The sequence below is a fragment of the Thermobia domestica genome, chromosome 8 (genome assembly GCF_964235325.1).
Source record: "Thermobia domestica chromosome 8, izTheDome1.hap1.1, whole genome shotgun sequence".
In the NCBI taxonomy this organism is placed as follows: Eukaryota; Metazoa; Arthropoda; class Insecta; order Zygentoma; family Lepismatidae; genus Thermobia; species Thermobia domestica.
In genome coordinates, this window is record NC_137461.1 from 143,399,147 (window position 1) to 143,652,394 (window position 253,248).

The 253,248-nt window shown below is 35.1% G+C and overlaps 2 protein-coding genes and 1 non-coding gene across 3 annotated transcripts; 2 read left to right on the plus strand and 1 right to left on the minus strand.

The window, feature by feature from the left end:
* Positions 1 to 126,507: 126,507 nt before the first annotated feature.
* LOC145693260 (endoplasmic reticulum-Golgi intermediate compartment protein 3) lies at positions 126,508 to 238,919 on the plus strand. The gene is made up of 11 exons (XM_081769098.1): positions 126,508 to 126,818; positions 135,895 to 136,053; positions 142,000 to 142,119; positions 157,801 to 157,841; positions 159,797 to 159,864; positions 165,675 to 165,840; positions 177,127 to 177,184; positions 177,772 to 177,900; positions 228,913 to 229,019; positions 234,228 to 234,322; positions 236,633 to 238,919. Exons 1-11 carry the CDS (start codon positions 126,722 to 126,724, stop codon positions 236,763 to 236,765), a joined length of 1,173 nt encoding a protein of 390 aa, XP_081625224.1. The 5' UTR covers positions 126,508 to 126,721; the 3' UTR covers positions 236,766 to 238,919.
* Positions 156,880 to 156,953, plus strand: TRNAR-UCG (transfer RNA arginine (anticodon UCG)). Its single transcript has one exon. It is a non-coding gene; the product is annotated as a tRNA-Arg (tRNA).
* On the minus strand, positions 189,584 to 197,602 carry LOC145693261 (reactive oxygen species modulator 1). Its single transcript, XM_081769099.1, is given in 3 exon segments — positions 189,584 to 190,113; positions 197,456 to 197,552; positions 197,555 to 197,602. Coding segments are annotated over 3 exon segments (237 nt in total). The 5' UTR covers positions 197,586 to 197,602; the 3' UTR covers positions 189,584 to 190,004.
* Positions 238,920 to 253,248: the final 14,329 nt, after the last annotated feature.

Below are 253,248 nucleotides of genomic sequence, written 5' to 3' on the forward strand. Positions count from 1 at the left end.
GTATACAGATTGGTGCAACATCCTTAAAATTACAAGCATTTATAGACGATATACATTGTTTCATTACCAGTCCACAGGAACTGTCACGTGTTGAACTTCTCATATCGAACTATGAGTGCGTTTCAGGTGCTATTCTCAATAAACAAAAGTCACGCCTGATGTGTATAAATCCGGCTGACCAACACGTGTATTTGTCTATGTTCCCCTTTACTGATCGCATCAAAATCTTAGGCGTAACTTGGCAACGTCGCATAGCAGATACTATAGACTACAATTTTCATACCACAACCTGTACTTTGGTTGCACTCATACACCAAAGTAAAGTCCGGCAGGTCAGTCTTGCAGGCAGAGTATACCTTTTAAATGTTTTTATTTTTAGTCGTCTTTGGTTTCTGACTCAATTTTTTTCCTTGCCGAAGAAATACCTAAGTATCATACGAAAACACACAGGGCAACTGTTGTGGCATAATCACTGCCTAAGGGTAAGTCACGAGACTGCGTGTTTATCAAAACGTGATGGTGGCCTTGGCCTTAAAGACATTAAATTTCAGAGCTACTCGCTGCTGATTCATCGCGTCTGCCAAACATTATGCTCCTACTCCGAATCCTTTTCCAGCAAGGCGTTATGTGTACCACTACGTCATATTGAGTTACAAGCTCCCCTGCATATACAACCTTGGATTTCCCTTGTGCCATACCTCAAGGACGTATTTCTTGATATTAGTTACTCGCTTATCGCACGGAGTCACCTTGAAGATCTTTCTGTTAGACAATTATATAATCATTATCATGGCACCACAACTTCGGTTCCCCGTATTGTAGAACATTACCCAATGACACACTGGAAGAAAATCTGGGAAAACATTCATACTCCGGTATTGTCTCCTGCCATGCAATCTCTTTGGTACAGTGTTGTTCACAATATATATCCTACTAACGGGAGACTTTATGAATTGGGTATCTGTAATATTTCTTTCTGCGGCACTTGTTATGTTCTCGATACTCTCCAACACCGGCTCGAAAGTTGCCCACGAAACAGAGCTATATGGTTTCATTATCAAAAAATCATTGCCCGTATCTGCAGAACAACTCCTTCTAATATTCACTGTACGTCATTCATGCTGCTTCCGGATTATCAATTTTATCCCAGCACTAAACATAACGCAATTTTATGGATCACGTCCCAAACTATCGATATTCTTTTATGTAATGATTTTAATAATAATGTGACTTTGTATGTCAATCAATTATTGTTCCGTATGCAAACTCTAGCACTTTCAATTCGTAAACAAAAGTTTGCTAATTTTCTAGCAGCAATTTATTGATGTGTCTATTGTACTTTTTTTTTGTTGTTGGTATAATTGGATGCTCACAGTACAATTTTCCTTGTTAATCCTTTCTGATGTAATTGGCTAAATAAGAGTACAATAAAGTATTTAAAAAAAAAAAAAGTGGGCTAGCGCTAGTAACAAAAATCTCTTTTGGCGTGAGTTCAAACCCGGCCCGAGGAAAGTTTTTTTTTTACATTTTTATAACACTCTTTAAATTAAAATAATATGAAAATAATACTCAAAAAAGTGATTTACTTACTTTTGTGCAGATAAGTAGTAGTAGTAGTAGGAACGGGTTAGAAGCCCTGCAGGGCTCGTTTTGTTCCCCTTGTACTCCATGATATAGGGCTCGTTTTGTTCCCTTTGTACTCCATGATATAAATTTTATGACCAACTTAAAACAACTGGCTAGGATAGCGCGTAAAACAGCTGGCTAGAGTAGCGCGCGAAAAAACGTGCTTCTGGGAGCATTACTCTCCCGAGCGGGTCGTGTCCATTTTCTTCTTTAATCTATGTGACACAATCTTGTAATAGTTTGCGTTCCTCACTAGGGAGCGAAATCGTCATAGTCGAATTGGGAAAGACATGACCGTAAAAAACAAATAATAAACAAAGCCTCTCTATATTAGAATGTTTCGATATAGAGAGTTTACATATTTGAATATCCATAATCATTCAACTATGTGGAATTAAGGTTACTGCCAAATTACTAGTTCATCTATTAATTACATATGAAATTACTGTAATTAATTTGTAAACTTCTGACAACATTATGGCTTTATCTACAAGTAAATTAACAGTGTGGAGAATTTATTGATGAAAAAAAATATTAATGGGAAAAAATATGAATGGGACGGGGAAATTACTCCATCACCTAGGATTTCGTACCTTCTCGTTCGCTTTCGCTGGACTCTTACGTGTCTTCAACGGAGCGCCTTTCTCATGTTGGGAAACAGTGCCGTAATCAGTAAGGTACAATGAAATGCAATTTTATCTCTGTCTTTACTCAAGAAAATATCAAAATGTTGTTTATTAGAGGTTTATTCACCTTTTATAGAAAAAACAATAAAATTATTTTTAAAAGACAAGTGAAAAAAGATGGTGAGAAACTAGGTTAAAAAAAGACTGAATAAGTAGGAAAATAGAATTATATGTGTGTTTAAAATTATAGATTGATCACATGATACGCTACTTTATATTCAAGGATATATATGTATATTTATATAACATATAAGTGAAAGTAATTAAAGTTATCACCAACTTACATATAAAGCTTTAATAAAACAAGCTCTGAGCGAGAACCAGTCAAATTTATTTTGTTCTTTTACTTAGGTCTCTTATCTAGAATTAGTTTCATTTAAATAAATGAAGCACCAAAAAAGTGCACCTTTGCTATACGGTAAAATATGTCATCCATTAATGTAGTTCCAAGGCCACATTCACTCATATACTTATATATATATATAGGAAAAAGTTTGAGTCATTTTTCATTAAGCTCCTGAACTAGTTCGTGTCCTGTAGAGGAGTCCCGGAGGATCCCCCTGTGTGTGACCTGGTGCTCCAGTTTCTGAGGCCTCGATCAATGCTCAACAACCACTAACGCTCCTGTCTTCCACATTTCCGGACCAAAAAGTTTCTGACGCAGTCTAGACGATGGATCTCTCTCTCTCTCTTTCTTTCTTTCTTCATACTTTTGTGACCCTTTCTGTTCCTTCATTTCTTTCTTTGTTCTTTTTGCACACCTTGCAGAAGACAAGGAATAAACGTCATGGCCAGATGCGATTTCTCTCATCCTATTTTCAGAGGAACATGTCCATTTGATTCGATTTCCTGTGTTATTTCCTGCCCTTGCTTCAATTCATCTTTTTTTCTCCTCGCGAACTCGTTCAGACAACGGAGAAAAGAAGAACGCATTGTAATCTATACTTAACCAGCAGTTCTATTGTGACATCTATCGTAGTTCTGTATAGATTCTTTGATTATTTAAGAGCAATTGTGACTGAAAGGAACACTTGAAATAGGAGCAAGCAGGGTAAAAGCTAAGAAAGTGATTGGGTTAGGGTCATCATTTGTGGGAGGACATGGGGCAATTGCCCCCTCCAAATTTGAGATATATTTCTTTAATCAGTAGTATATCAATATACTAAAGATCGGGGGGAATCTTAACCCCTTCTCTCTCTGCCTTGAAGAATCTATAAAACACTGCTGATCAAGATAAAAATCTAACCGTCAGAACAAAGTGTTCTCCTCTAGAGCGAAGGGTTTCTACTTCGTTCCTACCGTCCTGTTGTGTTATGATGAATATTCTGTCCAATGGTGTACGCAGAATTTCATCAAGAAGGCTCTGTTCAGGTATTGAATTTCGTATCCTTTCAGAACATATATCCTTATCCTTTCGTATCCTTATTCTTTATTAAGTCTTCTATCCTTTCTGGCATGCTATGTTTAGCACATTTTGACTTCAATTCAGCATCGTGATACCACAAATTGTTGGTCTCCTCGATCAATTGATGTTTGGTTGTAATATGCTCCTTCTTTAGCTCTTTCCTTTTCTGAAACTCCAAGGGTTTTCAATCGGGTTCATATCAGGATTGTTGCCCGGCCACGGAAGGACACTAATTTCGTTGTTCTCGAAGAATTTCGTTACAGTTTTGCCCCGGTGGCATGGTACTCAATCATGCATAAAGATGAAGTGTGCGTCATCAAACCAGACTGCAGTCTGGGGAAGTAGTTCTTCTTGAACTTGTAGGTATTGGTCGTGCTTCATTGCTCCCTCTTTTATATACAGTTTCCCAGGCCCAAAGACAGGCATCACACCCCAGACCGACTGAAGTAGGATGCTTCACCGTTTGTTCGAGGCATTCCAACTTGAATTCCTCTCCAGATCGACGTCGCACCTATGTTGAACATTCATCAGACACGAAGACACATGGCTCATCACTGAAACACACTATTCTCCAATCATCAGCAGTCCAATGTTCTAGGCCTCGTGCTCATTCGAGGCGCTTCTTTGCCATAATTGGAGTAATTTTTGCTTTCTTTCTTGGCCTGAGTGCTTTTATTCCCTCAGCACAAAGAATCCTTCGAACATTTTCGGGCGAAATGTCTACACCATACTCAGCCATTTTTATGCTTAAGTCTCTACAAGTTGCGTTTCAGTTTCCCAGAGCCAATCTTTTTAGTTTTCTGATGCTTCTTAGCGATATCTTTGGTCTTCGTCCACACTTTCCAACCCTATTTTGCTTATACATTTACTTCTAGCTCATTGCAACGGAGATTTTACTCATATATTTTTGCCCTACCCCAAATCTACCAGCAATTTGTCGTTGTGTATATCTTCCTTCCGCCAGAAGTGTGTTGACAATTTCCACTTTACGCAGAGAAAGGTCTCTGGTTTTTTCTATTATGCCGCGATTACAGGACTTTACACAATGGAAGATTAATACACAAAACACGTCAAGATTATATTAAACTGGCCCATTAGAACTGCTGAACGTTTTGAATGTCGTAACTGCTTAGGACTGCAACCACAATACTTCAGATTGTAACTTGTTGATAGAAAAAACAATAGCTGTTTACAACTGAAATACCACTTTCAGAAGTTCCTCCCTTCCACTAATGCAATCTGCTGCTCAACGGTGATATCACCACTTCAACTGTACAGTAAACAAATGAAGGAGCCTATATTGGTGGTTTAACCATTAAATTACGTATTCTAGAACTCCGAAATTAGGACTGCAATTCAACTTTGAATTTTTCGAGCGTGAGTTTAATAATTTGAACACGTCTGTAAATCTAGCCGCAAACGATTGTATATTATTTGATATTTTTATTATAAACAATAATAACAATAATAATAATGTTTATCATAATAGTGAAACGTATTAGTTTTTATAATGACTCTATATAGCAATGAGAATTATTGCTACCGCTGGAGGTATTGACTGGTACAGCCTGTCTCGATTTTAACTAATCATTATTAAATTCGTCATGATCTTTAAATTCAAAAATTTCGCGACACACCTTAGGGGACTGCGTGACACACCAGTGTATCGCGACATATCGGTTGAGAACCACTGATCAAAGCCCTACACGGGCCGCGAGCGTTCGGTTCAGCCCGGAATGTGCCCGGCCCGGCCCGGCCCTGCCCGTTTCAAACTGGACCGGGCCCTAACCGGACCGGGCCCTAACCGGGCCGGCCCGGCTCGGCCCGGACACTCTGAAAGACGGATCGGAAACTAATGTTAGCCTATGCTAATCGTAATGTGTTTGAGAAACTGACTCTTTATTCAAGACTGCAAAGTACTGTAGTACTACTACTATTACTACTTCTACTACTAATACTACTACTTCTACTATTACTACTACGACCACTGCTAATACTACTACAACTGCTACGACTTCCCGTCAGAGTTGACATGTCTGGTAGTGCCGGATTTACCTTCTAAATACAGAAAAAAAGGAGAAATACTAGTTACTATGCCCGGTCTGCGTAGAATGTGAGCCGATGCTTGATCTACGAGGGACAACGGTGACTCATTAGGAAAAGCACTCACATCTGGTGCTAGAGGTCGTCGGATCAATCCCTGTTCGTGCTATGTGAACTTTGTGGTGGACAAACACCGTGTGCGTGAGATTTTCCGGGGTGGTCCCGCTTCCTCCCACTGTTTTCATTACACCAATTCATCCCGTCATCATCCCTGAGCCGTAGTTGCCTAAAGAACGTATGATAAAGTCAAGTACTTCACCTACTAAGTAGAATTTGGTACGCTACCATTAGACCACGGAGGCCAAAACCGTGAACTGGCGTGCTCATAAGATGAGCGCAATTTGTATAATGTTCAATTAACAAGGGAAATACCAAATGGTGTTACATGTTCCTGTATTGTTTATAGTATGATACTACAAATATAACAAAATATAATGATCAAATAAATCACCAAGACGCCAGGGTCGATTAGGTGTTCCTGGAACGGTGGCTCAGTGGTTGAGCGTTCACGTCTAGTGCATGGGGTCTCTGGTTCGATCCCAGCTCTCGCCAAGTGAACTTTGTGGTGGACAAACACCGTGTGGGAGGGGGGTTCTCGGCGTTCTCCCGTTTCCTTCCACTTTATTCATTCACCATTTCTCCTTTAGCCTAGCCGGCATAACTGTCAGACGTAAAACTCAAAGATTTCATTTTCATTGCTTTGTTTTCGTATTACTAGTAATAGCAGTAGTGGCATTCGCTGTCGTATTAGTATAGTAATGAGTAATAGCAGTAGTGGTAGTAGTAATAGTAGTAGCAATGGCAGCAATAGTGGAATTAGCACTAGCATTCGTAATCGTAATAGTAATAGTAGTATTAACAGTAGTAGTTGTAGTATTAGTATCACATATGGTATAGCAGTTTTACATATCTTCTCTGTTACTCGTAATGCACTAATGAGTGTAGTATAAGACTTCTACATCCATGAGCTGTATTATTGTATAATAAACATGGCTGGAAAGAGCAAGCACAAATAACAAATAGACAGACAGTATAGGGATATACAAAACAAACCTTGGGTAACTTTTCACACGATTTTCCCATTCCAAAAGGACAAATACACATTGCAATATTATGACGACACATTTCTCATTTTCCATTGCATATTAAAGGATTGACTTGATTTATCAGACTTGGTTGTTCTCAGGCAGCTACGCCCGGCTCGTTTGTGGCCGGCCCATTTAGAGCCCGGCTCGTTTGTGTCCGGCCAGTTTAGGGTCCTGCCTGTTTGTGCCCGGCCCGGTTACAGCCCGACCCATTCTCCGCCCGGTTACAGCCCGACCCATTCCCCGCCCGGCTTGAGCCGGGCACAGCATACAGATCCATCCGGGCTGGGCCGGGCCGTCTTCGGGCCTGGGTTTGCAGGGCTCTGCCACTGATACAGAAGACTATGCTTTCCTGTGTTTTTTAGTTGCCGCGACGGGACACCTACCAGTGATTTCAATTAGAAACGTTATAAAATCCCATATCTAGAGGCAGAAATTCTCATTTTCCTCTTGAATTTCCCACGTTCCACTACTTACAAAATAAAAAAAGGAACATATATAATTTTGATCTTCCACGTTTATCAAATAGTTCATGAATAGTCCTTAAGTATTTTCCTTAATTGAAAAAGGCTATTGAAAATGATGAGCAAAACAAGTACAGTTTGTCGTCAGGGTTTCGTATTTACATCATGCCTTTATACTATCGTCTAATGAATGTCACAATATTAGAGGAACTTTAATCTCCAGTAATTTTGTGTGTAACGTTTTCCAAATTGGTTGTTTGTGATTTCGCATTTTACTTTTTTCCGTGAATTATTTTGTTTCAAAAAATATCAGCGCAATATTTAAGTTTCTTGGATCCTGTGTTAAGGTGTTTCTACATTAGTATTTATTTTCCGGTAACAAAACTTGACAACACTGATTTGAAGCTTGTTGAAGACTCATTAGTCTAATTCACGGCGAAAAAGAATGTTATTGCTCGATCAAGTATATATATGAAAAATCCCATATTTGCTGCCAAATGCGACGAAAATTCCCTTTATCTCCTTTCGAGAAATTAATGTAAATAATTTCTACATATATAAAAAATGGTATTTTCCCATGGATTGGCATCACTAACACCTACTACAATTTGTAACGACCTAACTGAGATCTAACCTAAATAACTGAGATCGTCGGGTGATATGGACACACACACGCCAGCTAGCTCCAGAAGCCTCAATTAATACCATTCCGTATACTTTTCTGTCAGTTTACCGCAGATAGTATGCTTTCTCTTCAGGAGTGATTTTTTTTTTTAAATTCAGTACTTTATTGAATTTTATTTAATAAAGGAATTTTTGTAATATATAATCACATCTAATATAAAGGGAGTCTATATATTAAGGAGATTGATTTACCACAATTTCTTCATACACGAGGAGTGATCAGAAAATAAGGTTACAAAGCCTGCAGTGAAACATGTAAATATTTTATACAACCAATACAGCCAACATTAGGTTATTTTTCGACATAGTTTCCATATCGGTTGAGGCACTTGCCGCATCGTGAAATGAGTTTTAAGATTTCATCCTAGTTAAATTCCTGTCCTTGCGTATTCAGCCACATTGTCACGAAGTGTTTCACCTCCTCGTCTGAAGCGAAGCGACGTCCTCCTACATTCTCCTTCAAGTGTGGGAACAGGTGAAAGTGATCTTTCTGTTATCCTGAATCAGCTCCTCCACGCAAACTGTGTTTACATCTGTTGATGCCGTGCTGGGTTGGCCACTGCACGCTTCGTCAGTATCGTTCTCCCTACCAACTGCAAACTTTCCACACATTCTGCGGCATTACAGCGTCTCTGTAAACCTCTACCAGATCCCGATGAACTTCGGCCGCGGTTGCATGTTTAGCGCACAGAAATCGAATAACCGAGCGAATTTCTTCGCGATACCAGTTTTTCGAAACGAGTCGCCATTTGTATTAACTAGGTCGTAGGTGGCGGGTGGCCAAAACTGTGCATAATTACCAAACCCATGTATTAAAATTATCACTCACTTATCATTCCTCTCTAACAGAAGGAACTTCAGGAATATCGACCTTGTAACTTTAGCTTCTGACTCTCCTTCGTATTTATTCTGTCTGTCTGTGTGTCCGTCAGGGATGAAAATGTTCAAGAACTACTGATGGAACATCATCAATTTTGGCCAGGATATCGAAAGTCAAACGTTAGAAATCAATTGCGTTGATGGAGGAAATCTATCTAATTTGATCTCAAGATATCGATAATTAAAAAACAGTTTCCCTTGTATTCATATGGGAGTCATTGTGGATGTTATCCTTGATTGATCGGGTATCCACAGTGCTGTTGAGATTAGCGCGTTAGAGGTCCAAGGTTTTTGGGGGGAGAGGCGGTGCTCCAATACTATAAGGCACTACTTCTATGTAATATTGAATCGAGAAGACTATAAGTTATTTCTAAGTACTGCCACCTTATACGTATTCAGAAAAAAATGAAAGTACTGGATTGATTTAAAAGACAAGGAGCAGTACGAATGAAGTATAATATCAAATCTTTATGCTATTTCGATTATTTCTCTGCTCAAAGAAGTACAGTTTTAATAAGAAAATGAACGAATATATGCCAAACAAATGAAATAAGTTTTGGGAGGATATTCTGGACATATAGGATTTTTTTGTTTGTTTTACACAGAGGACTACGCGACATCTTTGGTAGTGGCTTGTTTGTATTTTGTATTTTATTTGGTCTCTACGATTTGATAGGAAGATTTTAAGGACGGGCACGAGCGAGTTTGAGCGAGTTTTCTTTAAAACTCAACTCGGCTCGACATCTTTGAGCTTGACTTGAGAACTCGACACGAAAACTTTTCTCCAACTCGACTCGAATTCGGGTGGAGGTTCGAGACGAGTCAAGCCAAATCTTGTATGTAGTTTTCAGTACTCTCTTAAAGTAACCTGTATCAAGTATAGACAATATAATTGATATCAATGATACTCCTACTACTACTACTCCTATTATTATTATTATTATTATTATTATTATTATTATTATTATTATTATTATTATTATTATTATTATTATTATTATTATTACAACACCGTGTATAAATATGAAAGATATGCAATTTGTATCTGAGTATTAAAAACTAGTTAACTGTCGAGCTCGGTAGTCGTGAAGTCTAGGAGGCAAGGACATCGTTCACGAGGTTCTGGGTTTGAGTTCTGGAGAAGGAAGTATTCGAGCTAGAGTCAAAAATTGTTAAAAGTTTTAGAGTGCCAGCCAAACATGTTCAAAATTGCTCGGCCAGGGTTTAGGGTTGTCAATAACTCGAGTACCTCGGCTCAGCACATTCACTACCGAGCCGAACCGAGAAGTGAGTCAGCCAATAGCTCACCTAATCGAGCCGGCTCGAGCCATCGGATCAGTTGAACCGAGTCGAACTAAAGTCGTTATAAAAATATCTTCCCGTCTCGTTATCGGAAACAAATGGTCTCGTTATGACCAGAAACAAATAATGAAGAAACTTCATAGTATGTAACAAAATAATTACAAACAAATGAATTTGGTTTGCAGTGTGAAACAACAGTAGATTTCCAAACTATGGGAATTCAGTACCTAAACTTGAAGTAGTATATCTATAACTACTGGTTGCAATAGATTAATAAGATCAAAGATTGAATCTTTCTTTAGACTGAATCCATATCAAAAAGCCATTACTCGCTACGCGTTACTGTTTTTGTTATATGACGGTAAATGTTGAAACCGGAAATGGTTAATTTTAACCACTTTTGGTTTGAATAGAGGGTTAGTGGAGAAGATAACACTTATTTTTGGGACCCTGAATCAACTACAAAAAACGCATCTCAATATCTCTTACCGTTTTTGCTCTATGAAAATAAGTATTGAAGCCGGAAGTGATAGTAAATTCTCACCTTTTTCCGGTTCCGGTAGAGTGTTCGGAGTTATGGTATTATGCCTTGACGCTGAATCGTTTGCGCAAAAAAAAAAAAAAAAAAAAAAAAATCTCGATATTTCTTGCCGCTTTTGCTCTGTGAAAGTCAGTATTGAAACAGGAAGTAATATTACATTTGAACCACTTCCGGTTTTGGTAGAATGTTCGGGATAGTAATGGTAAGTTGTCCTGAGACGCTGAGTTCATTGCAAAAGACCGCATCTCGATATCTCTTACATCTTTTGCTGTGACACCTATTGATAGATAGATGGACGGACAAAGCTATTCTATAAGATTTGCATTGCATAGTTTGGAAGTCTAAAAATATTGAAAATTTTACAAAATAAGAACGACAGAAAACAAAATATATTTAAAAAAAATGAATTAAAATGTTGAGCACGGGTTTGTAAGAATTAGTATGATGAAAGGTAATTTATGAATGTGTTAAGTATTGTAACAGTGACTTCTTTTAAATCCTACCCATTTTTTAGAAAAAAATTACACTTTTGTGTCTCTTACTATATAGTGGTAAGAAACGGAAGTTGGTAACTTCTCATATATGACGTACTAATAAAGATACTTATATGAGATACTTTCTGTCGGACCAAAAAAAAAAAAAAAATGAAAAATGAAAAATCGAATAAACCAACACACGGTTCAAACGTACTCTCTCTCTCTCTCTCTCTCTCATTAATATAACAATATAAACATAGGGTTTTGACCTACTTTGCAGCATGACCTAAAGCCGCATACGTACGTATACTCCCACTTCAATCGATAGCTCGTAACTGCAAGCGCGCCATCTTTATTCAAAATGGAAAACACACCCATTAGGAAGCGCGCACACAGATGACGTTCCAAAAGCGAGTCACTCTTCAGGAATGTCACATGTTTTTTGTTTGTTTAAGATGTCTAGGTTTCTAGTAGGAAAAAAAGTACATTAATATTTTTGTTTCTTTTTTTTAGTCCATTAGGACTCCACCCTGCTATCTTTTTGTTTTTCTGTTTGTTGTTGCACATTTAAAATTAATTCTACAACAAGAGAAGCTGCTCTGAACTCATTATGCTAACCCAAGCTCACTTTCCTATGGTTACAGCTTAGAAAAGGCTCTATAATAGATGGCCAACCAGGGGCCACTTTTTTCAACTTGACAATGAGTGGTGGGCACAACAGTTCTCATTAGATTGTATTTGTAGCATTTGTGATCATGGTTCGATACCTTTAGTTAAACCTTTCCAACTCTTTTGGATTGATGGGTCAGGATCGAAAATTACATACTGCCATTGCCATCTAGAATCAAACCCAGGACAATGAGCGTCAAAGACACGTTTGTCAGTGATGATTTCAGAAGTTTTATACCAGGGAGGAATTTCAAACAACAGGTGGTTAAAATAATACTGCAAAAATTCTGATAACACACGTTCAGCAAGATCGAAGATTTGTAGCTGGGGAAATTTCGTGGTTTCCGGGAGGAGAAACTCCAATAAAACTATAATATAGGTTGAAAACATGTATAGGAATATTAAATAACAACAATTTATAATTTTCTAGTAACAACTTTTCATAATTCCAAATTTGAAAATATAATTTCACATTTGGTAATCACATGGCGCTTCTGTATAAGTGTAAAGTACAGAGAAAATAAAAATAGATTTTTTTTAAATTAAAGATAACTCCATAAAAGTTCCTTATAAAGAAAATTATGTAATCTGTGGCTAAACAAACAGGATCATACCGAGGGGGTCCGATCCCAAAAATTTCTGGTTTGGAAGCAAATTTCATATATAATTCTCTTCCTTGCTATAAGTATGTATATTGTACTATTAACAATCTTTATCATTACTATAAATTCTAGTTCTAAAAATGTAGTCAGAAAGAACATATTTTGAAACTACATAATTATTATTTATAAAAAATGTATGAAAGAATGAAAGAAAACATGTTAATTATATGATAGAAAAATACGTACCGTACATAACCAAAAAGCAAGCAGTATTATTTTATGATATAAATTAAAAAATAAAGTTATTTATTGCGGCTTGCAGCTTTGTACTTTTCTCTTGAACTTTTTTGTAAATGGAAGAACACCTTCAAAAGTCAACCTGTCTATTAGTTACAATTTGCTTTCTTTTCTGAATGAATACATGAATAAAGTTTTAATTTCTGAAAAACTTTTAGTATTTGTTTTAATAATTTATTTGTTAAACTTTGAAATTTTGGGTAATGAAAAGCTTACATTAAATACTTCATATTAGTCCTACTTATTTACATGAGGTGGAATTACATAAATATAGAAAAGCAGTAAAGTTATAGAATACATTGTAGAAAACATATGAAATTGATAAAATGTCAATATTGAGATTTTCTCTGGCCAAGAATGAATTCTATAGTAAAATACATTAAATTATTCTAAAATATCTTTCAAGAATCAAAAAATTGTCAATTTTTTAAGGTTATGTATCTATTTTTTATGGGACTTCTATTACAAATAAAGATTACGGTACAACAGAGTACGATTCACTGGTAATATGATGCTAGATATCAGAAATGAAGTCAAATCTCTGCCCCTCCAGTTTGGATTTAACTTTGGGGAACAGAAATACATTTGCTGAGGCTAGGGTAAAAAGGGGAATGGTTGATACAGGCAACTTGTTTTTTGGCCAAAAAATGTTCAACAAGAACTATCATGTAGCAAGGCACGTTGTCATAGGAGAGGAGCCACTCGTGAAAATCAAGAACTTCCGGTCTCACACTTCGAAGTTTCTTCAACATCTGATCCACAATATCTTGGATCAATATGTAAATTGCTATGACAGTGTGACTCTTGAGTATGTATTCTTTGTAACCACACCTCTCCAGTCGAAGAACACCAAAATCGTCTTCACGTGTGACTTCCGAAGATGCATTTTCTTCGGATGCAAAGGACGTTTACCAACCCAATCTAATTGTGCTTCCTTATTATTCTCACGACCTACCCCAGCAGACTTCTTTCTGCTCCCCAAGGTAAAATCCAAACTGAAGGGACAGAGCTTTAACTCCAATTCTGATATCGGACAAGCCGTTACCAGTGAACTGAAAATGAGCACACAATGATATTTCCTCACGCAAATCTTACAGCTCTACACCTATGCTATTATTTGTAGTTATTCTGTTTTTTTAATTTCTTTTTATGCCACCTGCCTCGAAACTTAGTAAAAGAGCTGTGTATTTTCCTGGTATGATTAAAACAATTTAATAGCAGCATACCACACTAATTCATACCGGGACAATTCATCTGCTAGGTTTATTTAAAATCTAGGTGCGCAAAATACGTTGTGGAGTAAATTACGAGTAATTCAATTGAAATTTCCCATGTACGATTTTAATATTGTCTTTGAAAAAGAGGCCGAGTTGTTTTAGAGAACCTTAGTACTTTGTTTTAGAGTCGTACTTTATATTTTTGTACGACTTGTACTAAACGCATTAAACAAAATAAAATTTAACATGTCAATGTAGTGAAGTGTTAAAACACATGTAAAATGCTGTTAAAATTAAAGATATTTGCTTTCTAAAATGTTAAACATCTAAGAGATCAAAATAAAAAAATAATAATAATAAAGTGAAATATGAAGATCATAATTTTCGGATGATCAAACCGTGAAATTGTCTAGAAAGGGTTCATAGATCCATCTAGGGAGTGTCATTAACTTATTCTTCGGGTCCCGGGTTCGATTCCAGCCCCCGGCAAGTGAAATTTGTGGTGGTCAAACACCGGGTGCGTGGGTTTCCTCGGGGTTCTCCCGTTTCCTCCCACTTTCTTCATTCCACCATTTCATTCATTACTCATCATCACCGTCTCCTTTAGCCTAACCAGCATAACCGTGGGACGTAAAACTCAAAGATTTCATTTCATTTTTTCATTAAGTTATTGTAGTAATCGTATTTGAAAGTTCATTTATATATTAAGTCAGTCTATTTTCAACATTTGTAAGTATGGTGAGATTTCATGTTAGTGCCTTATGTCATTATCTGTAAAGTCAAACTAATACAATGAAGGTAAACCAAATGTAACCTAGAAAAAGTGGAAAGTCAGAGCAAACTAACATGCTATTTGTAATATTCAATAATATTCATATTTACAAGTTTGTTAATTAATTCATCGAAATTTACACCATTTATTTGTTTATTTACTGATTCAAAAATGCTCTAAAATTCACAACGAAAAAAGGTTCAATGATGATAGTTTTTTTTATCAAAACAAAGAAACAGGTTGAGTTAGTATAGTAGTGTTATTTCAGATTCTGCTTAGGGGGAAAATTCTCCACCAACATGATTTTCTCGTTTTTATTAAGTAGTATATTAGTATAGAATTGATTAAAAAAGTATGTATTTCTAAATTACGGGGAAGAGGGCAATTGCCCCCTCCTCTCACCAATTGACGCTCGTGCTCTTAAGAAAATACATTAATACCGAATATTATATTATTTCTTACTGATAATTAAGTTCCTATAATTTGTGTTTTATAGTTACAGAAAGAGGACACCCTGAGCTCATGATTTAATGCCTAATAAAATTTTTATTATTGGAACTATAATTTTATGTTCGGCACTAACTTGTTTAGCTTGGCACATTGATAATAGTAACGTCTTACAAGGGAGGATAACGAAGTAGCTCCGCTGAGATCCGAACGAGACAATTGTGTTTGCATTTGATATGTTATAACCAGTGGTCGAAGAGAGACGGTATGCAGTGGCATGCAATACCGTCTCTGGTTTTTCAGTGATGAAGACATACCGCCTCTGGCTTTTCGCTCATCAAGATATGTCACTGGAAAATGCATGCTAATATACCTTTTTAAATCCATTTTTATACACAGTAATTGACGAATAGATTTGCGCTTAAAATTTTTTTATTTCTTATACAGGAATCATTTCTACGTTGACACACCGACATTTTTATCTTTCTCCTACTGTTTGTTTTTAAAATACGATGTCTACAAAGAAGTTCACGTAGTTTATATTTTGTTGTGTAATATTCAATTGTTTCTTTCTTATGTATGTGTGTATTTTCTTGCCTTAATGGATATAGATGTCCGTTTTGAGTATATGCGGATTTAGGGATTATTTGCTGTTGTGAGCGGACCTTCCAGGGGTCTGGAGTACCCATCAGTTGAGTCCGGGGTTCCGGAGTCGTGCCACAGGAAATTGTTTAAAAACTGTTAACATAAAAATCGTTTTTTGAGTGTTTCGTGTATAAATCTCTATAATACAATATAAGGGATTTTTTCTTTGAAAGTTAAAGGTGGCAAAGCCTCCTTACGAGTAAAAAAAAAAAAAAAAAAAAAAAAACGATATGCACTTCTTGACTTCTTGTCAGATGCTCTTTAGGTTAGTAAGGGAGTCCTATAAAAGATTTCTTTTAAAAATAATAATTTGGAGCCTGTTATGAAAGTGAATACCAACATTATTAACTGTATGGCTCATGTATAAGACACGGGCGTAGGAAGGCTGTGAAAGTTTTTATTTCTTGTTTCAATCATGAACTGGGGTTAAAAGGGAGTTACCGTGGCCCCATATTTTTCAACTTTTTGGGGTTTAAAATGTAGGTTTCGGTTAGCTGTGTTTAATGACATCATTTATGATTTCTAAGACCGACCGGTTCAAGGTCAAATTAGGAGTCAAAAATAAAAAGTGAGATCGTTTCGACAATGCAGATCAGTGACCTAGTGGGACGAAATGGATGTCATTCAATTCGTATTCACACGTACATGAATACCTGATATTCCATTTTCCCGAAAATTCAATTTTGACTCTGAAAAGTAACGAAAATCTGGAATTTTGGATCTTGGATTTTCGTTACTTTTCAGGGTCAAAAATGAATTTCCGGGAAAATGGAATATAAATTATTCATGTACGTGTGAATAAGAAACGAATGACATTGATTTCGTCCCAGTCGGTCACTAGTCCACATTGCTCAAAATCCCGCATTTTCGTTAATTTTCGGGGTCAAAATAGAATTTCCGGGAAACTAGCATAAAATTATTCATGTATAGTACATGTGGAAACGAATCGAAAGACACCCATTTCGTCCCAGTCGATCACTGATCCGCATTGCTCAAATGGTCCCACTTTTTATTTTTGCCCCCTAATTTGACCTTGAAGCAGTCGGTTCCAGAAATCGAAAGTGGTGCCATTGGACATAGCTAATCGAAATCTACATTTTAAACCCAAAAAAAGTTGAAAAATACGGGGCTACGGTAACTTCCTTTTAACCATGAAGTGGTTCTAGATTAATTCAGTCTGTTGGTTATTTTGTCTTTAATATTGCTGAGGAGAGGTATCCAGTTAAATCTCTAGTCAAAGATAACTCCTAAATATTTTACATTACAGTTAGTGGTTATCTTAACTCTTTGGACATTAATATTGATTAATAAATACACTCATCCCTCGGTTTTACGGACCTCCATATAGCAGATATCGACAGTAATAGACTGGAACAGCCTATTCCACTTGAAAGTCCTGATTTTTAAACTACAAACGTTGCACTCACTATATTACAGTGTGTATTCACATTGTACAAATATTTTATGTTGTCAAATTGGACAATGGACTTAAATGAAACACAACAAATATAAGTACATTTTCTGCCGGCTATCAAATGCTAGCTACCACTCAAAGAGTGTTACGCACTGTGAAAGGAAGGAATGCAAAAATAATATTATATGCAAAAGCAGACAATACACGACATATGAATAGTCAAGGACATGTTTATTCACAATCAACGTAGAGGTGTATGGGTATTATTTCTTCTTCTGTACTTGTGGTTATTAGCCACTACAGCCCTAATATTGGAGCTTACAGATAATCAGCAAAAGTAAACCATTATTAGGCTTTTTCTTTTGTTAAAACAAAAGACGAGACAACTTACTAATTCATTAATCTTTAAAATGTTTTTTTAATCTTAACTTTATGGAGTGCAAAACGTTTACTACACCTAGTGAGTGAATGATAAAGGAGTCTTTTAACTCATTAAAAGGAATCTTGCAGGCCGTAATTAGAAGCGAGCACTAGCGAAAAATCCCTGGGGTGGAGGGGGACATGTCCCCCAATCGTGGAACTGGGGGACTGTCTCTCCAATAATCCGATTTGAAATGTGTTTTTTGCCTAAGTAGAAGCATACAGTTATAAATGTGCATGTATTCAAATTTCAGAATGTGTTCACGGCAGTGAAATGTACTACCAGTACTTCACCTACATCACCTGATATATAATATACAACAGGTTCACCTAAGAAATCAAACCACAATATGAGTCTCATCTCCCCCTCCCCAGAATAAGGCTAAAATCTTCCCGCCTCTCAATGTTGAAGACAACTCTGCTTCGCTGATCCTTCACAGCATTGTTTTTCAACTTCATAAATATTTTGAACATCGCTTAAAAAAAATATTACGGGAATGGTCTTACCTGCCCCCCCCCCCCAAGGTTGAAAACACATTTGCGACAAAGGAAGTGGATACATGATCCAAATTTCATATATGCAATAAAACACTTGAAATCTTCTAATATTGTAACATTTCACCTTCATCCATAGGTTTTCATTTCTTTTACGCATTTACAATTAGCAAATCGATATCCTTTAGTTTACCGGGAATAAATAATAATTTTAATAATAATAATAATAATAATAATAATAATAATAATAATAATAATAATAATAATAATAATAATAATAATACATTACAATTGGTCCAGCGTTATTCCTGAAACTTTATGTGCTTTCCGTGTCAATGTGACAATTGCGTTATCATTACAAGTAGGATGTGCATCAGTTAGGATAAATCGGACAACAATATCGCTACATGGAATCTGCTACTAGCCGGTTCGTTTCCTTGAGGGGCATTCCCCGTCCCCCTATGTGTGTGTAAATAGAAAATGTTATTTCCTTCGCGTTTTAATCGTAGATCAAAGAGCTAAGAAAACTGCAAGTTTCGTTCCAATCGTCTGACTCCTTCTAGGCTAAACCCAAACCATAGGATTTTATGTATTTTATGGGGGAATATGCCCTCTCTACTCCCGCTAAAGAAAGAAATTTAAAATATTATTTCTGTTCCCAAGGCGTTAGAGAGATTAAATTTTGTAAGTTTTATCCCATTTTGACAATTTTTCAGGGGTGTGTTCCCCGTCTACCCTTGTGTGTGTAAATAGAAAAAGTTACTTTTTTTCGCATTTCCATCTTAGGCCGAAGAGCTACGACTCCTGCATGTCTTGTTCCAATCGCCCAACTCCTACTGGACTAGACCGAATCCTTACCAATACCGTACTTTTTTTATTTTACAGAACGAAAAAAATGAATGAAAAATCTACTAAAGCAGAATAAAAGCTATCAACTACACGGGGTTGGCAACGAACGACATTTCTCTCTCTCTCTCCCTTTGTGGATTTTTCGAAAACTACGCATGACAATTCATCTTCAAGCATATTGTTATCTCGATGTAATCCATCGATTGATATATGTCTTATCCTTGGACATCATAATACTTAAACAAGCATTGAAGTTTAAGAGTTGATCATAAGTTTAGACTATATGGGCCTTATGCAGAGTCGTTTTGAAGTGCGATTAGTGCCATACTAAAGAGTTCGACTAACATAAGTCTCCTGCAGTAGTCAGTGTTTTAGTATGATGCTAATCATACGTCGAAACGATTCTGCATAATTCACTATCCCTTTAACTAAACTGTGTATTGTCAACTTACTAGTGTTATAATGAAATACTTGATTACCGTATACTTGAGGATCAATTTCATTTTAATTGGTGGCGTGATTACCGTACAGCATACATACATTTTTAGATTAAGGGTCTCGCGCTCTATTTTGTGATTATCCAAAAAATACACTTGCTTCTTAGAAGCCCATTTCATCATTAACATGTCCCGAGAATCAGAATGAAAAATAAAACCAGTTGACAATGCTCCAAGAGCATTGCCAGAACTAACTTAAAAAGATTTTTTTTCGAAATTTATGTAAAACTGTATATTATATTTATTTGATTAACTAATGATGTAATAATTATTGAACCAATAACTGGAATTGGTATGGAATCAATATTGGAATTGATCAACATCAGTATCACCTCTCTATGACTTACGATTCCCGAGATATGGCTCCTTAAATCTCTCGAAATCGGAACTTTTTTTGGCCAATATCTCGGGAACGGTAAGAATGACGCGAAAAATTCCATCACTTCTTTCAGATAGTTTTTGATGCTCAATCGAATGCAGGGCTCAAAATATAAAAAGTCGCAAATAACAGTAAGACACATACACACACAGACACAGACATAGAGAATTCATTGACGAACTTTTTAAGTTGGTTGAAAATACAACTTAGTTGTTTTATAGTTCTACAATACAACTTAGAATCAATCAATTCAGCAATTCTGGAAGAATATTTTCTTTTGCGCTGTAACTTCTTAAATTCCATAATTTATAAGTAAAGAGAATTAAGATGAGACGGACTGCTATCTTTTTCTATTAGGTGGAATTTGATCAAATTATTGAGTCATGTTTTATTGTTTAGTACTTAACAAAGTCATGTATAAATTCAAAACAGTAGCGTTATTTCAGGTTTCTCCAGAAGGGGGTGGGGGAGAAGAATTTCACTGACACAAGACTTTCACGTTTTATTAGTACATTAGTACATAATTTATTAAAAAACATATGTTTCTCAAATTAAGGGAGTAGCAATTGCCCCTTGCCTTCCCCAAATGACGCCCCTAATTGAAAACTTTATTTATTTTAATTTTAAACTTGAATTCGCAGTGACATATCTGCTAATATAACATAAAAATTTATTTGTGGAGACTTAGTTTCATCATGATCAGAAGAAACCCGATAATCCGTTTTCCAAAACAAAAATTGTGCATTTCAAACAAATAGAAAATATTTTATCTAATCAAAAGACTTCAATAGCCTACTATTTAAAAATTCAAATCATCTGAACGCCGAAGAATACGAAGTTGTGAAAATAAAAATTTCTTTTTTTCATTTTACCAAAAATAGAGTTTTATGGACTTTCCGGCTTTCTCAAATGATTCAATTGGCGAAAAACATACTGTAAAGGCTCTAATTACTCTTACATAAAAGTTAGTACTTTTTGTGTTTGGTTATCAGAAGAAAGAAAATCTGAAATATGCGATGTGTAACAGTCGGTTCCGTTACAGAAGTCTCTTCCTGAGATGTTACCTCCTAGATGATACGTTATACTTTCTTAATGTCATTTAAAGTTTATATATATTCAGTTTTATATATTTAATTGTTCCGAACTGTGTTGTTATGCAAATGATTCTAATAATTAATTGCTTTGTGTACGTTGTTATATTTTTGGCCTATGTTTATTGAATTTTAAACCATGTATACTTTTTAATTGATCAAAATGGTGGACACTATGGAATTCTAACTATCTACATTATGAAATTTTGATTATTCTATAAATTTTTATCGATGGTTTGTAGTGTTGGAAGAGATATATGAACATTGATGAAAATCGAAGTAATATAACTAAATATATAAATGAGCGGCTCAGGCAAACGTAATGGTAGCGCCTCTTCCGGTGAAATTAAGTTATTAGATCGAATCGGCTAGAATTGAATCATTCAAGAACGTATAGTTACTTAAATTTCGAAAATGTACCTGCATATGGCAGGTGAAGTTTGTTTAGTATGTGTAATTGCATTGAATTGCATGGAAATGTTGAACTTGTTTTCCCAGTTTACTGAAAAGTTAGAAAATATGACATATCATTTTGTTTCCCCGAGCCACTCAAATATAGTGATAAGTAATCTGTTGCAGCAAAACCATCAATCTTATTGAGCATGAAATGAAATGACATCATTCAGTTTAACGATTATGCCCTTGAGGCTAAGAGAGACGATGATTAAGGCAAATAAATGAATGATGATGCAAGAATTGGTGGAATAAGAATATGGGAGTACCCTTAGAAAATCCTCAGACACGATGTTGTTCACCACAAACTTACTTGGGGTTCACTCTAGTATACAGTTCTACCAAATAGAAAATTTATAGGTAAGATGCGATGTGAAATATTTTTCGTGAAGGAATGAGGGTGTGAAAATAAGTAATTACTGTCAGTGCACAGCATATTGAAATGAATTTTGAGTGATAGTGAAAACATTGTATGTGTGTGTGGTTTCCACTATCCTCTTTTATGCGTATACCCTCGTCGCTGACGCACCTGCTCTCTACGGACGCTCCCCCTCGCTACCGTTCGTCTCCCCTGCTGCGCTCCTGCCCTGACTCGGTTAGATAGCATTTGTGCTTTCTAGTGGCCACCTAGCACAAGTTGGTTCGGGTATTACGCACTATAGTTTTATGCCATACTTCCACACCGCATTTATACTGAGCCTTCCTGAAGTCAATCTGCAAGTAGTAATGAAGCTCCTCATTTAGTGCATGCTCTGCTAAAAGAAATACAAAGCTCTAACCTGACTTGAAAATGTAAGAAATGTGTCAAAATTTGGTAGAACCTTTACTTGGCCTTGGATTCGAACCAGGGACAATCTTTTTTGGACATAAACGACATTCTTTTTAGTGTCAAGTTGGTTTTTTGTTGATTTTCTCGGAAACTACACATTAGAATTTATCCTTAAGTATGTCATTTTGTTAAGCTCTATGCGATCTATCAACTAATTTGTCTTATTTTTGGACAATATTTTAATTAATTAAAAATTAATGTTCAAGAGTTAATCATGATTGTCGGCTACATCTCATTAATTATACCAGAAATTGTCGTCATCATAAAGAGTTTCATAAGAGTACCGGTATACTTCAATATGAGTTTTATATTGATAGATGGCAATAATCTCAGTTAGCGCCAATTTTTAGTAATAGTGATTTTTCTCAGTTTTCTCAAAGAAATATATGAGAAGTTTTACATTGATGCATATCATTTTGTTCTCCTCAGTGAAATCTATTGAATTTTATATGTCTGATCATTTTCCTACAATTCTTTTCCCATTAAACGCTAATAAAATTGTAGATTTATCTGTACATACGCTGTGTATACGAAGGGTTTGATCCATGCAGATATGTTGTAACCGGAAACCAGCTTGGTTGGGTGTGATTTGTTTAGTTTCTTGAAACTAGTTATGTAGTCGGTTTACTAAAACTTTCTCCAGTAATTTGGACATAGCTGAAGTGAGGGTGATAGGACGGTAATTGGTAGACTTGGAGTGATCTTTACCTTATTTGGGAATTAGGATTGTTTCCAGGAGTTCGGCATAAAATCCGTGCAAAGGCTATAGGTAAATATTTGTGAGAGGACTTGTAGAAGAGAATCAGGTGCGTGCTTGATGCTTATATTGGGTAGGACATCTGGACCAGCCGTATTCTTGTTTTTGGCCGCTTCTTGAAATTCAGTAGGTTGAATATCTGCCAGGAGAATTTGAACATTACCAAGGTGTTCATCAGCAATGTCTTGAAGTTGAATATCTTGATTATGTTGTAGAAATGTTTTAATTTTGTTTGCTAAATTTAGTATGGCTTCCTGTTTCCTATTTGTTGGAATAGGTTGGTCAAAGTTTTGTTGCATATTCTTGTGGAAGAATATTAGTTTTTGTTCTGTTGTAAGCAGTATTTGTCCATCAATATTGGTTGGAATATTGAAGCTATTAGATTTCTTGTATTTTGGTCGTAGTTCCTTCCAAAACTTTGGGGGTTTTGCTGATAAAGAGTTTGTAAGTATTCAAATTTCTTAATTAATTTTTGTTTTCGGAATGAATTGATGTCTTGTCGTATATCTTCGGTTAATCTATTGATTTCTTGTTTGGTACCTTGGTTTGGAGTTTTCCTGTAGAGCTTGTAGAGGAATCTTTTACGATTTATTTTGTCGACTAAAACTTCAAGGTATTTGTTCTTCAAGGACATTTATGGTTCGAGTGTGTACATGTTTGTCAAGAACAGTTTTTATTGTAGAGGTAATGTGATCATATGCTTGTGAGATAGAAGTCTCGTTGTTGTTAATTTCAATCATTGCTAGTAAGTGGTTCATTTCTTACTTGTATCTTTCCCAATTGGTATTCTGATAGTCCGCTGATGACACTGCCTATTGGACTTTCACAAACAACACTCAATTCATACTACGTAGATTGCAACGACAGGTCACTCAGTCTAAAAGATGGTGCAGTCGATGGTGTCTTCAACTCAATCCGTTGAAAACTGAAATTCTGCTCTCTTATCCTAATGGCAAAGGCACTAGGAGAGAGTTCTCAAAAAATGAATTATAATTTATAATACACATATGTTTCCAAGTAGGACGGCGAAATACTTGGGTGTCAACCTAGATAATAGATTGAATCTCAAAGCCCACACGGCTTCTGCCAAGAAGAGAGCAATTTTTACTATGTTTAAATTAAAACAACTCGCAAACAGGTAACACCGATTCTGTCTAAGAACAAGCTGAACTTTTATCAATAGATCAAACCATCAATAACCTAAATTTCAAATATTTCCACAAACCTAAATTAAAAGAATTTTATCAAACGCAATTCACAGAAGATGACAAGAAATACAACAATCCGACGACGATCCTTCAAGCTTCAACAAACTACTATTATGACCGCCTCAAGAAATAAATGCACATCTATTACATCTTCACAACTCTGTTTTTGAGTTAAGTGGCAGACCATGGACTGATGCGGACTCCTGAGGATGCGGTGTGACATCATCGACACCATCCTTGTAGAATAATACGAAGAATATCACCATTAAAGAACTTTCACCTTCACCTCTACCTTTTAACCTACATCCCTACACAAGCACGCACGCACACACACACACACAAACACACACTCACTCACACACAAAAATAAACTTCTTCACACTTTTACACACAAAACATAGCTATACACAGAATTTCTCAATAGAACATAGTACCAAGTCATATTTTGTTGCCTACACACACACACACACATCTCAAAATAGCATTTGCTAGATATTCCTCCTTGTCTTATATAGAGTGGGAAAACGACTTGACTTGACTTGTCTTTATTAAGTACATATAAAATACATTATTAAATTTATACGTATAAAATGAGCAGTGGTTCAGATCCTCCTTTAAGGAACATGTGTTGGCTCATACTCTTGATACGAAAAGTCAAACTTAAATCAATCAATCGATAGAAATTTTTATACACTATTTTCCCATACATTAACTGTATTTGAGTACTTTCTAAATTTCGATTATTAGGTAACTTTTGTACTTTCTCTGGTCTAAGCACATTTTAATGACATCATCATCATCAAAGGTATTCTGCCATTATTGGCAGGTCACTTGCCGCAACTGAGAAGCTTCCATCCTTCATGGTCTTCAGCTAACCTCTTCGTCTTCACGTACGATTTTTCTACGTTAATAGTGTCCACCAACTATAGCTTCCTTCGTCCCTCTCCCTTTCTTTCCTGCCACCATACTTTCTAGCACGTCCCTCATGACACAATTCCTACTTAGTCAATGTCCCAACCAATTTCTCTTCATCTTCTCAATAATATCTAAAATCGTTTTTTCTCCTCCACCATTTCTAACACTCTCTCCTTCGTTTTCCGTATGACGCAGCTAATTCTCTCCATTCTTCTCCACGTCCACATTTCGAAAGCTTTCAGTCATTTTTAATCACTTGAGCGTAGGAAACCGTAAGATTAGTTTTCGAGAAACTAACCATGTCTTGTCTTCATTTATCATTAAATGACCTTGTTTAGTTTGACCAAGGATAATTTGACATATTGCTACGTGCTACTAAAGTGTCGTTATGTTATGAAAAGTATTGTCATAGACTCTTGACATACTACTCATTTAGATTAATGACTGTTTAAAACATTATAGTGAAATTAGGTAACCAGGCGTTAAGAACATCTCAAAGAATGCTGACAAAGCCAGACATACGTTTTAAATTTGGTCCTGTTCTCTTTGAGTTTTATTTAAGACAGGCTTCTTCACATCATGATAACCATTCAAAGTTCCCCTTCTTCTTTTTCTTTTTTTTAAAAAAATATTTCGAAGGACAATTGGAGTGGAGAGAGAGTTTTGTAATCGAATTTGGATTTCCACGAATTTATACATCTCATGTTTTTTACTTGTTGGAAAAGTATGCTTTCTTTAAAATGTTAGTCATTATTTTATGAAGAAACAAGAAGGTTAATATTTGTGGAATTCCCTTAGATAATTTCCGTCAAGAACTTTCTATATTTCAAGTAAGATACTTTGTTCAAAGATGAGATACAAGATGATTTTATTATAATTCATCTCTAACATTTTCATTCCACTTAATACGTTTAAATAAACACTTAATACGTTTAAATAAACCTATAATATACTACTCTCGGAAATTTAATTAGTTTAGTGCTGAAAATATCTTACTTCCAAACATAGCCTATCAATTTCGGTCACCTGGCATACATAAAGATTTCATCAGTAGTCCAATCATAAAGCACTATTAATTTCTCGCAAAAAAATCCAGAAGGATATAAGTTGCATTCGGACTCTTTTGTCGAAAACAGTTATAAGTATCTTCTTCTTAGTTTAAAGTCCTATGTATACGTACCGAGGCTAAGGTAGACGGTAGTGATGAGATAATGGTGGAATGACAAAAGTGCGAGGAAATGCGTAAACCCACGCACACTGTGTTTGTCTACCACAAAGCCCACTTGGCGAATATAATGATCTTAATGTTTCTTCTGTATTCTGCTAACTCATGTACAATATTGCGTAGTTCATTCTTGGGGAAAAATCTTGAAAAGAAAATTTACTGCACAGATTGTTCAAGTTGTTCTTATAACTTCTGCAGACTCTTGTAACTAGTTCCAGTTGAGTGAGAAAATTAGAATGGAAGATCGGTACCTTTTATTCTGTACTCAAAGATATAGAATCTAGGAAGTCTTGAAGTTCCTTTTTTACTTTTATTATTACAAGACTTTCTTAGATCCAAGGGACGTTCGAAAGTTTTAAAAAAATAAACTTTTTGAAACAGCTAAAAGAGTCACGTTGACCCATTTAACTATGATAAGAATAATAGGCATAATAACAGTCATTTCTGAAATTAGAATACATGTATGAATTCAAATTTAATACACCATAAAAGAACTTGAATATAAGTTCCCTCAATCTACATCACTGGGATGCTAGTAACGTAAGACGTAAACTGACGCATCACATCACACCAACAGAGTTTCGCATGCCTGTTTACATCCTGACATGAAACTTCGCTCAAAGTAATGGACGCGCATTCGTTATACTGAGGAGGAAAATGAGTTGGGTAGAAATTAATGTGGAGAGACGCCAGAATTAGCTATTAATAATAGAGCAATGAACCTACTTTCCCAACGTTAGTACATACAAGCAGTATCTGTAAACTCGCCATTGCATTTCTCACAGAAACGCTTTTGTCTTATCGAGACAGTATATGATATTCAGCGTACTACCACGTTCGTTTATATTTAACCTTAAAGAGGCACTGACGACATTCACATTGAGAAATGAAGTTAGTTACAAAGATGAGAAAATACCACTGTTAAAAGAAATATTTATAGATAAATAAATTTATAGATCTACTATATCTTGAAAACGTGACTTCATAAAACCCACGGATCTTAGTATGTTTTAACAAAGAAAGTTCATGCGATTATCACCCCTAAATATGTATCAGTTGGAAGGGAAATGTAAAAAAAAGTTCAGTTAGCTACCTATTTATTCCTATATTAAGTAATATTTTGTGCGTATTTTCATGCATTATTAATGTTTTATGTATAATACTTGTAAAAAAAAGTTAAATAATGAATGATAAGAGATAAGAAAGCAATGCTACATAAAAACCTAGTCTGATTTAATTCACATTGTTTGAATCTTAACTGAGCAGTAAATAGTATTTAATAATTATTTCAACTGTTCTTCGTTATTTGAACATTATTCGAACCAGCAGCATACCTAGAATTTAATCAAACATTCAAACTCATATTGCTTCAGGACAAGCGGGGTTTTTGTAAACATATCTTAGTATGGTAAATGCTTATTCTTCTATAATATATTGTTGAAGAGGGGTAAGATCTGGAAATTACTCTCCTTCGTACGCCATTGATTCAAATTACTCTTTATTTTGGAATAATCATTCGTTGGAACAAATTTCAATACTTTAACAATTATTCGTCACCTGAAAAATGTATTAATTCAAACCATTATTTGATATATAATAATTCATCTAACGATTGTGCGGGACTGAACAATTATTCAATATTTAAGTAATTATTCAGTCCTTGACAGTTTACCACCTGGGGAATTTGATGGAGTGCTTCTTCTCTAATAAGAATATAAATCTAATTTTTAAAAGTTTGCTAATTATCTAATTGCTGTAAGAGAGTAGCTTATTGATTTCAATGCTTAAAAAAGAATAATACAACTATACAAAGTGTGATCAAAATGTACAGTGAATGTAGTTGTACAGTACCACCTATCGATGTTTTATCCTTTTCAACAAGTAAGCCCGATAGCCTGAATCTTTGGGACAGTCAGTTTCGAGTTTGAACGAATTGTAACGTGTCAGTTGCTTTTAGAGGCAGAACAATGAGGACGGCGTTAAGAGTGTTTGTCGCGTAACAACATTAAGTTTTCTTTTAAACTGCAAAAAAAGTGCCAAAGAAGTTTCCACAATGTATGGCTCTGAAGCGATGGCATTGAAGATTGTTTACAAGTGGTATGAGCGATTCAAAAAAGCGGCAAAGAGTCAGTTGAAAACGAGCAAGGATCGAGGCTTCCTTCGATGTCAAAAACAGATGGAAACGTGCAAAAAGTGGCACAAATGATTCGTTCAAACACGCGAATGACTATTCGAGAGCTTTCTGAAGAACTAAACATCTCGTACAAGTTCGTGAAAATATATTAACCGCCCGACTAAATGGGCAAATGACTTGCTCCTTCATCATGAAAACGCACAGTGACACACCTTGCTTTTGATCTGCGAGGTTTTGACCCAAAAAAATATTCTTGTGTGAACAGGCACACCAGACTTAGCACCATGCGACTTCTGGATCTTCCCAAAAATTAAAACTGTGCTTGAAGGAAAACGTTTTGACACCATTCCTGACATTTAGAGGCCCATAACAGAGTAACTGAACGCCCTTCCAAAAGAAGCCTTCCAGAAATGCTTCCAGTTATGTATTCAACGTTAGGATAAGTGCATTGCTAGCCAAGGACAATGCTTTAAAAGAGATTAAATGAAATTCCATGTAAACTTATTACTTTGCTTCTAATAAAATTATTCGTCGTATTTTTTCCATCACATCTCCAGTGCAGAAACTATGGAATTTGTAATCGTATCATTGTAAACATGTAATTGGAAAAATCATTATAATTGATATAATATAAATTCAATGTATCCCTGTGAAAGAAAAAGAAAATTAAAATATTATTCAAAGAATTTTTCATTTAAATTAAAAACTTACATAATTTCTCAAACAATTGCTTGCCATCTGAATAATAATTGGAAAAATGATTTGATATTGAAATAATTTCTACTCAAATTGTTCGTCAGCTGAATAATTTTTCTAACAATTATTGATTTGTAAGTAACTAGTCGAAGAATTATTCAACTGTTCAATTTTTATTTGAATTTTCAATTCGAAGAAAATACTGTTCAAATATTCGAACATTTAATTAAAAGCACTAAAATCGATTATTTTCTTTCCAAATATTCTATTTATCAAGTTTTCACCAACTCTTGACACAGGTCTGTCATCGTGTCTGTTGCCCTAGAGAATTTACAACGTAGTTTTCTTTATCAGCGTCGTCTACAAAATAAAGAATGGCCATGAAAAGTAGACGAAGTACGAGATAAATAAAATAGAAAAGAAACTACGGTCCAAAAAAGCAACAAAAAGAAGAAAAAAAACTTCTGTTAACTAAATTGAAAATGTGGTGCGGTGTATTGTGAGTACCACAAAGTGACTGCCGGATACTTGCTATGAATACAAAGTCTTTTTCTTTCAGAATCAGTTCTTTAGAGGTACGTGGGCTGGACGACAAGAAGGAATGAGACGACCGTAGAAGATGGTTTTTCCAAGGAGAGAACGAGGAAAAGAAGAATATGTGGAGCAAGAAATGTTGTTGATAAAACCTCTTTCAGAGGTATGGAGTGTTTGTAAATGTATGACGTACTCACTTACTTATTTAGTTCCTTATGATTTTTTCCTAAACATTTTCACAAAATACATTACCAGATGCATTGTAAATCCGAAAGGAAAGAATTTATGTGTTTTAAAATTAACTTAAATTTATGACAAGAATAAAAGGAACAAAGGAGATACATAAAAATATTTCTAAAGAATGTTATAATTAACTGATATTAAACAAATAAACAGGAAAACTTATTCAACGTGTAACATGATGATTTCAATGCAATAATTTTTAAATATTCAACTGGGCTAACAAGGAGACTTCCAGAAGTGTAACTCACCGATTTGAATGAAACTTTACATACTTGTAGAACAGCGAAAAATAATCGACACATTTTTATTTTTTATTTCAGCAATGGTGCGGGTTTAAGGTAGAAACCATCTTTTGAACGTTAGGGGTGATCTCCAAGCATAAGTAGAAAACAATCATTTATATTTAAGTAGAAGAAAACATACTGCCGGATGACATCAAAATTACAAAATTCAAAATAGCGGATCCAATATGGTGATTACAGTTACAAAAAGTCTTCTAGTTTGAAATGCTCTGCAGTTAACCAACAACAATCATAGTTGGCAGGGGTTATTGCAAGAAACTTGCAAACCGATTTGAAACCCCATTCTGTACTTATTTTAACGAGATGGCTGATTAAAGTGCCTCTCTGCACCTCTCACTATTCGGAGTGCTTATTTAAAGTAAGTTCCTTTGCCTCTCACTAGTCGGGTGCTTATTTAAAGTGAGTCCCCACGCCTCTTACTATGACAGAACTCCATATTTATCTTCAATTGTTATAATTATGAACTTATTGAGAAAACGTTTTACAGTAATGATATTCCTTTAAAAAAATGTGCGATACATAAACATTGTTTACACCACGCACATCTTATTACGAAAATAACTGTGTACAAATTGCAAAATACTGTACAATCTTTGAAACAAAATGTTACTTGATTTTCAAAAGCAGGTGGTTTTTCTTCCAAATAATTCCTTTTGTACCACGTATACCTAACAAAATTTGTAAATCTGGGAGAAGACAACTGATTATGAAACAGTGATTCGATCTTAATTATATTATTACGGAAATGTAAATTTATGTTATAGTTGTAGAGAAGGACAATGTCAGAAAAATGTCTCAAGACATTTTTTCATGGCCTAAAGAAGAAACATCAAGATGTTGAATACTACAAGTTGTTTCTGCAGAAATGGTTTCTATTTTAAGATACTCTTTTGTTCTTAAAATAAGTTCAAAAGTTGATAAATTGAGACCACTCCACGAATCTAATAACAAAATAGAGTTTGCATTAGACGCTGGGATAAAAGCCTCTAGAAACCATGATCTCACAAGATTTGATGTTAATTGTCCTGAATTTGATGCTTTCATAAGGACATTTTCAGATTTAAAGAGGTTGTTTTGGATTATAGTGATAGGTGAGGGAACTCACTTCAAATAAGCACCCCGAAAGTGAGAGGCGAAGGGACTCACTTTAAATAAACACTTCGAATAGTGAGTTACTCACTTTAATCAAGCATCCTGTTAAAATACGCACAGAAAGGGGTTTCAAATTGGTCTGCAACCTTCTCGTAGTGACCCTTGCCAACTATGATTGTTCTTAGCTAACTGCAGAGCATTTCAAACCAGAAGATGTTTTTTGTAAATGTAATCACCATATTGAATCTGCTATTTTGAATTTTGTGATTTTGACGTCAGATTTTGCATGAACTGTCCTACAGCCCTCTGGCAGTATGTTTTCTTCTACATTAAATGATTGTTTTATGTCTATGCTTGGAGACCACCCCTAACGTTCCAAGGGTGGTGTCTACCCTTAAACCGGCACCATTACCGAAACAAAAAAATACTTGTCAATTATTTTTAGATGTTCTACAAGTATGCAAAGTTTCATTCAAATCAGCAAGTTATACTTCCGCAAGTCTCCTTGTTAGAAGTTAATTGACTTTGAAGACGTTTTTATCTCGTGTAAGTTTCTTACTGGGAAAGTTTCTATGATATAAAAGACTGTCAGGCATTCCTAACATAACTTGGGGACAATTTAATCACTACTTGGTGGAAACAAATTTCCTCATGGATATCAATAAGATAATCTGATAACCTAGAGTAAGAAATGCCTCTTCTGACAACCGGACAATTTATGTTACCGCCAGGAGAAAATAACCGAACTTACTATTGTACAAAAACACGATTTTACTGCGGTGTTGTGTTTATTCAAACGTTGACCGCTTAAGCAAAGATACACCGAAATGATTAAAGATGTATTACAGCATTAAGAACATCAAGTTGAAAGAGATGATAGTTGTTATTTTGAATTTATCGTCCTTTTCAGCAACAAGGCTATATGAAATGTTGATCTACAGCTTCACGTGGCAACTGTTGTTTGGTTTTCCGCTCGATACAAAAACCGATTTTGGTTATAAAACCGGTTTTCAATTCAATCAAAAACAGGTTTTTATAAAACCTGTTTCGTTTTTAAAACTGATTCGGCTTTCTATAAAACATTTTTGATTTTCTATCAAACCTGTTTCGATTTTAAAATTGATTTGGTTTTCTATCAAAAACATTTTTCTTTGCTAATTTGTTTGGAAATGACTACTATAAGAACAAGAACAAATATCGGCTTCTGCGAAAATCACATTTGTTTCAGTAAAAATCCAAAACTTGGATTTGGAAAAAACGAAACGGTTTCGTGAAAACGCAATATTTTTAGAGGAAATTGAAAAGTTTTTCGTTTCTTCTACAAACAGGTTTCTTTTTAAATTAAAAATCAGACCTATACATGAAGAAAGTTAGTGCAGAACCTAAGTATTACATATGTAATGGACCCGTTTGTCTCCATTACAGTTTCTTTTAATGTTATCTTTTGTGAGTCCTTATTTTGTGTGTTTACAGGTAATAATTCTCTTATTATATGTTGCTGTTATTTAACTCGTTCATCCGCTAGCAGTAGTTTACTGTTTAATTAGAATCGGGATATTCTGAATCTGCACCCTACAATGTACTGGCGCTAACGGCTCGGAATTTACAGCCGGTTTTCTTCGTTTTCTTTGACATGATACATATAACTATTTTAGATTAAGATAAAAAAAAATCAATATGTAACATCTACAAATATATTCGATGTGAATTAAGTAGTCAACATGTGACTTTAATATTACAATTTGGTGAAATATTAGAAGTATAAATATTGGTTTTCTGTGCGTGAAATGTATTTGTAGACATGATGTACTAATCATTATAATCCAAAATCCATGATAATTCTGCTACTGGATCTATATTCTTTCTTCCACTAGATCTATAATAAACATGTCAGGATACGATGGCTTAATATCTTAAAAAAACAATATTCGTTATAACTATTCTGCATTTATATGTCCAGACAAATGGTGCGTACTTTAATAGGCTTTTCACCATATTTGTAATATGATTCTGTACTGCTGACTAATGATATCCCAGCGAAATAGTGTGCGACGAAACAGAGAATATATGAAATACTGTTATATAAAATAATTAATTGAGTTATGAAATTCTAATATTTATTTTGTATTAATTATGATGAGTAATATTATATGCTTGGGAATCGGTTTCTTGTGGAAGCAGAGCTCTAGATGATGAATTGGCCTCAGAATGTACATCATGATAATATGTATGTTAATATATGAAGTACGTTACCTAATTGTTTGTGCAGTTACAGATGTGAACTGACCAATGTCAACATTTGGAATAAATATCTAAAATAGCAACGAATAATAAAGGAAAGTGTGAATTAAATTGTTATATTTAATTGTGTTTATAACGCATTGTGCTCCATCATTCCTGATGTCATATGGATATCTTCACTTTTCTTTCCTTCGATGGCTTTCCTACGTCATGCACCTTACCAGCAATCTGTAGTCCGATGATGATCCCTCTCTGTAGCGTCACGTGTTTGTGTAACACGAGAATGGCAACACGTGATTGAGCGTATGCAAAAGAGGAGCAATACACATATACTGAGTATTACATGAGGAGTTGTATATCAAAGATGGGAAGAACATGTAACTTGTGTGCGAAACACACGACATAAACGATTTCAGACAAAAAGCCTTTGCCTAGGTCACCAAGATATGGAGAATGTAAATATATACAATTACATTGGCATCTCACAGAATATGTAAGATTTACTAACTTCTTTTATTCATTTATGCAGCGTTAACTATTGAGTTTCTTAGATCCATACATCATGAGATAGAAAAGTAAGTGAATAAATGTAAAAAGTATGGGCCACCTACTTAAACTTCTCGATTTCATTTCATAAATTAAGTAGAGTAATGTTCCAGTTATCGTTTATTCTTAAAAATTAACATTATAATATGCGTTTTCGGAACACTTCACTCAAAGGAAATTTAAGAGTAAACTACCCCCTTTTTTCGCACACAATGACACAGCTATTGTAGGAATGACTAAAATTTCCTGAATCATTTTCAAGGAAATCTTTCTCTGGAAAGATTCCAACCTCTCAACAGAAAACTATCTTTTGGAGCTTTTTAATGCGAAATTATTTACACTACATTGTATTATTGATGAAATATGTATTTATAAAATATGAACAAAATCGTCTGAGTTATTTTTAAGAAAATTATACAGAAAGTACTTATCCCAAGAGTAGCTATCTGTTCTAGATTTTTAAATTACAAACATGACTTGTAACACATTATAGAATGGAATATTGATTTCGGATAAATAACCAAAACTATTAGAGGTATTTGGGAGAAAAATAGCAAATTTCGATTTTCATACGTCAGTAAACTACCTTTATAATTTATTCGGGAGTAGAAAGAGAAGTTGAAACGAAAAAAGAAAAAAAACTCATTTTAAACAAGTAGTTTAACATTTGACAGCGATATGTTGAACAACATGGCTCCTAGATGAGTGTATGTGCATCGAGACACGAACAGAAAAATAGAAAGACAGACGGCCAAAACTCCTTTCTTTTCTCCAGCATGTACGGTCCATGAAACGAGCAAATCTATTGAAATCTCGATTCGATGATTTTACTATCTTTCTATCTCTTCTATCACCATTTGAGAGTAAAAATGGATGAATAAACATCAAAGTTTTAACAAACATTGCACACATAAAATAGTTTTTATTTCTTATTTTTAATAACAGACGAAGTTTGAATGAATTGCATATATATATATATATATATATATATATATATATATATATATATATATATATATATATACACGGCAGGTTATTAAATTTGTATAAATGTATACTAAAGTTGAAACACTAAAATAGTTCTTTATGTTCTTGTTTATTTTGTGGAACGTCTGCAGGTATATTTTATTATAAATAAATTAATATATTATCTTCATGTAATATCTTTGTGCCTATACCTACGTGAACAGAATGAACTATTATATTATTTTATTTCAATATTTTTGTTATAATATAAAGATAAAATTAAAATACTACCATTTATCGTTATGTTCGAGAGACTAAATACGATTTTATTGCAGATCGATACAATGTCATACAATTACCTTCCCAGGGTTTTCAGGGTCTACTTTACGTCATGGAGTTCTGTTAATCAGGGTTAATCATTCAAATGTACATGTAATATCTAAAAGTGTTGCTATAATATTCAAACACTATTTATTGTCTGTTGAAATTTTGTGGCGTGTTTTGCGTAGTGGAATTAGAAGTCACTACTAGGAACCTCCATTTACAACATTTACTTCCTTTTCTCTTTCGTTTCACCGTGGGACGTAAAACTCAAAGATTTCATTTCATTTTTTTCTCTTTCGTTTCAGCTGTTCTTTAACCACAGTCACGAAAATTCAGCAAACACACAACCAACCTCGCAGATTCATACAACTTTATTTTTGGAAGTTTGTGGTTTTTGTCTCTCACTGGAAGAACTAAGCACATTCACAGACGCCATTCGCAGAAGATTACATCTCTCTGATATACCATAATGCCTTCGTAGTGCAGGACATGAAATGCCTAGTCTTTTAGTTTGCATGTTGCTTATACAAAACCGCTTCATTATTCTGAATATAATGTGAACGAATAAACTGAAATTTCTTCGTTACAGTTAGTCAATTTTGGAGGAAATATACTTTACATTTGATTTCAACGTTTACATCATGATACACTTTTAATATTTTTAAAGAAATATATTCATCTTTAACTGAAATTCGTACCCGGTTTTGTTATGGAGAGAAATCATCTTTTCGTTACGGCAGAGAGATGTAATTTTTTAAATTAAATTTGTGTACTCAACTCAAAATGTATAAAAGAACTGGTTGAACGCCCGTTGTTCTCATGATGAAATGAGTTGGGAAATAGTTGAAAGATGTATATGAATTCCCTTCCCCCCCCCCTTAGTATGCGTATTTCAATCGAAATGGAATGGTCAGAACCCAACCTGACCGAAGTGCTAAATATGTTCACTAATTTATCTCATTGTATAACCGATTCCTTTCCTCTAACGGTTTCCTCTAATGGAACATAGAAATCACAATTTCACATTATACATGCTATTAGAACTTCAAGAACCTGGCTTGATTCCCGGAAGCTGAAGGTTCACGTCTGTTTTTGTTCGGTATTGTAAAACGGTTAAATTCCAACAAAACTATGCAGCTTAATAATTTTGAATTAACTGAAATTGAGAAATGCAGAATATGAAAGAATAATAAAAGTAAAGCATAATTCAAAAAATTAAGAAAAAAGTTTGAACAAATGCGTTTCGTTCCACAGTGTGAAACTACGGTAGACTCAAACCATGCAAATTCAATATTCCAAGTTGATGTGCGATGTTTGTAACTTTTGGTTGCAATAAAGGCATAAAATCAAAGAAATAACCTGTTCTTCGAACTCTGAATCCACATTAAAAAGCCATTACTCGCTAACTCTTACTGTGGTTGCTCTATGGAGATTAATATTGAAATCAGAAGTGCTAATCGAAGCCTATCACTTCCGGTTGCAAGAGAGGAACATAATCCGAGGTGAAACATATTCTTGCGCTACTGAATCCTTATCAAAGAACTTTTCGTCGCTACCTATTTCCATTTTATCAATTATGCGATCAGTGTTCAGATTGGGAATCATAGATTGTCACTGTTTTCGGTTTGAACGAACAGATAAAAATCAACGTTGAAACCGGAAACGGTTGATTTCTACCAATTCCGATTTTAATAGAGGGTGAACGGGAAAAAATGAAATGAAAGTTTGAGTTTTACGTCCCACGGTTATGCCGGTTAGGCTAAAGGAGACGGTGATGATGAGTAATGAATGAAATGGTGGAATGAAGAAAGTGGAGGAAACGGGAGAACCCCGAGGAAACCCACGCACACGGTGTTTGTCCACCACAAAGTTCACTTGGCGGGAGCAGGGTTTGAACCCGAGACTCCTAGCACCAGAGGTGAACGCTCTACCACTGAGCCACCGCGGCCCCCAAGGGTGAACGGAAATGATAGAACTTATTCTTGGGACACTAAATCGATTGAAAAAAAAACTTTTCGATATCTATCAAAATGTTTGCCCTATGGAAATAAGTATTGAAACCGGAAGTTCTAGTAAATTTCATTCCCTTCTAGTTTCGGTAAAGTGTTCCAGGTAGTGAGACACTTAATTGAATGCAAAATCAGCTTGTCCCTATTTCTTACCGTCTTTGTTTGATGGCGATAAACTTTGAAATGGTTGTTTTTATACCCCTTCTGGTTGAAATAAAGGATTAACGAGAGATAAGCAATCTATTCGGGACTCTGAATTGATTGCATAAGACTGCTTTTCAATATCTCTTACCGTTTTCGCTCTGATACCTGTCAACGAACGGACGGCCGTAGCTGGTTTTAAAAGACTTCCAACACCTATGGATAGCATAGTTTGCAAGTCTAAAAGTATATCATTGTTACATCGATTCAGGATTTAAATTAATTAAGCAACTTTAATTTCTTCTTTTCTTATTTACTAATACAATTTCAGCTCTCAATTCTAGCTGGCTCTAATGGATAATGCTTTTGACTTTAGAGCACGTAATCCCGGGCTTAATTTCAGATGAAAGAGATCCAACGCACTGCAGTGGTTTAGATCCACTTTAAACTACCTAGGTACATATCTCGTCCAGCAGCCTTATAAAAAGGTATCTATCAATGAATAAAACAAGCAATCCCAGCTAAAATAGTGAAACCTTTTTACATTACGAGTTGAAAAATATTAACAATGAAATTTAGAGAAATATTTCGAAGATGGACACTAACGAAGTCTAAGTTGAACATGTTGAACATCCGCCTAGTAGGACTGCGGCACCTCTAAGAAAAATCCGTCAGTATCGGCAAACATGGAATACTAATCCAGGACCCCTACCTAGGAAAACAAAAACACTAATAACACTAATTACTAACCTTCGTTCGTTCGTATCGAGAAATCGCTACGATAAGAAAATGAAAAGCACTTTTTTGGTAAATTTCAACAGTGTACCATAATCTGAACTTCTATAAAAAATATTTGCCGATAATCTGAAGTTATACGTATTGACAAGTAATCATTATTATTGATGCAGATTTTTTGTCCATTAGATATCACTTGAAACCCACACACTCTCGAGCACGAAAACGGAAAAGCACATTACCAAGATAAACGTAATAATATTTTTTTAAAATAAAATGTAATAAAAGGGAGCTATCCCATACAACTACTGTATTTGTTTGATACAGTTTTCGGTCAATGTATGCTTCAATGTTAGATGATCAACATTTACATTATAGTTTATACGGTTTACCCAACATTGTTAGGGTCGTCAAGTCTAGGAGGCTTAGGTGGGCAGGTCATGTAGCTAGAATGGAAGAAAGTAGAAATGCTTTCAAAGCCTTGACTGGAAGACCCATAGGAAAACGACCATTAGGAAGACCTAGGCGCAGATGGGAGGATAATATTAAGATGGATCTCGCAGAGATAGGAATACAAAGTAGAAACTGGATGCAATTAGCTAAGGATAGAAGTCAGTGGAGAGCTTTTGTGAACGCGGCACTGAACCTGCGGGTTCCATAGGCCATAGAGTTAGTTAGTTAGTTAGTTAGTTGAGTTTCTAATCAATCAAGGGATAAGTCAATGTTGGGCAAAGTACAGGCTGCGGGCAAGGCTCTATCCGCCCCTCGCAATGATTCTAAATCTGACGAATTTAACTTCGCTTCTGAGAATCAGTTCATAACAGTGAGAACCAGATTATGGAACACGTTTTAGAAATGTGTTTATAATTTCATTCAATACATTCTCCTTCATAATATTTCAAACACTAATACGGCTTAGTATTACAATAATCTTGTTAAATGAACCAGTGTTCTTTTCAATAAATTATATTGGGTCGCCTAAAGCTTTTTATCCTTTTATCTTCCTCCCTCCCTCTTCTAAAAAAATTTGCTCATTGCTATTTTGTATCTGATAATTTTTAACATGATAAAGTACGCTGCTCATTATGAAAGAAGGAACTTAAAAAAGTAAGAAGAAGCTGAAACCATTTAAAAGAACTTTACTTTAACATATATGATGTACTTTCTTTGTAATCCCTTTGTTGTCATTGGATCATTTTCAAAATTAATGAACAAAGTGGGAGATATTCAGCAAATAACTATTGCTTATAAGTTCTTTTTTTTTAAATGCATATCGAAAAACTATTATACACAAACTTTAATTCACTTTATATAGTCTTCCATCTATAGATATGGGTGAAAGCCAATCTTGAGTTTCATCCAGTACATACAGTGTCTTATGCTTTTCAGATATTTATGATCATTATGTAATGCTAGATGGCAATCACTAAAATATACGAGATGTAGGCAAAATAATCTAAACAATCTCAAACGAAAAGTTACATGTTCAAGAGGATAAAATGATTCCTTAACCTTGAATGAAGACAACCTATTATATAGTTAATACGGATGCATAAAATTCAATGGTGTCACATTACATTTATGTCAGACTCTTCACCGACATAAGCAGTTTCACATTTTTCATTAGTATATCAGTGTGTATATATAACTCAGGAGGAGTTTATTGCACCACCTAAATGATGCTCTGATGAAGGTAGTGGAACGCTTTATCAAGCTTAATGTCTAAACTACTGAAGTTCTCAGTAAGCAGGATGGTGAAATGGGACAACGCTTCCAATGCGAAGGGTTCTGAGTCTGATCCGATAAACATTATTCAGGAAAAACATGAAAGCAAAATATAAAGAAATTTTCTAATATTTTACTTTTTATATAAATTCATTAAAATATAAAGAAGAAAGAAACAGTTATTAAAAATAAAAAATTAACGAATTGAATGTGACTCGAGCAAATTAGACCCAGACATAACCGAATGTTATTTCCAATTTAACAAATATTGACTTCAAATTTGCAAACTCATATTCACATTTAAAGTAATTTTTCATTTTTAAAAGACAAATACCGAAAAGTACAGAATTCGGTATGTATAGAATTCTTACTTCGCAATTGGAAGATTTTGGGTTCGAATCCAATGAAAAGCATTCTAATACATGCTCCTAGAGGTTTATTTTAATCTAATTAAGCGAATACTATATTGGTATTTTTAAAATGTGGGGCCTGGCTCAACTTCATTTTGAAATTTCCTTCCCACTTTGTGCTATTAATTTTTCCTAAGTAAAGTACATTGAAGATTGAACTTGAAAATGTTTTGAACATACAAATATTTCCAGGTGCTCATGTCTGAGTAAAATTTAATTTGAGATAGATTTTGAAGAACCGTGTAAAGTGCATTTTTACATTGAAAAGAATCATTATAGTACTTACCATTGTTAAGCCGTCCGCTGTCATTTGCTATACATATAAAACACACCTCCAGTGAATTCGAATGAATGTTTATTAAATGTTATTCGCAATATTATAAATCACAACAAACATTTGGGTTATAAATACACAATATAAAAAAATAATAATTGAATAATAAACATGGGACTCGAATGTCCTCATGTGTTGGTTTTCATAACACAATTAAACTAATACCCTCGCAGTTACAAGTGGCGTTTTCTTTTGTATTTACTCACGTAAATTATACATATTAAACCAGATTTAGTACGAACAAAACACAAACGTTTTCCGCCATATTGTAAAAAAAATAGTCTAAATTCGTATACAGTTCTTGGCACGACTGTGCCGGTGCGCGGCCGTTCTTCGACACGCGAAAAGGTCGTGTGGTCGCGTGCAAGGCTGCATACGATTTATCAAGCCTTAAGAAATAAGTAGAGGGGAGAAGGGAAGAGAATGAAGGTAAGGAGAAGTGAAATGACCACGAGGAAACCGATTTTCTCGCGCAACTTCTTCCTCTTTATTCAAATAGGGGAGATAGAAGGCAGTGCGTGGAAGCAGTCAGGCATTCTGTTAAGTTTTTTCAACTCCTTTTCATTCAAAATATACACTGACACTGGCCTTGAGATTAACCTTTTATGCAATAATGTCTTTCTCTCTCTCGATTTTAAATGATTAGTTTCTTTTACAATATAACCTTTCATTTACACACGCCCATATGCTGTATACACCCTTCATGTATGTATGACTGATTAGAAAAAAGAATTTTATTAAATTCTCATAGACCAGTAACTTTTCGGTACTGAAGCTATTCGAGATGGTATCTACTGCTTAAACTGAAATCCAAAACATAACCTGCATTCATTTTTCTTTCTAAATCCAAGTCTTAGATTCAATGAGTTTGAATCCGGTGGATAATAAAATTTATATGTGAAGATAACCTATTATGTCCACATATAAATCTTATGATGATTTAAGCGTGAAACAGGAATGAATGTTGGTTATGTTCTTTTAAATACAAGCTTCATTTCATTTCTTGTCGTTTCTTTTTTTTTTTTATTACATAAGGAACTGATTCATTCATGATTTTATTTTTAGTAACCAGGAATCTCTTTTCTTTATTTTTTAAATAAACAAAACAAAAATAACTCGATATTACCCAAATGAAATTGGTAATTGAAATTTAATACATTTTATAATTGAAAGTTATTTATAGTGAAATTGGTAGTAATCCAGATTTCTCATAATTTATATTTGTTAATATTTATTAAAGAGAGGTAGTATTTTAACAAAAGAGACACTGACCTTTTATTATTATAATTTAAAATAAAGTGGGTTTTAAGCTTTGGTCAGTGTCTCTTTTGTTAAAACAATCAATCCAAAGCCATGAATAGTCTTACTGAAGAGGTAGTATGTGTAAAATTCCCATAAATCATATTGACAGAGAATAAAGATTAAAAGAAAATAGACTCATTAAACTCTGTGTCTGGAGTATTGTTGTGTATGGTGCAGAATCACGGACATTAGGCAAAAGTGACGAAAAACGACTGGAAAGTTTCGAAATGTGGGTGTGGAGAAGAATGAAGAGAATTAGCTGAGTCGAGCGGAAAACGAATGAGAGGGTGTTAGAAATTGTGGAAGAAAAAAGAACAGTTTTAGATATTATTGAAAACAGGAAAAGAAATTGGTTGGAACATCGAGTTGAATTGATTTTAGTTTAGCGTCCCTTTCAGCAGCGAGGCTATATGAAACGTGGACCTACTGATTAACGTGGAATCCGAACCACATGAGCTCCCGCCGGGAATCGAACCCGGGTCTCCCACGCCAAAGGCGCGTACGCTAACCGCTTAGCCACGAAGGAGCTCTGGTTGGAACATCGAGTAAGAAGAAACTCTATTATGAGGGACTAAAGGGTATGGTGGCAGGAAAGAGAGGAAGGGGGCGAAGAAGGTTACCAAAACAGAAAAATCGAATGTGAAAACGAAGAAATTAGTTGAAGACCGTGGAGCATGGAAGTTTCTCAGTTGTGGCAATCGTCCTGCCAATAATGGCAGAATACTATGATGATAATGATGATGTTATTTATATTGTATAATTTTTGAGCTAAAACTATTGTCTTATTTTAGACAACTTTAATGCAAAACTGTAAATTTTAAACGTTGCGTAAGTTATTAATCTCAACTTTTTGAGTAAAGTCTTATGGGAATTTAATAATTTTTCTTCCAAGATTTCCAAGATAATAATGATCTTCCATCGTTTGGTTATGTAAATAATATGCCTGACATATCAATAATGTGCCAATAATATAGTATTTTGTAGTACGTGTTATTGGTTATATTTGCTTGTAATGCAAAGTTTTTGAACACTATGTTAAAAATTATCATGTTTTAGTGTAAATGCTGCCAATGCCCTTAGTAAAATACGTTGTTTGGTACGGTGGCTTAGTAGTAAGGAAATTGTCTCAGATACGAAGGGCCTTATGCAGAGTAGTTCTGATGCGTATTAGTGCCATACAAAAGAGTTCAACTAACATATGTTTCCTGCAGTAGTCAGGCCTTTAGTATAGCGCTAATCATACTTCAAAACGACTCTGCATAAGCCGGGAAAAGTCTTACTTCGATTCCAGTACATGGTAGGACAACACACAACAATCTATAGCTTCCCTGAGTCTTCTCGTTTGTTCTACTAAGGACTTCCTCACCTTTTCTTCAATATAACTCCATTGTAATCGTCTTGCATTTCCTTTCATCTAAATGGCACTAATATAGCACGTTAATCTATGGTTTTATTTTTAAAATATGTATGCTCCTTTCCGTTTAATTAAAATTCTTTGTAATAATATTAGATATTTCATCCCCGCGTTGAACAAAACCTAGAATTAAAAAATAACTTAACGATGTTGAATACCAGATCCATCTTTACTTTTTATCCCAATACTTTATACGAGAAACATTTTTTCTGTTTTAAATGAACTGGAATTTTTACTAAGTTTCATTTCAAATTTATTTAAATGTTCCTTACTTTGTGCAAATCAAGGTTTATTCTTACATAATTTTAATATTAATACATTGAATTTAACGTAAGTAATATGAAATTTATATATAATACAAATGTGTTTAATCAAGAAAGTCAAATTTAAATAAATTTGAAGAATAAATCATGAAGATCTAGGAATTTTTAAAAAATCCAGTTCATTTCAAAGAAAATACAAAAATAATTCTGTGTATAAACCAATGGAATAATCAACTAGAGATGGCGTTACCGTTAATAAGGAAAAAACACAAAAAATATTTTCAGTATAAACCAGTGGAATAATAAAATAAAAAGGCGTAGATATTCAACAACGTCAATAAGGAAAACTGGGGCCGCGGTGGCTCAGTGGTAGAGCGTTCACCTCTGGATCTTGGGGTCCCGGGTTCGATCCCAGCCCCTGCCAAGTGAACTTTGTGGTGGACAAACCCCGTGTGCGTGGGTTTTCTCGGGGTTCTCCCGTTTCCTCCCACTTTCTTCATTCCACCATTTCATTCATTACTTATCATCACTGTCTCCTAACCGGCATAACCGTGGGACGTAAAACTCAAAGATTTCATTTCATTTCAATAAGATTTCATTTCATTTCAAAAATAATACTCCCTGAAACCAATGTAATTAAGTATTCAACACCGTTAATAAGTAAAAAACAATAATAATTTTCCTTAAAACCAATGAAATAATAAAATAAATATGGTGTAGGTACTCAACACCGTTGATAAGGAAATCATAAAAATGATTCTCCTTATAAACCTATGAAATCATAAAACAATGATGGCGTGAGTACTCAATACAATTAATAAGGAAAACACAAAAATTATTTTCCTTAGAAACCAATGAAATAATAGAATAAATATGGCGTAGTTACTCAACACCGTTAATAAGAAAAACACAAAAAAGATATTCTTCTTTACACCATGTAATAATGAAATAAATGTGGCGTGGGTACTCAACACAGTTAGTAAGGAAAACAAGAATTATTCTCCTTCTAAGCCAATGAAATAATAAAATAAATATGGCGTAGGTACTCAACACCTACAAGGAAACACAAAAATAATTCTCCGTATAAACCAAAGGAATAATAAAACAAACATCGCATAGATAGTCAGCACCGTTAATAAAGAAAGCACAAAAATAATACTCCTTTAAACCAATGAAATAATAACATAAACATGGTGTAGGTAGTCAACACCCTTAATATGATAAAAGATCTAAAAGTAAGTCGGATATAAATTAAGCAAAACTTAAGGATTAAAAACTAAAGAAAGAGAAAACACAAAAATTAAAAGATAAAAAAAATTAAAATGCATTTAGAGAAAGACACGGAAGGAAAAATAAAAGAAGCAAAGAAATTGCACAACATTCTTAGCGTCTAACGATAATAATGTCAAAGGATCAAATATCTATATCTATATCTATATCTATATCTATCTATCTATCTATCTATATATATCTATCTATCTATCTATATATATATATATATATATATATATATATATATATATATATATATATATATATATACCAATCGATCGATCTTGTTGGGTAGAACAAAATGATGTTTATTAGTGTTAAACCTCATGCGTAGTATTTGAGAAAATTGAGAAAAGTAAATTATTTTATAAATTTAAAAATTTGTTGCTCAACAAAATTTATCATCTAGTTATTAAGATAATATTGATGCTAAAGTATACCCTCACGAAGCTCTTCATTATTCCACTAGCAAGATGACATTACATAATATAGTTAATAAAATTTAGACAAGAGTTATGATTAACTTTTAAACTTTAATTTCTACTTAACTAAAATAATGTCCAAAGATAAGTCATATATCACTTGATAGATCATAAGAGTAAATTTTGATGCGCTATTTTCGAGAAAATTGACAAAAAAAAACTTTTATATTGCTAAAGACTATGTTATTTGTTGCCAATAATACTTCATATTTATGAAGGAACAGATTGTTTATACCTATATTTGAGTACGGTATGAAACAAACATAATTTGTTAAACATCAGATACTGTCTTCTTCTAACAGTGGTATAGGCACTTCTAGCACTGATATACATATAATTCTAACAGTTTCAAACATACTACTTTAGTAACTTGCAACTTTTATGTTGGGAGCTTATTGCGTTAGTAAGTATCGGATTATAGCAATGTAGTTTGATGACTTATGAATATTTTGAATTTTGCAATATCCCCTCATATTGGTAATAATCCACCACGTGTCTCATATTGACAACCAGTCACATGCTTCAACACTATTGCTAGCAACATCAATAATTATGCCACTTATTAAGATAGTGAAATTTACACTACGCTAGTGGCAAGAAAGCTTTCGGCTATTTGACGCGTGCTTGACTTGGCTTTCTACGGTTGCACTTGAAACTCATGATTTCATACAATCTGCCTTTTGTTGCACTTGCAAGCGATGCTTAATATGATATGCTGCACTTGCAAGCGCAGAGGATCATAGTATCACTGGGCGTTCATTGTCTATTGACTTGACTTGACTTGAAAAACATTTGAGTCAAGCTTTGAATGAAACACTGAGTGCAAGGTTTCCCCCCTGTAACTTCGTTACTGGAATCCAGGTTGCGGCATGCTTCAACGTTTTCCAATCAAGCTGCATGCAAGCTTGGCCGACTTGCAATTCAAGGGTACAGCAAGTATTCTAGTCATCTCTGTTACTAGTATAATTAAGCATTTCATTATTTCACTAGCAAGATGACACTATACAGTATGATTAATGACATACAACCCAACATTATGATCAAGTCTTAAATTTCTATTTCTGTTTAACCTTGATATTGTCCAAGAACAAGACGATCTCAAATAGATAGATCATATAATGATGAACAAAAAGCGTGTTTGAATGTGAATTCTCATGCGTAGTTTTTGAGAAAACTGAAAGGAACAAGTTTTTTCGGCGCTGAAAGGTATGTCGTTCGTTACTAATATGTAGTTGATAGCTTTTATTCTTCTTAAATAGTTTTTATTATTAATTTATATCTTGTATGAGAAAAATATGAACCGCTTATTAGGTGATAATATCTATTGTTGTTTGATTTTGCCTAACAATTACGAACATACTACTTGTAAGTTTAAAAGAATATAGACTAATAAGGATTTAGGATTTAGATTTCTGAGCTTTCAGCATCTTATGGCCATTTAGTCCGTCACGTATGAGAGATGACGTCCCTCGGCGAGCACACTATCCGGGAAAAGGGAAGGAGGGAACCGGCCTGGAACTTATAAACTAGGTACCACACCGGCATTTGGCTGATGTGAATGACGAAAACCCAGGAAAACTTCATTCAGAATGACTGGCCTGAGAAAGCTTTGTACATGTTTTCTATCGAGTGCCTCCACCGGGAATCGAACCCGGGACCGCTCGCAACGAAGGCGAGAGCGTTAGTGAAAGCATATAATAAATTAAAATAAACCACAATGTCTTTAATATCCATATTTACAAACTAAAATGCTCAAAATCAACAATGATGGTCGCAACAATGAGATTTTAAAAAATCGGGCAGACTATCTAGTCTAATACTTGTGCTCAGCTTTATGGTGCATGGGTTTACTAGTTTCCTCCCACTTTTTTCATTTTACCATTTCATTCATTCTCATTATCACCATCTATTTTAGTCTACGTCACATAATTCATAAAATGAAAGATTTCTTTTTCTCTTGTACTTGCCGTAAAATTCCATGGTACCGGTACTCTGGTGAAATTATGACTGTACTAAGAATGTCATGCAACCAACAGTTCATTATTGTGCTGAGGGTTGCCTGTAGTTCAGGCGCTGAACGCTTAAATTTTGCTTGTGAAATAGAAGCAAGCAAAATACTTCCTTATTCGTAAATAGAGTGTTTTCATTGTCTTACCCCTTACACTTTCAATCCCAACTAACACTAGTAATTCTTAATCTATTTTTTTTAATGTAGCTATCCTGGAACGTATTTTTTAATCAGGGAGAGCAAGGGTTAAATTCGTTCCCACACAACTGTTTTCCTCAGCCTAGATTTCGGGAAAGCCTTAAATAGTAAAGGCAGTCAGTATATTGCATCCAAAGGGAATGATTTCTAGGAGTTATTGCGGACTTTTAAAAATCTGGATATGTAGAGAAGAAGGTGGAGTTAAAGTCATTCTCTCATTATCGGCCGATTTTAAACACGACCAGTGGGAACGACTGGAATCCTAAAACGTCATGCATCAATATCAAACGTATTTTTATGATGCTCGTCGTAGAACATCTTTTTCAAATCAGGCAGGGTAACTGACTCCTCATTGCGGAGAATTCACCCTTCGTTTTCACTAATTTCTCCTCCAACTAGAAGAGTTATGACAAAACCTGAATTACTTTCAGCAGACTTGATATTTCGATTTTTCTCGATTAGGCAATGCACAGTACATTGATATACAAATAATACTATTGTGCTTTACATGCATAGGACATTTTCCATAGTGAGATCGAGGCAAGTGTAAACATGTAGATTGAAGGTTCTATCATATGTTCATGCCTCAACACTGGAAAAGACATTAAGCTACAAATAACTCAAAAAAGACATGCCAATCAGAAACCTATAAACTATATTACTATTAGTAGTAGTAGCATTGGAAACTGTAAATGGGCAATTTTGCGATATTTTTAAATAATTGTGAAGCACTGAAGCAAATTTTTCCGGCTAAATTGGATTTTAACCCTAATACTTGAGGTTTACTGAGGATGAAGAAGTAGTATATGTTTTCCCTTTACTTAATGCTAAGACGCTGCTGCTCGCAAATAAAAAGAAACTGAAAATCTAACAAATGTATATAATTAATATTAATGGTGTTTCAGTAATATCCAGTTTTTTAGATGAAACTTTCAATGGCATTCCCAAAGAGTACGGCCTTCAAAATTTTCCGCGTAATTATACATCACACTTTGCTCTTTATTCGTTAAATTAAACTGCAACACAGAACGATGTTTACTAATTAATTGCATATATTGTTTTGTGTGGCTTCCTGCGGGATTTCAAACTCCTGTCGCAGTTAATTTTCATTAGAAACAGCGCAACTAAATAAAGTTAAAACAGCATACATATACGAATTCTTCCTCTAATAAGAGTTAATATTCAGTATATTTATTTGGGTAAAATTCGACCTAAGCTTTTGTATTCCTATTTTTACAAATTTTGAAAAAAAAAATTTCTTCGCAATGCTTATATTTTTTTTAAAGAAGTTTTCACATTAGAGTCATTAATGTTACGAAGTGAAAAGGAAATAGATCAGAATTTATATTTAAAAAGTACCATTTGTCTGAAAGAACTGACTGTCCATGAAAGATGAAACCTTAAAAGAAAGGGATGTCCTGTCGGCATAAGCGCTGAATTTTAATATATTCAATTGGTGCTCACACCCCTGTACTAGTAAGATAGAAGTCTTATATTCTAATATTTTAATAGACTAGCGGTTCCCAAACTGTAAGGTTCCAAGTGGCGCTGATTTCTGTCTGACGTTAAAGGGCCCATATAGGCGTATGTGTTTCTTTTTCAAATATCCAAGCAATGATTTTAGTAGCCAAAGAAAATTATGGGGGCCCGGATCCATTAGCCTTCCAGATCCCCCGAGAGAGATGAAGGACCATCAATGAAGTACAAGCAGCTGAAATAAAATGTACATCGAAATTATTTTAATACTGAAAATGGATCAGTTTTCTTTTTAAAATTACGACTCCCTAAACGTTATATTGAGCAAAACTCAAACTAATCATTATTTAAGAAAAAATTAAATGTAAGATTTGAAGCTTTCCTGGCGGCGTATATTATAAAGTTCTTCTCGGGCAATCAGCCAGGTGAAAACTGGTGGATAGGCCAACGTTTCGAGAGCTGTCATCGTTCTCGTCATCAGGGCAATTATGTAGAGATCAGCGGATATAAGTAATATATACTCTGGGCTGGAAAAAATGCTGGTTCCTGATTGGCTGAAAATGCTGGTTCCTGATTGGCTGGTTCAATCTGAAAAACTGGAGCTGTGATTGGCTGGCTAAGTTCCGTAGTCCGTGCTATTGATTGGCTGAGGGTTATCTGAATGTTTGTGTGTCGTTTTCTTTGCTGTGGTACTGATGACCGGGTTCCACAGGGGGCTGAGTTGAAATCCAGTGTCTCTATTAACGTTGTTCGGTTTATGAACTATGGCGAGAGATTCGGCTACTATCCTGGTCCAGTAACTGGTGCTCTTGGTAATGATGGATGTATCCTTAAATAAAACTTTATGGCCTTCTGATAAACTGTGTTCAGCTAAACCTGATTTTTCTGGATGGAATAATCTAATGTAATTTTCATGTTCTCTGCAACGTTGTTCAATGGTGCGTCCTGTTTGTCCTATATAAGCCTTTCCGCATTCACAGGGTATACGATACACGCCTGGTGTCTTTAAGCCCAAGTCATCTTTGATCGGGCGAAGTAAGTTCCTGATTTTTGGTGGCGGCTTGTGTATGGTCTTAATGTTGTGTTTTTTCAGAATCCGGGAGATCTTTCCAGAAAAGCAAAGAAAACGACACACAAACATTCAGATAACCCTCAGCCAATCAATAGCACGGACTACGGAACTTAGCCAGCCAATCACAGCTCCAGTTTTTCAGATTGAACCAGCCAATCAGGAACCAGCATTTTCAGCCAATCAGGAACCAGCATTTTTTCCAGCCCAGAGTATATATATTACTTATATCCGCTGATCTCTACATAATTGCCCTGATGACGAGAACGATGACAGCTCTCGAAACGTTGGCCTATCCACCAGTTTTCACCTGGCTGATTGCCCGAGAAGAACTTTATAAAATTAAATGTGTTTAGCAATACTGGTCAAATAATGAGACTAAAAAACCCACTGAGTGCGAGCACCCTTTAAAAAATTCAAATGGTGCTTGAGACCCAAATCACACCTGTCACCTTGCTTGTGTTTGATATCAACAACACCCTGGGCATACTGTGACAAAATATATTCAATCACACTCAGCTTTCAACCCTCAAAGTGTGTCCCAGAAAAAATGTAATAACTTCGGAAACTAATGGCGCGGAAAGAAACAGTGAAACTAGATTAATTTCATATCACATTTGAAGTATGCAGTTCTGAGTAGTGTTGGAGTGTAACAAATACGTGCTGCTGGCGAAGCAGTCGTATAAGATGGCATCAAAATAACTGCGACACATAAACAAATGAAACATACGGGAGCTTACACTTTCACTCCAAGCGTATTTGTGTATGTGTTTGAGGTATTGGTCTATTTACAAATTTGAAGTGTAAATAGACCAGTGTGGGTAGACAATAAAAAATGCTATATTTGTGGTCCGGGCTCGGCTTACTTGTATGTGATACTTTATTTCTTGGTAACTACTTGCCGGATCTGAACGAAATTCGATGAGGAAGTAGACTATTGAAAAAGGAATAAAGATCGTTTATTTGGTGCCACAACTCGGCCAGGTACATGATCGGCTTGGCTGAATTCGGCTCGATTTGCCTTGTATGTGGTACTTCATTTCTAGGTAACTACTGCCCGGATGACAAAAGAAGTGTTTAAGAGGAAAAAGTACAATTTGAATAAAAAAAAAATAGAAGAAAGTTTAATCAAATGTTTCGTCTGGAGTGTTAAATTTCATGAACGGAAACATGGACGTTACGCAAAAACAATGATAAAATAAAAATAAAAAAGAGGCTTTAGAAACTGTCTTAGATAACAATCTAGGAAATTAACTGTGCTGAAAGAACATTAATGAAACAGCGCTATAAATAGTTTAGTAACGTTGGAAATAACAATATTGGAGTTGGTTAGAAAGAGATTAGAAAAGCAGTTAAGGGAATTATTCAGGGTGAAATTGTATTCCGAGGGGTGCAGAAGTAAACATGGTAAGAGATACAGAAAGAAAAAGGAAGTACTATAATTTGAGGATAGTATAAAAAATGGATAAATATTACGTAAAGAGGAGGAAGTTTATTGAGAAAAGTAATGCAAGGGAGCTTGTTAATTTGCACCAAGCAACCTGTCAATAATAGCAAAATGCTACTGATGAAGATGATGAGGAACAGGAGAAGGAGAAGGAAGAGCAGGGATTCTTTCCTGTTTTGAATAAGGACCCCCTCCAGCTCTTCGTGGCACAGTTTTTTATTTAATCCTTGTCATTAAGCAGAAAGGAAACTCCCGTTCAGCCAAATCTTCTAAAAAAGGAATATCTGGATTCAGGGAATTTTATTAATAATTGAGGGCTTTTTTTTTTTCAAAACTCGATAGAGCAAATTTTGAGAAACGGATGTATGTTTTTTTCTGGTATGCTTTTTATACTACCAATCGAGCTGTGAAATCAGAATTGAACAATCTCGAAATTTGCAATGTGTATAGAATACTAAATCACGAACATTTTGTCAGAACTCGAAAGAGGTTATGTACAATAAGAACAAAAATGCAATTCTTGTAAAAAAAAAAAAAATGTTTTGTGCTCTATCGAGTTTTGGGAAAACGCTCCTCAATTGTTTTTCCTACACTTGCAGTTGCTTTCAGACCCCTTAATTTTCATATATCATTTCAGCGCTCCTGTGATTAAATAAACAATCATGGGTCATCATTGGCCAATGTCTGTTAGCCATCTACAACAGATCACTGATTTACGCTACTAGTTGTATACGAAGTTTCAATGGTTTAGCTTAGTTTCTTGTATAAAATATGAATAAATATAATAGATTTGTGGAAAGAGATCATCAAAGACGAAAAGCTAAAGATATACGAAAAAATGAAATACACAAGATCGAGACGTAAGTATGTCATTTATGTGGTGCTTAAGTATAATATGCAAAAAGCCTACTGGAAAGAAAAACTTGTTTAGAGTAGATAGGTTCGAAGATAAAATGACGACGTATTTTGAGGGTCAGGTAACAAAACACCTGAATGGATTCGCTTGACACATGATAGGGGTACCCAATTGCGAGGTTTTGTATTGGTGACAATGAACGTTTGAAATTAGTACAGCAAAGAGTTGATTCATTAGGTATCAGTTTTCATCATTTTTCTAAAATTCCACAATAGTAAAGTATATTATATTGAAAGTGAAGGAAAAATATAATCTAGAATGTACACAAGGAATTCAATATTGAATGGATATCAGTATGTGCAATTCCATTAGATATTTTATGCTACATGTCATTGTAAATTACTAATGCACAAACACTTCAAAAGAAACTAAATACCATACATAGCTACAACTTGAATCCTTTTAATTCGAATACAAAGTACAATACAGAAGCCATTAGTATCTAGCTTTATACATATTTTTGGAAGAAAGCTTAATGTTAGATGATAAACTAAGATATGTGTTGTACTAAGAGAATGCAGCAAAGTCTTAAAGAAATGGTGGTTAACTGAAGGAAAAATGCGGGGATTTATCGTTGGAAACAGGTGTTGCAACTGAAGTATTGCTCCTTGTAATGGCTCCCCGCTCTAACGGGAAATTTCGGGCTCGTATTTCCTTAGCTAAATGTTTCCTCGCTTACTTCATAGAATTTATTTGACGTATAACATCTCGTAGATGGAAGAAGTACAATATTGACACTGTAACATGAATTAGTATAGTACACATACATTTTTTGTTGTTTTAAGAGTTTTCTTCCACACAAAAAGTTATTTTAAAATATAAGATTATTTTATCGTGACAAGCAAGTTTTATAAATTAATATATTTACGAATGATAAAATAGATAGTTTGATGGATAGATGTAGGAAGTGTAGAGATAAATGTCAAAATAATGGAAACATCTACATTCTTCAACATGTGATCTTTGTGAGCGAGTAACAGTGTTGCCCGAGAGGGTAGATCTTGTCTCGAAAAGTATATCTGTTTCTGAGTTCTGTGTTGTATATCATCACGAACATTCTGTCTCGTCTCATAGGCAACACTAGTAACACTAAACATTCATTCATGAGACTGTCTTGAGTGATAATGAATACTACGCAGGCTAATACAGTACGGATTCATGTATATAATAGGTCAGGCGTGGATCTTTGCATAAATATGGGAGATTTCTCAGGTTATGGGTAAATGGTAAATTGCAGCAAATGTATTAAGACTATTAGTTTATCAGCTGTTTGAAGAGCGACAATCTCCATGGTGATGACTGCAAACAGAGAAAGAACATAGGAAAGAGAATCCTAGGTGAAAGGAATGCTGAAGATGATTGTCACAATGAACCATCGAGCTAAAACACTACAATTGGTTGCAGTACCCAATTTTAATCAGGAATGTGGCTTCAGTACTCAATTTTAAACAGAAACGTGGTTGCAGTACCCAATTTTCATCGGGTACGTTGCTGCAGTACCCAATTTTAATCTGAAACGTTCTGTTTCTATAATTATAGTCCAACGAGAGCAGCATAATATGAATATCTGCTGTTTGGAGCACGGTGGCTCAGTGGTAAAGCATTCGCCTTTGGTGCGTGAAATCACTGGTTTGATCCCAGCTCGCGCCAATTGGGACTTGTGGTGGATAAATACCATGTTCTTGGATTTTCTCGGAGTCCTCTCGTTTCCTTTCACTTTATTCATTCCACTACTTCATTCATTTCTCATCATCACCATCTCCTTTAGCCTAGCCAGCATAATCGTGGGACATAAAACTAAAAAATTTCATTTCATTTTTCAATATCTGCTGTCAAGTTTCGATTTCGAAACCTGTGATAACTGTTGACATCACGGTAGTGCTGAGAACATAAAACCGCCGATGATTGAGAGAGAGAGAGTAATATAGTCTGATGAGCACGTATGGCGGACGCCCAAAGAGGCGAATGCCCCTAACTGCTTGCTTCCTAGCGTTAAACCTGGTATCAGTTCTGTGCAGATGTCCACGAGTACATGTTATTATGTTGGTCTTGTTATAAGTGTATCTGCATATTGATCATAGGAGGGGCCAGCTAAGGCGAAGCAAAGTACTGGCAGGAAATTGTGAACAATGGAACAAAGCATTGTACCGCATACATCGGAGCACGTGCTAGAAAAAGACATCTTCAACGTTATGGTTGATCCAGAGTCAACGCATTCAAGCCTCTCTCTCTCCGCATCCTCTCCTGCTTTTCTCTGCTTCAGTTTGGCTGGCCTGCCCTCTGGTCAATATGCGGCTATCCATTCTCTCAAAGGGCAAATCTCTGTCAGTAATTATGATAACTTTTTAGATAATCTGCTGTACCTCAAGATACAACTACAGACATTGTTCCCTAAAAATAACGCAGTCTTCCAAGACGAAAATGAGCCAATACACATAATCGTAGTAGAGAAATTTCAACACTTTTCCTGGTCCATTTAATTCCTGGCCTTAAAACAATATAATGGCAAACTTAAGCGTAGTGAATTTCATCAGACTTCCTTTGTCATCATCGCTAATGACACTGAATACTATACTACATCAAAAATTATCCACTATTCCATTGAAAACGACTCATGAACTACTCTGTTCTTCAATCTCATGACAAACACAAGGTGTAATGGGGGCAAGATATTCCAAAACCATATTAAAACGTAATTTACTCTTAAGATGTTTCCATTATTTTGATAAACTATTTATACATCAAATGTACCTTGTTTCCTTAAATGTGGTCACAGTTGCATAGTGATAGAGCGCTTACTTCAGCTGTGTGAGCTTCCTGGTTCGATCACACCTCGTGCCAAGTTGTTTTTGTGGTAGACAAACACAGTGTGCGTGGACTTCTCAGGATTCTGTAGTGTTTTAATTTCATTCTTTACCATCATCAGTCATCACCGTCTTCCTTACCCTCAGAGCATAAACGTTAGACGTTAAGCTAGAAATATAGTTGTGTGTTGTTTATCCTGTATTGTTGTGAACAGTGTTTCTTCCAGACATGTTTTTGGAGTGGCACTGCCCCCCTCTGGAGCTCTGAGGGTGCCCCCTCGGAGGAGACCAAAATAATACGTCTATAATACAGTAGAGCGTCGATTATCCGAAGTAATTGGGGGACATGGGTATTCGGAAAACTGGTTTGTTCGGATAATCGAACTGTACTGTACTGTACTGTACTTCTACAGCCAGTGCCAAACCGACAGAAGTGTGCTGATTGTTGAAACACAGCGACTGGCGGCTTGGCCGGTCAGCAGCGCCTTATGAAGGCCCCATTAGAAGCAATGTTTCGCCAGCGGTGGCTCAGTGCGGCGACTACTGTGGGAAACTTGGTTTGGGAGTGAGGGGGATGATGGACGGTAGGGTGGGAGAGTAACAGGTGCGAGCGAGTACACAGTTCGGTTAAACGGTCGTTCGGTTGACCGACGTTCGGATAATCGACGCTCTACTGTATAATAATAAATAGAATAGTACCAGCAGAGCCCCCCCCTCGGAATACTAAGTGTGCCTCCCGGGACATTTTTTTCTGAAAGAACGACTGGTCGTGAAATGAATTAAATAGTGAATTTTAAAATATTTCACCCTCCATTTATATTTTATTTGAATTTTCTATCTCACGCTACAATAATTTAGGCTAAAGAAGATATTAATAAAAATCTCTACTACTTCTATGAGTGTAGAATTATACACCTTTGTTTCAATAGTAAAACTTGATAATGGTTAACCACAATTAAAATCAGAAGGTTAAATTGATAAAAAATGGAACAGGAGTCAGCCTTGAACCAAAGTTAGAACGTTTTCAACAGACTTTCGTTGAAGAGACTTTTGTTCGCCATATCGAAGAGCTTGACAATCGTTTGATGTCTCCTCACAGGTAAAGAATTTCTTAGCTTGCATATGACATAGCTGAAGAACTCAAACTCGAGCACAGATTTAATAAAGAGCAGAAGACCTCAGGAAAACATTTCTACAGCAACCTCATGAAAGATTGGATTCAGTGTTCAATCTGAAGGACTGGGCTCATAAGGCATGTGCGGAGATTGATCCAAGCAACCCCTACTACAGTTGTGATGTATGTATTCAGACATGTGGATAGAAACGAACAATCAAGTAAACTGTCCGGGGCTACCTCCCCAGTTTCGATTTCGGGACATTATCTCAAGTGTTTTGCACCTCTTTGTTCATAGTTTCTGGCTACACAAAGCAGTAAAACAGTGTGGTATACTATTGTGGTTCACTATGTTTATTATCATATATTAAGATTAAAATTTTTCCAAAAGAAACTTTCTTTTCCATTGGTGTCCTGGGCTGGGTACCCTTCCCCTATTAGCTGTGAATATATTTATGGACTAACTCCATTAACGAACCTGACCAGAACAATCGCTTAAGCTATTTATTGCAAAAAACAGAATACAAAACTTCGCTTTCAATTAAAAGTTATCGTGTGAAGTAACGGACGGACAGAAGTCACTATTAAGCGTGAAGATTTTAATGGATTGATTCCATTAAAGAACTCGGCCGAGAAAATCACTCTAGCTATGAATTGCAAAAAAAGAGAAAGATTTAAAAAGAATACTTTCGTTTAGAAACTATCCTGTGGAGTAACGGACGGATATAAGCGCAGTTAGCTGTAAAGATGTTAACGGATTAATTTCATTACCGAACGCGGCAGAAATTATCGCTCTGGCTATCTAAGAAAAAAAAAAACAGAATTCAAAAATTTGCTTCCGTTCAACAGTTATCGTTCATAGTAACAGGCATACGCCCGTGTACGTATTAACAATACAATCTTATAAGTCTCACTTTTGTAATCCTAAAAACCATCAATGATTTTAACGTAAAAAGAGTTTTCTACCTTGGGTAATAGTTTGCTATACTTACAGTCAAATTTATTTTCATTTATTTTACTACTGGACATTGATTAAGAATATGATATACAAAGAAGGTATTTTTTAATGTTTATCAGATTCTATAGTTCCTAACATTCTTGGCGAGGAAATTTCACGCTATACACGGCAACAAACTCATCGTAGTAACAATACAAAGTATGCCGTGCACTCTTAAATCGAGAGAGACTTTTGCATGCGTAAAAAGTAAATATCCTACACATTCCTTACGCCAGTGAGACATTTCGAAGCATAACAAGTAGCAGTCATCTGTACATTAATAAAGAAGTTTAGTTTTTATGGAGTTGTATTTTATCAACAAACATTGAAACCGGAAGTAGTAGTAAATTTCTACCACTTTCGATGTACTCTTAAGACCCTTAATTGATTTAAAAAGAAAAACCGCTTCTCATTATCTATTACCGATTTTACTTTACAACGATAAACGGTAAAACCTGAAGTTGTTGATTTCTACTACATTCGGTTGAATAGATAGTTAATAGAGAAGGTGATACCTACTCCTAGAACGGTAAATCGATACCAAGAAAAAAAACGTCCTTACTTTCTTGATTGATTCAGAGCAATTGAAATCGGAAGTTGTAATAGATTCATATCGTTTTCGGTTTATTCGGCATCAATTTAAACGACAATACTCTAGGCATTATACACCCTGTAATAGTTGAGGTTTTAACTTCATCAGCATTTTTTAAAGGTTTTATCAGGAAATCTGTTAACGTCAGAAACGCTTTAACCTAAAAAAAAGTAACTTTTAACGTAAAAATTCTAATCTCAGCACATCTTTTCCCTAATAGAATATGGATAGCCATCGTTAAAGCCACTGTTACCAGTGGAGAGATGTTAACAAATTGACTCCATTTGGGAACCCTGCTAAGATAATCTCTCGCTCTCTCTAGTTTTCTATTAGAAAAAAAATCAAAAATTCGTTTTCGTTTAAGAGTAGCGTATAAAGTAACGGACGGACGCATGAACTAACATTACAATTTTATGAGGCTCACTTGTGTGATCCTAATGAATAAATGGAAGTGATCGAAGCAGTATCATAGCAGGAAAATTTCTGGAGAAAATACCTCTGAGTAGGCCTAGAAAGGAGCAGGAGAATAAGTTGAATCATGGTAAGGCAGGTAGTAACACTCTCGAGTGAATTTGTTTTCAACGCGGTTCACCGGTGACTTTCTGTTTGATTGGCAATCATATTTTGGATTTATTAAACGTCTGAGTTAATTTCATTATATATTTGCTAATATGATGTACTTACGTACACTGAGAAAAAAATTGTAGGTGGCGTACTTAAAAAAATAGGTTACATGCGTAATTCCTGTAGTTTTTGGACTTAACGTACAGCAGACGTATAACTGAAAACACATGTTTTATAATACTTTCTGCAGGCACGTAGCCAGGATTTCGAAATAGGGGGGGGTCCGTGACGAAATACTGTGGTTATCACACCAGGGGCTCGATCATTCTAAATTATTTTAGTGGCAACATATATTCGTTCGTTTAGCCAGGATTTCGTAATCGGAGGGGGGAGGTGAAGTGAAATACTATGGTTACACACCAGGGGATCGAGCAATCTAAACTATTTTACTGACAACATACCCATATTGTTCTTTTAGGACAATAAAATGAGGACATGTTAGTAAGTATTTTAAGAAGAAAAACTATGAAGAAATCTTGAGTAAAAGAAAATAAAAAAGTATTAAAAAAGATATAGACTTCCGAGGTCATTCGAACTCGGTTCTACTTGTCTTCTTTCTTCTTCTTTTTCTTATCTTCGTTTAATGCCATCAAGGATAGCAACGAGATACTCTTTCGGGAGTAAAGACATCCTATAAAATGTATTAGAGGTGCCGCGAAATTCAAATGGCTCATATTATTGGTGATTCTGGGCACATTTCTTAAGTTCTACCTGAGAGTCTATGTTATCTATGCAGATAGATGGTATTCGGAATGCTTCGTTACAATACCAATTTTCAACTTCCCCTTTAGTTTCCTCCACACAAAGCTCCTCATAAGAAAGAGTAACCAAACACTTGCTCTAGTTTTATATTTTTGACGCTGATTCATATTTTTCTCCATTCTTTTTGCTTAATCCTTCTTTAATATTTTTCATTTCTGGATCCGAAGGGGGGGGGGGGTCCGGACCCCCCGGACCCACCCCTTGGCTACGTGCCTGCTTTCTGTATAAGTGTTCCATCTATACGTACTTCCCGTATGAAACAATGTAGGCGGCTAGCATCTCTCATACAAATGGACGTATATAACATATACTGTAGCTGACGAAGGTAACATAAGTATATGCATGTGATATACGGAAAACTGTTAGACATCAGACATCCTGCAACGGCATGATGTAACATCTAAGGACAGTGCCTATGTAGCATACGGATAACGTATGCTCTGTACTGATTTCTATAGTAAGCAAGAGGATACCGTATATTTGTACAATATACTGCTGTCCGGAGAACGGATTTTTCTCTGTGCATGTAAAAGGTGGCAATTTTTGTTGGATGGATGGAAGATTAGATTTTAACATTCCTTTTAGCAGTGAGACTATATTAGACGTGGTCCTAAAGCTTAACATGGGATTTAAACCCCATTAGCTCCAGCCGGGAATCGGCCCCGAAGCAGTTTTTTGTTGTTTTAACGCCAGTTTATTTCTATAAACCCAAGAGACAATAAGCCTTCAAACAAAGGCCTACACAAAACATCTTTACTATACAAAACAGAATGCTTTAAGAAAAAATGAAATGAAATATTTTAGTTTTACTTCCTACGGTTAAAGGAGAATGGCATGATGAGAAATGAATAAAGTGGTGAAATGAAGAAAGTGGAAGGAAACGGTAGAATCCCGAGAAAACCCACGCACACGTGTTTGTCCACCACAAAGTCCACTTGACGCGAACTGGGATCGAACCTTGGACCCATTTACCAGAAATGCACGCTTGACCACAAAGCCACCGCTGCCTCCCTAGAATAATCTAAGAAATTAACCAAAAAAAGAAGAAGCACAGCAGTAAATGAGAATGTTATGTGTGTGCTAAATCGGTATTGACACTGTACATATTTCATTGACTTTGCGCAGATTAAAATAGAATTTAACGTAGACTTCGCGTCAGAAAATGTGTTGCTGGAGGACTAAATATGAGGTTAAAAGAAGTTCAGACGCTCATCGTATCTTTTGGAGCATAATTTAAAGAGGACAGCAAAATTTAGGTAGGTGCTGCATCCTAGCTCTCTCCTTCATGCTGTCCGCTACGAGTAAATCATTAATGTCACTGGATGCTGCTCTGCCATCCTTACAATATAATAGTTCCATACAATTTGTAAATTTACTGTTCGAAACCTTTAGCATACAAATAATTATCACACTATTGTTGGTACTTGTGCTTATAAAGTGTTGAAAAAATCGATGAAAATAAAAATATTCTTGAAAAAATTCTATTGTTTACTATGTATTTGAGCTAACAAGAAGTGAACAGTGGCGGATCTTGCGGGAAGTCACGTCAGTCAAATTTTAGTTTCTTGCTGCCTTTTAAGGAAAGAAAGCTTCATACGGCTTTAGAAAGCTGTTTATAAACATTAGTTCGTTAGGTGAACTTGTTTCCCTTCTAACGATTTTTTCTTACCAAAAAGTATTAAAGTGAACAGCAATGTAATGGATTCAAGTTTTATTTTAAAAAAAGCCCAATAATATTGGTACGTTAATTAACATTTCTGTGGTGAAACCATGTCTGTTGACACTCCTTTTTTAGAAGCTACTAATTACTTTAAAAAATCTATACAGTATTCACTCAAAATAAATATAAAATCAAGAAATATATCTGATCTTTTACTGCAGCGATTCTCAACCTATGGGTCGCAACCTACTGACGGATTCCGAGGAAATGTTTAGGGGTTACGAAATTCTTGGATCTCGCTGAAGTGTTACATACAGCTTGATTTTGGGAGTGTAATTAAGACATTATATTCTAGATATTTTGGATGAAGTATTAAGTAATTCACAAAACTCTTCACCATTTGGTTGAATGAAAATATATGATGTTTTTGTTATTAAATGAAACAAAACTGCAGAAATAAGATTGCTGTATTTTCAGAATTACGATTTAGTCGCCATTTAACTTACCTTCTCTAACTTTTGAGAAAAAAGGGGCAAGGGAAGAAGCTTATCATGTCATATCATTCATTAAGCATAAAAATGTTTGATTTTCTAGTTTTCTTCAGTAACATTATATTTCTGGTACCCAGCAACTAAATTCTTCCTGAATGTGGGTCTCAGGTCGGAAAAAGGTTGGGAACAACTATTTACAGCATAGTGACTAATACAGTACAAAGAAGTATTAGGAGTTAATTAACACATAGCAGGTATAAAAGTTTAAAAATGTCGTACTCACCTCAGCTCCAATTTTCCTGAGAGCTTCTCGTCTTCTCATTTCCCGCGCAATTTGCGGTAACGTGACCTCAACCGAGCACAATGACACAACATCATCCCCAACAATAGGAGTAGTGACGTCATGCCTATGATCACACAACCCAGAATGGGGACCTAACCGCCTATGGAACAACAAAGGAGTGTAGCTCGCCATTCGATAAGGTGATGTTTTGCTTCTGATCTCTTTGCCTTGTAACAACAATTTGTTTTGGGAGTTGTTACATAAAGAAAGACACGTGCAGAGCTTAACTTGTTTATGGTATGTCACTATGGCAACTGAGTTATTTTTCCCACTCGTTAGTTATTTAACTCTGCAGAGACACGAGAAGAGACTATCAATGGAGAATAAGCACTACATGTTTATTTGTGTTGCATCTAGTACACAATTTTGTGTTGAGTAAAGTAGATGATTTTTTTTAAAAAATAGCTTTTTCAATCAACAGTAATGACAAATAGCTTTAAAGAGTGAATCCAAATTAGCATGCGTTATGAACAACTTACTCCTTAGATGCTAATGTGTGCACTGATTACTAAAAATAATTATTAGTTGCATGCAAATGATCTTTCAGTTTCACTTAATAGTTTGATTATCCTTGAAACTATGATGAACTGTCACTTTTCATTAAACAAGAAACACAGAGAACGAGAAAGCTACAATTACAGCAATTTTTTTTTTTTTTTTGAGAATCTTTGTTCAGTTTCTCTGAACGAAATAACCTACAACTTGCTAACACACAACAGGTCTAAATTCACTAAGTTCGTTGAGTTCTGTTCACAACGTTTTTGATTCACAGCAACGTCTATCCTTGAAGTTAGGCCAGAGTGCACACATGTGTGTATGTTGGAAAGGTCGGAACCGTTGTGACACGGTTTTCCGCGCTTCTCTCTTCTCAACGCGATGCTGCAGCTTCCGAAACAGCGAGTGCGAGAGAGAGAGATTCTGTATGAGTTCGACCGGCCGACCGACCCAGTGTCACAGTTTCCAGAATCAGGCCCCGCCCCCCTCCCAAACCATCAGACGCTCCTTCCTGAAAAAAAGAGAGAAAAAGAGAAAACGCATGAATCTCAGACGAAAAATAGAGATAAAGAAAAATAGAGATATTGTTGCTATGACAACCATTACAGTATTATTGCTATTATTATTATTATTATTTTTCTTATATCTAACTTCGTTTTTTCATTCATTTATCATCTATATATATAAAAGAGAACGCACAAAATCCTTTGTCCGCTCATCACGCTAATACGGCTGAACCGATTTCTTTCATTTTTGGGGGGTTGTTAGGATTTGGACCCTAGATGGTTTTTATCATATCACTTTAATTTTCAATTACCAGTGTCTTGAGATAATTGACCAATCAGGTGTAAATACGTACAAAAAATCCTTTGTCCGCTCATCACGCTAATACGGCTGAACCGATTTCTTTCATTTTTGGGGGGTTGTTAGGATGTGGACCCTAGATGGTTTTTATCATATCACTTTAATTTTCAATTACCAGTGTCTTGAGATAATTGACCATTCAGGTGTCCATACGTACAAATCCTTTGTTATTAGTTCATCATAGGTATAAAAATAAACGTATTTATATGCAACCCGCATGACCCTGTGACTCGGCGGGTTAACATAACTAACAGGCGCTATAAATCACTTGAAAGCGAAAAAGTAAAAATTATCTAAGTAACAAAGTTTATTGCGTTCCGGGGTGACCGCAGCGAAGCGGGGTGAACGCTGCTAGTCTACAATATAGCTACTACAGTGGAATGTGATTGTTACTCTTGACTTGTTTCGTGAAACGATTTCTCTGTTTTTGTATATTAAAGATGATGAATGTAAACACAGTGAGTTGTTTGTTTGGGTAAACCTTATATATATATATATATATATATATATATATATATATATATATATATATATATATATATATTGGTATAGAAGATATGACTATATGTACTGCAACCATGATTTCCATGTTGAGTTAAAGAAGAAAAACAAATCATAGTAAAAAATAAAAGAAATTATTATGTTTCCAAGAAAATTATTTTTTTTTTTCAAAAAATTCAATTTTATGGATGACTAGAAAGGAAAGCATGGGGAGCTTTCTCATATACCATCACTTGATAAATACTTCAAATCTGACGTAATACTATAATATAATGTTGCTATTATAATATACGGTAGTATTCTTTTTATTATTGATATAAATTAAGTATTCTTACCTATAATATTACATAAGAATTGAAGAATACATATAAATTGACTGAATATGAAAGCACACCCCATATTTTTCTTTTGTCATGCATAAATAATAATTTTTTTTCTTAAAAAGAGAAATATGTTTTTAACTTTTTTGTACGATGTATTTTATGTTCGTTAAATTTAAAAAGATTTCCAAGAAATTTATTTTATTTTCCAGTTTTTAATCATAATTAAATACATTTTCTATCGTTTGAGAATTTTTGTTTGTTTTCTTTCCGAAATACTTGTCAGGGCTTGGTGTTTTTCGAAGTTATAGCCTACCTGAGGGAGAGATTTAAAAATTAGTCATAGTTTTTTTTCTATATTTCCACTTAATACACTTTAATTAACAACCACGTCAACCTTTTGTCTGTAAGCTGGGACTTTAGATATAAAATATTTAACAGAAGTTGATGTTGCATAATATAATTTTATCAATAAGTTTTGAATCTTTAAGATACAATGCATATATTAATACGAAAGTAGGATTTTGGACTGTGACTTGCCCTTCCTTATTTGTCTACCAAGGTAATTAATTTCTTTACTTTCAAAGAAGCAATGTCAAAGATATTGCTCTTCATTGTTCATTTCATTTGGTGTTGCCCAGGAATTGACAGGGGACAATTCCAAAGACGATGCCATATATTAATAATCAGGCAATCACTGCGCAGCAGGCAATTTGAAGATAAAACTACTATGACGTTGGAACTTAAACACTGTATGGTTTCGAACTAATTATTTGAAAAGGGATACTAATGATCCTAAGAATGAATCGTGCTTTACTGTTTATTATTAAGACAAGTAAATAATTACAGAAGTATAACTCTTAATTAAGCACGATTTTAACATATAGTGTACAGAGGAGCGAAGGTTTGGACGCAATAACGGTATTGTAGATTTAACACTTCATTGAAAGCTAGGAATAATACGTACGTAGGTGATCACGTATCCAAGTGTTTGTAAGTCTTCAGAAACAAATTTCCCACCAAATGACACAAATTTCCCATTTTCTCTTAAATTTTCGTCTAATTGTAACTGGTGGTCACTTTTTTGCACTTGTGACAATAATTTACTTGAAAGTTTATTGATTTGAAGAGAGTATTGAATTTTGAGTATAATAGTGACAAAACATCTGCCATCTTCCACAATAGTGTCATTTTTGTCCAAAATAATGACATAAGAACGGAGGAACTGAACTGGGTCACTCGCCAGAACCTCAAAAAGAGGAAAACTGAAGGAAACGGAGAATTTTCGTTTATCGATTGTTCTCATGAGAAGGTAGAATAAAAATCATAAAATTCGATGTGCTACTCAACCCGATTATTTCCCTATTTTTTTTTTTTTTTTTTAGCATTTTGTCCTAAAAATGTTTCTTTTTCTCTATTTGCTAAATTTTAGCAAATTTCCTTGGCAAGGGAAATTCCCCCTCAATCTACAAACACTGCATGCTATAGTTTTTCCTGAGATACAGGGCATGGACGTTTCAGTCTTTAATATTGGAAGAGTAATTCTAGACATCAAAACTCATTTGAGAAACTAACAGGTGATCAATTCGGGTTTTATAACTTCAGCAACTCATTAATTGAAACATAAAGTTAGATAGCCCTCTACGGTACATTTTGCAATGCGTACGAAAACCAAATAAATAGCTATCATCCCATCGAATCAATAAACAAAGTTATGTTTATTAGCATATTTCTATTTGTTTTACTCCAAGTGCTCACAGATGAAAAACATTTCAAATACTGTAATAACAGCTGATGTTACGGAATGTTATTTACCTATTAATTACAGCAGGTTTTAGATTGTAATAAAATGTACATATCTTTCTTCAACAGCATGGTTCCATCAATATCGTTGATTTAGGTCTATACACTGGGACAACTTTAAAACATCTTCATTTATGTATGCTTTTGAAACATCTACATTGTCAATGACACTTTGTATTTAAACAAGATGCATAACAAATCTACAATTCAATTTACCGATTAAATGTTTTCAATTACAAAAATAAGAGGATAACTTTTTTCTACTATCGTATTCATGAAACGTTATTAAATGCAGTATTTTAAGGTTGACCTAGTCCAACAATTTATAGGTAGTGACCTGAAGTTTGTATTATCTATCACGACATAAATACCGAATAAATTGAAATGATACTTGGCTATGATTACCAATTTCAGGTCTCTCGAGGATCTTATGATATTACATTGAAAATTTTCAATATAGCGGAAGGAAGAGTTATAACACGTAAAAATAATCAAAAACAACCAATGTTACTGTCCAACCTGCAATTTTCGGGGTCGGTGAAGTGAATAGTGACACTGCCGATGATGTTAAGTCCAAATTCATCTTCCATCGGCATGGAGGATAAGAGATGGTAGTGAGAAGGTGTGATATTACGAATTTTTATCATTACACATTCATTGAAATATGTATGCTAAGAGTGCAGGGTTTCAAATATTTTTATAGACCTGTTCTTCCGGTGCAAATACATGGCTAACATATAATATAAACACTTAGACATAATTTTATAGCTGATGTCCAGCGTTTAAAAATATAATAATAATGAAAAACTTCTAACCACTATGCCCACTCTTCAGAGTGGAATTTCTCAAAACATAGTCTTACCCACTGCATAGAGTCTAAGTAAAAACAATAATGAAAAAATCAGCTTTCTATGCTAAACCGTTTCGAGATCCGATGATAAGCGAAAACATAACCACTACCGAATCCATAAGTGTCGTTCAGAAGGAGCAGATCGCCTCTTGAACAATGAATGTTTGATATACGAAATACAAGCTTTACTTCAAAAGATTACAAAATGATAGAAAATATTATCAACAAAAATGTAACGTGTAAATAACAATATAATTTTCAACAAATAATGTAACAAATGATGTGTATGAATTTGTTGTATTTTCGTTGGTAGTATTTTGTATTAAACTGTGGGCCACGTCTTGTATAACATCGTTATTAGCAAATACAAATTGGTCAATCAATAAATTTAAAAGTCCCAGATCACGGTAAGTAGCGAGAAGAGGATACTGCCTTTTTCCTTTCTTTTTAATCAAGGAGAAACAAAATTACACATCTTATGTGTCGGATCCCGCATCCCTCTCTATCCATTTTCTGTCAAACAGGAATAAAATATAAATTTTTAGTTCAATGTTTTATTAATCTGGTCCTTCTTACAGCTGTTAATGCAATGGTTGAATCATACGCTCGCTCCTTATTGCCACTGGCTCAAGGAAATAGAATGAAAAATGTCTACAGTTTAAATTATATGTTTGCTTAAGTACAGCAGATTTTCTAAGGCTCTTCCAGGCTACAAACTGGATAGACCAAAAAAAGTGTTCTTTAACGAATTAATGTTGATAGTAAAGAATGAACTTATGGGGGGCCTCTATCCTCCCCATGAATCCTCCACATTACTTCACCATTTCTCCTTCCCTTGTAAGTTGAATTATAAGGCATGTTCAATTCCACAAAAATGACCTAAATCTGGTCGTATCTGGATTTAAATTAGGCATTTTGAACCTGATACAATACTTCCTTGTTATAGTATAACATGGAAGTAATAACAATCACTCAAAGAAATGTAATAAGATTATGACAAGAATGTTGTAAAGAGTTTGTTTATGTTTACATTATTTTTTCAGTTACAAATTGTTTTGATTTGTCAACATCAAAAACGTGAGCGTAACTGATATTATTCTGCAATGTCTATTCGCAAAGTGCCTGGAGGGATTTAACATGAAATACCTTCCCAACAGTACAAGCTACGGTAAAACTGACTATACTAATGAATTTCCGAGAAAATTGTGCATAAATTTGATGTATCACATGCACCTATTCCAATTTGAAAAAACGAAAGTGGAGTCCAATATGGCTGATCCAAGATGGCGACCGAGGTGAGTAACATATGTCAGAGATGCAGTACCTGATCTAATTTGTTTTGCATATTCGCACATTCATGTCCAGTTAGGTCTAAAGAAACTAAAAGCAATTTTGTCAGAGCGTTATAGTAGTGTATGATTGAATTCCAGATATATATATATGAAGGCCCACAAATATGCATATTACCCGCATGGGCCGCTAAAATTAGTACAATACACATTGGGGTGCGGAGAACTTTGCATTTGAATCAATTTTCCTCGAATCCCGAGGGGACACTTCGCGAATGTACCTTATAAGAGATATCACTTTAAATATGATATAACTGTTTCTGCGCTACGACATGTAATAGTCAACTCTTTAGTTTCTGTGAAAAGTAGAGGGATCATTGATGAACGTGTTACTGTTAATCATTCTTTCCTAATATGATATACGAGTAATATAAAACATCTTCATTTGATTTCTCCATGAAAAAAAAAATAAGGCCACTATATACATACATATCCTACGAATTCAACCGAATCCATCTGATCGGGATTAAGCTTGGCATGGTGATAGGATTTAATCTTCTATATAAGCGTGCATAGTATTATGTTGTGCAAGTTTTCGGTTCTTAAGTTATGAGTGGTAACATTTTGAGTCATATTTTTGAAACTATACAGTCATACAACGAATGCATTTGATCGGGCTCAAATTTGTCATGGTAAAGTTCTTTACTTTGTATGTGAGTGTATTGAAATGTTGCATTGCATTTCCATGTTATGGGTAGTGAAGTTTTGAGTTAAATTTTTGAAAAAAAAAAAAAAAAAACTTCTTAACAATTTCATCCGAGTTTGATCAAATTTAGCATACTGAATTGCTATAGAAGCGTGTAAAATATTTTGTTATTCAGACTTTCAGTTCTCAAGTTATAAGTGGTCAAATTTTGAATTATATTTTTGGAAATATAATGTCATATACCGAACTTATCTGATCGGAATCAAACTTGACATGGTTTTAGACGTTTACGTGCTATATGAGTGTATGAAATATTATGCCGTATAGGGTTTTGGTTCCCAAGTTATCGGTGGTCAAAGTTTAAGTTACATTTTCGAAAATATAAAATCACACACCAAATTCAATCAAGCGGGATCAAACTTGGCACGATACTAGACCTTGACCTTCTATACAAGAATGTTATATATTGTGCTGGGTAGGTTTTCGGATCCTAAGTTATGCATGAAGTTATAAATCAATACTCTGTGCGCAATAAAGAATGTAATAATTAATATTTAATTGTCGATTAAAGATAATTTTTGAACAGAAAAATAACACTAAATACTGTTTAGTATTGAGAGATCAGTCTTGAATAGAAAATAACTAAAATCAAATGGCAGACAATATTTACGGCTATGTGAACGTCATACAACGACATTTCACTTGCTAAAACAAATAATAACTGTGAATAAAAAAAAATATTAATCATACAGTTGTCTTTAAAAGAAAGTAGGGATGAACAATTCAAGCTACGCGTGTACGCAAATTTGGAAGAGTGGAGCAGAATTGTTAAGTTGTTTAGTGACATATTCAAGACTTAACATTGGGTACGTATTGCTTACGGTTGGCACGTAATACTATCTACCCCTGCCTTAAAACTAGAATCGAGGACACGGTGACTCAGTAGTAGAGAGCATACTTCTGGAGCGATCCCTGGTTCGAGCCCCGGCCATGTAAGTTTGTGGTGGACAACATCGTGTCCCTGGGTTTTCTCGAGGTGCTCCCGTTTCTTCCCACATTACAATTTCACCAATTCTTCACTTAGATTCACTTGAATAAATCATCGTCTCCTTTAGCCTAATGGACATAATCTTGGGAGGTTAAACTGAAAGAAAGATTTCATCTTTTAGAATCGAGGAACACGTGACTGGGACGTATTCCGTCGGCTAAGATTTGACTTTATTTTCATGACGCAGGTCCTTGCCAGTACGCTCATAAAGCTCTTATTTAATTACACAGTTTATGAACATAATGATAGGGAAGTAGGACATAACTTGAAAGAACTAGAAAAAAGTAAATAATTAGGCAAATGGAAAGTTATTTTTCATTGAAGAGCATATGCATGATAAAAATTACGGATATTATTTCGTAAGCTAACAAAGCAAGAAGTTCAACTATACCTTCAATCATGACCACATTTTTCTAAATAGGCAGGTTTTGAAATATTTTACAAACTGACAAAATAAAAACACTACAGTTAGGATTACAATTTTAAGAAGATTTGTTACGATTATAAAAAAAAAATATCTTAAACACAGGCATCTGTCGCCCTATTCTCTTGCGATAACAATTCATTAAGAAACCATGGAAATCATACACAATCTTTTTACTGAATAATGATTTTGACTTTGTCCTGAAGTAATGTAGCATATTGTGTTCGCTATTTTGTCACAGATGACTAAGTACTAATGACCTTACATCTCCTTTGCAATATGGATAAAGTATGATATTATGGTGAAGTTCCATCAAGGTTTTGATATTCCCAACCATTTTTAGTCAAGTAACGATGCACAAGAATGCACACGAAAGTAAATCAGTTCCCAGGAGGAATTTCGAATTGAATATACTGTTGTTGTGGAATCCACTAGCGCAACACTGTCTTAATTTCTTCATCCATGAACTTGAACTCACGATCAAGTTAATACACTGATTATAATATTAATTAGGCGTTTCTCGTGGTGGAGATTTGACTGGAGAGTCTAAAAAGAATTACAAGTACTCTCTTCTCATTCAGTTTATCATGAAACTGATGTGCATGCCGATATTATCCTCAGGATCTAAAGATTCACTTTCTGGAGACGGAACTGCTCAAGTCGCCAACAGTATTTGTGAATGTGTCGTAGAACATCTCCCGACATTTGGACATTATGGAGTGCCTGAATAAGATCCTTTCGTAAACGAGCATTGGTTTGGATAAGAAGCCTTCGGACTTCAGACACATAATGTTATTCCGAGACACATTTCTTCGCAACCAAGCCAATGAGAACTTTCGATAACGTCTTGTCTTGGAATGAGTGAATAACCATACCGTAACAAACAATGATCGATATCTGTCATCGAGAGAAAGTTTTATTATCTTTGCTCCAGGTTCTAGTTATTGGAGGGAGAGCAATGATGTTATAGAGAGTCAAGGGCCAATGTAGTTCGGGAAGTCAACGAGAGATTGTTAGTTAGATAGTTCATGTTATCATTAATCCGATCATTTCTACTCATCTTAATTAACTATATATTGTCAAATTTGGTAAAAAAAAAAAAAAAACTAGAGCATTTTGCTATATTACACATATTAGTGGCGCCACCTATATATGTTTTTTTTATGATTTATTAACCACCCCTTTACCTATATTGAGTTGCGTCCTTCTAGACCTGGCATTTCTTATTTTCCACCTGTGTACTAAATTTCAGCTCAGTCTGTTGAGTACTTTTTCTGCTGCGAAGTGCAATTGGAACATTCGTAATTCCCTGGAAAGATTCTCTCTGCAGTCGTATTAAAACATTAAGCATGAATAAAATAGATCTAAGAAATTTTCAGTCAATAATGACATGAACACCCTTTAAATAAAACGAAAACTTATATTTTAATGCACGAACAACTTAAAATCATAGTCTGGATTAAAACAGAGAGAACCTCGGTTTTACTGTGTAATTCTGAACTCTGTTTTTATTTATTTATTTTTTACTGCAGGTTAAAACTTGTTTTACAGTACAAACAGACCTTGAAGTAGAACAAACATATAAGACATTATTATGGACCATAAATATAACTTAGAACCATAGCTATGAGTTACAATATTTTCATATCTAAGGATTATCCTCTCACCCCCGAACCAAGGCCCAGGAAGCACTCACAGTAAATGATTCTGTTTTTCAGGAAAGTACTAATTATTTTTAATTTGTCTCAGTGGTTCTGATTGATAATAGCTCCACACTGTCTCACGGTGCGGTATTAAGTAAAAATTCGCATGAAAAAAATTATAACTTTCATAATATTTATTGTTGTAATTGATTTACATGTCTTGTTTTTATTTCTTCTTCTCCTTCTCCTCCTCCTCCTCCTCTTCCTTCTTCTTCTTCTTCTTAATAATAATAATAATAATAATAATAATAATAATAATAATAATAATAATAATAATAATAATAATAGTAGTAGTAGTAGTAGTAGTAGTAATAGTATTTGCCTAATTCCCAAAATTTGAATTACGCATTTTCCTTCATGAGATCGCTTATGAGTATCCCTGCGATAAGATTCAACTGTATATTGTCTTTTAAAAACTATATAATCAGTATACCATTAGTTAGATAAAACCACAAAGGCATTCAGAGGAAATATCTGTCATCAGTACATTTAACTTAATCAACCCAATTTCATAACACTTAATCTAACCCTTTGTGCAGCCAGCAAAGAAAAATTACACTTCACCAATCACAATATAAATAATATTAATATCATGATATGTGTATATTAATTTCAAACGTACATTGAAAAAAATCAATTGCTTGTCCACTCCACAACATATTAATCACATCCGATACAATGTTTTTATAATTAACTATGCACCATATGTTTGGAAGTATTTAGGTCAGCCATAAATAACAAATACATTTGATGTGACCCAGTTCCAGCAATCAGCAGCGACCATATCAGCCTATTTTGAAAAGTGACAACGACTCTCATGACAGATGAATTAGGTCGCTATGGTTGATTTCTCCATACACGTCTCAATTTTAAGGCTTCATTAGCATTCATGCAATTCCATTTGATGGCAAGTTCAGTAGCTACTGTAGATAGATTCATTTAAAGAAGTGATTACTCTGAACCCTAATATAACGTTTTAGTTAATCAATACATGGAAGACCCCTGAATAGTAGCAAATTATTGTATTAGTTGATTCATAAGTTACATTCGTCATTGGTTTTCTTTAGTCTGCCTTGAGTAGTTGCTATTGTTTTACAGATACATATGACACACATATTGTACTTTAAGCAGGTCAAACGCAAACTATTGGATTGGAGACGTTACAAATAAATAACTGAAATGGGCCAATAATGATAGGGTACATATGAAATTATATAACATACTTTCAGTGAATATTTAAATCACTCCAATTTTTATACAATATAACGTGTTTTTGGTTGGACGTTAGAGCGTACTTCTACAGTTTGGGACTGAAACTAGTGAAAGGGAAAAGAGAAGTGAAATTGAAATCTTTGAGTTTAACGTCCTACGATTATGCCCGTTAGGCTAATGGAGACGATGACTAAAGTAAGTGAATGATGACGGAAGAATCGGTGGAATGAAAAAGTAGGAGGAAACGGGAATACCCCGGGAAAACCCACGAGCATGATGTTGCCTACTACAAACTTAGAATTTTAGATTTCTGGGTTTTCGCCATCTGTGGCCATGTTAGCCCGTCACGTTTGAGAGATGACGTCCTTCGGTGAGTACACTATACGGGAAAAGGGAAGGAAGGAAGCGGCCTGGGACCTATATATTAAGTACCACCCCGACATTTACCTGGTGTGAATAAGGAAAACCCATGAAAACCTCATTCAGGATTGCTGGCCTGAAAAAGATTTTTACGCTTTTTCGCCCGAGTTCCCCACCGGGACCGCTCGCACCGAAGGCGAAAGCGTTAGCGACCACCACAGACTTACTTGGCCAGAGATCGAACCAGGGACCTCACGTACCAGAGGTAAAGGCTCTACCACTGAGCCACCGTGCCCCCCAAGAGAGGGAAAAGCGAGGATCACACACTTCAATAATATACAGCATTACTAGTGAAATACTCGTATTTATTGAAGAAATATAAACAAAATCGCCTAAACCGTTCCTGAGAAATTTGTCTGAAAAAAACACTTTTCTGATTTTTTCTAAAAGAAATTTCTTATGCCAATAGGATATAAGTGAAATGTTCATTTATGAAATATGGATAAATCATTTGAGCTGTTATAGGAAAATTGTAGAAAGAAACCTACACTTGTAGCAAAACCACCTGTTCCGAACTTTTCGAAGAGTAATTACATATGTCATATTGTAAGTTTCTTAAGGAAATAATGATTTGTGAAATACAAACGAAACTGTTAGAGTTATTTTCGAAGATTTCGTATTTTTTAAATTTTTTCTTCAGTAAATTGGTCTTATATTTGAAGGAAGAAGAAAATATGGATCCCTACTATGGAAAATCTCAAAAAAAAAAAACTTAAGTTTAAAGTTTGATCTTCATACATTAAGGAATGTGAGCTCTAGCTCTGCGTGCATACATTGGGACGAACAGATGAACGAATTCCAACACACGGACATACAAAAGTAACTGTTTTTCGTAAGGTTATTAATTGTAATGGAACCTAAATGTTTCAGGTTCTGATCCCGGAACATAAACAAACATTCTCAATTCGGTGTGCTTCGTTCAGAGAATACATTTCGAATATTGCTTCTGTTCACTAAAGCAGAAACTATAATTTTGTATGTTTTGAGGATAGAACCCAAATAGATATTGTCATCGTAATTTGAAAACATCATAAGTTCAAGATCGCCATAAGCTACAAACTATATTGAACAAACTGTTAAATGACAACTTCAGGGAACCACCCGTCGCGATTTTGTTATAAATCCTATTTCTCTTTTCTCTGTAATTTCCCTTCCACTTCAACAACTGTTTCTGTTCCTGAACCAGAGCAGATTTTGAGAAACCATTTATATCATCAAATCTCTTTCGGTTGCGCGCCAGAAATTTTTTCGGGAATTCCAAACTCATTTATGTCTATCGGTTCTGTTGGCATTAATAACTTTACGTAGTGCCCATGAAAGGTGTAAATCCATTAGTCTCGAATTATTATTCTTTTTTTTTCAAGACCACTAGAAGTTATTCCTTTGTTTGATCTAAATACATATACATATGCCATGAAAACCATGTAAAGAGCGGAGTGAATATAGGATTAGTTGGAAAGTGTGGGGAAATGACTGCGTAAGGTAGGAAACAACATGGTAAAATAACATAAAGCAGGATTAGAAGGAGGTAAGAAATATCAATCCTGAGCATCAGAGATGGCCAATGACACTAATTTCGAACTTTGAATTTACCTTGAACGGATGTCAACATCAATAATTCGGAACAATTGCAAGTTACATTGAGATTAACAAGAACGAGTTCCGCTGAAGTAATGAAGTTGAATTCGAGCAAGCGCAAGTTCCACAGAGGTTAGTGAAGTCTAGTTGGTACGAACTCGAGATCTATTGAGGTTAGGCATCAAGTTTCATTGAGATTGGTAAGGTCGACTTCGACCGAGCGCAAATTTCATTGAGGTTGGCAATGTCATGACGTTCATGTGAAATGGACATCTTCCCACAGATTGGATACAATTGAATCTAGTTGAAAGCTTTTGGATCTGTACTTTGAAACTTCCTCTTCCTTAAAGTATTGGATTACTTAATATAATTTTTAACTTTGTCGATATTTTTAATGTAAAGAAAATGGGAATTCTACAGTATTTTTGCCCCTTCTTAAATTACATTCTTTTCATATTACATAGAGCGACACACGTAGTTAAAAAAATAAAATTACTAAGACTGTATCAGGAATATTTGGTAATTCAAACGAATTCACTTTCTAACAGTGATTGTAATTTGTATGCTACTTAGTTACAAAAGTGTGAAAAGCTTCTTTCAAACAAACTTCTTTATCAATGCTTCTATTCCATTTGGTTCATAATCTGATTAATGGCAGGTACGGAGAAGAACAGGACGAAAGAGCGAGGAGAAGGAACCAAATGGAGAAATACTTGGAAACGAAATAAAGCGAAATGAAAAAAAAAGTTAATAACCCTCAGAAAGGGAAGGTAGGTAAAAATTGTTGAAGTGCGCATGCGTAGTATAACTTCATTTCGTTCTTTTGTGATGTGTACTTGATGATTCCGATCGAACGTTGCTTTTATGGAAGGTCTATGAATGCATGTGTTATTCTCGGAATACATCGATCGAATTGACTGTGTGTCTGGCGAAGGAGGAAGTAAAACTCTTTAATAGCTTAACAGCAGTACGAGTAGCCAATTAGTCATATTAACATATCATAGCTCCTCACTCACTTTGCTTTCCTGTGCTTTCTTTCCTAATTCATTTTCTTAAACCTGAAATTAGTCATTATTGCAAACTAGATTATTTTCTGTTTCTTATTATTTCAAAGAATGCATTAACAGGACCTCAGCCGCCACCCATAAATACACAGGCACAAGTTGTTAAAAGTGTCAAGTCGCTCTGCGTCAATAATTATGCAATTTTATGTGTAGTAAACATACCATGAGTAACCATAATCTCATTATATCACTTTACTCCAACTCTATTATTATTATTATTATTATTATTATTATTATTATTATTATTATTATTATTAAATTAAAACTTTTTTTTAGCGCATTACACATATAAAGTATACAAAGATGAACTCTCCTATTGGTTGCTTAAAAGGCATCCTATAATGACATTGTATTTACTGAAGTTTGTTATAATTTGTTATAATGGTTAGAACGTTGGATTCATATTCGCGTGGTCCCGGGGTCAATTCCCAGCTGGTGCTTCTCAATTTTCGTCGCCTACACAGCAGACGCCGAAACCAGTGCTTAAAGTGAGACGGTAGGAGCCGGTTATGTATCCGAAAGTTAGAAAATCAGCCGGTATGGCATACCGGTAAAGTAACTATTTAAATTGTAATTTGAGTGTAGAAAAAAAATAAGATTTTACACATTTAAATAAGTACGGCGTTAGCATTGAGTCAAGAAATATGTTTGTACTATCAAAGATTTCATTCCTGCTGCTTCGAAAGCAAATAACATTGTATTCAATGACAGATTTTGTGCTTTTGATTTTTTATTCAACATTTGTGCGAGCAATTCCACTTTAAAAAAAAATCTGACTACCGTACCTCCCGTCTAAAATGTTTAACCTGGATCCGCCCCTGACATTGAAAGGACTATTTTTTAAATTCAAAATTATTCTTTTCACACTGTCTGGACTTATGTATTTATAATTATGAGAAAATTAGTGTTGAGGAGACGAGACCAGAAGAAGCTTTTGAAAATGGAAATGAGATTGGAAAGAATCATTAAATACTATATACTAGAGACGAGACAAGAGTGCCTATAGAGCCTTGAAAACGAGACGAAAAAGCATATGGACATATATGTGTTTTTTTGTTTTAATCAACTTAAAGGCCGCGTTGGATCACTGTGTTAATAGTGATGTTTAAGTAAGCGTATCAGCCGTGTTCTTCCACACTTAGATCTCCAATATGCTCAAGCAAAATCTTAGGAAAGCATATCGCCTTTGCTTTTTTTTACCCACTTCATAATCATTATTGCTCAACAGTCAATTTGGCGACAGAAGTCTAAAGACTGGTTCAACAATAATAAGCCTAAGCCTTGCAAGCCACTTACCTTTTATAGTTTTATATTTGGATATTAAAAGAAAAAATCCTTCTAAGTTCATTCAGTATAGAGGACAACTCAGTTTGTTGCCGAGACTAGTTCCCAAGGAACTACTTCGGAATAAAGACGAATTCAAAAGAACAGTTCGTTTAGTCCGTTTGTGGCGGATACTGTGATTTAAGGTTCTGGATACCAGATATTGTATGTAATATACGAGACATATGTAATAAACAAGACATTGTGTAAGCCAGGTAGGTAAATATAGTTTAATATTCTAATGTATTTTGGGTATTTTAGGGGCCCACACTTATGTAGAAAGTATAAGAATTTCACAGTTTGAGCAGATAGAAAATTCGTTTTTCTTTTTAAATCGTAACCCGCATGCACAAAATCTTTTTCTGTTTACTGGATTTGTATTTTGTGCTGGTAATTATTTTCCGAATATTGTGATGATTAGCAATATTTAAAGTTTCCAATGCAATGGAATTACAACGGAAAACATTACATGAAAACAAGACGTGACGGTCACTAACCCGGGAAGTACTTGAACCTGAACCCACAAAGTGGGGGTGATGTATACATTTCCTGAAAGCTTGGGTCAAGGTAACATCAAAACCAGTTACCATAATTGGGGAGGTCTCATGCATTCCGCTTGGGGCAGCACTTTACTAATGTTTATTAAAATATTTCAGCGTGTCTATAAAGTCCGATGCAACCCCGAAAAACCTGAAACGGTGAGACAGATATGAAAACAGAAAAAGATGTCTTTCATCATTTCAAAAGTACAACGTATCAAAGTAAAATAAATATCCCCATGGTCCCTCGCAGGGTCCCAGACGGGGTCCAACTCAAAATTTTTAAATGGAAAGGGGGGTCAACTTGCATATCGTATGAAAGTTGGTGTTAAGTGAAAGAAGATAAATTAAGTCTCGACTCTCTACGATAAGCCTGTGCAAAATAGCGTTGGGTCAAAATATGAACACAATTTTCATTGAAAAGTCTATGCCCACAGGTATGAATGTGAAACAGTGGGATGGGTGTAAAAACAAAAGCATGTGTGTGTTGTTATTTCAAAAGTATAATGATTCAAAGTAAAAAAAAAATGTTCCAGGCTCCCTTGCAGGGTCCCAGACGGGGTCCAACTCAAAATATTGAAATGGAAAAGGGGTTCAAGTTGAGTATCGTATGAAAGCTGATGTTAAGTGAAAGATAAAACAAGTCTCGACTCGATGATAAGCCTGTGCAAAATGGCGGTGGATCAAAATTCAGCACGAGCGTGTTGAAATATTCTAGTTCTTTTTCTTTCTTTTTACACCTGTCTCACCGTTTCAGATTAATAGAAGTGGGCATAGATTTTTGAATGAAGATTGTGTTGATATTTTGACCCACCGCCATTTTGCATAGGCTTATCGTAGAAAGTCGAGACTTGATTTATCTTCTTCCATTTAACAAAAACTTTCATACGATATGCAAGTTGATCTCCCTTTCCATTAAAAAAAAATGAGTTGGTCCCGTCTGGGGTCCTGCGGGGGATCCTGGAAAAATTTGTTTTACTTTGATACGTTGTACTTTTGAAATGATGAAAGACGTGTTTTTCTGTTTTCATATCTGTCTCACAGTTTCAGATTTTTCGGGGTTGCAACGGACTTTATAGACACGCTTAAAGATCTTAATAAAAATGAGTAAGTGCTGAAATCCTTGAGTTTTATGTCCCACGGTTATGCCGGTTAAGCTAAAGGAGACGGTGATTATGAGAAATGAATGAAATGGTGGAATGAAGAAAGTGGAATGAAACGGGAGAACCCCGAGAAAACCCACGAGCACGGTGTTTGTCCACCACAAAGTCCACACGGCGCGAGCTGGGATCGAACCAGGGACCCCAAGCACCGGAGGAGAGTAAGTGCTGCCCCCAAACAGAATGCATAGGGCCTCCCCAATTTTGGTATCCGGTTTTGATCTTACCTTGACCCAAGCTTTCAGAAAATATATAAATCACCCCCACTTTGTGGGTTCAGGTTCAAGTACATTCCTAAGTCTAGAAAGCTCCTGTTAGGGACAGGGCGTCACAGGCGCTGACCACGTGCTCACCGCCAGGCTTGACGTAGTTCAGCCGGTTGCTAGCAGATGGCGCTGGAGCAGGCTTAGGCTCACAAAATGGACTGTTACGCCAAGTGGTTTGTTTTCAGCGCTTTGGTAGCATGATGCAAGTATTAATTTTCTTTTATGAACTTTTTAAGTTTTCCTTTTGCCACAATTCCATTCTCACAAAATATCATACAACGGGTTTCTCCTTAACTTGGGCAAGGTAAGTGTGAGGCTTTCAAGTATGACTCTTATAAAATTGATAATTATGAAATGGAGACACATTAGGTTAGATTAAGAAAACAGAACACTTTCTACTATAAAAAAACAATTATTATTATCAGAAAATCTATTAAAATGCATATTTAAAAAAGGAACAAAATAGAAAAGTACTTATTAGCACACTAAAATTTCTCGCTCCCATTTTTTAGCCTAAATTAAATCAAATCATGCTGTAGTTATTACTAAAACTATAGATATGTATACAATTTAAACAAAATTATAACTAGGTAGGCTATGCATTAATTGCAAATTTCGAGTGAAGTAATCGACCTTTATTGATTATCTATAGAATTTTTACTGCATCACTTGTTATCGTGAACGAACATCACATGCAAATAGCTGAATTTAGCATATCAGCAAAAAGAATAATGGCTGTGAAAAATTGTGTTCGCAGAACGAAACGAACCCATTTCTACTGTTGAAAATTCTATTTTTCTATTGTTTACAATGAGAATTCGCGCTCCAAATGCTTTTCCAATGTTAAGTCTCCAGGTGTAAGGGGTCTGTCCTGGTTCGTATATTAGTAATCTTCAAAATAATTCGAAACGTTCTAACTCTTTCTTAGCTGGTTTTTAATAATTGACCATGAGAAGTATACATAAACAACTTTTCTGCATAGTCAACAAGATGTCTACACCTTTTATACAGACACTTATTTACTCGACAAGATGTCTACGTACAAGTTCATTTACTTACGACATTGCTATAGTAACAACAACTCTCTTATTTTAGTTACCGATTACAATAATAATATCTCGAAATCTCTATATATATATCTTTTTTTTTCTTTATACATAGTATTGCTCAACTAATTCGCCTCTGATCCATTTCTGTAAATTGGCACAGATTGTTAATAATACATACAACGTTATCGTTGTACAGGCATCCCGTTTTTCGGCGGTTATTCCTCAATGGTATGTCCAATCGGAACATGCGACCCGTTACGACACACAGTGCGCGCTCTTGAATTTACCACGTCAAATTTTGTTCAGAACGGTTCAGGCATCTCGGAAGAGTATCCGGATAAACGAACGCCTAAGTCGAGTAAAGAGGAGCTTCGTTCCAATAAATATTTTTCGGAAAATTTTGAAGAAAACTTACCTCAAAAACTAAACTACTATTTGTTGATTTTTCACTTGAACTAGCATGTGCTATATTGTAGTATTGTTATTGTATTTATTTACAAAATAGGTACAAAGTCGTCAGACAAGTTTTTGAGATGATTGTCCGAAAAATGTTCATCCCCCAAGAATGAACTATTTTTTTAAATTCTTTTTGGGAGAAGTGACTTATGTCATATTATAGAGTAATTAATAAAATATGATCAAAATCGCCTGTAATATATTCGAATAATCTTCAGGGAAAACTTATGTACAAATGTAAACTACCTCTTATGTGACTCTGAATGAGAAACCAGTTACGACACATTGTAGTTTTATTGATTATATATATATATATATATATATATATATATATATATATATATATATATATATATATATATATATATATATATATATATATATATATATATATATTATAAGTTTCCTTATACATTTCTGAAAAAAAGAAAAACTTGTCTGAAACGAAGTCATCCTTAAGTGAAAACTACCGTTTATGGTTTTTTTCAGGAGGATTTACTTCGTGTTGTAGGGCTGTTAATGAAATATAAACAAGATCACCAGTGTCGCTTTTGAGAAAATCATCTAAAAATAACTTTCCTTCAAGAGTAAACTACCTATTTCGGGTTTCTAGAAATACGACTTACACCATATTATAGGGTTGTGAATGGTACATTGGCTTGTGAAAAAAAAAAAGTAAAACTGTTAAAGCAATTTTTGAGAAAATCGGAATTTTTGATTTTCAATCTCCAGTAAACTACCCTTATTTAGGGAGCTAGGAAGAAAATTCGAAAACACGTCCAAAGGACCTTACAAAAATCTTTAATTTTGACCTGGATATGTTGAATAGCATGGCCTCTAGATGAGTGCATATACACTGGCACGAACAAACGATTGTGAGAATGATACGGACTATGTTGCTCCTGAAATATCAGATTTGTCAGGTAAGTAACCTTGAGATAATAATTATCATATTCGTATTTATTTTCCTTGCACTACGTGTAAATGTTATTTGTGATTTGTAGTGGTTTTGTGGTTGGAATACAGAATATCATATATAATAAAGAACATGCTCCAAACTTTCAAACGGTGCATGTTGTATTATTTTAGCTTTTCTAGATTATGAAATATAATTTTTTTAAAAGGTTGCAAAAACCCCAGTATTCTTGGGAAAGCCTGCACTTCAGAGCCCAGCACTCAAAGTGTTAAAACAAGCAGTGTTTTGTTGTTATAAATGTTATTTTTAAAATGAACCTAATTATTTAAGTGAAATGAAACGAATGTAGTTCTACTCTTTTTCGGTGTAAGAAAGTGACTTATGATAGCTAGATTTTGGGAAAACTCAGGGTCAAAATTGTGCGCAATCGTTTTGATAGAAGGGATATCACGATTCTTGTATAATGGGACATAAGAATGTACCCGAGACGAGACAGGATTTTTCCAATACAAACATATACTTTCCAAGATGAGACGACACCATTCGATCATTTTCATGATTTTTTAGTGACTAGACAGCCTCAAATGTTGTTTCGTAGGTGACTATAATGGAGCGAACCTGCCGTTTTTGGAGCAGCAAAAGAATAAACTACGTAACAAACATCTATTCACAATCGCTTAGCCGCCTCATATGGAGTAAAAGCTTGATAGTCCATATGTTGTTCTGTTTCAAAAACTTTACATTTTTTGGACAATCTAATTTCTTCATCGTTTCACATAAATAGATTTATGATTTTTTAAATATAGCATGACCCGCAACCTTTTCTCCAGGAGGGTGGCAATAGAACGACACACAAGTGCAGTTGTAAGTATATATGCACACACACACACACACACACTCGAATGCACGCCTACACATAATGCATATATAAAACAAGCTATTTACGCACATATCCCTATTAACTACAACAAATAAACTATAGTACTATAGTATTTATAGTATAAATTCAATAAGTGTTATAGTATTATGTAAGCAAATTCGTATGTCTTGACATGAACTACCGATAGCTGAACAATCTTGGAAAAATCCAGGGGGGCAGCTGCCACCTTGCTAATTGCTGTAGACAGTCATGTCTTGATTGCTTTCAAAATTTCTTATTTTCATCTGAAATTAAGCTTCAGAGTAACCGAGTAGCAAACACTCTTAATTACTTTAAGTTTAACAACATAAACGTGGAGTGTTAAACTAGAAATTTAATTTCTTACAGTTCTAGTTGATAAAAAAAACTCCAAAAAAAAAACCGAAATAAAATAATCGGTACTAGATGCAATGTAAGACTATGCCAACACGTACTTGATGTATTAGTGCATTAAAAAGGAATACCACAGACAATACTACACAGACAGAGGAAGACCACAGAATTTTATCAACACATGCATAGCAGATTAGTAGATACACTTCCATTTATTTTTTTTACAAGCATTTATACACTTTCTTTTTGGACTACTGTTACCTTAGGTTGTACAGTTAATGTAGTCGCCTATATTTTAACATTAAGAATGATTTTGAGTCAAAAATGATTTCCTCTTATCGGTTCGTTGAAACTAAAAGGGGCATATCTATCACTCAGATTTCGTTGTTGCCTCACAGTTATGCAAATTTAAATCTAATATGAACAATGTTAAAGGAAAGGTTATCGAATTAGTTCATTTCTTTGAAATGACAATTACACCAAACATTTCAACTTACGAAAAAAGATTACATTTTAAGCTCAATATGAAACATGTAAAGAACTATTTATAATAGTATTAAAACTACTATTTATAAGTATGTTAAAACATAGTCCATTATATAAAATGAGTACAAAAGAAATTCTAGAATAGGAAGCAAATAATCTACTTTGATCTTTAAATTAATCATCTAAAAACACAAGACATTTATAAACAAGTCATGATCTATTAATCAGTATGCTTTCTAAGTGAAAGAGAAATCATAAATGTCTTAACCAACACGAACTTCGTGGACCCATTTCTGACATGTGTCACATCGAATCTAACCCTCCTCAGTTAAAAGGATATAAGTCTTGAGACACACACATACAAAAAAGTAAACTCATATTATCTCATTTCGTCAACAAGATTTCACTCATTTGACTCATGTACTTTGTGTTTCTTCTCGATCTTTCTTATTTACTGCTTCCTCACTACTTACACTTAAAAAAAAAAAAGATTTAGGCGTCCTTCAAAGTTTTCCTTCAATCTATAACTTCACCATTATATGATGTACATGTCAAGCAGGTCATTGTAATTCATTGTTTATTTTATGCTTGTTGTCTGGTAACTTCAGTGGATAAATACAAATAAATACACTTTCACACAAATACAAACGAGGATCATAAGAAGACTGTATTATAAGATTAGCGTAGAATACATATAATAGTCAATTAGTGTAAAAAGACAACATGGGAAACCACCTCACATTAAGCTAGTGCATATGTGAGTCCTTCTTATCTTTTATCAAATTATTATTATTTTCTGTTATATTCATAGCGTTCTGAACCACTAGAGCAACGTATCTTCTGGAGTTCCGAAGAAAATCGTCTTTGGAATGAAAGAAACCTTACAGGTATCTTATTATCCTATTATACGTATTTTTCTTATTTTCTTTCTCTCAAGATAGTTTTGTATCTTTTCTTTTTAACATTTCCTACATATTTTATACATCTTATTGACATAGTACATGTGAGATATGAGGTAAGTATTTTAAATTTATTTCTCTTATATTTTTAAATTTTATTTATTTATCTACTTTAAATAATAATAATATAAGCCTGATATAGTTATTCTCGACCACAAACATTGTGCCAACTACTCTCAATCAAATAAAGTTTTGTGTACTACCAAACACACACAAACTCACACCAACACATACGAAAAGAACATTTCTTTCCCCAAACCAGAAAAAGTATAAGTTTAAAAATAAATCAGAAAAGCACCTGATTTTAGAAATGTACAACATAGATGCATTTTTCACAGAACTGGTTGACCGCCAACAAAAATGACTACCAAATATAATATTTTTAGCATTTAAATTAAACTGAATGATCCCTCGCCGCTGGTCAAGTTGCTAGCGTGAGTAGCCTCGATGCTTAAAACGGGTGCTAAACTCCAACCAACCAATTAAACGAAATGGTAATACAGTGAAACCTCTACTAACGGACACCTCTATAAAGCGGACACCTCCCTTAACGGACATATTTTGTATTCCCCAAACACTGGAATAGGAAAAGCATATTGACAAACCTCTCTAAAGCGGACACTCTCTAGTACGGACACGGACAGTCTTTTCAGTCTTTTATAGGTATTATTTACCTCCGTATTACGGACACTTTCTCTAGAAATAAGTTGAAAAGTGTAGTAAAAATACATTTTTAGTAATTCATACATGTATCACCAAGGAAGCATTGTGACGACATTTTGCCCCCTCAACTGTCTGCTCAGCAACCCAGACGAAGCGTCTCTGTTTAACAACACTCTTATGTCCTTTGCTTGCATCCCACTCCCACCCAAGCTGTTTTAGACACAAAAGTGATTGACAGTTGCCCGCCGTTAGGGATGACACATTATGCTACTGTCCCGTTAGAGTCTCTAACCAACCAGAAGACAAGTTTAGTACTTTTTGCCCTCAGGTATGTATATTGTCTCAAAAAGAACACTTCAGGACTCCAATTACCCCACAAATTAAAGCGCCATACTGAAAACGAAGGAAGTACTGATAAGTGTAAAGTGCAGAGAACTATAATATGTTATTTCCATGTTGTGCCTCGAACATAGAGTATTGGATGACAGAGGATAATGCATGCAATATTCGTAAATACGTGATTCAAGCAAAAATATTTTTTCTAATTATATATATTGTTGCTCACTAATTTACATAAAAATACTGAAACCTCTTGAAGGCGGACACCTCTCTATAGCGGACAATTTTTGATTCCCCGCGGCTGTCCGCTTTAGAGAGGTTTCACTGTACTATTACTTAAAAGTTGATTGTGGCATATCTTTTAAAAATCAAAAATGGTGATTAATACAACTTAATTTTAACACCGCCCAGTGATCTCAGTATATGACTACCTCTTTAGCGTGATATTTATCACTAAGGAGCTGGTGTATCAGTTAATACTAGCCCAGTGTGTCGGTTCACACCAGCCCGGCGCCACCGCCTTGACAGAGAACCTAAGTTGAGAGGTGTAAAAAAAAACTGCACAGATGTTAAAAAAACTACGTGAATGAACGAAGGGACGCGGAAATAGGAACAATGCCACTGTTCTTTCAATATACAATATACCCTGTGTTGTTAGTAACATCCCATCTACCATGGTGAACGCAAGCTATCTAAGTACTAACATTGATGATTACATTATTCATCACTTTTCAGCCAAACCTTTCATTTGCTGGGGAGATAACTTAGCCAATGTATCACATCTGCCGCAAAATCCTGGGTATCACAAGAATATAACTATACTGTAATCGACAAAATGACATTGCCTTAGAAGGGTATCGTAAATATTTAAGTAACTGACACTGAGAATTTGTATTAGTTTTTATATATTTTACTATAAACAAATTTTTACGATTTATATACTGTACTTTGACTCTAGCACTGCCCGGTTTCGCACTGAAGAATAATGTTTATGGATAGTATTTGAAAATAAAAAACTGAGTAGAATAAACGACGAACAACGACGAACGCCTTCGGCGTTGCTCCTGTGTATTCTTAATTAATCTCACCCTTAAATATCATTGAGACTATCATCAATCAGCTTAGTGACCCCGAAAACTATAGGCTCGATACTAATATCAGTCGTTATCGATTATTTTTACATATAATTTCTTCTAAACCTACGGTATTTTTTTAGAGATTGTAAGTAATGTGTGTATGTCCACTTATTTTTAAGTGTGAGTTTACGTACTTACCGAGTGTCATCTTTCTAACATGAAAAGCTCGTAAGATACTTAATTTTCGGAATAAATTAAAAAAAAAACTCCTTCCCTTTGAAGCCTCTTCTACCCTTTAGGTATGCATGATGAAATTCTAAATACGCTATGATCTGTTCCAGACTTTGGTCTCTTCGATAAAATTACTTCGAAGTATGCCTGTCCAACGGTGTGGATTTATATACCTAACAAACAAACATGCATAGTAACATTGATTTTTATATATAAGATTTATTGATTTGATTGATTGATTGGGGTTTAATGGGGACATCAACAACGAGGCTATTTGACCCCGTCACTGTAAGATTTATACCAAGTTACAAGCAACGTATTATATTTTCAGTAAAATAGTTTCGTGAGCTTACGCATTTTCTGATAAATTTTTCATTGACAAAAGTGTTGTCATCTGTTTTCGATGTTCTTAGATTTGTTATTGATGTATTTCAATCTAAGAACATTCGACACCGTGTTTGATTAGTTTGTTGGTCATTTACTAATGCTCTTCTTTCGTTCAAGAAACGCGGTTACCAAATCGAAACATTAAAGTCCACTATGTTCCTCTTTCTTGCCGACAACGTGTATATTTCGGTCTGGTAACCACTCGTAAATATTTATATCACATACTTTATTATTCCCCAGAATAGTAATTTTCGTTTAATTAAAAGCAAAATGTTTTGTAAACGTAGTTGTTTGGCAATTACACACACACACAAACAAACAGTGGTTTGCTACCAAAATCACTCTATACTATAAGTTAACATATCAGATAGTTGATGTAACCACTGCTATTTTAACAATAAAACTCCAAAATCTAATGGCGTTAAAGTAGTACCAGGGATATTTAATACAGCTTGGATAATAAGAAACATTATGTTAAATTGATTCAGCCATTTTTACTATATATATATATATATATATATATATATATATATATATATATATATATATATATATATATATATATATATATATAAAGTATTCTATAATATTAAAGAATGTAATTTACATTATAAGGCAAGTTTTGCTTACCCTAACATTACTGCTGTATATGACTTCGTGAGCGTAAGTAATTTACAAGAAAATTGGTAAGCGGTGCCATGTACAACTTCTACTTCCAAATCGGAAAATTTCCGACATCGTATGCAATACCAATGTCAGTAATCGATGTCAAGTTATTACGAAATAAAATCATTCACCGCTGATGCCCTTGATAGATAAAGCTATGATCAATATTTTCTCAGTGTTATCCTTGTGTAGGGTTGTTTTCCTTCTATTAATATTTATTATTATTATTATTATTATTATTATTATTATTATTATTATTATTATTATTATTATTATTATTATTATTATTATTATTATTATTATTATTATTATTATTTACTACTACCTAACAGAAAATTAAAATAATTTGGCTTCTATCAAACACAAGTGTTATCATCACAAAATGTTAGTATTCACTGACAAAGGCGATATATAAATGTGAAAATCGTTTCACAAGGTATCTTGACACTACTTTAGCCTGTGTCGCTTTTGTGATCCGCAGGAATTCCTAGATCATACTGAATTTCAGACTAGGTACAATCTTGTTAGAAAAAATGCCCACCTATCTACTCTAAACTGTAATATAAGAAAATTTAGTACTTTGGCCTGAAGTATCTTAAAAACAGCGGAATAAAATTCAATTTTATTTGATCATGAATTGAAAGCTTTTTAGAGATAGGTGGATAGTAATGATTTTTTGAGTAAGACTACCTTTATGCCATAAATAAATTAATATCTTTTCGTGTCTATATCTGTGGAACAAATTAATGAAATATAGCACACTTTTATATAATGCGAAACGAACCTTACTTTGAGTATTTTACTGAACTCAGCATCCAAATCACTTAATTTGTTACCAAGCTTATGCAAAATAAAAAAAAATTAAAAAAAAGAATATTAATGTACTTTTGAGTGTGACTATACAAACGAAATACCAGGGCTGGATTAACCCATCTGGAGGCCTGAAGCTAGAAATATATGTGGCCCGTGCTGACTTCACCTAATACATTTCTGTGAAAGTACAGTAGGAACATTAAGGGAATATGTCTCATATTTTTGATCTCATTTTATTTTATGATGATGATTGTATCTTCATGATTCTTTTTAGATAGCCAGTTGAGATTTTGATCAGTGTGGAGGCTCCTGTACACCTGAAGGCTCGGGGTTATAGCCTCCTAAGTAGAGATGCAAAAAAGCCGGCTTTTTTGAATCGATGGTTTTTTTCACATAAAAATCCGGCTTTTTTTGGAAAAAAAACGAGAATTTTGGAAATTTTGGCTTTTTTCATTTTCATGATTTTTCTATCTAAATAGCTTTCTTATAGTATATTCTATACTTAGATAAGAATTCCATGACCTAAATGCCATATTTCGCTCTAAAATTCACCATCAAGATGGATGGAACACATGTTTTACGGAGTTATCGATATTTTTTCTTCTCGATATCATTTCAGTTTGTCGTCTGTTTCATTTCTAAGAGCTTAGTACTCTAGCTTCTAACGCAGAAGTTAAACTTACGTTTTTCTATATATCCGTCAAAGCGTACGTTTTTCAATATATCCGTCTAACCGTACTTCCACATTTCTGTTATACTGTAGCTGTGCAACGATTTAGCAATAATTTTCCGGATACAACCTTGAATACTAATTTATACAAATAATCAGTAGCGGATTTTGAAACGTACTTTGGGACAGGTTTCTCTGATTGTTTCATTTTCTAAAATCTCCTAATTTTATTTGGGAGGAGCTTGAAGTTTATGAGTACAGGCATAACTAATACTGTATTTCGTTTCGTTTATATATTTAGCGATAATCTTCCGGATACAACCTTGAAGATCATTTTATACTGAGAATCAGTGGCGGATTTAGAAAAGTATTTTGGGAGGGTTTTTTTCTTACTAATGTTTAGTTTTTCTAAACATACGTAATTTTTATTTGACGGCAGCTTAAAGTTTATGAGTAAAGGCATAACTAATAGATATTTCGTTTGTTTTAGACATTCCGTAATTTTGGGGAACAGGCTTCAGTCCGAAAGACCCCCCCCCCTAACCCTCGCAAAACCGTCACTGCTGGTAATTAGTAATAATAACGATTTAAAAACAATAAGAAATGAAGTCAGCCAACTCACAGTACACGCACTATTTCTACTTCATAGATGGAATGAAGAAAAGTTTTGTCAGAATGGTCGAATGCTGAGTTGAATTCCGGACTTCTCGATAGAAGCGCAAAAGCTCCAGTCAATCATGTTTGTTGTGCAGTTGTATTTATCTTAACTTAAATATATTCCGTAGTCCTTTTTTTGTGTGTGTTGGTGGGGTGGGGAGAGTTCCATAATGATATGAAGGGTGTGAGCCAAGAACATGGTAACTAACAAATTTTCAATTGCTGAGTTACGCAGCATCAGATAGGCAGCAACGCATACCGCTTCGTTTAATCCCTCATGTATAGACTTATGTGAAAAATCAGCTTTCCGACTTTCAAAATGGATTGTGCAGCAGAAAATTTCTAATTTCTTAAAATAGTAAAATTATGGGTTACCATGTTCTTATCTCACACCCTTCATGTTCAATCCCTCTTGTTAAAAATACAGAAAACTTGAGGACTGAATAAACCGTGATGGTGCTTATATAAAACTGTAGAATTTCAAGAATATACAAAACCAAAAGCTCTAGGTGTGCAGCCTTCAAGTGTATCATATAAATCTAAGTATTTTTCTTATGTTTTATTTTAATTTTATTTTGTTCCAAAAAGAGGGTATGGAATATTTTGAAGTAAAAATACTACATAGAATTTTGCTACTTATTTGAGTATTTTTTTAAAAAGAAGTATTTACTTTTAGGGTTGGCTGGTTTACACCAGCTGTTTTTCTTCTTTTTTAAAATAAAGAACTGGTTTAAACCGAAAAAAAATAAAAGATACGAAAAATGCGAATCGTGTGAACTTCATGGTGACGTTTCCATACATCAAACCATCTGCATTAGTTTTATTTCCTTTTCACCTTTTAATCAAGGTGTCCCATGTTCAATTCTCGGTCGAGCCACAACCCTTCTTTCATACGTAAACAAAGTAGCGGTTCGGATGTCACTTTAAGCGAAAGTCTTCTCCTTGATAACCTCGGTATTACGTAAGGATGTTAAGCCTGAACATACGAAACGAAACTAAATTGTATATTTCTGCATGCCTGAATGCCTGTTGTTTTATAAAGAAGCCAAGGTTGCTTAAATATACTGATATAAATTGACAAAATTTATCGATTGCCTACGTAGCTTCCAACATTAGCTTGGATTGTACTTTCAATGATATGTACGCACTAAATTGGTAATTTAATACCTCAGTTTTAGCGTACTGATTATGATACGTTGACCTTTAAATTTTACATGGAAAGCAATAACAGGATTTTTTCCGTTATTGTTTTACATTTAGAGTAATGACGGGATTTTCCCGATGGCTAGGGCGGGAGTTTCTCAATTTAAGAAATTTACTGACCGGACTTCTTTAAGCTTATGTGACCTCTTCCAGCATAACCCCGTTGTTGCATAATAACACCAAGGCGAAACAAACTTATTTCTGTCAATATGTAATATAAATACATAAAGCAAAATATCTAAACCCAAAAAAACCTGGTTTAACCAAAAAAGCCTAGTTTAAACTCCCCCCCAAAAAACGGGTTTTTGGCATTTTCAAAAACAACCATGGCTCTTGCCAACCCTGCTTACTTTTGTATGTAGGAGGTTAAAAAAAATCTTATTAATACATTGGTTAATCCTTTGGAATTCATAATGTAAATATGTTGAGAAGTAAAACTGTTTGAAATATCTTTTCGAAATTCATGGTTTATTTTCGAGGTTTTATATTATTATCGGCATCAACCACTAATTAAATGACTTTTTGTGTTGTAGAGAAGCGAAACAAAATCTGGTTTATCAATTTAAAGCAGAATTTTCAAAAAAGCCCAAAATTTCCGAAGCAAAAAAGCGAAGCAGAAATAACCGAGTTTTTTTTCAAAAAAGCCGGTTTTTTCCGAGCCCTTGCATCTCTACTCCTAAGCCCCGCTTAATCCGGCCCTGCTAAATACATAGAAATTAACAGTTTTAATAGCTTCGGCAATCTTAATTTAAATGTCTTTGTTCGAGAATTGGAATTCTGTACAGGTTATTCTTGACGTAACTTTACAGGCAAAGTAACATGTAAGAAAGTTGGTCAACGTCAGCGCCACAATTTAGGAATATTATCTTAGATTTCACCTGGAAGAACTGAAGAAAACCTTGGTAAAACCTTAGTCACAATGTCAGCCAGTGCATTCGAACATGGAACTTCCGATTGCAAAGCAGAAAGGCTAACCTGTAAATTTATCTTGATTTCAGAAACTCTAATTTCCAGATCAGCATTTATTTCATATATTGAAAAATTAGGAAAGAGGAATTCGTTAATAAAATATCAGGTACTGTATATCTAAACATTATTCACTCGAGATTCAAGCATTGATAGATTTAAGTGCAAACATGCGGAAAGCATAAAAATATATATTTTAATGTGCTGGTATATCTAACTTTAGTTTCACAGGGGATACGTGAGTAGCATTTGTACCCCACGGAGGACCGCTTATGAAAGAAATATATGTGACTAAGGTTTCCAGATTTTTCAGAGGAGGGAAGGAAGGGAAAAAGAGGAAGATTTTTGGTATTCAGAATTTATATATTAAACAAACATTGTTTCACATAGTTTATGCAATAATTTTAAGAAGTAGAGCACATAGTATACAAAAGGTACAGGGCTATATTACAATTACCGGTAAAAACTCATGTGGTTTGGATCTCGCATTAATCTCTAAGTTCTCGTCTCATATAGCCTCGGTACAAATCCATACAACCAAATATATCACACAAATCTTTGTTGTTATTGATTTATACACAGTATTTTAGTGAAGATTTTTCTTTTCTAAATGGTACCACGTTCTTTTTTCATGCGATCAAAAATCCTTTAAGGGTCATATAGAAATTCACAATCATTCGAAGTTTTGCTTTTATTAGTTCAAAATGGTTTCTGTTCCTGACTTCGGTATATCACGATCTATCGAACCTACAATATGATCGAGACGGTATTGACAGACGAAGGGTAAGATGCTAAATTCCAATTATTCTTTATCATAAGATTGGGTAGCCGGTTAGATAAGAGATAAAAACGCACCCTGTTGTATTTTTTCTCTACACAAGAAGTTACGTTGTTAACAGTGTGTGAGAAATAAGTTCTTCTAGTTTTTTAAAAATGTTTCCTTTCGCACTACTTACAAAAAGATTTTTAAAATGTATAGGACTATCATTTAATTTTATTAATAAAAACGGAACGAATAGTTTTACTGAAAAATTAAAAGGTGCAACGTAAAACGCGCCAGAAAAACATAAAACTTACAGAAAAATGTAAGATCTTACAACCCCATTTGTAACTCAGATTAAACATTAAATCATAGGCTTATACAATGAATACCCTCTGATGAACGAAGTTAAACTCTAATTGATTAATACATAACTTCTATTCTCCAACTTCAAATTATCTTCCCACACAGCATAAATACATATCAGTCATGTACCAAGAATGCTCCATAGGCAAGGTGTCTGATAGTACATGAATATACATAACACATCGATCAAGGGCACATGATATGAACTTGCTATGTAGCCCTAATGTACTTTTTAGGTCCATTCCTAGGAATATGGTTAACATATACTCTGTATATACTTAGAAATGTATAAAAAGAAATGTGTTGATATTCTTCTTTCGAAATCTTGAAACAGAAGCTCTTGAGAGCCCAAATGGAAGAACCATTATACACTTATCAAATGATAGCTTCGCAGTTTTCAGTTTGCAATTCTTGTTCAATTTTACGTCACTGAAGGAGAATTAGAGTAAGAGTTAGGATAAGGAAGACAAAAGCTCTAGAAAACAATGATCTAAGCACATTAATGGATATGTGGTTATTCAGCAGGGTCTACATTTATAAGTGTCTGCAACCCACTTTTCGTGTCCTAGCTTAAAATTACATAGATTGTGTTTCAAGTATGACTAACGTTCTGTACAATTTCTTACCTTAGAGTGTTGGCCATTTTGACTGTGTAGTTATATCGAAAAAGAACATCATTTTGGAATAATCACCACATTATTAGCAAACACGCAATTAAACTATTATGTATCATAAGCAAAACCAACCAATAACACAATAAAAACTTTAAATTACACTAAGAAAGCTATATGAACGCACATACAACACACTTGGAAAACATACAATCAACTATAGTTATCCACGTAACAACTATTTTAGTGTCGTGAGAGAAAAAAAAACACTTCATAAACATAAGTTCTAGAGTCTCATTGGTAAAAATGTTTCCTGTATACACCAATAACACAACGTCTTACTTGCACGTATATATCAGCAGCTTTGCATGTGAGTTATTGTATTTGTACATAAATCGATGGTTGTCAACAAAATAAGGTAGGAAGTGCAGAGGGAGGGGAAGAGAGACAGGTGGAAATTGACTAATCCATACCGACTAAGGACATGAAATACCTTTTGGTCAATACATTACTATCCAAATGAACATCGACGTAGCAACCAATATTGCTTTAACAACTGTCAACTGGGAAGACTAGACTAATTTGTTTCATCACGATATAATGGCAAATTCCAAAGCTCATACTATACTTTGAAGTTACTGGTAGTTTATTTACCCAGTAAATTGGAAAGTTTCATCCTTTCTAATGTTTTATCTTGACGTAATGTTCATTCCCTCAGTTTATACATAGAATTGCCAGCTTTCCAAAGCAAAATGTAGGGACATTTCTTGCAGCTAATGGGAGGGAGAAGGGGAAGGGGAAGAAATGATAATTTTCCCGGGATAATGCAACATAAATCTTTCTGTGAAAAGAGGCTCATATTTACCTACTTGAAACGAAAGTGAGACTACTTCAATCATATATAGGCCCTATACAATCTAATAATAATAATGGCTATGGCCAATTTAATAATATGTAACCTATGTGTAGATCTGTGTATTATATACCTGCAGTTTGCCGCTGTTGTGAGGTTTCCCCTTATTTTCAACACTGTATAATAATCTGGAAATTAATTCCAATAATAATAATAATAATAATAATAATAATAATAATAATAATAATAATAATAATAATAATAATAATAATAAACGAAAATGTGTATGCATTTATGCTCTGAAAATGGGAAAATATGGTCATCTAAAATACAGTATAACCTAAAAACAAAGGGGTCTTTGGGGCTGCAAGAGTGGAGCAAATTCCCCTCATGAGTTATATATACGTATAAATCATTATTAGTAGCTTTTAATAGTCCCCATCTCACCTAATGGCTTATCAGCCGCTGATTTCTTCAAGAAAAAAGTTCTCACCATTTTTTTAATATTCGTAAATAAAATATTCTATTTTTTAAAAAAAATATGTATATATTTTTCTACGACCTTCCAATCATGTTCAGTTTGGGTTTAAAATCAACCGAGAGTGAGAGAGTAAATGCATTTTCTCGCAAAGTAGGAAATACTTGTTCCTCGATAGCTGTCGTAAAAAACAATTCCTACTGTTTGGAGCTAAAATCAATTAATAATTAGGGAGTAAATTTACCCCTTCTCATTAAAAAGATACGTTCCGCGAGATCTTGGTAAAATTCTCCGATTTTGATAGTGAAATTGGTAAAATGAAAATCTCCAATATAGCTTGCTTCTACAATGAACCGCAACACTAGTGGTAAAACCAACATAAGAATTTAAAGAAGTACCGAAAAATGGCTACAGAGTTGGTCAGTCTTGCTGTCCACTGTCTTGAAGGGTTTGTTATTGCCTCCATTATTACTTACAAGATTTGTTAGATCTCATTGTGCATATTACAACTCATCTCACTTCTGAAGGAGAATAGGAGAGATGATAGTGAACAAAACCGAAATTGATATTTCAGCTGATTACACTTTTATGGCACTTTTATGTAGGGCGGTATTAAATATTTTTACGCCTAGTGCCATTAAAAATTCTGGCACCTCAATATCAATAAATATCAGTGTTGGAACTTTGAGACATTGAACTGAATAATCATCCACGCAATAAATAAAATAAAGTATAACTTTCAGTTTGAGTTCATAAAAATTATGGGTGATTTCAGTATAGGAGAGTTGATTTACTGTTAAAAACTGTAGGTAATTCCGGAAATGAATGTAATGACAATGTTTTGAAATTACGACAGAATCATCATTTAGGGAGGGAAGAGGGGGAAATTGTCTCCCTGAGTTTGAGAAACACATACCTTTAAACGTATTAAGTGTAGCTTTAAACCATTATTTCAATAATAAAAGCTTAAGATAATATTGTTAATATATACTATACATTAAAGGAAAAGTAACATACAAGAGGGGATGGTCTTAGTGGTTGTGCGCTCACCTCTGGTGTGATAAGTACAATACCTGATTATATCCTAGGCCATGGTGAGTTTGTGGTAAACAACTTCGTGTCCGTGAGTTTTCTACTTTCCATTCTCATTCACTTCATTAATAATTCGTCTCTTTTACCTTACAAGGCAAATGTGTGGGATATAAAAGTAGAAATTTCATTTTATTTCAGTAACATACAATGCAAATGAAATACATGGATACAATAAAGGGAAAAGGGGAATATTCAACTATTACCATCTTAGTTCTTTCAATTTTGCGTTAGCGCACATACCTCCGTTTCTTGTGGGATATCGTGAAGTGAAAACTTTTAAGTTAAATATATTGCGAGTTCGTTGTCATTGTCTTTCTTTCTTATTAAGTAAAGAGAACCGAATGTGAAGAAATATCCTACCACAGGAAGAGAGATGGGCCCCTCTCCCAAATGGGCAGATTGCATAAGTCATTGACTCAAAAAAGTGCAGGTACTTTAGCCTTGATCTGAGGTATACAGGACTGGAATTGTATTAAAGATCCTTATTCCTATCGCCCTACTAGGTATGGTTTAAAATATGAGAGTAGTAGTGGTCGACGTATATCTCGCCGAGTCAGCAAAAATTTCTCGATTCTGATTGGCTGAGAGAGGTCACGTGACGTTAGGCCCCGCCCACGCGGGAAATTCAAATTTTTTAGGTCACGTGGTATGACGTCATGAGTCACCCTGTGGGGAAATCCCTCATTCTCTTTTATGACCGGGATTTTTGAACTCCGTTCCCTTTTACGGCTAAGATGAATGCTTTGGTACCTCGATTCTGATTGGGTGAGAGAGGTCACGTGACGTTAGGCCCCGCCCACGCGGGAAATTCAAATTTTCAGGTCACGTGGTATGACGTCATGAGTCACCCTGCGGGGAAATCCCTCACTAATTTGTTCCCTTTTACGGGTAAGATGAGTGTTTATGATTGGTTGACAGAGGTCACGTGATCTTATACCCTGGGATATTTGAAATTCGTTCCCTTTTATGGGTAACATGAATGCTTTGGTACCACGCTGATGATTGGCTGACAGAGGTCACGTGATCTTAGGCTCTGGGATTTAAAAAAAAATTCGTTCCCTTTTACGGGTAAGATAAGTGCTTTGGTACCTTGATTCTGATTGGATGATAGAGATCACGTGATTTTAGGTCCTAGGATTTTTGAAATTAGGGTGTCCTTTCTGATGTATACTTTGGTATCTCGATTCTGATTGGTTGATAGAGGTCACATGATTTTAGACCCGCCACACAGTGAACAGATTACATGGGAAAACCCCTCACTTATTTGTTTTATTTTATGTGTAAGATGCGTGTTTTGGTACCTCAATTTTGATTGGTGGATAGAAGTCACATGATCTTACCCCCCCCCAGTCCATGAGGGAAATACAGAGCGATATGACGGCGATCCATCCTAGACCGGGATCTTAGAATTTAGTTCCCTTTTTATGGTTATGCGTAAAGTTCCCATGAAGGGTTCAACCTCCTCCTTAAATAACCTTTTTTTGGTATCATGATATTGTACTGAAGTTTACATTAAATATTATCGTTCTCTTTGGCAGATAAGATGATTACCAGCTTTCTTACCTTGATGGAGATCCTGTCCTTGAATTAGTAGCCTATGTCTCTGGAAGTAACAATGGTGAAAGAGGGGTGTCGCTTGTAGATTTCTTATAACACATTGTTGTGAGTTTAAGCGATTTTTTAAACGCTCAGTAAGCGCTTCAATTATGGAAACAGTGTTGCCAGATTTTTCTTACCTAAACTGCTCCGATTCTTTTCGAAACGGTTCCGCAGAGTACAAGAAATTTTAAACTAAAAAATTTTTCGAACTAAAAAATTTCAAAACTAAAAAAATTTTAAACAAAAATTTTCAAACAAAAAATTTTGAAACAAAAAAGTTTCAAACAAAAAATTTTCGAACCCAAAAAAAAATTTCGAACTAAAAAATTTTGAAACAAAAAAAGTTTCAAACAAAAAAATTTTCGAACCCAAAAAAAATTTCGAACTAAAAAAAAATTGAAACAAAATTTTGTCGAACTAAAACATTTTTTAAAAACAAAAGTTTCGAACTAAAGATGTAAACCACATCTAAAAATTTTCAAATCAAACTTTTTATCGAACTAAACTTTTAAAATTTTCGAACTAGAAATTTAAACCAGGTTTAAGAAAAAATCCTAAGAAATGTTTTTCCAGGAATCGAACTCAGGTCTTTCAAACCAAAGATGTGTATGCTAACCGCTTAGCTATGAATGAATTCGGTTTTAATCGATCTTGGTGGGTTTCGAACCATGGTCCTTGAAAAGGATATACATATACTTTAAGAAAATAAATCTGACAGTGTAACACTTCTCAAATCAAACTTTTTATCGAACTAAACTTTTAAAATTTTCGAACTAGAAATTGAAACCAAGTTTTAGAAAAATCCTAAGAAATGTTTCTCCAGGAATCGAACTCAGGTCTTTCAAACCAAAGATGTGTATCCTAACCGCTTAGCTATGAATGAATTCGGTTTTAATAGTGCTTAGTGGGTTTCGAACCATGGTCCTTGAAAAGGATACACATATACTTTAAGAAAATAAATCTGACAGTGTAACGTTGATTAAAATAAAATGCTGATAGACTTCTTTGTGTGACGACATAGAAGCACATATGATTGAAAATGCAAACGTCAGCGGATCGCATTACTTTAGTTTTACTACGAACGTGTCAGCATGATTCATGAAAAAAGCAAACATTGACATTCTCGTATGGAATATGAGGAAAATGAAATGTCGTCACAGTTACGACAAGTAGTGACATGATCCTGACAGAAAGCATTTGGGATCAGAACTGTGATACTAGATGTTGTAACTATTGAGAAACTTGAATGACGTCACGATCGATTGTTACACATCGTTTTCGTTCGTGATTCATGACGAAAAGCAGCGAGCGTTTTGATTGGTTCGTTGTGATGTCATTTTATAAATTTCCTCGTTTCTGATTGGCTGACGGTGACATCGTTTTCACAACGACCTAAATAAAAATCTAAATTTCATTTTTCAAATCCTACATCGCTCTCAACTGTGAAGTGAAGAAGATCTGCTTTTTTAGAAGTGTCTTCATTTAAGCTTTACTGCACCGACTTTTTGTTCATTGAATTTGAGGTAAGTTCAGTGAGATTTTATTTTTCACACAAGATTCGAAAATCATTTTTATTTTATATTTGTGGGGGTGGATCACTCATACACTGTTTTACTTTTAGTACGAAATATTTAGACTATGAAGGAATTAGTGGAATGGGAAAGTGGGAGTACGAATCAGGAACCCCCACACATTAGAAGTAAGCACGATAAATGATATGGTTTAGCGTCCCTTCAGCGAGCACCCATCGGGAATTGAGCCATGGCCAGAAAAATGTGTATGCTTAGTTTTGAAAAGAATGCATTACAGAATTTCAGAAACTATGCCTGAGAATAATATGGTTCGATACCCTTTGAAAGCATTAGTGTCCCCTTCAGTTTAACGTGATATTCGAGCAACCATCCGGGATTGAACCTGGGCCAGAGGCGTGTACGTCAACCATTTAGCTTAGTTTTGAAAAGAATGTATGATAATGCGTGAGAATATTAAATTTCAGAAAAGGCTTGACAGCGATCCGATGTGGGAAAGCAAACCCCACCGAGGATTGAACCAGGGCCTTCCACGTTAAAAGCATGTACGCTAACCGCTTAGTCACAATAATAAAAAAATACGCTATACAGATTTTGTTTCGACAATTACGTATGTGTTACGTTAATGCTTGATGAATCTCTTCAACTTGCAAACGCATCATTTAAAGGTCGTTGTGAGTGGGGAAAAAAAATGCTTACGCGTGCTTTATCACATCTCAGTACTGTTGAAACATTCATTCATTCATGCATTCTTTTTATCACTATAGAATGGTAGGTCAGTTACATGCTGATGTAGTGCTCTCGAGTTTGACAGCAATAAAACACTCATTTCAGTAACATAATTATTTTTTTAAAAAACTTTGATTTTTAGTACGCGTGCTTTCATAATGAGATTCTGAACGTCACCGCCAGGGAATCAAACTCAGGACCTTTACATGAATTACTTAGTTAAGAATTTATCATGAATGTTATGATTTCCTGGGCTAAGCGGTTAGCATACGCGCCTTTGGCGTGGGAGACCCGGGTTTGATTCCCGGCGGGAGCTCATGTGGTTCGGATTCCACGTTAATCAGTAGGTCCACGTCTCATATAGCCTCGCTGCTGAAAGGGACGCTAAACTAAAAATCAAAAAATCAACTCAAATTCACGCTGCTCAATTCCTTTTTTTCCCATTACATATTTGTTTTACCGTACCTGTTTGTTGTTTTCATTTTTTAATCATGGCCCAATCGGGTTTTACTGTTCGCAATGAAATCACTCGTCATTATAGACGATTTATGTACGTTTATGTATTATGAGGTGTGTACGTCAGCCATTTAGCTTAGTTTTGAAAAGAATGTATGATAACGCGTGAGAATATTAAATTACAGAAAAGGCTTGACATGCCCCGACGTGGAAAAGCAAACCCACCGAGGCTTGAACCAGGGCCTTCCACGTCCGAAGCATGTACGCTAACCGCTTAGTCACAATAATAAAAAAAAAAATACGCTATACAGATTTTGTTTTGACAATTACGTATGTGTATCGTTAATGTTCGATGAATCTCTTCAACTTGCAAACGCATCATTTAAAGGTCGTTGTGAGTGGGGAAAAAAATGCTGACGCGTACTTTGTCACATCTCAGTACTGATGAAACATTCATTTCATGCATTCTTTTTATCACTATAGAATGGTAGGTCAGTTACATGCTGATGTAGTGCTCTCGAGTTTGACAGCAATAAAACACTCATTTCAGTAACATAATTATTTTTTAAAAAAAACTTTGATTTCTAGTACATATGCTTTCATAATGAGATTCTGAACGCCATCGCTAGGGAATCAAACTCAGGACCTTTACATGAATTGTTTAGTTAAGAATTTATCATAAACGTTATGATTTCCTGTTTATCAGGTGATTAAGATTTTTCTTTCTTCTTTTCTTTTGTAGTAAATTCACGCTGCATAATTCCTTTTTTCCCCACATTACATATTTGTTTTACCGTACCTGTTTGTTTGTTATCTCCTTTTATTAACCATGGCCGAATCGGGTTTTACTGTTCGCAATGAAATCACTCGTCATTATAGACGATTTAACATTGAGGGCAGAATGCTCGAAATTCAATTCAACGCACCACCCGTAGGAACCGATATCATACAGTATGTACATAACAGTTTCCAATCAATGCTGGACCATTTGTTAGCCAATGTCGACGATGAGGCGATGGTTGGTTTATCGGTAATATCACCACGCAACACGAATAAACCGTTTTGGGTGAGTTTTCGCCAAGCACGAAACTTGACACTGGAAACGATGTGGGCCTCATTCGAAAGAGTGTTACAAAGTAACAATGCATTTCTCCTGCACGAACCATTCACCGTGCATTTTCATCGTGTGGATATTCCACGTGGCTATGGCGGTTTGCGGCAAGGAGTACTTCAAAACGAAGAATTGTTACGAATCAAGCGAGGGATTGTACGAGTAAAAAATCAAGATTCAAGGTGCTTGGCGTACGCCCTTGTTATTGCTATTGGCCTGAAAAAATACAAGAATGTAGATGTGAAACGACATAAGCAGTATCAAAATCAGAGAAAATGTATTGTGGACGATGAAGTGAATGCATTATGTGCAAATGCAGGAGTGAATTTGGATCATGGTGCCAGTGTAAATGAAATTCGACAATTCCAGTCATACCTCAAAGAATATAAAATTACAGTGTATACTAGTTTCACAGGCCATGACATCATGTACGAGGGGCCCAATGATGAAAATCGCACTCCCATAAATTTGATTTGTTTGGCTGGCCATTTTGACATCATCCAATCTTTAACTGCTTGTTTTGCAACCAATTTCTACTGTGAAGCGTGCCATAAAAAATACAGTGAACGTAACAGACATGTGAAAAATTGTCCTGTAACATGCTCCAAATGTCTACAGAGACCACTATGCGACAAGAACCAAACGCTAGTGCTGTGTAACGACTGCAATCGTCAATTTTACGGCGAAGAATGTTTTAACAATCATCGTAATATTGTATATCATCAAGGGGAACCTGTATGCAAAATGGTGAAGCAATGTACTAGATGTTACAGAGTATATTCTTTTGTGCATACAGGACAACGACTTCATGATTGTAATGAGATCTTTTGCAATGTTTGTAAGAAGATTGTTCCGGGATCACATCAATGTTTTATGCTTCCCGATCGACAATGCTTGAAACCTGGTGTTCCTTCACTCATGCACGCAAAGAAAGCCTTATTGATATTCTATGATATAGAATCTATGCAGGACACGAATATTGGCGATAATACGTATGTACATATTCCAAATTTATTGGTTGCACAACAAGTATGTTACGCATGTGTTGAAAACAATAATATCCAGCAGTCTTGCAGTACGTGTGGTCAGCGCCAGCATATTTTCCAAGGAGAGGATCCAGTTTATAATTTTCTCCAGTACTTGCGGGAACGTCGTCCCAATATAAATAGGATTTTCTGTGTCGCGCACAACGCTAAGGGATACGATGGACATTTCATCCTAAAGACCATGGTAGAACAATGTCAATGGAGACCTGACGTCATATTAAATGGAACCAAGATACTGAGTTTAACGTTGAATAATCTGACGTTCATTGACTCTTTGAACTTCCTACCTATGGCATTAAGTAAATTGTCAAAAGCGTTCAATTTACCCGCAACCAAAGGCTACTTCCCGCATTTCTTCAACACCAAGGAGAATCAATCGTATATTGGGCCACTTCCAGAAACGAAGTATTATGGTGCAGATGAAATGACCGTCGAAGACAGAAACAAGTTCATGCAGTGGTACAACGATCATCGTAATGACACGTTTGATTTCCAAAAAGAAATTCTCAAGTATTGTATTCAAGATGTCAATGTACTGCGACAAGCATGCGTTTCGTTTATGACGTCATTTGAAACAGAAACCAAAGTGAATCCCTTCTTGGAGACGATCACGATTGCCAGTGCTTCCAATTTAGTATTCCGCCGGAATTTCCTTAAACCCAACACCATAGGAATTCTACCGGCACATGGATATCGATGGAGAAGTACCCAATCGATCGCTGCAATGCAATGGCTGGCCTACATTGAAAAAACCGAAGAAAAACAAATCTTACATGCGGCCCGACAAAAAGAAGTGTTTATTGCGGGATTCCATGTTGATGGCTACTACCAAGATCCTGAGACGTTAGAGGAGCACGTCTACGAGCATGCCGGCTGCTTTTATCACGGGTGTAAAGTATGTTTTACTACAGGCCGTAATCAGCCCATCTACAGCAATCCAGAAGACACCATGGAATTCCGTTATGAACGAACGCAACGAAAAAATGCAAGACTGCGTGAATTGGGGTACATTGTACATGAAATGTGGGAGTGCGAATTTAATCAGTTCTTAAAACAAAATCCTGCAATGGCGACGTATCTGAAGAATCACCCGTACATGAACCGCAGACCATTAAATCCAAGAGATTGTTTTTTTGGAGGAAGGACCAATTGCGTGAAATTGTACCACCAAGTCGACGAAAAAGCGGGGGAAGTAATAAAATATTTCGATATTGTCTCGCTTTATCCTTACATCAATAAGTGTGCTAAATACCCTGTAGGCCATCCACGAATTTATCTACAGGGTGATGAAAATATACCACCAATAAATAAAGTCAATGGTCTGATCAAAATGACGATATTACCAAGTCAACATCTTTATCATGGTCTCCTGCCTTACCGATGTAACAAGAAACTACTCTTTCCACTGTGTGCTGCGTGTGCCGAAGAAATGAACCCAGACCCTACAGCAACGTGTACACACAACGATCAGGAGCGATGCCTCACTGGAACATGGGTATCATATGAAATCCAGAAAGCAGTAGAATTAGGATATCAACCAGTGGAAATTTTTGAAATTTGGGATTATGACATTGAACAATATGATCCCATCACGAAAACAGGTGGCTTGTTCACGGAATATATCAATACGTTTTTGAAATCAAAAATGGAAGCGTCTGGCTGGCCTAGTTCCTGTGTGACCGAAGAAGACAAATCAAAATTCATACAAACCGTCCTGGAGCGTGAAGGTATTGCATTGGATCCGTCCAAAATTGAAAATAATCCTGCACGAAGAAGTTTATCTAAGCTTTGTGGGAACTCTCTATGGGGAAAGCTTTGCCAAAGATCAAACTTTAGCCAGACCACAATTATTGATCGGCCGGAAGAATTTTATGAAAAACTCACTTCCCCCGACATTAAACTCCATCAAATTGTACCCATCAATGATACGATGTTGTATGCGTTCTGGGAGTACAATGAACATGTGCCTGTTCAAAACCGAAACACCAATGTCGTGTTAGGTGCATTTACAACATGTCAGGCACGTCTGGAACTGTACAAGTACCTGGAAATGTTGCAGGAACGTGTTTTATATTTCGACACGGATTCTGTAATATTTACGGAGAAGCCCGGGGAGCCAACCATTGAACCTTCAACGTACTTGGGATGCTTATCGAATGAGATGGAATCTTACGGACCACGAGCATACATCAAGACATTTGTCAGTGGAGGACCAAAAAATTACAGCCTAGAAATATACAATCCGGATACCAACGTCACCAGTTACATATGCAAAATTAGAGGATTTACATTAAATTACAATGCAGGACAACAATTAAATTTCAACACGCTAAAAGAAATGATTACAAATCAATGCCGTGGACAAGTCACCATCACTATCCCCCATAAGATATGCAGGACCAAAGACCATACCATCGTCACACGCAAAGAAGAAAAAATGTACAGTATCCAGTACACAAAACGTCGATTTAAAGAATTCAATTCCTATGATACGGTTCCGTACGGGTACGTTAAAAAACAGAAGATGGAACTGGAAAAAGAAGATGAAGAAGAAAAAACTGTAAATACCCAATAAGACCGCCATTTCTTTTTTCCTTTTCCTTTTCTTCTTTCCCTTCCTTAACCACAAAGCAGCAACACCAAGAAGAAAATGAAGTACCCACAAGAGTTCATAAACCACCACCAACACCATCAGTGGAAGAAATGTAGTCATCTCGTACCGAAGGAGGAACCTTGACCATAAAGCAGCAACACCGAGAAAAAATGCAGTACCCAGAAGAGTTCATAAACATCCATCAGTGGATGAAATGTACCCGAGGAGGAAGATGAACCTAAACAGATCCATCATTTACGAGTAAGTTTTATTTCTCTCTTATCAATATTGACTCATTTTTATTGTTTCAGAAAAAAAAAGAAATTCATAAAGTAATCCGTCGTTTCTTCTTTTTCTTTACAGGATACGTCTACAACATTCGAAGATGATGATACGTCCAACATATTCATTAAACTAGATCCTGTATTTATTATGTTAATAAACATGTATAGGAAGACCACATACTTTTCGTTAAAATACAACAAGTTGAAAAAAAAATATGTTTTATTATTTCTTGAAACCCTGAACACTTGTTTTCAAATCATGGTAATCTTGAAAATTTAAGGTGGAAAATATATTCAAGATTTGGTTTACATGATTTAGTTCGAAAAAATAATTAAAGAATTTTTTTAGTGTCCAAAATTTGGTTTTTAATTTAGTTCGAAAAAAATTGGATTTGAAAATTTTTAGATGTGGTTTACATCTTTAGTACGAAACTTGTTTTTAAAAATTGGTTCGAAATTTTTTTAAAATTTTTAGTTCGAAAAATTTTGATTTGAAAATTTAGTTCGAAAGTTTTTAGTTTAAAATATTTTTCGAAAAATTTTTAATTTTTTTTAGTTCGAATTTTTTTTGGGTTCGAAAATTTTTTAAATTCCTTTTACTTCGAAAATTTTTTGATTTGAAAATTTAGTTCGAAAGTTTTTAGTTTAAAATTTTTAGTTCGAATTTTTTTTCAAATTTTTGTTTCAAAATTTTTTAGTTCGAAAATTTTTTGTTTGAAAATTTTTGTTTAAAATTTTTTAGTTACAAATTTTTTTTTTAGTTCGAAAAATTTTTTAGTTTAAAATTTCTTGTACTCTGCGGAACCGTTTCGAAAAGAATCGGAGCAGTTTAGGTAAGAAAAATCTGGCAACACTGTTTCCATTAATGAAGCGCTTACTGAGCAATAAATCGTTTAAACTCACAACAATGTGTTATAAGAAATCTACAAGCGACACCCCTCTTTCACCATTGTTACTTCCAGAGACATAGGCTACTAATTCAAGGACAAGATCTCCATCAAGGTAAGAATCATCTTATCTGTCAAAGAGAACGATAATATTTAATGTAAACTTCAGTACAATATCATGATACCAAAAAAGGGTTATTTAAGGAGGAGGTTGAATCCTCCATGGGAACTTTAAGGATAACCATAAAAGGGAACAAAATTCTAAAATACAGGTCTAGGGTGATCACCGACATATCGCTCTATATTTCACTCATGGGGTGTGTGGCGGGTCTAAGATCATGTGACCTCTGTCGGCCAATCAGAATCGAGGTACCAAAACACTCATCTTACTCGTAAAAAGGGAACGAATTTCAAAAGTCACAGGGCTTAAGATCACGTGACCTCTATCAACCAATCAGCATTGGGGTACCAAAAGGATTCATCTTACCCGTAAAAGGGAACGAATTTCAAATATCGTAGGGTCTAAAATCACGTGACAGCTATCAACCAATCAAAACACACATCTTACCCGTAAAAGGGAACAAATTTCAAAAATCCAGGGTGAGGTCGGGGTGACTCATGACGTCATACCACGTGACCTGTTCACCGTGTGGCGGGTCTAAGATCATGTAACCTCTGTCGGCCAATCAGAATCGAGGTACCAAAGCACTCATCAAAGAGGATACCCAAATTTCAAAACCCAGGGTCTAAGATCATGTGACCGCTATCAACCAATCAAATTCAAGGTACCAAACCACTCATCTTACCCATAAAAGGGAACGAATTTTAAAAATCCCAGGGCCTAAGATCACGTGACCTCTATCAGCCAATCATAAACACTCATCTTACCCGTAAAAGGGAACGAATTTCAAATATCGCAGGGTCTAAAATCACGTGACAGCTATCAACCAATCAGAATCACACATCTTACCCGTAAAAGGGAACAATTTTCAAAAATCCCGGTCATAAAAGAGAATGAGGGATTTCCCCACAGGGTGACTCATGACGTCATACCACGTGACCTAAAAAATTTGAATTTCCCGCGTGGGCGGGGCCTAACGTCACGTGACCTCTCTCAGCCAATCAGAATCGAGGTACCAAAGCATTCATCTTAGCCGTAAAAGGGAACGGAGTTCAAAAATCCCGGTCATAAAAGAGAATGAGGGATTTCCCCACAGGGTGACTCATGACGTCATACCACGTGACCTAAAAAATTTGAATTTCCCGCGTGGGCGGGGCCTAACGTCACGTGACCTCTCTCAGCCAATCAGAATCGAGAAATTTTTGCTGACTCGGCGAGATATACGTCGACCACTACTACTATGAGTATCATATTTTACCTCCTTGCATTTATCACAAAAATGTTTCTTTCTACCAACTATGTGTGCTCATGCGATCACTGTATGTACAAACTAGTATTAAATAAACAAACACGACAGTATAGTTGTACATGCTATCGGGTTAAGTTCTATAGGTAGCTCCCAAAAATATCAATATTTACGGGAAAATTGGTAGAATTATACGAAATTTAAGCATCAGACAGACGAAAAAGATAGTAAAGGTCATCACTGAACGATGACTAATTATGGAGAAAAGTGAAGTTTAATGTTGGACTATATGAAGGCGTGTAGTGAGACCATATTAGATAAACTGATTATACAGCATAATATGCCATGTTTCAAACCCACTGTCTTAGTAACTAACCTAGGTAGTGTGTGTGTGATCATAGGAGTATAGCAAAGGTGTACCATGCGCATGTGTAAGGCATGTATTTTGGTGCTATATGAAGTGTTTTTCCACTATCGTATTTTATGAGTATACCACCATTGCTGACCTGTCTGTTCCCTGCGGACGCGCCGCCGCGCGGAACGTCCTGCCATGGTCCTGCTCTGACTCAGTTAGATAGCATCCGTGTTTTTAGTGCACTTAGCACAAGTTGGTTTGTGTTTTTAAGTTCATATTTTATGCACTGTTTTTTTTTTTTTTTTTTTTTTTTTTGTAATGCCATATGACCACTGTTTTCGATATTTCCGAATGTGACAGGATTTACAACATTGAACATTTGAAAGGTACTACTCTCGTTCAATAATACAGCACGTATTTAGTTAGTGAAGAATAAAGATGGCAGAAAATTATATATATTTGTGAAATAAATTACAACTGAAATAGGAAAATGAAACAGAAGTAATTATGAGTAAGATAGTAAGATATATTAACTATTAGTATCAATTACCCGCTTCGCTGGATTAAATTAAGAAAAAATAGTAATATGTTTCGTTAGTCAGTCACTTTTTACTATTACTAAAGCGCTCCTTGATATATCCCTCCCCTCCCACAGTTTTTGCGGGGCTGAATTTGGATTTAAATGGCATCAGAAGAGTCACTATTCATTTCAGCGACCTCAAAAATTATAGATTCGACACTAATATCGGTCATTTTCGATCATTTGTAAATGTCTTTCCCCTCCTTTAAGTAACATCGTCAAAGTGATATAACAAAAATCATATCATGTTCGAACTTCATCTAGGTTGAAAATTTGATCAAGATCAGCCCGGTGGTTCAAGAGTTATTAAGTTTTATTTATTTTTATATATATATATCCCCCTCCTACCTTCTCCCCTAAGTTATATAGTCAAAGTGAATAGATAAATATCATCCCAGGCCCGAACCTCATCTATGTTGAAAATTTGATCGAGATCGGTTGGGTGGTTCAAGAGTTGTTAAGTTTTATTTATTTTTATATATATATATCTCCCCTCCCCCTCCCCTAAGGTCTACCGTCAAATTGATACCATGAAATCCACTCCAGGTCCGAATCCATATTGAAAATTTAATTAAGATCGGTCCTGTGGTTAAAACCTGATGAAGTCACAAAGACAGTCACTTTTATGTTTATGCTTTTTACGTATATCTCCCCCTACTCTTCGTTGCACTGTAAAAATGAAATGATGAAAACATCCCAGGCCCGAATCTTATCTATGTTGAAAGTTTGATCGAGATCGGTCCGGTAGGGCCATTCGGTCGAAAAAGTGTACAACGGTTTTTCAGTCCAGCCACCCTGAATGAGGTTTTCTTGGGTTTTTCTCATTCACACCAGGCAAATGCCGGGGTGGTACCTAACTTATAGGTCCCAGGCCGCTTCCTCCTTTCCCCAATCCTTTCTTCCTTCCCTTTTCCCGGATTGTGTGCTCGCCGAGGGACGTCATCCCTCAAAAATGTGAAAAGCTAAATGGCCTTAGATGCCGAAAGCCCAGAAATCTAAATCCTAAATCGTAAATCCTAAATCCGAGGTCGGTCGGATGGTTCAAGAGTTATTAAGTTTTATTCATTTTCATATATTTCTCCTTCTCCCCTCCCCATCCCCTAAGTTTTACAGTTAAAGTAATATGATAAAAACCACCTCAGATCCGAACCTCATCTGTTGAAAATTTGGTTAAAATCGGTCGGGTGGTTTAAGCGTGATGAAGTCACAAATACAGCACTTTTATTTTTACTTTTTTTCCACATATATCTTCCTCCTCCTCCTCCCCTTAGTTGCACTGTAAAAGTGAAATGAACAAAACATTCCAGGCCCAAACCTTATCTATGTTGAAAGTTTAATCCAGATCGGTTCGGTGGTTCAATAGTTATTAAGTTTTATTTATTTTCATATATTTCCCCTCCTCACTATCCCCTAATATCTACTGTCAAAATAAAATGATTAAAAAAAGTTCCCAGGTTTGTACTTCATATATGTTGAAAATTTGATTCAGGACGATCGGGTGGTTCAAAAGTAATTCACTCACGAACATAGTCACTTTTATTTTTATACTTATTGATTTGTGTATATCTCCCCCTCCCCTATGTTGCTCCGTCAAAGTGAAATGATAAAAATCATCCCAGTTCCGAACCTCATCTACATTGAAAATGTGATCAAGTTCGGTCGAATGGTTCAAGAGTTATTAAGTTTTATTTATTTTTTTCTATGTCCCCTTCCTCCCCCTTCCCTAAGTTGTACCGTCAAAGTAAATAGCTAAAAACACTCCCAGGCCAGAACCGCATCTACGTTGAAAATTTGATCGAGGTCGGTCGGGCGGTTCAAGAGATTAAGAGTCACAAATATAGTCACTTTCAATTTTATAGGCTAATATAGATTAAGTAAATAGTGAAATAACGTTTAAGACAGCTTTACGTTGCCCCGATCTCGGGGGCCATAAGCGGAAGCTTAGTCCAACTATCTTTTAAAAATAATTGATAAATAGAAAATGTTTTCAATAATTCATGAGAATTACAATTTATAAGGACAATATATTAAAATCAAAACTTATTAACAAAAATTTATTATTGCCGATTTCCATACCTGAATGTTTTCAAATATATAAATACATGATGCAACTCGTTTGGTAGATCTATTCTACATAAGTGATGGGAAACGTTCAGTGCTGACTTTTGGCCTCGACATCACTAGGTATCTCTTGGGTTTACTTTTTGGGCAGATTGCTGGGGGGTTAGCCACTCTTTTCAGCACCGAACCTATAAGAGATTAAGCCTGCTTTTAAAGTGGGGTCTAAACCAACACTCATGTTTTTATCCGTGGCAAAAGCTTATACTGGGAATTGAACACTGAACTACACGTCAGAAAGCACGCAAGGTAGGCATGAATTGTGTTTCTTTCAAAAAAAAAAAAAAAAATGTTCCGGGGAGGTACACTTAGTACTAAGAAGGGCACTGCTGATATTATTTTACTTATTATATTATAGACGTATTATTTTGGTCTCCTCTGGGGGCGCTCTCAGAGCTCCAGGGGGCAGTGTCCCCCCAAAAAATCATATCTCAAAGAAACATTGGCCATGAATGGGCATAATTAGTGAAGAAAAAGCGTTTTTCAACAATGATTTCTGATGAGAATTAGTATTGAGTGCAGGTGGGTCTCAGCAATGAAACACAATGTCAATTTAATATTAATCTTATAATACGATGTATCGTTTTTATTCCCTATTTAGAACAATAGGATCGTAGTCATAATAAATGATGGCAGTTTTCTACTTTCATTACAAGTGGTATGTGTTTCACTGTTAGGAAAAAATCAGACAATTATAGGTACAAAATGAAATGTAATAATTCAGTTTTAAGTTCCATACTTATGCCGGCTAGACTAAAGAAGACGGTGGTGATGAGAAATGAATGCAATAGTGGAATGAATAAAGGGAGAAGAAACGGGAGAACCCGGAGAAAACCCACACACATTGTGTTTGTCCACCACAAAGTCCACTTGGCTCGAGCTGGGATCGAACAAAGGATGAAGGCTCTACCACTGAGCCACCGCGGACCCCATTAAAAGACCAACTTCTAAACGATTCATATTTTTCTTATACAATACGTAAATTAGTTATAATAATAATAATAATAATAATAATAATAATAATAATAATAATAATAATAATAATAATAATAATAATAATAATAATAATAATAATAATAATGAACTATTCCACCAGAATATAATAAAAACTATCAACTGCGTCAGATTGGTAACAAACGAGACATACTTTTTAACAAATAAAATCGTTTCTCACATTTTTTTTAAAGCAAATTACTCATAAGAGTTCGCCTTCAAGCATATTATCTTTTCTCATCGCGTATAGTGGTGTAAGTTGGGTAAATACTCAGTGGGTAAATAAACTGAAAATGGGTATTTACCCCCTTTCTCCATTTACTCACTCAAAAAACCGGTCATTTTGCAAAAATGTAATGTTTATGAAGTTGTTTGCGTTGTTAGTCAAATCGGTGGTCTCTTCTTTATTTCATTTATTTTCGAATTATGACACGAAAGATATTTTACACTAAAAGCATAACAAACATTAGTTTCGTTGTAACTTATGTGAAACGTTTTAGTGCTACATTCTCCCAAATTGTGGTTTTATTATACAAAGAAGTAACAGAAAGTGTGATTATTTTATTTCTACAAGATTATCTACTAGATATATCTACTCTTGATGCTAAATTAAATAACAAAAACACCTTGGAAAAACTGCAAATGTACAATTAAGCATTAGAAATTAGATTTCTACCTACCGTGTAGTCTAACAGGTGTAACACAGAAGCTTATTATGTAATCTTATATTTTGTTCGTTTTGTTCTGTTTCTATTTGTGAGATAAAAGAATTAGTTGCTTCTTCGAAGTGATTCTTTGATTTACCAAAATTGTCAAATATGTTTCTGTTCAAACAAGTATACCTACCTTGATGAAAAGATTTTTAAAATGGTTTTGTATATGAGAAGAAAAATACAGTAGTTCACTGTCACTCAAGTCAAACTTATAAAATTTGGAAATATTGTTTCTCTTGTTATGAAACTAAAGGATAAGAAAAGATTTTTTTTAAAAATATGTATCCTAAGAGATGTTAAAATTTTCTTGGAAGAATTGAGTATCTCAAGAATCCCTAAAAAGTTAGATAGATGAAACTCGACTTATAAATTCTTCTTTAAAAATAAGGCATTCTATATTTCAGCGTTTCCGAAAATTCTGTTCGGAAGGAGAAAAGAATAATACTCAAACACTCACAGTTTCCTTTATGTATTTAGCAAGTACCAAAAATGAGGATTTGGTTACGTTGGAGATCTAAAATTCGGTACAGTCAGCGACAAAAGTCCCTTCGGTTTGATGAAATTAGCTTCGTAACTTCAGAATGGAAGGACAATTTGAATACAGTTTTTAGTTAGTTGAGAAGAATGTAATTTTCTATACATTTCAGTCATATCACCGTTATTCCCAAAATAAATTTTAGCAAACGAAAAGAACTTTTGTCCCTGACTGTACATAGACTTTTAATTAAAGATAAGAAAATACTTTTTTCAGCCTTTCTCAAAATTTCCCTAGTAAGTGGAAAAATTATATCGTTTTTATATTGTTCAAATTTACCTTTCTTTAATTACAAGTAACAAATGTGGGAATTTGCTTAACTTCGAAATGCGAAATTCAATATATAGGCTTAATTAAAAATTATAAAATACATGTTCCAGTGTTGAAAATCCTGTTTCGAAATTCGAGAAAAGAATCATTTCATTAATATTCTAATCTCTCTTTTTATATTCATGAAGTGCCGAATGCGATTATTCATTTAGATTGAAGATATGAATATCGATACATAAACTCATCAATATACATAAGATAAAATGTGTTTCACCGTTTGCAAAAATTCCACTCCTGAGGCAGAAAAGGAGAAATTCTATAATATCAAAACTTCAGTTTATTTATTGAGGAAATTCCGAATGTGAATATTCGCTTGAGTTGGTGATGTCAAATTCCATGCATAAACTCCTAATTAAAAATAAAAGAATAGTTTTTGAAAGTTCCGCTCCTAAGGAAAAAAAAGAGGATAATATTAAAATTTCCACCCAATGGAAGGATCTGCTAAGTTGGATATGTAATATTCAGCATTTAAAATCTGAACTAAAAATAAAGGAATATATATGTTTCAGCATTTTGTGAAAATCCCACTACTATAATATTAATATTAAATCTATAATATTAAAATTTTCGATTTTCCACTTACAAAACTCCTAATGTAAGGATTCGCTTAAGATGGAGATATGAAATTTGATGTTTAAACTCGTAACTAAAAATAAGAAAATACGTTTTTCAGTGTTTGCTTGAAAATTTCGCCTCTAAAGGAAAAAAAAAAAAAAAAAAACAGGACATTTCCATAATATTGAAATTTATCATTATTTATTCAGAAAATTCCCAATATAAAAATTCTCTCAAGTTGATTGTGTGAAATTCGTTAGGAACACATATTTCAACATTTTGGAAAATTTCGCTCCTGAAAAGGGGAAGAGGACAGTCTATACTATTATAAGAATAAGTGAAAGCGACTCCTCACGGGCGATCAGCTTATACTAATCTATCTACAAACATGAGATTTGGGCAGACAGCGCTTTTTGTTACCAAAGCAATGAACAAGAAAGGATTTTAAAAGATATACAGCAATGAACAAGAAAGGATTTTAAAAGATCCCGTATATGATGAGGGAGATAAAAGTTTTTTTTTTCCCGAAGTATAGTATCATGTGAATACCTTAAGTTAAACATAATCGCAATACGCATACTCATTTTTAAAATTTTTTTTCAATAAATTAATGTCAATAAAGAATATCAAAAATCTAGAAAATAAGCCAAGTAATATCTATAAAACGCTACTAAATAAAATTTATTTCCAATTGTTTCCTTATAGACAAAAATTTTGAGTGCCCAGCTTATGACGTCAAAATTATTGGGTACCCAAATTTATACATAATATGGAAGGCTTTAGAAGATTATATCTCTGGTCTTTCGGCATCTATGGCTATTTAGCCCGTCTCGTATGAGGGATGACGCTCCCCGGCGAGCACGCTATCCGGAGGAAGGAAAGGTAAGGAGGCCACCTGAGACCTATAACTTAGGTACCACTCCGGCATTTGCCTGGTGTGAATGAGGAAAACCAGCATTCAGGATGGTTGGCCATAAACAGTTTTCTACACTTTTTCGACCGAGTGCCCCCACAGAGAACCGAACCTGGGACCGCTCGCACCAAAGGCGAGAGCGTTAGCGATTACGCTACGCGGGGTTACATCATGTGAAAGGTCTTGAAAACAATGGTTAGTTCACATAACAGAGTTTTTTAAAGATACTATCTGGCTTACTTTCTACATTTTTTAAAAAATAATCTACGTTTTCTACGTATACCTATCCTAATGCTTTTGAAGATTTCCGTTTTAAATGGGAAAGGTGGCATTTCCTACATATTTTTTTCCCTGATAATGAAATTGACTTTGTTGTTTGTGATGCCATCACGGAAGACGGCTTTACCCGTTTAAAATGAATATTGGAACGTAGTAAGTACCTACCTCAGGTTGGGTTTATATCATGTGTCTTTGATTAAAAGATATATCCTAAGGGGAATAACAGAGTGCAAGTTTTATGAGGTTTTACAATTACATGTTCAGTGAAATACATATCCTAGGGGAAGCCTAGAGGATTCAAATATATAAACTTATGTCTCTATGAGAAGGTTGAGTTGATTTTTGTTTAGCGTCCCGTTCAGCAGCGAGGCTATATGAGACGTGGACCTACTGATTAACGTGGAATCCGAACCACATGATCTATGAGAAGGACAAGCATTTCAGCTAGTGTATTAATAAATATGTTAGTAGATGAACGTAATAAGAAATTACATTTTTTCACCGCCAAAACAAAGTGTATTACTTAAAAATTATTCATTTAAAAATCTACCGTATTTTACGGACTATAAGACGAACCTTAATTTTAAAGCATTTAAAAAAAACGTTAATATTTTTACCATTTCCATTATTAGATTACAAAGCCGGTCTAAAAAGGTCTTAGTTTATAAAGAAAAAATTCTTACACGTGTTAGTCTTGTCGACTAACAGATCAACTGGTTAGTTCCGTCGTCACATATTAGAGGCACTACGGTTCACCTTGTTTCCAGTTTTTCGCAGTTTACGGTATGTATATTCTAATCCCGTATATTCTAAAAATAATTGATGTTATAATTGATCCTTTGGTTTACTTATTCAATTGGATACTTTTAGATGGAATCTTTCCTGACTGCCTTAAAATGACAGTTACAGTACCTATACACAAGAAAAATGATAAAAGTGATCCTAATAACTACCGTCCTATATCATTAGTCCCAATTATTTCAAAAGTTTTTGAACAATGCATCAAAAGTCAATTATCAATGTACTTTGAACAAAATAAAATATTCCACAGTTCGCAATTTGGATTCAGATCTGGCCTTTCCACGATTAAGGCAGTAGAAAACGTAGTATCACACATGTTAGATAGCTTCGAAAATAATTTAAATACGTGTGCAACATTGATAGATCTAAGTAAAGCATTCGATACGGTGTCACATCATATATTGGTTGAAAAATTATATTATTATGGTATTCGGGGAACTGAGTTGTCATTGATTAAGTCCTATCTTAGTAATAGACGTCAATCTGTCCGTATTATTAACGAAAGATCAACATTTTTGGATGTAACAGCAGGGGTACCTCAGAGTAGTGTGTTAGGACCTTTACTTTTTCTTATCTATATAAATGATTTCCCAAGTTTTCTACCTTGTAAATCTGTATTATATGCTGACGACACAACTCTTCTAAATACGGGTAAGAATTCAGTAAGTGTTAAAACTAAAAGCAATGAAATGCTTGAAATATCATCTATATCGTTAAAGCATAATAAACTTTATATAAATGAATCTAAAACAGAGACTATATATTTTTCTCTTAGTAATCATATGACTGAGGTAGATATGCACCATTCTGTAAAACTGCTGGGAATCCATCTAGATCCGAAATTAAACTGGAGTGAACATACTGAAAATTTATGCAGGAAATTATCTAGAGTGCTATTTTTATTACGTAAACTGAAAACAACAGTTACAGAAACAATGCTTCTTGCAGCATACTATGCCTTTTTTCATTCTCATCTACAGTATGGCATAATATTGTGGGGAAATTCACCAGGTGCCCAAACTGTCTTTAAATGGCAGAAAAAAGCCATAAGAGCAATAAAAGGTTTAACTGATAGTGTATCGCGTAGACAATATTTTACGGATTTACAAATTATGACAGTTCCCTCTTTATATATTTACAGTTGTCTTATGTATGTTAAAGAAAATGAGGGCAGTTTAGGTTATCGTAACAATATCCATTCATATAATACTAGACATAAAGATGACTTAAATACGCCTTATATTAGGCTAAGTATAACACAAAGAAGTTATAAATATACAGGAATGAAACTATATAATACATTGCCAGTGCATATACGAATGATGTGTGATAATGATTTCAAAAAGCATTGTAAATCTTTTCTTGTAAGTAATTCTATTTATAGTATCAACGAATTTGAAGACAAGTGTAAATTGTAACTTTTTTTAATTTCTTTCTTTGTATATATATTTATTTATATGCTGACAATGTCTATTGCAACAAATGTTGTTTAATGACAATAAATATTCTATTCTAAATATTTTATTCTATTCTATTCTAATCTGTGGTTCTGGGTTTGTGATGGCGGGGCGGGAAGGAGACAATGTTAGCAAGCTTCTGAATCCCCGCAGCTCATGTTCGTCAGATAGGTGCACTGCTGCTGCCACTTGACCAATGTTGCCAGATAGAGATAGGTTTCCCGAGGCATCTAATATATTGTTATTTTTAAGAGTGGCGGGAATTTGAAATCAAACTCTGGACATTTTAATATTCCTTCGAGTATAATATGCACCTGAATTTTGGAGGCAATTTTTCGAAGAAAAAAGGCGTCTTATAGTCCGTAAAATACGGTACATCAGCATGTATATCAAACATCAACATCATTCCAATTTTGCTTTTGCTTGAGGGAAGAGAGTCCACTCCATACAAGAGTATCACATTTTTATTAGTACATCACCATACATTTGATTAAAATATAGGCTCTGTGTATTTCAAAAACTCTTGATATCGATTCTTGATATGTATATGTTTGGAAACAACCCGAATGTTGGTTTGGATCCCTATTGGATATATATCAAATTCAATCCTAAATTATCAGAGAAAAAATGCCTGAACGTTGTAATTAGTGCTCCTGTTAGAAAGTTATATGAATAAGAAATAAGGAAATGCAAATTTTCATAACTGAAACCAAATTACCCATTTTGGATAAACAACAAGGTATTTATGCAGGATATTTACATATTGAAATAAATGTCCAGGTATTTTACCTCATTAATCACGATGTGACCTATCGATTGATATATACCTATCATAGTGGAACAAAAATTAAAGTTGAAGAGTTTGTAATAACTTTGGGCTATATCCTATTAACCACACTGTACTGTTCACTTACTAGGGCCATAATGAAGAGTTTTGTTAAAGTATATTTCAGGTTCAGTTTCATCGTAATAGGTTGCTTGGTTGCCGCACAGCATAGATTTTAGATTTACTCTTTTTTTTATCGAAAGCTATGCATATGGGTTTACACTCATCATATCATTTTTTTCACCTCAAAAAAATCTATCGATTGTTATATATTTCATATTTGACCTTTAGGTGTTTCGTTAAGTGCTTAGAATATTGTTGATATACGGTACTTACTATGCGATGGTTTTATGAATACGGAATTTTCCTTCGTTTTTAAACGTTCCAAATAGTTAGCAATCTTAAGTTTCATTTTTCATTTTCCAGAAAATACATTTAGAATCTCAAAATAAAATCATATTTCTATAGTAGAGTAGATTTCAATATCAGTCTCGCTTTAATAGGTAGTGTGGTTTTCGTTGACTATCAATTTTTAAGTCTACAAAATAATTTGTTTTTCTCAGCTTTCTCGAAAACTATGCGTGCGTGAGATTTTACACTGATGTAGCCTATGTCATTTTGCTCTATCAGAGAGATCTCTCGATGGTATGTCTAATCTTTGGACATTTTCCTGTTAAACTCCTATAATATTGTAGACTTTTGTGAGATACTTTCAACTCGTCTTACTAAGAAATGAAAAATCAAATATATATAAATATCTGTAAATGTGGAGAATGACATTTAATTCATACTAGTCGACTTGTATTGAAAATAGAGCTTTGAAACAAAAGCATATCAAATTGCATCTTTGGACTTCGATGACGATATTATCCAAAGTAAGGACATAAGGAATATATTACTAAAAGATTTGAACTTTTTTTCCATTAAAAGTTTCGGAGAAAGTGATGATTTATATAACCTTGAAGATGATAAGTTAATTTTGCGGTAAAATTTTCTCATTAGATGCTAGACTACGTTGCTTGATTGATTTTGAATTTAGCGTCACTTTCAGCAGTGAGGCTATATGAGACGTAGACCTATAGCTTAACGTGGGGTCCGAACCACATGAGCTCCCCCCAGGAATCTAACACGGGTCTCTCAAGCCAAAGGCATATACTAATCGCTTAACCATGAGGGAGCTCCAGACTACGTTGTGTTGGTATTGCAGCACTAATAGTTGTTTTGATGTCTGGCACATCAAAGAGTTTGGAGTTAAACGTCTCTTTCAGCATCGACGCTACATGAAAAGAAGATGATAAATTGTTAAATTAAAGGGATGGGCGAAAGTTAACACACAAACGTCTCATCGCTGTGCCAAGGTCGCATTGAACAGTCACTCTTGAGTATCAAACTTTCGTAGATACTGTGCTTGGTATTGTAATGAGCAAGCAGATGTGAGCAATATGCGACAGAGAAAAGAAGAGAGAGGCGATGACGTGTATTGATATGACCTTATTGGACAACTGCCTGGAAGTGGTGGAAGTGGTCAAGCATTTTCAGAAAAAGAATTTTTTGGTTACATGACATATATCATCATAAAGCGCTATCAAAATGGTCTCCCAGTCGAAGATTCACCAAAGTATGATCGTCCTGGCAAAATGATCCACAGTGACAAGAGAAAACTTAAAAAAAGTTGCAAAGTGAGTAAGCTAAATAATAATAATAACCTAACAGAAATATATAATTTAAATTAATATATGATGTTCTGAAAAAAAAAAAATACTACTTACCTAGTATGTTTCAACATCTACGAGAACTTTCTTAAGGGGGCAGACTAATAAATATTTTTGAAAGACTAATAATTTTTCTTTTGCCCGTTTTTCGTAAGTGGAAAGTGATAATAAAATGTAACTTTCCACAAAAATAGATAATGCTATTCTACACCCGAAAATACGGACCGAAAGAATTTTCAGTGTTTCCATCCATAGAAATAACAGTGTGACCAGAATTTGAATTACTCAAAAATCTAGGTAAAGGCAGCGACTAGAAAAACAAACTCAACGGTAATTGATGACTTATCATGCTGTCTATCCTTCTTGTTTACTATTTTTTAAATAATATTTCTATTTATTTTATAAACCTTACATAAATTCTTACAAAATAAATAAGTCATTACAAAATAAATAGAAACATTATTTAAAAAGTAGTAAACTAGAAGGATAGACAGCATGATAAGTCATCAATTACCGTTGAATTCATTTTTCTAATCGCTGCCTTTACCTAGATTTTTGAGTAATTCAAATTCTGGTCACACTGTAATTTCTATGGATGGTAACACTGAAAATTCTTCCGATTTGTATTTTCAGGTGTAGAATAACATTATCTATTATTGTGGTAAGTTAAATTTTATTACATCTTTCCACTTACGAGAAACGGGCAAAAGAAAAATTATTAGGTTTTCAAAAATATTTAGTAGTCTGCAGCCTTAAACCGTCGTGGATACCTTGAAATATAGCTCAACTTATTCAAGAATAAGAGAGTCGGTTGATGTAAACCATTAATATTTAAATGTCGGTAAGCTCATTTCAATTTTATATAGAATTATTTAATATATTTGGGGAATTCTTGTTCATACATGTAAACTAAAAGGTCAAACTATGTCGTTGATTCGAGGGCGAGGACGTGCTCTTCTCTTCACTGTACTCTGGAAACGATATTGTCAGATGTGAATTGTTTACTGCGGCCTTAGATAAGAGTCACCTCGCAAGTTATGCTGTCCAGTGTGGCCATATGCACGGTGATTTCAGAAAATTTAATTGTACAAAACCTCGCAGCAACTCATATGGTTTATCCGAATGGGTTTGAGCAATGGGCGGCCAACTTCCTTGTTTACTTAGACCGCGCCATACAAGGGGTGTGAAAAGGGCTGGTCAAATTCTTACGGAATCCGGATATATCCAGCCAATGCTACTTTTTCGCGGCGTTATGTTTTTAAAAAATCTGTGTAAAGGCTCCCATCTTATTTATTGAAAAGCTTTGTAGTTGATAGTAAAATTACATCAAAAGTCTCCAATGTGAGCGAAACGTTTAGTTAATGAACAATCAGAGATTTGGATATAAAACATAATGCAACAACAGCTCTTTTAATTAATTCCTTACCCAGATGAGGAGGTATTAAAGATCAGAGGTATTAAGCAAGGTTTTGAAAATAACTACTGGAGTTTGAGGACAATGCAAATAAAATAATATACAGGGTGCGGAAAAAGTCCCGGAACGGTCCAGTATCTCGCGAAGTATAAAGATAGGCAAAACAAAAATAACACATGTTAAATAGTTTTGAAAAAGCTATCCAATGATATCAAACACGACCCCCTATTTCTTATTGCACATTTGGATTCTCCAGAAGAAGTAACAGTAATTTGACACAAAATTGAAAACAGTGTCTTTGCAGATGGGCCTTGAATCGACACACAAGAAAAGGCGGTGCAGCAAAACGTTACGAAAATGCGAATTGTCAGTCTCGTGCTCTGTGTCCGTACGGTTAACATATTGAATGGCGGAGTCAGAGGTATTGAGTTCGATCCTTGTTCAAGGCAATCTTTTTTCTTTTATTTCCCCTAATAAATTCCATACATTTTAACCTCATTTAGTATTTTTTGAAGTTACAAAGAAGGCAAATTTTAATAATTGTTTTGCAAACTAGTTTTATGAAGTAGTTCTTAGTAATAGGGTTATTAGGGTTTGAGTTCATAGAGTTATTTACAACAAAATAAACCATTTTTATCGCTATTTGTATTTCCATGCAAATTAATAAATATGGACAAATACATTATTTTTTTCGATTTAAAAGGAATGACTTCATTATTTGGGTATAAAAAATTGACAAAAAATGTTACTCTGCGCGGGAATCGAACTCACGACCTTTGATTTCACAGTCCAGTATGCTGTGAGGCCACAGAGCACGATACTGAAAGGCAACATCTTTATAAGGTTTCACCGCCTCTTTTTGTGTGTCGATTCAAATGCCATCCGTGAAGGCACTTTTTTCATTTTTGGGTCAAATCACTGTGACTTTTTCTGAAGAATCCAAATCTGCAATAAGAAGTGGGGGTTCTCATTAATAATTTTAAAGTTACCCCTTGTACCCCCGAAGGGGATGAGGATAGGGGGTTGCGTTTGGTATCATTGGATAGCTTTATGAAAACTATTTAACACGTGTTAGTTTTGTTTTGCTGTTCTGTATATTACACGAGATATTGGACCGTTCCGCGACTTTTTCCGTACCCTGTGTACTTTAGATGTATGAACCGTTTACTAGAAGCCTAAGAATTTAAATAACAAACTCACTGTTATGAGTAGGAAATCTTTTAAAGAAGATATGCAGCCAGTTTCCTGAATACTTTATCCTTTATTACTTTTCTTTTTCAACAAAATAGACATGTTTAACTATGAGTCAGTTCATGACTGAGTAGTACTAGCATACCGACACTTTTAAATGTAAAAAATATAAGATTTTCACTTTAAAAATTTAATTTTAATTTAAGCTCACAGTTAGGCCTATATATCCTTATCACATAGCATACTCCTCTGAAAAAAGAAGAAAAGAAGTATGGACATTGAAAGGATGGTGAATGATGAATTTATTGTCCCTTTAATTATTTGTTCCTTTATTTGGTCTAGGAATTAATTCGTGCGGGTGGACAAGAGATGGCGCAACGAACGGAGCGTCCCACAGTTCCGTGTATCCACACATGTGTTGCAAACCCCTGTCATCGCGTATCGTTCGTAGTATAGGGCAGTGGATTAAAGCGTCAACAACACCAGTTTGTAGTTAAGTGAACATGGCGCAATTTGTGCCTGATAAAGTGTTTTTGCGGGGTGTCCTGCTGCATTACTTTAACATGCAGAAAAGTGCGACTGAAAGTCATCGTATTTTGGTGGAAGTGTATGGTGACCATGCTCTAGCTGAGCGAACGTGTCAGAAGTGGTTTGCACGGTTTAGAAGTGGTGATTTCGGCTTGGCAGACCAAGAGCGAGCTGGACAGCCAAAAAAATTTCAAGACGAAGAATTGACAGCATTGCTCGAGCAGGATTCGTGTCAAACGCAGGAACAACTTGCAGCAGCATTAGGCGTTGATCAAACAACAGTCTCCAAACGCTTGAAAGCCATGGGAATGATTCAAAAGATGTCACATTGGGTTCCACATGAATTGAAAGACAGAGACGTTGAAAGACGAAAAACCATTTGCGAATTGCTGCTTCAACGACAGAGCAGAAAGGGGTTTCTGCATCGAATTATTACGGGTGATGAGAAGTGGATCCATTACGAGAACCCTAAACGAAAAAAGGCCTGGGTGAAACCAGGTGAACCAGGTCCATCACAACCAAAACGAGATATTCACTGTACAAAGGTTATGCTGTGCATATGGTGGGATATGAAAGGTGTGGTGTACTATGAGCTGCTGCAACCGGGTGAAACTATGAATGGAGAACGTTATCGACGACAATTAATGCGTTTGAAGCAAGCTCTGGCCAGAACACGACCAGAATGGGAGAACAGACATGATAAACTTATTGTTCAACATGATAACGCTCGCCCACATGTCGCAAAACCGGTCAAAACCTATTTAGAAAATGTCGGATGGGAAGTTTTACCCCACCCGCCGTATTCACCAGACGTTGCTCCTTCGGACTACTACTTGTTCGATTGCATGAACAACGATTTGATTGGACAGCGGTTTACTTCTTCAGAAGATATCGAAAGATGGGTCTCTGACTGGATCGCTTCCAAGGATGAGGACTTCTTTCGCCACGGAATCCGTACATTGCCTGACAGATGGGCGAAAGTGGTGGCTAGCGATGGACAATATTTTTCTTAAGGTATTTATGTATTTTGTGTTTGTACTACAGCTTCAATGTGTGCGTACCAACCGCACGAATTAATTCCTAGACCAAATATTATAATTTAATATTTGTAGGACAAATGGGTTGGATGTTCATTGAAGTTAAATGTCCCTTTCAGCACCAAGACTCGCAGCTAAACGTGGGATCGGAACCACGTAAACTTCCATTGAAGATCGGAACCTCCATCGCCAAACAAGTCTATTAGACATACAGTCATGAAGAAACTCTATCCAGTATATGGGGAAAAAGTTATAATCACAAGAATAATAGTCAACATATCATAATTTTATATAGATACTCCTTCCCTAACAAACGGAACTCGAACTCGCGACTTTGTACTCGCCATCAGCGTCTCGGACCACTCGACTAGACGCGTTGCAGTTTTTAAGAATTGAAGAAATGGTGCACACTGCCTTTGCGCATAAAATTATCTTCAAATACATGAAGACGTACATATACTTGTTGCGATCTTTTTGATATTACACCTCTAATTAGCTGGTAACACTTCCTCTTTAACTTTGAGGCTGTATGTCCTGCTCGATTCACTCATCTTGGGAGCTGTGACATTTGTCTACACACAAGAAACAATAAACAAGATACGTAGAATAGAACAAAAGTTCAGAAAATGTAGAGAATTAAGCAAATTAAGCTTACTGCTGTCTCTGGGGATGGGGGACAAGAATGATAAAAATATATTCCAGTTAAGTTGTTTTCTCTTGGCCCACAGTGCATTATGAATTGGCCATCTCTAGTCAGGGATGAATCAAGGACGGACTTCTGGCGGGAAGCGGTGGATTTTAATACTGCTACTGAGAACTACTTTTAAGAGCTCCAACTCTGGGATGGGTTTTATTTATATATAAAATAAGAAAGTTTCCTCTTCTGTGGGGACGGGGCGAAAGTTTCCTCTTCACCCCGATCGCCCCCACTGGATCCGCCCCTACCACTAGTTTAGAATATCAGTACCATCGTTTGATGAATCGTTGTACTGCAATTGCAACGAAGAATTCAAATTAGACCCCCAACAAGAAGTGCTGCTAATATCTCTAACGTAAGGTAATTACACTAGGAAACAAAGCTACGGAAGTCGTTTTAAATTATTCTTTTCAGGCTAGAGAATTAACTATTTGAATTCTCTATTGTGACAAATGTAACATATTACCGACTGCGCTACTGCGGCTCGCGTATGTATAGATAATAAACTAATAATAATAATATGTTGGACAGTATGACCGACATCGTAAATTAAATTGTAACATTTTTTCTTTCATTGAATATAATTTACTTTGAGTTCTCTCTGCTAGTTTACCGCTAGCGCGTGTGCCTTTGGCGTATTTAGATCCATGTTCGATTCCCGGCGGAAGCACAAAAAATGAATTTCTAAATCATTCCCTTTCATTAATCATCCATCTCCTTTACTCAAAAGGACATAATCCTAGGATGATAAACAAATAATAATAATAATAATAATAATAATAATAATAATAATAATAATAATAATAATAATAATAATAATAATAATAATAATAATAATAATAATACTTTGCTTGTTCTAAGAAGCGACAGAGTAAATGAAAATTGTACGATTAAAGCCAACCCACTCTCTAATCAAGAATAGAATGCAGGGGTGTCATTTGGGGTTAGAAGGGGATAATTTTCCCCAGGAATTTGAGGAATACATATACTTTAATCGGTTGTCTGCTAATATACTAGTACAAAACGTGAAAGTCATGTCGGTGGTGCTTTTGCCCCACTGAAGCGAGGTCTGAAATGACGCCCCTGATAGAATGGCCTATGAACAACGCTGAAAGAAACGATTAACAATGTCCGAAACTAATTCCAAGAATCCAGATACCATCTAAATGGCTATTACACAATTACTCGTAAAATTTCCATTTATTCTAGGATGCGTTAGAGGGATGCCCTGTAGTGACATCTATGTGATTAAGGAAGAAAAATTAAAATTCGAACAACGAAAAGCGTTCAGAAAAGTAACATTTAAAAACGACAGCAAAACTAGTAACAATTGAAAAGCATAATGCGACAATCGGCAAAATTGCAATGTTCAGGAAAGTAAAAGCGAAAGTGTGGTGGTTGTGTTTAATCCGCTAGTAGTGTTCAGAAAAGGCAACATAAAGCCTAATATTGATTTTTTCACAGTTGAAGAACAATGGCCTCCAAAGTAATATTAGAGCAGTTACGTCGACTGGATGCATATCCAAAAACATTAGAAGATTTCAAAATTAAAACATACGGTGGAGCCGCAGGTAAAATATATTGATAACTGGTTTAGGTGCCATTCTATTTTATGGGCGCATAAATTTGTACAATGTATAGAGGAAAAAGATTACCTAATTTCATAATAGGATTATAAAATTATCAAAATATATCTGCATCTTACCTTGTACATGTGTAATAAGTTAGAAATATGAAATGGAAAGTGTGGTCTTACCAAGTAATACTCTACAAGAAAGATAATGAAGCGCAGTGCTATGTCAAAACAATGTGCAAAATGTTCATAAAAGTGTCGCCAAGTTGTGCCACACGCAAGGCGTCTGTTTCTCCTTGTTTGTGCTTATACCCACCATCGCAGATCCGCCTGCTCCGTACGGACTCACCCTTCGCTGCCACTCCTGCACGGACTCGTTTAGAAGCAAAAGTTGCCTTGAGCAGAACATTCATAGAAGCCGATACCTAATCTAACCTATTACGTACAAATAACAGTGATTCTATTCCTCCAATGCCACGTCCTGTGACAAAATCACTGGTTCTGCTCAAAGTGCACTCTTACCTGTTTAGATAGCATTCATACCTTTTGTGGTCGCCTAGCATGGTTTGTGTTTTGTGCACTGCAGTTTGTCATATGTGTACCAGCTGAATTTATTCTCAACCCGGTAAGAGTACACTTTAAGCAGAAGTGATTTTTTTTTTTTTTTTAACAGGATGTAGCATTGGAAAAGGAATAAAATCAATGTTATCTGTTTCTGTACGTAATAGGTACGGTTTGGTTAGATTAGATTAGATAAGGTTAGGTTTAGTTTGGTTCGTAATATGTTTCTATGAAAATTCTGTTCAAAGTACACTTCTTTCCTCAAACCTTCTAAAGTGATCTGCACCCATTAATGCAACTCCGCCCTTAAGAAACACTTCCTAAGGCAAGAGTGCGTTTCCTGCTAAGAGAAGTTCATATTTCATGAATGTAAGAATACATTGATAAAATGACACTGCAGGCTAATTTATTATAGTAAGTCATTGCTTTATAACAGAGAGGAGAAAGATTCTTACTCTGTAAACATAACTACAAAATATTCAGTAATTTGACTTCAAAGATAAAACGAAAAGAAATAGACTCCTAAACTAGCCGTGAAATACCTTTTGCTCCAGTTCAACAGGAATTTCGGGGGCATTGATCCCTAATATCCATCTTCATACGACCTGGTAATTCATTAATTGCATCCTTGATTATGCATTAATTGTTTGGATGGCATTTAGTGTCCCCTTAAAATCCATCGATGGTTCCGCAGCCGATACTGTGACTTACAGTAAGCCATCGTAAATTACCTCGTTTATGCCTATACCCGCCATCGCTGGCGCGCCTGTTACCTACGGACGCACCCCCCTCGATACCGCTCGGGCCCCAAGCTGCGCTCCTGGCTTGATTCGATTAGAAAGTATTCGTGGATTTTAGTGGCCAACTAGCACAAATTGGTTCATGTCTTATGCACTGTAATTATGCCATAAGTCCACATTGTCTTACTACTCATGACTACATCACACGTACGTATAAGATAACGAACCATAATCTCTACCAAATGATTTGGGGGAGAAACTAAATAATACCGAATTGTTTAATATTCAAAGTTAATTTTTCACCTTGTTTGCTATTTCTCTCAGCTAAGGTTCCGTTGGTGGCTTCTTGTGATTGGTGGAACATACAGCTGTTTTAAACTTTATTTTCCTAACTACTTGTACTTATGGCTGTGTTAATATATCTTACTAATAATTACTCCTACTTCATTTCCTTCTTTACTTCTAACTATATTTTGCAAATATTCGTTAATTTCCTGCTGTCTTCATTAACTACATATACATCCATATTGTATTGCTGCACAAAGGTATCTATGTGAGAAAGGATATAGCTTAGCATAAAAACTACGGTGCAGTAAACACAGTAACCAACTTGTGCTAACTGATCACTAGAAGACATGAATGCTTCTAACCGAGGCAAGGCAGGACCACAGCAGGAGGGCCCTCGCGAGGTTGCGTCCGTAGAGACTAGTGACGTCAGAAATGGTGGGTATTCGCATAGTAGAGAGTAGTGAAGATAACCTGCCTTACGTGTGTCAAAAACCACATGCCTTGCGTGTAGCATAACTTTGCGGCACTTCCATGATCACTTAATGTACACTGCTTTCACATAGCACTTCACGTCATCATGTCTTCCTTATGGAATACCATGTAGTATGGAGAACACTTTGCATTTCATATTTCTACCTTATTATACATGTGAGATCCCGATTTATTTTGGTTACTATTGTGAAGTTCATTCCCATATTTCTTTCGTAGATTTCATAAATGTATATCCCTCTAGAGAGAGAGAATAAGATACCGATATACATAGTTTCATGTTTTTAACATATATACATCTCAAAGTCAGGGGAAGAACAAGTGCCCACACCTGCCCTTCAGACATGATGCCCCTGGTTCCGCGAATTACTAAAGAATTAGTTTCTAGGATAAGCATCTTCCATACTGCTTTCTGTTCAAGGGTAAATATTAAAACTGTGCTGTATTGAGTTTAGCTTGTTTCAACGCCGCAAGTAACATCTGGACATATTGTTTAACGTGGAGTTCGAATCAAGTGAGCACCCACCGGGAATCAAATATGGATCTCCCACGCTGGACTAAACATTAGAAACAAGAGAAGGAATTGTAATTTTTTTTTTTTTCAAATACATGTTCTAATGTACTATAATGTGTATATATGTAAACACCTATAATATGTATTTATAAATTTCTTGCATTCAATCATGAACACTCTTTGTCAGTAAAATGCATATTCTTTATTTACACACACAGACGAAAAGAAAAAGAAAAGCTTGCTTAGCAGGGTTGGCAAAAACCATGGTTTTTATTAAAAAAACCAAAAAAACCGTTTTTTTTTTTTTTTGGTTTAAACCAGGTTTTTATGGTTTAAATGATTTGCTCTATATATTCATATCATATATGGATAGAAATAAGTTTGTTTCGCCTTGATGTTATTATGCAACAACCGGGTTATGCTGGAAGGGGTCACATAAGCTTAAAGCGGAATAAAAACCGCTTCTCGAGTTACATCCGAGAGAAATTGTCCTCCATTTGAACTCGGAACCAGGACTAATTGGCCACAAATGCGATACGTCTGCCGATTCACACTCACTCACGAAGGAATCCTGATAAAAAAAAAAAAAATACGTTGTACTGATCTTTACATGCTTCTTAATGTGACTGTCAAGAGTCATTTCAGAAGGACAAAAAGATAAACAGTTGCACAAGTGAAACCATTACACAGAATTACATATGAACAATTTCAAAGTACGACAGAGTACAGAAGAACTAATTTAGTTCAAGTTAGTTAACAACGACTTTTATTGGTCCAAATTAAAGAAATACACCGACTTAATCTGCATATCAATAAGAAAAGTGAATAAAGATACGAATTATTTGAGTCCACTTTGGCTCAGACTCATTTTACCAAAGATACTATTTCACTAAATGCCTCTCGTGGGGTCTGTATGACCCCCCCCCCCCCACACACACACACACAAAAAAAAAGTGCGGCATTTTCGATGTATTTTATCAATAGTAAACATTGAAACGAAACAATATTTAGAATTTTTCTTCGATTGCAATTACATAACAATAATAACAACTACAAAAAAATCACAAAATAAACATTTATAAACTTGTAAAAAAAAGTTGCTTTTGTAGTATAATCTTTTTGAGTAATGAATGGGGAATTTAGGTCTGAATATAATACGAATAATATACGGGAGTGAAACGTGATAACCCACAAATGTGTGTTGATCAAGATTTTACAAACACTTACACTTTTACGAACATTTTTTTTTTTTTTTTTGTTTTTTGGTTTAAACCAGTTGGTTTTTTTTTGAAAAAAACCAGCTGGTTTAAACCTTGGTTTAAACCAGCCAACCCTGTTGCTTAGCCAGGATTCGGATCTATGTTAAAAATAAACATTAGCTCGCAATCGATTATGTTATCCACTAGATCAAGGGCACATGACATTAGCTTTTTCCGTTTGTTTCTGTTACTGTTCTGTTCACGGTGTAATTCCCACAGGCTTTAATCTCTTATTATGTAGTATGCCAGCTTTTACTTTTATTATTATTTTTATTTTTTTGGTCATATTTTATGATTGTTTTCCACATGCTATTTGAACATTTACTTGGAAGTAATGGCTGGATGGTGGACCCGCGTAGCGTAGTCGCTAACCTATTCCCGGTGGAGGCACTCGGTCGAAAAAGTATAAAACGTTTTTTCAGGCCAGCCACCCTGAATGAGGTTTTCCTGGGTTTTCCTCATTCACACCAGGCAAATGCCGAGGTGGTACCTAACTTATAGGTCTCAGGACGCTTCCTTCCTTCCCCAATGCTTTCTTTCTTCCCTTTCCCCGGATAGTATGCTCGCCAAAGGACGTCACCCTCAAAACGTGAGGAGCTAAATGACCTTAGATGCCAAAAGCCCAGAAATCTAAATCCTCCTAATGGCCAGATGATTTGTAGTGGAGAACACTGAGGCAAAATGGATTTCCCTTGTAAGGAGATCCGAGGGATGTAAAGATCTAAGATCAACTTTTTGGAATTAGTCTCTGGAAGGCAGTCCCACGTTTTGTGACCAGAAGTGTAGAATATTTGTAGTAAAGAAAATGCCTCACATATTTTGTTACCATAACATAATTATTAACCTGTACGATATCTAACGTAAATTTTACATAGATTTCACTTAAAATGATTTATTTATTTTATTTTTATTTATTTAAATCCGCTGACTCCAACAGGAGAATCCCAGTTACAGGAGTCTTACATTACATCTATGTTATCAATTTAAAACAAACACTAGAATCAGAAAAAATACAAAAATATAGAAAGAAACACAAAAATAAAAAATACAAACACATAAGTATTCATGTTTCGCGACCTATTACCCTTACCTCCTACTATTATGTGCTGCAATTTACAGACACGGGTTTACATATACTCCAAATTTACATAAGTTTCCACCAAGTTAAAATAATTTTTCGCTTTACAACTAAAAGCCAAATCACATATTTTTACTAATTTGTTGTATGATTCACACATTGCAAATAATAGTGAATTTTTATATCCCACGGTTTTGGGTATTTTATTTACTAAAAGATTCCTATTTCTTAATTTACATGGGGTATAAAAATTAAGAAATAGCGTTAAAGCATATTCTTTCCAAAAACGTACTATCATCAATTAATCCATTGATAATTTTATATAGGAACATTTGCTGGGCTACAATTCTTCTGTTTGTTAATTTGACATAGTGAAATTCCTTTAATAACCACATACACAATTTTTTTTTTCTGATATGATGAAACAGAAAATTTTTTGAAATATAAGTATCTTAAAAATTTCTTTTGTATTGCTTCAATTTCATTTTTTTGTGACTTACAACTTGGTGACCATACTATTGACGCATACTCTAATTTGCTTCGAACTATTGAATTATATAATATTTCAATAACTGATAAATCATGGATATTTTTTGTACTTCTTATGATAAAACCTAACATTCGATAAGCATCATTCGTTATATTATCAATATGAGTTTTAAAGGACAACCTATTATTAAAATATACACCTAAGTCTTTAACCTCATATTTCCTTTCCAATTCAACACCATTTAAGTAATATTTACAATCAATATAGCTCCGCTTTTTAGTTATTATCATAAATTGACATTTTTGTAAATTTAGATACAACATATTTTCAGCACTCCAATTGTAGACTTCAGCAATATCGGATTGTAACATATATTCATCATTCTTATTTTTTATTTCTTTATACAATTTTAAATCATCCGCGTACATTATACAGTTCGAATGTTTAATTTTAGACGGTAAATCATTTACATATATTAGAAAAAATAACGGTCCTAAGTTAGAGCCTTGCGGTATGCCAGAACTCATTCGATAGAAAGAAGACTGATGACCGTTGTATGAAACATGTTGTTTTCTATATTTAAGATACGATGCCACTAATTTTAAAAACAGCAAACTCAAACCAAAATTTAGCAATTTATTCAATAAAATATCATGATTAAATTTGTCAAATGCCTTTGAGAAGTCAAAGTATATAGTATCCTCTCTTATTTTGTTTATGCAATGTATCCTGTACATCTTCAACAAAATTAATCACATTTGCAACAGTTGATCTACCTGTAAAAAATCCATGTTGGTTCTGATAAATAAAAGACTTAACGTGATTAAAACTACGTATATAGAGTATATATTCTCATACCTTGGCTGGAGCACAAATTATTGATATCGGTCGGTAATTTTCAATTTTATTTTTTTTTTCTCCACTCTTAAAAATTGGACTAATACGAGATACCTTCCAGGTATTTGGAAATATTTGTTTTTTAATCACCAGGGTGCATTAAAACCTCCGAGCAACCCTTAATAATATAAGATGGTATTCCATCTATTCCACATGTTCTCTTAGGTTTTAAATTACGGATAGCGTTTTGATATTCTGTCACATTTACAGGATCTAATTTCAGTGTACTATATAATTGAGAATAATTGTTTCTGTCATTCACTCTATTTCTGTATTTTGTTAGAGTTCCAAACTATGCTATGCATAAGTGTCAAAAGACTTACAGAACGTCTATGTCCGTCTGTCTATGGACAGATATCAGAGCAAAAACGATAAGAGATGTCAAGATTTTTTTTTTTTTTCAATTGATTCAGCGTTCCAAGAATGGGTTCTGTCTCCTCCCATAACCCTTTATTCAAACTAGAAGTGATTCAAATAATGATTGCAATTTCAATCTATATCACTATAGAACAGAAACAATAAAGGACATCGAGTACTGAATAGCTTTTCGATATGGATTTAGCATCTGAGGAACAGGTTCTATCTTATTAATCTATTGCAGGGCTCATAGCGAGTCACTTTTTAAACTAAAAGTTACTCTTTTTTTTTCAAGTTGGTCACTTTACTTTTTTTTTCTTCAAATTTGTCACTAAAGATTACTTTTATGGGAGGTAAAGTGACTTTTTCGTGTGATTTATGTTTTGCATTGGCAGTTTTCTAAGAAAGATATTACAAAAAATAAGTGAAAAAAGGCAGAAACTTGTAATTCATTACTCTTCTGAAAGCTTCAGTACTTGCTGCCACATGTAAAACAATCAGCTTTATTTTCACTGCAGCTTTTATTCTTTCTAAAGCACAGTGGATGGTTAATGGATGCTTAAGCTCTCAAGGTGGGGTTGAGAACCCTTCTGTGTCTATTCTTTCTTCTATCTTAATAGTCTTTTAGTTTTCTCTCGTAATAGTTAACGCTCCGCTCAACGTTGTGTGTGTATGTGTGTGTGTGTGGTTCATCATGTTCGTCTTGTGTTACGCTTCTTGCATGTTCTTCTTAAGAGTAGGTGATGAATTTGAATATTTCATGGCTTTGAGAACTCTCAATGCTAAGTTAAATATAATGTTTGGGATGAAGAAATTCGGAAATAGGCCAGAACTGGTTCCACTTACTCAGAAGCTTCTTACATCTGCTAAGTCTGCTTACCGTAACTACAAAGCATACTTAGAAAACGTAAGAAAGGAGGAAGCTCAAAAAGAAGAAGTACAGAAGAAAAGGTTAAAACAACAAAGAGAGAGGTGATGGAGAAGTTGACAAAGAAAAAAAGGGTCATGATGAGAATTTGGTCACTTTTTCGTGTGCTTTTGGTCACTTTTCAATTATTTACAAGAGACCAGACCACTATCAGCCCTGCGATTGGGATCAGTAGTTAGATTACTATTTCAAGTTTGAGTATTGAATTCCTACAGTTTGGTAGTCTACCGCAGTTTTACACTGTAAAACAAAATTCACATTTTTAACGTATTGTTTTCGTCTACAGTAATGTTTGCTCCTTTATCTTTAAAGTTGCAGGGAAGATGCAAGTCCCGAAAGAAAGAGAAGGGAGTTTGTAAGGAAAGGGAAGTAGTTCAGCGTAGAATTCTTTGACCATACGACTAGCTTTCAATGATTGATTTTATTCATTGAAGGTTTCTTAGGATTTAAAAAAATAATAAAATAAAAAAATGTGTAGAGAAAAGATAAATTCATGTTCTGATTACAACTGTTTTGCTCTCGGATAAAGACATTTTGTGGAGGAGGGATTTTCTAACTACTGTGCTGTACCGCAATTTATTTTCATATTACAGAAAGTATTTTCTGTGTTAAATATATATGCGCTAAGAATAATTTCTGATCGTTATGAGGAGGTTACAAACCGTTGGGAGGAAAAGATTGTCCATGTCCGTAAAAGGAAGGGTTCTGTCGACAGTAATATATTGCCGAGACAGAAAAATCTGTCTGTATCATAGAAGTGTTCGATAAGGAAGATTTCACTCTATTTCCTTGCTCATACAAAACCGCTATTTTCAAGAATTGAACATACTAAATTAGATCAACTTTATTTTTATAAGGTAAATCGCCTGATGTACAAGATGCTCAGGTAACATCCTAGTATTTTCATTACAATTTGTTCAAATAAAACACTTAGTAAGTACATGTAGAAACACAAATAAAGAACTTAAACCGAAGTCCTAAATCTCAAGCGTGCCAATATATTAAAGCTTGGTATGCTTTACTAGTACCACTAAGTGTTAGTGAACTATATATTTTCAGAAAAAAAAAAAAAAAAAAAAAAAAAGTTGAAAGAATATTTGAAAATTGAGACACTACCATGTTAGTACATCATTATTATTGTCATTAAGGAATTCTTATTAAGTATTTTGAGTTAACTATAGGGATATATATATTTAACCGCCATCTTATAAAATGTTAAAAAAAATATCTGAAAAGGAAAGCCATAAACAGTAGAAGCTCGGCTTCTTCATGAATCATTTCTTAAATCATTGACAAAGATTGTTCAGTAATTATCGTGTAATCCTATACCGGTTAATACGTTCTTATTCTATGTATAATGGCTGTCATTATTATTATTATTATTATTATTATTATTATTATTATTATTATTATTATTATTATTATTATTATTATTATTATTATTATTATTATCAATGCCTCTTTTCATTGCAGTGACAATAGTTAGTGGGATTATTATGGCTCTTCTATTTCTTTCTGAACTCAATGATTATATAACTCCTGAATTAACAGAGGAGCTGCTCGTTGACACATCAAGAGGACCAAAACTAAGAATAAATCTAGATATTGTATTTCCTCATATATCATGCACCTGTAAGTATTTGTTTTATTTTATTTATTTTTTATTTTAAGAGAATTTTTCAAAGGCAACCGAGAGACCATTTCACATTGTAACATTAACAAAAACTTAGAAGAAAGCAGATAATCTATATGTTAAGTTACCATCCTAGCATTCGCTTGATGGATTAACAGGGTTCACTTTGGATCTTAAAGGTCAGGGAAAGTCAAAACAACTAAAATGAGTCAGAAAAATACTTCAAAATGCCGAAAGTCAGGGAACTGTGCCATATTTCACAGAAGAGTCAGAGAATGATTTTTAACTGCTCACAGAAGATATGAAGAACGAACGGATCAAACAATTATGGCAGATCTCAAAAGAAGAAGAAGGTTCAAAACGGCCAAAAAAGAAAATTATATTTTAGAAATATAGAAGCTTGAAAGAACCACCCGAAAGATGTTAAAATTTCAAGTTTAGAAAGAAACAGAGTAAATTAAGAAAACAAAAAATAAATAAAATCAAACAGAAAAAAAAAACATAAAATAGGTTTGTTGAGTGTAAATAATTAGGGAGAGTTGTCAAATTATGATACATGTTTAGTTATTTATGTTTTTTAGTTATTCAGAATTCCTTTTGTTTTATTTATTTATTTATTTAAAGAAGAAATTTAATATATTGGATGTATCCAATATATTAAAGAATATACATAAAAAATACATAAACATTAAATTATAAAATAACAATATACAAAATATTAATGAAAAATAAAATAAAAGAATAAGAAAAATAACTGCTACAGAAATTAACAAGTAAATTTTCTACTTATAAGTGCTATTACTTCTTTAAAGGAAATCGGACTTCCTAGATTCCCTTTATTAGTAGAGTTTAACGTACCCGGTATTCAGAGATGACAGGACTTCGGACTTCCAGAAGTCATGTCTATCTCCCAGTGTCGGGTAACTTAATTCAATGCACTTATTTCTATATTGCGATTTTTTTTTTTTTTTTTTGTATTTTTTATGCAAAGAATAAAAAAGAAAGAAAATGGCTCACATAAGCAAATGCTTGTGTGTGAGCCTGATTCTCGTGTTTTATTTTTAATCGTAACATATGAGGTTTATTCTTACTTTTAGTTAACAATAGTTTTATAAACACTTTTTAATTCTTTTAACCACTGTAAAATTAACCTTTATATGTTTTGAAATTACTTTCATCTTTGATTCGGAGTGGGAGTTCATTATAGATCTTCAGAGCTCTGTAATATGTTTGGTATTGAGTTATAGATTTACTCGTTGCTCTAATTTCTAAATTTTTATTTGTCACATTTCTAAATCGTTTATATACGTATGTTTTAGTACTTCCAATTTGTTTCTGTTCTTTTTAACATATATTAATACCTTCTGCAAATATAATTTTGAAAGTGGTAGTACTGAGAATTTGTCATAGAGTCTATCTAGTCTACTTTCAAGTCCCTTTTTTAAACATATTCTTACGATATTATTTTGCTGAACAATCAGAGGTTTTAAATGAGTAGGGTAAGCAGCACCCCAAATTAATATACCATATGTAAGTATACTATTTACCAGAGCATAATATACAGTTCGTAATATTTTTATGCTTACAATGTTTCGTAATTGAACACATTTATATAATAATTTTCTTAGTATTGTGGCGATATGTGTAATGTGAGAAGACCATTTTAGATGCTTATCAATAAATATACCTAAGTATTTTACTTTATTTTCACTAATAAGAGGACTACAGTTACATTTTTCAGTATTTTGACAATAATGCAATTTTAGTGACATGTGACATGTTCTCTGGCTGTCCTGTTATAGTTGGTGAAAACGTTATATACCTGGTTTTTTCAGCATTTAATACTAACTGATGATTATCAAGCCATTGTTTTACTTTCTTCATTTCTGCTTCAGTTTTTTTAAATACGTCTGTCCATGTTTTACCAGTAAATATAAGTGAGGTGTCATCAGCAAATGATTGTATATGCCCGTCCATTTTTAAATTACACAAATCATTTATATAAATTAAAAGTAATATTGGGCCTAATACAGTTCCTTGAGGGACTCCTTGTTTTACGTATAAATAATTGCTTTGAAAATTACCTATTTGGACGGCCTGTTTTCTGTCTTTCAAGTAACTGTTAAACCAAGATAGCGATAAACCTCTTATTCCACATCTTTCTAGTTTATTTAAGAGAATTTTGTGTGATATTGTGTCGAATGCTTTAGCTAGGTCTAGGAAAACTGCAATTACTTTTTCAGCTTTATCAACATTTTTACAAACAATCTCTGTTAAATTGTATACCGCATCTGATGTACTTTTACCTTTTTGAAATCCATATTGATTTGAAGAAAAGAATTTATTTTGTTCAAGAAAATTAACTAATCTTCTCTTCATACATTTTTCTAACAGTTTAGCACAGTTACTGAGGATTGATATAGGTCTATAGTTAATAGGGTCAGCCTTTGAGCCTTTTTTATATATAGGTTTTATTACAGCAGTCTTAAAATCATCGGGAAATACACCTGTTTCTAAGCTTAGGTTAAAGATATACTGCAAAGGTTTTAATATATTTGATTTCGTATGTTTCAATACACTTGCTGATAATCCGTCTATACCAGATGTTGTTTTTGGTGATAATTCATTTATGAAGCGTTCAATTTCCTGTTCAGTGATTGGAGTGAAGAATATAGAGTTTACTACTTTAGTTTGAGAATTCAAATTTAAATTTATTTTATCATCAATCTCTTTGTTAACTTTTTTTTTTTTTTTTTTTTTTTTGCCAACACTGGAAAAATGCTCATTAAAACTTTCAACTATTAACATTGGATCACGTTCAAACTTTACTAGACCATTTTTAGTGTTTAGTTCATTTATTTCTACATATTTTTTGTCATTTTTATCTATGATATCTGTTATTATCTTCCATAATTTACTAACATTGTTATTACATAATGTAATTTGTTTTTTATAGTAGTCATTTTTAACTTCTTTTATTAATTGCGTAAGTTTATTTCTATATCTTCTGTAATATTCCTTAAATTCTAAATCGTTTTTGTTTTTTATTACTAAACGACTTAATCTATCTCTTTCTCTTACAGAGTTGACTAATCCTTTTGTTATCCATGGTTTTATTTTGCGATATTTACTACTTACTTTGTTATTTTTATTGTTAATACGTGAATTACTTATACAATTTTTCATTATTTGAATGAAATTCGAAGTTGCAGTATTAACACAATTACTGTGTATTACCAGATTCCAGTTACATTTTTTCAATTCTTCATTTAATAAAGTATAATCTATAATTGTTGTTTCATATGATATTTTTTCCCTCTTTTGCATTGTAATGGGAACATTTATACTAGTGAGAAAGTGGTCAGTTATACTTGTTTGCAACACAGCTAATGTAACATTCAGTGGACTTTAGTACTTTAAAAATATATGATCTGTACAAGTCTTACTATATTCTGTAACTCTAGTGTGTTTATTTATGCATGAAACATAACCATGACTATATAGTAAGTTTAAATACATGTCTATATTTTCACAGTATTTGTCACTTAATATATCTAGATTAACATCACCTAAAAGCAATGAGCAATTTGATGAATTTTTAAGCTAATCATTTAGTGATTGTAGAAATGCTTTCTCATCACCACTTGGAGTGCGATGTATAGCTATTATGTTACAACCTTCTGCATTATTTAAATGTAAACGCATTCCAGTGGCGTCAGCAAGATTCAGTTCTGTTACCTTGTCAATGTCAACTTGCTCGTTTACAAATATCATGACTCCATCTGCACGTGTTAAAGACCTATTTGTATAATAACAGCGATATCCGTTTATGTTAATATTACAAGTTGCTTCATTTTTCCATATTTCTGTTAAGACAATTATATCTACATTTATAGCAATATTTTGCAACAATACTAAAAATTCATCTAATTTTTTTCTAACACTTCTAATATTCAATTGAATAATCGTGATTCCTGTTTTATCACTAAATAATTCATTAAAAGAGTCTATATTATTACAGATGTTAGTGTCTATATTTTGGTATAAGAAAATTTCATTAATTACCTGTTCCATCTTGAGTGAAGTTGACAGTCCTGTTGAGCCACTTAGTTTTGCATGTTTTGTAGATCTTCTAGCTTTTTGATATGTTTCACTCGGGATGTTTCGTCTTTCCTTAGAAGCACTTTTTCATCACGCACCCAAACAAATCGGAAACCATTGTTCCTGGCGAATTGTTTTGTTTCGTATAGCACTTTTCGATTGCTTGGTGTTAATTGTTCATTAACAAAAACTCGATTGTTCGGGAACTCAGGTTTGACTTCTGATGCTAATAAACTCTTCTGTTCTCGAAACTTCTGAATCCAGTTGTCCCTAATTACTGTTGAAGAAAGTTTAGCTATAATTATTTTGGGCTTGTCTCTTCATGATGTGGGCAGTCTATAGAATTTTTGTATATCTTCATTTTTTGTTATTATTCCAGCTGCCTTCGCTACCTTCATTACCATTTCATTGGTTTGTTCTCTTGTCTCGGGAATTCCAACTATTTCAATAGTTTCATCTAACTGTTTTTGTTCTAGTTCACTTACTTTGTCCTCTAGTGTTCCAATTGCTTCTTTCAATTTTTTGTTTTCTGTTTCCAAAGTTTCCGACTTTTTCGTTAGATCACTAACTGATTTCTTTAAATCACAAATTTCCTTAGTAAAGTCATCAAATTTGTCCGATAGAAAGTTTATGGTTTTCTCTAGATCACGAATATTATCTTTCATTTGCATAATTTCTGGCATATTTGCATGAATTTCACTCACTTGCTGCACTAGCGTTTTCAAATCAGTATCTTAGTTTAGCGTACACTCCGCACTATTGCCTGATTTGCACACATCGCACTTCCACTATTCTTTTCTTGCTTCTAGTTTTCGAATAGTTTCAGCATTTTTCAAGGATGTACATTTGGCGTGAAAATAATTATCACAACCACCGGTACACGAAATAATTTCTTTCAGATTGACGGCTGAAATTTCTTTCTTGCAACTACCACACAAGTCAGACATATTTGCAATGAAAGCAAATCTGTAGGAACGGTTGTATTACACGTTTTGCTTGCACGAGCGCTGACACGAGAATCTGCCATATAGCTTTAAAATCATAATTTATAAATTTCTCAGTTTTCCAAAAACAAGAAAAAAAGCACGTCTGCTTTTTCGTATTCGTCTTCCTTGTTTTGCTCATTGTTATTATTGTATTCTATTGATCACTGACATTCATTACATTTAGCCTTAATGGTACGATAATTATCTAAATATAACCAAAATATATGGTAGTTAATGCAGAAATAATAGCATAAGGAGAGATGCTTACAAGTGAAAGACTTGCTAGAGAAAATGGACCCCCCTCCCAAATAAAAGTCATACTTTATTAAGATCCAAAATAATTTCAGTGAGTCTTTTCGTTTCTTCAGTTGGCAAAAACTTCTTGGCTAAATGCTTCGCACATCCCAAATTTTTGGAATCGGCATTATTGTTTCAGTTACACATTGACTTCTGTTATAATATATATATATACACCCAATAATTTGCTCTTTTAATTTCAAGTTAAGTGTACTGCTTTCTTGCTTCAAATAAACTGTCGACAATATAATTAAATGGTGGATCTCCAACTATATATAATATACTTCGAACCTATATCAGTTAAAGATTTTGCTATTCATGTTTCTTAATTAAGCAATCTGCGTCAGTCCTCGAACATAAAAGACTTAGTATTATAAGGCAGTCTGACAGTAGAACTGTTGGATCTTGTCCCTTAGGAATATGGGTGTAAGCATTTTATTTCGAAAAAAAGTCATGATATGTTTAAGCATGGATAATATAGATAAATATTCATTGAACTGCAGTACTAAATTGTTTCGTATAATTATTTCACAGTATAATTATTTTGTTTTATTCTTTCAGTCTTAGCGCTGGATGCAATGGACACTTCGGGTGAGCAGCATCTTCATATAGAACATAATGTATATAAACGGAGACTAGATGCGAATGGAAAACCAATGGAAGAGCCCAAAAAAGTAGATGGTAATTCTTTTCCAGTTATTAATTCTTACATACATTATGTATGGAAACTAATACTGCGGAATCTAAAGACTTAGCATTTAATATAGCGAGATGTGTTCATTATTAATAAGAACTGTTTGAAGAGTTGTATTTTGAGTGAACTAAAAGCAAAGAAGTTGATTCTTCTATCATGTGTACCAAGATTTACACTGTAAAGCTGTGACATAATTACAAAAACTAACGTGTGCATATTATATATATATATATATATATATATATATATATATATATATATAATTTTTAACATAGATATCGTCTGGCACATTTCGTTAAGTTTAACCAACACACACCTGTAATAAGCCCTGGGAATCCTAAAAGAATTGTTATAATTCTAGGATGATTTTGGCAGTCAATCCGGTTATCCTCGAAAGCTAGACAGTAATAAAGAATCAAAGATATAATTCTGTATATGTCATATAATATAATATAATTCTATATAATAATAAGAGATATTAAACTACATATAAGATACCGTATATATTTTCATTGAAAATCAAATACGTGTTAGTTTCACAACTAACTTTTTGGCTTCATCAGACACTGTGAGTTACAGGATAACTGTACAATCTTAAATACATACACCAGCTAAGACATCTTTCTTCTGATTGGCTCCTGGCAGCATCAAATCTCCTTCAAGTATACTTATTTAAAAATTCCTATATAGATGCTTTCTTTTTTTTTATTTTTTACATAATTATTGCATTCATTATTGTTTTACAGAATACCTGTTAAATTATGTGATTTACAAAATGGCAAAGCTTACGAAATAACATGAAAATTAATTCTATCACAGAAAGAGTTTTAGAGTACAGGTGAAAGACTTTTAGTATATTTAGATGGGAAATATAAAACCCCAATGCCACAATGATATTATGAAGGTACAGAGCAAGAAATTACAGATATGAAAAATATAAGCTATTTATACATTATGATCTAATGAATCCGTTAAATAATGGATATTCTATACATCAAATATTTTTCAAGAATGAGGCGCTAAAATGAATTATTTTTGAAAATTTATAAGGAAAAATTTATGTTTAATTAAGATAAAAGATTTCTTCTAACTTGTGTGAAGGGAAGGAGCTTAAGATACTAATCGCATTGCCTCTTTGTATAGCTAGGCTAATGCGTTGTACTAAAAATTGTTGGCTTCTGGCGTCGCCTGATTTAGTAATCAAATTGGAACCCAGTTCTTTCAAAAATTTGTGAGCTTCTTTGCTTTTAGCAAAGTTTCAGTTGCAAAAGCAACGAAGGGATGCTCTTCTTTCAGTTTAGAATATTTGGAGTGTTTTCTCTTGCGGGTCACTTCAGCTGCACTACCTGCTTCGTTTTGTGTTGATGGCAAATAAGATGGTGCAAAGGTATCCACGCATGTGACATCCCATATCAACCGTTGACCCATTTTCCATGCAGTTAGGGTAATTCCATCTGGCCGTTTTCCATCTTCTCGAAACATTCCTGGTGGTTCCAAAATGCTTGGAAAATCAATGCTCGCCAGTGTTCGTTTTATTATGTTGTTCAATTCACCATGGCGTACTAATCTTCCTCCACTTTTAGTACAACTTAGTGCGTGTAACCCTTTTTCATCCATTCTGCTTTGGCATGTACAAGTAAATGTATGGCAGATATTTACCCCCAGACGCAAAGCTACACATATTTGAAAAACTTTGCTATCTAAAAAGGTTCCAATTGTTTTAGATGGCGTGGCTTGCAACCAAGCACCGGTCTCTTTTTTCTGTAAAGCTTTCATACGCACAGTGTCAATTATACTTTCAGGAATTACTTCATTATCTATTACTTCCTGTAATAATATTGCATCCCAACTTTTTTGTAATTCTTTTGTCTCAGGAATTTTACTGTTGTAGATGCCCTTCCAAATTTCCAAAACCTCATCCATGTGATGTATATCCACGTTGTCTACTGAACTATTTAAAATATTGGAGACAGGTGGACGCACCCCATGGCAAGAGAAAAGGAAGGCTGGCAGGCTCAAGTCCGATGTTTTCCGTATGTTTAGACCTCCTAGGCGGACTGGAAGGCTTGCTTGTGTCCATTGGGTTTCGTTTAGGGAATAGTTGATTATTAGCTGTAATGCCTTTTTCAAATAATTATCTATCTGTAAAACTTTAGACGGTCTTTTCCATGTTGGAACAGTTCTTAAAAAGTACGTTAGCTTTGGAATGCCGAAGCAGTTTTTGAGAAGAAAATAAGTTAATGTGATTTGGTAAATTTTTTAGTCTCTCAGTTATTACTTTGAAACTATTCATATGTTTCTCGAAATGGAGATCATATCCTTCTTCGTGGAGCAGAGACCCTAATAACGATAATTCATCTGGTTGTAAAATACGTATGCCTGGCAACAACTTTTTAAATTGGGTTTCTACGTCTGTGTCTATTTTACCCGATGTGTAATAGAGTTCACATTTCGATGGATTCACCTCTAGCCCAATTTTCTTAGATTCTGCAATTAAATGTTTCATGTCCTCTATGACTATATTCGGCGATCCTCCTAAGGTTCCATCATCCAGATAAAAGGCGTTCAATTCAGAACAAAGTGCTTGGACTATCGGATGTATAGCCAAACTAAACAACATTGGACCTGCAGGATCTCCCTGTTGGCATCCTACTTGCGATGAGATAGTTCTTTCTCCATAAAATAATATTGATGTATAAGCATAGCTTTGTCAAAAAAAAAAAAATAAATAAATAAATAAATAAAAATAAAATTAAAAAAATAAAAATAAAATAAAAAATAAAAAAATACAAATGTGTCATAAAAGATTTCACTTCTTTTTAGCATTGAATCTCTTTCCACCGAATTAAAGGCATTTTTGTAATCAATTTTTAAGATTACTTTGTTTGTGTTTTCATTTCTCTTTATGTATGTCCGTGTGGCATGTATAATAGCTTCATTACCTTTTTTAGTTGCAAACTCCAGTCGGTGTGGTTGTAAGTATTGAGAGCATTGCTTGTAAACGAGCGAAACAGCTATCTTGGATGCTAGTCGTCGAAAAACACATCCAACTGCTGTAGGTCTGATTCCGCCATCCTTTTTTCGTAAAGCACACAAATTGGCTCCAAAAAGGTATTGTCACACGTCTTGATTTACGTTTCCATTTAAAATGGCGTTAACCAATTTCGTGATTTCGCCTAGTAAAACAGGTGCTGATGCTCCTGTAGATTTAGAAATTAAGTCTTTCTGGTGTTGAGGGGATAAGCCATCGATTCCAGAAGCAGAGCCACTCTTAAAATTATGGATAGCTCTTGATACCATGTCTTCATTTACAAGGAGAGAAGATGTCAAGCACTATGGTTGCTCTGGCATTTCTAAAACTCTGGAAGGAGACGGATGTTTGTTTTGTAGACTAGTAAAAGTTTCCTCACTCGAAGGAGCCAGAGAATCGTCAGATATCAGTAATCGTAAGGCACCTCTTGTATCAAAATCAGCGATTTTGGCTGTAATCAGTTTAGATAAGTCGGGTTTGATCTTCTTACTTGAAGTTGCAGGACATTCTATTACAGAAGACTCTCTTAGATTTTGTTTAATTATGTTAGTGACTGAGGATGTTGTTCGGTTTCTGGGGATTCGTAGATTATGAAAAACAAATCTAAACAATTTCTTCCAAGAAGTTAAATCATTTTTGTTGGCACAATCACTGATGATAGAAGAAAGTTTGTCTGCTACAGCACCTCGTATGCCTCTTGGAATCCTTTTTATTACCCATATATTTGATTTTAATTTAGCCAACTCGTGCGTAAAGTCTTCCCTAATTGAGTGTTGTTCCTGTGTAGCGTGTTTTCTAGTCTTGTGTATGTTATATCCTTTCTTTGTAGGGAATTTTTTATCGCATTGAGAACAATAAATTTCATTTTCGGATAAGATGGATAAATCTTGTGAACAGTTTGCATTTATAGATTTATTTTCCATTCTCAATGTTTAGGATTTGTAAAAAATCATATTTTGGATTGTTAAATTCGAATTTTAACGACTGATTTTAACGACTAATAACTGACATAAAAATTTTCTGTTGAAATGCATATAATACGAAATTGATCAAAATTACACGTTGCTTCCTGGATCTCCTGCAAACAAAAACATAGGACAAGGCACCACACGATGAAAGCAAAGCACCACACCACAATGATTCTGAGTGATGAAAGGAAGACCACGCCACACACACCCCTCAGCGCCGGCTAGCGCCCGCAGACCACACCATGCTCCCCAACCTGTTCAGAACATGCAGGCAGCCAAGATCAGACACCTCTAATCACCAACAAATCACGATTAAAACCGTATATATTATTTAATATTTTTATAGTATTGTTAAGGAAATGAATACTTACCAAAAATGCGTTATATTTTATTAACGGTTTATTAAAAGCTCTAAACAGTTTTAGTAAATACTGCCATCACCTTCATTCGGAGAATCTTCGTAATTGTTTCTCACATTCCAAATTCGAAAATCAAGATATTTTTACTTCTTTTCCAGATTAAGAACACAAACCTGTAGGATATATAAACAATTTTTGTTCACTTGAGTTGAAGTTGCGTGTACAAAACTTCATTTCCAGTTATTTTAAATAGAAATGCCTTCTTCATTGGTCTAATGATTAAGGCGCGCGCTTTAGTGCGTGGAGTCCTGGGATCGATCCCCACGTTGGAGAACCTTGAAATTTAAACACATTACTATTTTTGGATTGCACCTTAAACTGTAGGTTCACGTCACTTATCTCGGTGCTGAAAAGCAATAGATAATGCACGCGCTATAAATAGCGTATACGCTAACTCCAACCAACTTGCTGTAAATGTCTCACTTGACATGATGAATCCTAAGCATCACTGAATATATATATATCATAGATATTCTGCCATTATTGGCAGGTCATTTGCCGCAGCTGAGAAGTTTCCATGCTTCACGGTCTTCCGCTAACCTCCTCTTCTTCACGTATGATCTTTCTGTTTTTATATCGTCCATTAATTGTAGCCTCCTTCGCCCTCTCCCTTTCTTTCCTGCCACCATACCCTCTAGTACGTCTCTTATGATACAGTTTCTTCTCAGGCAATGTCCCAACCAGTTTCTCTTCCTCTTCTCAATAATACCTAAAATTGTTCTTTTATCCCCTACGATTTCTAACACCCTCTCATTCGTCTTCCACTCGACCCAAGTATTCTTTCCATTCTTCTCCACACCCACATTTCAAAGGCTTCCAGTCATTTTCCATCACTTTTACCTAATGTCCATGTTTCCGCCCTGTACAATAAAACACTCCACACGAAGCATTTTATGTCTTTTTCTCAACTCTTTATTTATTCAAGGTCCCACAGAGCAAACTTTTCTTCGTCCTAAAGGCTTCTTTCACCATTCCTATTCTTGCTTTTATTTCACGTGCGCACTTCATGTCATTACTAAGAATACTACCCAGATATCGAAAACTATTCATTTGTTCTATTTTCTCCCTCCAACTTTTATATTTGACACAGACCTCTTCGTTCCAATCACCATGACTTTTGACTTTCTAACATTTACTTTCATCCCATATTCTTCAAAGCCCTTCCTCAAGTTTTCTAACATCGTCTTGATTTTCTTTTCAGATTCTGCAACAAGCGCCATATCGTCTGCAAATCTTATGCATCTAATTATTCTACCTCCTACTTAAATGCCGTCTTCATCATGCAGGCTCTTTTTCACTATTTCTTCTAAATAAATATTAAATAATGTTGACGAGAGACAGCATTCGTGTTGATCTCCCCTTCCAGTTGCACTTTCCTCTGTCACTTCCTCCCCAATCCTAACACTTACTTGTTGATTTATATATAAGTTTCTTATGAGTCTTCGATCTTTCCATTCCAACCTACTCTTCTTTAGAACTCCCAACAACAATTCCCAGTTCATGCGGTCAAAAGCCTTTTCTAGATCAATAAATACAACATACACCTGTTTCTCTTTTTCTATAAACCTTTCACCCCGGGATAATCCAATTGCATCTCGTATGTCCTTACCTCTCCTGAAAACAAACTGTTCCTCCTCAAACTTTTAGTTTGTTCTTCCATACAACCTTCTGTTCAGTATTCGAAACAGAATTTTATCTGCCTGAGATATGAGACTAATAATTCTATATAATCACATCTCTTTGGGTTCGATTTCTTAGCCATCGGTATCATGATCGTCTTCAGGAAGTCTTTCGGCCACTCTCCTGTTTCATATATTTCAGTGCAGAGTCGGAACAGTTCTTTCTTGTCCTTGTCTCCCATATTTTTAATGAATTCGATTGGTATATTATTTATTCCGGTTGTCTTTCCATCCCTAATCTCGGATATAGCTTTTTCAAAGTCATCCCGAAAATACTAAATCGTTTATCATCCTCCCTAATTCATTTTCTACTTCAACATTTAGGCTACACGGTCTATCCCTGCTCTCATATAAGTCTTCCACATACTCTTTCCACCTTCCTATGACCTCACTTCTCTCGCTGATTACCTTCCCATTCTTATTTTCTATTACCATCGTAATACCCCCTTGTTTCCTCTGAAATTCCATTGATTTCACTTCCTTGTACATTTCTTCATATTTCCCAACTCTGTCTAATTTTTCTGTCCTCACATTTTCTTTTTTAAAACTCTTCCCTTGCTCTGTCTGTTTCCCTTCGTAACTCATTGTTTAACTTTCTGTTCGTTGTTCTGCCTTCTTCTGTATCAACCTGTTTCCACGTCTTCCTTTCCCTCATTTTCTGCAACATCTGTTCCGTAACCCATAGTTTCTTAGCCGTTTTGTGTTCGCGGTAACCTACTACTTCTTCTGCAGGAAGTTAAATATGTTCCCACCGTCCGTTACTACCTGCGCCTATCCTTTTCTTGTTTGAATATTTTTCTTCGAATTTTTCAGCCAAAAGATTTCTTACTTCCTCTTTTTTCAACTTTTCAGTATTGAACACTTTGTTGCCTGTTTTTGTTCTGTCTACATTTTTCAGTTGAATATCTACTTCGGCCAGCACAAGATTATAATCAGAGAAAATGTCTGCCTCGGGAAGAGTCTTCAAGTGAACTTTGTGGTGGACAAACACCGTGTGCGTGGGTTTTCTCGGGGTTCTCCCGTTTCCTCCCACTTTCTTCATTCCACCATTTCATTCATTACTCATCATCACCGTCTCCTTTAGCCTAACCGGCATAACCGTGGGACGTAAAACTCAAAAATTTCATTTTCATTTCATTTTTCCGGGAAGAGTCTTCGCGTTCTTTACGCTATTCCGATACCTCTCCTGAATCATAATATAATCTATCTGACATCTTTCGCCGTCTATTGGGGATTTCCGTGTATATCTTCTTCTCTTGTGCTGTTTGAACCAAATGTTCCAAATTACTAGTGAATTCTGTCTACAGAAATTCACCAGTCCCTCTTCCCTTTCATTTCTTTCGCCTAAACCATATTTGCGTACGATACTGCCTCCCTGTTTTTCCCCCACAACTGCATTAAAATCTCCCATTACAATTACGCATGCACCCCTATACTCTCTGTCTATAATTTCTTCTATTTTCTCATGATTTTCATCTACTTCTTCAGTTGCATGCGAAGTCGTCGTGCGTATGTCTGAATCACCACTAGATCCTTCGATTTCCCTTTAAGTCTTAACATCATAACTCTATCATCAATAAATTCTATTTTCACTACCTTCTCCTTTAAGCGCTTTCCAAGAATTATTCCTACGCCGTTATGGCCACCTTTTTCATTACCTGAGTAAAACATTCTATATCCTTCGCTGTTCAACTCCCCATTACTTTCCCATCTAACTTCACAAACTCCTACCAGATCTAGATTATTTTGTTTCATTTCTTCTTTAAGATTTTCTAATTTTCCTCGCTGTAACATAGTACGTACGGTCTATGTCCCTATCCTAAACCTTTTGCTCTTGCTTGTCTTTCTTTCTCTATCTGTCTTCCTTCCATTATTACTGTCTTGTCCAATAGTCCTTCTCAAGCCATCCCCCTCCCAGAGATCCGAATGGGGGGATATTTTACCTCCGGAACTATATTTTGACCTGCGAAAGACCATTGTATATATTTACATTATTAACAGAACAACCACATGGCTTATTTCACTTCATTTTATCATGTCTTTATTAATCCATATTTTCATGTTTTCTTTCTTTCTGCAGTATGCTAACAATTGAATAATTGAAAATTCCACCATTTTAGTTAAATTAATTAATTATTTTGTACAGATGATGGAAAAGCAATTCATTCATGGTTTATGTTAGTTGGAGGCAGATGACAGAGTCATAGAGCGCCTCACTCCTGTTTGCATCGTGAAATATGTATAAGTTGTGGTAGACAGCGCCATGTCTTTTTTACCCTTGAGATTCTCATTTCTTGCAATTCTGCCAACTCTTCTATTATCATTTATTTGTAGTGATCATCTACCCCGTTTAACTTACAGGACATAGCTGCATGACTTTGAATTAGTAATTTTCGTAGCTCATAGCGTTGATTATTTCGTATAATTGAAGCATTGATACCACGGATTGAGGTTTCACGTACTTGAAAGTTGTTTCTAAAGCTTATTATCACAAAAAATAATTGTAACAATAGAATCAATAATAAAGTAAAAACTCAAAGCCAGCTACTGCTCTATCAATAGTTCAACATTCACGATGCAAACGTTAATACAAGCACCGGGACGAATTCATACTGCACTTACCCGTGACGTGGTCCGGGAGTGTCATAGTCCACTCAAATTAGACATCAACCCAGATATTTCAAATAACAAAACCAAACCTGCTAGAATATGTTGCAGTACTTACGTTATACTACTCACTAAAAATCCTCGAGAACCCCGTTGCAAGTTTTTGAGCTATGACATCATCGACATAGCTAGCGCCAAAATATATACTGAAATCTTAAAAGGCATATAACTTTTCACATAATGAAGCTAAAAATTAATTTTTATGACAAAATGAAAGAAATGTATTGAAAATTTTGTGGAATAAACTATAACATTTAATCGAGCGTTTCCTTTGAAATATTTCCACACAACGTCAAAATTGTACTTTTTTCAATACATGTTGTCACGTTTAAACGTAATTACCTCCTTGAGTATTAAGGACTAAGTAATTATGCTTTAATGTTGTGGACCATTCTAGTAACTTTAAAACGACCCATGTTTTATTTAGCTATCATAAAAACTGGAGAGTTATTTGATTTTATGTTGTGGAAAATGCGGTCCCTAATATGTGCTTAATAACATATTCTCGTCTAGTTTTGACTCTAAAATCAAAATCCTTTAAAACTTGTTACAACTATTTCAAAATTCAGTGAATTAAATCGGTGAATTACTTAATTTAATTTTAGTGAATTAATTTATATAAAAAACTTAAACTGATAATATAAATTAACGCAGATCACGTAATATATAAAATATCGAATACATACGACACCTGTACAATAACTGACGTCGTTTCACATTTAGTTCGAACGTCTACGTTGTGCAGGTGGAAAACTTATGTTAGTAGACTGGTATCGTCAAGTACTGCAATGTTAAAATTTCCATCGATTTCCTTCTTAGCATTAGTCTTCAAATAAATATAATATCATGCTATGTCAATATATGTTCCTTCTTCCATCCGATACCCAGCCGGGAAGCATATTTTACCCGCACTATCAGTCTCATTGGGAAAGATGAAGAAGAATTGAAGACATCCATTTGATGACGAAGTTCGCTATTTTTGAAAGTAGTTTGTAGCCTTTATTTTTTCGCTTTTCTGAAGAGAGCAAAAGTTGAATCACACCCAATGAATGCATGGAGCAAAAAGCATATCATATGTTTATTGAGCTGTCTGAAGCCAGAACGAACTATCTACATTTTCGTACTAAGTGAAATTAGCCCTTATAGAAACAATGGTTACTTGACACGAGCTGCAGCCAAAAATTAATATTATATATAAAATGGTTTGATTTTGGTAGCTAACTATATATATTGGGTGTTTCAAAACAACACTAACAATATTTGGGAGGTATACCTGATACCAAGATAAGACAAAAGGTGTAGACCAACCGGGGTGCACAAATGCTTTCTTTCGGAGATATAGGCTGCCGGAAACATGAAAAAATGAACTTTAAAGGTCCATAGCTCCCAAAACTATGGAATCTACCGTACTCGGGTGAAGACTTCGCTTAGGAACTAGTATGTGCCCTATCCAAATATGCATGCTTCAGAATCCTGCGGTACTTCCGCAACAATTTTTATAGAGGTAGTTGGTGAGTACTTGAAATTATATGCCCGTAACCAAACTCCCTCTATAAAAAACTGTTGCGTGAGTATATATACACAGGGTGTTTCAAAACAACACTGAATGCATATATCAAGTGGTTCGGATTCCACGTTAATCAGTAGGTCCACGTCTCATATAGCCTCGCTGCTGAACGGGACGTTAAACTCAAAATCAACAACAACGAATGCATATATATATATGTATATATATAACGTTTAAATGTTCTGTGATTATTTTTGATTCACTGAAGTTCGAAACAGTTGTAACAAATTTTAAAGGAATTTGGTGTTAAAAAAACAAAATGAGTGTGTGATACTTCATTAAACAGTATTACGGTACGTATTTTCCACAACTTAAAATGAAATGAAATAGCTCGCTTTATTTTTTGTGATAAAGACGTCGTATGTCGTTTTAAAAATGACTGGAATGGTCTACAATATTTATGCATAAACACTTACTAGCCCTTCACATTCAGGAAGATATTTACGTTTAAACTTTAAAACATGTGTTGAAAAAAGTAACATTTTGCAGCTTGTGTACAAATATTTCAAAGGAAATGTTCAATTTAAATGTTGTAGTTTATTTCACAAATTTTCCGATCCATTTCCTTCATTTTGTCATAAAAATAAACTTTTTGGTTTTATTATGGGAAAGTTATATGCATTTTAAGTTTTTACTATATATTTTGGCGGCAGCCATGTTGATGGCGTCTTAATTCGAGAACCGCCAACGGAACTTTTTTTTTTATATATGAGAAGTACGACATAAATTTCATATTCCATATTATTTATTCCAGCAAGGTTCGTTTTCTTATTTTAAATGTCGGGTTTTGTTCCAATTTTACCTAGTTTGGACTAAAACGTCAGAAGTGCAAAACAAAATATTTCCGTATTGTAATGAAGCTATAAAGGAAGAGGCTTCTAAACAAAATTTTTGCTGTGAAAAGTATTTGTCCCGTTAAGTTAAGGGTTAATAAGAAACGTATTTTTAGAATACAATTACGGATAATAATATAGAACTTGCAGGAAGGACTTTCAAACTTGAACGACCAACTGAAAAAAAAAAAAAAAAAAAAAAAAAATGCAAAATGAAAATAAATAAGAAGAAAACCAAAGTGATAAAGTGCACAAGAACAGGACAGGAAGGGACAAACATGTGATTAGAGGAAGAGAAAATCGAAGATGTTAAGACATTCCCCTATTTAGGAAGTCTAATATCCTCTGACGGAAGAAATAAAAAAGATGTAAATTCAAGAATATCGCAGGATATACAAGCATTAGGAAATAGGACAAGAGGACTGGAACAAGAATAGGAAAAGAGGACTGCTAACATCAAGAAATGTGTCGTTGGACGTTCGAAAATGATTTATGAAAACTCTGGTATGGATCAGAGACTTTGGCGCTATAGGAATCAGAGATGTGGACATTAAGAAAAACTGAAATGTCCAAGCTGAAAGCATTTGAAATGTGGTGTTGGCGCAGAATGCTGCGGGTATCATGGACCGAAAGGAAAAGGAATGAAGACGTACTAAAGGAAGCTAATGAAGGACGACAGATCATGAAGATAATAAGAAAAAGAAGAAACACATGCTTGGCCATTTTATTCGGCATCCCGATTGGATCACCTTGTTGATAGAGGGAAAGGCAGAAGGAAAACCAAGAAGAGGAAGACCAAGAATAAAATATCTAGATGCAGTTACGAAGAAGAAACCTTATCAAATTATAAAACAGCTCTCCCAAGGGAGAGAAAAGTTTTAAAATTTCCATGATGTCCACAAACCTATGGTTGAGGTGAGAAAGAAGAAGAATATACAAGAATGTATATATGTTTAGCTGAAAATTATCAAAATATTACTACAAACAAATTCTGTAAATTAAACAAGATATTACTACGGCCGCTTTAACTCAAAAAATATTGAGTAGTAACTGATCAAAACTCAGTAGTTTTTGATTATTTTTCTGTGTTTTGAGGAATGTAGTAACTATTTAATATTAATAGTAACTATTTAAATTAATACACATACTTGAAGAAGGCGCTATTCATGGAAGATTACGTTGCAAAGAAAACATAATGCTCGAACGAAGATTCATTTCAATGTGAGAAGCTATCAGTGCAATACTTATATACAGTCGACTAACCTGTGTAGTATAATTCAAAATGCTAATAACATTATTTGTTTTCTTCAAAGCAGTTGAAGGTAATTTACTGCTCAGAACAAAGATTCAAATGCCTAATATCTGTTGAATGCTAAATACAGAAATATAGTCCTTTGAAATAATGCATCATTAAAACATATTTTAAAGAAAAAATACTTGCAAACAGCTAGTTACGAAGCTGCTGTCACTCGAGTATCCTGCGCTCAAGTAACACAAAGCACTGGAAGAACGAAAGATCACTGCGGAATCTTAGAAACGCTTTAATTGGTCAGTTTTGATTAAGTGCTTGGCTGACTTCCACTGCTGACAACCAGTAAGAATTGAGCTTTTATAAGACATCTAAAGAACAAAGTTTCTGATGAAACATACTTTTACTTGTGAATACAGAGGTTTATTTGTTCCCACGAACAAAAGGTCTATTGTCATAAAAGTGACGTTTCAGGTGGCTGATCGAACTATTCTTGGAAACCAGCAAAATTGAAGCGTAGCTCATGATTGCAAACTGTATGTTAACACAACTAAATGCGTTAAAAATATTAATGAATGAATAATGTGTGTTATAAGATCCTTTAAAAATTTGAAGCATCATCTTGTAGTTTGTCTTTCAATATTTTACGATGAGTACTACTGTACTTTCAATATTGAGAAAGTGTATTGAGTATTCAATTTGTCCAGCCCAAGTCAGAACTCAGTACGTAATCGAATTTGTTCCTTTTGGTTTCATCTAATTTATCTCCTTCTTGTATATTGTAAAATTTCTTGGGTAGAGCAATAAAATGTACTCGAGATTTGGACTTCACCTTTTTATTATAAAAAGTCTTCTTATATACACAAATTATAATAAGTAATTTCTCTAATATCAACTTATGTAAGATTAAGATAGGAACCCGGTGACCAAGCGTCGTGGGTATAAGGATGGGTACCTCTCGGTGACCAAGCGTCGTGAGAGGGGTGTTAGGTGTTTCGATCAATCCGGGAAGATTGATGTTGGTCGAGGCGTGCAGTTCCCTTTTATCCTGCATTGTCGGCTTCCTTCGTTGATTCTCGTCCTTCCGACTGTTGGCGATGGTGAGCGACTCCTCTTCGGGACCGTCGTCTCTTTGTTTTTTATTTACTATGAACACATGTAGTACCCATGGTTATTGCATGACGTGTAGACATGCGGAACCTTACAATAGTTATTATTTGTAGACTCCTCCAGTTCTAGAACTAATTATATGGTCTGTGAAACCCGGAAGTTCAATGCCGCGTTTATAAAAGCTCTCCACTGACTTCTATCCTTAGCTAATTGGATCCAGTTTTTACTTTGTATTCCTATTTCTGCGAGATCCAACTTAATATTATCCTCCCATCTGCGCCTAGGTCTTCTTAATGGACGTTTTCCGATTGGATTTCCAGTAAAAACTTTAAAAGCGTTCCTGCTTTTTTCCATTTTGGCTACATGACCTGCCCACCTGAGTCTCCTAGACTTGATGACACTAACAATATTTGGAAAACGGTATAAATTATGCAGTTTCTCGTTATGAAGTATCTGTTATTCCCCATTCCCGTTCCTCGTGGCTCTGAATATTCGTCTCAGCATTTTATTCCCAAATACTTTCAATCTGCGTTATTCCTTCGAGTAAGCAACCATGTTTCGCGACCATAGAGCACAATAGGCATGATTATCGTTTTATATATTTTAAGCTTCAAATTTCTCAAAAGAGTTTCCGACGACAAAATTGTGAAGTGAATAATAACACGAATTCTCTGTTTTCAGTCGACATTTAGTTTCTTCGTGGATATTATTTTGGTCTGTTAATATTGATCCTAGATATTTAGAAGTATCCACTTTGTCGAAAGTATTATTTGGTATTTTGACGCATCCATAATTTGCAGTATTACGATCTCAGTGAATTTCCATATATATTTAGTTTTCTCTATATTTACTTCTAAACCTATGTCCCTGTAAGCTTTTAATAAGGCCTCTGCATTTTTTTTCTACTGTTCTCTTATCTTCCTCTATCAGATTTACATCAGCATACGCCATAACCTGGTGAATACCATTCAGCTCTAGGCCGTGGTTGTTATCTTTGATTTTCAATATAACGTACTTCAGAACCAATTTGAATAATAATGGTGACAAATCATCTCATTGTTTCAGGCCATTCTTGACATGAAAGCTCGTGGACAAAAATTTTCCTACTCGGACTCTGCTTTGAAGTTCATTTAAACACATCTTAATTAATCTAGGACTTCTTTATATAATCTATGGGGATTATTCTGTATAATTTGTACAGTGTTTTGTCTTTTTTTTTTCGTGGCCCCGCGTAGCGTAGTCGCTAACGCTCTCGCCTTCGGTGCGAGCGGTCCCGGGTTCGATTCCCGGTGGGGGCACACAGTCGAAAAAGTGTAAAAAGCTTTTTCAGGCCAGCCATCCTGAATAAGGTTTTCCTCATTCACACCAGGTAAATGCCGGGATGGTACCTAACATATAGGTCCCAGGCCGCTTCCTTCCTTCCTTCTCCAATCCTTTCCTCCTTTCCATTCATCGGATAGTGTGATCGCCGGGGGACGTCATCCTTCATGTACGTGACGGTTAAATGGCCATAGATGCCGACAGCCCAGAAATCTAAATCCTAATCCTAATTCTGTCTTTTTCTTTCCTAGTTCAATTACGTGATCTAGTTTTTGTTAAATTATTTGGTTGAATACTGAATTGGGCGCATGGAATTCGACAATGTGTATATTTCTTAATCATATACATTTGCTTCATTCTAATATTGGATTGAAAATGGCTTTTCAAGATTTAACCATAGCGAATTGTTAAGCATCCTAATAACACTAATATTTTTAGTTCTGATTTTCTGAATTCTTTGATTTTAATTCTGAAAGTTCTTTAATTCTGATTTTGCTATATGATCTACAGAGCTTTTTGTCTAGTTCGTGAGTCTTTAAACCTTTCTTCTTACCACATAGAAGGCCCGTTAGTAAGTCGAAAGCTTAGGATTAACAGTTTAAAAACGAAACTTCGAGGTAAAATTGAACTATGTGTTCCGTATGTGTAGTAAGATGATTTTGCTTATACCGTGTGTAGTAGAATAACCTTTTTCTAACAAATAGATTATTAATTTAGTTTATATTAAAATAAATTAAATTAACGATCTGTTTGTTAGAAAAAGTTATTCTAATAAAAAAGATATTCTATAATAAAATAAGGTCTAATTTGATGTTATTATTTCAGACTTGGAGCGAACCACTCAGGAAGTAAACAGTTCTAATGAGGTGAGTAAGAATTTTATTTATTTATTTCATAGTATTTGGAAAATATATTAAATTTTCTATGTATTTAAAGTACCAATAAATAATAACTTTCGGTTTAACGTAATAATTATAGACTTCGTATAGATTCCAAACGAATGTTATAGTACGTAGGCTATTACCGATTGCTGATAGTATTAGTAGATCGTAATAGATATTTATGCGCTACTTTCAAACAGCTATAATTCTAAATCTATTGCGTAGATTTTATTTTATATTCAGAATAACCGATATTATCTACCAAAACACTTCTCTTGAATTATTCTGTATACTCTTATTTCGGTAATTAAAACAATAAGATACCAGTGATAGTCTATTATTTTCATTTCTTTTAAAAATAATCTCTGAGAACAAGATATAGACGATCAGAAAGCTTAAGATTATGTAAGTGTGTTACTAAGTGTGTGATATTCAAGGAAATACATTCATATCTTGAATTTTATAAGGGGCATTCAAATGAAACCCGGTCATTAGTGTAAAGTAACGGTAACGATTGTATTAACTCAAAAATGTAGTTATACACAGTATACATACTCACACATGTGATACACAGTACACATACTCAAAAATAGTCGCCAAAACTGTTGGTATATTTATCCCATTGCGACATTAGCCGGTCGATTCCATCTTTGAAGAAGCTAGTAGGCTGCTGTTTAATCCAGTCCTAGACCCACTCACACACTTCGTCGTCCGTTGCGAATCGATGTCCGCGAATAGCTTGTTTTAGAGGTCCAAACACATGAAAATCACACGGTGAAAGGTCGGGACTGTACGTGGATGTTCCAGCGTTTCCCACCGAAACTGCTGCAATGTCGTTTTCACCGCATTGGCCGTGTGTGGGCGGGCGTTAACATGCAGGAGGATAACACCATTAGACAACATGCCTGGGCGTTTCGACTTGATGGCTCGTCTAAGGTTCTGTAAAGTGGCTTGATAACGCTGGGCATTGATGGTGGTACCCCGTTCCAGGAACTCTATAAGCAGTGGGCCCTTGTGGCCAAAAAAGAAGGACATCATGACCTTACCAGGACTGGTGTGCACGGCCTTTGATTTCTTTGGAGGTGGTGAAGTCGCATGTTTCCACTGCTTGCTCTGACGCTTGTTTTCCGGTTCAAAATGGTGACACCATGTTTCGTCCCCTGTGACAATACGCGACAGAAAGCCATATTCCTCCTCATGATAACGTTGCAGATGACTCAAAGACAGTGCCATTCGAGTATTGCGCTGTTCGGGGCTTAGTTGGTGGGGAACCCACTGCGCACAAATTTTTCGAAAGTTCAAGTGTTGATGCATTATGGTGTGGGCGGTGCCCACGCTAATACCCAGTAACCGATGGATCTCGTCCACGGTGATTCTGCGGTTGTCCAAAACTAAAGCATTCACTTCTGCAATCATTTCCGGTGTGATGACACGATGAGTCTGTCCAGGACGAGCATCGTCTTCCAGTGACTCGCACCCCTCAAGGAATCTTTTGCGCCATTCAACAACACTTGCACGACTCAGAGTGTACTCACCGTACACAGCCTTCATCCGTCGATACATTTCACGGCCTCCAACTCCCTCCGCCGCAAAAAATCGAATCATTCTTCGTTGTTCCTGCTTACTCGCCTGCATGTTCGGTAGTGGACGATAACTTGTGTGACCACCTTCTCTTCGGCGTGAAACCACACTGGCTCTATGCAACGTAAAACGGTGCGCACGCGTCAGTTTCTCTACCAATCAATCTACCATACCCGCAGTTACGTGGTTCCACCTCACATGTAAGGCAAAGTTAGACGCACTGACCAGGTTTCATTTGAATGTTCCTCATATATTTAAAATGCGTTTGGTGAGTAATGTAATGTTATCTTGAATTTCCTTATGGTTCAGTGCTTTCTAATGATGCTTTAATGTATTTGTGTCATTTATTTGTTTTGTAGGCTGGCAAGAACAAGACTGAAGAGAAGAAATGCTTGAGTTGCTACGGAGCTGAAACAAAGGAAATCACGTAAGTTTCTCACGCTTTATGAACTTAGTAAGATAATTTTCAGTCGCACTGCGTGTCTTAAAATAAAAGGTAATGTTCAGTTTAAAAGGAGAATTGAGTCAAAAGTCAAAGTGTATATATATTAATTGTACTTTTTTTTTTTTCAACCCATGCAGAATCAAGGACTGGTATTCCTTTCATATTTTTGTTAGAAAAACAGTTATTACCATAAAGCAATACAGTAAATTTCCCCTTTCCTGGCTTGAAACATTTGATTAAATAACATTTTCAAAAATATTATCATCATAACCCTCGATCTTCACTGAAACCGAATTGTAAACGATAACGTTAAGAAGTTCGAGTTTAGGAAGTCGATTTTTTTATTTACATAATAATAGATTTTTGCATGATCCTTAAATTATACAGATCTTCGCTTGACCCTAAATAGAAACAACCCAGAACTCACTACGGGAAGGTGACTGTATGTTGAGTTCTACCCATCCAATTCAACCACACAAACGTTGGGCACATCTGTAATTTTCACAGTCTGATGTCTCAGTGAAATCCTTCTTTGTTATAAACTTTCCAATTTCTTCCTTCTGTTAATTCTGCCTTAGCCATACTTGAGTTAGACCCTACATTTTCAATAGTTCAAAAATTTCTAACAGTATTATTGGTTCATGCTGAGATATATTTTGTTACCATTGTTAGATGCCATTTTACATAAAAGGCAAGAGTAAATAAACAACTTGTCAAAATAGACCGAGACTGAAATCAGAATGAGACAGAACTCTTTCGAAATTGACTGTCGGCAACATCTCTTATGACTTAAATTGTAAGTCTGAGAATGATTAAGGTTTTACTTTATTTTATTTTATTTATTTATGTATTTTATTTGTTTATAATGTCGAGAGGGAAACAACAAACATAATGTCGAGAGGAGAGTTATAACAAAATGCATTTTCCGCTATTTGCGTTCGACGATATAAGATGAAATTCTCTTGAGTTTGGGCTTGAAACAAAACCACATGTTTTGGGGAAGCGTGGAAATATTTCTGCTTTTGCTTCACAAAAGTGGAATAACAATTAAAGTTCATCATTATTTTTGTCGTTACTTTAGGTCCACAGTTCATTAAGAAATTATGAAGATTATAGTATTTTACCCTTCGTCTCTCCCCTTTCTCCTTTTCAGATCCAGTAAACTTTATATGATTTAGTTCTAGGGCAAATAAGTGAAGTAAATGTTGTTTTAGCTGCTATTTATGTGGATTTGTTGCATTTTTATTAGCAAGTGGTGATTGGGTGGTGTAATATAAGTGTAGTGGTATATTAGAAAAATAAGAGTGTTGTTACTGGATTCAATTCTCTGATAGTATTTCATTTGTATTGTCAAACAGGATTGAGAAATATTTTTTCTCTTGTAACTATTATAGACATTGCAACGAAACTTGTCATGTGCGCATTACATATAGGCCCTAATATTTTCAAGGTAGATTATATTGTAAAATCACGGTGTTAAGGCGGTAGCTAGAGCAAATTAGCACACGGGAATTTGGACTTTCTCACACAATCTTTTATTATGAAAGTTCTGTTATATGCAAATTTAACACAATTCACTATAAAAAGAGGTCAGAAGATCAATAAATGTTTTTATGTAGATTTCTGTTGAGTAAATGGGTGTTCCTATGCCCAGGCAGCCAAGAGCAGGATACTCCAGGGCTTCAAGTAAGCTGAGTGTAGGTAGGAGACCACAGAGCTCTAGGCGAGCTATGTGATTGCAGTTAGGATCTCCCAGTGCACCACGCAAGCAAAGAAAGGGGTTATAATTCCGCGGAGCTCCCGGCAAGCTAGGTGGGCAAGGAACCTTAGAGCTCCAAACAAGCTAGATGGGTAAGGAACCTCAGCGGTCCAAGCAAGCTAATAGAGGAGTTGACCAGCCGAGACTGATACCGTTGGAGGTCCTGCGGCGTCTTTTATAGCCTCTTCGTGAGTAGTGGTGGCGCTAGTGCTCCTCTTCGGTCACGTGTCGTATTGGTGATTATGATGCCTGTCCCCTGCTTACCCTTAGTAGTAGTTGTAAAGAAGCACGTGATCTTGTTTACAAATATGGAGTACTTGTAGGATATAGCAATATTCAGGTACCTGTAGCCAGGAGTACTCTAGAGGGCGCCAAATTTCCAAGAAGACATTTTTGGAAGGAAATTTCCGTAGTATCCCAAATTTTCCTTTTCTCGTACATTATGAACACATGCGCATGGTACCATTTGAAAACTTCATTCTAAAGAAAATGATTATCAGCCATGATTATCGGATGAATAGTACTGTGTTTGGAAAGTTTTTTATTATATATACACACACCCTACTTTTTCCCTGTTTATATATGAAATTTGGTATTATCAAACAGTATTGAGAAATATTTTTTCCTCTCGTCTATTCTAGATATTGCAATGGAACTTGGCACACGTATTATTCGGATACTTAGAGCCAGACCCGCTTCACATGGTGCAAAATTTAACAAAAAGGATTTTTACTTAACTGAAAGTCAAAAGTTTTCTCTAAAAATGTAGGAATTCAAAGGGTTGAAGCTAACAAACAAAACTTAATTTAATATACATGTAATTTGTGACTATCATGTGTGAAAGAAATAATTAACTGACATTTCATTATTTTTGCGTGTCAACAATATATCGTGTAGTACCTCCCACAGTGCGGGCTCAGCGCGAGCTCCAATGAGATTAATGAGCGAGATATCGATCTAGCGCAAGTCTTATTGAGAATAGCGATCCCAGACTCGCTAGCGTGAGCTTGATTGAGACTAATGAAGACGAGCCTTATTGAGGGTAGTGAGTCTGAGTCCGAGTGATTCCTGATTACAAAATGGTCAAGAAAATGGCATATGAACTATGATACTCGGGTGAATAGTACTAAAACAGTAGCTACTTAACTAAAAATTAACATTTTTCTTTAAAAAATGCAAGAATCTAAAAGGCTTAACTTGATGTTTTTAAAAAATAAAGTTTTTTCGAAAGAACTTAATTGGATTTTAAAAAATTCATTCTCATTTGCCAATTTGCTTTCTTACAATATATTTTAGAGTTAAAGAACCTTTGCAACATACGATAATCGTACGATACGTCACATATTCCATTAGAACGCAAGAACAATTCGGGACGATTCTCCTTTTTAATGGAGCTAATTTTCATTTTCATGTGGGTAATTTTCCAGGTGTAATGCTGAGAAAATAGAGATAGGTCTTTGGTAATTACCGTCACCTTTTTTAAATGAAGCGTTTGAAGTATCTGTGATTCAGATTATGGTCTTATGGAAAACAAACTCACTGTGATTCAGATTATGTTCTTATGGAAAACGAACTCACAAACAGAAAAGTTAGATTTGTGTATTTGTAATTATCATAAGGGACGATTTTGTTCCCTTTTTAATTAAACTTTTTTTTTTTCCTTTGTATGTGTGTAATTATCCAAATATCGTGTTGGAAAGGCCTGTTTTAAGTGAAACATTTTCGATTTGTAATTAACTGATACATAGAAAAAGCCATGTTATTATTTATTTGTACTAATACTCGAATATGTACTACAAAATCAAAAGGAACGTAGTCGTATTGGTTTTTGTTCCAAATTACACTTGAACACTGTCACAGCGAATTTGATCAAGCACGAATTAAATTTCGTATGCATAATTTCCAATCATATTTTTTATTTCAATGGCATTCTATTCTGGAAATAACCTTTTGATAAATACATACTTAAAGTCAATTCTGCAATTAGACATGTAGTGAGAAACACGATTGAAAGAAGTAATTATAGTCATATTAAGGTTATCATTTAAATTCAAGTTTTGAAGTATACTTTCGGATTTTATTTATTTATTTATTTATTTATTTATTTATTTTGTGTGTGTGTGGGTGGGGTGGGGGTTGGTGGTGTGTTCTTTGTATGTGCGAAAATTCCAACAACCCTGTCGTTATAGTCCGAGTTCCATAAATTCAATCCAAAAATCCAAATCTCGTCCGCAAGCATCCATCAGTGGTCAGCAGACATAGTGTCCTCACATTACGTGACAATTCATGCCTACATGTTCAAAGGACGATGCAGACTCTCCATGAGTTACAGAATGAAACCATTCCTCACCTGCCACAATCTGCTGATATCTCTTCCTCCATCTACCACCTGTTACGTCATCTTAACTCTCTTCTTGAGAAGAAAGACTCCTGATGATTGGGCGGTGCAACGTGTGGTTAGGGACTTCTTGAGATCACAGTCTCTGGAATTCTTTCGTCACGTAATCCAGTCGTTGGCTGAGCAATGGCAAAAGGGTGACATTGCAGACGGCGACTATTGTGATGAACCAGATATTGTAGTTTTCATTTTTGTTGCCTTTTAAAATGACACATTTTGGATGTACATTTCATTTGCATCAATCTAATATTTTTTTGAATGAAAGCTGTTTTTAAGATGGGATCAGTTAAAAACTACTTATGAGGTAGATTACCATAACCAGTAATCAGTTTCATTAGCAGCATTAATATCAAAGTGAATTCATTAGAGATATGATTATGCTTCTTTTGTAACAGTGATACCGGACGATTCCTATTTTGCTGTGTGGTTCTTCTTTGGCATCCTGGAAAACCCATTTTCGTGTTTCTTGATTTCTTTGTAGATTGTTAGTTAATTTTAACTTTAAATTGTGAATGAGAAAGAAATACAAACGTAAGCTTGAAATAACCATGATTTTGTACTCAAATCTAAATTATTTTAAACTAAACTCAACTCACGTAGATTTCGGAAGTGAACTGGCTCATGATGAAATTAACGAAAAGTGCGCACGATAATTTGCAGTTCTGATCTTGTGAAGAATTCTGAGGTTAACGTTTTCCATTATTGACTGGGTCGTAGACCTCTTGTTAGTGATGGCGTAATTGAGTCTTGCAAGTATGAGAATAGCATGCTTCTGAATATGATACAATTTGCTTCTTCTGCCTTACTTTAAAGTTAAACGTTAAATATGTCGTATAAACTGTAAATAATTCTCGTTTCTTAATTTATTAGTATATGAATCAGGTGCGGATCCAGGACGGAATTCTGGGGGGGGGGGGAGTTTGTAATACAGCTACTTAGGGCTACTTTTAAGAGCTCCAAACTCTGGGATGGGTTTTATTTATACATAAAATAAGAAAGTTTCCTCTTCTGGGGGAGGGGTCGCTCATGGATCAACCCTTCGTACGAATTCAGGTTTTATAGTATATGAATTTTGTCGTCTAATATTAAATTTTCAGATATAAATTGCAATTTTGTATGAAATTTCCAGACAGAGATCATGTGAGAATAATTTGAGTTGAGCTTATTTTTTCAAACTTCAGTTCCAACTTGGTTTCAAGGCATTTCGACAACTCTGCTGGAAGAGATTACACATAAAGTATTGGCACAACAAAATTACTTACAAGAATTTGTGAGCTTTACTTAAAAAAATTGAGGTCTGACAACCTAGGCGATGCGAAACTCAGTGACAGAAGAGCAAGTGACACAGTTATATCACTAAGAATATGTAGTTGTAGTCATGTTTGCTGTATTTGTAACCCAAAAATGTTGAATATACCTTCAGTTAGCAACTTATATTCAATTCTCAGTGGAAACTCATCGTTTGTATCTCACGTTAAGCTATACGTTGTACGTCTCATATAGCCTCGGTGTTAAATAAAAAATAAATAAATAAAAAAAAAAAAAAAAACAGACGTTAAGCTCCAACTAGTAAAAATGTGTTATAGAAATTAAGATGAAATATATTTATTTAAAGTTTTATCTTTGCAATTACAGATGCTGTAATACATGTGAGGAGGTGAGAGAAGCATACAGGAGAAAAAAATGGGCTTTTCCTGATCCTGAGAATATTGAGCAGTGTAAAAATGAACATTACAGTGAGAAATTAGAAGCAGCATTCAAAGAAGGTTGTCATATTTACGGTTACATGGAAGTTAATAGGGTAAATATGACTTTATTTAACTTGAATGTTCTTTTGCATGTTTTAGCATAAATTAGCATATATAATTTCCTATCGTTTCCTCTTTTTCTGCAAAGATCAAGTCTTAAGTTTTTGGAAAAGAGATCTATTGGAAGACATGATTGTACTTTCAAGATTCGCATTGTCAGTGGATATCCTTTACCTACGTTACGGAAAAGATATTCTTTTAGATAAAAAAAAAAGAAAAAAAAAGAAGTTCTAACTATTACCTCTTACGTGCCCTGAGAAAGGAAGAAGGGCTGCCTATATTTCTCACTCGACAGCTACATGAACAAAATGTATTCAACAAGATACAGATGTCAGAAAGGTTATATCCTTATAACCAAAGTAATTTTTAAAATACATAGCATAGTTAGCGAGCGTGCCTTCGGTGCGGGAGACCCGGGATCAATTGCCGGTGGAAACTCATGTGGTTCGGATTCGTAGGTCCACGTCCTGCATTGAGCTGTAGCTCCATGTGTCATAAGCCTTGATGCTGAAATGAATGCTAAGCTACAATCCAATAATAACAACAAAATACATAGTAGGAAGTTCCAGAGGTGGAAAATGAGAAAAGTCGGTCTTAAACTCAACTCAATGCAATAATACAAATGCAAGAATTTTGTTTGAAGCTAAAGTTGAAACTCAGAAACATGTTGCTGAATATTTGATTATTCTCTTAAAATATCCAAGACTTGATATGGGTAAGTAACAAATGGGAGACAGTGATTTAAAAAATACTAGTATTGGCACTCAAAATTACGAACAAGAATTTGCGAGCTTCACTTACAAAACTGAGGTTTGACAACCTAGGTGATATGAAACCCATAGTCGCACATTTGACAGTTGAATTCTCACAGCTGTTTTAGCACATTTTTTCTCTGGTGAGTTTGTTCCTGTTTATATCTTGACGCTTGTAGTATTTATTCCATATATGTTTAATATCCGTGACCATAGCTTCAGCGGATAGCCGAAAGATAAATATCACAATGAGACTATATGAATTCAAATCAATGTGGGCAGGGCTGGATCTACGAAATATTTTCCTCCCAAGTCTAAATATCTTATGTTAGGGATTGGAACAAATCTTAGGTTAAAATACATATATATATTTTAAAAAGTATAAATCATTTGTCATCGTTCTCCCTTTGTTAACTTTTACTGAAATTTGTGTCCAAATATGAGCTTCAAACCAATTATAAAGCGTATCCAAAAGTTACAAAATGAGAAGCATTAAAAGTACACTGCAGAAGACATTTTCTTGATAATCGAAACACTACCGATACATTATACAGGGGGGCCCAAAAGTAGGTATACAGTCCTGTACTGACCAGCTCATGGCATTTTATATAATTTACTTCTTGTTATCCATACAAACAGTGACTTACAGTTTCTTTATTATTTGTTTCTAATCTCTTTTCACTCATACCTTAACAGGGTGTCTATCGGTCACGAAAGTCATGAAAAAGTCACAAAATCAGAAAACGGTCATGAAAGTCAAGAAAAAGTCACGTAATTTAGCTTTTGGGTCACGATTTTTTTTCTCTGTACAAATATAAGTACAAACTGGAAAATTTTGTTCTATAAAATGTCAAAATTCACTACCAAACATGTCTGTTTTTGGCTTTAGACGCAACCAATCGCAAGCAAAGCACGCTTCTATCGCATACATGAAAATTCGGCCCAATTCGCACCCAAATTCGCTCTGGAGAATGTTACGAAATTTTATGGTTTGGTAAAGAAAAGGTCACGAAAAAGTCACGAAATTTCATTTGGAATTTTAGTAGATACCCTGCTTAAGCTTGGAACAAACAGAAGCAAATAAACTAATTATGTTAACAAATTAAAATGTCATACTTTTTAGGACTGTATACCTACTTTTGGGCTACCCTGTACAATGTTTGCGTTTTATTTATATTAAATATTTATGATATTTATTAAAACTTAGATTCTGAAACTGGTTCATTGTTGAAGTTCATTTATTTCGAAAATAAAATTCTCTGTTATACTGAAAAAAAAAAAAATATCAGAATTTTCCTCGTAAAAAGTCCACAAAAGACATAGTTGTAAAAGATGCAACTTTGTTATATACATCTATTAGAACATATTGCGAAATGTCCTACAGATTTTAACGTGAAGTAATATTAGTGTTGAAAAAAAAAAATCAAACAAGCTATTTAGAAAATTTTTTCTATAAATATGGACCCTTAACTTGATAACCTGTAGCTTTTTCTTCTTCTGTTGGCTCAGAAAATTCTTCTTCGTTGACTTACTTTCTGATTCTTCCTATATGTGTATATTGGCTTTTCAGTTGTATGCTTGACTTCACGCTATTTGCAGGCCTTCCACCTGTATGTGGATAATTGTGTATATTGACTTTTCGCATGTGATATTGGCTTTTCTCAAGTGATATCGGCTTTTCTCATGTGTATGTTGGTTTTTCCTTGCGTCTGTATATTAGCTTCACTCTGTGTGTGGGCCTTCCACTTGTGTGTAGACAATTCTTCTAGTAATATATGTTTAACTTTAAGGTAGTTAATTACACACGTTTCACATCCATTCATATGTAGCAATAAATATAGAGAACAACTACATTTATTTATAGTACCTATCAATAACGATATTCTATACAATTCCCTTCTCGCTTTATAACGAGCGCTCACAAAGTACTTTTCTGGGTTTCTTTTCTGCAAAGTCATCAATAATATTTTCATAAGATATTGAGTAAGCGATCTTGTTCTCTATAGTTAATGTTGCCAAACCTGAAAGCCTTTCCTCCCCATGGTTCAAAGTAAGTATGTTTTAATGCGTTTTAGTTTGCTGAAACTTTTTTTCACAAGATGCGACACAGCACGGCAGGGTAAAAAATTTCTAAGAACCACAGACTTCTTGAGGTCGGGCAAGAATAAAACACTGGTCTTTAAGACTCAATTTCTACACATAATTCTACAGCGTTGAGCTTTCAAATCGTCTTGGTATTTCAAAGTGAGATCCTCGCACGATTTTTCAAGTCCTGCGAAGATATTTCACACAATGAACTTCCTCTAAGGAAGCTGAAGTCCTTGCTTACTTCTTTGAGCCTGTCCATTCTACTAAAGAGTTCTTCCCGCAAGAGGTCAAGAATTCTGAAGAAAGATTGTCTAAGGCGATCCTCTTCAGTAATAGATCTCGCTTCATCCTCTCCCTCCTCTCCTGACATTCTCTTTTTCTTCGAGATACGCTTTTCTCTGAACTATCTTCCTCATCTATCAAATTAACAATAACCTTAGCTTCCGATAGCCATTTGTCGAATCCTTGATTCCTGAACCTGAAGATTATGTTCAAAAGACCTGATAAGACAAGAGAGTTTTGCAAAATCAAATCCCTATTCTGTATTTCTTTGTTCACTCGCTTTATTTCATGCAAAACTGAGCCCCAAAATACTAAATTAATTACAAATTTAAGATCTTTAATTGATTTCATTAAGTTTGTTTGCAACTGATTTGACTTCTGAGTTCGAGGAAGTAGTTATAATTTCATCAAATGCTGCGAGAACATTTTTCCAATTCAGACTTTAGAGCTGTCACTGCTTCTGAGTTTGCACTCCATCTTGTGTCCGAAGTACCTTTAAGAGTGATTTTCACATTTTTTAAAAAGATATCGTGCCTTATGCACGTTTTCTGAACGATGCTAAACAGGTTTTCAGCTTCTGGTTCTGATTACGTTGCATATACTCCTACATGATTCAAGAAATGTGCTATACATGGCAGAAACAGCGCAAGGTTGTTTAACGATTGAATCATTGCCTGAGCTTCACGATATTTTCCAATCATATTTGCACCATTGTCGTAATACTGTCCTCTACATTCTGCTAAATTAGATCATTTTTCTTTATCCTTTGTACAATTAGACCATTTACCGTCAAATCTTCGCCTTTTTTTCTATGCACTTCAATGAAGCTTTCTGCTACTTCACAGTTCCTCCTCTACTTTCTTGAAATGTGACAGCGTAGAACCTGACTCATTTGCTCAGTGTGAGATACATCTGGAGTACAGTCAAACATTTTGGAGTAATATTTAGCCTTGCGCACTTCATTAAGACTTTCTTGCCTTACTCTCTTAGCTATTAAGGCGATGAAATCATTTTGAATGTCATGTGAAATGTATGACATCTGACCTTTTTCAAAAACAGACCCCTCTCTCGTAAGGTAGGATTGTGCTCTGAGAGAAAAAGAATGAGGTTAATAAAGTTCCCATTCTCTAGGTCAAAACGGTCAGAGCAACGTAGTTCTGTGTTCTCTTCTTTGCTACCACGGAAGAATAAGCAACATGCAGCACACCGCATCAATATATCGATAAAATCTTCTTCCACTTCTCATTTTCTGTTCGAATAGATTCCACTCCTTTGTCTAAATTGAGGGAGTTCATGAGACACTTCCAATGCACAGCAAACTTCTTATGGGAGACTGAATTTTCATGATTTGCCATTCTTTCAGATACTTTCTTCTAATCTTTAAACCCAGAACTTACTAATTTTGATATAGCACTAGAAGATGAAAATGTAATTTGTTTGGAGTCAGAAAATAACTTACAGGGAAAGCAAAGAAGAGTATTTCCACTTCTTGAATACACGAGCTAGGAGCGCTTGGTTTTCTCCCTGTTTGGAAGAATTTTGGACCACATGTGGTGAGTTAATCGCTTTCCTTCTCTGGTTGTAAAAGAAAAGTCTATGTTCTCTGGATTCAGTGACGAAACGATGAAATTTTGTACAAAATATCAGGTTTCTTGGTCTGATATCTTGCTTAGATAAGCACTAGGACTTGAACGCACATATCAACTTTTTTCTCGCGTCTTGGACTTCTAATTTCTTGTTCGGTATTAGACTATGTGCAGCAACTGGGAAAACAATGTGCTCCTCCGGTTGAGAAGAGCTGTGACTGTCATTGCTAGAAAGCAATTCAGGAAAACTGTCTTCATTTCTTGCAATACTTTAAACTGCTGAACACTTGTCATTTTCAAATTTTTCCTATTTTTGGAAAAGAAATCATCGAAACTATGAGAATCATCCCTTTTTGTCTAACCACTTCATTGCCGTTTCATATACCTTATTGTCTTCCCCTCTTAGTTCTCTTTAGTTCTATTCTTGTTGCCAGAGAATTTCTTGTTTCCAAACACCGAAGCCATTTCGTCAACGTTTCTCTAACCTACAACATAAAAACAGTATCCTCTTTAAATCGAAGAGATACCCTAGTTTTATAACGAACAGCTTTGGTTAAGAAAAGTAACGGAAAGACAAAGAATCACGCGTATCAATGTTTCATATTTCTTTTCCATCTTCTACAACAATTATAATAATGTCAGATTACTGACAAGTTATCAGAATTATAAACTCTTTTACTCAAAGTAATTGCAATCTTTGCGATATCATATGAAGATTCTATTAGGGGATTTCAATGCGAAGGTAGGACGAGAGGATATTTTCAAACCGATTATACGGAACGAAAGTCTGCATAAGGAAAGTAATGACAACGGTGTTAGACTCGTGAACTTTGCAACATCCAAAAACCTAATCGTGAAGAGTACAAAATTCCCACATCGCGACATTCATAAATACACTTGGACATCACCAGACGGAAAAACACATAATCAAATTGATCACGTTTTAGTAGATAGAAGAAGACAATCTAGCATAATTGACGTCCGGTCGTTTAGAGGGGCTGATTGTGACACTGATCACTACCTGGTAGCAGCGATAATACGGGAGAGATTATCGTTGAATAAAGGTAATACTCAATGTCCGAAAACGGAGAGATTTAATTTAAAGAAATTAGAAGAGAGCCAGGTAAGAGAGGAATACCAGATTGAAGTTTCGAATAGATTCTCGGTTTTAGAAGACTCGGAGTGCACTAGTGTTGAGGATACTTGGATTGAAATTAGAGATAGCATTAAAAGTTCAGCAATAGAAAAACTGGGACACGCGGAAATACGTAGGAACAAACCATGGTTCGACCAAGAATGCATTAAACTAGTAGAGAAGAGAAAACAGGCAAAATTACGGTGGCTACAAAATCCGAATGAAATAACTACACAAAATTTCGCAGATATCAGGCGGGAAACTTCCAAAACTTTTAGAACAAAGAAACGGGATTTTTTGAAAGCTAAAATTAAGGAACTTGAAGATAATAGTAAAAATAAAAATATTCGGGACATGTATAAGGGGATCAGCGAATTTAAGAAAGGCTATCAACCTCGTGCTTATATATTAAAGAAATCTGACGGAACAGTTCTCACTGATACGGATAGCCTCTTAAATAGATGGAAAGATTTCTTTGACGATTTGCTGAACACGCAGCCAAAAACTAATGTGCGTGGAGAAAAGGAGATACACACCGCAGAACCGTATATTCCAGAACCCAATCGAATAGAAGTGGAAGCCGCTATAAAGAAATTAAAGAAACACAAATCTCCGGGTATAGATGAAATTCCGGCTGAGTTAATTTTAGCTGGAGGCGAAAAATTGTGGAACAAGATACACAAACTCATTCTCCTTATCTGGAACAAGGAAGAATTGCCACAAGAGTGGAAAGAGTCAATCATTGTTCCAATTCACAAGAAAGGCGACAAAACTGACTGTAATAATTATCGAGGCATTTCTCTTCTGTCAACATCCTATAAAATCCTTTCAAATATTCTGTTAACAAGATTGACCCCATACGCAGATGAAATTATTGGAGATTATCAGTGCGGATTTAGACGAAATCGATCAACTATCGACCAAATATTTACCATTCGCCAAATACTCGAAAAGAAGTGGGAATACAATACCCCGGTACATCAACTATTTATTGATTTTAGAAAGGCTTACGACTCGGTTAGGAGAGAAACATTATACAACGTTCTTACAGAGCTTGGAATACCGAGAAAGCTAATTAGATTAATTAAGATATGTTTAAGTGAATCCCAAAGTAAAGTCCGGGTAGGAAAATTTTTGTCCACGAGCTTCCACGTCGAAAATGGCCTGAAACAAGGAGATGCGTTGTCGCCATTATTATTTAACTTTGTGCTGGAATACGCCATAAGGAAAATCAAAGATAGCAACCAGGGCCTAGAGTTGAACGGCATTCACCAGGTTATGGCATATGCTGATGATGTAAATTTAATAGGGGATGATAGGAGAACAGTAGAAATAAATGCAGAGATATTATTAAACGCTTGCAGGGACATGGGTTTAGAAGTAAATGCAGAGAAAACTAAATACATGGAAGTGCGTCGGGACCGTAATACGGCGAATTGTGGAGGCGTTAAAATATTAAATAATACTTTTGATAAAGTGGATACTTTCAAATATTTAGGATCAATATTAACAGACGAAAATCATATTCACGAAGAAATTAAATGTCGACTAAAAGCAGGGAATTCGTGTTACTATTCGGTTCAAAATCTCTTGTCGTCGCGAATTCTGTCGAGGAATTTGAAGCTTAAAATATATAAAACGATAATCATGCCTGTTGTTCTGTATGGTTGCGAAACATGGTCGCTTACTCTGAGGGAAGAACATAGACTGAAAGTATTTGAGAACAGGATCCTGAGAAGAATATTCGGACCCAAGAGGAACGGGAATGGGGAATGGCGGAAGCTTCATAACGAGGAACTACATAGTTTATACGGTTTACCCAACATTGTTAGGGTCGTCAAGTCTAGGAGGCTTAGGTGGGCAGGTCATGTAGCTAGAATGGAAGAAAGTAGAAACGCTTTCAAAGTCTTGACTGGTAGACCCATAGGAAAACGACCATTAGGAAGGCCTAGGCGCAGATGGGAGGATAATATTAAGATGGATCTCGCAGAGATAGGAATACAAAGTAGAAACTGGATCCAATTAGCTAAGGATAGAAGTCAGTGGAGAGCTTTTGTGAACGCGGCACTGAACCTCCGGGTTCTATAGGCCATAGAGTTAGTTAGTTAGTTAATTGCAATCTTATCTCACTAGTCTCCAATCATCAGAAAATACCTGGAGCCAAACGTTATGTTTCGACTGGTTTTCTATAATTTTCATATTCCTTTCTTAATTGTGAAATAGTATAATTTAAACCGTTTATATATTAAAATGTACCTAAAAATATGTTTAGCACATTAAGCTACTTTTATTATTTTATTAAATAAAAATAAAATAGTTTGCATTGGACAAAATTTATTACGTGTAAAAAAGTAACGCCAACCAATTATGAAAGGAAAAACGTCTTTTCGGCACTTTTCGTAAGACCAAATTATTTATTTTTTGGCCTGACAAAGTGTAAATTCATTGAACTAATTCCAGTGAACAAAAGTAATAAATGTTGGAAATGCCTATATTTCTCTTATTTGACTCGTGTGCGTGAGTTCTCACGTTTCCTCCCACTTTCTTAATTCCACCAATAATCCCATCATCGTCCATAAGGCCTGAGCCAAACTTGCCAGCATTAATCTTGCATTCGAAATGGTGCCCCCTACATACTCTCAACCGCTGCGGCGCGGAGCAAATGCCCCGAATTCCCTTCCCCCCCTTCCGTAGATCCGGCCCTGAATATGGGTAATATGAGCCCACTTTCCTCTTGAATTATCGTCCAACTCCTAATGGGATATAATTGGCTTCATTAGATGAAAGATTAGAAAGTAAAGTATCCGCACTATAAACTATGTATATTAATCGTATGGATTTCATATTCTATGTATAGTAATTATTTATATATTAATTTACATGTTAATTCACTTCCCAGTATTTATTTGTTTTGCTGTAAGTGTCAGCATTAAATGGCACCTCATGGTTAGTCCTATATATATATATATAAATTTTAAGTTTAGGAAATCAGATCTGGTAACAAGTAATATATATTATTATTATTATTATTACTGTCTGTATGTAAATATGCTGTGTGTTTGTGACATTTCGTGAGAAGGATCTTCCTTTATACACCACGTCTGCTCTCTCTTGAATGTACGATACTAGGCTTGATTCTATTGTTTATAGTTCCTGAGTGTACTGCTCCTCGGCTTGGATAGGCTGCCCTGCTATCAATTAGTAGAAATCAAACCATTTTTGAATTCATATCCATTGTTCTGTTTCAAATGAATGCTTTATTTTTTAACAGAATACTTGAAAAACAATTGTCTCATTTCAGTCATGCATTTTCTTAAAATACACACAATTTAATTAGTGAAAGTGTAACTGTCGTTATACTGTAAAGGAAATGAAAACTACACAAATCTACAAACTGGAATGAATGAATATGGGAGTCACACTATTCGAGGTAGCAAGAAATGGTGCTGCATTCGATGTAGGACGACTCAGTATAAGAAAAGTTTCTATCTTCTCTTCCTTCACAGAGCATTGATGTGCTTCATATACATAGATAATCAAATGCTATGTGAAGATGTCTTAGAACAGTAGTAATTCATTTCATATAGAAAAAAAAGAACACAAAATATTTAATATTACACTTTGCGCTGTACATTAATGGAAACATAGGCTAAAACCCTACGTGTACTAGACTGGAAACAATGAACTCCCAGATAATAATAGTACTAATGGGGTAAAATGTATAGCGGATATAATTTTATGTAGACGTTACTCCTAAAGTGGGTATGTGTTTATTTTAAAGAAATCTAAGTACATTGGATCTCATGTTTTTGTTTTCCTTGGAATGCTATTTGAAGCATTATTTTTTCTGTTACATTTTATTTTTCAATCTTATCAGAAGTCATTAAAGCGTATGACTCCATAACTGAATTGTTGACATATATCCCAGAGAAAGGGACATCTCGAGAACAAATATGTTGCAAGTACTCTGATAGTTACTTAGAAACGTTTTAAGACTAATGATGATGTGCATTGTTAAAGCGACCGATCCTCCCTCTCACTAATTTCAACTCCAAACTATAGGAGTAAGTATCTAATCTCCGACAAAACACACACATTGTTCTATAAAATTTGAGTGTTTTTAATAAATATTCAGGAAAATACGTTATATCAAATTGAGAACACGCTCCCTTCATTATTGGTTCATTTCAAGCAATTAAGACGATTGAAATTCTTAGAAAAATGAGACCATATTCTACGAAAGTTTTACTTTTTAAGGAAGTTAACATAGAATGTTTATTTAAATCTTGCGGGGGAGAGGGGAATGTTAAATGAGTTCTCATATTTGATTGACATCAACTGCCAGATTGGGGATTATGTGAAAACATCAATAAACACATCATATTGTGTTAAAATCGAATAATATTTACGAAAGTTACCATAGAATTTTAAACTTAAGGAAAGGAGGGTTCATGCACTCGGTCTCGATTGATTTCAAACCCAAGTAGTCGGAATGAATGTGAATTCTCAAAAAGTATATGCCATATTCCATGAAAATCTAACGTTTTTACGAAAGATATTTTGGATCATATTTTTAAATCTGAAAATGAGTAAATTCATACCGAATTAGGAGGCTAATTCACCACTCATTCTTGACTGATTTTAATCTCAAACATTGAGAATTACAGGAAAAAAAAAAAAAAAAACGTGAATTATATTGCATTAAAACCGAATAAATTCTAAAAAGGTAATAATGGAAGTCTAAAAGAAAAAGAGGAGGAGTGATACAAGGGTAAATCCACTACTTTATTCTTTATTGATTTTAACTCCCTGCAGAGGGTATGATTGAGAGGCGTCAAAGAAAATGCACATATTACGCCAAAAACGAACATTTTAAGCTAAAATTATCGTTTAATATGTTTGTAATTGAGGGAAGGGGGTTAATTCACCCTTTCATTCTAGGCAGATTTTAACTTCAAGCTGTGAGGATATTGACAATGCCATAAAGGGAATATACACTAAGTTTTATTGTAATCAAATAATTTTTACGCGGTTAATCATTGAAAATTTTCTCCCATGTACGTGTGCGAACTTGTAACATGGGGTGGTTTTTACTTCTTTTATCCCCTTATACTTTATGTATTGCAACCTCAAACAGTATACGGTTATTTCTAGATGTTGACGGAAGGCACATAACAAGTTTCATTAAAATCGGGTAAGTTTTATGAAAGTTATCGTGGAGCAAATGGACGGACAGCCACTCAAATGCCAATGGAGTCGAATGGTAGAATGTTCGCTGACGCTTGCTTCAATTATTCTTCAAATATTCTAAAATTTTGAAGAAAGAAAGAAGGAAAAGAAAGTGTGAACCAGGGATTAATTAGTACTAGTAATAGCTAATACTTTGTAAGATAGTTACAAATACCGTAATAGCTTTTTGTATTGTCTTTGTTCCAGGTGGGCGGTAGTTTCCATATAGCTCCAGGACAAAGCTTCTCTGTAAATCACGTTCATGGTAAGACAATATTTAATCTTTTTGTATGTAATATTTATTGTATTGTTATAATTATTATTACTATCAGTGGACATTTTCTAGAAAAAAGGTGCCTACTCACTGTGAATAAGTTAATTCTACGCATTCTGATTAGCTGCGAAGCCAAACATCAAAATTAAACAAGTGGATAAAAAATAGCATGTGCCGCCATTTATAGATAAAATTACCTTTCTAATTCCCATAATATATTCTTGTTCCAGTCTTTTATGAATTTTTTATTTCATTTATAAGAAACTTTTACAGGTTCATTTCGATAGGCCCAACTCTTATTTAGAATTATTTTTTGTGATGTTTGTGGTTTACAATTTTACACTCTACTTTAATTCTGTGCTATAGCATGTTATGGAAAAATATAAATAATTTGTCTTAGATAAATTACTCCTTTATAACTATAAATTAAACTTCGAACTCTTGAATACGAAGAACTAAAAATGTAGAATTCTTGTTTACACTAATATATCTATTTCTAAAGTTTGGTTTGCGACCATCTATGAAAATAAACCTATTTACTTATTATCGTTAATACTGGGAAATTTATTATATTGCAGTACATGATGTTCAGCCATTTTCGCCGAAGTCTTTTAATACATCTCATCGCATCAGACATTTGTCATTTGGTAAAAACATCCCTGGGAAAACTAACCCAATTGATGGTATCGAGATTACTGCTGAAGAAGGTAAGTTGAACAAAACTTTTTTTTTTTTTTTTTTTTAAGTAACGTTTATTCCTATTTGCAGGAAAGTACTCAAAGTATAATCCTCTCAGTTTTGAAAATATATTCTATTCGCTTTAGTCTAGTACAGCGTTTCCCAACCGGTGTGCCGCGAGGAAATCGAAACAAAATTAATTCTATAGCAACCAAATTGCAAGACAAGGGAAAAAATGTATATTTTTGTATTCCACATTACTATGAATTTCTGCCATGGAAAAAATTACTGTAATTGTAATATATTATTCTACATCTATTACTGTGTAGAAGACAGTATTTCGGCTCGTACACATTTTCACGGTTAGCTGCTATATTACGATTGAATCGAGTCATACTAACACCGAGAAATTGAAGCACTTGTACAGTATGCGTCAAGTGAACGTTCGTAGAACACTCATTCGCACGTGAATGACAGAACAACACTTTGTTCAACAGCTGTGTTTTGTCCGACGCGTCGCAAGCTGTGTGATTGCAATAATATGCACCGGTTTTGGTTAAAACAGCAAAGTTAAAAGTACAAGACATTTGTTTGTTCGTTCGTTATTTAGTGATCTTCGTTCTTAGTGAAAGGTTGGATACAGTTTTCGAAAAAGAAAGCGTATTTTTAAAAATGTGAGTCCTATATTTCATTGCAATTTTACGCAATTTTAAAATTAGAATAAAAAATAAGCATAATGAATTACCACGGGGAAAAAACAGTGATCGAGCTTTCATCTCTGTGAGAAAGAGAACAGTAATCACAGAAAGAAAATACCATGGTATTTTACATTTGCAAATAATAATAATAATATCTATGAGTGTGCCGCGAGAATTCAAGTTACACCCGTAGTGTGCCGCAAGTTGAAAAAGGTTGGGAAACGCTGGTCTAGTATATGCAAGTTCACTTTAAATATTCGAAAGAGTTCCGCAACAGAACAATATGTACACTCATGTCCAAAATTATTATCGTATGTCTATAAATATGTTGTAGGAACATGATTTGATAACGAATTCTCCCGGTATTTATTATATTGTTAGTATGTGTATAATCGGCAAAGACATACATATGGCAAATTTTATGTCAAAAGAGCAGTAAATAAGAACAATAAAACGAAAATAAACTTTCTTGTCCATTTAGCAACATTTTGTTTTACTTACAATTTTCGTATTTATCATTCTTTTCCTATGAAATTTACCATAAATATACTTTTCCTGATTATACACATAGTATCAGTATTAAAAGTACCCTGCAAAATCATTGTCAAATTATATTCTTACGAGAGGACAGTTATAGATATGCGACAATTATTTTGGACATGAGTGTACATACACAAACCTTATTTTTTGTTGGTGAATATTCGACTTAGAGGTCAAAGGAGTAGGTCTATTCTTCCAAACAAAGTACGCGTTAGTATACTGATGAAAGATGAGACAGTTTTGTGATGTGACAGCAAGAGCATGCATATTTTGAACCTCTGGAGCTTGTTTGTTGCATTCAGTTGGTGAGATACCTACCTGCTAAGCCTCCACGTTTTTCCAATTTGATGCAAGTGTAAGCAAGTAGTTTCAGCGAATACGTTGAACTCTTGCGCTGATTGTTGGCACGATTGGCTTGAATCCTCTGCGATAGCTTTCTTTACTTGGATTTCATCAATGACTTACGGGCGACCAGAACGAGGCACGTATTCAAGGATCTAATCTCCGGCTCCTTGCTATGCGTATATTTGTCATCATCGCCCTAAACAGCGATACAATTTTTCGACGGATCTCTGCTGTTTTAGTGCCAAATTTGAACTTGTATGATAAATAAGTCCATATAACTCAATTCGATATCAACATGTTCCTCACAATATCACCACAATACACGATCAATCCAGCATCTCTTACGGTGTAAACATTTATGCACTGAATAATATTTCACACACGTTTAAATACGTTTGATCTATTTCAGTAATTTATGAAATTACAACATAGTGACAAATATTAATTTGTAAAAAGGAACAAAATGCCCACGTTGTCTTGTTTTCTCACTTTCTTAGTAAAAGTGAAAAAAATGTGTTTCAAATAAAATGTCACGTATATCAGTGTTCTTAGAAATACCATATTTAAGAGAAGAAAAAAAGCAGGATTTCACTTCTTAGAATTTTCTCGTGAAAGAAAGAAAAAAAAGTTTTCTTCGATGCACTAAGAACGGAAGTTCAACATTGAAGTTGAAATACTGGCTTAGAAAAGCTTTTTGTCTAAGACTTAAACCAAGTTTTCAGAATTTTCAAAATAAAAATTAATATATTTGCGTCATATTTGATTAGAAATGAACGAAAGAAAATACATTTTGCACTTGTTCACCGATTTGATTTGATTGCCAAATTATTCCTACAAAGTTTGGATTAAGATTACTAATGATTCTTGAAAATGATATTATTATTTTACTTCTTCCATGAAGCCTGTTTCTTTCAAGAAATGCATCATTTCAACATCTACTAGATAATGCATTTGAATGTGAGAGTTGACGAAAACAGCTTAAACTTTTTTGGTTGATGGTACATAATGTTTCGTAATGTCGGATGTGAATTGAATGTAGCTATACTAATTCAGTCCTCAATATTGTTCATAAATTCAAGTATACTTTCGTTATTCGAGTATGTACAAATTACAGTAGAAACTGCGTTTATGTGTCAATATGGATTAACACAAATGTACTGCCTTGCAAGCAAGAACTAATAGGGGTTCGGTGTCCTAATACCCACCTGCACTAAATATTTCAAATGAAGGTACTAGATGAGTAATACCTCAAACAAAAAACGTTCGTGATTGCATTTGGCGCACCAACGGAGTTTCTACTGTAATTAATGTCCGTGCAGTCCGTTTGTAACACTCAATTTGAATCACCCTATATATACATATACAGTATTTACGTATAAAGGTGTAAATGTACGTTCACAGCCAGTATTGGTATAGCGAATCGCTCATTGGCGGAGAAGGACAGCCAGTCTATCATTCAGAAGTGTGCAGAATATTTGACTAACCATTTCTAGGCGACTTCTGACTTGAGGTGTTGCATTGTTTTGTTTGTAATTATCATGTACAGTAGGAAATAATTTACAAACGAAACACACGTGAATCCTGCTATGAATAGCCCTTCATGATCATGTGTTTCGTACTGTACGCGAAAAACATGTTACAGACCTTACAGAATCATTTGTTTCTCTAGATTGTTCTTTGTAGATATGAAGATTGTAAGAATTGTTAAGCAAAACCTGGCCTGAAACTCCTGGAACGAGTCATCAAAACTCACTATACATCGCTCAAAGACTAAGCAGTAGCGCACAATGAAAGTGCATTGCAGATAGCTTGTGCTAATAATACAAATGTATATTAATTAATATAGCAGTTTTAAAGATGTTTAATTACACTTTAACTAACAATAACGAAATTCATGTTAATTCATCACTGAACACACAACACGATCAAGAAAGTCATTCGTTTCCTGCTGCAACATTTTAATTGTGAAGTTGGAGCGCACAGCGTAGTCAGTAGGATTTAAAACCTGTAACATTTATAGCCGGCAAGGACGCATATGTAAGCGTCTTCTTAAGACCTTCCATACTGTCATCATTGACATTCCTAACAAACTTTTTAGGATTTCGTAAGAAAGACTTCCTAACGCGCTCAACATTCTTCTCAGACACTCTTGGTCGTTCCGTACGTTTACTCTTACACAGACAGCCAGTTGTTTCAAGCTGGTTATGCCATCGACGAATGTTATTGGCATTTGAGGGATCATGATTCAACTCCCTACGAAAAGCACGTTGAACTGTAATAATTGATTTTCAACTAGCAAACTTCAAAACACAAAATGCCTTTTGTTGAGGAGTTGCCATCTTTGTTACTGTCACTGCCAAGCTGAAACAAAGAAAAGCTATTTGCGCGCATACATACAATACTGTCTTTAAACTTGATCTTTAATTTGAGCGTACAAACAACTTTGTACACCTCATCTAAGTAATAATATAATGATAAACTGCTATATTCATTTATGTACACCCGGTATGATATGTCATTAACTTTCCAGGGCTATGAACCGCAATATTTGCAGTATTGTTGTGAATAACACATATCCCTAGTTTAAATTCGATGTTATTTTCACGATAACTGGTGACACCAGGCATCATGTATTGCGCCATATAACCATTCTGGTTGTTTTGAAATCTATCTACTAGTATTAGCCCTACAGCATACCAGACCCTTATACGATCTTGAAAATAGTTGATCCTACCCCTATAGACTTGACAATAGGGTATTTGCTTTATTTGTAGAAAATAGACTCTTCAATCTTTTAGTCTTTTGACATGCACAGGGCTTTAACAGTAGTTGTACTTAAGGAACTTTAACATCATCGCTTTAGAGAGCGAAATGTATTGAAAACATTATTATCCATGAAAAGTAAGAAAACCCTTTAATAAATAAAATTTTTATTCGTATTTTCTTTCTTAATATTTTTTTAAACATCCTTTTTCGAATAAATTGAATCTTTCTTTCAGTGCTTACAGAATGAATTGTGAGGGAAATTAGGTGCAAATAATGAAACAAATCAATACTGCTAATGAAAACATACACCCTCCATTCCAAAAGAAACCGAACTTTTGAAAACAAATAGTACCACTAGTGCCATCTGTTGTAATATTTTACCGGTAGATGGCGTAGTCCCTCATTGATAACTGGTATAAATGTCATGACATTTGGATGCACGGCAACAAAGTTATTGCGTTTCAACTGTCAGTGTGTTGTGTACATCGGTCGGAAAATGAGTTTCAAACAACGAGCTGCAATTGAGTTTTGTGTTAAACTGGGTAAAACTTTTAGTGAAACGCACCAAATGCTACAAAATGCATATGGTGATGAGTGTCTATCCCGTACGCAAGTTTACGAGTGGTTCAGGCGATTCAAATCGGGTAGAGAGACGCTGGATGATGACGAAAGATCAGGCCGTCCCAGAACCGGATTATCGGAAGAAAACATCGAAAAAGTGCGTGAATTCATCAAACATAACAAAAAATCGTTGGTGAAAGTTATTGAAATGGAATTAGGCATTCCTCAAACAACCGCATACCGTATTTTGACCGAAGTTTTGGGCCTTAAGAAGGTTAATTCGCGGTTTGTACCACACAAACTCACCGAAGACCAAAAAGTTGATCGAATTGCGCATTGCAAAGACATCGTTAAAAGTGCTCGGCAGGATCGAAACTTCTTGAAATCGATTGTAACTGGTGACGAGACGTGGTGTTTTGAATATGAGCCCGAAACAAAGCGGCAAAGTGCTGAATGGAGAGCGCCGGATGAAGGAACACCCAAATAAAGTCGCTTGGTGAAGTCAAAAGTTAAGGTGATGCTGATTTGTTTTTACGAGTCAAAAGGAATTATCCACAAAGAATTTGTTCAGCCCGGCCAGGCAGTCACTGGAGAGTTTTACTTGGGCGTCATGAAGCGTTTGCTGGCAAGAATTCGTCGTATTCGGCCCGAATATCGCGAAATCGGCAGTTGGACTCTTTTGGACGATAATGCACCATCACATCGTTCGCGACTTGTAACTGAATTTTTGGTCAAAAATCACATTATTCGGTTGCATCATCCGCCCTATTCACCAGATCTCGCTCCGTGCGATTTCTATCTGTTCCCGAAACTGCATTTGGCGATGAAAGGAAAGTGGCACGCATCGATTGATGCCATTGAGAAGGCGACGACCGCCGTCCTAAAGACCATTCCAATAAAGGACATGGAGAAGTCGTTTGACAACTTGTTGGAGCGTGCAAATATGTGTATCAATGCAGAAGGGGAATACATTGATTAATAAAAATGATTTGTTCCAAAATGTTCATTGCTTTTTTGTTTTTTTAAAACGTTCGGTTTCTTTTGGAATGGAGGGTGTATATCTATATAAATTTGGATATGATTATGTAGCCTATGCAAAATTTTGTTAATGAGGTAGTTACTTGAAAAGTCCATTCAACGTTTAAATTCCCCCTTATCATTATTTATCATTACAAATATTAGGATTTTCTACTCTAATGGAACTAGAAAAGGGTAGTGCATCTGTCTCAGATCTACCAAAACACTTACATACTACTAAGTATAATGCCAAAGAAGTTTATAATTTGCATAAAATGTCGTCACGGATAAAAAGAAGTATGTCTATTTTATTAGAGCAAATAATATTATGCTAAATTCAGATAAGAAAAATTTGGACAAAGAACGAGATTCTGAGTAATAACTTTATCAACAACAATTCATATTTTAACATAGATAGCAAGGAATATATTTTTTGCAAGTCAATTACCTTAGTGTTCCTTTAAATAAATAAATAAATAAATAAAAAAAAGCGATTATTTCAAAGTTCAAACATTTATAGGCTTGAACGTGCCCGGAATTAGGCCATGTGTTCCCTAGAACTATTTTACGATGACTGAATAGTATGGGGTTTTATCCTTCAAAGCCAGAAAAGTGTTTTCCTTTATTCCCCCTGCTGTCCACTGTTGTGCTACGTTACAGTAGTGTAGGGAACATCGTGACTGGGACAAGGGAAATGGCCCAATCTAGTAGGTTATGATTCTGTATGACAAGTGATTTTAGATGTCATATGGTGTGGAGAGAACGAGGAACATTTTGTGGTCCATAACACATCCGTGAACGACGGGTATAGGAACCCTGGAGTTATGATATGGACAGGCATAATGAAAAATGAAAGAACGCCACTGCATATCTTCGACGCAAAATCCATTATTGGAGAACGTTGTTCTACTGATGTCCTGAAATATGTTCTTTTCCGTGGAGCAGTGGATATTAACTTCTTTTACAAAGATAACACGCACCCTCATAAACTGACAACTTACAGAGACACTGGAGAAAGAGGACACCAATCTTATGGATTGGATTGGCCAGCACATTCCTAAGATCTTATTTCCATTGAACATGGCTGGGATTTATTCGGAAGACGAGTTACACAGAGAAATCTTCCAATCTGGACCCTCAAGGCTCACAAATTTGCACTTAAGAAGAATGGGACAACTGACCCAAGCCTTTCCTGAACACACTTATCGACTGCATATCAAATGGATGTGCAGGTTGTTGTGATATGCGAGGTGGTCATACCCTTACTGATGTAATGATAAATCTCTCTATTTATGGAAATTTTCATTTCATGCCATCTTTTCATATTCATCTTCGGTTCATCACATCCTATTCCTTCGCAAGGCGGAGGATTCCAGTCATCATTTGACAATAAGGGTGACTGACATACAGATACTGATTAATTTAATGAAAAAAAAAGCGCAACTTGCCATATTAATATGGAATTGGACCACCGTTCACCCTCAGAAGAGGTCTGATGTGGCGTGAAATAGTAATAGAGGTTGCAGCAAGTGGAACACTACATCATTCTGTGTGCAGTGCGTCCAGGGGAGGTGTCCAACTTTATTCCGGTGTTCCTTAAACCATGCCGCAAAAGCTCTGGCTGTGGAATAGGCGCATTATTGTTGTGGTATATGGCGACGTAATCACGGACAGAATAGTGTCAGCACAAAACCCATTGAAAACCAAAGTACTTGGCCCACAACTTCACAGAGCTGCCGCCATGTTTCACAATTTGGACAGGGGAAAGACACTGCGGATCATACACTTCTTTGAGCGTCCGCCACGTAGAAGCATGATTTAAAATAAGGTAAACGATGACTCATCTGACCATATCACACGTTTCCAATCATCAGTGGTCCATGTTGCATATTCGCGGAACCACTGACGTTGTATTAAAGTGTTACGGTCTCTCATCAGCAGTTTCGCTCGTACAATCCGACCCCTATGTACTCGTGACTGTGTCGATACATTGTGGGAGGTGCTGCTAGAGTTCTTCCATCACTTGCACCGCAGTTGCACGACGGTTCTGACAAGAGAAGTTCGGGGGAAGGCACTCGCCTGCAGAGAAACTAAGCATGCTATTTGAAAGACCATGCTGATTACAACAAACTAATAAAATTCCTGTACGGTTGAGAACTTTTCGAGAGATTCAACGTTAAATGCACAATTTGTACAACCATTTGATGTGTTCGGATTCCAACCAATAAAAGATTATGGCAGGAGATTTGTACATAGCATGAAACTTCATCCAGACGTTATGATGTACCAACGAAACAATCAAATAAAGTTCGTGTCCATGATAATGAATCAGTTCTGATCACCGCGATATATTGGATTGTTTCAAATTGCGTTTCACAAGGCAGCTTAGCGAACAAATTATATACCTTTTGAATCACCTATCGAATTTGTTTTTCGCTTTAGTTATGTGAACTGTTCCCTTGACGGATGCAACATAATTGCACATATAAAATGTTCATGGTACAAGGAAGTCTTTTGCCTGCGTCATTTCTTTATAGAACAGAAGATCATCAGTGATCAATTTTCAACTTTAATCTATCATTATTGTGAACAGTATAATGACTAATTTTAACTAACAAACCCGTTACTTATTGCAAAAGGTTTTTTTTTTTTTTAATTTTTTTTTTTGTTACCTCCGTTTCAATTCGTATGTCAATAGTCGTTGCTTATAATGTTGTACTTAACGCATTTAAATGCGCATATACTCATTTTTTCATATAAACTTCCAAGTTGAATCTCTCGAACAGTTCTCAACTGTACAGGAATTCTATTAACTTGTAATCAGCATGAATTGGTCCTTCAAGTGGCGTGCTTAGTTTTTCTGCTGGCGAATGCTTTTTCCCGAACTTCGCTTGTGAGTGACAATCCGCTTTAATGCTCGGTGGGATTGGTCACTGCGGGTTTTCTTCCAACCATTGTTCCTCGGCGATATGGCTCTTGTGGTGAGTTTCGTAGATCATCACTTTGAACAGTCGCTCGCGAAATTCACCACACATGCCGCTTTCATCACACTCGCACTACATATCCATTGTACACTATCACTGTCTGCTCAGTTCACTGCACACTGCCGTTCTACTGCACCTCATGTAGTATGGAATTTTCCCTAAAACGCCACCAATCGCCGCCTAACCGTTGGCAACTCAGACATCTGACGTGTTTCCATTAAATTAGTATGTATCTGTATGTACTTACATATTGGTCACTTTATATAGCAGGATCATGTTCCCGAAAGTTACGAGTGAACATGTACCTAGGTATTTGTTCCATAGCAATTGACAATCATTGTACATATAGCTCCTACAAAGTTGTCTGAAACTGTATATATAACAATATAGATTCTTGTTGAATTTGTAGGTCGATTAAAATACTATGCGATCCAAAAGTCGCGAATATCCAAATTCAGTTGTCTATAAATAGTATTATAGTTGAAAAGTCCCATCGGCTACCGCAAGATGGCATTGTGTGTATTAACAACAAACCTAGACGCTACTGAGGTAAGTATTGAGCACACAACACTTGCAGTAGTACTTTGTGTATTTTATGGTGAACATATTTTTTACCAAGAGCAAAGAATTTTTATTGTTGAACATTATTTTTCAAGTGGATATTCTTCTGCACGTGTTGCAGACGAATTTTGTAGGAGATATCCTGATGTGGCAGTCTCTAACAATTCAACCATTTCGAGCCTAATCGCCCATTTTAGAGAAAACAGATTTGATGCAGACCACCTATTTTGACTGATGCTAAACTGGCTGAGGTTAAAACTGTGATGCAGCGTTCGTCCTCAAAAAACTCTAGGAGACTATCAGCCCAGTCTCAGATTTCAAGTGGAAGTACTCAGAAAACGATGAAGAGGTTACACTTTAGTGCATATCATATTTGCAGTGTTCAGAAATTGAAGGAGCTGGATAAAGATAAGCGTGTAGTTTACTATACATGGTTTCGCTCATTTATTGACAACCACGGAATTGCAGAGCTTGACCATATTTTCTTCACTGAATAGGCGTAGTTTCACTTTAATAGCTATGTGAACAATCAAAACATATAAATTTGGTCAACTGAAAATTCACATGTGTTACACGAAACCCCCTTACATTCTCAGAAAATTGGAGTTTGGTGTGTCATATCACGTCATCGTATAGCGGCCCTATTTACTTTAAAACTACAATGAAGTATTGTATACCAAGATATCATTACACTGTTCATTGCCCTTCTTGACGGAGATGAACATGATTGTTGTTCCAGTAAGACATATGCCACTCATCTAATAACACCATGCATTTCTTGGGCGATTATCTTGATGAGCGATATCTGTAAACGTTATGGCACCCAGTTCAGCCGATTTAACGCACCCTGATTTCTTCCTATGGGGCTACCTCAAAGGTAAGGTCTATAACAACAGGTCACACACTGGAGAAAAGCTGAACATAACAAATGAGCAACAACAGTATACACTTGCTGTAAAAAGCAGTAGCCTCAAACATGGTAAAAAGAGTTCGTACTTGCATTACTGAACGGGCCATGGATTTCGAGCATATGTTGTAAAAATATACATTAACAAGAGTTTATATATTGTGAAAATATATAATACTACATCAAATAGTATTAAGTAGTACTACTAAATGTCGTGTGGCTTTTATTATTATTTTGATGTGCGCGACTTTTGTATCACTCGTTCAAAAGCTTGTGTTATACATTGGATTGGGTAATTACTCTAATTTGAGAACATCATACTAGTTTTTATAGAGTGGTTTGTCTTATGTAGTACCACTTTTCTGAGACAAATTTATCATCTTACCAATACCCTGACAATGATACATGATTGTTTTATTTTCAACAGTTCATTCCAAATAATTCAACTTAAAGGAATATGTGGATGAAATTAAAGTGTGTGAGAAAGAATATTAATCAAATATGAAATGTCATTGGCAATTTAGGGCCAGATTTAAGGCAGTGCTTGTTTTGGACAACAAAATGTTTCCTAATTAAAATCATTTCCTTGTTCGAAAACGGAATCGAAGTTCAGAATATTGTAAAAGTTACAGTATTTATAAACAATCAGGAGGTGGGATGTATTATTATTAATTTAAAGATCTTTCAACTTCAAGGCTATATGATAAGTAGACCTAAAGCTTAGCGTGGAATCCGAACCAAGCAAACTGAAGTATCAAACGAAGACAAGAACGCTAACATATCATAAACTAGAATTGATTTTACGTTATAGAAAAATTACTTCTCTTCTATTTCTGAGTGATCTGTGGATGTTTGGTTGCGACCAAGAATATTCAAAGAATGTTTGATGTAACTTCGATATGGTCGAACATAGAGGCGCCATTCCTCTACGTCTGGTTCTGGGTAATAGAGACAGGAACTGTTTTTATATGAAAACTACGAACTTACGAAAATAAAATTTTGAACAGTTTAATTGATCGCCATAGTACAGTGCTGCTGATAAGATTATGATAAATACTGGCGGAATATTAAAATGTGAAGAATTTCTTATAGACATGCGCACGAAGGAGATGCAGCAATTGACATTCTACATTTCAAGGCTTCTGTTGAACAATGCACTATTCTAGACAAATTCAACTCCATCTGTTTTAATCTAAAGTAGCTTTGATATGCTTTCTAATCCGGAGATGGCGCTCGCTTATGAATTTCTTTCTGTTTATTAGGTGCTGGATTCAGTATACACTATTACATTTATTGTAGTCTAGATCTAATTTAAATAACTTGCGAATATGTGTCAATTTAAAGAACTTTTATTATATAACATTTACACAAATTATCTTTAATGACATTAGAAGATACAGTTCATTACGAGTTATCTTTACAATGTATCGAAAAAGTGACGCTTACTTCGGTCTGGTTTTATCTTAGCAACAGAAATTTGTAGTAATCGGTGTCGGATTAAATTTGCACAGGAATTTTGCTCTTGGTTGGTTCTTATATTACCTTTAGAAAAAAAATATATATATAAATATAAAACCATGTAAAGGGTCTAGAAAAGGACTTGGTAGAAACTACAAGAGGAAAACAATTATTCAGAACCTAAAATATTACAGCTTATAATAATATGTACAAATTGTTTATGCCCATAATATTTAGGAAGCAGTCACATTAACTACATCAATTGTATCTGGTGCTACTTTCTCATCAAACGAGCACTAACACCGAATTCCGGTTCCAATAGCCATGAATGTACCAAAAGTCCCTCCTCCTTGAATCATTACTTTCCCAACATTGTTCACTAACTCTCTTCCTCGAAGGCCGTACCTACAATACAAAAATAAATCGGAATTATAACATCATAAAATTATATCGCAGTATAGACGATTATATTAATCCATTTACTATATAAAAATTCGCATTACACAGTCTTCTATATTTGGCAAGATAACATCACCTGATATCAAATACAGGGTTTTTATTATAATGAATAACATACAGAAAGTGCCTGGCACATTTTTCTTACTTAAATGAAACCTCACAGTGTCGATGTGCTCATTCCAGCAAGGAACATGTAAAAGACCTGAGAACTTTTAGAATGAAACCATTGATAACACAGTCCAAATTCTTGTTAAGGTTACCTTAGTCAAATTCAACTTGAGTTTCTATCGTTCTTGTATACGATTCTACATTCCTTTCAATATGTGATGTAGTTTTCCTAATGGTTTTAACCTCCTTAATACCAAGACATTATTTCTCTTAAAACGAGTATTCATGTAAGAATCTCAAATGGCTTTAAATCAAATTAACTAATACATAATTTAGTTTATGTTTCTACATCAACTTTGAGGGGAAAGAAAAGTTACAGGAATTACAGAAAATCTAATTTTCCACCATGTATAATCTCTAGAATAATATTCTGACATTTCTTTCTCTCTCTCTTTTTCCTTTCTTCTTTAAAGCTGCAAGGTACTAGGCAACTGATTAACAAGAATTTTTACAGGTGAAAATACTTCCTACTAACAATTTCGTACAAAGAGTGTAGCTCCAAACATCAGAGCTCCGATCATGTAGATCAATATCAGGAAAGAAAAATACATTTTCAAAAATAGAGAACACTGAAATGCAAAACTATATGCACCCATTCGTTAAATAATAATAATAATAATAATAATAATAATAATAATAATAATAAAAACACTGGTTTAAATAGAAATTTCAAGTTTAACTGAAATTTTCAAAGTCCATATTTGGATAATTCTGTCTGTATTTCACCGATCTCAGATGAATTTCTCTATTCTCATATTTAAAGAACATCCAAAGAATTAACTTTATTTTGGATACTGTAACTGGACTGTTAATGAAAAACTGACATGAATATTAACAAATGTGGTAGGAGCAAGAAAGAAAAAGAAAAAGATCGGGATTTTCCACTACTTTTATAACTTTTCTTTCTTGATTGCCCTAATTATCCCGATTTCTGTATATCCAAATTGCGTCTAGAACTCATTACTCAGGGTAACTGAAGTTTTATATATTTTGATACCTGTCAAGGAAAAGTTTTACAATAAGCAGAATTATGAGGAATGATTGAGATGGAAGTTTCGTTGTATTTGTTACCCAAACACAGCAGACTTCAATTCAGGACATCTACACATAAGCTTCCTTCCTTCCCCAATCCTTTCTTCCTTCTCTTTCCCGGATAGTGTGCTCGCTGAGGGACGTTATCCCTCAAACGTGACGGGCTAACATGGCCATAGATGCCGAAAGCCCAAAAATTTAAATCCTAATTCTTGATTTTGCTATATCACTAACAATACTTGGACTTCTTATCCGATTAACTGAAAAAATTCTACAATAATATATATATATATATATATATATATATATATAAAATCTCACATTAAGGGGCATCTAATCTAATGAAATAGCAACTGACCTAACTTTACAATATTTCATAAAAAGAGGTTTTCAATTAATATTATTCTATAACTAACCTATTCTATAACTAACCTTGGGATTCTGTTTTTGTCTAAATATTTAATGCTTTTAAATAATCGTTTCTTTATTATTATTATTTTTATGAGCGAATTATGATGTTTTCCCAATTCCTTGTAGTACAGAACCTAAGTCGCGTACAGTTTAAAAAGAAGTCAACGTTACAATCTACTGTGATGTGTATGCCGTTACACCGGACCGTTATACCCGCATCGAAGTTTTCACTGCAGTACATACTTTTACGATCACGAAGCGGGATTTTTTCTCATTTCTAGTAACAGACATTCCACAGTTTGGTAAATCTAGTTAAGCCTATGGGAATGATTATTGGGTAACTTAACTGGGATGTCCTGAAAGAAGTGAAAACTGGATTTACAGTTCAGCGATGAAGCATTATCTTGGTACATGTAATCGGGTTATCATAGTTTCCGAAGAAGCATGACGAATCACTTACGTGTAACTTAAAGATACTAACCTGAGTTAGCTTCGCAGTTTTTCGCCATTTTTTCAGCTTGCAATTGTAATAGTGGATATCAATGACAATGAAAACTTCTCTACATGGTAAAAAGCATTGACTTTTCCGATCTGCTAATTGTATATTAATTATCAGAATTTTCCCATTATCATAAACGTATATTTCATCTAGTGGCGAAAAGAAAATACCCGATAGATGGCATGGAAGCTGATGGCTCTATAGTTCTCACAGAAACTGAAAATTTAATATAGAAGAGAATGTTTAGAATAATTTATAAAAGTACACCACAGCACCTTTAAGAGAACCGGTGTATTTTTGTACGCATCTAACCAACATATGCGTCCACGCGTATCTAATTGGGAGTCTTATAAAATATGCAGTTGCATCTTTGAATTCGAAATAGCTTGAAAGACAATAGAGGCCAGCGTGTACATGAACCCACATGTCGCAGGGATAGAATAACGGAGCAGATCGTTTGGGCGCAAAGCCGTATATCTGAATAGGTTAATTTACTTCAATGGGTTATAATGTAATGTATTTCATACATGGAACCCGGATGTCTACGTACTAAAAGCTTCGAAAATAGGCACTAATATCACAGAGGTAAAGAAATAACCGCACAACTTAAAATATTCAAAAAGGTAAAATTTCATCCCACTTTTCTTTAAAAAGCTATCTTCAAAAACTAAATTTTCGTTACATTACAGTATGTTCTATGGTAAACAATCACTGAAAGTCTCAGTTGCATTAAATGCTTGGTTTGATTCTAGTACATTTTTGTATAACGCAGAACGAAAAAAAAAAATATATATATATACGAGTATAATTATTTTGTTTCTAGAACAATATATCCTAATTCCAGGAAAATCGGAGATCATGATCCGCAGATTTGTTTTTCAGCAGGAATATGTATTGGACTGAAATAAAATTTGCTGTAGGCATCCTATGACACCCCAAAATAAACTTCAGTGAAGCTACCTTTATATCATCTCTAACGTAAAGGAATAGGCATTTTGGATATTCATAACTTCATAGCTATTAATAACATTGTATTACTGTGTATTACTATATTTGCAACAGAGATAATTGGAAAGGAAATAACAGTGAAATATAATATAGATATTGAACAATTTATTTTTGTCTTGTGTTGTACTAATCATGACATTATCATTCCATGACGAAATTATGGGCCAAACCCCGCAAGTATTCTACAATGTCAACAGTTTCAAAATTCTGTACAATACGGCAAATCCTTTCATCTGCCTGAATATATTTTCTTCTTGGGCGACTCTTCTCCTCGAAGCATTACATCGTACAGTAAGTCCGCTTTTTTGTGTCCTCCTAAGTACATAAAAAAAAAACGCCAAATCGACTGATGCCCATTTGGATCTCTGATGCAGTCCACAATGAGCTGCTTCGGCGTGGTGTTCGTTCTTGACTATGGTCGTTGAGAACTCTATCATACAGATTCCACATCCTTATTGGAAATAATGCTGTTTCTCTTGTACCATGCGTTTTTTAATAATTTAATACAGAAAATGAAAATGCAGAAATGAAAATATGTACAGTATTGTACACATTCTAAGATAAATTCTACGATGTCTGACTCAAAAAATCAAATGCACGGTGCAGTATAAATATATAATCACATCTTTAAAATAACTAAACATTAACGAAAAAGTGCGTTTTTCTACTCAAATTACATTTCTTTATTACTTGTCTTATTTTATTAAAAAGAAAAATTCTTTTAAAACTAAACCAGTACGGAGTACGGATATCGCGACCCGGATAGTCGAGTCTGCTGGAGTTCCTTTCTATTTCTTTTCAACTGGTAGAGACAAATTGTGCATGACTTGCAGAAACTTTACTGTATTAAAGATGCTATTTTTTTAGTTTTTACAAAATTATTTGTGGTAAAGTTTCGAAATTCCCAGAACCTAAATATTCAGGCTCTAGTTATGAAATTCACTATGACATATATAGGTGGGTAAACCTATTTGGATAAAAGGTTTTGCGCCCAAACGGCCGCGCCCAAATATCATGGACCCTAAAATGATGGTAATATGTCTGCTGTAGGGGACGACGAATTGCGGAAACTATACCAAAAGTTATTATAAATATCTAATTAGTACCTTTGTCAGATTTTATTATCTGTTTTCTAAAAAATCCTGATAAGAAAGTAATATTGTTACTTAAAACGAGCGTGGATTCTGGATCTAAGCGTGGATCTAAGATTCAGAGTTTGTAATAGCAGGCGATTGCCTGTTTGGAATTTTAATGTCCTCTTTGAGACGTAGATCAATAGTTTTACTTAAGATCCGAACAACAGGTATTCCCGCTGGACATCTAACATATGATCAGAAGTAAATCAATTAGCAGAACTCTACTCTCTCACAGGATTTCGCAACAGCCATCGGAACGCTATAATGTATGAACTGTACCTCGAAATAATCGTCGCGTACATATGGCAACATCTGATGATAATGTCACATCGTTATCGCCCACCTTAGCCCAGGTAGTGTAAAGTGAGACGACCGTATGCAGTGTGGTAATGGAACAGCGAACCTGTGTACAGAGAAGTACGAAATATTGCAAATAACATTCGGTGCTGCATCAATGAATTGCGCAACAACCTTTCAGTGGTTTCACGTTTCCACGCAAGTAGAATGTCCGTGGGGGATGATCCCCGTTCTGGTTGCTCGTCTCTTGAGTCGGAATGAAGAGAAAATTGCTCAGGTTAGTGTACTTGTACGATCCAATCGTCGATTTTCTGCCCGTGAAATTGCGGGGGAACTAAACATTTCCATCGGTTCATGACACCAAACCTTACACGAATAGCGAGGAATACGGATCCCCGAGATCCCCAAAAAAAATAAATCTGATCCCGGGTCGAAGTGCTACTTTTTTTTCTTTTATCGACATGTTCAGGCTCGTGCACTACCAATTTTCCACCTGACCAAATTGTTAACAAGATCGTCTACTCCAGCTGTGTTACAATGGTTACACAATTCCGTTCGTAAAATGGCAAAGAGGGCATCTGAACAGTGGCATTTGCACTATATCAGTGCTCGATGTCCGACTCCAGGAATGGTGTCCAACTTCTTGAACAAAAACACTATACCCCTACTCGCCAGACATAGCTCCATGTGACTTTCTCCTGTTTTTAACTCTGAAATTCACTTTAAAAAGGAAACGATTTTGACATCATCCAAAATAACACGTAGCGGAAATTCATTTTTTTCTTTTTCTTTTCTTTTTAAAGTATACAACAAGCGTGTTCTGATGTGTAGATGCAGTAGGGAAGAATTTTGACAGGGACAACAAGAATAGGTGATAGGTCGTTCCTACGATTTTTTTTTTTTTTTAACAGCATCAGTTTACGAATTAAATTAGCAGGTTTTGTTTGAACAACCATGATGATAACGGTATGTGTACATTTCCTGCAGTCTATCCCTGCAGCCCTTATTAAGGCAAATAAATCTAGCTGCGCATCAGCCCTGATCGGATACATGGTAGAAACTCATATTTGGATCTTATTCGTAATCGTAGGACCACATAACCGTGATATGATCGGAACGGTATAGACAGACGAAGGTAAGATACTAAAACCAAATTATTCTTAAACATAAGGTTCAAGTGCCAGTTAGGTAAGAGAAAACGCAACTTGCGTTTTTGGCATAAAGACCCGGGTTCAATTGCCGGCAGGAGCTAACTGATTCAGATCCCACGTTAGGCTAAAGGTTCATGTCTCATATAGCCTTGCTGCTGAAAGGGACGCTAAACTAAAAATAAAAGTGTTGCACATAGCGGTGGTAAATTGTGTCTCCGAGTCATTTGTGGTATTGGAAGCAGATGCTTCTTTCTGGTACATTTTCACATTATACAAATACAGCAGGACGGTTCGTGCTAATCCGTCAACCTCGGATGCAATGTCATTAGCAGCTTTGGAAGATTAGCTCCTTGTATTCCGGACGACTGCCCGTTTCAAGAGTTAGTTGCACAGTCCTGGTTGACCCGATCTTGGGAAACTACGCATGTCATTCCGTCCCATTTGAACTGTACTGTAAGCCTCTTAACACTATGCATACAATAGTAACTCTCCTCGTTTGTCTTGTAGCCGTACATGTTTTCGATGCGTGGAGTCTCGGGTTATATTCTCGATGGGAGAGCACTGAACGCATTATGGTGATTTGAATTTCATCTTAAAATGCAAAAACGGGGGACTACAGGGATACAATAAAACATGACATATATCGGCAACCAGGAATGGAAACTAAATCTTTTATGTTAAACTCTGCTGCTCATAAAGTAAGTACAACAACATATTCCAGGGAATGAAGTGACGCATGTTGGTAATTAATTAAACAAACTTACTGGTAAATCCGTCATCTTGAACGTGTCCTATACGCTTTCGACAGTAACGCCTGTCTTCTTCAGTAGCTCGGAATTACTTGTTGAAAATCCTTCCCGTATCAATAATGCATATAGTACGAGACATCTTGTAATTTCAGGTTCAGAACTTTGCAATTCGAAAAACACAACCTTTGAAACGGAGCAATGCTTCTTATTCGAAATTCGTGATGTAAGAACTTGCTAATACGCTCACTCAAGCAGCTGATGTCTTCACTCTTGGAAAAATTAATGATTAATTAATTGTGGTGACTGTTTACTTCATTTTGACAATAAACTTTATTGTAAAATAAGTTAGAATTTGTTATTTTCAAATGGACAAATGAAGAGCGTTTTTAATGAGTTCACAGTATCATGCTCAGTTTAAAAGCAACAGAATTCTTGTTTATTTTTACAGTCAATAATTTTTGGAAGAGTGAAGTCACAAGCTGTTTGACTAAGTGTATTAAGAAATAATGTCCTTCATTGGGAATTTTGAATAATAAGCAGCGTTCGCTTTTAAAGAAGTTCTCCATCCCCTCACCCCTCATCTTGCAAAGTTCTAAACCTGCAATAAATTACAAAATGTTATTACATACATTAGTATCGTGAAAAGAATTTTCAACAGGTACCTCTGACGTACTGAAGAATACAGCTGTTACTGTCGAAACCGTTCAAAACGACGCATTTACCGTTAAGTTTCTCTAATTAATATGACAATATGTGGCATTCTTAGACAATATAAAAATGCATATCTTGCTACCACGAATGCATTACACTTTCTCTAAGAAATATTTGGACACATACCTAAGAGCTGAAAATCCTCCGAAAAGTGCACCCGAAGCCATTCCTACACAGAAACCTATTGCAAAGCCCAATTTGACTCTATCCCAACAGGATGGCCTGTTTGATAACCTGGGCCTACAGGAACGGGCATATTGTACTATCACACAGCACCTGCAAGGAAAGAAATAATTATTAAATAATTGCAACAGGAGAGATATTATCTTATAAAATTATTTCATTTGAAAGCAGTGAATATATAAATAAAGAAATTATGTCTTTCGTAGTACAAGGAAGTACTGAGTTTCCCAACTTAAATCCCAACAGTTGACTATTTCATAAATGAACAAAGTGCTTATTAATGTGGCACTGACCAGTTGATAAGTAAATAGGAGACAGTATGTGTAAATAAGACAGAAAATAAGATTCAGTTTTTGAAGATTGATTTGTTAAGATTACGAAGATATAGATTAAGAGGATTTAGACTGAGATAGAGTTAATGTAATAACAGACATTAATGAATGAAGAAGCTAGTTCAAGCAAAGATTAAGATTAAAGCGATTAAGTAAGATATATTGTTTTATGGTATAGCAGAATTCAGTTGCTGTATTGTATTGTTTAAAGAAGACTTTTCTAATATCAACGAATAAATATGACATGGTATTTTGAGTTTTGTCACTATGATAATTATAACATTATTGCTGGAGCGTGCGTTTTGAAGCATTATCAATGAAATATAGAAGAAACAATGGTTCATAGTTAAGATAAAAAGGACAGAAGTTCTCATATCCAATAAATTAATTTTCTTAATATCACAATTTCTCGTATGTACCAAATCTACTCCAAATTCTGTTATTAGGTACATTACTTCTGAAGTGATTCAATGCTAGTATAATATAATTGTGTTTTATAAACTGTTACGTAGTGCTAAGGTGCTACGTATTACTTAAAAACTGTGTTTAAGAACCATTAAAAAACTGTGTTTAGACCCAGCTGGAGGATCATTCTACACAAACAAAAATGGATTTTTTTCCTTCCGAAAGTAAGCTAGGGCTTTCATAAGGATTGTTCAGTTAACACAATACTAGCTGGAAACACTGCATTGTTTGGTGTTTACAGTATCAGGCAGAATATTATCAACCAGATACACGTGGTCTGCTGAGCAGAGTAGAAAGTTAGTAATAGTGGTGTACCGTTAATATGTTGACGAGAGTATAATGTGGCGTGATTCGATTCTTCTATAAACCGTGCTTTGACAAGTAAAATCTTTTGTCAAATGCAAAGCAATGTACGGATACACACATTGGAAACGAAGTAGTATTCCAGTTGACGTGATAAGTTTCGAGATGAACGGGTATGACGAGTCCTGAATACAGTCAGGTGGAGTGTTCAGTTTCCATATCCTATAATTAATTAGGAAAAAGGTTGCAGCTATGGACATGACGATGGAAGACAATCGTTGTATAACTGTACGTGAACTATCAGATTTTTTTCGAGTGCATTCACAGCATCTTGTGCAGAAAATTGGATATCAGAAAATATGCCCAATGGGCCCCTCAACACCTCACCGATAAACAGAAAGCTGTACGGATGTGGATATGTATAGGACATACCACAGGGATGAATATTACTTGGGGAAAAATTGTGACTGTTGAAACCTGGTTCTCCATTTCGAGCTCAGTGAAGAAAATGAGTCACGAAAGGAGATCCTGCACCACCACGACGAAATATATATATATGTCAGTGGACTTCATCTGTTGGTAGTGGATTGCCTTCGGTACCACGATAAACGTTACTGGGACACTTTGCACCAATTCTGAAAGGATATCAAAAAAGAACGCCGGGAAAACTCGCGAAATGTACTTATGCTGCACGATAACGCATGGCTACATGCTGTCAATATTACAATGGACACTCTGAGCCGTTTTGACTGGACTCTTATGCATCACCTACCTTAGTCACTATCTCCCGTGAGACTACCACATCTTCAAGAAAACTCGTAAGCTCTTCAGGGAAACATTTCACCTCTGATTAAGCGATTGGTGATGCTGTGGAAGAGTGGCTCAACCAACAATCAACGACCTTCTTTACAAAGGGTATAGAAAAACTAGTTCACCGCTAGCACACAGCAAGCGTATGCTTATTTTCTGTAGACTCTTCGAACTGTCATGAATATGATATGTTGGACAATACACACTTATTTCCGTGGGATACCGTTCATCCACTGTATCTAGTATGTGAACTGTCTTATTTAGTCATGCGTATCTCGAAAAGTTTAATTGAATAATTACTCTGCTTTTAAGAATATAAAGTAGGGTTGTGAAAAACCCAGTTGTACACTACATTTAAAGCCTTAAGATCTTTCTTAAAAAATCTCTTAGGCATCCTGTTGTATTGTACACATTTGGAGTGAAACTACAAAGGGAATCCGTGAAGATACATCTGCGTTTCGTGGGACTCGCTTGGCACTTGGCACTCGCTTATATTTCGATTTCTAGGAAAGAGAAAGTAGACAATTTTGTATACATTAACAAAGAGACGGGTAATTCTATATAATATAGAATAGGATTAAAATTCCCTACTATACTCAGGATTCAAAGGCCAGTCGTCCTGACTGATGAAGAGGGGTGGTAATACGGTTTCTGCGTGAAAGAAAGATGCTAAATTCGTCGAGATACAGAGAAGAGAGAAACGAAAAGTGATCTTGCAAACAATTGATCTTCTGTGGAAAAGGAAAAAGATGTTCGAGTTTTCTAAACAACTTACTGTAACTCCTTTTCTGTTTGGAAGAGAAGAGAGAGGTCTAATTATGAGCCACCGGAAAAAAATATTTTAAACAACGAAAGAACGATGCATCTAATTTGGGGAAGTCAACACAGGAGAGAAACAAGGAGAGGTATAATTCCTTTAAGCATGAACAAAACGAGAATTCTTTATTTAAGAAACGAAGGTTAATTTGTTCAAAACTTCTCCTCTTCCGTGTTGTACCGAGAAAGAAAGTCTACTGTTTCTTTCCCTCTGCCTCTCTCCTGAGCGAAAACATGCCAACATACAGGGTTTGTATGATAAGTAATGAGACCAGGTCTGGAAACATTGTTTTATTGATCTGATCTGTACAGGGACTTAAAAGCTTTCGAAGTACTCTCCTCTTGCGTCGATGCACTTCTGCAATCGATGTTTCCACGCTGCAAACGCCCCCTGGAAGTCAGCAGCCGGCATGTCCTTTAGAAATGTGGTCACGGCTGCTTGGATGGCTGTGACGTCTGCAAAACGGGTTCCTTTCAAGCGTGGCTTCAGCTTCGGGAAGAGGAAGAAGTCGGCCGGGCTCACATCTGGGCTGTAGGGTGGTTGTGGAAGGACTTCCACCCCAATCCGGGTCAAAAAGGAGGTCACTAAGAAGGCGGTGTGGGCAGGGGCATTGTCGTGATGCAACTTCCACCGGCTAGCGATCGCCGGTCTTTTCCGCTTGACGCTCCTGTGCAGTCTCTCAAGGACTTGTTTGTAGAAGGCGGCGTTGACGGCTTGTCCTTGGGGTACAAACTCCTTGTGGACCACCCCCACATTGTCAAAAAAAACAATCAACATTGTTTTCACCTTTGACTTCGACATTCTGGCCTTCTTGGGGCGCGGGGACGCAGGAGTGTGCCACTCCGCGCTTTGACGTTTCGTTTCAGGGTCGTACTGGAACACCCACGACTCGTCACCTGTTATGACGTCATCTTCAAAGTTAGGGTCACTGTTCATGAGGTTCAACAGTTCCTGACAACAATCAACACGTCGTTGCTTTTGTTCGTCAGTCAACACTCGCGGCACCAGTTTCGCACAGATTTTTCTCATTCCCAATTGTTCCGTCACAATCTTGTGCACTGTTGTGTGGTTCATATCGAGTTCATCAGCAATCAATCTCAACGATAATCGACGGTCTGAGTTCAGGAGATCCCTCACTTTTGCCACAGTTTCGTCCGTAGTCACTGTTGTCGGGCGTCCAGCCCTCTCCAGATCCTCAACGCTTTCCCGGCCGTTCCGGAACGCACTGTGCCAACGAAACACCTGGGCTTTGGATAGGGCTTCCTCTTTGTAGGCCTCCGTGATGAGAGAAAGCGTCTGAGTAGCCGTTTTCCCCAGGCGAACGCAAAATTTGATCGCATAACGCTGTTCGATGGAACCCTCCATGTTTGTTGATTTTCCGCCGTGACAAGAATGTTCACAAGGGCTTTGTCCAAGGCTTGTCCGCGCTCCACTAAGGCTCGGAGCCAACTGACGCGCGGTGCGTTGCTTTGCTCGGACCCCCCCCCCCTACATCCTCCATCACCGACAAACCCGCTCCAGCGACACGCGCGCCGCGGCGCGGCGAGTCTCATTACTTATCATACAGACCTTGTAGTACCTCAAGTCAAAAGTCAGAGATAAAAGAAAACTGTTTTATTAACTCCTTTGGTACAAATGTTGTTCCATGCACATATTGTTATCTCCTAGACCCTATAAGCTTCCTTCAAAGTGACTTTTTTGTCCAGAACGTGTAACGTTATAATAATACATTTCCCCCTCTTTGCTTTCGACGATAGAAAACGTCACTAGAAGTATGCGCTTGAAACAAAGCCAAGTGTTTTGGTGTAGCATAGAAATATTTGTTTTTGCTTCGCAAAAGTGGAAGGAAAAGAAAGTTTATTGGTATTTTAGGTCCACAGTTCTTATGTATATATTATGAAATGAACATTATAGGATTTCCTCCCTTCCGTTCTTTCCATTCCCTTCCTTACGCCCGGAAAATTTTATATGTTTTAGTTCTGAGCCAAACAAGGGAAGTGAGTGTTGTTTTAGCTGCTATTTATGAGGGTTGGTGCATTTTTTATTAGCGGATGGTAATTAGGATTTGTAATTTTAGTGTAACGTGTGGTATATTAGAAGGTATAACGTGTGGTAAGACTGTTGTAACTGTTCTCCGATAGTATCTCATTTGTACTATCAAATAGAATTGAAAAATATTTTTTCCCTCGTAACTATTCTAGATAATGGAACGAAACTTGGCCATTACCTATAGGGCATAGTGTTTTTCAAGGTAGATACACTTGGGTACTTGTAGCCGGAACCGCTAAAAATTAATAATAATAATAATCCTATTTATTCCAAAATTTCCCTTTTTAAGTACAAGGGCATGGTACCATTTCAAAGCTTGTTTCATTCTGATGAGAATGCCGTATTAACCGTGATACTGTGATAAATAGTATATTTAGAAACTTTTATTTTGTATACCCTACTTTTTCTGTATTTATATATGAAATTTGATAGTGTCAAACTGAATTGAGAAAAATTTTCCCTCGTAACAATTCTAGATATTGCAATGAAACTTCCCACACTTATTATGTAAAGGCCGTAGTATTTTTCAAGATAAATTATGTTAGAATGAATACTTGGGCCAAGACAGCACCAAAGTAAAAAAAGCGGGGTTTTCCCTGTTTACCCAAATTTTCCCTTCTACATCACACACACATGCGCATGTTACCATTTGAAACCATCTTTTTTTCTGAAGAGAATGGTGTATTACCCATAATACTCTGGTGAATAGTACTGAAGTAGTAGTTACTTAACTGAAAGCCAACATGTTCCTCAAAAAATGAAAGACACTAAAAGAGTTAACTGGATTTAAAAAGAAAAGCCTACTTTTTTTTGAAAGAACTGAAATGTTGCATATTTTCTGTTGCCAATTTGTTTTCTTAGGATCAAAGGACCTTTGTAACATGCAATAATCGTAGTTTATGTTACATATTCCACCAGATACCCAAGAAGAATTCGAGAGTTTCCCGGTCTCTTTTTTGGTGCTACTATTTTTCGTTTTATGTGTGTAATTATCCAGATATAGTATTGGGAAAATAGAGGGTAGAACTTTAGAATTTCCTTTTTTAGGTAAAGCGTTTGTAGTATCTTTGACAAATTATATTATTACAAAAAAATAAAAATAAATCTGATTAATTTTGCATTTGTAATTACCATGAAAAAAAAACTTTTGTTTCCTTTTTATTGCAACAGTTTCGTTTGTATATGTGTAAGTATCCATAAGTAGTGTTGAGAAAGCATTTTTTAAAATGAAGGGTTTCCAATTTGAAATTGACACATAAAGACAGTTTATAATTGGTTTGTACTAATCCAGGACCACATAAACAGGGAACGTAGTCGAATTGCTTTTTGTCCCAGATTACAGTTGAGCACCGTTACAGCGAATTTGATCGAGCGTGAACAAAATTCGTTGCATATGGTTCCCAAACATATTTTTAAATGGTATTTTGTCTGAAGATCTCCTTTCGATAAATACATATTTAAGCCAATTCTCGAACGAGACGTGTACTGAAAAACACGATTGAAAAAACTAATTATGGTCTCAAACATTATCATTTCAATCGAAGTTTTAAAGCATATTTTCGAAATTTTTTGGGGGGTTGCGGATAATTCCAACATCCCTGATATAAACGGAACAAAATGTGTTTTCTAAAATTTTTCTTGATTTTATTTATTCATTTTTACACCATTAATATCTCTTATTGAAGCATTTACTTAGTCTCGAAACTATACTCTTAGGAAGCAGCATATGTTATATGAAAACAATCAAGGTGTCTACTAAAATTCCAAAATGAAATTTCATGACTTTTTTTTTTTTTTTTAAACCAAACCATGATTTTTTTTAACATTCTCAAGAGCGAATTAGGCTGCATTTTCATGCATGCGATAGAAGCGTGCTTTGCTTGTGATTTGCTAGCGTTTAAAGCCGACCATCGACATTTTTGGTGCTGAATTTTGACGTTTTATACAACAAAATTTTCCAGTCTGTACTTATATTTGTACAGATTAAAAAAAAAAAAAAATCGTGACCCAAAAGCTAAATTTTGTGACTTTTTCTTGACTTTCATGACCATTTTCTCATTTCGTGACTTTCGTGACCGATAGACACCCTGACAATGCATATTTCATCACGTTAGCTTCACGATTAGTAGCTTTTTAATAGGTTAAGAAAATGATTCCAAGTTTAGTTACTAATGAACACATGTTATGTAACGCATAACCGTTTTCATTTTATTATTTGCTTCCTCAGTGCTGAACAAGAGAACAATTGGTTATTGTTGTTTGATTGATGATAGTAATTTGTATCGTCTTTCAGTGTTAGACGCAGAAATCTTCATCTTCTACTTAACACTTCATTAGTTACATTGTAACATTTAAAAAAAAAAAAAAAAAACTCACACAAAAGTCACTATAAATCCACACGATAACCTAATCGCAAGTGCATTGAGACATCAAGGGAATCAACGACAAAGCTAATTGCTATAACCGGCAAACTAGCAAAATAACAGTTTTGTAACTGAAACCCAGGTGGCATGTGGGGGTTTCTGCTGATAATTGTATATTACAAAGTATAGTGATTCCAACAAAAATAACAATTTCAACCGTCCTTATCCAACTGAAGCCACCTAGTTGGCAGATCTCTCGGCAAGGTGTTGGAAAATACACAAAAGTAATTTTGCGTGTTGTATTGTATCGATTCGTAGTTTGGGTATAAACTTACAGGGTTGAATACTAGCTGAATGTTTTCTAAAGACATTGTCTTGAGAAAAATTTTTGGATTTAAAAAAAAAAAATTGTAATGTAGAATTACAGAATATGTACTTCGTCATTAAATATCTGACCAATAACTAGATCGAGATATTCAAGATACTCGCCACTTACATAGAAAAACATACATTTTAGGTTTGTAGAGTCTTGGTTGGATGAAGGTGGGTAAGCACCATATTGACTACATTGAATTAGCACTTAGTTGGATCCACTGCAGTTCTACAAAGGTTTTAAATTTAACTCTTTAATTATCACAACAACATGCATGTTGCAGCCAACAGAATGTATTATAACTAATTTGGGAGATGGAGGAGTGATTTGAGATTTGTAATCCTCAACGTCCTGTATATTATTTTACATGGCTTTAGCTTATGTGTATAGTCTGCAATACAACTATTTATAGCAGAATGGCCGTTCGTTGTGAAAATGTAACAATGTGTTCTACCTACGCGTTAGTTGCAGAGAAAAGCTCCGTATGATTGCACGTAGAAAAAGTGACAGGTCATGTTTTATACATTTCTTTCTTATCTTTGTGGAAACTATATACTTAACTATATATATATATAAGTGACTGATTTTGATGATTGAAGAAATACCGATTTAATGTCACAGTAATTCCTCTTATAAGTGCGAGTTTAATGATATGCAAAAAGTGAAAAGACACACGACTGGACCGAGATTCGAATCCAGGTCTCAGGCTTACTGTGCCTATGCGTTACCCCCTACATTCGCTTCCTGAACACCATGCATTTATGTACTCTTTTTAAGTGTTCAGGAACTCAGACCGTCCCACAACTCCTGTTATGCTTGGACAATCTAGTGTCTACATTACAGAACAACTCTTACAGTGTGTTTACAATTAGAATATGCGTAAATGTTAGGAGTAGCTGAGGTGACAAACTTCTGTGTACAGCTCAGAAGTAGTATGTACACTCATGTCCAAAATGATTGTCGCATATCTATGATTGCCTTCTTGTAAGAATATAATTTGAGAATGATTTTGCAGGGTACTTTTAATACTGATATTATGTGTATAATCGTAAAATGTATATTTGTGGTGAATTTCACAGGAAAAGAATTATAAACTCGGATATTAGAATGAGTAAAACAAAATGTTGCTAAATGGACAAAAAAAGTTTTATTTTCGTTTTATTCTTCTTATTTATTGCTCTTCTGACATGAAATTTGCCACATAGATGTCTTTGCCGATTATACACATATTAACATTATAAGAAATACCGGGCGAATTCGTTATCAAAATATATTCCTACAACAAAATATTTATAGACATGCGACAATAATTTTGGACATGAGTGTACATAAAGAGTGTGTGTGTCACGGTTAGGAAAGGACAAGCAACAATGTATTTTACGACATATACAGGTCATAAACAAATAAATTATTTATATGCTTTAGCAAAATAAAACTGTTATAAAAATATTATTGACAACGAATGATATACTTCTTAGCGACACGAAAGTACCGCTTTAGATTTTCTCGAAAACTGCGCATGACAATTTACCCTCAAGCGTGTTATTTTGTTCAGCTCGATGTGATCTATAGACTGATACACAGTTTTATATTCGGGCAATATTTTAATTAAACAGAAATTAAAATTTGAGATTTAATGATAATTTTAGGCTATATCACAGTAACCATACTATGTACTGTCATCTTGCTAGTATCATAATGAAGGGCTTAATGAGACTATATTTCTCTATGTGTTTCATCTCAGTAAGTGCTGTTCTCGTACATTATCAATTGATAGATTCGAGTGCTCATACTTTTCCTGCCTTACCTACTTTTTAGTAGGAAAGGTCATTCAGTTTTACTTTTCGATCAGAAATAAACACATGTAAGTAGTATTTTAATGGAGTTTACACTGTGGTTAACTTTAATCTCAGCTGCTGTAAGGATTTTAAGTAGGGTTAAGATATCTTAAATGCACACTTGTTTCATTTTAGAGTGAAAACTAGCTCTCTGAAAGTACTAAAGATGTTAAATTTTGCTTCCAGTATGGAATAGAGATAATTTTCCAGCACTCTTTCCCCCTTTTTTTTCGGACCCTTTATTCCTTTAATCTGATCCTGATTCCCTGTCCTTTCCTTCGTCTTCTTTTACTGATACTTTCTAAAATTTTATTCAAATTCCCGTTATCGTGGATCGAGTCTGCCAGAATTCTGATAAGACCAAGTAGTCTTTGTTTTCTCTGGGTCCGACGACACAAGTGCCATTTCCAAATTCCACATTTTTAAATTTATTTATTTATTTTTTTTTCCAGCCAGAGAAGATTCGTGAATATTACACATACGTGACAACAGTCATTAAAAACTTGAAACATTTAGAAAACGAACGAGGTGCGTCACCTATCGCGAGGCAACAGCTAAATGGTTTTGCTTAAGAAATGATTCTCCAGAAGAATCCAAATGTTCTCGAATTTACTACATGTACAGTTACCATTCGGAGTGAACACGAAGCTTGCCCCTTTGGATCTTCTGTGTGGATGTGGAAAAAAGCTTTGCATCTACAAAGGCGTTTTATCTCTATAAACATGCTTACATTTATTATCTTTAGAGATACTTATACAGTATATGTAAAAAGAGAAAGGTACATAGGTGATATAAAGTTCTTTCAGTTAAGGTTGGGGGAAGGGTAGCACCTTTATTGCCCTTTTCTCGCCATGTTTTAACATCTTTTCCCGTCTCTTTCCTCAATGAAAGCCTTCTCTAAAAATCCTAACAGTAGTTATAACTCAATGGCCAGCAATAATAAATGTTTTGTCTTAGAGCTTTCCGTACTACAGCAAAAAGTTACAACAAACCTATCAGTGTAAATGAATGCTGAAGTGTATAAAAGATACTTTGAAAACTCTCACCCAATTACATTTTTAGTACATGCGTCATTACCATTTGAAAGTTCCTAAAGCTGTTTCAGAAAAAAAGAGCCAATATTTGTGTACTTCAAAAAGAACAGATACTCTTGTCAAGAGTGTGTTAGGTCGTTTGTAATCGTTCCTGAGTTTAACTCAAAGACTGTTGAAAAGCTTATTCAGATAAAATTTTCAAGTTTATATCAAGAGTTGCATAATACTGAACTGGAAGTAGGATCAAAATCAAGGAAAGTTCTAGAAGAAATAAAAAGTGAGTTTCGTTTCACAATGTGAAACTAGATAGACTTCCGAACTATGCGAATTCAACACTCAGACTTGAAATAGTACAAATATAACTATTGGTTTCAATAGAGGAACAATATTAAAGGTAGAACCTATTCCTCAAACCCTAAATCGATTGCAGTAAACAACTTCTCGATATTTCTTACCATCTTTGCCTTATGAAAATTAATATTGAAATCGGAAGTACATTTCAACCATTTGCGGTTTCCCTAGAGTGGTGTAGGTGATGAATGGTATGTCCTTCTTGACGCTAAATCGACTGAGGAATACTGCTTGTTGCTGTCCATTACCACTTTTTCTATGGCCATAAACGCTGAGCTCGGAAATGTTCAATTTGAATAGAGGGTTAACCGAGATGTAACCTATTGTCAGAACGCTGAACCGACTGAAAAGAAAGAAGAAAGAAAAAAAAAAGCTTGATATCTTTTACCGCTTTTCCGTATGAAAAACTTTTGAGACTGGAAATGCTAGCACTGGTCTCGTATTGCTAGTGGTGATACATTCACTTGAGACACTAAATCGATTGCGAAAGACCGCTTGTCCCTATCTGTTACCGTTGTTTTTTCTATGGCAACAAACATTAAATCAGAAATGATTGACTTCTACCACTTCCGGTTTGAATACAGAGTTAACGGAGATGTAACCTTTCCTGGAATGAAGAATGGATTACAAAAAATCGCTTTTCGATATCTCTTATACCTGTCAACAGATGGGCGAACATAACCGTTCTATAAGACTTCCGAAACTTTTCCGTAGCAAAGTTTGGAAATCTAAAAACTGAGGCACAGTCCGTTTTCTTGCATGAAATGGGGTTTTCTCAGAAGGCCATAAAACATGCCTTTTGAAAACTACCACTGATCAATCATGTTCTGAAAACCACTTTGTTATCATAAGTTCCTTGAAACATTGTCTTCTACAGTCATTTCTTCACTGAGATAAGTGGAAGATACTCCAATCTGAGCTTATTCTTTTTTTTTTCTTTTTCCTGAAGGGTTAAAGAATACTATAGAATCTTCAAATAACGAGGCAGCATATGAAGTTCCTTATTGTGCCTCAAGAAAGAATAGTACTCAGAAAATGTGGATTTGCACTAAAATACGGATTCAATATTTAAATTCAAGAATGAATGTTAAACGTTGATATAAAACATCCCTTAAAATTTTTCTTCAAACATTTTTCAATGTTTTGAGATATGAAGGAAAGAAATACCATGTTTACAGATGATGTCTGCCTTTGCCCATCATAGTGTGCGAAACTGCATAATTATATCTTTATACGATACTGCAGACAACAGACATCGAGGCTACATAGTTAGAAAAGGATTTCAGAATACTGATTCATCGCAGTACCAATTACTGCTGAGCTTAAATAAAAGGAGAAAATACGAAGAGTACTAATGCAGGTCTATTGGATTCCTCACCCACACGAAGAACTTTTCAGAATGAGTGAGAATGAACTGAACTGAAGGTGTAAGCCCTCCCCCTTGACGTAGTGGTTAGCGCGTGTTACTTTTGGTGCACGTGGTCCAGTTGGGAGAGCAGAAAATTTTAATTCACTTTAATTACTCATCCGTCTCCTTTAGCCAAAAAAGGTATAACTGTGCAAGGTTAAAAAAAAAAAAAAAAAATCACGAAGTAAATGAACTAACTATCTATGTGTAGTTTGTTCAAAGACAACCTCAAATACATGCTAATATTTTATTATCAATGTTATTTATTTCGAATATCTGTAGCGGGCCACGGTGGCTCAGCGGTAGAGCATTCACATCTGGTCTCTTGTTCGATCCCACTCGCGCCAAGTAAGCTTTGGGTGGACAACACAGTGTGCATGAGTTTTCTTGTGATTCTTTTGCTTTCTCCCACTTTCTTAATTCCACCGTTTTATTCATTCTTATTATTACCGTCTCTTTTAGCTTGCACAGCATACCCATGGAAAGTAAAAGGAATTATTTAAGTTAATTGTTTCGAATTTTGCAGCAATAGGTATATAACGACACATGTATGTATGTTTGATTCGTGAATTAGGATGATTTCACGAAAATTTCCGAGATAAAATTTACATATATTTCAAACTGATGTGAAAGTAAAAAATAGTGCATTTGTCCTGTATATTTTACGTATAGTGTAAATTGACACATCTTAGTAGTAATTGTGGTATTCAAGATTTAAATTATAATTCCTGAAATAGAACCTTAAAGTGGGAGTCAATATAAATTAACTGTGGGTAGTGCAAGCAAATTTGTTAACAAATCGTTGTAATAAATTTGATTAGGCATCTTTACAGATTGCATCTGAAATTATTAAATATTGCATAAAGTGAGAAGGTTCAATAACTAATATAGTAACAAAATTTAAGCCTATCTCTGTAATCGTAAAATTACGAGAACATAGTGTATTCTATCAAACTCACCCAATTCAGTCATGGGCACATTTTACGGCACGTGGTAGAGAGCAAATTATTACAGTGTAGTTTTGCAACATGTCAAACTTAAAAATCGACCCCCCCCCCCTTTTTTTTTTTTTTTTTTTTTGTATCTAGACAACTTCTTCGATTTCCAATAAATACTTATGCACCACTTACGTCATCTCATCAGAAACATGGCGTGGGGCTTTTTCAGTGAACGGGGCTTAAAAAGGGCTTTTTAAAGTCCATTTACTTTGTTAATATTGCATATATAAAAGGAAGAAATATATAGTTATTTGTTCCGCACGCTGTTCTTTTAAATAAACATAAAAAATAGTAAAAATCCTCTTTGATAACCTTTGGGCAAACATAACAATTAATAAACATTATAAAATACGGAACTAGCTCTAGTAGTATGAGAAGTATCTAAAAATACGTAGTTTCGGATACAAAATGCGCCGAAAATTTGTTGCAAAGGGATAAATGTGACCATAACTCGAGAACGAAATGTCGGATTGACGTCCGGTGAAAGGCAATATGCATTATCCGTTCCTGAGATTTCAACATACGCCTGCAAAAGCAGGAGCTACGGATTTAGTGGGAACTGTGACCGTGGGAAACATTGGTAGGGATGGTGGGCAATTATGGAAAAACGAATCTGCATTACAGACCACTAGAGCGAAATGTTTCGTGTCCGAGTATGGCCCATCGAAAAGTGACGGGAATACAAAATAACTGAAAATTATATGCCAGAATCTGATCTGGATCAAAGGAAATATATGTGAAGGATTAGGATTTAGATTTCTGGGCTTTCGGCATCGAAGTCATTTAGCCTGTCACATTTTGAGGGATGACGTCCCTCGGCGAGCACACAATCCGGGGAAAGGGAAGGAAGAAAGGAGTGCGGGAGGAAGGAAGCGGCCTGGGACCATTATGTAGGCACCATCCCGGTATTTTCGTGGTGTGAATGAGAAAAACCCAGAAAAAACCTCATTCAGGGTGACTGGCCTGAAAAAGCGTTTTACTTTTTCGACCGAGTGGCCCCACTGGGAATCGAACCTGGGACCGGAATCGAAAATGTGTGTGAAGTTTTAGTTTTCCCCACGAGACCAAAAAATACGGTTTTCTCGTTTCGTTTTATAAATGTTGTAGGAAGTCTTGTTTCGTCTCAGGTTTCTTTAGTTTCGTCACTGTTTGCATGAGCTGGTTTTCGTCTCATTGAGGTTCCACTTTTTCTGGCCACTTACCACACGTTACTTTGTGGTTTTCGTACAGTAAATTTTATGGCATACGTCAGGACGAGTATACTTATAAGGGGTAGCATACCAGTTTGCATGCATATTACAAATCTTTACGGAATAATTTGGGCATGCGCCAGGGTAATAATAGTGCAGAACGTGGTACGGAATCATTTGAAGCAAGAAGAGTTGAATTTTGGGTTAAGTGCCGGAGAGTAAGTCCAGAAATGTGAAAACTACGTACAGTTTAAAGGGAGGAAATGGTAAATTGGTTATTTTACGTGAAATTCATGCTAGTAAAAGAAGTGTAATGTGGTTTCTCAAGTGTTAGAAGCTGCAAAGCTGCTGGTTGTTGCTACTATTTTGAGTGAAGGCATGCTGACGTCAGACATGACCGTGTAATGAGGAAAATAATTCCCAGTTCATTCAAAGATGGTAGATGCATGTGACGTATTGATTGAGAGTTTTATGCACCAATGTTGGTTAAAAAACAGTTATTACATTATATGATGCGGCACGGATTACTGAAATTGAGGAGAAAGTGTCTCAAATGAACGAAGGCATTGAAAATACAGAAAAGGAGGAACAGTTACATTGTCGAATTTGAACATTGGGTAACTCTTTACTTTGGGCAAGGCAGTGATATTCTGTCACTGTTAATATTATTCACAGGTTGTCACTAATTCTTTGCTGTTCCTTATTCATATAGATATTTTCCCACTAATGTCGTTACCATTCCTGATACACATAGTATTGCCGAGCGAGCGTCAGCGGGCGAAGGCGGGTTAGAGCCCCGCAGGGCACGTTGTTTCCTGTCTTTTGTTCTTGGAAACTGTAACTGTGGGAACCGGTTCAGATGAATGGCTTATTGTCACTGTCTTGCCTTGCAGAAAGTAAAGACTTGCCGAACATTGGGGTTAAGTTCCAAAGTTGGGCGTCCGTTTCCAGCAAAATTTTTAAAATTTACAGGAAAGATATGGATAATTTGATCGTTTATGTGCTTGATAATACATAAGGGTCTCGAAAAATCTTTGTTTGTTTGTTATATATAAGCGGTTATAAACATGGGACTATACCGCGAGCGGAGAGGACTATTTGGCGCAAGCTAACTAAACAGTTGCATTGTGGGAAAGTAACGAACATTTATGATATCAACATGGCGAATGTACAAGGGCCATGAAGTAACAGTTTAAACATTTGTGAAGCAATACGTTGATAACGAGCAAAATCTTTTAAAAGTTTGTGAAGAGCACGGATAATTGAACCTAATAACAAATTGCAGAAAATGTGGAAACCAGATGACAGCGAAAAAACATGGCGGAAGCGGACGCCCAACTTCGGAATAAATGCCGAACATTGTGTTGATGATGCGAAATGTCATTGATAAAGTTGGTACTTTTACTTTTTTTTCGAGGACACAAAGTTGTTCATAGAAAAGGTACAGCCTGGTGTTTTTATTGACACGCGCATAGTCACCATCACTTACGCGCCTCTCCATTACCGCTATGCCCCTCTGCTGCGCTCTTGCTGTGACTCGGTTAGATACCGTTCGTGCTTAGCATAGATTGGTTCATGTTTCATACCTTCTAGTATTTACACGCAAAACGATCAGGTCCCCTTAAAGTGAATGTTAACCTAGGTTTTGTTAGGAAATACGTTTAAAGTACCGGTAACCCAAGAATTGTTAAGAAATAATTTTTAAGGTAATGGATTTTCACATAAATGACAAATTTCACGTTCCTGAAAATACTGGACCTACTCTGCGGCAGAAAGGCCGAAGTTTATATGCGCCGCCGTAATAAGAATTACTCTGGAAGTATATTATTTTTACCTAGGAAGTCATAATTTGTATGATTTTCTTTCTGCCGTTAGCTCGTCAATCTGAAAATGCATTTCTTGCAAAGTGATTCGATTTGTTCGTAGATTTTAATTTCTTGCTTAACCCAGGCATTCGCAATCTTCAGGACAATACGTAAATTATACTTTGCTGTTAACGGGAATTTAACAGCATACCGTAAAATCAACGAACTCTTTCAGATTGTTTCGATCTTGTATACTATTTAAAAAATCAATGACTTCTTTTAGCACGATTACTTTCAATCTGAACCTACTCTTGTTTTTGGTGATCTTCATACTTAAAACATGGACCATATTACTAACATAAAAAATAAGTTCAATAGTTTCATTCTGGATGTTACATTGTTGTTATTTATATTATGTAATTACATGAACAATAATTAATTATATTGATATTACATATTCTGATTTAAATTAACATAACTATGTATTCAATATGTTTTGTTTTCAAGTTGGTGAATATTTACCTGATTTTACGAAAACATGTAAGTTGCCATATTGAAATTACTGCCATCTATTAAAATTAAATGTTCATACACCACGAACAATGCACTCACGAAGTTCCGCAAGTCCAATCAACATGTTATCCCATTGAGTTATCTTGCACTTCATTCCGTATCAGTTTCGTAAAAATCGGTGGAACCTAACGCATCTAAACTATGGGATAAAGTGCCTGATTTTTGGAGGGTATTCGTAAAAGGCAGCTCAACATTATCGTTTTAATATGTTGTAATTGGTGTTAGCGCTTATTGTATGTTTTTTTCTTTTTTTGCGTTGCTATTCAGGCCTGCAACTAGAGGAAGGCTGGTGGGCCTAGCATCCCTAAAGTTTTCGTGGCCCCCTAGACTTTAATACAGAATGGCATTAATACGAAAATTTTTAATGACTTAGCCCCCCTAACTTATTCATGCCCCCCCCCCCCACAAAACCTCTGTGGCTGATTGCGGGCCTGTTGCGGTCTACAAATTTGTGAATATCGATAAAGCATTAGAAATGAATATATGCAAGACCCAGTTGGTCATCCCGTACCAGTTATTTTTTTGCGGGGGGGGGGGGATTCAGCGAACAACATAGTAACGCAAGTTAGCATAAATATAATTATAATTGCAGCCCAAGTTATTGCTAACGGAAACGTAAATTTTGCATTCTGTTGGCGCAAACCGTTAGAAAATTTTCATCCAAATCTTCAATAGGATTTCATTCTAAAGGGTCGTACTCCACCATCCTTCGCAAAATACTTTCGTACACCAAAAAAAAAAAAAAATCATTATGGGTGTGCCGTTCGTCGCAAACTAAGTCGTAAAATTTCTACTGCGTAAAATTTTTACTGCGTTGACCCAAACCATACGTGCTGCCTCACGGGCATATTCTGTAACGGTATGCGTCTCTGCTTCATCGCAATATAAAATTTGTATATTTAGTTTATTTTAAAAGTCGCGTTAGAACAGACCAAACGCCGATAGTAAACACAACATGATCCATCTTCTTTTTCATTGAGGCATAGCTGTATTGTCAGATTACTTACAACTGAGTGCGTGTCGTTTTGTATAACTGAGCACAAGCGTGCAAAATCGTTCTGCAAATAAACAATCACGAACCTATGTCGAAGAGCTACACTATTTCTTACTCCAATGGTAAATACTACGCAGAAATAAGCAGGAAAATGGAACGGGCCTTACACAGAGTCGTTCTTAGAGTTGTATTACGCTGTAACCGTTTTCCTGATCTGCTCGTGTAGTCCAAGCATTGGGTACTCTTACCTGGATAAGATATCGAAGAATGTCTCCAAAAAGGAAGTATGGAATTCTTCCCTGGACGAACTCAGGTCTCGACAATAAAACGAGCGTGAAGCATCGAGAGGTTCGGATGTAACGTCTGTAAATCCTCGTGGACATCCAGAGAATTGCTCACACCGTAACAAGCAAAGACATTATGGTCACATAAAACGAAAACACATTAAATTAAATAATAATATACTTATTTATTAAATGCACTATATATAAAAATAATTATGCAGAAGAAAGTAATCACAACACGAAACACTTGTATAGATGTTGGTAATTCACTACTTCGATAAACACGAAAAATACACTGCACATCTCATTAACAGTAAATAGCCCTCGTACGACTAGCTCTTAATATTATTGAAGATCACTGTAAAGCCTATCTCAGACGGGACTGAAGTAAGCTTTACGCGCCTTAGCTTTCCGCGCCTGATAACTGCCCTCATGTATATTGGACAAGTCATTTGATTTTCAGTTCTACAATCTGGTGGATCCAAGGATCTACAGACCATTTTTCAGACTCCCCCATGTTCGTATCTCGCTTATGAATTTTCGGAGTTACTAATTTCAATAGCTTATGGAACTCTGAATAATTCATTCTGTAGATTTTTTTTTTTTTTTTGTAGGAACGAGGATCTTCTGTTAATAGTTCATTATTCATCATTGAAAATACAATGCTTTCCTATGCATTATTGCGGCGAAGAATTCACTCCCTGGTCCACCAGCCCCTCTTTATTCTTTTGCTCCCTCTCGTTTTTGGGGGAGAGGGGATGGCAGATTTTGTGTCAGCAACAGCAGATATCGCTGCTATGGCTATTTCATCCTCTTCGGATGAACTCATATCGTGAAATAGAAAAACAATAATATTTACGATTAGGACAGTTGATTGCCCTGTGCGTAACACGTTTTTCGTCTGTTTAATACAGCAACCACGAGAAGCTCTGCTGGTAAAACCTACCTAGTTTTAAGGATCATCTGAGACCCCTACATCACCTCAGGATAAAAGAAATTGCATGGAAGTTTGAGTTAAGCAACACTGTTAAGTTGTAGCCTGGGTTGAGGCCTTAGTTCAAATCCGTGTGAGACGGGCTTAAGAAATTTTCTCACACTACTATACTCTTTCCAGCCTTAGAAAAAAGTAGATGTAAACAAACCCACCTGACTACCAGTGGGTCTATGACCAGTGATTGGTTGTTGGACTCACTGCACTAGTATCCTACCGCAATATAATCCCTACTAAAATAATAATTTCAAATAAAGATATCTGAATTTATCCTGCATTTTGTGATAATAAACGCAATATATATAATATTTAACATCAGATGTAGCTTTATTTCAACCTCACGCGTATTTGGACATATAGTATTTACTGCGCATGCGTATACGTTCGCGCGCCTACCCCACTCATTTAAAATTATAGCAGAATGCAGAGTTTCGTGGCGACGATATGTGACAATAATCCATTCGTCTCGTGTTATAAAACACAAAAGAGAACATAGGAACAGCGGTAAGCTCGTTTATGTAAGGATTTAGGAAAATACATATTTCCAATATAGTGTCAGTGCGTTAATTATTTACAGCCAACTATAGCCTTAACATTGTGGAAATTATGCGACGACAGTAAGCTAGCAGACGATCTTGCTGTTCACGTCTCTGGCTGCCGAAGCACGTGTGAGCCGCGGAGTAATACATTTCGCTTTGTTTATGTCTACTTTGTTCTAAGGCTGGAAAGAGTTTAAGTAATGCACACTAGGATTAACACCGTGGGGGTGGTACGGAGTAGTCCTACGAAGTAGATTCGAAGGTTCTGTTACGCTAATCCAAAAAAAAAAAAAAAAAAAAAATCAGTAGCATTTCACTAGAATAAATGCTTGTGGTCGCCATGTAGAAATAAAAATTGTTTATAGGAACCGATGACTAAATAATACGCACATGGTCGGAGGACCAGGCAACAGGCCCGCAACCAGACACAGAAGTTTATGGGGCCATGAATAAGATAGGGGGGGGGCTAAGTCATTAAAAATTCTCTTACCAATATCTAAATTGTGATTTTTGTATTAATATCATTTTGTATTGAGGTCTGAGGGGCCATGAAAAGTTAAGGGGGCAGGCCCCCTGGACCCTCTCTAGTTGCGGGCCTGTCGAGCAATTAGATGAATAGGGTTAGTCCCAATAGTGTCCTTGGGCGATTATGTTATAACGTATGCTTCCTTGTGTAACTGTAACGAACAGAACAAGCGTAGTTCCTACGTAGACGTGTAGAGTAAGACTCCTCCAGTTGATGTACTCCGGAAAGAAATTGGACTAACCAACTGTTCAAGGTTGGTAGTTCGTTTTAAAATGCAATCTGGTTTAAACAACCTGTATTAATATGGAAATCAAATGTTAAAAGAATTTGCAGTAATTCACAGTTCATTTGCCACAATGGAGAACAAGACGAGTTTAGATTAAGCTTGAGAACTTTGAGATAAGAAGGTGCTTGGCAATAATGGTTGACGCCAGTCAGTCGTTCAGTACACCTGTGCTGTTAGTATTTAAATAAAAAATCGAAGAAAACACTTAATTCAGTTCCAAATAATCATATAACAATTTATGCCTATTAATGAGTAAGGAAGCAACACTGAATTGTCTAGATAGTCGAAGCACAATTCTCACACATGCGGTTCAGAGAAATGAATATTGACTGTTACTCACTAACATCTTTTCACTGTGAAAAAACATATTGCACATATGTATTGGTGAACGATGAAAGGCTCTTTTGTTCTTGCTCATGGCAGAGAAGTCGAGTTGTACGTTATTTCCATCGAAGAAAATAAATGAATTTCGTTTCATGAATAAAATTAAATGATTTCTGTCCTTCAAAAATATACAAAGCGTCCCAAACTATTTATATAACGCGGTAACGGTTATATAATGGGTTCTGAACGGGACCAACCTCTCAAGTACACACAAAGTAAAGGTTGAGAAGTCCTGGCCGATAGAAGAAATTGAAATAAAATAGGTTTCTTACCAAAAGTTGTAATAAATTAGCTCGTAACACTGTCGTATGGTTTTAGAGCGGATTACGTAAACGTAATAATCATGCTTTTTTTTTTTTTTTTTTTTAGCTAAGGGCTATTTTAAAATAATTAGATAACTTCTAATGTCCAATACAGCAGTTCCATGAATAAAATCCTTTTTAAAAGATTGGTGCGATTTGATTCCGTTATCTTCCGTTTCTTCGTCGCTATGTATGAAGAAATCCTTTGTTGTCTTCCCATGTTGAGTGTTCCACGTCGTTCTTCAGCGTTGAGTTGGTATAAGAAGGGGAAATATCACTGTACTTGGTGTAAGAACGAGACATGGTTTGAACACTTTTGTGATACCTTTTGTTTCTCTCCCTTTTTTCACTGTAACTTCGCACAGAGTGTTTATAAGGGCTACATAAATTTGTATTTTCTTTTGAAATAATGATTTCTGTAATTCGTAAAACGTTTTTAAAGTGTTCCGATTCAATCTCTTTATATTGCATAATATAAGATAGATAAATAATAACTATTCATAAAATATTGACTCCAAGAATTATCATGTAACGTTTCAATAAAAGTTTGTGAAAATCTTCGGTTAGAAGATCCTTTTATATATTTAGAATATTAAGACATGAATGAATAGGCAAATAGAAAAAAATGTAAAACTATTAAGATATTGAAAATATGATAAAGATACACAAACATGTTGGAAAAATATAAAAATTATTTAAAAATAGAATGAATGAAAATCTAATCACATTATCGATTGGCAATACACAAGCAAAAATAAAGTTTTCATCTGTGCATTTTTTTAGAAATAAAGTAGTGGTTTGTGGTGTTTATAGAAAAAAGAATGAAAAATCGTTTGTGCAAAAAAGATATGAAAGTAGATACCAACGATTATTTTAACAAACAAGTATAAAAATATATAAAAAGAGATTTGATTCCTAAACATGTCAGAAAATCCGACATGTTACAAAGGCAAAGCAATTCTTTTCTACCACGTTAATGGTCGAGACTTCATTTAATAATGCTCGGGACAAAAAGTAATTTTACTCTGACTGAAAGTTATTATTAGCGTAGGCCTAGAATAATAATTATTATTCACTCTCAAAACAACGTAAATAATGTAGGGTTACCTGAATGTATGGATACTACCTGCAAAAGATTCATTAGTAAAACGTTGAAAACTATATACAGTGTTAATCGGCGTTTTTCAAGGTCTGTAAATCACGATAAGTTCACTCAGTACAAACATTCCTGAAAATAGACGGTCATCATATACTGAAAAAACCATAGGAGAGAAAATGTACAATATAAGTAAATAATATGCAATCAACTCCTGCGACGGGAAAACGTAGAAATGTAAAAAGACACCTGCATCCATAGGCGTTTAGAAAGATGTTTCTATGCATAACTGAAATATAAACAAGACATTTTCATTAATATTCAGGAATACGCACCTATGTTCCCGAGAACAATTAACAATATACCGACATTCTCTCTTCCACTTAGGAAAAATAAGATGTGTAAAAACACAAGATAGAAATTGCTATCCCATCAGCATAAAGATATGTCTTTACGAGATACAATGTACAAGACTTAATAAAGGAAAATCACAAGATGTAAACACAAAAGTATAGCCAACGATGTTGCAACTTCTGGTTATACACAAAACATTAAAATAAATTCCCTACAGAACAGTTATGACAAACTTTCTTAGGCATATTAGCTACAAAACGTATTCAAAACTTTCTTACTAGGCATTAGTATTCAGAATCATCGAGCATGTTAAATAATTAAAATAAACGGATTTTGATAAAATGATATGACCTCATGTTGCTGAAAGAAAACAATAAAATTATTCTCATATAATCTATCGCAATATTCAAACTGTTTTTGGAACACATTGTAACTAAAAATACAACTTTCATAACAATAATTAGGACACTACAGCATATTATAATACAAATACACATAACATAATTGACTCATAAACATTAAGATATTCACTAAAATATTACTAAATAAACTCCATGGTTCTGGATAATCACAATAACATTTAAAACACATTTCTGATCGGAACAAAATTAATTATTTAATAACTATACGTTTTTGTTAGTTTCAAGGAATGCTGTCATCTGTCTTTTCTCAATGTCTGATGAAGAGGACGTTAGGTCCTTGAAACTGTAACAAAAACGTAGTTATTAAATAATTAATTTTGTTCTGGTCAGAAATGTGTTTTAAATGTTAAAATATTACTAAACAACAATATATACTGGAAATGTCTAACATAAGGATACGCATGCTTAATTATAGATTACTGCGAAAGAAAAAGAAAATACTATATCTCGCGATTGATGACAGAAATATAGTAGCTGCGGAATTTCCAATAGAGTAGCCAAGTCCATTTTGCAATAGAGCTGCAATTCCAGGAAATATTACCTGCCTGTAAATATAAATATATTCCCATAAAACATCCTACCCGAAGAAGTTTCCCTACGGTCGCCGTGTGTCTAAAGAAGACAAAAAGAACGTTAATCGAAAATTAAAAGAAAATATAGAAATCAAGTATATTTCCACGTATATATGAATCTGGAAGAAGAGACGACTGTCCATCATAGTTCATGTTCACATAATTCATTTTAAAATGAAATTATTGTATCAGTTCGAGGAATATACTCTTCACACGACATTCCTACACACACTCATCTAACAAGGAAATGTCGGTTATCATTTGTCAGGTCTGAGTGTGACCCTTTCCATACTTTTCTTTTCAAACGAAACACCGTGTTATATTCTGGAAATTCAGGTTGAATATTAAGTCAAACATAGGTAACAACACAAATTAGGTTCAACAAAATTACAATATACCTATCAAAATGAAAACCAAAATTTAGGATTAACACTAGAAAAGAAAATATTGAGGTTAATTAAAATTATAAATATTGTATTTTACGCATTAGGATAGGGGTAAAAGTAGTTCTGAAAAGGTAGGGGGTCACATGACGTCACGCCATTCCCCATGCATATCTTTGCCCCTTGTAATTTTTTTAGAAAGTGGGGGGACACCGCGGATATTTTCTCGAAGCGGGGGCACGCCGTCCTCCCGCATTCTCTCACTTTTACTCCTGATTAGGATGAATGTTAAATTTTAATTACAAATGTACACTCATGTCCAAAATGATGGTCGCATATCTATAACTTCTTATAAGAATATAATTTGATGATTTTGCAGGGTATGTGTATAATCAGGAAAGGTATATTTGTGGTAAATTTCATAGGAAAAGAATTACAAATACGAAAATTACATGAGTAAAACAAAATGTTGCTAAATTAATAAGAAAAGTTTATTTTCGTTTTATTCTTATTTACTGCTCTGTCGACATGAAATTTGCCACACACACGTCTTTGCCGATTATACAGATACTAACGTTATAAGAAATAGCGGGCGAATTCGTTATCAAATTATATTCCTACAACAACATGTTTATAGACATGCGACAATAATTTTGGACATGAGTTTACAAAGATATATATAATTGACAACTAGAATCTTTCTTATGCTCTGCACCTCAACGTATTTTTGGAAATGGTTCTAAAAATAAACTAATTATAAAGCACATGTAACAACATATTTAAGGATTTAGAAAGTGGGAGGGGATTCGAAAGAAAAATTTTAAAATTTAAAACACTTAATGAAAAGATTTATTATAGAGGCAAAATGTCCTTCCACTGGCTAGGGTGCGAAGTCCGTGCTACTGGACTTAAACTAGTTTTAGGTTATGTAGTTTCCTTACGCATCTGATGTGTATTATTATTTATTGAAAATCGTGAAGTTTAAGATCTAAAATTGAATTTCAATAACATTGAGTTAAGGGTAAATGATTATTAAAATTTGCAACATTAGTACTTAAATAAATGAAATACAAAACGTTTGCAGGACGATAAGAAGGGAAAGAGTATCAATCAGCTACATCGTCCGCTCTTCGTAGACGTAAACACAAGTGGTCGGAAGTCCAGCTGTTGTTTTTTTTTAAAAAAATAAAAAGGAAGAATACGTAATACAACATGTTTATCGCCCAACCGTTAAAACCTAAAAGCAAAAGAAAAATTAAAGATCAGAAGAATTGCGTAGTTCTCCTTTCAGTGGTTTTCCTTGTCGGTACCTGAAAGTAAGGTGAAATTCAGTTATCATTTATTTTATTTTTTCTGTGGTTACTATTTCCATTTTGATTATTACGATTATTGCTTTGTCTATTCCTAGAACTATTTCTTCGTTTAGATCTATCATTATGACGCGACTTGCGATTTCTGTTTCGTTTCTCATTGTCGCTCTGATTACGTGGTCGTGATCGTCGGTCCTCATTATTTCTGCTTTTTTCTTGTCGTGTACGACATTGGTTCTGATTCCTGTTGAACTTTGTATTGTATACACTCTGATTTTGATATCTTGGATTATTGTCCTCATTATACGAAAAGTTTCGTTGGTTACCTTGAAAATTAGGATTTTGCTTGTTATAATTATTACCCTGCTTATGCCTTACCTCTCTACGATTTTATTGAACATGACGTATCTAACTTTTGAATTGCAACCAAAAATTTTGTAATGTTACATGAATTGCTCAAAATCATGTACCCTGCAATTTAACTAGTGCTCTTACAAGTTGATAACCTGTGTTGCACCGTGGCTTTTCCCGTGAAAGCTTCAATGAGTGCTTGCCTGACTTCATAATGAGTAAATTTGTCTTTCTTAATGCGTACCAGCTTAATGCGACTCATTGCAACAAATGTGGAATAAGCTCTAGCCTTTGCAAATAATTGTGAATTGATTCACTGGAAGGATCACCCTGGAACTTGGGAAAACACTGAATTTCCTTAAGCATGACGTCATCTTTTGGTTTCACGATTTTTCTATGACAATGTGTGGTAATAACTTTTTTGTACGCTTACAACTTCTGTCTGTCGTACACAGCCTTGATTTTTGTGTTACCACTACTACTACTATTACTAGTGTTCTTAAATTTCAATAAACAGAATCGGTATAGTATCTGTTTCGACGTTGCCTGGGAGTGTCTGTCTCTAATAGGGGTTCAGATTCCTCTGTTCTATTTTCGGCACTTTCTATTATCTGAGCAAGCTGTATCATATCTCGCTTGATTTCCTTTAAATTCCTATATATTGTACGTATCTCAGCACGATATTCTGCATTGGATTTGGCTTTTACTTTCATATTATAATCTATGAATTTCACTTCTTCGTATACATCTTAATGTCTTTTGCTTGTTTTTTATTTCTACACATTCGAAAATTTCTTCCATACGGTCTACATATCATCTAATTTATCGACTGTATCTATATGTAAGCCAACAAACACAGCGCTCTTTATTAGCTTGACATACATCTCGGGCTGATTCCAACTGACCGTGGAGGGATTGTGTGCATTCAATCAAACTTCCCAGCTGGTTCTGAATTTTAGAAATTTTAGTTTCTACGTTGTCTATACGATGATGTGTTTCTTCGGTTTGTTGATTAACTCCAACGGTGGCCTTTGTGGCGAGTTCGATTATCTGTTTAGTACTTTGACTAACTGTCAAAGTTTGTCGTAAATCTTAAAGGTTATGCCATCATATTTTCGATCGAAAATTTCATTCCTACGTTTAATTTCGGCTTCTACGGTACTAATACTTTGTTCTAATATTTGATTATTTTTACATTCTTTTTGTATAACATCTTTTTTTTTTTTTATCTAATTCGCTCTTAAACTCAACAAGTGTTTCCACTCTTTGTTCTATTCTAACACAATTCTCATTACTTTTCTGCACTTTTTGTTCTAACCTAACAAAATTCTCTTTATTTTCATTCCTTAATTCTACAAACTGAGCACAATTTTCTTTATTTTCATTTTCTAATCTCTTTATTTTCATTCTCTAACCTAAAATTATCTTTAATTTCTTTCCTTAATTCTTGAAAAAGTGAATCTAGCTTAATAGCCGTATCTACTTCCTTGTATGTCATCTTGAATAAAGTAGAATAAACTTAAAACGTATGATTAGAATCATCTGAAAGAAAAAAACTTTTTTTTTTAATTCCTGGTTCTAAGCTGGAATAGAAATAGTATGTTAAAAGATTAATCTTACAAACATTCGAGCACCAACGATCTCGATTCCGGTCACTTGTTAGATGCCAATTATTCTGTAACCCCTTTGGAGATCTGTTCCTGTCGTCCAACCATTGGATACTCTTAAACCATCTTACCTGGTTAAGATGTCGAAGAACGGCTCCGGAAAGGAATTACAGAATTCTTCCCTACTCGTTCCCAGGTCTCGACAATAAGAAGAGCATGAAGCATCGAGAGGTTCGGATGTCTCGTTTCTAAATCCTTGTGGACATCCAGAGAATTGCTCAGACCGTAGCAGGCAAAGACATTATTGACACATGAAACGACAACACATTAAATAAAATAATAATATACGTACTTATTAGATGCACTATGTATAAAATATATGCAGAAGCAAATAATCATAAAACGAAACGCTTGTATAGATGTTAGTAGTTCATTACTTTGAATAAACAAAAAATGCACTTCATATCTCATCAACATTAAATAGTCCTTTTAAGTCCATACAAGATATTCGCACGAATAGCATTTAATATTATTGAAGATCACTGTAAGAACTTTTCTCACACTACTAAGTAATGCACACTAGGGTTAACACTATGGGGGTAGTACGAGGTAGTCCTACGAAGTAGATTCCAAAGTTTGTTACGCTAATCCAACAAAAGAATTTCATTAGAATAAAAGCTTCGGGTGGAAATTGGACTATCCAACTGTTCAAGGTTGGTAGTTCGTTTTAAAATACAATCTGGTTTAAACAACCTGTATGAATATGCAAATCAAATGTTAAAAGAATTTACGTTAATTCACAGTTCACTGCCCACAATGTAGAACAAGATGAGATTAGTGTAAGCTTGAGAACTTTGAGATAAGAAGATGCTTGGCAATATTGGTCGACGCCAGTTAGTCGTTCAGTGCACCTGTGCTGTTAGTATTTCCATAAGAAATCGAAGAAAACACTTAATTCAGTTCCAAGTAATTATGTAACACAATCTATGCATGTTAATGAGTAAGGAAGCAACAATGAATTGTCTAGATAGTCGAAGCACAATTCTTACATATGTAGTTCAGAAAGTGAATATTGCCTTTGTTACTTACTAAAATCTTTTCGCTGTGAAAAAGCGTTTTGCACATATGTGTTGGTGAATGATGAAAAGCTTTTTTGTTCTTGCACGTGGGAGAGGAGTCGAGTTATGAATTCCGTTCCAAGAATAAAATATAAATTGACAAATGGTTTCTGACCTTCAAAGATATATAGAGCGTCCCAAAAATACTTATATTATTCGGTAATGGTTATCAAGCGCTTAACTAACGCGCGATGCTAACTTCCGTATTTAGAAACGCAGTGAAGTTAATTATTTATATCTAAAATTTCCAAAGACGACATTTCTGGACAGTTATCAAAACATTTTAGTAGAAATCAAGTTCAGAAAGACCTATCAGACCTTATGCATAGTCGTTTTAACCTTTACTTTACGGCTGTCACTACACTGCCAGAATAGTAAATCCGTTCTTTACCGCGTGTCACTGTACTGACACAGGCGAAAGGTTTACTTTGACCCGCGAGCACACATATATTTTTTTTAAATGATGTGCCTTATTGTATGAAGAGATAGTCCATAGTGAAAGGAACCAGAAACGTTGGTTCTCAACCGGTGTGCTCGCGGGTCAAAGTAGACCTTTCGCCTGTGTCAGTACAGTGACACGCGGGAAAGAACGGATTTACTATTCTGGCAGTGTACTGACAAGCCGTAAAATAAAGGTTAATTAGTGCCGTAGTAAGGGCTTGACTACTGCATGGTTCGGCGGTTAGTCAAGTCGTTAGTATCCCGCTAATTATATGTAGTAACGATTCTGAATGAGGCCCAGGGCCGTACTGGCTAGGCGGGAAACCGGGAAATTTTCCGGTGGACTCTGGACGATAAATTTTTAGTGGGACCTACGCTGTGTATCGTAAGTAGCGGTATATGTACAAAAAGGACATGTCACGAACTCCTCGCATACGGGAGGAACGGAACGGAGGACGATAATACGTCGAGTACCAGCAATAATTCCAGACTAGCTGTTGATGTTACGAAAACAGCCTTTCACATTTTTCGTAATTCGTAATTCTATCATCTCCGTCTTGTATAGACGGAAAGCTATTGTTACCTACATTATCTAATACAGAGATAAGTTCTGATCCTCTAATAGCTGCTGATGGTGATAGTCAAGGTTCGCCGAAACCTGATCTCCCAAACCCAAACTGTGATATTGATGTTACTGAAACGCCTGAAAGATCATCGTGGGTAAGTAAATTGCCCACTTGGCAGGATGAAGGGCAATGGTGATGTGAAATGCGGGCTGTCAGAGGTACTACTTATAATAATTGAATTGATAATTTTATGTGCTTTCGAAAACTCTCTTCAAGAAGAAGATTAACTGTTAATCTTAGCTTTGAAAAAGTTACATAAGGAGTTTTATTGCTATCTTTAGGTTGCATATAAATCTCTTCATCCGGAATTATCGGATTTATTTTAACACTTAACTTTCACATCTGTTCTGATTTACGAATATTTAAATCACGATTGTCCCCTTTAGGTACACTATAGTGCGTCCAGTAAGAGAACGTCTCTGACAGCTCGCAGTGACATTGCCACTATTCGCGTGTCAAGGTTTTTTTCGGTGCAAATGTAGTGGCAATTTAATTAATGGTATAAGACAGAGTGATCGTGGTTGGTAACACTGGTATCAAAGTAGGGGCTGCAATGTCTCACCGCATGTGGTAAGAAACGTCAGAGACCATCTCTTGTTGGCCGTGCTATAGGTCCATTAGTGATATTTTAACTCATTTTTAACCAACTGTATATATATTGTTAGTCTTGTTATATGGGATTAATTGAGACCAGAAGCAGTCTACAAAATAAGTTCAAAAGTGCCTTGGCCGACCTCCTGATAAACCACATCTTCCCGCAAGGTGAATTGTGGCAATCCGATACCCGTATAAGGAAATCTTCCGGTTCAATGTGAAAGCTCACATAAGAACTATCACCATAATCAGTGGAATGCGCCTTGCTATTTTTTCCCCAATGTGAAAGTACCTAGCTGTATTGTTAAAAATGAAAAGCCTTTTATTTCGAACAAATCGCCATTACAGTTTTGGTATTTGAACACAACACTCATGAAAAGTCATGTTAAAGCGCGACTTACCCCTGAAAAAGAATATTTATCTTTTTTTTAGTTTCTAGTGTTCCCCAAAGTACGCTCATGTCCAAAATTATTGTCGCATCTCTATAAATATGTTATTGTAGGAATATAATTTGATAACGAATTCGCCCGCTATTTCTTATAACGTTAGTATCTGTATAATCGGCAAAGACGTGTATGTGGCAAATTTCATGTCAAAGGCTGAGGGAGACAAATAGAATAGTCACTATTCGCCTTAATTTTCTGTTTTCTTCTTCGCTGTCAGAACTTCGTGAAATTACTTTTGACGAATTTGAGATTTTCAAGTTTATTTCATATTTAGATGTAGGTTTGGATGCAAATCAAGATCTGAGATCCAGATTTCGGATCCAGATCTGAGATCCGGACCTAGATCCGAGATCCAGGTCTAAATCCGAGATCCGAACCCAGATCCGAGATCCGGACCCAGATCCGGCCATCCCTAGGACAAACACCGTGTGCGTGGGTTTTCTTAAGAGTTCTCCCGTTTCCTCCCACTTTCTTCATTCCTCCGTTTCATTCATTCTTCATCATCTTTATTATCTTTAGCCTAGCCGGCATAACCATGGGACGTAAAACTTAAAGATTTCATTTCATTTCTGATCTGGGCAACATTGCTTATTATTTTCATACTCGTTTTCACCCAAACCTTGAGCCAGACAGGTGGTTAAGTAATTGGCTGTAAACAAATACTACAACGACGAGGAACAAACTCGATAATTATTTTAAAGCTTATTCTTATTAATTCTAATCTGAAACGGAGCGACATGTCATAAAATGCAAAAATATACCGGTAGTTGTTTTCAATCCATCCACGTTGTCGTTTAGTCGGTGATCAATGTTGGTATAGGTCTGTAAAAGAAATCTGAAACCTTTCGTAGCTTGTACCCCTCGTCATTGTCCTTATTGGCATAGCCATAAAGTAGAAGTACGGTACATCAATACAGTACAGTACAGTTGCATTGTTGGTTTTAACTTTTTAACATTTAATAATTTGATATGCAAGATTATTTCAATCACACTAATTTATTAATATATATGTATTTTGTTTTAAAGTTGTACTTAACAGTCTTTTTTCTTTGTTTTTTTTTTCAGGGGCTACAATGTTTCATTATTACATTAAGATTGTACCAACTATGTATGTTCGCAGGGATCGTGCTATACTTCAAACGAATCAATTTTCAGTAACGAGGCATCAAAAGGTATGCGAGTAATTAGCTAATTTAAATAAAACATACCTTTTTTAATCAGTTCCCTTTCTTTATCATTCATTATGATGAAAATGCTGTTACGATGATTCATTATGGTGCGAAACACATTGTTACGATTTCATATTATGTATTCCTGTATCCTTATATATATACGAGGGTCATTTAACTCGAACTGGCAATACTGCTACGATTGGAGTGTCGTGTGGGCAGAGACAAGTGACGAACGTAGTGTGTTCCGTGTGCAATTTCGCGGATCCCAAGAGCTTCAGATATCCTCTGATCTGATTGGCCGATACAGATACGACATCACGAGTCATGACATGTAGCATAAAGTAAACGCCACCTGCTGTCGGCCCGAGTGAGCTAGCGCAACATGCTAGTAAGGTAAATCGTTTTTGGGGTTCAAACCCTGCCTCCTGCTTAAGGAAAGTTTTTTTATTATTTTTAATTTTTTATAACACTTCTTTTGTTAAAATAATATTCAGAAAGTACTTTAACGATTAAAAAAAAATTTATTACATTTTTTTCATTAAAATAAGTTTGCCCTTGTACTATACAGATCCAAAGTGATTTAACGATTATTTTTTTAAATTTCCATTAAACTTCTCTCATTAAAATAAGTTTGCCCTTGTATTATGCAGATCCATAGCAAAAGCAGTAGTAGTAGTAGTAGTAGTAATGGTAGGTGACGTCTTCGGTACGTGGCCAATAAGAATGCTACTTCAGCCATGTTTTGGATGAACCTCTTGGGATCGGCGAAAATGCATTCCGTGTACGTGTACGAGTCAGTTCAACGCTGCTGCGGTCCCATATTACGGTGTATGTGGCGAGTAGGCATTGTTAAAGTGATTGTTGTGTGAAATACCACCCAAACGCAATGTTCACGCGTGCAGAACAGCGGTGTTTATGAAACTCCAGATGGCACGAGGACGAAATGTTAGGACGATTCACAGAGGATTAGTAGAGGCCTGTGTGAAGCTGCTCTACCGTATCGGATAGTGGCGAGATGGGTTGCAGCATTTCAGGCGGGACGACAGTCAATAAATAAAATGCACGGTAAAAGGCATATGCGAACAGCTACGGACGAAATTCATCTTGCAAGACTACGGACGCTGCTTGACATTGATCGGTGCTGGACTTGTTGTGAGTTGGCGCAGGAGCTGAACATTTCTTCCGGATCAGTGTTCCGCATACTAACACAAGATCTTGACATGCGGAAAATTGCAGCTAGATGGGTACCTCATGCTTTGACCGAGTTCAAAATTGGCATAGGTGGGAGTGTACGCGCCTACACCTTCAACATTACAATGAGGAAGGTGATGACTTCTTGCACCGCATTATTGCAAGTGACGAAACGTGGGCAAGATCCTACGAGAATGAATTGAAACTTCAGTCGAGTGAATGGCACCACCCAGAATCTCCACGACCGAAAAAGCTTAGGCAAGAGCCAGCAAATGTGAAGGTGGTGATGATAATGTTATACGACCATGAAGGCATTATCCTGTCACATCAAGTTCCACCAGGCGTTACCGACAATGCTGCATACTATGCTTCATACCTCAGTCACCATTTGCTACCAGCATTGTGGGTGAAACGTCCACACCTCCTGGAGTCTGGGCCAATTCTCCTACACGACAATGCCAGATGCCATACAGCCAATCCAGTACAGACTCTGTTACGAGATGCTGGTACTGATTGAGAGGTACTGGAGCACCCGCCATACTTCCCGGATATGAGCCCCTGCGATTTCGATCTTTTCCTAAAAATGAAAGATCTTCTCAGGGACAAACGTTTCAGAGACATTCCCAGCATTGTTTGTACCTTAGGGCGCACTGTCAACATCCTCTCACAAAGTGGGGTTTTGACAGGTATTCAACGGTTACCAGACATCTGGCGAAGGGTTTAACAGGCTGGCGAAGACTACATCGAAGGACTGTAAGCTTCTTGAGGTGGGTAATTCACTACATTCTATTTCACAACTATGTTGCCACTTCGAGTTAAATGACCCTCGTATAATAAATCACTTGTTATTAGTTCTTTCTTATGTAAGTTAACCTTTATAAACATAATATCCTTTTCTTTCATATGCACTCTAGTAAATGTAATAGATAGTGATTGGATTGTTAATATTTGTATCTGAGCACGGTTTAGAAGGTGATGACGGTGTAGAAAACTCACGGCAAATCCACATCGGCGAAGAGGAACGGCGGTCGGAAGAAAACCCTCAGTGACACGTCCCGCCGAGCATTATGGCACTGTTTCTCATAATTGTCATACAACTGTAGTGCAGGTGACGGAAGAATTCAAGCAACATCTCTTACAGCCAGCAGACAATCACAGTCCACCGCAAGTCACATTACATAGACATACGGGGTCGGGTTGCACGTGTGAAACCGCTGATAAGAGACGCTTAGCATGACTTGAATAGTGCCACCAACACGCAACATGAACCACTGATGTCTGGAAACATGTGATGTGGTCGGATGAGTTATCGTTCACTTTGTTTAAAGCCACTGGCAATGCTTAACGTGTGATAAACGCCCAGAGAGCTTATATTCATCTCAACTCAACCGCCTGTTGGGCTCTCGTAGAATGATAACATTCCCATCAGCTTTGTTCACGATTAAAGGCTATTTTTCACCGGCTTCACCGGTGCTGAGTGATTATAATGGACTGCAGAAAGTTGGCAAATGAACCTCTCCTGGAAAACTATCACTTTTACTTTCATCGTTCCACGGATTGTGCTGAGCTGAAACTGTTATCAAGTACAGGGCCCCAGAGTAGTGAGCAATGTATCGGGACATAACAGTGGTTAAATGAGCCAGTGAAGGTAGAATATTTTTATCGTGGGTAATCTTCCGTAGACAGTGTTTCATTGTTTCATACCTTTTCAACACTTTTCGTTGTAACATTTTCTTCACCTGATGACCCTGAAAGATTAGTTTAGCAAAATTTAGAGATGTGATGGGTCTTTAACGTCTGAATTAGAAAATTCATTGTATGTTTACTCAGCTTTTGACTATATATTAATGTGATGAGATTGGCAAAACTTATGTTCTCGCAGCCTTAACATTGGCTTATGATCAAAACTTTCTTTTACTGCAGTTGTCTAAAACTTTTAATCTGGAACTTGAAACTTAACTTAATGTAGACGGATTTATATTTTTTATGTAGATTGAGACCAGCCCAATATATCTGGTTGTGTATTAGGTATTGAGCCTTTGGAAGTCAAAATTAAGAATACATTAATTGTGATTTGAAGATAACTTATGAAACCACATATGCACCATTTTGATTGTTGACTTACTATTTTTCCGGCAACACCATGATTCGATCTTATAGAACTTCTATGATTTTTGGTCAAAATATATAATATGACAGAGTTTTCACAGGCTTCTTTTGAAACTAACTTAGCACCATTCACCAAGTTCTGGAGAGACCGAAACAAATGATAATCTACCGGTGCGAAGTCCGGAATGGATACATTAAAACCTCCCAGCAAAGTTCTCTAAGTTTTTGATGGGTTGTGAAAGACATATGTAGTCTGGCGGTGTCAGCGTGGTATACGACTCCCATTCTGTTGACCAGTTATGGTATTTCTTTTCACTTGTTACATGCACTTGCGTTAATCATCAACAATAGAAATCTTAGTCTGTTGTTCTGCCTGGCGGAGGCAGCTTGTGATGCACGATGTGTTTCCTATCCTGCCAATCCAAGACCAAACAAACACCACAACCTTTCTGGGAATAGGCGTGCGCTTTGCCACAAACTATAGTGCTTCTCTTTTCGACTATGATCTGTTTCGCGCACTGTTGTCGTACATTATCCACTTTTCATCACTGATGATCAGACACTTCAGAAGTGACCCAAGTTCGTTGTGTTTGAGTAGAAATTCGCACATAGAAATCCGATCAAATAAACGTTTTTAGGTCAGATTAGGTGGCACCCAAACGTCGAGCTTCTGTTTGTAGCCCGCTTTCTCCAAATGTCGTAACATCATTTGTGATGGTTGTTTAGGTCAGTGGTGATTACGTCACTATATAGCCTACATGTCAGTCCTGCTCAACTTTTAGCAGAATATTATTAACTTTTTCTGAGAGGTCGCCCACTGCGAGGAGCATTTTAGACATCAAAATTTCCAGAACGAAACCATTTTTTGCCTGTTGCTTTTGATAACGTATCCTGCTCATAAACAGCACAAGTTTCTTTACGGCCCTGCAAAGCATTTGCGCATTTATCGAAATAAAATTATAAAATGTAGCGCAGTTTTGCGGATAGTGCACTCATATTCGCAGGGCAATACTTTATGTCTGTTTCTAAGAGTTCCATCTCTGTTTGCACATCTACTGGTTTCAGCTATCAGCTGTGAAATGACATTAAAAACCTGACCAACTGCGACTCATATACCCTGAGATTTGTTTAAGTAACGCCATCTCGTGCGCAAAAGTCTCGATAATTTTTAGACTACCTGACGTAATATGAGTGCAAAATAGTGGAATTTTTGCCAAAAAAATCTTTTAAATGCACATATTTTGTTAGTGGATTGTTATCGCTAAACATGCTACACAAACATATTTGTTTCGTAACACAAAGAGGAGCAGGTACTAAGAGGATTAAGGGAAGTAAATGACATAATGTAAGGGCGCCGAATGCACATGTATGGGCGCTGTTCGAAGTTACATACATTTACAATTATTTAGCCAAGTGCATATTAGGTGGCAGAATACATATGATATGAGGAATGTAACTCATATGATGATATATGGCGGTTACGTTTATATCATCTATATTATTTCTATCTTCTTACTATTCAGATTTGCTACTTATATTAATGTTTTTCTGAGACATTATTAATTCTTTGTTAATAAATTTTACTATAAAATGTCAGTTTTATGCCGGACTATTCTCAATCTGAACCATGGTAAATATTTTTAATTATTAAATCACCACACAATTTTATGTGTAATTTTCGATATTGAGTGTCAAGTTCAGCTTAATTAAAGATTGAGCGTTATTTGAGTATACTCTTTTCAAAGAAAAAGCTTGACTTTAAATGTGAGTTATAGTTATCTCACTTTTTGTTCTCTGAGCCTGAACTGAGCTAAGCTTGTTTCAAAAGTTAGCGTTTGCATCTCTGATTATATATATATATATACTACGGGGTAAGATACCTATGATATAATGATGTCTCTTTTGTAGGTTATTTCCGTGATTGGCGGGGAATCAGGTATGCCTGGTGTTTTCTTCACATACGAATTAGCACCGATGATGGTAAAATATACTGAAAAGGAGAAGTAAGTAGATATTTAAATTTTAACTTTCATATTCCTATGTATTTCCGCGTGCCTCTATTTCTCTTTTGCTGAAATTTTAATGCTATCTCTAATTTCAACCGAAGTATCCTGACACTAGTGCACTACAACCGAAAATCGATTCGACACTTGAATTTGGTGTTCCCCTCTCACTTGGCTGTTCTCTAATTTCTTCAAAATTATTTCTTCGTTTTCAGATGTTGAATATTTCCTTTACTTAACGATAAGCTCTCTCTTAATATCGCTACCAGGTAGTGATTAATGTCACAGTCAGTTCCTCTAAACGACCGAACGACAGTTATGTTAGACTGTGTTCTTCTATGTACTAAAACGTGATTGTTTTGATTAGTGTTTTTCTTTTGGTCAGGTCCTAGTATATTTATATAGGACACGATGTGAGAATTTTGTTCTCTTCACGATAATGTTTCTGGATGTTGCATAGTTCACGAGTCTAACCCCTTTGTCATTACTTTCCTTACGCAGACTTTTCCGTATAATCGGTTTGAAAATATCCTCTCGTTCTGCCTTCGCATTGAAATCTCCTAATAGAATTTTCATATGGTATCGTAGTAGTTGGTCAAATACCTGTCCTACTTCTCGTAAAAACTGTCTTTTATATCATCCTTATTTTCTGTTAGGGCATGTACATTTAGAACAATAATACGAAACAACTGGCCCTTAAAGATAATAAAGTAAAGTCTACTATTAACGAATTCATTTCGTTTGATTGCTGATATTATTCGTTTGTGAACGAAAAACCTTGCTCCTAGTTGGTGATTTTTACTTCCTTCTCCGTAAAAGAACGTAATATATCTGGAATTCATGCTCCCTTTCCTTCCCATCTAACTTCTTGGGCTTCTGCTAGGTCCATCCTGTATTTCTCTAACTCACTCATTACGGATTTTAACGCCGCCTGCCCTAAAAAGACTTCTTATATTCCATGTTCCAAATCTTATATCTATTATACTTTGCTGAGGTTGTGCTAAGTTATCGATCCTGGTGCGAAGCTTCTGTGAATCTTTCTGAACAAATGCTTTTTTTCTTTCTTCAGGATGAGGTTTTCAGCCTCATGCCAAACCCACAAGTTAGGGACCACCCCTTGTCCTTTGTTCGCGACTGCTTATTCAATATATTCGCAACTAACCTCTATATCTAGAGGCCTTCTCCTCGATCCGCAACCTGAGGATACGCCATGCCGTTGTAACAGGAACCCACGTTACACGGAAACTAATTTGGTTTACAAAAGATAGTTTTTGTTGATTTTCTAGAAAAGTTCATATGAAAATTTATTCGCCTACATATTTTTATTCAGCTGAGTGAGATCTATAATTGGTATATGTCTCTCTTTGGGATTATTTATATATTTATTTACTTCTTTTAAGAGCTAATAATATTGTAAAATTTATTTGGAAAACGTGAAATTAACAAGATAAACTTCAACCACTAGTGAGAATTGATAGTACGTTACTTTCTCCATAATAATGTGATCAACTATTACAAATTATAATCTGAGATCTTTATCCTAAATTTTTGTTGTGCTCTAACCAAATATACAGGGTGTTTCAAAACAACATCGACAATGTTTGGGAGGTGATTCCTGACACCAAAATAAGGCGAAAAGTATAGACCAACCTAGGTGCACAAATGCTTCCTTTCGGAGTTATAGACTGCCGAAAACATGAAAAAATGAACTTTAAAGGTCCATAGCTCCAAAACCATGGGACCTACCGTAGTCGGGTCAAGACTTTACTTAGGAACTAATATGTGCTCTACCCAAAAATACATGTTTCAGAATCCTAAGGTACACACGCAACAATTTTTGTACACGCAGTTTGGTTACGGGCATATAATATGAAGTACGCACTAACTACCTCTATAAAAATTGCTGCGGAAGTACTGCAGAATTCTGAAGCATGTATTTTGGGATAGAGCGCGTATTAATTCCTTAGTAAAGTCTTGACCTGACTACGGTAGGCCCCATAGTTTTGGACCTGCAGACCTTTAAAGTTCATTTTTTTCACGTTTTCGGCAGCTTATAATTCCGAAAGGAAGAATTTGTGCACCCAGGTTGATCTATACTTTCTGTCTTACCTTGGTGTCAGGAATCACTTCGCAGACGTTGTCGGTGTTGTTTTGAGGCACCCTGTATAATTCAATGAAGCACTGATCTGATAGTGTTGTTGTGAATTCAGTCACTTATATTTCAGTGTATTATTATATTTCAGTGTATTCATTTTGCATAAAAATAAATTGTCACAAGTACCTACGAATTTCATTGGTAATTATTTTCAGGTCATTTGGACACTTCATGACCAATTGCTGTGCAATAATCGGTGGAGTTTTCACAGTAGCTGGGATCATTGACTCCTTGTTGTATGCATCATATCGAGCAATGCAGAAGATAGAACTTGGCAAAATGAACTAATAGAAAACAAGATAATATAAGGACCTAAACAAATTAAATTGAGTGTCACAATGGAACTACAAGCGACGTAACTTCTGAAGTCAAAACCTGATTTGTTTTGTTTTCTAATATTCATTAAGTCTTCCACGTAATATTGCGGTCAGATCTGGCAGATAGCTTTTCTAACGGGAAGAAAGCATTCAATTTTGCAGTGGCATACTCAGATCATTTTAAGGGGAAAAAATAGCATAATACTGTATTGTATGAAATGAAAGTGTCGATTCCAAGTATATATTATTTATATGTGAGTTGTTGTATTTACTTGTATATTTTTATGTGTGTGTATTCTGATTAGGAAATATCCTTCATTTAATATTTTCCCACAAAGCATATAAAATGTTCGTCAAATTCAGTTCAAGTAATTAGTTTTCTATAATGATCTATAATAAGGCTGAAATTTTCTTCAGCGCTTCTTTAAAAAGCTATTGCTTCTTTGAAAATTAATGAAATATCAGTTAAATTTATTAAGTGATTTATTTAAAATTCAAATATCAAAGAATAATCACAATGTGCGTATAGTTTCTACACTGCAACTAAAAACATAATATCTGACTTTGTTGATTTGTAATGCAGTGAATATAGGTTTGCCATTCTTGGCTCAACACAAAAATGTACGTTTTAGCAAATATCTCATGGTTTCTTAATATTAAGTGAGTTCCAGAATATTATATTCAATTTAGTAGACAATGTCTTTACATGGATATCAAAAGTTTTCACGGAACGTTTCTGAAGCATTTAATGTTAAGGTCACCAGTCTTGAAATTCCGTCATTCATGGTTCTGCAGTCTAACATAGACCGGCTCACTACATACCTGTTAGAAATATAGCTCTAAACATTTATATTACTTGAACTGGAAGGAAAGTATTACAAAAATATTCGTAATCATTTCATGGACTACTTTTATGTTTCTTTGTGTGACATTCGTGCGGAAACTTAGCAATAATCTCTAAGTCCTGTCATAGATATTAGGTTATTACTTTTGGTCTTCGAAATATTTATTGTGTGTGAAACAATTTTTATCACAAATATATCAAGATAGTGCATTAGCAGTGCAAATTAATATTATTTTTACTTGCTTATTATAGGTATGGGTTTGCAGAATGTTTATTGTATACCCTTAGATAGTCCTTATAAGATGTCAGTACTGTGGCTGCGTTGTCCTTGAAGAGTTCTGACTAGTTAGATGACACACGTTCAACTGGGCATTTCTGGGGAGCAGAACCATTTCAAACACATTATTTCTTGCTTTATTGAACAAGACAAGATAGGTATCGTAAGTGTTACCGTTCAAAGTTACTTATTGAGTAAACGAAATCTTTGGTTCAATGACCCATAACTGTGCCATATACTCTAAAGGAAACAGATGATAAATGTCACTAAATATTAATGATGGAAAAGTTGGTGCTTCGAGAAAACTCGTGAACATGATTTTGTCTTCAAACAACTTATATAGCGTGAGGTTGAACTAAGAACCTTCGCAACAAAGGTGAGTACTCCACCATTGAACTACTGTACCTGTCTTAAATAAAACTGAGAGAATCCGAGAGTGCCATTGAACACACGTAAGCATAAATATAAAACATTGGTAGAAGCACCCGACTTCGCACGGGAAATAATATTTATGCACAATATTTGAAAATAATGAACTAAGTAGAATAAATAACGACGAGCAACGCCTTCGGTATTGCCCCAGTCAATTCCTTTGCCAGCTGGCATGCACGTTCTTGACTAAACTTGAGCTGAAATATCATCGCGACTGTCCCCGAAAACTATAGATTCGATTCTAATTCCGGTCATTTTGGACATCTTATTTTTCACCTGTTCTCACCTCCCATGCCGGTCGGAGCTGAACTTGGACATAGACGACGTCGAGAATGAAATTATTCATCGCAGTGACTCCTAAAAACTATAGGTTGAACACTAATATCGAATAGTTGTTGATTATTTTTACGTCTCCCCTTCTCCTTCTAGGAGTGCTTTCGGTGTCTTATCTCCACAGTATCTTTTGCAGATTGTAAGTCACGTATGTATGTCCACTTGTTTTTAAAAATGAGTTTACATATCGAGTTTCAACTTCTGCTCGTGAGGAATTCGTGAGATATTCTTTTTTTTTTTTTTTCAAATACATAAACCTTAAATTATCTCTTCCTGTTTAAACCGTCTTGTCGTGAGAGATATTTTATTTATTTCAACTCAACAGGTATGATTCCCAATTATAGTGTTACATAAGATTAATATATAATACTCCAATAGAAATAAAATTTTATGTACACGTACTTTCACATGCAGTTTTAGTTTCTCTACTTATTTCCATTCATCACTTAGGATACACGTAAAAAATTCTAAATAACCTACGGTCTCTTCGATATAGTTACTTAGAAGCCAGTTACGTACCAAGCCAAGGGTGTGGATTGGTATACCGGACTAATATACAAAGAAACAAACATTTTTATTTATAAGATAAAGAAATATATATAAACTGAAGACCCACATAGTTTCTGTGTTGTGTGACATTCATCAGCAGGATAGCGTGACATCCCACTGATACTAGTTCACCGTCCTTACGTACACATCACAGTTCTTATTGACAAATCTGAATTGTTAATTGCGATTGATAGTGTATAGCAATTTTATTAAGAGACTTAGGAATTTATTTAAACATAGATGTGTTTACTATATGTTTTCTTAATTTCTTTTATTAGAATAACTTAATACTTCCTCAGCAGAAAAGTATGATTATACGAAACCAATAATAATGTGCATTGGCTTCGGTTTACGCACCGAAGAAGCAAAAATAATGTCTGACTTCATTATATCCTTTGTGCTGAATAACTGTAATTTATTCAGTATTTTGGCTGAAAATGGTCTGATCACGAAAATAACATGAGGTTAAGGTTTAGAGAGAGAGAAGTAAGTAATCTTGAAGAGCAAGTTGCTCCAGTTCTTTATTCCCCAGTTTTGTTAGAAATGAAAGAATGAACTAACATTACATCATTTTGCTTAACCACGCTTTATTTTCTTCTATTTGTTTTACCTGAAGTTCAACGCGTCTTTCGTCAACACTAAGGCTGTGTGAGATGTGGACGTATAGTTAACATGGGATTGAAACCACGTGTGTTCTCGATGAGAATAAACCTAGTCCCTTCTTGAAAGGCAATACTACTAACAATTTACGCAAAAGAGGGCTCATACTTGCGTAAAAATTGACATGGGAAATTTGAAATTCTTTTAATATTTCGTAAGAAACATTTTTGGCGTAAAAAACCTTTGAAAGTATGTTTGGTACTATTTGGATAGTGATACAATAATTGATCTTATGTGTATATATTTATATTAGAAAAGGCTAATGTGAAGGTACTTCGAAGAGGATCTAATATCTTTGTGAGACTGATTTTACAATTCAGTTTTAAAGATAAAATTGAAATTGATCGTTATAAAATGTATTAATCATAGCTCAGTTGATACAGTAAGTAATGTAACTCTTGTTCTGTAATTATGTGTCTTGAGTTAGATTGAATTCATTGTAACCCGAATGTTGACCTCAAGCCTTTAATGCATCAACGATATATCTCTCGGTATACATTGTCTACTGAAAGAAGATATACCAAAACATCTAAAGTATCACGCCGATTCTTCTGGTGCATTAAATAAGCTTGAAAATCTTTTTTTCTCTTTTTTTCGTGAATCAATAGTCTAAGAAGAATGGGAATTAATAAATTTCTACCTTGAAAACTTTACATCAACAACGTACGAACTAGCTGTAAGTAAACCAAATTTTGAGTTCTCATTCGAAAATGGACTTGGGATTACATGTGACCCATCAATTCGCAGTTACGTAATAAAGTATGTTTGCGCATATGAACATGTTTCCGGTTTTTGCGTCTTTGACATCCATTGCAGTGTGCAACGAAATACATAATATATTTTTCTGTATTTATATATAAAAGAACCTTTATATACGACTTTAATATTTTTCATACTTTTATAGTTCACAACCGAGTAAATACTGCTTCATGATGTTTCATTTATAAAATTATACTGTGCAAGTTATAAAATGTTCGGAAACAACACAAAAAAAAACTTTGGGAAATGAATCCTCACACATTTTATCGTTCCAATCACCTTTCGATGAGCCAAAGCTCTGAAATTATGCTTTTATGCATTCTTATTGTGTCTATAATTTGTTTCATTTTTTGCGTAAACTTTTTTGTTGTTCTTTCCAAACATCATATGTATATAATATTCCAGTTTCTTACGAAGTTATACTTAAGTCAATTTATAAATTCGATTTATGAAAAATTCAAGTTATGTAAAGGTTTATGGAACGCCTTACTTATGCAAGTTCAGGAGTTTACTGCAGATGTATGAGGCGACAGTGATAATGGTTTGGTTGTGTGGGAAGTTTTGTATCATTTCTGAAGCTACTAGGATTCAACACTATTCTCTTAACACGCCATCACATTGTATAATAATATTATTAAGAAAATAGTGATATTACTTCGTATATTATTGAGAACTACTTTAATATATTATTATGTATTTAACATGCAGAAGGCAATTGAGTTAGACTCAAAAGTTGTTTTACGCCATAACTTCTTGCCAATGATCACATACTTAACTTGATATATATACATACATATATATATATATATATATATATATATATATATATATATATATATATATATATGGTGCCTTCCATTTCAACTCAGGCAAAAAAATATAAAATTGTACCATCACCATCTCAGATATTGTTGAAACTTTTTTTATAGCAACTAGACATGTTTTTAAGAGACCCATATTGTTTTGTTTTGTCGAAAAAAATTTTCCCGCCAAGTAATGGGCCATCAAAGACGGGGAGTACAATTTATGAATTGTAGAAGACATGGAAAATGGTCAATTTCGGAGCCTCACCATTCGGCTGTGGAGACAGGTAGAGTTATAATTCTTGTTGTGGTATGTACATAGGGATATAAATAAACTATATTTTATTATAGTTTGGTTTGCGCATGCGTATCTTTTTGTACATAAATTAACAAATGAACGTCAATTTATCTGAAAAGTCGAAGTTTGCGAATTTTTTTCGAGCACTTCCGGTTCGAATTTTAAAATTCTGTTTTCACGGTTGGTAAGACCTAGTTAACCGCTTTCGGAAAAAAATTTTGTATCGCTTCTGTAGTCAACCGTTTTGTCGCAAAAAATTCGAGAAATTGAAAAATTTTCAAAAATCGCCATTTTTGGGCGCCATTTTCTCGAAAACACCATTTTTTAAAATTCTGAAATTTTGTCAGATGGTTCAACTTTACCTGAATAATAAACACACCAAAGATCATTCTCGACCAATGCTTCATGGATTAACTGCAGCCTTTTAAAGTTAGCGAAGTTTCGCTAATTTTGATGTCACAGTTAGCAACACTGGGAACAATAAAAGTGCAATGATTTGATGATGTTTGTGGTTCATATTCATTAAATGAAGAATAAAAGGTTTTCTTGGCTGGTTTTTTATTATTTTGAACAAAGAGGCTCTCTGAAATAGTAAAATGAGCCTCCCCCTACTCCTCCGTTTTCTTAAACTGAAGTAATCTGAGGTGGAAATTACGATTACGAAACACACAAATTTCAAGTTCACTTACTTAAAATGGTCTTCGGAAACAAAATTTCACTTTTTTTTTTTTTTTACATGGACCAATCATTTGCTTGGTTGTTGTCTTCTTTGCTAATAGCATGTAACCGTGCAGATGCTCCAATAGATGTTGGTTCACTCATAACTCATCCAGGAGTGGATCTAGGGGGACGATTGCCGCCCTCCCCCCCAGAAGAAGAAACTTTCTTATTTATATATAAATAAAACCCATCCCAGAGTTTGGAGCTCTTAAAAGTAGCTCTAAGTAGCAGTATTACAACCCCCCCCCAGAAGTCCGTCCTGGATCCGCCCCTGCGTAGCACATTGTCGATAGTCACAAAACACTTATTTTCACTTCTCTTATGCTCTTCTGGAAACCTGTACCCTGCTGAAGGTTCATGTGGAAGCATAAACAGCACTTCAACTTCACGTAATTCATGATTTATTCATAATATTTCTGCTACGCATCACTGGTTATCATACATATATGTATATAACAAAAGTTCCTTTTTGCAGATTTCTTAAATCTACACTTTGAATTGCAAAAGTTCGATTTTGGGGGAAGTATGAAGTTAGTTCATGGTGACCCGTTACTGCCATAAAAACTTCGCAATTTTCCGAAAGCCAAAGATGACTTCGTTGAATACCAGTTACCGGTCGCATACTTTCCCTTTTTTTCTTGCGGAAGTCGTCGAATTCAGTTCCAGGCAACAAAACGAGAGTAATACCCGGAGTTTGTACTTGCACTATACTCACGAATTCGCCTGCGGTTTTAGTGGGGACGCGGTGGCTCAGTGGTAGAGCGTTCACTTCCGGTGCTTGGGGTCCCTGGTTCAATCCCAGCTCGTGCCGTGTGGGCTTTGTGGTGGACAAACACCGTGCTCGTGGGTTTTCTTGGGGTTGTCCCGTTTCCTCCCACTTTCTGCATTCCACCATTTCATTCGTTTCTCATAATCACCGTCTCCTTTAGCCTAACCGGCATAAGCGTGGAACGTAAAACTTAAAGATTTCATTTCATTTTTTTCTTCTGCGGTTTTAATACTGTGTATCTGTTTTAGCCTAAGGCTATGGCGCGTTGCCACATTCTGTGCCCCCCCCCCCTTCCCCACTACCGTCGCAGAGACCCTTGCATGGCCGGTTTCACTGCAAAAACACTGCTTTATCGGACCTGTCTGCATCTCGAACATCTGAAAGCGATTTTTAAAGTGGGATGCAGCACCATCAGAAATCACTGACACGGTTTGGGAAATTGTAGACACCTATTTTCACGTATTCAAACCTTTTTCTATAAAATATATTTTCGCTTTTCTTCGAGTATGTTTAGAATCTTGTCTATGACTATGAGTACATGAGCCGAATCGTGTGTTTTATCGTCGTTTATTACAACAAAACTGTCAATTGTTTCATATTTCGGTGATAACTCTGAATTTCACTTTGCAGAAAAACAGTCCAGTTTTCAACGAAGTCAACATGAAGTAAAATAGAATTTGTATCTTGAAATTTTATACGGTGGTCTTCGGTAGCAATTGATTCTCTTTGGATTTTCTTGATGTAGTCATGAATTACAATTCTTACAGTTAAACCGGCAATGTACGATACGAAAACAGAAAGTGGCACAGTTTTTTTTTCTTTTTTTAACGAGATTATTATTCTCCCATATGGCATACGTAACCACTTTCATTTTCATCAGGATCAATAATTAAAGACACCACACTTATTTCTTCCACTCCAGGACATTCACCACATTCTTGTAGAAGACAGCTGTCATTTTCTACGGATCATACTACTAAAGGAAATAGGTCACTCATGACAGCTTCAATACAGGTTGCACCTTTGATTTGCAGCAACGCAGTAGCAGCTAACTTAAAATTTGCACAATACACACACACAAATAACACTTCCCTCGCAGGTTGCGGACTGACCCACTTTAGTCGAATACTCTAAAATTCCGAGTGACCCATTCTTATGTTGGGATTGTTCTGTTTAAAAATTCAGTAAATTTCTTTGGAACGCGTAAGAAAACGTTTCGATTTTTTTTTTTTTAAACTTTTTGTCATTTTTCGATCACTGTAATGACATCGCACTTAATTGCGACTTTGTCTGGAGCATTCCAAATCATACTGAGGTAATAGTTTAGGCCTTTTATAGATCATCAGAATTCATTGGATGGCCATTTCAAGTAAACTTAAAATTTGTGTGTTTCGTAATCGTGATTTCCACCTCGGATTACTTCAGTTTAAGAAAACGGAGGAGTAGGGGGAGGCTCATTTTACTATTTCAGAGAGCCTCTTTGTTCAAAATAATAAAAAACCAGCCAAGAAAACCTTTTATTCTTCATTTAATGAATATGAACCACAAACATCATCAAATCATTGCACTTTTATTGTTCCCAGTGTTGCTAACTGTGACATCAAAATTAGCGAAACTTCGCTAACTTTAAAAGGCTGCAGTTAATCCATGAAGCATTGGTCGAGAATGATCTTTGGTGTGTTTATTATTCAGGTAAAGTTGAACCATCTGACAAAATTTCAGAATTTTAAAAAATGGTGTTTTCGAGAAAATGGCGCCCAAAAATGGCGATTTTTGAAAATTTTTCAATTTCTCGAATTTTTTGCGACAAAACGGTTGACTACAGAAGCGATACAAAATTTTTTTCCGAAAGCGGTTAACTAGGTCTTACCAACCGTGAAAACAGAATTTTAAAATTCGAACCGGAAGTGCTCGAAAAAAATTCGCAAACTTCGACTTTTCAGATAAATTGACGTTCATTTGTTAATTTATGTACAAAAAGATACGCATGCGCAAACCAAACTATAATAAAATATAGTTTATTTATATCCCTATGTACATACCACAACAAGAATTATAACTCTACCTGTCTCCACAGCCGAATGGTGAGGCTCCGAAATTGACCATTTTCCATGTCTTCTACAATTCATAAATTGTACTCCCCGTCTTTGATGGCCCATTACTTGGCGGGAAAATTTTTTTCGACAAAACAAAACAATATGGGTCTCTTAAAAACATGTCTAGTTGCTATAAAAAAAGTTTCAACAATATCTGAGATGGTGATGGTACATGCTCTGCCTGAATTGAAATGGAAGGCACCATATATATATATATATATATATATATATATATATATATATATATATATATATATATATATATATATATATATGTTTATAGGTATATGAATTGTCATGGAAAAAACGGAATAATGTTTGAATTGATAACACATTTTATCAAAATTAAAATAGTGACATCTATTGCATATATATTCAAATAAGAAAGGAAATTCAAGTGAAATAAAAATGTAAGCTCATTGGATGTTCCTTGTAAGAAGAAAATACATTATATAATTGTTTTATGGACATTTCAAACCAGACAAATCATGTTTTGACTGCAGTAGGAATTTTTTGTACTAGTCTTTTATTTTTTTTAAATGGTAAGGTGCACAGGTATCCATACACAATGGGGTTCATAATTTATTTGTGTAGTGAGAGGCTAGTGTGATATGGATATTATTTTTGTATAAGTACTGCGCATTCGTAAATGAACAGGATTACATATTTTGCTCATATGATTAATACAGTATTGTTAACTAATATAAATATTTATTGAATGCCTGTCAGGAATATATGAACTGTTATGTCTGGGTTTATGGTATGCACTGGGGTGTATATTATTTCATTTCATCGGTGATTGTTTTGTGCATTTCTCATTATATTTAATTATTTCTAGAATAGCATTTGTGTGCAATCAATTAATACAATTATTACGTTAAAATTGTATTTGAGACATACGCTTTATTTTCAAATTTTGTACAGTGGCTGAAATTTTGTACATATCCTTATGTCTGAATGATGTGCTATATAAATAATATTACAAATGACAAAACTTGTTTTATTTCTGCATTAAGACTAAGAAATTTAATTTCGTTATATTCCCTTAAAGTAATTATGTAATTTGACATGTGGTCGATAAAAACTAGTATGTAGGAGATTCCTTCGTATATTATGTCTGATTAGGAGTAGTATTTTATTGAGTAATGCGAAATTCACTATTAACCCTAGGAACACCAGGGGAGGGGGGCTCCGAGGCCCATAAATTATTATTGTTACATTTTGTAACATTTCTAATTGCATAAAAAATATTAAAAAAATGATATTGTCAAGCTTGACCCCATTCATCATAAAACGTACTTGCTTAGTTTTTAGTGTTTGTTTTCTTCTATTTATAAATAAAATGCTATGGGCCTCAGAGCCCTCTCCCCCTTCCCTTTGGTAGTACTAAGGGGCTATTCACCGCAAATGCTAACTGTTATATTCCAGTGTTTTGGCTATTTATTTCATTTTCCTTTGAAACAAATTTGGTATGCAGGGGCACTCTGAGGTATTATTGTGGCGCAGTGTTGCCAACTGCACATTATAAAAATTTACTATACATTTTTTCTGATTATTTTTTGATACCAAAATATTTTATTTTGTATTAGTTTATTCCTTCAAACCTGCTAACACCTAAATGTGTCACCTTATATTATAATCACACACACACACACACACACACACATATATATATATATATATATATATATATATATATATATATATAAGAGAGAGCAAGTTTCAATAGTCATTGGAAAGAACTATGCTGCTGCACCTCTGATGTTATCAAGTATTTTTAATCACAAGATCTACAAGCAGCAGCCTCCAACACTGACTGAAGATGCATATTTCATAGGAAATTGTCAATTCGTTACTTTGTGACTGTGACTGTATGTGGGAATCTACAGCAGCATTTGAACAATGGCAAATCGTGCACTTCGTCAAAAATCAATTGAGAAAGAATTTAAAAAACTTTTAAATAAATCTGACATAAAAGGTAGTAAGCTCGAATATAGCAAGGTTGAAATAATCCTGTCAGATTTTGATGCAAAAGACAGTGATTTGAACATTTTATTTGATAATGCAAATGGAACAAATGGAAGCAATGGTACGTTTCTTGCAATGAACCCCTTGTAATATTCATGATGTTGTAGCGGTGCTAGTTTACAAAACTGACAGACAAGTCGTAGCCTGTTCGCGTATGTTTGACTTGTTCATTCCATAGGTGCAAAAACCTGACGTTCTGCTACTAGAAAAATTGTAACTTATGTTGAGTTGGCAACACTGCTTTTCTGGTGACATCCCTTATAGTGTCCAATGAATGTCCCTTACATTATCTATCTTTTCGCGGAAACAAAATTTGAAAGAATTTCTTCATTCCAAGGATAACCGGGATGGAATTATAAAAGATTAATTCTGAATTCATTGGAATACTGAAGTATACCCCACTTTTCCCCATTCTACCCCACTTTATTGCACCACCACCAAAATGCTTTTAGAAGCCGCCTATATACACATACTACACTGTACTAAGTCGCTATTGATATTTTTGATAGTTTTTCTACACAAACAAATAAAATAAATAGGTCATAGTTAGAAACATAAAAAATGGTAACTTAAACAATTTCACACATATAGTTGGCAACACTGTACTTAGAAACCTAGTAGTAATAGAGAATAAAAATATATAATGTCTGAGACATCCTAATTCATACCAGAAAAGATAAATTATTTTCCTTGAGAAATAATGACCTTTATTCTGTGGGCCCTTGGTGTTTCATGTAACCCAAAAATACCTTGGTGTTCCTAGGGTTTATGAGATGCCTCTACTGAATACAAATGCTGATTTCTCAGCACGTATTAATGAGTTCCAGTGCTTCCACTAGTTTCAAATTTGAACTTGCGAAAAGTGACGAGAAATTGCGAATGATCCCAAGATGTTAGGATTGTCCGTCCGTATACGTACGAATAGAACGTCGTCTGCAGTCCAAGCCATGTAGTATTCAGCGCGGAATATGTCTATAAAAGCAGTGTTCAGGGAAAATATAAGTAAGTCAAATGGAAACATAAATTTTAGAAAAGATGAAAAATAAAACGGTTCGACCAATTTGAGTCTGAATTCAACACTATTAATACTAATAAAGATAAGTCTTCACTGAAGTTCAAACCACTGAAGGAAGGCATATGTGTAAAACCATTCTCCTTGTTAAAAGCCCCACATTTTATTTATATTCTCATTTTGTATTATATGAATCATCATCCAGATATTTTAATGTAATATAATGATGTAGACAGTGACGTTTTCATGCCTCTTTAGAGGAAACTCCGCACAGTAATGTACGTTCCCTAATCGGCAACAAAATGATACAAGTTTTATTCAGACACAGAATAGCTGTATGAAAGAAAATGGAAATTACTTCTTTGTAGTTAAGTGACAAGTGTTAATATGTTGTTATCGCTCTTTCTCAAAGACTTAAAATACAAATTTTCAATCTAAAATTTCATATTGAATCTCTAAAGAAAACACATGTTGATCTAATTCACATTCGCGATTTTTTTTTATCCAATGGAAGCAGTTGAGTTCGTTATCGCAATCGCATTCGATTCCATTAGAGGCGTAGCCTTAGAATCCTTGGATCAAGTTCAGTCAAGAGAAACACATATTGTGGCAGAGTTTCCGATAGGAGTCATGAAAGACTTGAAAATGGCAACAGAAGAAAGGAAAAATCGTAGTATGTATTAGTTTAAGTTCGTTTAGGTTATGCCTCATAGGCAAAAGAAAACATGTAATAATTGTAAGTAAATGGTATGAGAGAATTGATGGAATAAGAATATTGGAAGAAAAGGGTGAACCCTGAGAAAACACACGGTCACGGTGTCGTTTAAAATAAGTTTACACGATCTGGAATTGAACTAGGACCCCCTGTCACTGAAAGTAAACGCTCTCTACCGTAGCCCTAAAATAATAATTAAAAAGTTTGAAAATTATTCTATATATCAGGAATGTGAGTAGTAATATATTGAGACAAAATAAAGGACAAAATGTATTACCTAGTTTTTCTTTTAATTAAAGACTGTACATACCATCAACAACTATTTAGAGAGAAGAACGATCCTTTAGTTTATATTCATCTTTCTTTTAAAATATTATTCATTCTAGCTTTGGAATTACATGTATATTAAATGAAAATAAAATGTGACCAAAGCAAACACTTTTATAATCTGTATTAGAGTTTACACAGATTATTAATATAAGTGCTTACTTTGATCAGCTTCATTTTTATTTAAGTTATATTTCATTTGAAGACCACAGAGGAAAAAGGGGGTAAGTCAAGAAATGGTCGAAAATGAGTTACCAGCAGAATAATGTAGCCTGGAGGTGCAGTAAGAAGGAGGTTAGTCGCTAAGAAATTTAATGTTAAAGAGTTTGCCTACTGTGCAAGAAGTAGGTAAGTCAGTGGGAAACAGAGCAATTGTATAAACTTATAAAAAACTGACTTGCCTTCTTTTTCCTCTGTTGTCCTCATTTGTTGTGACCAGCAATAATATTTAGCACGCTAATCTATTAATGTTCAGCTAGTATCAGTTTGAAGTTCAGCTAGTATCAGTTCAAATCAGGGATACTACCATCATACAAACAGAAATCCATAAAAATTTAGAATTTAGTAATATTGGAGCTAAGGCCTGGAAAAAACCGGAAATTTTGGGTAAAAAAAAAAAACAATTTTTTACTGTTTTTACCCGAGCATTTAAAAAAACGGAAAATTTGGGAAAGGTTGGATTTTTCGAATATTTTATGCTTTTAAAATGAAAACTATTTTATATTTAGTAGTTTACAGTTAAGATCATTGAGTACTTATGTTTCTTATGTTAGAATAGGGAAAATTTGTGGCAACAAATATATGTGCACCACTCCTTTAAAGATAGCACCGTGATAGAATACAGAACTAAAACTAAATATAATCAACTAAACTAAAAAGAAACTAAAATATAATAATAGTTAGATTAATTAATGAAGACGCATTTAAGTTAAATTTGAGCAGAAAGAAATATATTGAAGAATTTAACTTACGAAACTTCTGTTCATTATTATTAAAGACTAGTAAAATGTCAGTTCTTTTTGCACGGGGAGAATACGTTTCATTTTGGACATAAAGGGCACCAAACTGTCACCAATGAACTGGACTCCAAAAACTATGAATTCGATACTGTCATTTTCAATTACTTTTACATGTTACCCTCCCCCTTTAAGAGTACTAATAAGGACGGAGTTTGGATTTAAACGGCATCGGAAGTGTTACTGTTCATTTCAGCGACCCCAAAAACTGTGAATTCGACACTTCGACACTATCATTTTCAGTCATTTTTATATATCTCCCCGCCCCCAAGTTGTGGGGATGAATTTGGATTTGAACGGCATCGGAAGTGCCACTGTTCATTCCAGCGACCCCGAAAACTATGAATTCAACACTAGTATCGGCCATTTTTAATTACTTTTACACGCCACCTTCCCCCTTTAGGAGTACTAATGAGAACTGAATTTGGATTTAAACGGCATTGCAAGTGTCACTGTTCATCTCAGCGACCCCAAAAACTATGGATTCGACACTAATATCGGTCATTTTCAATCATTTTTAATATATCATCTCTTTCTCCTCCATATATATCCATCCTTCCTCCTGCCATAAGTTCCGGGCCTGAATTTTTATTTAAACGACATCGAAAGTGTCACTGTTCATCTCAGCGACGCCGAAAACTGGGTTTGACACTAATATTGGTCATTTTCGATCATTTTTTTACATATATATCTCCTCTGCCCCTTCCCCCAAGTTGCAGTGCTGAATTTGGATTTAAGCGGCATCGGAAGTGTCACTGTTCATCTCAGCAACTCCAAAAACTATGGATTCCACACTAATATCTGTCATTTTCAATATATATCCCCACTTCCTCTATCCAAGTTACAACTTCAAAGTGAAATGATAAAAATTTCCCAGGCCCAAACCTCATCTATATTGCAAATTTTATCGAAATCGGTCTGATGGTTCAAGATTTAAGTTAGAAATATAATCACTTTCATTTTTATATAATTTGTCGCACTAGAAGACAGATATTTGTTTACACATAAAGTTTATATGGACGTCTATATTAGAATATTAAATAATAGTGATTATATGTTTTAGTGCATGAGTATTAGTGAAATTTGCCTACTACTCTCTTTTTTAAGAAGTAATTTGATTAAAATTAACATAATTTCACAAGATCAAAGAGAAGAACTCAGTTTCATTCAAGAGCCCTATTGTTACAACAGAAACGCTTGATGATGATAGATGTGTATGCAACTGTTAAAAGTTCTGTAATTAATGCATAACCACGAATAAACGACTAAAAAACATAAAGGAAATGAGTGCAGACTATTAATCTTCAAGAATGATTACAACAGTTTCATTTTCGATATTAAATATTAACTATATTGAAAATTTTCAACTTACATTTTTCATGCGTTCGAAAAAAACTGTTCTATTAGTAGTAATATTAACTTAATACAAAGATTTTTGTTATTTTCCCAATTTTTCCCCAAAAAAAACCGGAAAAACCTTTTTTACCGACAGGTTCAAAATTTCCGGAAATTTTACAACAATAGTTCCATGATTTCTAAGTTTTTTTTTTAATTCTTTAGACATTACTCATCATTTCATACATGTGACAGGTTTAATGAATCTTAAATCGAATTCCAGGCTTGAATCGAATTAGTACCTTAATAAAAGCCTAAAAAGATTTGTAATATTTACCTATGTATCATCATATTTCTCTCGTGATCACAATTTTACATTTACGTAACACATCTAATAAAACTGAAATTTCATCGATAATAGTCCGAATTTTGAATTATTCACTTTTTAGGAAAGGAATCAGCTTTTAGATTACAACATGATCGGAAACAGATTTGATGGATTCTATAATGATGGACGGATTTTAGCACATGCTGAAACACACAGTGCGGCAATTTGAAATCGAAACTGGAGCTGTAGAAGAAAACGAGTGTGAACATAGAAAGTTTCTTATCTTGGATCATTCAAAGTACGACCCTCCTGCAGCATCGTTGCACCCTAGCTGTCAGTGCGCAGAAGGATTGCTGGAAGTCCTTTTGTGGAATGCTGTTGAAAACCTTTTGTCGTAGCCCTCTTGATGGCCGTTACGTCTTCAAAGTATGAACCTTTGAGTGTAGACTTGAATTTAGGAAATTAAAAAAAAACGTACGGTGCCAGATCTGGTGAATATGGAAGGTGGGACAACACACAGATTCCCTTTTGGGACAAAAGTCTTGTACAATCATTGCTTTGAGCTTTTGGGCATTCTCATGGAACAGATGCCACTAAACATCACCCCGATACTCTGATATGTGTGATACATTGCAGTGACTGCTTCAATACTTTAAGGTAAAATGAAGCATTAACTGTCTGTCCTGTAGGCACAAATTCCTTACGCACAATGCCTTTACTATCGTAAAAACAATGAGTAAAATAGATTGAATTTGGATTTTGATTGGCGCAGTTACTTGAGTTGTGGAGAGTTAGGAGACTTTCAATCGACGAGTAATTTTTGTCGACGAGTCATATTGAATAACCTATGTCACATCCCCAGTAACGATATTTAGGAGAAACTTGGACCCCTATTGGCGGTAGCAATCTGTTCTTTACAGTGATCAATCCTCTCCGTTTGTTCATCATTTGTTAAGGAATGAGGCACAAAGAGTACACAGACCTTCCTCTTGTTGAGATTTTGGGTTATTATTTGCCACACAGTTTCTTTATTCACATACAACTCTTCAGCAAGGATTCGCAGTGTCCTCACATTCTCCACAAATTCCTGTGTTCTCACTGCCTTTGCTGCATTTGGATGTTCGTCATCTTCAATTGACTCCCGTCTCTCTCT

Bases quoted from the DNA above. Each gene is read 5' to 3' on its own strand.
- LOC145693260 (XM_081769098.1), top strand. From the start codon at position 126,722: ATGGCCTCCAAAGTAATATTAGAGCAGTTACGTCGACTGGATGCATAT. The intron at 157,842-159,796 runs GTGAGTAAGAAT...TTTGTTTTGTAG, and splicing joins AAGTAAACAGTTCTAATGAG to GCTGGCAAGAACAAGACTGA. The intron at 159,865-165,674 runs GTAAGTTTCTCA...TTGCAATTACAG, and splicing joins GCTGAAACAAAGGAAATCAC to ATGCTGTAATACATGTGAGG.